Source organism: Cyclopterus lumpus, chromosome 15 (assembly GCF_009769545.1).
Source record: "Cyclopterus lumpus isolate fCycLum1 chromosome 15, fCycLum1.pri, whole genome shotgun sequence".
NCBI classification, from domain to species: domain Eukaryota; kingdom Metazoa; phylum Chordata; class Actinopteri; order Perciformes; family Cyclopteridae; genus Cyclopterus; species Cyclopterus lumpus.
The window spans coordinates 14,884,723-15,166,757 of NC_046980.1; the positions used below are offsets into that span (position 1 = coordinate 14,884,723).

Genomic DNA, 282,035 nt, shown 5'->3' on the forward strand with positions numbered 1-282,035 from the left:
TAATGCTGGATAACTAACGGTACATGGATGTTGGAGACACTAAGGTTACAAAAATGACAAAGATTGTATATATATATATATATATATATATATATATATATATATATATATATATATATATATATATATATATATATAATATGTAATAACATATTTTTTGTATAAGTAGTCTTTAAAACATGATTATTATTTAAGCATTAAAAATAATTATTCTGGCAATGAATGACAATTATTTTTGTAATACAATTTGATATTTGTTTAAAGTCAGTTGTTTCTTTTATTCTTTTTTTAAGTCTTTTTGCTGTTACTTTTCTGATTTATTTGTGGGTTTTTGGGGAGTGAAAGGAGGCATTATCAGCACAAGGTACTTGAACTTACTTCACATCTGTGATTGAGGTTGAGCTTTCCTAATTCAGTGCTTGAAGTGGGAAAAAAAAGACTTCCCTTTTCACATGTGTATCGACCAGTATCAGCAATCTCTTGCTACTTATTCCTGCACCAGACACAAACAGGGTGTGAGCTGTTCATTCAGGGTTTAGGAGCAGTGTTCCCGTCAGGATGCTGAGGCATTTTATGCAGAAGGATAAAGAGACACATTCTGAATTTCTACAGTGAATAATAGAAACTAGGAGAAATTGGATTTGGGGATCCTCCCCAAAGATAATTATGAAGCAATATATTTTTATAATTACAATTATAGATAACGCCTCCAAAGCCAAAAGAGAAAACTTTTTTTTTATTAGGATCACATATCACAGCTTTTGTCTGAACATTTAATTATCCTGGCAATGTTTGCCCTGCGAATTATATTCTTTAAATCCAAAAAGCTGTTTCAGAAAAATATTGATGTGTCATTAATTATATTTGTTCACAAATAAATTACGGCACTGTGCTCGACCCCCTCTTGTACCGTGGGTTACTCGTCCAGATGCTCTCCACATTATTGCCATGTACATATGCCTTCTGTTTATGAGGCGTTATGAATCGCCATGAAGAAACGCCCAGATAACCTGAAATTGAAACAGACTTTTAAGATTGTTGTCATTAGTGGACCCGGCTGCAAAGCCTTTCACAAGCACACACATTTGCACAGAATAAATGTGCATATGTGATACTAGATTACTTGGTTAAAGATTTGAGACCGTGTTCAGATCATTTTGGAACCCACTTTGACACATTTGAAGAAGTGAATATTGTATTGTAGGTCCACAACTACTATTCTGTTGCAGACCTACATACCAATGTGAAGGCCACCTGACTTTTGCTTTCAGCTGACCATCTGGCCAATCCCCTCTGCAGCTCTGGTCCCATCGGATGCTTGTCAACTCAGTATCCATCTTCAGGATTTCCATGGTAAACACCGCTTTTTAAAGGTCAACACTAATGTGTAGCCACTGATGTTGCCAGGGTTTTAAGAGTGGAGAAGAAGCAAAGTAATAACAAACTACGATGTCAGGTGATATTGAGAAGGTCTGCGGCGCAGACCTAAACAACAGCTTGACAACAGCGTTAGTCACATCCCTGCTGCTGCTGCTGACATTGGATGATTGCTTTTTAACCACGTTGCAAGACTATTTAGACAACTCAAATTTGGTCGAGTTGTAATACATTTTGTTATGATCTCAGAGAACGAGCTCTGGAAGTCACAACTGTAACAGACAGGGTCCTAAATGCTTATGTAAGCAAATATGTCTGTATATCTGACAGACATATATGAAATACTGTGAAATCGAAACAATTAATTATTGTTGGAATTATTGCTTATAATGCAAAACAATATATTTTCTTCACAATGTGATTTCATCACATTCCAACTCACATTATGACGCTTAGTCAGACCCTTTGGTGTCATTTTCTAACGTACCGGGAAGCCCAGTCTGCAATAAGATCCAAGTAAGGTTTAGGCAACAAAACCACTCAGTTAGGGTTTAGGAAAAACATAATGGTTGGGCTTAACATTGGTAAACTACTCAACAACAAATTGGGACACAAACACAGGCTTCGAATGACGTTTTCCTGGTTGAAAGTCCTGTGTTTGTTTGACCCACCCACCATAGGTTGTTTTTCAGTCTTAATAGTTATAATTCTCTGAAAGTCTAATAATAACGTGGATGAATTTACATTGTAGCTATTAAAAGACTGGTGCGTCTGACATAGATATTTAATGGTGTCTTGTGCATCTGTAAGAGACGCTAAGGACCGAGACAAAGTGGCTGTATATTTACACACTGTAGGAATTTATAAAGGCTTTAACTTAGAGTCCACTCATTGCTGCCATTGACCTCCCAGCTGTCTCTGTCTGTGACAGTATCCTGAAGTGAGACACTGTGCTGCCCTGTAGTGCCTACCCTTATCATACACACCCTTACTGCATTGGTTACTGTTGCAAACATCACTGCTGTAACCTCTTAAAGCAGTGAGGCGGTCAGTTTCTGTCATGGTGCACACCATACGGTTTTAAGCCTGGGACAAATACCAAAATATGATGTATGTATTAGACTCTTTTCAAACACCCTTCTTTCCACAAAACACGAATGTTTTGACAACTTGTTTTGTCCCTATTTTCCTTTTGTACACTATACATTAAACCCAGAGACGTACATGCAGAGACTCTTATGCAGGCCAGTGGTACCTACAGTAAAGTAACTAATGCTTACAATGCTAGCCACGACTACAAAACGGTATTGGATGCATGCTGAGTGGGTTAAGTGCTGTTGTAACGACAACAGCGACAAGGTCTTGAAGAGCCGTTTCACCAGATGAAAGCTCTCTCAGGCGTGCACGTTGCAGTGCCCGTGAATAGATCCAGGGTGGACTTACGGCCCACTTGAGTGACTGCTTCACTGATACTCTGTTCTGCATGAAAAAACCTGATGTCTGTGAAACGCTGAAAGGCTAAATGAGTCAGTTCTTCCCTTCAATTATTACTAGACCCTTCAATTACTACTAGAGAGAACAGTGTTTATGTGACATATTGGCAATACTGAGGTTATTACAGCTATTTCCTTAGATTGTGCCGCCATGATGTGATGGGTGTTTAACCATACCGATGATCTCAAGAAAACATTGGGGCATCTGCATCCTGCATGATGGAAATCATCCACAGTTTATAAGAATATACCTTCTCTGTTGATACTACACTGAAGAAAGAATTCATTTTAGAATTGGATTCCTTACATTAATTTAATTTAATTTACTCTCAAATGTATCACATTTCCTTAACCACAGCGTCATGTATTCACGGACTGCAGGCGCTATTCCAACAGTGTGCATTTCAAACCAGCTCGCTGTTGAAGAAAAACACTTGATCTAACTGTTTAATGAAGTGAAAGACAAGAAATCTTTAAGCACAAGAACAATAGAGCGCCTTGGCCATTAATCACTTAGTCAGAGTGTCAGCCTGGTCATCCCTTTATCACTGCACTCCAGTCACAACGCTGCTGCTCAGCCTTTTTTGGATCACAGTGACAGCAGGCTGCTTTCAACACATTGATTTGAAAATCAATCAATATTAAATCCACAATGTATTGAAAACTCAAAGACTCTGAGGTTTGGGAATAACAGTTAATGACAAGACAGGTAATGAGAGTGTCAAGAACAAATGTATATCAATAAAAAGTCACATAATCTTGTGGTTTGCAAAAGGTAGTATGTATGTTTCTGTATATTTAGTAGTTTATCAATATATTCACATTTGGTATATTCTTCTGTATATCTTATGTTGGCATCTTGGTGGGCAATTGGCATGCACAATTCACAAGAACGCAGAAGGTGGCACACACACATCCCACTGCATGTGTTGAATGCAACAGAGAAATGCTGGTGACTTGTCAGCTGACAGCTCCAGTGACTCATAGGCATTTTGTCATTCTCATAAAGGAGTTACTCACTGTCTTATTCACTGTGTGATTTGGGTTTTTTCACTGAATGAACCATTGAATGGAATGGGGTCTTAAGAAGTTCATGCTTTAAGTAGCCAGGATATATACTAACATACTGGACTTCACTTGCATGTTTACTCTTTTGTAATTCAAATGTATTGGATGTAATGGAGATGCATTTTCACAATCTGAGAAGTTAAAAGGAGATATGTCACCTTTTGTGTGCATGTCCAATCAGTGCAAGCGGCGTATTATGTTACACAAGTTCAAAATAAACCTTCTGTTCGGCGTGCAATTTGACCAAAAGGCACCACCAGTTGGCAGCAGCTCTGGTTCTGGAGGGTCCCCGCCTTGAGCGACCAGTCTCTGGTTGATTATCTGAGTCAGCCAAAACCCTGTAAAATGTACCCCTTCAAATGCTCATCATAACCTCCTTTGCGCTCGTATTTTGGGATGCCATTTTCTCTGTTGGAAAAGTGATTTACTGAAGTAGCAGTTCTTCCTTGCCTCCAACAACATCATTGTCAGGTCAGGGGATGAAGGAAGAACAACAGATGTTGCAACTGTGACCCAGAAATGCAAAGAATATCGGCAAGAACTGCAGGCCATTTTCACAATATTACAATAATTCAGAGTTAGAGATAAGGTAGAAAATGGGCACATTTTCCACTCAAACGCCATGAGAAAATATGGCCAAATATAAATTAGGATTTTATGTAAAATCCCTTCTTACTGTAAAATAAAATGTATCTAATTGTGTGTGTGTGTGTGTGTGTGTGTGTGTGTGTGTGTGTGTGTGTGTGTGTGTGTTGAGCCAGTATTCAGTAAAAAGCCTTTTCTATGGCAGTCCCAACGATAAGGCAAAAAAGCTGCCATAAAATGCTGGGATTACTATTTGTGATCAGCAGGTGTGTCAATATTCTCATTTTATCAGGCAATTTCACACCGGCTTGCACTCCAATGAATATTATTCCGCACTATCGTATGCTTAACAGATACAGTCCGACGATACGGTTGCTCCTTTGTAACTCCCTTTCCAGCGCACACTGATCTCATAAACTTTGCCAAGTTTAGCTGTTGTATGAGACTCACAGTTCAGTAAAGTCTGAAATAAACTAAGATTATCCACAGAGATGCTAATCTCGTGTGGAAAGAGTTTGATAAGATTTTATAAAAGGTCACAGAAACAGGAAATGACACCATGCAAACAACAATCAGTAATGATGCGTTTTGCACAAAAGCAAGCTAGTCTAGTTTTCGACGGAAGAAAGCACTGGTTGTGTGATTTGTAAAGTACTCAAATCTAGGAATTCCACCTAGTGAAATTAATCCTGTAATGGCTGCACCTGATAGAACAAGATAGGACAAATGAAGAACGAAGCTGCATGCCTCAGTCAAAATGAATGCCTATTTCCAGATACAAGGTTTGCCGTATTAACTTTGAGGATTAATGTTAAAGTCCTATATTCATCACACACACACACATACACACACACACACACACTGTGTGTTGCTTCCATGTTTATTTACAAAAAGTCATTAGAGCCCCCAAGGCAACGCAGACTGAAGATGTCACTGAATGAGGGGAAATCAATTTTTCATCTGTCATGAATGCATGAGCAATGTCTGAGATGATTTTATGTAATCTGCTGACCCGATCTTTCAGGATGTTCTCCATTTGTCGGGAACTGCTGGACCCAGTGGCCTGGCATGGAAATAAAAGAACAGGGATGCAAGGATCCTGCTGTGTACTGGATGCACTGGGGGTAATAGCAGGGTCAAGGATACAGATGCACCCAAGACAAACCGCAGTATGGAAGAGTAAAAAAAGTGTGATACAAAAGCCGGTGTTTGGAGTGGCGCTCTAAAATGTACCAAGACACATAAAACAGCCTTTGGTCGAAAAAACACACACACCGAGTAGATAAGAGATACTTTACACCAGTATACACATACATATATATATATATATATATATATGTGTGTCAGGTTATGATGATAGGATGCAGAGGTCTAAACCCCACCCAGATCATATTCAAATATGTGAACAGTCTCTCTGCAAAGTTTGACTTTGAAAAAGTGAAGCAGAACAAAGTTAGAGAGGTTTTAGTACAGAGAATTTAGGCCAAATGGGCATTTGGGCACATCTATTTCATTTGTATATTACTTATGGTTTTCCATACTTCCAAATACAGCAGTCTTTGTTGATTAGAAGAAGAAAAACGAAGGTAAGCAACATTTGCTGACTGTAAAGCGCTGAAGCGATTCATGTTGCTGTGTTCTTTGGCTCATATCTCGGTGATGCTTTGGTGCAGAATGATTTTGTGAAGATGTTTAGAATCTTGCTTTTTGCTATCTGGCTTTTTCTGATAGCACCGAGCTACGTGTTGCTAGTTCCGAAAACGTGCTGAGTGGGCTGACTCCTGATATATTTTAATAATTCTTTTAGTTGATGTTTGAGTTCTTGTAGCCCAAGTTCTGTTGTTTAATTTGATGTATAACATTAATATATTTGCTCATGTTTATTGTAATGTTTTACACCATTTAATGTGTAAATTTCACTCCAACTGGGGGGCAAGGTTTTTAAAATGATAAGCAAATGCAAATGCAATAAAAAGCTGTATATATAAGTAAATGCAAGTAATGTGAAAAAAAATCGGTACGGGTCAAATAACAATTAATTCAAAAATCCCTGAATCTGATGTCAATAAAGAGTGAAGAAATGTATTCCAGACTGTTTGCTCAGGGTTTGAAAACCAGGTTTTAATCAGATCTTTGGCATGTTAATGCTTTTCTCATGCATCTTCAGTACGAGTCAATACAATCAGTAAGCTCATTCAGGCTGGACATATGACCAGTTCTTTGTGGTCCACAATCCTGCGATTCATTAATTCCTCTGAAATGAAATTCAGAGTTGCAATGCCCTTTTCCCTCTCTCCTAATCTAATAACTAATGATACAGATTTCTAAATTCAATCAGCTTTAATCTAGGGTATACAGATGCTTTCAATATGGAGAGATATGGTATTAACTGGTGAGTGGTAAAGGTCTCATGCAATAAATGTGGTCACTTTTAGAGTCTACTTAAAAAGTCCATTTGTGTCTTTTTATTAAATGTGTCCCTGCCCAGCATGCCCCCACGTTATGGAATGAGAACAATGGTTCAGGTTTAAAGAGCTCTGGAGGAAAGACGGACTGGATAGTTAAGGTCAAACTGTATTGAAAATGTACCAATCAGTCCATAAATAAATGTTTGTGACTATTACAGATTATGACAGAAGCCTTTCAATAGAGCCTTTTCTAGTTCTAGTTACCTTCACGTAACACCTTCATCACATATTTGAAAATAAATTATAATTATTCTTCTCTTCATAGACAATTGCTTAATTTCAATGTGAAACTATAAAATCACCCAACTGCCACCTACTGACTAAAGCCTAATCAAACAGGGTGACTGAAAACACCTGGGCTATAACCATTACGTTCACCTATCACACTTCCATAAAAAAAAAAGAAGATATCCAGGGTGGTGGATACCACCGATTGTCGCCATCATTTTGGAAGCAATCGTTCTGATTCCTATGAACATAAATACTATACGGTGACACTCGTGTTATGTTGCACAATAGATATTGTGGCACTGTTATGACTGCGTAAATGGAAGAATTAAGTGAACCAGGGTTCTTCCTCTAGTTGCTGTGATTCAAGCTAAGGACCCACTGATCAGCAGCTCGATTCAATGCATCAAAATTCATAAAGTACAATATGTTGACCATTTATGGTTGAATGTGGGTGTGTCGAGGGTGGGTTTGGAGGCTGAACCAGCTGCACATATTTACCAGTTGATTTGGGATTCATTAAAGAAAATTGTGCACTGGCAGCACAAGCAAGGTTATATATATATAAAACAATTTTGTGTGGATTCTACACACTGTCTTATAGATGAGACCCCAGTGCAGAGCCTATAGGCCAGTTTTCTTAAAATGGTATAGTCATAACAGGCACTACAGATACACAGAAATGCACAACATGCATGTCAAGACAGAGACGTGATGGCATGGACCTCTAGTACAGAGTATGACACTGAACTCAACTGGAAGTCCATGTTTGCCAGCTTGTCTTTTGTGTCTTTCATTAGAAGCCTCACTGCAAAAAAACAAGAGAGCGAGCACATGGCTGCTAATCAGCCTGATAACATGCAGCTGTGCCTGCTGCCTGGCTGAGCCTCCTGTCTCTCTACCTACAGCCAATTCTGCAACCCACTCTTCTGCCACAACCTCACCTCAATGAGACCAAACAGATTACATTAATTAATTAGTAATCCTTATTCAACTGTGGATTAAAAGGGGGGGGAGATATATTCATTAAATTTAAAGGTAATCATTCCAAAGTCACATACACGTTGTACAAATTGATTCCCGCACACATAAAAATAGGTATCCCCGGAATAAAATATAAAAGCTACAATACAATTATATATATATTTTGATTGTAGCAGAATTCGCTACGGAAGAGAGTACTTTATCTTCCGGAAAACCTTCACCCAAGAGAAAAGTAATGGTTGAGAATTGCTATGAGTCAAATATAAAATGTGCTTCCAGTCTACATTACTGTTAATTCACATGCTGGGACTATTATTAACATGAATCTCACAATTGAGATTGACTGATTCTGAAACCCCTTTCACTTGTACAGTAAAAATCGAACCCTCTTCAAGCAACAAAGGTTAAATCTAACCTCTGCTAAGCTGCCACCCAGAATGATGTTGCATTAGATGTAAGATGATTCTTTATTTCCTGTCTTCCACATGGATCGTCAACCGGTGAGAATCTGTTTCTGGGACATGTAGCTTTACCTTTTAATCTTTAAGCACATGTTTGAATTGAATATATATTAAAGACAAGTTTTGCACATTTCTTAAATTAAAGAGTCAGCTGGAAACATCAAAAACGTGTGTGTTCTACCAATTGATGAAGCGAAGGTTAGCTTAGTCAGCTAGCTAGCTGCAGCTAATAAATATACGTCATAAATAATGATAAAGAGGCATATTGTACCCCAATATTATGAAGGAATTGCTACATCAAAGAGTCTCATAGCGTTTTATTGAGGAGCTGGTAAATTAATCACACACAAACGGATCCACCTCTTGATTAATCCTCTTCTTGACCTCCAGAGTGCAAGTGTGTTATTGCGGTTACCAAATCGTAGATAACCAGATATTGAGATCCCCTCCCTGCCTTCTTCCATGAATGTCTGAACATCAAGTACATTTGTTTATTTTAGTTTTTTAAGATGCTAAATGTGAAATTGAGAGCATAATGCCTGTTCAACATGGCAATGGCTGAGCTGGTGGCAGAGAAACTACAGCAGAGTTCATGCGGTTGTCAAGTGAATAAGGCCTTTGACTGTAAGGGAATACTTTATAGAATGATGGTCAAAGGATATGAATCTATTCCGCTTTCTGCTGTGGTACGCCTGTAAGAAATATATATATTTTCAGTATGCTGCATAAATACAGTCCTCCTTTACCTCTGTTTTTGTGTTAAACTACTCCAACATTTGGACTAATGAATATGATATTCCTGATTCACCTGCTGGTGAGAAGATCAATATGGATTTTCATCTGTGTTAATTCAGTAGAGAAACTGGACCAAGATATGTTTATAGTGGTCTACAACAAGGGAGGAGGAGGAGCCAACTATTGACATGTACCTCTCCAAAAACCTACCTACCTAAACCTTTGACTTGGATTACTTTGGAAAGTGAGCGATTACTAATGTATGAACAGAAAGCTGCCTTATCTTACCCTGGTATGAGCCCAGAAAGCTTAGACCTCTATTAAACTTGAATGCATATCTCTCTGTTCACCTCAATCTGTCACACAAGCAACTCTGTAACCTCAAAAGTTGAAAGAAGAAATGTGTTTTCTTATGCCCCAAATCCTCCAAAAGAAAACCCCTATTTGGTTATGAGGTCTAGGTTGTTGCTTGTAAAGTGAAGGAAGCAATATTCCTTCAGTCAGTTGCTCCAATCTGCTCTGCAAGTCCATGCATAAGGCAATAGTGGCGGAAGTGTCTTACAAAAGCAATATTTGGGGTAAAATGCATGTGTTTGGGAAGTAGTGAGCATGCAAGATTTACAGTATACTGCATGAGTTGTGAGAGTGATTTGCAAAGTGATTCCTTATGTGATTTATTATGTAGTTGTTTCTGGTCTTGATTTACTTCAGTTCATTCAGACTTACCTCTGTTTTCATTCATTTTCTGATTCTCTGTTCATCGTGGAGGAATGATAGAAGTATTACATTTTCTTCAAGAATTTAAAGTAACACATGGTGAGTAATTGATATATAAATGTCCAATTTAGGTTGAAATATTCCCTCAAGACAGATATAAGGTTGGTGCCCGGTTGAGAAATAAATACATTGCACAGTGAGCAAAACTTTTGTAATAAAGTATCTTACAACTAAGTATTCCATCTGTTGAAATATCTCTTTACACACATCTGACCAACATTAACATGTAGCCTAAATTAAAGTCTAAATTAAATTTAAACTCCGCAAAAGTACATAAAAACAGTACCAAAATGCTCTTGAATAGAACATTCTATAACATAATACCTAAAAGCAATGCCATTGTATCATTGTGCTTGCTTTATTTTTAGTAATGTGTCAGGTTATTGGTCACATGAAAGTCAACTGAATTGAAAGACTGATTGCAGCACAATTGCACCAGCCATGAGTCGACAAAATATGGTGCAGAATATTGTGTGGACAAAACATGCATCATGATAAATTGTTAATGGATTAAACCGGGAAACGTTTATAACGTGCATATGTAAGTATTGTCAAGAGGCATACTATGCTCTAACAACAGATACAGTAAGTGTAGATTTTTATTTAATTAAAACTGTCTTAGCTAATGTCTTACATAGGCTATACTCATGGTTTATTACATATATGAAAAATGTTGTACAACAATGTAATAGCAGCAAACTACAAATGTGATTGTTTGACTGCATGGTTCTGACAAAATGCAACATCAAGGCTTACTAAAGACACGCCCACCCCAAAGCTAACACAGTTTGTTAATTGTTCCAACCTTAGTTACTGGAAGAAAGCAGGTTATTAATGTATGCAACTCGCTGTTCATTCTTAAAACAAATATACATTAATATGTCTTCCAAAATAAAATGAGGAACTAACAAACATTGCCCTTTTTGTTCTTTTGTTTTTTTATGGGAGAAACAGTATGTGCTAAAAGGTTGTTTATTTTATCATTCATACATTATAAAATACAGAACCTCCTTAGATATGCTGGGGAATATACAATGTACCATAACCATGCACTGAAAAATAGAGTACTACTTGTAAAAGGGACATTACACAGCCCCTGAGTATTAAATAATTCTGCTGGATTTCATAATAACCCCTAAACTGACAACTCTTGGTGGGTTATTTTGCACGTGGGTCAGATCGGTTGCAATAATTTAAAATAATATTTATTTTCAGATTGCATACACACAAATATTAGATGTGGTAGTTTGGTGTACATACTATTACCCTGTTCTTCACATGTACCATCTCTGACTGCTTCCCAGCTCCTTGAGTCTCTCATACGATCAATTGATCAATCGGAGCAGTTTCACACGTCTTATCTCCAAAGTTGCCTCTGCCATAAATGCCCGTGGATGGATGCCTCCAGAGGCTCAGGCGCTGTCCGAGGTGCTGCATTCAGCCCCTCCCCGGCAGACATCATCGAGAGACACGTGATACGCTCTGTCTGTGGCTCCTGACAGTCGCTGGATAAACTCAACAGGGAAACCAGATTGCACCTTCTCTTCCACAAAGAAAACTGGATTCTCGTCCCGCTCTCCCGACACCCCCCTCCCCCCCACCCGGCGGTTTCATTTTTTCTCGTCAGTAGTTCTTTGTTTTTATTAAATGTCAAAATAAACTTGGAGGACGGCATATTTAAGGTAATGTATTCAACCACTAAGCATGTAAGGTTTTTAGTGGAGTTAGAGAGAAAGTGGACTCGTCTCTCTCTCTCTTTCTCTCTCTCTCTCTCTCTCTCTCTCTCTCTCTCTCTCTCTCTGATTCTGCGATTCACTTGAAAGCAGATCTTGATGTGAAGGTTTCGCCAGACTGGATTTGAGGTACGGGCTCTCAAACAGACCGAAAATATATGCGGACAGTCGCGGTTTACCGGAGCTCAGTCCGTGCTCAGTGTTTTGCGTGAAATCGTTTTTTTTTCTTTTTTTTCTCTCGTGCCAACTATTTAGGGTCCCGTAGAAGTAAAGGTGTATGCGCAAAGGTAAATAACAAAATAATACAACAATGTCTCATCTTGTTTTTGCAAGACATGTTTATAGTTGTGAGCGACAGGAGCATCAGTATAATCGTATAATAGTGCGTCCTTTACAGCCCTCACCCAGCGTAAGATGTTAAGGTATGGGACATATTATTGATGTCCTGTTTTGACAAAAAGAAATAGCCTGTGAAACGCAATATTTCGGCGAGGATTACCACACGTCGTATTAAGCATGATGATCCGTATATACTGGTAATGGTATTCATCACGTTATCTGTTTCTGGAGAGGATGTGTCCGTATGTTTCAAGTGCGGTGCCCAAGTAAACCAGATCTCTTTGAAATGCAAACTAATTATCGTTTTTTTCTGCAGTTCAATATTGAACGCGTTTAGTGTGCGCGATGAAATGGGTCTTTATATTCCGAAAAAAATAGTGACGAGGCAAATATTATGAAGAGCACATTTTTGGAGGGCTCACTGAGACCCAGCGGCAACCCGACTGGTTGGTCTTCCACAAACAAACCATTGTGAATCAAATGACGCACTTTGTTCTCATGTCTTCAAGAGAGGGCAGCGCATCGCTGACCGGATACCGGAATGCTGCCGAATGGTCACCGGCGGCTGCAGAAGTTGTAACGAGCGCATACGCAAAAGTATAATTCCTAAAATAAATATTGAGAGCGGTTGATCAGCGGTTTCCTTTATTATTACTTTGGTGTGACTGAGATTGTCCGAAATGTTTTCAGACGTGCGATCACGACGATGTAGGCTTTATCATTATTTAATGTGTTCTTCTTTTTTTTTCTCGCGTACGTGATTTTAATCTTTGAAGGACTGCGTATTAAAAAAAAAAAAGAAAAGAAAGACATGGTGTCCGACACTGTCCAGTGCTGCTGTATGCTTCCTGGAAAGCCCTGCTGATATTCATCTATTGATATGGCTCATGTTTGTTGCAACAATATCCTATCTGGATATAAGTGTTTGATTCGCTGTGCTTCAGCCTCAATCATAGTATTAACTCTGACTTTTGATTAAGGCTCTGGCCAAAGTGGATTTGGAAATGGATATGGTGAAAGCGCTTGTACTGTATCAAATTTGCTTTTGTTTTGCAGAGAGCTTTGGGACTGAGGACTGCCTTGACAGACAGACTGCTTCTTTTGCTGAGCTTATCAGCCAACGTGTCTCCATATGGGATTTTTTTTTTTGCTACCGAGGATGACTATGTGAAAAGCCCCGAGCAAGGCTTCCAGTTACCCGCCAAAGAATGTTGGTATGGACATGAAGATTAAAGCTGCCATTTCAACTCAAGTGAAACAGTGCACACACTAACTGGCACCAGAAGGGACTGTTCCATAATTACATAAATTAGATCAAGTGTGCCCAATGGATATTTGAATCCCTGTCACTTTGCTCTAAATAGCCATGGCAGAGAGGACCTTTAAACAGTTCAAACTATTTGGGAGCCAACAGTGAGAGGTTTGGCCAGTGGCCTACATGGACAGTATGAGGTAATGGTATTTGCTCCAGGAAATAATTGTTGGCCAAGCCTGTTGCTGCGCAAATATATTATAGCATTTCACTTTTTGACTTACAATGCATCAGTTTACAATCCTTTATCCATGTAGACAGTCACTTGTATGCCAGTGTACTCTCTCACGGTCTACCAAATTTATTTATTGCTTAAGCAAAGGTTCATATAAATAAATTCAACACTAAGTCTCTGTCCACCTGCATTGTGATCACACAATGGTTTTACACAAGCCACATAGTGCCCATATCTTATGGGTTGGGCTGCTTTTTTGTTGCTTTGTAGAGATAAGCACTTGTCTAGAGTTTACAGGTGCTGAAGGCCAGTGGGCTAGATTTCCAGTTTGGAATGCGTGTTGCGAAAGTGAAATGAGCTTCAATATGAAAACAAAGAGTTCGCACGGGCTGTTAGTTTACTTCGATGATGAGGGATTTTGTGACTTTCTCGAACTTCTCATACTGAATGGTAAACTCAGCCTCCGTTTCTCGATCTTCTGTGCCGAGCCTGCGACCGTCGTGTCTGACACGGCGGTCAACGACAGCCAATGGCACGCAGTCACAATAAGGAGAAACTTTAAGAACACAACCCTGAAGGTGGACAATGAGAACAAATGGGTGGAGGTGAAGTCAAAAAGACGGGATATGACTGTTTTTAGCCATTTGTTTGTTGGTGGAATACCACCGGAGTTACGATCTGTGGCGTTACGACTCACATCAACTGCAGTCAAGGATCAGCCACCTTTCACTGGATGGATAACTGACATAAAGGTCAACAACACAGAGTCTATCATGAACAACAGTGAAGGAGTCTTAAAGGACCTCTGCGGTTCAGCCAACATGTGCTTAAATGGAGGAGTCTGCAGTATAATTAACAACGAACCAACATGTGACTGCTCTCGGACAGGGTTTCAAGGAAAGGACTGCAGTGAAGGTAAGACATTTGGATTCAGTTCAGACATACAGTCGGTACAACATGTCCTCTGTAGCCTTTCAAGTCAGCCGCAACATGGACTGATTTAAACTAATTCAAGTATTCTTAGGCAATTACCATCAGTCCTAAATAAATGCATTGCCCTCCTCTAGTTGGCTATGCTTGTTAAGTCTCACCATGTGTATCATTGATCTGCAATACAGTTGTTTGTAATGAGTGAGTCTCCTGCAAGGCCTCATTAGCAAAACTTGCGGGTGTTCTTCATCCCCAAAGGTTTCTTCCATTCTTATAAAACAGGTCCATGGGGACTAGTTGACCTATGAAACATCATCTCCAATGGCTTACATCAAAGCAAGAGCAGGAGTAATCATCAAAGAGTCAGATGGAGTAAACATAAATGATGTCATTAACTTCATACAGTATATAAAGCGCCCAATAGATCTGAATAGTTGGCAACAGAAGAGAACCCAAAACATTAACCCGGGGAGATGTGTATGTCAGTTGCTAACATTGTCGTTATTATTACATTGATACTTTAAGCTCGACACATTATGATCTATCTATCATCGTATAATTTTCTACAAACTGTTGCATGGAGACATGACTTCCGTCCACAATGTTATTCTAATTGATTGAATAATTTGAACAGATAAAATAATCAGCTGTGTAATGCAGGAGAATAGAGTCCCAGCTAATCAATACATAAAGGGAACATGGGGTTCTTTTAGGTCGTGAGAATACTGTCGTAGCCAAATATTGTTGTTTAAATATCCGGATCCCTTTTAGTTTTTATCCTTTTTTTTAATGAAATGCATCAGCCTTCAGACAGTGAGTGATTGAGTGTGGCACTTCCCACAGGTTGGCAGTTTACTGCTGTGGTGGGGAAGAGCAGGTTTGTTGGTCAGTGTCGATGGGGGAGGAGTGTATGTGTTTTGTTTTTTATAAATCTATTTCTCCAGTTTATATATAGGCCATTTCATTTCAAATGAATATCTTTGTTCAAGCTCATACATCTTTTATTAACAATAAGCTCATTAGGCCATCGTTATATAACTTACTGCATCATACAGTAACATTTTCCCATCTGATTGTCATTAGTCATTGAGGCAAATATGAAATATTCCTGATTAGAATGTCCTCCACTGTGTAGGTTATGTTTTGTTTGCTGCTGTATTCATGTTTCGTTGATGGTGTTAATGCATCGGGAGGGAGCTCTGAGTCTTTTACCAACCTCATGCACTGACAGAGTGAATGAGCGTGGCTGTCGTTCACTAACATGCTGTCAGTGTTGGGCAGCATTACATTTTTATTTATCTAAACTAATGAACGTCAGTGAGAGATAAGCAGGGCTGTGTCGCCACACTGCATCAAAGCACCCAGAATAAATCTAGTTAAAAAATTAACTGTGGCACTAAATATACTTGGACATGCCACCCAAACAGTGTTGTTGTTCTTTTTCGTGCTCTATTCAATCATAAATCTTTCTCCCTTCCTTATGAAAATGTGGCTTGTTGACAGTTCTATCTCAGGAAAGCTGGGATAAACGTGTCGTTAGGAAACCAATGCAATGAATTGATGATGACTCTTGATACAAAATGCATAAGCAATGTTACCATCTTAACAGCTGGTTATCATGCAGACACATTGTGTGCATTAAAATGGTTTATTGTGTTGAGGAAATGACATTCTCAAAACACATTCTGGGTATTATACATTATACATATGCAGGGTTCGATTATAAAGTATGACTCAGTGTTTTGCCTGCTTACTTACTAAAACTTCCAACGGTCAACTTACTATTACTATTACTACTACTGAGATGAGTCAAAACTAATTAGTGTCGTGTAATGAAATATGACTATTTAGGATCCTACATATCACATTACATTTCAAAATACTTTAAAAATAATTGCAAATACAAATATCTGAATATCATCTAAAGAACAAAAACTCAGTTTTTAAAAGACTAAAAAAAACAAGCATTCCCTCAATCTTATAATTCACATTTTATATCAGTTAGCTTTTGACCTATATATATTTTTTGGGGAGTTTTTCCTGATCCGATGTGAGGTCCTGGGACAGGGATGTCGTATGTATATAGATTGTAAAGCCCTCTGAGGCAAATTTGTAATTTGTGATATTGGGCTATACAAAATAAACTGAATTAAATTGAATTGAATTTTATATATATATATATATATATATATATATATATATATATATACATACTATGAATATATATATATATATATATATATATATATATATATATATGTATATATATGTGTGTGTGTATATATGTGTGTATATATATATACGCACACACACACATATATATTTTCATAGTTCAGTGTTCAGGCTTACATTTTGGCTGTCTCTAAATTAAATAATACTTTGAAAATAGGATTAGAATGTGCTGTCTGTTTCTTGTCTATGTGTGTGTGTCATTATTCAAGAGATCGTAGGAAAAGTCATTCTCACACAAGAAAATCATCTTCCCACCAGGGTGGCTTTTGAAGGTAATAGTTTTATTGCCATGAAATAACTAATTGGCTATGTTATTGCAGCGTTACGATGAAACATTTAAAATATATCGTCTTTGTGCTGCAAACAAGATGAGCAGTCGTTGTTCAAAGAGGTCAATGCAACAAACATACCATGGCAACGGGGACCACACCCATTATAGTTCATGAAGATGAAAGTTACTATATGATAACAACAATACCAATAATTAGTTTAGATCACCTTCCATGTAGCGTGTCTATGCACACATATTGAGGAGCTGGTTGGCTCATGGACAAGCTTAATGACTTGGAAGTTTGATGGAATGGATTCTGGACCTGTTCTGGTAAATTGATCTCAAACAAATATTTATGCATAAAGTAAGTGGGTCCTTACCAACTGTAATGGCACAAAACACTTAACACAAACAATTATTACCCGGCTTGTTCTTATTTTAGGTGCAGCAGTGACAGTGACAAAGAGGTGACTTTTTCCAAATTCAGCAAGTCTGCACATCTGCACAGCTTATTATATACCTTGCCTGAATAACCATGTCAAAGCATGGGAGAGAAACTACAGGGTACTAACCTGAAGTTATTAGATTACACAACAGAAGCCTCATAGACATACAGGCAATATATCAGTAGAGACGTCTGCCATCACTTCAGTTATGGCAGACAACAAAAGTCTGAAGAGGTTGGAGCACTGGACCAACAATATGATATGTGGTTATCTGGAAATCAATAAACAAGTGATTACTATGATAAATTATGTTCATCTGGAAACTGCACATAAAGTAAAAACAAATATGTCTATACAAATTAAAATACCATACAAAACTAAAGATATATTGAATCAGAATTTATTCTATATTATACTATACTATATATATATATATATATATATATATATATATATATATATATAATCTACTTTAATCTATTTTAATGTACAGATAATGTACAAAGCATTACTTTAGTATAGGGAATAAGTATGTTTAAAACAAGGAAATACAAATATGTAGTTCACTTTGCAAATACAAAAATATGTTTTAAAAGAAGGTGGTAAACACAAATATATTTGAGGTAAGCTTATTATTTAGCATAAAACATCTTTGTTTTTTGGGGGATTTTGCTTCTGTTATTTTTTGTATATGATTCCTATTAGGAAGATATAATAAGCTTAAGATTCAGCCTTGACCTTTTCCGTCAATATAACATGTATTCAATAACAAATATGCATTGTTTTTGGAAAATATAATTTTGTAGTTACAGCTGTCAAATTTATAGAAAGGCAAACAACAATTATTTTTGCACAAGCATGTCAGCACTCATGTGCGTTGGTGTGCTCTTGAGTGTATATAGATAAGAACAGATGTCCAATAGGAAAACATTGGTAAATGTCAGAATCTTTGTAAAAACTGCAGGTGGGTATCAAGAAGAAATATATAAATAAATGTTTGTGAATGAGGCACAGTGAGACGTAGTGGCATCTTCTAAATGTGTTGTTAATAGTTAGCCAGTAGGTGTGACAATTATAATGGTGCTGGACATAGTGGATCTTTTATACACCAAAAGCAGTAATCATTAAAAAATTGCCCACATTTGTGCATCAACCATGATACTTTATTTAAACTATCAGATTACGTTTTTATGGCGAACAGTCAAACAGTTTCCTATTTACACATTCAGCAGGCACAAAGCAACATTAGTATTCATTTAGAGTTTTAATTTAATTACAATATTCCCTCTGTTTTGGTCTCCACCAACTCCTTAGGGTCACTAGTCACATATTGTCGGCTGTTTGATGCTGGGCTTGTATCATAAAAGGAGTTCATCAAAGAGCCGAGCATAGCCTTCCCTTGCTGTTGGAGGATCGCAGTTTCACCAAAATAGGCCGATAAGTCTAAAATCATGAGCCAAAAGGTGCTATAAAGGTGATTATCCTCCTTCGATTTGTCACTACGAGCAACCCCTCTCACATTACACATAGCCATTTGACCCATTGTTAACATTAAAATATTGACTAATGCAGCTTTAAATAAAGCTATATGTATTTACATACAGTACAAATGAATGTCTGGGCATGAAAAAGCTTTTAGCCTATCCCTAAATAACACGCAATGACATAAGTAATTAGTTTGAGCTAAAACACTGTAAGACTGTTCATCTGTATTTTAAATTTGTCCAGCCATGTTTTCAGTGTTCCTATATTTGACACCAGACCATATATATCGTGGTAATGCTATACGCACATGAAGAAAGCACTTTATAGCTCATTTCTGCATGGCACTAACATTGCAAGACGAAGAGATTCAATTCCCACCGGAGCCATCAATGCTGAAATGGTATGAACTCATAGTACCTTAAATCCCTTTGGATGAAAGCATTCACTCAATATTACCTTTGCCAGCTAATTCAGTATTCGAGCAAGCCTTGAGATTAGTTTTTCGCACCTCAAGGTAATATGGTATTGCTGCTTGCTTTCTCACCATCCTGAGCAGCACGGGGCCAGAAGGAAACAACAGCTACGAATGCAAATGTCTGTGCATGGAGAATTTTATCAGACCATTAATTCAAAAATGATGAATGAAGCTATTGTTCTGGCCCAGTCAGAATCAAATGTAACTGTGACAACTAGAAGCGTATGATACAGAGAGGTCTGCCCATATGTTTACCTGGTGCCCATACATTGATTAACCTCCAAAGTACATTGGAGTTAAAAATCTACCTGACCATTAAATAATTTAAAAGCTGTTGTATTGCTTTGATCAGATGAAAGGCTCACAGGATTTGCCACCAGACCCCAACCGACCATGAGCTTGCACATTGCACAACACCTCACACACGCACACATAAATCCCTTTGATCGGTAAAACAATTATTTAAATGCACTGTTCTGGCCAGTAAGTTCCCAGAATCCTTTTTTCTCATTAGATAAATTATTTTGTCCTGATATAATGGAATGATGTTTATTTCATTGTACATTAGCTGAACATAAATCAGCCAAAGTACAAAAGTAGTGCAGATCTAAAGACTGTACGGGATTTTATTTTTATTTCACTTTGTGTATTATGTAATTCAAAGGATAAATCGACTGGATATAGTAAATAATTGTAATTTCACTTTAGCTGAGAGAATAGCTTTGAGGTCCTTGTAAAGAAATTGTTAGAAGTCATTGTAGGACTGACAGCCAGATTACTTAAACCACTTCATTACGCTCCTAATGCCGGATGACAGGGTACCAAGTATGACTGTAGCCTACAGTAAGTGAAATCATGTCACACCTTATTTCACATTTGAACCATAATCATCAGCTTGGTATTCACGAAACAAGACAGCTTCACAACAAATGTGTGCAACGTGAAGTAGTGCAACATATGCAGGAGGCAAAATGTCCACAGAAATTGTTTCAATTTTACATGTACACACTCAATATGTATTTCTTCTGATGTTTTTGTATGCCGTTGGTCCCTTTTATGTTTTTTCACGACACTGACTGTCTGTCTCACACAAATTGATTTTTAGTCATTGGCAATGAGATTGTAGAATTTTAAATGTGAAGACTTCGGCAACCCCTTCATTACATTTGGGGTGGCGTTTCACATTATCTGTCACCGATGACTCGCCACCTATAATATGGAGGAGGAAGCGTGTAACTCTGGCTGTAACATTAGAATACTATTTATTCCCATTTTATTGTAGCTCCATTTTTGTCTCCACCAACTCCGAAGGGAAATGTAATAATTTGTTCGGAGATAAAACATATTGATTAGTGCTACTTCAATAAAACATTTGGCTACAGTGATACTGAAAGACAGAAAGAGAGGATTTCTTTCTTTGGACAATAATTTGGCAATCCTGTCTTTTGCAGGACATCTAGCAAAACAACTTGTGTGACTGCTCAGCACACTGTGTGTCTGTTTCTAAATGACGAGGTGAATCAATTCAAACCGACAGTTCTGTTGATGCTCTGGCGGCGTGCTTTTCGTCAGTACTGTGATATTTGTGCCAAGTTGTATCCCTAAGGAGAAAAATACAATACAAGTGGGCAGGCTTATATTGGGTGGCTGAACAACTGAATGAAAAAATGGTACACAACTGTGCATTTAAAAACTTAAATCAATGAGTCTCAAATACTACTGTAGTTGGAAATATATATTGTGTTTACTCCTAATATCCTGTGCCTCTGCTGATTATGGGACTGGTGGGGTTTGGCATTTGTAGAGGTTTTACAGTGAGCATCAGTCTATATATACGAGAGCAGTCCACAGACAGCTGTGTAGATAAATGCACGATGAATCAGGGTAACGCATATGGAAACGGCGACGTTAGTGAATTCAATAAGTAGCTTGCGTTTGTCAAAAGCAACACAATCATTCTTCGGGGATTTATGGATGCATGTGAATGAAATATAGTATTTTTGACCACCTGTTTTTCAGTATTCAGTAGCTTTTCCACATTTTCACATATAGAATGAACTGCTTTCAGGAACATTGTATAACAAGATTAATTCTTAATTTGAATGAGCGGTTCCTTTGAGGAATGTCTGTCATTGTATGTCGCACAAACATGTGGCTTCACTGTATCTCTTAGTGTCATTCTGTCTAGAAGCCTCCTGCAGCTTCACTCAGACGAAAGCAGATTATTAGTATACTGCTGTCTCTGAGTCCAAAGACAGATATTGGGATCAAAAGATTAGAGGGATTTTCCAGGAGGATTTTTGCCTTGTTTAAACTGCTCCTGACAGTCAAAGGGTGTTTGTGAAATTCTTTGACACAAAACTCTCCTTTAAGGGGATTCGTCCCACAGCACAAATAACCACGTCTGAGTAGTGACGGCACACTCACACATGCTTGCATTAAACTGGACGCAGTGTGTGTTTTTATTGAAGCATGTTAGCTGGCGTAAGGAGTTTTTTCTTGTTTGTTTATTTATCATAAATGTCGTCCTTATTCATACCTATGTTTTGTATGGAAAAAAGATCTCACATTGCATAATCGCTGCAAGCTTTATGCAATGTGTATGGTTTGGCATCCCCCGATACAGTTTCAGAATAAAAGCTGCATATGGCGAATTGTGCCTCTTTAAATTCCGGGCTGCAGATGATATTTTCACTTTGAACATCAGTTGCCTTTGATGCTGCTGGTTAGGTGTCATCCTTCATGAGAGTCGTCTGAAATGCTAAAAACAAGTCGAAAGTGTACTGTCATAATTTTAAAGCTGCTCAGGGTAGAGCAAAGACAAATCACTTTTTAGCAACATTTTATGTGACTTTGAAGCCCTTTGTGACTGTAATAGCACAAATATACCTGATTTGACAATAATAGTGGAGGGGAGGTTATTTGTCACCTTTAGGGATTTTCTACCTCCTGTAAAAGTAGGATAGTGCTCCTTATTGCAATAAATGTATATCTGCCCTTGTAGATTAATTGATCAGATTCAGAAATCAAAGGTATTTTGTGTCATTTATAATGGGAAGGGCTGTAGCTCACTGCTCACATTACTTAGAGTTTAGTTGCATTTAATGCTCTGTGTGCTTTATTAATACTTAAAAAAACCACTTTAGCTGAAGAGCCTCTCTTCAGATAGGGATTTGTCACACGTCAACAGTGAGAGCCACAACTACAGTTTCCTTAAGCAACTGCTGAGCGTATTTAGCTAGAAGAGGCGCTTGCTTCAACACGAGGCTGTGGTCTCTGATACAATAAGTTACAAATAAGCTGAGCCCATACTTACAAATGTGCAGTTTACATTGATTCTTAGTAGACCTCTTGGTTACTGCACCAGGCCTAATACTCAAGTGTTTAACAGCTACTGCATCACAAAAAAAGATTTATTCCACATCTGTAATACCTATCTTCGGTATTGTCAATCCTGGGATTAAGGTTATTAGATATACTGTATAAACTCCTTTGATTATCCTGTTGGATCATTCTGACCCACAAGATATAAAAGAATGACGAGGTCTTCAGCACATCTGCTGCCACAATCCCCTCTGTTTGGGCTGTCTCTTTGGAAATATCTGGTCTGGACTATATTGTCCACACACCTTCTGTCCAAGGAACTTGTCGTAGCGGCATAACACGATTAAGTAAAAAGTTAAAAATCTATTTAGTTTTTAGTATATTTAGCGCACCGTTGTTTCAGTTTCAGGATGCAGAATGGCAGTAGAACAAATGTGGTTGGAAGAAAATGTTAAATCCAATTTTATTGATTAGCTTTCTTGAAGTTGTCTACGGCATTCAGAGTATTAATAGAGCACCAAACAAGTATTTAAACGTAACTTAAAGATATAAAATAGCATTGGCCTGAGCAGAGAATGAAACCACTCTCCATCTGTGTATGCTGTAATATGAGCTTCTCTGTGTTGTCGGCAGTCTTATTGTATATTAGTGCATGTGAGCGTGCCCTTCTGGTTTGCTCTGCACTGCACTCATACATCAGTTACAACTGATAACGCCATCCGGTCCTTGTAGTTTTATTGGCAAGAGTGGGGAGCGGTTAGGACCTCTCCATCTGACACTCTGCCAGAGAGCAAGTCATCTCTAATCTCTTAAAATCATGTTTACCCAAATGTCCAACCATTTATTTATTAAGACTGTCATCAGGATTCATGTAGAGAAAAGCTCCACATGCAGTTATCTGCTAAGTAGTAGAAAACACTTATTGTGTTAAAATAGTCTTATTGCTGGTAGCAGATTTATTACATAATAATAAATGAATATCAAAATAAGTAATGATTATTCATAAAACCATACATTTGTATAATAGAATGATGATAGTCAGCTTATGCCATAAGACACCATTAGTTTAACTAACAGAATGTATCGGATGCGACCCAATTTTGGTAAAACAAAATTATATTAATCAATGACATCTTAATCCTAGGGTTGCTACGGAGTTGTTGTAATACTGTACAGAGACCTATTATTTCATATACACATAAATCAAATGATCAAGTCCTTTATAAATTGATGGGCAGATGGGCAGTAACGCTGTACGAAGTGGCGGCTGTTCCTCTGTGGCCATTTCTGCATCTTGGTTCTCGTTGAACAATAGCAGTTTGTTGAAATCCCATTCTCCCATCTCTCCCACTCTGGCAGCTGGTTCAGCTTCCTCGGATATCTTCGGACGCGGTAGTCTTCTTCGTTGAGGTTCGGCTTGAACCGTTTTTCCTCGTCTCCATCTCTCTCTCCTTCTCAGTGGGATGCTGATGTGATTGATTTAATGTGTAAAGATACACCATAGTATAGTGACGACAGAACAAGATGAGAAAAGACTTGTAACAAAATGTATTAACAGTTAAAAGTCAATTTTGTAAATGGTTTACTAATGAAGTAAATGTGTTATGCTGAGGTAGATTAAATATATATACAGAAGAATCAAACACGGGAACAGAAAAGTGTCTTCCCGCTCCTCAGGAATGTAGATGCTTGGAAAACAAGGTGGGGTCATACATTCTTAAAGGCTTGGCCATAACGATTCAAGTGTCAAGATTGACGTCAAATCTTATCTTGAGTCTGTCCAGGCACATGGTATACTGAGAGTTATTTTTAATTTAGACATTCATCTGATACTGGACACTGGCCAATATTGAGGAATCCAGTGTCAGTGGGGTGACCTTACCGAAAGGTTATATGACGAGTGTATTGCTCTGAGAGCTTACATGTGGCACCATTGACCGACTCAGCTGGTGAGAGTTTGAAATTGTGCAGTAGAACCAGACCTGTGGGAGCTATCAATTTCCATCAGAGTGGCCGCTCACTCTGCCCATTTCCTCTCTCTCCACCCTTCCTGTTGCGTGAGGAGGATAATGAGGGAGATGGCGAGCTGTGTAATGCCACTAACGCTCCTCTGTAAGATAGATGCGTTAGGTTTATGCAATGGTTTAGGCTGTGGTACTAAGAGATGAGTCCTCACTTATACTCATTACTCTCGATCTGGTCAAATTTGTAATTTAACAACAAATCGATCCTCTGGTGGCTCTGACCTTCGCTGCAAGGCTTTTACATTTCCCTCAAAGCGCATCTGCGACAAAGGATTTTAGAGCAGCCGTCCTGCTACTATTTTTCAAATTTACAACTGTCTAATGGGCTGGCAATGGCTTCAGTGCCTTCTGTTCTTCTTTGTTATTGCGTGTATGGTGATGACATTAGTACCCCCCTGATTAATAACACTGCAGGACATGGATGGGGGTGGGTGGTCAGGGGAGACCATGTAGAGAATGTACTTTTTGTTTGCTGAATTAATTTAAAGGAGCAGTCCACTCCTTTTATGGAGTTCAGTTGACTTATTGGTACTACTCAGTCTGTGAAAACAGTCGTATGATGTCTGGTGGGGCCCAGGTTTCCAAAGGTTTGGGAAATAACCTAGACAACATAATCTAAAGACGCTATTGAGTTGCATTATGGGAACTGTATGATCTCAGGTCTATACAGAATGTGTGAGGTAAAGGATACTTAGGAGTATTCCAGTCAAAGTCTGTCTGTCAGTAAAATAGAAGACAAGTGTGGTTTGCTGCATCTAAATGTCAATTGTCTGGCTGTTCACACTAGAAGAGCGTTTCTCCTTTGCAGTTTTCTATAGAGCTGGTCACTCTCTTTCTGTCTGTCGTGTGTCGGCTTGCCACTCTGTTTAGACACAGCTGACAAATATGTCTAATAAGTCATAAAACTGGTTTCCAAAGGAAGCGTGCAGCCCAACGCCGAAACTTGGGGTGCCGTGTCCCCATTTTTAAATCGAGCTGGAAAACATGTTGACGCATTGCATATAGTCACGTAAACATCCTCAAGCATACATACTCATTTCTCTGCTGCAGCACCTATACATGGATGTCCAAATATCAGAGTTTTTTGTCCGGAGAGTTTCAACTTCTCCACAGTAAAACATAGAAGCTGACCTACTTTTTCAAAGCAATGCTGGCATGATAAACAGCTTCCGTTTGAGGCTATTTAAGATGGAATTGAAACGCTTTAGTTTGGAAGTGTCAGTTGCTTAATAATTCATAATACTGAACATTGAACATATTATGTCTTCATTGTTATTGCTTTTGACTTATTATACAACATGCCCTTATTTAAGTGACTCTCTCCCTTCCCGTCCGACCAGTCTACCAAAAAGGCATAATGCTGTGAGAATGTTTTACCTGAATAGTGATGACTGTACATTACTGATGCAGAACATGAACACACAAACAGTTTTGGATGTCACACTACTACTACACAACTTTAAGGTAGAGTCTGACTTTCAGATTTTTAATGACACAAATTTTGAGGAGAGAATGGGGCCATTTGTTTAAGAGCTGCTACATTACACATACAAGTAGGCTCTCCTTAGAACAAGCTACACAAATATTGTTTTTAACTTAAAGTAATTATTGCACATAGTCTTTAAGTACAACATAAGCAGTTGAAAATTGTAACCTTATTGGTGATGGCTTGCAGTTGAGTTATTATTCAACGTTGACAGAAAATATGGGATTTCATCATATCTGTGAAACCCATTTCAGGAATCCAATATCACAGAAGCGACTGCTTCTTAATTCGAACAAAAGTACCGTGTTTTCCGCACTATAGGGCGCACTGGATTATAAGGCGCACTGTCAATGAATGGTCTATTTTCGATCTTTTTTCATATATAAAGTGCACCCGACTAGAAGGCGCATTAAGCGAAACAAAACAGTCAGTCAGTCAAACTTTATTAAACGTGTTCACAATAACTCTCAACATTGTTTAAACGTTAATGAGCGTATTCACAATAACTCTCAACCTTGTTCAGTTGTAACACGTAAAAAAAACAGTCTGATACCGCTAAATCAAACGTTAGCGTAACTGTGTGGTCTTCTTTACTTGGCGCAGGTCATCTTCTTGCTTCCTCCACTTCCGTACCATTGATTCATTAATGTTGAATTCTCTCTCAGCGGCTCTATTCCCATGTTCTACTGCGTGACTGACAGCCTTGAGTTTGAAGTCCGCGTCGTAAGCGTGTCTCTTGACAGGTGCCATTTTGGGGTCCTTATACACACACACTGTAATATTATGGCGAAGCACAGTATGCATTACTCCGCGACGCTCCTGACTACGGTAGCCGTAAAGGGGCGTTCACACCAAACGCGTTGCGAATTTTTCGCGCGTTTGGATCCCATGTAAAGTCAATGCACAGACGCGTTTGGTTGAAATTCGTCGGGCGTTGCGAAATCTCGCGTTGGAAGTTGAAATATTTCAACTTCCAGCCAATCAGCGTTGAGATGCTCCGCCTGTTGGGTTGCTGCTGCTCTGGTAGCGCTGGAAGCGGAAGTTATCGAGGCGGAGTCGGTGAAACTCCCCGAGCTGTGTGAGCCTACGGGTGATGTTATGAACCCAAACACGAGGGCGTTAGATGTTCCGACGTTTATGGGATGTCCTCAACAAGTATAAAGCAGAACTAGTGGTTATTTCGACCGTGGTGGATGGTGGAAATTATAATTGTTTTTACTGAGACAAGCCACGGAGATAAGCCACGCCCCCTTTTTGCAAAAGACATAAATTAACACAACTTGACTGGTGAATAAACTGACGCGAGTAAAGCGTTGCGAATATTCGCAACGCGTTTGGTGTGAACGCACCATAATGCTGCAAGCGGTGTGGCTTTGTAGTTTACCAAAGTCGTACTAAAACATTTTGACAGAGCGCTGTGTACCACACAAAATCGCTTCGAGGTCAGTAAGCACAACCAGAATTAATTCATATATAAGGCGCTCCGGATTATAAGGCGCACTGTTGTTTTTTGAGAAAATTAAAGGCTTTTAAGTGTGCCTTATAGTGCGGAAAATACGATAAATACAAAACTAGGCAAAACCCAAACTAAATTTGGTTCAGTTTAACTTGCATTCATTTTAACTTTGAGAGGAGACAATAATCCTGACTATAAATGTTAATTGGTTGAAATAAATAGTAGAACCAGCTGAACTTAGGCAATAATCGAGACAAGGAATTCCAACAATGACATTAAGAGTGGATGAGAAAAGGTTGTTCTTAAAATGTCATATGGCAGGAAACAAGTGAATAATATCTTTAGTGAATGTGACACATGTTGCTTCATGTGAAACGTAGTGTCACCAAGAGCCCTATGATGCTGCTTGCCGTGTCTCATTCATCAGCCAACTGCCTTTAGACGCACAGCAGGACAGACTTAGATGTATTAATGACATTTCGTCGAGCTGGCTGATAGTAGCAGTGTAAAGTACAGTCAGCCCTTTCTCATTCCTTATGAGTCAAATACTGACACTTTGCCACGCCTTCACCGTCCGATACTGACACACAGGGCACCCTTTAGCGTGTTTAAGCAACTATGATGTAAACCCATCGTCTTCATTATGAGATGCAAGTATAAAGACTTAAAAAGAATCGATTTATAGAATCCCTGATTTTGTTTTATTTTCTGTTACTGCACACCAGCTGCTTTATTTAGTTTGGCATCAACATGAATAGTAATGTAATTACTTTCCACGAGCTAAACACCATGTGCATGATCAACAGCACAAGACCATTAGAGATGCAGATCATCTGATAGACGGTTGAGTGCATTTGGGTGTAGTGTTACCAGCACAATAGCACTGGGATCACTTTGTCAAAGGGATTAAATGGATTTACGTCTCTGGATTAGAATGCAACCAGCTGGGTATATTTGTGAAAGAATGTGTGTGTGTGTGTGGGGTGGGGTGGGGGGGGGGGGGGGGTGTCTGTGTGATACAGGGCTTGCTTTAATGGTACATGTCAGTTGAATTTGCTGTAAGAGGAATGCTTCTTTTCTTCAAAACACAACCAAATGAAACCTTGTTTTCAACAAATCAAATTCTCTGAGCACCTGTACACTGTATTAGAAACGTTTCTTCCCTGTTGCCATATAAATTGTGTGTACATCTCTTAGTGTGAAGAAAATGTGCTCAGTTCAGATTTCATATAAGGATACTGTACTGCATGCTTTTAGAGCTAATCTAATTAGGATTAATTAATTATTGGACCTCTAAATCTTGTTTTTGATCACCAATAATTAGAGGAAGGGAATCCCTATAACACAATGTTAATTGCACAATAACCTTAGACGCGGTCTAAAACAAACCATTAAAACAATGCTCTTAAACCAGCCACACTTGTAATTAAAAGGCAGTGGGAGGAATGATTACACATTGGGGCAAAGGTCACCATCAGTCTTTGGGGTCTTGACATAAGCAAGCGGTTGTGATTCTTACACGTATCACTTCTCATGAGGTCACTTTGCAACTGCCAGCTTCATGCTTGCCTTGTCAGCAGTGTGCTTTTCATCATCAAGCTAACCTTTTGTGAACAAAGTGCACTTTTTTTACTGTACTGTCGACATACACACTGAAAACAAGAATATCAGGAAATAAAATCCTCAGAATGCACGAGGCTGCACACACACAAGTCTGTGTGCAAATTTGAACTTTTTGTTTTAAAAAAAATATGAAAGTCAATTCATAAATGGTATAGATATCCCAAATATCCTCCATTCCACACAATGGCTTGGATAAATGAGCTACTACTTTAATTGATAATAGCAATTCACATTGACAACTGAATGCATGTGAAACAAATTGTACATACATTTAAAGTGAAAGCGGTTGATTGCATTGTAATTTGTTCACAAAATGATGATTTTGATTGTTGTTGGTGCATGATGTCTGATTTGGAAGGGGAACCAGTGGTGATGGTAAGTCATGGGTCAAACGCTTGAATCCGGGCAAGAAACCATTTTACAGAGGTAGGACATTATTTTGTAGTGGCAACTGGGCTTTAGTGCCGCATGGTAATTGGATTGATTCCAGGTTATTTTTTTGTTCTACAAATATTGACTAGACATTGCATGCTACTGTCTTCATGATTTCAGTTCATGTTTGCCCTATTGAGAATTCATAACAATGTTATAACACCAAAGTTTTAAAAAAACATTCTATGTATTTCTGCTATTCTGATTTTTTGATTGAATATGATAACAATAATCAGTCTACAGGCAAATTACAAGCACTTAATGGTGAATAGAACTGTTGACTGACCATTTTGTTATTTTATTTGTAGGCAGTTGGACTTCTCTCATTTCAATGGTTTTGCACGTTTTCTCAAACCCATTTATTTTCCTTTCATTGGTAGCATGATGTTCACCTCACCTGTTTGCTATTACTTAACCAACATGCCATTCTTCTCTGGGCCTCTTTTATTAGAGGTTTTACATGGCAGTTGTCTCACCTCCTAACACCTCACTTTGATTGACAATAAATGTTCACTGGTCATTGCTTTCGTTTCGGTACGGCGACCAAGTCACCTGATAGAGTTTCAGTCACGAGACCCCACTTCCCAATCTAAAATCCTACAAGCAATGCTTGACCACAGCCAACTATTTATTTGGGTTCTTTTCTCTTGCACTGCATTTCATCACATATGGCGCAGCTTTTCATTTAAGAAAAAAACAACGACACAGATTCCATTGAGTCTGTTGAATTAAATAGCCGTAACCAAATGTTAAAGTCCATTACGCAACAGAATGAACCGGCCTCATGCCTGACAATGTTTATCCCCTTACGAATCATGATCAATACTGGTTCTTCAATCTTTTAACAGTGATGCCAGTTTTTTTTATCTCCCCCCAACGAAGAGTCTAGTTCTTCAAGGTTATATCAAATATTCAGAAGGGCTCATTCAGTTACAACTTTGTCCTGTATTCCAGGTCAGTGTACGAGCAAAAAGGGTGGACAACAAAATGAAGGCCTATGCATAGCTCAGCCTTTCCTCTGCAGGAGTTACAATAGGTCACTTGCATGTGAAGTTTAATTAATGCCTTGCATGGTTACAACATGCAATGGCCAGTACTAGTCTGCATGCTGCTTAATAAATGTCTTCCTCTCTTTCTCTTTGCCTGTCCATGTTTCCAGAAGACAACTATACTGAAGGTGGGTATTTTTACTGTTGGTTTCCATTATTCATACATTTTGTATGCCTACACATTGTCATGGCTAAGGCTCCTCAAATAAATGCCAGCACATGTTTTACACTGGTTTTGGCATTGACGTAAGTGGTAAGTCTCATTAATCATTGGGTTTTGTTTATTTGTTTTTATTTTTACACCTCATAGTAATAATTCTTTATGTATGGGATTACACTAATAACTCAATGAAAAATTAAGATTGGGATGAGTCCTACTAGCCTTGGACTACTGATGGTTTGCTGCTTCACCATTTTATCTCAGAGGTTATTCAGTGTTCAGTTCTATTTCCTGAATAATAATTAAATGAATAAATAAAACAGCAGGGCTTTGGACCTTGAGCGCCAATGCTGAAACCAAGATGGACTCTTGGTAAAACCAATCAATCAGAAAGAAGGAAAGAATAAAATAATATTAAAACATTAAAAGGTCAAAGTGTCCTCAGAAAAAGTAGTTTTTTAAAGGCTTTGCTGAGCAATACTATAATAAAGTATTGCACTAGGTTCTGTAAATAGAACAATATAGAATAATTACTTAAATTAGTGTTAATGAATTAATTGGAAAAATGGTCAAATGTTCCTTTGTGGTAATTGCTATTATAAGCTGACACTATGGAGAGGTTAGGTTTCTGAATTAAATTTTATTTAGTTGAATGTCTTGTTGGTAAGTGTATTGTAATAAAAAGATACTTTAAGCACTTCACAGACATTTAACTCAATGCTATCTTCCTCATAAGCAAAATCGTTCCATTTTGTGTACTACGACTCCATGGGGACGTAGGAGATTATTGGTAGTTTAAGGTTGAACAGCAGGGTAATGCCAATGTAAACTATATATCAGGAAGAAAAGCTTGCTAAAGGAAATCACAGGAATTAGTTGCAGCTAACATAACAAGTATGACCTGACCATCTCCAATCAGCTTCCTTTTTCTTTGCATGACACAAGTATGACTCACTGTTGACAGTTGTTGGAGGTTTAAGGTAAAACAGTCTTTTGCTATATTTGTGCATAGGGATCGCTCTCTCATAGGTAGGTGGGATGATGGTCTGTGTACTTCTCATCTTAATGAAACAAAAAGGTCAGCCTGAACTTAGATTTATGAATGAAGACTAGTAAGAGGCTGATGATGCATTGCAACCTGCTATGGTTGACCAAATGCTCATTGTGCCAACCCTGTCCGTCCGCCCTCCTCATTTTCTCCGTCCCACTCTTCCCTTTCCCAACACTCCTCAAGTAACACAGACATCTGCTCTGAAAGAGATGCCTGCGTGTCAGTGTCACACAGCTTCCCATGATCCCTTGTTCTCTGCTGACTGTGCTCTTGTTTTCCTTTAAGGTCTGGCACACCTGATGATGGGCGACCAAGGTATGAGCTCTGTTCCTTTTCTCCATCATTCCTCCAGTGTCCCTCCTGCTCCCATTGTGCTCAGAAGTGTGTTTGCATATGACTCGTGCGCAATACTCAGGCTTGAAGCTTCATATATGTGCCGTCAGTTCGCTTATTTTGAATGACCTAGTTTATTTTCATTCTCCCAGTTACTTTTCTCACTCGCTCTGTATGACCCCTTTTTCAAGCTCATTAGGCTTTCTGCTCCCCACTCTGCTGAGTAACCATGTCATTTCAGTCCGTATTTTCTTTATTTTTAATTATTCACATCTACTGTACAATTCCGATGTTATGATGATGTCGTTTGAGTAAAGGGAAATTTGCATTAACAATATTAGGATATAATGCATGGTGGTGGAACAATAGCTTACTGAATGTTAAAGCTAATCCTCATCTGTCATGCACAGACGATCTGTCCATTCTAGCTTCATGTATCCATTTGTGCGGCTGCTGCATACGTTTATCATGCAGCAGAGCAGGGAAGTGAAGTGTTGTTACTCTCTTTCCACTTTTCTTCATTAGTTGCCTCCTTACTGTCACACATTTCCCTCTACCTGCACATATATGTAGCCATCGAGCCTCTTTCTCCTGCCGTCTGTCCTTCCCCAACTTGACCACGACACTTATCAGTGTCCCCTCTGCTTTTGTTTTCCCTTTTTGTCTGGAATCTGCTTTCTTCATGGAACATTTCATCAAATCTCATAGGTAAAAGTAAAGGTACAACGCATATAATTCTCAGAATTATTGAAACTAAGACAGCAGTGTTTGTGGCAGTACATACTTGGCCTAAATGCAGTTTATAAGGTCATTGGCATTTAAAAAAAAAATTGCTTTCTCAACTATACATGAACGATTTCCAAGGTAGGTGCCGCTTTCGCTTTGCATTCACATGTTTAAGCTGTGTCACCTTTCTTTTCTGCTTGATGCATGGGAATCATAAAAGAGACTCACATTAACACAATAGTTGCTGTCCTAGTTCCAGTACACCAACACCACCACTACTACCACCACCCAGGGGGTAACTACACTCTTTTTGTTTAAATAATGGGTTTGGGGTTTGCTGGGTGAGGCTGGATCATAGTGTTGTGGGCCTCCCATCCTGGCTGTGATCATCACCTCTTCTCCCTGTGGGGTAAGTGGACTTCTGATCTTTGCCATTTGACTCTCCTCCTCAGGGCAGAGAGGGGAAGTTTGGCTACTAAGGTCCCTTCTCAGCATTCAAGGTAAAACTTTGATTCTTTCAAGTTAGTCAATGAAGTAACACCTAATATAGCAAGTTATCGTCAACTTACTGAAGTTTGGTAAACTTGACTGTCAGTGTGTGTGGTTTACTATTTGGGGAATGACTTGTATAAATTAACATTTGAAAAGTAGTGATAAACACTACGACATTTTCACTGGAATAACGTTTTTCTTGATTTTGCTTGTTGCTTTGACAGTTTACTTTTTGCAAATTATTTTATGCAGTTTTGACCATTTCTATTTTGCCAACAAGAAATGTTGTGTTATGTTAAATGCTATCTCTTATCATACTTGTGAAGCACCATCTGAACAGGTAAGTCTTCAAATGGTCCATGCATGGAGTATAATGTATCTGCCGTTGTTTATGTTGTATGATGAACAATGTCAGATATGGGGTAATACCCAACCTCCTTGGTCTACTTGTGCTAATGCAAATATATATGGATACATGTGAGTTCGTTCTTCGATAACCGAAGCTGCCTAAACACGGTTAATGAATGGCGGTTTCTTTGTCGCATTGAATGATCACTGCAATGCAATTCCGCGCAGTAATCCGTCAGTTTGTTGCATTAATCAATTTGAAAAATGAGAACTGAGTCAAGGAAGTCCAGCAGAGACAGCTCGCTTTCAAAGTAAAAGTATAGAACACATTGGAAGTCACATGTGAGGGCTTTCACATCATCACTCACCATTGCATAAGGAACAGAGACACTCTTTTAAAGTTGCAGTGCTAATCTTTACTTAAACAGCTTTAACGAGCAATGCATTTTTATATAATGAACATGTGGTGGAAGAAGTATTCAGATATTTTTAGAAAAGGTACTAATACCACATTGTGAAAAAGATCTGTTACAATTAAAAGTCATGCATTGGATATGTTACTTTAGTAAAAGTATTATCAGTAAAGTGTTAAAGTATTAAAAGTAAAAGTAGATAGAACAAAGTAAAACTCTTCAGTGTTGTGTGCAAATGTTTAACTCTGAAATGCAGTGGGATAGAAGTAGGAAGTGGCATGAAAAGAAAAGACTTGAGTATTTCACAATTGTTCTTAAGTTTAGTACTTAAGTAAATGTACTAAATGTTCTTCATTGGAGACATGTCTGAAATCAATTGTACATTGATGCCAACAGGCAGCAGGCACAGGTGGAAAAGTCTGTAATTTCTCAAGAGTAAAACAATTAGAACAATTTAATTATGTTTTATATGTTATTACCCTAAAACAAGGATAAGCGGTTCGGATAATGGGAACATTACATCCCATTATCCGTTAATAATGTTAATAAGCATTTCCAGACCCATGTTGTGAGCAGATGACGCATGTGCACCCTGTTGGAGACTGTCATATTGAAAACACTATTTAACACTATTAAGGCAATGGTCAGTGGTGACGAGAAAGCATAAAATGCTTAACAGTGTATTCATTTTTGTTTCAACAGGCAAAAGGATATTTATTCATTCTTTTATTTTATTTCTTTAAAATAGTTAAACAAACAGTAAATAAACTTGAAGGATTTTACATGGGATAGCTTAGGGTATTTATTGTCATGACAAGAAAGCCAGCAATAAAGTCAAAGTTCAAGGTAAATCAACTCTTTTTACAATAATTTCAGCATTTACAAACACACAACTTTTGCTGTCTCTGTTTCCGACTCATTTTCATCAATTTTTCTTTTTCAAGTTGGTTAATGGGACAATTCAAGGATTAGTACGTGGAATTGTATTGTATTCATTCAATGCAACAATAATACAGGCCACACATCAACCACGTTTAGACAGCATCGGCTATCAAAGAACAAGATCGCGTATCAGAATACATTTGCATTAGCACAAGTAGTCCAATGAAATGCTGTATTACCCCATATCTGACATTGTTCATCAAACAACTAAGAAAGATGGCAAATTAATTATACTTAAATATACTCAAACTGCCCTATAATCTGCTGCTAGGAGTCAAAGCTGCGTTGATATAGACCTGAATAGCATTCACACACACCCCCACACACACACACACACACACACACACACACACACACACACACACACACATCCATCTCCTAAGGTAAGTGTCATTTCCACAATCTTACTGGTTCCTGGTTCAGCAAGTGGATGCATACCAGTTGGCTTTTCATTGCACACATACTTGACATACATACAGCAAATATAATTCTAGTATTAATCTTTTATTTTAATTAGAAAATCCCCACTGTACATGGTTCCACTTTACATTTGTGCAACCGTCAAGTTAGGCAAAATCCTTGGAATAACAGAATAGTTGTCATTGACCTATTGATGATGATCTTGGCATTTGGTATTCTGTAAACACAAATGCCAGTTTTTCAATGCAAAGGCAATTTTCTGTCTAAAACATGTAAAATGTATACATGGGCAAAACTGTAAATCTGGTGATCCTTGGTAAAGGTATATAACCTACGACGAGACAATTACTGCCCTTAGTAGTTTTACACTAGTTAAATGGTTGACTATCAAAGCTCTTTTAGAGCCCTAACACACCCTTGATGCTGGTGTTCCATAGATTTTAGTCTACACTATATGGCTAAATCTGAAACCCACAGTTTTTCACAACACAATATCAAACACCCAGTTTAGCTGTGGCAGAAGGGAAGCCACAGGGAGAGATTGAAAGAATGCTGGTGAGGCACAAATCGGACATGCGTAGCACACTGCTTCTAATTTGGGCCATTGTTGTCCCCTGTGTGGTACAGTGTGAAACATAGTCAGTCCAGTTATGTACGGTGTCGTCACAAACACTTGAGCATTACATCTAGGAACGTGGACAGTGCCTGTATTCATGGTCTGCTGCTTCAAGCTTGTGAGAATACTGTGTATTACGTTAGCCCCCTGAGGTCCTTCTGTGTCACGTTAACCACTTGTATGGTTTATCCTCTGTTTCATGGCTGGTCCCTTGAGGGCGGGCTAGTTTATGTGTGCTGCTTTCAGCCGGTTTCCTAAAACCTTGTTTCCATTCAGAGAGAGAGAGCAGGGCACACTGTAGGATAAGTCATAATACCGCTGGCACACAAATCACTGGGTATTTAATTGCTGTCATCACAATATACTGCCATGTGCAGCTTAAGAGGGACTGCAGGCTGTGCAGACAGGCTTACAGGTACTACTGGGCTTTTTCTAAATTAGTATACGTTCTAATGTAATTGCTTTCACCTTCTAAAGAATGGAATTGTCCCTTTTGATTATTCCCTTTTCTAGTTTGATTGCACATGTGCGGTATTTAATGTAAAATTAAATGGAAGTTTAAACACATTATTCCCCTTTTTTATTGTAGAGAATGCTGATAAAGCAGGGTATTTTCTATCGGCCAGGTCATAAACATGTGCTGTATATGAGATTGGATGCATTTCTGTTGTCTCTCAATGCCTCTCGACATGGCGAACAGGGCTAACAGTGGAAACTAGTACAAAAGTGCTGACAGAGCTAACAGTGTTTACCTGGGATAACTACAGGATAACTGGACGGCATTCATCAGCTGTAACCGCCGCCCTATGATCGAAGCGCAGAGCGGCAGCCGTGAGCGAGCCAGTGGGGCACGCTCACGTGCACTAACATGTGAGATCAGCCTGGCTGTGTCAACAAAGCAAGGAGAAGCTCTGATAACAACACACACAGAGGGCACCTTCATTCTTTGCTCAGGGAGAAATTACTCGACTATATCTACAAAGCATATAGTTGTTTGCTAAAAATGTAATGCTCTGAATCTCGCACCTTTTAAGTCTCATATTCAGAAATCACTTTCACATTGCAACGGTTCTGCTGTCTGAGTTTGCATGAACTGATGTAGATACTGAGCATCTACTTATCACATGTGACAATTTTACAGCTTGTAGGAGTAAACAAGCTGTATATGTGTTGTGTGTTATCATACATACAACTTCACTTTTGTTTTAGGGCTTTACCAGTAAACATTTATACAGTTGACATGATAAAGAGCAAAGATTTGCAAGTCTGTCTTTGTGTGTCTGTGATAAATCGGTGTTTTATGTTCTGAAACAACATGAAACGAAAACAATACCTGTTTTGACACAATGTTCCCCCAACATGCATAAATGTCGTGCTATTTGTCCAATGTATGCAGTATGGTCATTAAATCACATGCAAGGTAGATCTTTATGCAAAAGCAATATTCTAATGTTAGTGTCCCATCTGATCCAGGACATGTTGATTTATTAAACCTAAAGAAAGATCCTCGAGTAAGGAAATGTGCATATGTTTTTATTCCTTATGGCATGGACTACCATAGTAATGGATAGTAAGCTGGGATTCGGCACAGCTCAATGAGTAAGTGCTGTAGGAGTGTGTTGAGGACAGGGAAAGACATTGAAAACTGACATGTGGGATGTTGAAGTACTCATTTACTTGAACACGTGCTGAGAAAGACGCTTTAGTGTCCAGGATGTTGCACAGTTTGACCACCTGCATCACTGCAATGGTCATTAAAGGTCATAAACCAACATTACACAGCAATTGATGCTTTAACTCACACACTTGAAAAAGCAATAGCAACACTGACATGCTACTATATTTGAATATTCTTTTGTTAAAGTAATTTATAACCTTGTATTTTGCTTTCTAGCTTTGTGCTGTGAAATGCTTCTGTGACTTTATTCCCTGTAATTTGTTTGAAGATTATACTTTAGTCAGTTGTTCCTTACGGAATATGCCACATTAGTTTCTGGATCTCACATATCGCCAACTACATTTTCAAATGGTTAAATAAATAGTGCCAGAACGAAATAATAATAATATTAATAATCATCATAACAACTATTTAAATAGCGCAAGGTCAAATAAAGAAAGCAAGAGCAATCAAATACAACATCATAGTCAACAAATAACAATAAGACATAAAACAGCAGAAGTTAAAGTAATGGAAAATAATTAACAGCAAGAACAAATAAGAAGTAACTCCACTTCAATAATTAGAAAAAAGACAGATGCTTAAAGTGAGAGGTTTTCTACTCTATTGACTCCCCCTGGATTATAATTTCTCAGTTTCAACCCTATAAGAATATTTGTGGTTCCAGTCTTTTCCTTTTAGATAAATACTAATCTGTGAATTATGTGTATCATCTTTCTTTTTTTAAACAAAACGTCTTTTAGCGAAGTCTTTTGTGTTCATTTCTGACAGGGTTGATTCTCCTGGATGGCACAGTCAGAGATAATAACCCCTTACAGTGCGTGGTCTCATAATGTGAAATGCCAGTGGAAGTGCAGTTTGAGAAGCTGACTCAGAATGTTCAACAAAAACGAAATTGGGTTTATCTCCACATCTTGACATATGGGTAACACCACCACCATCTGGTCTGACAACTCCAAATTTACTGTGAGAGCCCGTCTAAATATTATAAAGCATACAAATCAGTAGCGCTCGCTCATAAAGGGAATGTGAAAAAAAAGAAATGCAATACTAAATGTTTTTGGTCTGAGATTAGTTTACTATTGCTGGCCTAAGGAGTTACGTACCTTGTTAACTCAGAAGTATATTTAGTGTTTTGGAAATAAACCACTTTAACCAATGTTCTATAAGACATCCTACATACAGCCTGTCTCCTCCTGCAGGCAAAGCCTTTACAAGTATAAGCCGAGCGCTTACAGAAAGACGTGAAGCTGCCCTTATATTGATGTGTTACCTCGCAATTTATGTCATATTCAAACAGCTCACCAATAAAAAAAAGGTAGTTATGCACAAGGAGGTGAAGGAAAATGTTTACCATGGAATTATCCTGCAAGTGTCACAGTTTTGCAGTTTTAAGTCTCAAAAGCTATTTATTTTTTTCTCACATCTTTGCAAATATTTTTGAAAGAAGATTTTAAGCAGACTTTTATTTTTTCAAAACGAAGCAGATTTTCCTGTCGACCGACATACATTTCAAAGTTAATAAGGAAGAAAGCTCCTCCCTGAACTATCTTTAAATCCCTATGATGGAAGTAAAAAATACAAATACAAATACTGATTTACAGTTTTATCTGCAATAAAACCTTCATTATCTGCATGCAGCAGAGCACTCAAGGCAACTACTAAGACGTGTAATTGTTGCTACATCCACAAAGATTTGGTAGACTACGACAAGAGAACGGCAACGGAATTCTGTCAAAACTCATTTCACACGTATAATTAGTCACGCTCCCTCATAACAGCAGTGTGAAAAACGTGATGAATGCTAAAGTGAGGGGGAAAGTGTGATGCATAAATGTTGTCATGATGTTAGTAAGATGTGGATTTTATTGTGCAGTCAGGTGGAATAGTAGTCTTTGATTAGTGATGCACAGATCCAATACATTGCTACTGATTGAATCCCCCAATTGCCAGAAGCTTATGGAACAATATGACGAACATGTTGACAACGCTGAAATAACGTACAACCTCATAAGCTTACATATTAAAGAACAATAGCTATTCCTTTCACACAGTGAGGAATACAGATTTTAATTAAAGAGCACTGATCAGCAAACTGTTCAGTCAGAAACATTACCATTTACTATTCAAACAAATAATAGGCTTTCACCTAAAGGACTGCTGTTCATTGCCTCAGTCAATGTTGGTTCCTTTGACACATAACTTCCATAGTTATTTTAATCTTAACCACGATCTCTTCCTACACCAACGTTTTATTGCCTAAATCTTATAAAATTGTTTCCTTGGGTGACAGTAGTTTATTTTGAAAAGACTGCATGCATGTAAGCTAGAGTTTGGTAAGCTGTACCTTCTGCCCAAAGCCATCAGCTCTTTGTGAAGGATGTGGTTTGATAAAGGTCATTTTAAGGCCTCACTTCCTAAATGTCTCCTCACATATCTCCTGGAGATACTCCATGAGTAATAAGCTGTTAAATCAAAGTGATTCTCTCCACTTTTCATATGAATAATCTGTTGAGGCCAAACTGCCATTGGCCCCTCTCCAAAAAAAGAGGCCAATGGCTGTTGAAACACTGCTAGGTTTTATGTCATGAAACTTTAATTTAAATCAAAGGCATGAACATGATTCTGCCTTTCTGATGATGGAATGACAATTTAAGATTACAACAAAGTTGAACAATGTGTGTTTGAGATATGCACCGGCCTACATGGGGTTACACTTTTAAAATCTTTAGAAACTACAAGGCCACTACTCAGGGGTGGAAGTAAATTAAGGATAACGTCATGAGTTTGGTAAGGACTAGCATTATTGGACCTGACCATAAAATAAGGTTAAATATGCCTTTATCAATCACTAATTTGGTGCATGGTAGTGGTATGACTCACTTTTTGGTGCCAGGTGCTTTTCTTTCTTTATTTTTCAAATGATAAAATTAGTCGTGATATTTCACGATGTTAAGTTTCGGTCCAACAATGCGGGTGAACAGCAGGTGAAATAAGCTACTAGTCTTCTGTAATAAGTCTGCTGCTCGTAAACTGTTCAGTAAAACTAATTACTCTGATTTTTAATGTTTTGTCATCATTCCCCAAATATTCTGTGGCACTAACACCATTTGTATAAATGACTTGCTATTGCCTTACATGATGTCAATGGTTTATAATTCCTTTCTACTTTAATCCCTGGTTGTACTAAAACAAGCATGAGGTATTAGCGAGCAACTTTCCACAACTGTTGCTCATGGAAACGTTAAAATAAACTTCTACATGTGCTCAGGAACTTCTGTACCTTCAGTGAGGTGTGCACAACCGTTCTGCTGTTTCTGAATGTTTTGTCATTCAGCTCATTTTGAGGAGCGGAGTGTAAAAGGGTTTAATGGGACTGGTTTGAGTGGGACAAGGGATTATATGCTATTTAGAATGAAGTAGCAGAGAAGAGTAGATGGAGGAGAACTTTGCAGTGCACCTGTTCACACAGGTGAGTACAACATCAAACATATTGATAGTTGTACATCACTGTGAAGAGGAGGACATCAATAACTACGTTGCCCAGAAATAAAGCGTTGTGTGTGTGTGAGACGCACTAACCAGTGTGTAAAAACAGCAGGCTATTTCATTTATGTAGTGTAATAATGTTAGGCTGTAAGATTAGAATGAGGGAGACGGTTATATTGTTATAGTCGCTAATCAGTTGTTTGCACAGGCTGGACTTTATTGTTGTTTAGGATATAAAGGCTCGGTGGTGCAGTTCACATCCGGGGACAGCAGGATGTCTAAATAAATTGACATGTTAATTCATTTGAACTGACATATTTTTTACTTTTATCATTTTACTTTCACTTCAGTGACATATTGTCCATGTTACTGCGATAATTTATCAAAACTGTGCGGCCATCTGGTAGCCAGAGTAGCCATATTTATCTTCCTTGTTTTCTTGGTGGGCTCAATGGTTAGTTCAAACCATCATTATAACATTTCATGCACACTAAGTTTTAGCTTATAGACCAATTTACCTCGATCGTGCCTGCACTTCCTAGTACACCTGTTCCATATACCACCCCGGGGCCATCCGTGTTTGTTAATAACAAACAAGGTAATTGTTCTTGATGGGTCACAGTGGCAGTTTTCACAGAGATGGGGAAACCGACGCCTTTGCAGTGCAGAAGATAAAAAAGGACTGTAATTGCCTGGAGTGAGATTTGTGTATCTTGAAATGGCAATTGGCAAAATAGAGCTCCACAGATTAGTACATTACCACAGGCAGGAAGACACAGAATGAGTGAAGGACTTAAAGCAGACAGAGAGAGGCGTTTCAAGAACGAGCACAAGGAAATGGACAGAGAAAGGGATAGAGGCGTCCTGTGTGGAAAGAATAAGTGTGATAAAGGGGAATTATAAAACAGAGCCATGTGATTATAACAGACACAGAGGGAAATATAGTAATGAAGGAAAGAAGAAAACTTTTTTGCCTGAGAGGGGTTTCTTTTTGAAGAAAATGATGTTTGTTTGTTTTGAGCAAACATGTATTTTCATACATCAGACGTGCCTGCCTGGCTTTCTGATGGACATGTTTTTCTTCTTTGTGCCAGTCTCAGCTTCATTGCCAGCATCCTGAATCAGATAAGCAGTAGCGTGCCTTCACTAACTTCTCCGAACTGACAGCTTTTATGGGTTGGTGACATATTTTAATAGTATTCCTTCTTGTGTACATCATCAATGTTTATAAGATCCCAACATCATACTTTGGATGAATAGTTATCAGGCATTTCCCAAAGAATATTTCTTATAAAAGATGACAAGCATATACATTTTCAAATGTTAGGAAAGGGCGAAGGAGAATGTAGAATGAAAAGGTTGGATCAATTTGAACAACGCTCATCTGGCTCCCCAGGTAGGTAGAAGGGAAGGAGATCTGCTCCAGATCAATAGTGCTGGTCGATGCCAGTGAGAGACTGCAGTGATGAAAAACTCTATTTCTTGGCAAGGGAAGGGAGCGGATGACTCTTAGCAGAAAATAGATAAAAAGGAGATACCCGTGCTTCAGCTGTAGACTGTGAAATGCATCCTTTGCGTGTCGGTTTGTTTATAGTTCAGCTTTTAGATCATGAGGCCATTTCACTGTTAGAATGTGCTGTGTACATGCCATCGTATTTATCCTTTCAGGATGTATTATGAGATGGTCTTTTTTTAAATGTGCACAAAAGATGTTCACAGAGTGACGTTATGGTACTGTAGTGCTGCTTTGTGTAGGTGATTTATGAGAGCAAGCCAGTAGCTTAGCTGCATTCAAAGACATTGTTATTCCCCCCATCTCTAATGGCACATTCATCTTCTCCTATTACACTGTCAGTCTGCAGCGTGTTACTCTCCAGACATGTTGGGGAAAAGGGATACAGTGTGACTAATTTATATGGAATCATTCACACTCATCCACATATTAATTTGTCCTTCCCATGACTCTTGTCATGGTGGCATTATAGTGTTTACTGCTAATTATGGAGATAAATAAGGGTTAAAAAAAAAGCAGAGACAAAAACGTGTTCGGAACACAAATAAAAGCAAATTAAGATTATTTTTTTTGTGATAACAAATGCATTTTTCTATACACAAATGAATACCGTTCTATTTTCCTTTTAACTTTAGTCATTAACTTGCAGAGGAATTAAAATGTTAATGATATTAGAATAAATATGTGGAATTTGTTGAGGTTGGGTTGTATTGATTTTAGGATTATATAACCAGCATAATTTACTTAACAATTGTTGTAGTACAGTAACAATTTAATTCATCATTTCTAAAGCATTGTTCCAACATTAACACTCATTAGTATGCAATTCATGAACACAGTTATAAATGTTTTATTCTTTTATTAATAAGCTTGACTGCTATGCATTTCATGATTGGGTTTTCATACTATATAAATTATATGTATTCACCATTTATAAATTAAGTAATATATATTACAAACCACTTATTAAGTACTTACAGATGATTAATAAGATCATTTATAAAATGTTAGTAAATGATAACAAAAATATTTAAATGTCAATTATTCATGCAATTATTTATACATGTCATGATTTAGATGGTTATGGACTATGTTAACATGTGCTTGATAAACTTGTAGGAATACTTCAATTCATGATTAATTCAGCTAGTTACTAGTCGTTAGTTAAGTATCTTGTGTGACCTCATCTAAGATGAGGTGTATCTTACCACACATTTATAAATGACATTGAAAGGCCAGCAGTGCCTCAAAGGTAACACAAGTCTCAGTTATCTCAACAGAAAAGGAAAATAGACACAACACAAAGGGATAAAGAACATTCATATATATTCCAAGATGCAAACAATGTACTTATAATAAATACAATCAAATAAATCAAGTTCCGCTTTCAACCCATCATCAACTTGGGAAGGTGGCCAAACCCAATTCATACGTCATCAACGTGAGACTTTTGCTCAGGAACTGGTGAACAGTGTGTTTACGCTATGGAAAACTTCGTAAGGGTGCTGGAGCCGGGCCAGACAGGGGATGGGAGGCGATGCCCGTCAGTGGCACGAGTGATGAGTATATTTCTTAGTTTGCTGGCACATACACATTATTGATTATGAGTAGCTAGCTAGCTAGCTACCTCAGTTTTAAGTAGACCAATCCAGGTGATAGCTAGATACTCATAATCAATAATGTATACTTGCCAGCAAACTAGGAAACCTACTCACCACTCCTCCCATCACCTGGCCGCCATTCTTTCTGGCCCGGGTAAGTGTGTGTCCCACGTTGATGACGTGTCACCACGGTCAAAAGCATTATCAGTACATTGTTTGCATCTTGCAATATATATGAATGTTCTTTTTCACTTTGTGTTGTGTCTATTTTCCTTTTCTGTTGAGAAGATAACTGAGACTTGTGTTAGCTTTGAGGCACTGTTAGCGTTTCAATGTCATTTATAAATGCTTTGTAAGGCACAGATAGTACTCACTTTAGATGAGGTCACACAAAATACTTTATAAAGCAAATGTTAACATAGTCCTTAACCATTAGCGCATATCTAAATCATTATATGTATAAATAAATGCATGAATAATTTACATTTAAATAATTTTAAAAATCATTTACTAACACTTTATAAATGATCTCATTCATCATCTATAAGTTCTTAATAATTGGTTTGTAATATATATTACTTAATTTACAAATGGGGAATACATAATTGAAATAGTATTTTCCTTTTCAATGATGCATAGCAAAGAAATGGCAAAGGCTCCCTTGTGGGAAATTGAATCGTCCATTTCCAATCGAGTGTGCCCTGGAAAATCCATGGGGGTCAGTGGCAATCTGTCTCAGGAGGTCTGCAACGAGAGTCTCAAGTCCGACATATCCTGATGGAGGAAAACATTCTTTAAAGGAAGACTTGTATTCCCTTAAATATGTATAAATATACAGAGAGAATCTTTCTAATTGTAAATAGGTATTATCATAATATGACGGCATAAGGGCATAGAAACTGGCACAATACAAAACCTTCGGCATCTCGTTAACCTCTATTTTTGAGTAGCTCATCTTTGTTTAACAGATTGCTCCTGTCTCTTGTTTAATTAAAAGCAAGGTACCATATCTACTCCACTTGGAAGACAAATTTAGTTCATTCTGATTAAAAGTGTCATCATTTATAATGGACAAAAATGTCCTGCTATCAATCATTATAGTCTGCTCATGTTTTAGCAGGAGAAAGGTAACTTTTGAGCAAATGTTTCGTAGTATGCTCACTTGAGATCTAGCTACGACGCTCCACTACGTCAGAGTAAACACACGGTGAACAATTGAAACAATTCAAACGCAAATACTTGCATAGGTTAAAACCACCTAGTTAGATGTTATGGAAAAAAACATCCGGGTTGGGCTTGAAATAAGGAAAACTAATTTGACATTTTAAACGTGATTAAAATACAACGTAAAAAAACAGAAAACAAAACTTCAAAATAACTCAACAGCACTTTGGGACACAAACACCGGTCTCCTGGTTGAAAGTCCTCTGTTTGTTTGAGCCACTCAACTTTACGGTGTGTCATCACACTCCCAGAGCATCTTCTCTGAGCTTCTAATAATAATGGGAATAGGATTACATTGTTGCTACTTGAAAGCCCGTTGCGTCCCATATAGACACTGAAGGATGCTTTGTGCGTTGGTTTCAGACGCCCAGGGGTGTGACGAAGTGTCGGCATTCGACGCCCTGGGAGTGAGAATGGGCTGAAAACCCCCCACATAAAAGTCAGTGAGAACAGGTGACATAGTATGTAGAGAGATGAAGTCTACAAGACAGGAGGGTCAAAGAAACACAGGACTGTGACCCCGGGGACTGCTGTTTTTTTTTCTGTGTGAAGCCAGACGTCACGTTGACTTATTTGTCGCGTAACTTCTTTAGTTACTTTAACCCAAACCACAATCTTTTCCCTTAACCTAACTAAGCAATTTGGTGGGCTGAGCACTGCAGGCACGCCGATCACTCGTGTTGCTAAGCATTCGGAGAGAGAAAAAGATTCACTAATATACCATTCACACTGTTGTATGAGGAAACATTGATCGGTTGAATTTTCCTCATTTTGTTGTTGATGATCAATTCACATAAACATAAAAAATAAAATGAAGAGTACACAGTCAAGACTGAAAATGAAAATGAAAACATTCATGGATGATAGATTCAAGCTGTGGCGCGTTATACAACCACCCTCCTTTATTAGTGTGCCTATTTCTTCTGCCGCTGGACTTGTAATGTTTTTCACTTTGGATGCAGTGGATTCATCGACTTCGGTGTTATTCATTTGTTCTCCCCTGCCTTGGCTTTTTCCTCCCCGCTCTTCAGATTCAAATCACCTGTGCGTTGCCCACACATCCTTAGAGGGAGAACGAGCTGATGAAAGACAGTGGGAGATTACATGACCCCACTTGATCCATCGCTGCAGTATCAATGAGTTTCTATTCATCAGTGCACTCTTGCTTTTGGGTTTGTGGGTTAGATCCACCAGAGTAGTATCAAAATGGCTGCAATATTCCTGTGCTTGATTTCATTGTTTTTCGAGAAAGTTTAGAAGAGCATGATGAAGCCTTTGATGCCGCAAACTTTCACTCGTGAACGAAGGAAAGGTTGCAGCATTTGGGTGTAAGTGATGATGATGAGTCAGAGTTAATAATTTCAGCACTGCCTTGTTAACTTAAATATGCATTGCAGTATGAATATTTGTATTCGATAAAATTGTGAATTTATCATCCACATCTCTTCTCTCTAGTGGCATTCACACCTCTCATGAATTATAAATGAAACTAATTGTTTCATTTGTGGCTATTCCCTATTGTGTTTTAGTAATCTATCATGTATCTTTCTCATCTTTATCACTGCTTGCACAAGCCTCAAGTATATATTGTACTACAATAAAGCTGCTTGAGGAATGATACTCTTAGAAAGGATTGTGTGCGGGTGACTATATTCCTCTTGTCTTAGAATTAGCCTTTGACCAGTTTTTTTACAGTGTTTAAAAACAATATTATATCCTTTATGATCTTTAAAAAAAACTGATAAAAGAGCTAATTTCTCAGTATAAAAGGCAGAAGCAGGATATTTCATGTTAATAGCCCTTGATGAATCCTGTGCTGCCTGTGGGGAATGACATAATGAACAGTAAATATATTGCTTTCAGATGGCCCTGCTGAGGCCATATTTCCACGTCCCTGAGCTCAGGTGAAGGTCAGCGGGAAGTGTCAAAATGTCCTTATTACCATGAATATGCTACCACAGCAAGACTCACAGTCAGCCGTTATTTATCCTTTGGCTTTATAATCCTATAAAGCAACAAGTGCATCATATGGCAAATAGCAGCAACGTCTATCTATCTATCTATCTATCTATCTATCTATCTATCTATCTATTTATCTATCTATCTATCTATCTATCTATCTATCTGTATATCTGTCTATCTATCTATCTATCTATCTATCTATCTATCTATCTATCTATCTATCTATCTGTATATCTGTCTATCTATCTATCTATCTATCTGTATATCTGTCTATCTATCTATCTATCTATCTATCTATCTATCTATCTATCTATCTATCTATCCATCTATATATCTATCTATCTATCTATCTATCTGTATATCTATATATCTATCTATATATCTATATATCTATCTATCTGTATATCTGTATATCTATCTATATATCTATCTGTATATCTATATATCTATCTATATATCTATACATCTATCTATCTGTATATCTGTATATCTATCTATCTATCTAGCTGTATATCTGTCTATCTATCTATCTGTATATCTATCTATCTATCTATCTATCTATCTGTATATCTATATATCTATCTATATATCTATATATCTATATATCTGTATATCTGTCTATCTATCTATCTATCTATATATCTATCTGTATATCTATATATCTATCTATATATCTATATATCTATCTATCTGTATATCTGTATATCTATCTATATATCTATCTGTATATCTATATATCTATCTATATATCTATACATCTATATATCTGTATATCTGTATATCTATCTATCTATCTAGCTGTATATCTGTCTATCTATCTATCTGTATATCTATCTATCTATCTATCTATCTATCTATCTGTATATCTATATATCTATCTATATATCTATATATCTATATATCTGTATATCTGTCTATCTATCTATCTATCTATATATCTATCTGTATATCTATATATCTATCTATATATCTATATATCTATCTATCTGTCAATCTATCTATCTATCTATCTGTATATCTGTCTATCTATCTATCTATCTATCTATCTATCTGTATATCTATATATCTGTCTATCTATCTATCTATCTATCTATCTATCTATCTATATATATATATCTGTATATCTGTCTATCTATCTATATATCTATCTGTCTATCTGTCTTGCAGCAGAATAATGTACACAGATGTTTAACATATTTTCTCATTATGGGAGACAGCATCATCCCTAGCTCTGCTGGAAGTGGCTTTTTGGCACGGTTTGGCAGTGTTGAGTGCCAGCGCCTATTGGTTTCATTGAAGAACTCCAACAAAGCTTGTGAGCAGTTTTTTGATTAAAGCTACAGTCGGCAAGATTTGACATAAAAGTAGATTTTATCCGGCAGCATCACAGAGTGGAGGTGTGTCAGAACGTCATGTCATCCACCGTAATTGAGATCACACACATTTATCCTCCTTGCTGAAATTAAATTATGGCATTGCGAAGGGTCACTTCACCCGCAGGAAATTAAACATCAAAGCTCAACAAAGGTGTCTCCTAAACAGCAGTGAAGTAGTGCTCTGTTCAGAAAGTCTCTCTTTCATATCCTGGGGCTGTCTCTGTTATCGGGGTACATTAAAGTTAAAATGTGTACTGCTAGAGAGTGACATTCAAGTTTGGGCTCTCAATGTTAACTTTAAACAAACAGTAATTTCACCAGACATTAAGACATATAAGTATAAGACTAAACAAACAAGTAAAGATATCTTGTAAATATTGAAACGAGAATGTAATTATAAGGAAAATGGAGAAATACAATGCCAGTAAAGCTAAATCAGATTCAGCTAAGTATGCATACACATACAAGGAATATACTATCTTATTTTCCATCTCTCACAATGTACTTACACAGAAGTACAGAGGGAGGTGATGTTCTTTTAATTATGTATGAATACTGTCCCAGTTTGTGCTGCTGGAGAATCATAAAATCAATCGTTGTAAGAGCAATATGATTTTACTACCAACCTTAATGGCATTTTATGCAACAACCCACCAACCCATTACATAGCAGTAAGAACACTGCTCTGTGTGTGTTATTTTAGACTTTAGAAGGATATCATACTATCAGGCCATATAGTCCTCAGATTCTACTTTTAATAGAATCAAGTTAAGTTCAACTAAACTAAATATTTAGTTCACATACACAAAATTAAGCTCCCGATCACAGCTGGACGTGTGATATGTTTATTGAACATTTTCATTATGTTTATCGGGTTGTCCTTCCTTCCCTCCCAATCTCATGGATCCTATTTCAGGATTATTTTTTAATATGGCACACGTCCTTATTAGTAAAACCACGTCCTTATTAGTTCAAAAGGGTAAACGGCTTCATAGTGTCGACGTATAGGATAGAAGAGTTGTTTGTTTTATCGAGGAGATATTTGTATAATCTTGAATACGAGTATTGTGGTTCTCAGAAAACATTATATGCATCGTTTAACAATGCTGGAGCTGCATTTGCTTTGTTATTTAGAGACTTTGTCAGTGACTAAAATAGGCCTGTAGATAAGAGCTGAGGATGCCTTGCACATCATTAAGTGTGAAATATAACAACACTTCCCTGAGTTGTCTACTGTTCCCCTGGAGAGACGACAGCAAGATAGGAATCTGCAGAGACATGGACCTTCCTTCCTCACGTTGCTTCATTTTAAAGCTCTGCTGCAGAGTATTGCAGTGCACCGCTACATGAAGCGCCTGATAACAAAGGCACAGCATCCTTTGAATGCTGTTGGTTCTTTTGTCTGCTAGAGCAGTGATGAAGCTGATGCACTTCTGATTGGGTTGTTCTCCCTCCTAAAGTTCTCCTTCTAGATGTGTTGCAATGCATGAGCCTAGAGTGTACCCAGAGGCACATTAATAAGTGGAATTATTTCACACCACTCCCTGGAAAGATGAGAAAGAAAACATTATATTATCTTTGAAGATACTCCTCTGGAAAATTGAAAAGTGAAGTCTGCTTTTTCTTTAGGGCCAGATGTTGGGCTACTGTGCCTCGTCTTCCCTTTTTGTTCCTTCCATTGCATGAAAAGCCTGAGTACTTTGTTCTGTGTAACTGTCTGCTGGTTTTAGAGTATGTTTGGCTGGAAATGTTGGCAAGGCACCATTATTGTCATTCTGTCAGCTTTTAAATATAATCAAATACCACTTCAGTGAGTCATTTCATTACACGTTGGGAACAGCAGAGTAATTACCAGCAATGTAACACAACTGCAACAGATCCAATTGAACACAAATTTTAATTTATTATACATTACAGGCAGCTTCAGCCCTCTCCCTTGATACATGTAACTCATCTACACATGCGACTTGACGCAAAGAACCACTGCTGTACGCAGCTTCACTGTGAATAAGCAATGAATCGTATACATTGCAGAGAAGAAAAAAAACTGACTGTTGACATTGGTATTTTACAATATTTCCAATCTCCCTCCCACTGCAATACCCTGGTTATTCAGGGATGAGTAACAAAAAAAAGAGAAGTTTCCCAAAATTGTGGGGTTTTAGACTGCTGACACGCTGTTCTCTGGCTATTAAATCCATTTCTCACTGTCAGTGGAGCTGGAGCAGCTTAAATGTGAATGAGGAGATGCTGGTGCTCCTGATCCTGTGGGACCGACAGGCCACACTGTGCGTTGTGTCACAACTGATGCACACTAGGATTAGGGAGGAACTGTGGTTGGTTGGGACTGTAATAATAATACAATATAATATATTGATATTTTGTAGTATCAACATTTAATTTAAGTTAATTAAACGTTAATAGTTGTAGCCAGTTGTAGACTGTGATCATTAAGATACTGCAGGTGCATTAAGTAACACCAAGAAAATAGAGAGAGACAAAATGATGGAGAAAAAAGAAGGAGAGATTTGGAAAGAGAGGGCCTATTAAGTGATTTCTGAAGACAGGGAGGGATTTTGCTGAATGAAATTAGTTATGTCAATACTCTCCACACAGGAGAAGAGATTTTTCAATTTCTCATCGCAGTTCACATAGGTGGCCACTCTATAGGAGCCAAGAGAAAGTGAAGAAAATTGGAGTGGCAAGAGTTGTTTGGTTGATTGCCTACCAGACAGAGTGCACTGTTGGATTGTTGCAAAGGTTATTCTGTGCAGAAGGATGTAGACTTTAATTTGTCAGGATAAAATCCCCTTGAACAACATGTCAGCTACTCATGTGATGTTTACATCCAGTATATAATAACATTCTAGCATGCAAATATATTACCACAGAAACCCACACACCACATCTGTCCTCTCAGTCAGGGATTGATAAGAAAAAACATGACAAAGGATTTCTGGATGAAAATCACTGTTTTGAACTTCATCTTGAGACTTATTTGAGAAACAAATGGTCCTGTCGTCAAGAACACACCATCTATAATTCTTTGTCTTTCCATAAACAGTTTATTCCGCCTATGCCGGCCTTGGTGCCAGAAGATAAATAAGGGGAATTAATTTGTGTCAGGATGACAGCAAAGCACTGCTCTGTTTGGCAGGAAAAACAGAGCAGGGAGTGTTATTAATGACCAGACGTGTGGACTGCAAGGACCACAGTCGCTCAGAAGGAGGTCAGAAGAGAGGGAGGCGAGCCAGCCGAGGGGTGCTAATGCAATAAAATAATATTTGGTAAAGTGGCAGATCAACAGAGAAAACTAGTCTTTAGGATGTGAGGACTCCCACCCCTCCCCAGCACTCCTTATTTGTCCTAGTTTGTAGCATCACCAGCTTTGCACCAGCCCTTGCTGTGAGATGGTGTAATATAAATAATGGGCTTTCACTGCTGACTGGAGAGCAGTGTATAGTGTGGAGGCAGCAGTCGGGTCAGTGAAGCTGTGACCCGACCGCCTAGAGAGGACATAGCTGCTTTCAATTGTTACCTCTATCGCCTTGGACAGGCCGTGATTTTTTAATTTGATTCCTCTGCAGCACGTCTTCTCTTCTCTCCCCCCTGCCTCTCCAAGCTGTCGCTATCCAGCAAAGCAGCAGACATCTCTTTAAGAATAGTGAGCATCTTCAACTCTGGTGTGTATGTGCGTACAATGGGTTCAATATCTAAAAGTGAGCTAAAATTGTCTTGAATTGAAGCATAAATTGTGTCTTTCATCGCTGATAATTTGAATGAATTCCTCGTAAAAAGGCTCTAAAAAATGTATTCTCTCTTTCGACTTCTTACTATTACTATTTTTGGCCAAAATAACAATAATTCATGTTGGACATCTGTGTGTGTGGTGTGTGTGTGTGGTGTGTGTGTGTGTGTGTGTGTGTGTGTGTGTGTGTGTGTGTGTGTGTGTGTGTGTGTGTGTGTGTGTGTGTTGTGTGTGCGTGCGTGCGTGCGTGCGTGCGTGCGTGCGTGCGTGCGTGCGTGCGTGCGTGCGTGCGTGCGTGCGTGCGTGCGTGCGTGCGTGCGTGCGTGCGTGCGTCTCACTGGTTTGAAAGTTGGCGGGGCTCTTTTGAAGCCCTCTGCATTTTCATCGCCATTCATTTATTAATACTTTTTAGTCCCCTTTTGCTCATATCTACTCATGGTGTGTTTCTATCGAGAAAAAAGTAAGTAAGGAAGAGCCAACCACAATATTGCTTTTATTATCTTTAATCTGTAACAGATAAATCAAGTCATATAATTGTTTTGTTAGCCGCAGTATGAAATATCTAAGTCATAACAATGGTATCAGTGTTTAATGTTAATTACCTTGCGACGTTGCTCTAGTTTATGCCAGACATTTCACAACTTGCAGCATGTTGTTTGCAGGTTTCTCATGGCAACTGTTTCAGAATGTAATAGTGTATGAAAATAACTCCTGGAACCAAATGGAATGGTCGGTACACCTGCTGTGTTAATCACTTATGGCTTCTCATATGTTAATGTAATACAACATCAGCATGGCCCGCTTTGTTGCACGGACCTACGCTCCGCTGTTCCCTGTTGATTTTCCTCTGTGGTGCATTTCTGGTTAGCCTGCTGCCTTTTTCACCGTCTGAAAAGCATTGCTCCTCTCATCTAAGTATATAATTGACCTGCTTGCTGCATCTTCTAACCATGACACCCAACTCAGAGAAAGCTATTCCACGGAGAACGTACAAAACAAAACATGAGTATTTTCTGTGTATGTGTTTTTTGAAAAATCTTCCCAACAGTATCACTGCTGGGCTGACTGATATAAACAAGTGGGAAACTCTAAGGACGTAGAAACCAACAACTGTAACATTGTAGTGTTCTTCCCGTAAGAATTAAAGTACATGTGAGGCAATAAAGCTTGTTTTCACAAAAACAATGGATGCACTGACCCAGACCATAGTGTGAATGTCAGTGTAAGTGATGCAATTCTATATTTGGGAAATTCAAAAGTTCAGGATAAAATAGACAAAAGTGCTTGAACAATCTGCATGGTAAATACAGTGTTTACAGTGCACTGTAGAGATCCTAGCATTTTTCTGATGCAACATGTAAAACATGTTACATACAAAACATGCAGTGCGATAAGGAACATCAGGATTGTGTTTTACAGAGGCCATTCCTTATCCTGACACTCAATTATCTCTCAATCTTCTGAAATGTTTGTTTTATCTTCTTTTTCGATCTCATAACTACTACATATGTTAAGATCAGCATTCCAGTCAAGGCACTCTGCTTTGATTTTATTTGTATTACACATTAACTGCTCATGTATTTCTAAACACTTCGAGCTAAATATACGTTTTTAGACTCAGTCATTGAAATTAATCCTGCCACACTCACATCAAGTACTCGGAATCCTGATGACCACTTTGCTAATTGTGTACGACAGTGTGTGACGTGCTTTTTACAGTAAAAAGGTCAAGCATGCACTGTGTGTGTGTGGGTGGCCGTTTGAAGTCAGCATCTCCAGAGCACCTTCAGCCATAACACCCACATGGAGGACACAAAGAGGTCCTCAAAAGCTGGGCTTACCTCACGCACATCTGGCACACATGCATGTAATGAAGGCGTATTGTGCCGTATTGTATAGTCTTTTATAAGTGTGCAGGACTGTCTGGCAACATAAAAGTGCACTGAATTCCCCCCACAAATTGTTATCACTAACAACCAAACAATATTTGCAGAGATGACCACCTTTGTTTCTGAACAGAAGAATCTTTATGTCAGTGAGAGTGTGGGTTTATGCGTGCGAGACAATCTGACAAGAGACACACAGTTTGCGTACCCGAGATTGCAGGGGTCTTGACAAACATGTGATTATTCCTCAGTAATTAGCTTGTTGGCATCCCTGTGGTAAAAACAAGGGTGGTAATTACGAGGAGGAGGTCTTGGGACTGCTGTCTGCCTCTCTGCGAGAGACATAAGTCACCAAGGGATAAGACAATGAAACAGGGACAGGAGGGCATGAGGGAAGGAGGGGTGGCATGTGTTGAATACGTCCACGCTGTCATAGAAGACAAAACAGCCTCGTCATTGCCATGCAAGGAGGCTAAAACACGGTTATGGGGATGCAATGATGTGGAATTAAGTGAATAATAGGGGGGTGTGACAGAAACTGCCTTTTAGAAGTCATTAGAAAAAGTGTTTATGTTGGTGCAGATGGGTGCATCGTCAATAAGGGAAAAAGGGAAGCAAATCCCATCTAAATATATGAAATACAGCTCTATAAGCCAGTGAATTCACATGTTTTGTTGTATTCTCACTCACAGCATCCAGCAAGCTGTGTGGTTCATGGACGCTGTGTCTAAGTCAGAGGGCCAGAAGTTCACTGGGGGTAGATGAAGATCCATCACAGACTTGACTAGTGCTGGCTGGACCACTCGGCCACCCCTGGACCCGCAAGGCCCCTATTGCTGCAGTTGCTTGGCAACCCTTGCTGTAATTAGTCCTGAGATGTAGCGCCTCAAGTCAGAAGCCCAGTCTTCACTGCTAGGTCAAACCGCAGTACGAGAACAGCCACACCTACACAGGCTGCAGCTACTCAAGTGAATTCATATTATAGTGCTAAGCACATCGTCAGCATATCAGGAAGCAACTTCCTTAATGGCCGGAAAATTAATTTCCTTTCGACTTAGATACAAATAGCCACTTGGATTTTATTTTCAAAATTCGCTTAGATTAAGGACAGAGGGTTGAAAAACTGTATTCCTATATTTTGTAGATTCTGAAGTGTGTTATATCCACAATATACAGGAAAAGCATCATATACATACTTATATTCTGTTGTATTATGTCTTCCTCAGCATATTTGTGTGTTTTGCTTTTAGTACCCTTAATACCATGAAAAGAAAGCCTCTGGTAAATAGATTTACCTGCCTTTTATTTGAAAAGAATTTATAACAAAGGGTAGGTAAATAATCTCTGTAATATATATATATATATATATATATATATATATATATATATATATATATATATATATATATATATATATAGTATATATTTCTGTGTATTGTAGAAAAACAGTGCCTGCTGTTATCACAAAATATATAAGTGAGGCATGAGCACTACAATATACATATTTAACCAAACTGAAATATCGGTTTAAGCGTGAAATGTGACAAACGCGGTACTGAAGAAACTAAAAGCCACTTTTGTCCGAGAATGACCCACGCAGCAGTGGCTGAGAAGGCAAATGGGGACTTAAATAAAGACAAATTGCCCCGGCCATATTGTGGTGAGATTGCATTTACTGATGGAGGAAGAGAGCAACAGCTCATTCTCCAGAGGGACACTTATATAAATAAATCATGCCGCTTGCACATGAGAGTGACACAACTTCTATGTGCAGGATGTAGGGACTGCAGAGAAGAATGAATGCGAGAGATTGGATTGCTTGAAATGCAAACACAAGTATCACTCTACTGCCATGTAGGAGTGTGGTGTGAGGGCTGATATTGCCTGCTAGACCTAAAGTAATATATGCATGTCATACCACTATTGTAGATATCAAATGTCTTCATCTTGTAGATCACAAAAAAACAAATGTTAAATAACATGACAGGTTGCAGAGGCTGATTTATGGGTAAACTGATTAAACAGTATTGCCATACTGAAAGTCAGCATCATATTTACTGCACTTCTTACATGTTACCGTTTTGTTTGTCCCAGTGCCTGGCACTCCTTTAGACCTTGATATTCTCTGTAGGAAGCAGATAGTCAAGTCTTGCCAATGTGTGAATAAATAGAGTATAGGGAATTATTGAAGTGCAGGAAATAGTTGTAGTAGGTACAGGAATAGTTAGCTGGAAATGGTGATTACACGACAAAAATAGTTGTTTTAACTGGTGAAATCCGACTGTTGGATGAATTTTACACATGTTATTATTAAAAACTAGGATACAGTTTGGGCACAGACCTTTTATTAATCTTGCCTAATCCTTTCGCTATGTAGAGCGCTAAGTCCTTTTCCAGCTAGCTTCTGTCCCCTCTATTTCCTAATCAAGGGTTTTTTTCATATCACTTTTTGAAAGGCTGAAACATTTCTGTTCACATCTTAATCTAAATGTGGATCTAGTGCACAGTAACATTTAATAAAATGTTCTGTGTGTATCTCTGAAAACCGCTACCTGCGGTTACCAGTTGATGAGGGCAATGGGACGCTAAGATGCTCTGTAAACCTGAGAGGAACTAGTTAGGTGACAATTCTCTATCTGTTCAACACTGAGTGAGCCTTTCCCATTATATACAATGGTTCAGTCAATTGTTCATATACAAATATAGAGTGCCCAAACATAAGCCAGGCTTAAAATAGAATATTATTTGAAAAGCCATCAAAAAGGCCTTCTCTCAAAACTGGCTTTAATTCATCAAAGTCTTTGAATTTTGTGTTTGTGTTTTGTGTTTGTGTCCCCAGATGGATAGCAAGTCATTGGCATGGGCTTGTTTGGTAGTAATTCATGACCTGCGACCCATATTGGTGACCCATAAAACCTCCACAAAGTATCAGGGGGTCAATCCTTACTCCATAAATTCCAACACCAACCGTCAGCCTCCTCAGATAATGTCACAATAAAACTGACACAGCTCGTGAATCAGGCCCTGTGGACCTCAAATTATTCTTCCCACACTGGTGTTTAAACTGTCATTTTATTATCTGACCCTTGTTGTCTTGTGCCATTTGAAATATTTAATGAGAGTGTACTTCCTTTCTCTATTACCCTTACTCAGCTTGAGATGATATGAATTTCTTCCCTGTATGTGCTGCACCAGCCCTTTGTCATCGCTAATACACTTGCATACATAGTTGTTGTTCATGTTACTGCCTTTTCTCATGTTCCAAGCAAGCGTGAAATGAACCAGTGGTCCTCTGATCTGACTCTAGAGTGTTGTCCTTTTTCCAGCACATTAAGCCGTCTTGTGGTCTTTTTCCAACGTGACATTGATATCAATAGATGTATTCTATTTGTATCTGTTCAAAGAGACATTAAGCAGATTTCCCACAATGTCCGTGAGTGTAGGGCTCCGTGTGACATGAACACTGTGATCCACATCTCTTTGGAAGTGTTGCTGGATCCCACTGGGGAGTTTTGACATTTCCCGATGTGTTCCTATTACTTCATTTTTTTTCTTCTTTAAGCCATGCTCCTGACAGTTCTGCCTCCTCGTTATTTTAGAGCTTTGCGGGACTGCATTTGTCCTCCTCTTTTTCTCCTACAGATGCCTCATGAATTACTAGTCCACTAGCGAGCAGTGACAATGAGCACTCCATATGGAATAGATTTATGAGGACCAAACCTTAATAAAGGGTGACCCTGGGAGCCACATCTGCCATTTAGCACCATGTCATCATAATTTACAGCTCCGACTATCTGGGCATGCTCTCAACACTCTCTAATTCAGTGCTTTACATTTTCATTTATATACACTGTCTGTTCGGTTTGATGAATTGCGCATTAAAAATGTAAGGGTCAAAAATAGCATTAATTCATTATTGTGACAACGGTTATGATGTGCTGCCTGGAATGTTGATTGATCTGCAAGTTAAACCAATATGCCTATATTAATGTACTAACTATAATTGTATAGACTAAAAACACATCATCATCATCATGTTTAATTTTGGTATTGTCCACACTACCACAACAGAAGTTATGAGCAGTTTTTCGTCTAACATAGAGAAAACTTGAATTGTTTTACTTGACAGTTTGTGTTTTGTGACTAATACACATCCTGCTGTGTTTCCATTGAACCCTCTTCTATCCCCCTTTGATTTCTCCACTAATGACATACATTAAGAGAGAGAGAAAAACAATGTTTCAGTCATGTATGTTGAATATGGGAGCATGTTCTGCAATTCAGAGAGCGTGCTGATTAGCTGCACTGTTTGTTTCCTGGGATCCCTGTTGTCTCCCCATCCCTGGTGACTCGGCTGCCCCGCGGTTACAAAGGCACCAGTGTGCATCCTATCCCACGTTGGTCCCCTGAGGAACTTCATCTAATGAGCTACATTCAGTATCCACCGTAAAGTTTGTGCTTTTACCTTGAGATAGGATTTCTCCTCTCTCCATACATCATGGGCCGGAGGGCTACATTCAATATAGAAACACAATACATATTGGCACAATTATAACTGTGGTTTAACATCGACACGCATCCTCCTCAAGGTATGCATATGGTACACCAACTGGTAATAATTAAGTGTCTGCTTGATTTCAGCAGTTTCTCATTATGCAGTTGTGTGGAGGTGTATCAGACCCAATGAAGTGGGAAGTGGGAAGGATCTGAGTGATGTAGATTCTTTTTGGAGTTGCGACCAAGAATCTCTAACATGAATTGCAGACAAGAATGTTGATTTTTCAAAAGAAAAGCCCGGACATATGTCCAGTGACGCCCAATGCCAACTTTTTTCTTGCTTTCCAAAGTAACTTTGCATGGCAACCAAGATATGGCTAAACCTGCAATAACTGATTTATTGTTTGAAAACAGCTGCCTGCTGCAGTTCAAACTCAATATAAAGCTCAATAAAGCCGAAAGGAAGCTGCACATTCAGGTAATGATTCTCTGTCGGTTCTTCAGTACAAGCGGCCCCTTTCTCATTGTCAAACTGCTTTCATTTGATACATTGTTATTATAAAACACATCAGTTATAGCCACTTTAAGGTTAGGGGAGATAGTGTTGTTTTGGACTTTTGGTGTTGCTATGGTAAAGGTTAACAGGATCTCACATGGTCTGATGGTTGTGCTAGAGGAGTATCAGAGGATCACCAGAATCATGAGAACCATGATGATGCCGCATTTCATGACATTCTGGCATGTCGTTTTTGAGATATCTTGTAGAGGAATATGAATAAAGGTGTATCATAATAACATCCAGATCAGATAAGTGACTGCTGTCCTGAATCATGTCCCCGTCTCTGAGTGCTGTTTTGACTGTTTCGTCGTCGTGCAGCTAGAAGCTCTTATCTGCACCATAACTTTCCCCAGGGTGGTCATATCATCGCCTTGGTTTAGTCCAGGATAAAGACTTCTGCTTTCAGACTCTCTTGGTGACCACAGGTACACACAAACAGAGCACTATCCATCTGCCAGCCCAGCCTGTAAAAGAAGAAGGCTATTGTAGTCAGGCTTTTAGCCAGCATCCTGGGGAGTCCCGTAGCCGATGACATTTCTAAATGGACAAACCGTCGAAGACACAGAGGCGCAGATTCCACAGAGACACTTTGATTCACTTTCGTTGCCTTTGGGTTCGGTCGCTAAATACTTCTTTCCACACACAACGATTTCATCGTGCTTGTGTATTATGTTACCGTTTCTATATTTTGAAATGGGAGCTGGTAAAATCTTTGTTTTTTAAATGCATATTGAACTTTATTTCAGCGTTGAAAAATTGATTAAATAAGGGTATAATTATTAAATATGATTCTGGTTAGTTAAATCAAAAATAATAATATTTCTGACGATATCATGAATTAAAATAGTCTTGCACAGCCAAAACTTTATCTGTCAGAGTTTTCAGCCAGGTCTGATCGAGCAAACCTTTAGATTTCAATTATTCATAAACAAACTCCTGAACATTGTTAACAAAGAGTATTCCACCGATTTAGCAGTATACTGCTACAACATTGCCAGACAAAAAATGATGCCGCAAAACCAAAGATGTCATCTTTTTATTACACATATTCTTTTTCCTTGTCAAAACCTGGTGCCTTCATTAACCACAATGCAACTCGGCCGACTTGACTCAGAGGCTATATACAACTTCTTTTAGCACATGCACTCCGATGATCAGCCTTATGTATAACATCTGACTAGATTTTAAACAGCAAATGCACAGATTTTTTTTCCCACTGTATTTTTTTCACTGAATTTAGTGTATAGTTTACGATAAATGTTTTCAGAACAGCTGGTGTGTTCATCCAGACTGACAATCTGAAACAAAGACAGCTCAGTAAGTGCTTTGTTTTTCCAATCTTGTGCTGAAAGAGGTCATGTTGGTGTCTCAGTGAGGAGAGAACAGGCAGTCTTCTTCAAAATACTGTTCTCAAATGATTACATGCCAGACCAGAATGAACAAAGCCTAAGTCGTTGGATTGTTTAGGCAAAAAATAGTTAGACATAGTTCTTTGATTTGTACTCATGTTATTCTTGGAGAGTGTATGTTTCACTTTTTACAGGACGCCAACACTATGTTATTATTCATTTATATTTACATGATGAATCACATGTATATGTTCGGCTTTTAGAGACAAGAAAGGGCATATAGAACCATGACTCATTACTGTGTTAACACACATTTTTAGATCTGCTTTTAATGTGTAATTAATGCTGTGATTTTATATGATGTCTTTGTTTTATATTTATTTGAACCATGTAAAGCGACTTTGAGCATTTTGAAAAGCGCTATATAAATAAAATGTATTATTATTATGCTCTCTTTCAATTGTATTATCTCTGATAGGCCTTTGAATACTTTTTATATATTCCTTTATGGCTGAAAGACATATAGTTGGTGTGTGTGTGTGTGTGTGTGTGTGTGTGTGTGTGTGTGTGTGTGTGTGTGTGTGAGTGTGCGTGTGTGTGTGTGTGTGTGTGTGCGTGTTTGTGGGTTTGTGGTTATGGCATACATGATGTATTGTGTGGCCAGTGACTTGTGCGTGCCATGGGACATCTTTGTATTCTGAGCCATGTCTACATTGATGACATCTTTTTGATTATTTATGATGTTTATCCTCCTTCTCTTGTACTTTCTGTACCTATGAATCACAGCAAAAAATATTAGGACAATTATGGGAAGTGAACCGGCAAACTAACAATCACCTTATGAATAATGAATTTACTTAATGGTCTAAAGTATCGCTTTATGGATACAGGATGACTGGAAATGTAAAGTGATGGAAACAGATAAGATAGAATTTACCTGAAACACTTCACCTAGACAGGAAGTTCATGCCGAATCTTTCTTTTGTGTTTATTACAAAGCATTTATTTCATGTGTTTGGGGAGTTGCTCCACATACTGCAGTGATGCGTCAGATGCTTCTACTGCTAAGAAGCCCTCTGGAATCCCTACGTACATCCAACAGCTAGGCCCTTTAGTTCTTATTGAGATTGTGGACTTTTTAAATTAAGTAATCATTACCTGCTAATAGCTAGTGCTCACACCGTTTAATTAGGACTGAGCCGGAGTGCTATTTTTATTTATTAAAGAGGGAGGAATGATGCTGGAGAAGGTGAGCCTGACATGTCTGACTCGATTGCTGAATAATGCACAGCCGAAACCCTCAAAATAAACCCTGCTCAGCTCCACTCCGTGCCCTTTCTCTCAACAATGTCTGGAGCCTCTAACACACTCTTGTTGAATAAAATATACCAGCTTCCTTCTGCGCTGATGGTGAGGGGATCTGCAAAAGAAGGACATTAATCTAAATCACTTTTGGGACATCGCTTGTTTTTGTGACGAGTGGGAGACAGCGCAACTCAACAGACTTTCCCTTCTTCGATACTGGAGTCTGATTCTTCGACTTGGATGTTGTGCTGATTGGCCTGAGTGCATGCATGGCTGCCCCACAGACTTTCAGCCCCTGATTGATCCGAGATGTTGACAGACAGCGGCGTTTGATTCCGCTCCTGTTATCTGTAATGTAGCTGAAGCTCTCAATGGGCTGACACGATTAGAATGCATTACTGTCAGATAGCAGGGTGCCCTGGGGCTGCACCGTGCTTGTTGAGTGTTAATGACTCTCAGACGAGGTTTCAGTGCGGGGCATCTGCTGACACTCCACCTAGTCAACTGCATCCCAATCATCTCGGGCTGTTAATGGAAACGACAATGTCAATGATTTAAACAGATACTCAATATTTGAAATATGGCTTATATTGGCTTTATTAGATATACTCAGTCATTTATGGACCAGCTGATCGACCATTGTTGATTCTAGAACCAAATTAGAGCTCACAGGGGAGGTTGAGAGCATGTCTGTGTTTAAGATTTGTAATGCCAGGAAATGTAACTAAAGAATAATGAAGTAGGAATCTGATCATATTAGCTTAAAACACAAACATATGTTATGAAGTTGTCATTTTAACAGTAATGTTGAAAACCCCCTGCACAAACTTTAGATCTAAACTAGTATTTTACTCGCTCAGCAAGTATTGTTTTATGTCTAATAGCTTCTTGGGTGTTCCAAATCCCAGCTGTGTAATTGCTTAAGATGTTAGATAACATCAAATGGTATTATGTGAGGCAAAGTGTCACTTGTCTTCTTAGAATTAATTGGCAGCTTTGTTTTTAAGCACATCGATTTCGAAGATTCAAAAAAATGACATATTATTCGATTTTATTCAGAAAAATCTATACGATATAGATTTTCTTTTTGTTTTGCGTATCACCTTGTATACATCGTTTTTCTTGTGTTTTTTTTTTTTACCTCTACAAACATGTATCTGAAGCAGCTAAATGACATTGCAGGTGCATTGTATGGGGATGAGAATCCTGTTAGGTCCTTGAGGATCATGAGATGGGGAATAAGATCATTAATGAGCTCCCTTGGGAAAATTAATATCTACTTAATACTCTGTGCCAAGGGTTGCTCATCTAATAGGATATAGCTAATTGCTCACATGCAGGCGTCACAATTTCTCATAATATGTATTTTCAAAAATGTCAGTACTTTGACTCCAGACTGAGTTCCTCACCTTTCTTTACAACTGCCCATTATAGACATTCGGCTTTGTGCTTTAAAAGCTCCCTGCTGACACCCTGTGTATGAGAAATCCAATACTAAAGGAAGCTTAATGCTATTTATTGACCCTCACTTTAGACACAAGACATTATGTTCTACAACTACAGGAGCCACATGGGTGTGACATGTTTGCAGCACTGAGAAAAAAATAACCTGTTTACAGTATGTTGCTCAGTTGACTTGTGTAGTCTCTGAAACCGGTCACCTCATTAAGATATCTTTGGCCCAGACTCATAAGCATATCAGATATGTCTACTGTTGCCATAGAGACAATGCTTATTCTATGGGTGACCCAAATTAATTTGCCAATTAAAGTGTGAGGGACATACTAACACCACATCTCCCGAAATGGAAATGGTTGGAAGAAAGAATGGAAAGCAAGATGATGAGGCTATTGAATGTAGCGTTAATTATCCAGAGATCACAGAAGATAATTAGCCACTATCGATGTAAAATCAAAGCGCTATAAACAGGTTTTATATAAGAATCTAGCATACTCATCCGCTATGCAGGGACAATGCTGCTAATAATATTCATCAGGATAAAGAAATCACAGAATTTAAAATACAAATTCAATATCTACATCTTTCAGCTGACATTAGACCCAATATTGACTTATGATGTATTCGAAATAAAGAGAATTTATTGGATAATGTGAAAAGTACACAATGGCATTTTCAGCTTTTTCATCCCCATGAAAATCAAATGATATATCGCTGTGCAAACTGTGCTGTACAAATTAATTACCCTAAAAATAGATCATGTATTTAAACCCTTTAAAAAGGTTTTATCTTGACACATTTAACCTATTGCATGCAAACAGCATTTCATCTTTATTAGTCTTGGTGGATGATTATGAAACCTGGTATCTTGATATTATTTTTGCCAAATATACAATTTTTGAATAACAATCAAAAGTACAACATGCATGAGAAGATGTAAATGGATTTTTCCCATAAGGCATACAGAACATGTGATTGCCACTCGGTGGCAACCTCAATAGATATGTTGCAGATGACTTCTGTACTGTACTCTGAATTCTTGATTCTGAATCTGTATCAGTGTTAAATTGATTAAAAAAATTAATCAATTAATCAATTAATTCATCTTTATTAATGTGCTGCTAAACTGTCGCCCTAATCTGAGAGTGATCCTCCTCCTCATTCACGTCAAGAGAGGCTAAGTGGAAGGTGAATGACAGGTTTTATTGCATAAATGATATTACTGAGACCACAATTTAGTAGTGATTTGACCTATTCATAAAACTGTTTCCATGGTGTCATCATTCCATGAAATTTGTGGTCGTTGCCTCACAGATCTTCATCTTAGATTCTGCTTGTGTGTTTATGGAAAGGTACTTTTTGTCTTGGCTGGGAGGAGTTTACTGTGATATGAACTGACGTCAATAACAGCGCTGGCTCGCTTTGGAAAATTGAAAGAAAGTTGAAAGAAAAGCGTTTTAGGGTATGTCTGGACCAATCGGTTTCTAGAGACAGCCATGGTGTTATACAGATTAGTTGATATGCTGGTCAGGCTTATGATAATTCAAATAACATATCTCATACCAGAATTTAGGCCACCGTCAATCCAACGATAACTTGGAAATAGGATGTAAGCAGGTTCAATTATGACATTAGTATTGCTGAAGGCATAAGGTTCCAGCTCTCACCTTGCTTTGGCCTTGAGCGTGTATCGCAGGGCAGCTCTACCTTGTGAAAGGCACGTTCTGTAAAGGTTGAAGAAATTTAATCAACACATGGTTAAACTGAAGAAAATATGGTCCAGGTTTTAAGGTGACATGATAATAACATACATTGTAATTTCCGTGTGTACGACATTTTTCACTTTTCTATTCCACAAATAAAGGTTAACTACTTACATGTATCTATCTATCTATATATATATATATATAAATGTATATATCTATCTATAGATATATCTATATAGATATATCTATATAGATATCTATATCCATACCTATAAAGATGTCATCTTGGAGACAAAATATTCGTACATCTTTTGGAGACAGGCGTTGCTGAGAGGCTAGGTTCTTAACCAAAAAGACCTGCGAGATGTTAAAACAGTCGTATCATGTGTGTAAAGAAATCTGTATTTAAATTATACGATGAATAATTCAAATTCCTTCATGTCTTCTATCTATTTCTATTGGTGTATAATGGCATGCTGCAGGTGCAGTACACTGATGATACAAGGATAGCACAGAGCCTGAGGGGTAACAAGAACATAATGGGGACAAAGAGAGAGAATATGCATGCATGCGTGTGTGTGTGTGTGTGTGTGTGTGTGTGTGTGTGTGTGTGTGTGTGTGTGTGTGTGTGTGTGTGTGTGTGTGTGTGTGTGTGTGTGTGCATAAGACGCTTGTCAGTGTGACAGGACAGCTGCTGAAACACACACAATTATGTACGAGATGAAGGTGACATTAGCCCTGCAGGGCAGCAGCAGGTGAGAAGGATATGAGACCAGTTCTTAATCCTCTGGAGACAGATGTGAAGTAGAATATAAGTGCCCCATTTCTCAGTTTTTTTAAAATTATTTATTCATTTATACGTTGATTGAGTACCATAAAATGAAAAAAACAATCAATTAAAGATAAAGAGAAAATTAGTATGTGTTCTAGGAGAAGTAATTACATCATTAAATATTTTGCCTAGGTACATTTTTTTTTTTCACAGTGGAAGAATACATTTGTATTGCTACTTTACCGTCTTGATAGACAGTTTGACAGCACCAGCATGTGATGTGATTATGAACTGTTCGCTCTGCTTGCTGTTGAGTTTGTTTGCTCCTCTCTGGAAACAGAGTGCGGCATCACACTGAGCTAACATCCACAAGATCTTCTTTAGGAGCTGCAGTCTGCAGGTGACACAGCAGAAGCCAAACAGTTTGATAGAGCAGTTTGACAGGGAAATCATAATCAAATGAGTTCAACTCAAAATAATGTGCAGTCCAAGGGTGACTTTCACACAGCTGCCTGTAATGTGTGTGTAAGGGTATGTTTTTCTGCATTATCTGCTGCAAAATGAAGTCTAACTGGATACAAAGTAATCATTGCTGGTTCAAACATTGGAGAGATTTAACACAATGTTTGAGAGAAATCAGCAAAATAAGTGTTCAGATTTTTGGATTTCATGTTTATGTGCTTCTATGGATTTGCTGCTCGTTTCATGGAATCTTTTTTCGTACTATTATTAAGGTTGTGATGTGTGATTATGCGGATAAAATGTGTTGTTACTAAAAACGTTAAGATTAATGTCTGATTTTGGAGGAATCTAATCACAGAAATACTTCTGTGTTCGGCAACAGTTTAAGATTGATTTACTCTCAAAGATCCTTCAAATAGTGCCAAAACCATATTTGAAGTAAACAGAAACAAATTGCATTTCTGAATTGAATTATATCAAACTGACTCCCTCAAATATATTAAAGGTGCTCTGAATTATTGAGTCTGTATTAAGATGCATATTGAATCTGTCACAGAGAGAGATTCATAGCCCTAGAAGTGAATTTGTTTGTGGTCCAGAATCTTATCCTGGCTTCTTATGAAGATGAACATGTTTCCAGTAACACCTTCATAAAACTGTTTTAAGGGAAATATGTTGCCCACAAATCAGCTTCTTTAATTTACAACAGCAAAGGAACTAAATGGATGCATTTACGGTGTACTTCACCTTGAATATTATTATTATGAAACGAGGAGTCTGTCTCACCAGGCCAAACATCCATCATTGGACATAAATGTGTGCAGATGAAATCAGAATAACACTGGTTAGCTTTCAGAAAATAATGCTGTATTCGGGAGATTGAGCGACGAACTATAATCGCTCGATTTCTATACACGCCACAATATTATAGTAGCCTCTAACAGCACAATAACGTAAACATGCATGATAAGAACCACTGTTTTGAATTGCATAGGGTTACATTCATCGGTTTCATTTACCAGAGCAATATGTAGCCCATGTACAAGGTTGCACTTTGTGCACTATGTTCTCATTGCTGCTACGGTGACACCATGGCGACATACAGTACACTAGAGGGTAAAGTTGCCCTTGTCATATTGTGGAGGACAATCACAGCAGAGATCTTTAAGTAACAAGAGCCACCACAGAGAAACAACTGCAGGATTCTTCTAATTTAAGATGCTTTCCTTCACATTTTACATTTGCCCACCCTCCGTGCCTTGCTCCTCTTTTAACCTCCTCTTCAGGTGTCACTTTTATCATGCAGAGAGGTTCTTTCCTTTGCCCACCGGCGTAATGAATCACATGGCATGGCACTAGTTGGCAGGGCCTTGTCTCCTCTCAGCTGCCTGAGGAGCCATGTCAGATTGATGTACCAGTCACCTAGAGACTCCTTCGCATTGTGATTAGACCAGCCATCCACCCCAACTGTGGAGGGCTTCACCACAGGACTGACACACACACACACACACACACACACACACACAAACGGACCTGAACTCGAATAGCAAAGGTGGTGCAGCAGTCTCACGTGCTTTGTCCATTGGCTTTAGTGTGTTTGTGCCCCCAGCTATGTTTCCTGATGTTAAGCCACTCATTAAGCTCAAACCCATTCCCCTTGAACACAGCACGCTCCCAGCAATATTTTTTAATTAGTTTATTTAGCCTTCCTTGTGACTCAAGGATGAAACTGCCCTCCTCCAGCACTTGGCTATTCCTTCGCACTTTACTGAACTCTCCAGGGGCTGTAACTCTGGCAAGATTTCAAAATGACGAGTGTACTTACAAAGTGAGTAGAAGATTTAGTGTTGATGGGGAAGTTGTACTGATATCGTTTCTGTGTAGCTGGACAGAGATCAAGCAAGTGGCCAAATGATTAAACATCTGATCATTTAATCCTGTTTGTAGCAGTGAAATAAAGCGTGAGACCTCAGTGTCTTTGCCAGCCCTTTATCTTAATCATGGTACAGTATGAGCTGTGTCCTTCCTGATATTTAATTGTCTCTGCCTCCTCTCCAGTGTAATGGCCTCATTTTGTATGTGTTTCTCCTGTTTTCTTTCAGTATATTTCCAACACAGCCTCAATGCTTAGGTTTTAACTAAAGTGTTATTTCTGATTATTTATTATATTATTATTATTTGTTGAGGTATTCTATCCAACGTACTGTTAAATATGTATTTTTATCTGGATAGAGGGAGATACTATGAACAATATGCTACCAATAAAACAACAGCACACAATACAGAGAAATGCTCAACTGATAAAAACAATATACTAATGTATACTATGCAATATATGATGTTAGGAAATTTGCACAACATATAAATCATGTGCAGGGTTAAGGTTAAACAGTAATTGACACCCTGGGCAGTTTTCTTGTAAACAAACACATTAATGCCTACATATAGTACAACATATATAATGTGTATCTTTAAGAACTAAAAAAAACGTGTTCAATGTACTTCTGTCTTTATAAAACATTTGCAAATGTTTTGGAATATTTTGGCGGCTACATTTGTACAATACATTTGTACTCCCCAGCAGTCTTCTGCTTCTCTTCCCTTAGCAGGCATATTGCTGTGCTTCTTGGCCCTTTATGGCCCATAACTGTTGATTAGTATGTGAAGTATCAATATGTTGCAGCTCCTGCATGCATTATATACAAACATAACAGGAACACACTCACAAAAACATTGCTCCAAAGCTCAAATAGTGGTCATCTATTATCATGTATATATTTCATGTTGCTATGGTCACTGATCTTGCTGCTTTACATAACTAGTGCAGTGTCCATTGTAAACAGGCACACGCGTTTGTTGTATTTTTTATTTCCCAGTTAGTGCAGTTAAAACACAGAGGCAAATACGAGATACAACAGCAAGATTTTAAATGCAATATGTTCGATGTGTAGGATGTTTAGCAGAGCTCCTGGCTGCTTGATCCCTCTGCAGGGTGCCTGTGACAGACAGTAAGGGACGGGCCAGCCAGGAGGGTGCTTTCGGTGAGTGGGCGGGTTTACTCCCCCTCATGCCTCCGCCTGCCAGTAACATGCTGAGATGGCACTTTCCCCCACAGACAGAGGGATTGAAGGGATACAAAGTGCAAATCAGCTCCCCGATCTCAGCAGGCAAGGGTTCATCTATCTGTCCATCACGCTGGTCCACAAGTGATCCGCCTCTATTTATTCATAAATCCCACTCACTCTTTATTCATTGCAGCCATTTTGTTTCAGAAGGTCTTTGCTGAGGCTCAGACATGCCGACACACACGCACGCACATACACACACACACACACACACACACACACACACACACACACACACACACACACACACACACACACCTTTTAAGCTCCAGTATAAGATTGAATCTCGGCCGGGACATTTTCTGAAATTATTGAACGGGCTAAGGAAGTGATGCGATGCAGACTGATGATATGAGAGGAAATTGGGAACTAAATTGGAAATAAAATGAAGAAGGGATCACCCTGAGTCTTACCAGTGTTAAAGTGCTCCGTGTCATTATTCAACAGAGAGGAAAAACAGAATGCCAATTTAAAGGGTCTGTTTATGGACTTCCATCAAATGTATTGCTTCATTTACTATCTGCAATTGAGGTCTGTGACAAGCTTTAAGGGAGCATGACCAGATGGGGAGCTGTGGGGAAGCTTTCTTCTTTCTCAGAATAGGAACTGTACACTTCCATACAATGAGTTGAATTACTCTATGTTGCACATATATTATTGTTTTTTCACAATGTTTTTAATAGCCTTGTTCCAATAAACTATGAGGATTTTAGAGTTTCCAGGTGCGCTTAGTGGTGGTTGTATTTCACTCTGATGAGGTGTCATGATGTGTGATGTACTAGGATGAGATAGCCAGTGCTTTCAAGGCGTTTTACAGTTTAATTTCAACCCGTCAGCAGCCCTTTGATATCACAGCTGTTTGTTTTTGCCACGAGAAGGATCCTAGACCTTGTATGACATGAGGGCATATTTCCTCAGCCTATCATCCAGAAATCCCTGGCCCTGTCTGATGATGTCAACACAGTTTGGTATGGGATGTACTCTGAACTAAGATACTCCGCAGTTTAGTTGCTGCTTTTGTTTTTTTTCTTCTTTGCAGTCTGCCATTCACTCGTGCCCCTTCTCCATCCATCTATCTGCCTTCATCCACAGTCTCATGTTTTTAAAGCTGCTGTCCTGACAGTGAGCTGTGGTGTGCAGGGCTGCTGAGATGGTGTGAATTCTAAAGCGGAGGGGGATTTAGAAACTAGGGCCAAGGCTAACACAGGTGACCTTTGGGCTGGAGGCACCGACAGGAGGGAGACAGAAGGACAGAGATATCCTTCACATTTTCATTAGCCTCTCGGAGTTACCATTTACATTAAACCAACCCTTAGCTTTTTTTTGGCTTTAATTTCAGTATTTTGCATTATTCTCTGCTGCTTTTTTCTTGCTCTCTTTACTTTCACACTAGAGACACAGCCTCTGCTGTGAGTAATGAAGTCCCTCCTTCTGGCACAACATCATAGAGTGCACCTCTTTTCCCAAAGCCTGGGGGAAAGCTTGGGCACCCACTACCTTGTGTGAATGCATTTTATGTCAACAACATTAATCTGCACTGTAATTGGCCACCTCTGCAACAGCAGCCCGTGTTTTATGAGCAGATGCACAATAGAAAGATTGACTCTCTAAACTTGCACATTTTAGTGTTGCAATCTAATGGCATAGCTGTGTAAATAAGCAGTGGGAGAGACTCACAAATAACTACACAGACCACATGACTCTCAGCAGGACAAAGTTCATACTCTCCTGTAGAAACGATTATCATGTTGTGATTCTTTTGTAATTATATGGAGTTATCGTTTCCTCTATAGTGCCACCATGAGTTTGACATTTGTGCCTGTGAGGGAAATAGTTCAACTACTAGATGGATTTACACTAAATTTAGTATAAACAGATATGTTACATTTTTATAAGAAGAAGAATCAGCTTTATTGGCCACGTATGTGTGCACATATATGGAATTTGACTCCGGTTACACGTACGCTCTCGTCGTACATACATATTAAAATTACAAATGACAGGATAAATATAAAAAGACATTAAAGACAACAGGGTAGCAACATGTATGTACAATATAAAAAATAACAACTATCACAATAAATTGGGGATGTTATTTCAGAAAGGTGGTAATAGTGCAAGTAATGCAGGTGGAGGTGATTAGGTGTTCATCAGAGTGACGGTAAGTGGGAAGAAGCTGTTCCTGTGTCTGGTGGTTTTGGCGTACAGTGCTCTGTAGTGCCTACCAGAGGGGAGGAGTTGGAACAGCTTGTGTCCAGGGTGTGAAGGGTCTGTAGTGATCTTTCCAGCCCGCTTCCTGACTCTGGAGATGTACAAGTCCAGGATGGAGGGCAGGCTGGAACCAATAGTTCTCTCTGCAGACCTGACTATCCGTTGTAGTCTGTCTCTGTCCTGTTTGGTGGCCGATCCAAACCACACAGTGATGGAAGACCAGAGAACAGACTGGATGATGGCGGAGTAGAACAGGATCAGCAGCTCCTGAGGCAGGTTGTACTTCCTGAGCTGGCGCAGGAAGAACAACCTCTGCTGGGCCTTTTTTCCAGATGGTGTTGATGTTGGAGGCCCACTTCAGGTCCTGGGAGATTGTGGATCCCAGAAACCTGAAGGTCTCCACCGCAGACACAGTGCTGTTGAGTATGGTGAGGGGGTAGTGTTGGGTGGGCTCCTCCCAAAGTCCATTGTCATCTCCACAGTTTTGGGCTTGTTCAGCTCCAGTTTGTTCTGACCACACCAGAGGACCAGCTGTTCAGAGGTCTCTACGCAGACTCATCCCTGTTCCTGATGAGGCCGATGACCGTTGTGTCGTCTGCGAACTTCAGGAGTTTAACAGACGGGTCCCTTGAGGTGCAGTCGTTGGTGTAGAGGGAGAAGAGCAGTGGGGAGAGCACACATCCCTGGGGAGCGCCAGTGCTGATAGACCGGGTAATGGATGTGATTTTTCCCAGCCTCACCTGCTGCGTCCTCTCTGTCAGGAAGTTGGTGATCCACTGACAGGTGGAGGCGGGCACGCTGAGCTGGGAGAGTTTATGGTGAAGTACCTCCGGGATGATGGTGTTGAACGCTGAGCTGAAGTCGACAAACAGGACCCTTGCATATGTCCCTGGGTCCTGTTTGTGGACTTCAGCTCAGCGTTCAACACCATCATCGATTTCCTCCTCATAATTCATCCAGCCCCATCATCAGGTCAAAATTGTAATATGTCCAATAACCCACTTTGGTTATGAGCAAATATCAGCAAAATGAATGAGATTCCTATTAGTTGAGTGAGGCCAACATGAGCACGTACAAAGCTGCTGTATTTGAAGAGTTGGGAGTAAGACTGGGTTTGCATGGCATGAACTTCTACCCCTCAGTCAGCCAGTCAAAGAGTACAAATGGAAACTACGCTGATTCTCTTTTCCATTTTCAGTCCAATGGGACACGCTTTGGACAGAAAAGACAGAAAACTGACAGTAAAAGTAGAAAATCGGGTTTACAATGAAAGAAATTTATAAAACATTTGATTTACTTTTTTTTATTATATGTACAGTATATATATTTTCTTATTAATAGTAGTACAAATAATCTGCTTGTTTAATGAGTTATTTACACTGTAACATATAGTGAAGCAGGTAGGACACACTATATTCTCGTTGCTTTCTTTTAAAATTATTCAGGTTCAGAATCCGTTAGATTTTCGGACGAGATTTTCGGTTTCATCTTAACATCGTCAGGGGAAATGCTCCGGATCTCCACGGCTGCAGGCACAAACGGATGTACTGTAAGGGAGTAGAGTCCTAATGGCAAAAATGTGTAAGATAAGCATCTGGGGGAAAAACTGTGAAATATTTATCAACCTAGCCTCTCACTTTGCATGATTGATGTTGCTGAAAGGCATTAGCATCCTTCCGGTAGACCAGCCGCTGAACTGACCAATTCTTTCCCCATATTTTAATTAATGTCCTCCAGAAATATGTGGACACAAGGCCATCTTAAAGAAAGCAGGACAATTATATTTACAGTCACGGACTCACTATGAACCTGCTGAAATGCACTTTAAATAATCTGCGTCTCTCTTAAAAGCCTTTTTTTTCTTCAATATTCATCTATGAGCCCCTTCTGCTACTCCATTGTAACAGGTTGTAGGAGCAGACCTGTATATGTTAATTAGACAAGAATTGGCTTCAGCCAGCCAATTCACTTGGGCGTGTCTGTGGATCCCTCCGAAATGTCCTCTTACATTGACCACAGTATGTTGCAGTGTCTCCTTTTGTGATGGAATGAATCAAGGTAATATAGAACCATAGACTGAGGCTGTCAATTATGGGGCCATATTTACAGGTTTAAGAGCCATCAGACATTGGTTTGGTGTCACACCTGCAACCCTGGGGTCACGGGAAGAGGACAATCTTAGCTTCCCGAAAGAAGGTCCCGAAAAGAGACAACGAGAGCAGAGTTTCCACAAATGACTTATCGCCTTTAGCTTTGTATCCCTTGGCTCACTAAATGTGTTGAAGCTGCTTGGCTATTTTAATCTTCGTCAGCTTTGTTGTAAATGAGGGCAGACGTCAGTGTGGATTGCCGCTCTAACAGTGCAGAGCTCATAGCTACTGGTGTGGGTCATTTGGATGTGAAGTCATGCCCTTCATCATGCCTGAGTGCAAACACACCATGCCCCCTCTATGATTACTGCTACTGCTGTTTGCCGGAGGTTCCTGGAGGGAGACAGTTGTCAACATTTTCACTGTTTGTCATTGTCTGTAAAACACAGTCCATCCATTTCGATTGTGCGCTCATCCACATTGTTGGATTGGCACAGGATCAATTCCAGTGCAGGAAGTTTTCTTTTGTGGTTGAAAAGGTGCTTGTGTTAGCTCTCATAAGGTCTGAGCAGACAGTTTTCTGGATGAAAATAAAAGAAAGAGTTTAAGCTTTTGTAGTGTTAACTATATAGTCTTCAGGTCTTTTTGCAAGCTAAGGTAAAATCTGGCTATTAAGGGGGCAGCCATAATGAATATTCTTATTCTAACAATTAATCCAATGAGGATTTGTAATGTGAAAGGGCTGGATAGTAATGACAAAGCCAGAATATTTTAAAACTAATTTCCCCTCAGTAAAGAGCTTCATCTCGTCTTTTAGCTCATTGTTTTGGTTTTCTGGCTCGCAACCTTACTGTTCAGGTTCATGCTCATGTTTGGCAGCTATTATCAGCACAAAAAATACGTTTGCAACCACTACCTGCGCAACACCAAAGGACTTAAAGACATCAATTACCAGATGAACATAGTGCTGCATTTAGCAGCTAAAGAACCAGGAGACAAATCGAGCTAAAAGAGAGTGAATTGCTTGACTCGGCCATGTGTCAAGATGCACAACTTATAATTATTATTGAACTAGATGTGTAGAGAGACATATCAACCTAAAACGTGATTGTCAGTGGGTCACATGTGCCCTCAAGAGACCAAAAAATCTGTTATTGCAAGTTTAATATGTGACTTTCCTCTGACTAGGTTTTACATTTTAACCATCATGTAGCAAATTAATTTTTTTTTTATTCTGTATTTACATTTGATACGTTAACCTTGCTATTTTCTGATTCACCGGCAACACCTGAGAACAGTATTAGTAATGTGAGCTTGCATTGGATTCCTTTTAATGACAGGAGGCCATGCCACATCCAAGCACCTTCTAATCCATCAGTAGCCTTGTAGGCCTGGGAACTGCCAAACTCTGCTCAGAAGTCAAATGTAAAATATATTGTCCACAAATCATGTTTTGAGATTTGTTGTTTATTCTCAACACATAAATGTAGGAAGAATGCACCACAACGATGATGCACAGGCTTATTGACAGTTAACGCCAGTACATTACTAGCTGCATTGATCAGTTATCTTTGTGTCTCATCAATCTCTGACAAGGGTCTATAGAGAAGAGATGGATTCACTTTTCAACATGAATCACTCACATATTATAACTTAAAATAGCAGATATGTATCTCTGCCTATTTCTTTCTAAATTATTTTACCATTGCTTGACCCTGACTTCCCTTTCCTTGGCCAGCTTGAGGTCTGTGGACCTCAGGACTTGAGGCATTCTGCATTTGCAGTCCAGTGAAACAATGCTAGGCAGCTTCCAGGGGTTAATGCACTGGGATGGCTCTGGGTGCATGGCACCGGGACGGCTGAGTGAACATCACGTTAAAGCACAGTGAGGCTAAACTCTGCCTCTCCGATGCACAGGCCCCAGATTGGCCTTTGCGCATGAGAACACAAATGAGGAAACAATTGTGAGTAAACAATGAAAAAGACAGGCGAGGAGATAAGCTATTATTGTTTTGGTTCTCAGAATCACCTTTGTGCCTTTCAACTCTCATACCTCAGCACGATGAACTCATTTCTTTTTCAAGGGTAGTGAAGAGATGGAGTGGTGCGTCGGTGAAATGTCAAAGGGTGGTGGGTGTTAGCTGGCAGGATAGCAGAACTATCCGTTTGATCCCTGTGGCCCGGCTCCATCTGGCTATACGCTGACCATGTTAGTGGACAACTGCCTCTGCCTCATGGTAACACAACACTGGCCCATGTTTGGTAGTGGAGTAAACCATATCTGGTACTGAATCAGCTCGGTCTTATTAAACACTTTGTGTGCCAGAATAGGCTGCCAGCAGTGTATCAGCTGTTTAGCTCCACAGTCACACGACAGAAGATCTGGATTGTCATATAAAAGCCAAAACAGCGTGCTTAGATGAGTTATGCACAAAAACTGTGCAGATCAGATTCATTTCCTAGTTTTTGGTTTGAGTTATCACATACCGAGGCACACCATAGCTTCAAGTTGTTTCTAAAGGCACATAAAAACTACTCAACTGAGGAAGGATGAGTTTGTAGTGCTTAAATGTCATCTTTTCGTTTGAAAGAGGAAAGCTGTATTGAATCTTCTTTTAAAAGTTACAGTCTCACTTTAATATAAATTTTGCAAAGATTTTAGAACAACGGTTAAACTCTTGATTGGATCTTTGTTTGAGGTGTCCTGTGATATCATTTTAATTGACACTTGGCAGACATTTTCCTTACCAATGCTCAATCCCTCTCAAATAAAATACTTCCTAACTCACTTTCATCTCACACCTAAATCCTCAGCACGGCCTCTATGTATATTCGAGAAAGAGACAAAAGTTATACGAATGTTAAAGTTGTTAAGCGATCTTCTGTGCTGGGGGTATCCAACCTCCTGCACCTCCTGTGTTACAAACGGCCTTAATGAGCAGCGCCGATTGCTCACAGCAATCCCATAATGAAATTTGCTCAAGGCGGAACAGACCGGAGACGGCTTGGCAGCACATTGAGGCATATGGCGGAAACAGCCGTGATTTCCATGGCAGGTGGCTGAATGCTGCAGATAGGTAAAAGGCTCGGTCACCCAGGGCTACGGCCCTGATGGAGAGTGCTAGAGAAGGAGTCTCTGGAAAGTGGCACACAAAGCATGATCTGTTTGTCAGTGGCACCAAGTATTTATGTGGCATTTTGATCCAGCAGATTTAATCACGTGTCATCTTTTTGTCTATGTGAGAAAGGCTGAATTAATTCACCTCACTGCAGACTTCCAGTGATACATGTGGAGTGTTTTATGTAGAGCGGGGGAGTGACACAGTTTAAAAAGGGGCACTAAAATGATCCCCTCTGAAAAGTCCACACCGTCCCCTGTCCCTCCCTGTCTGGTGTGCATTTCTTGAAGTAGCATAAAGAAGCACATGCTGGGACTCTTGTTAGGGCCGTTTCACCAGTCTCTGGAGCACACTTCAGAGGAACAGGAAAAGCAGCCCTGTTCTTTTAATTAATTCGTAAATTTCCATGCTTTTATTATGCCATGCTGTACCATAAAAACGGAGTCCTTCCCTCGCGAGAGGCATCAGTAGAAACAAGGGATTACACACACAAACACACACACACACACAAACACACACACACAGACACACACACACACGCACACACACACAATGTGCACATTTATGTGCAATTTGTAGGATGTTTATTTGTGTATGCATGGCATATTTTGTACATTCATTTGTTACAGCAGAAGGAATGACATGGAATTAGGCTATGTATGTGAATCATTCCTTTGTCTTTAAACTGCTGAAATAGTACAGTCTCTTCCTGGATAACACCGTATGAGTACAAAGCAGACAAGTAAACAGAAAATACACATGCACAGCCTGGGAACACACAATCTCTATGACTTACAGCAAATAACATTTGTATTTTATTCTTGCGGCTCCCCTCAACCCTCTTCCACTTTCCCACAATGAAGGTAAACCATTTTTTTTAATGGTTGGATATTAAACATGAACTCCAACACTAATGTTACAAGTTATGGAAATGATATGGCCTGTCTTTAAATCACACCCACAGATAGTCATTTGAGTTAAGTAAACAATTATCTGTGGAGTTAAATGGCTGGACTAAAGTCTTTTCATGAATAGATTTAACATTTTTATTTTCCTTACATACTATAACAACTTTTTTAATATGTTCACTGTACCTCTTAAATATTCTACAATATTCTTTGCTTCTGTTGAGATTTATTTGATTTATTATATATATTTATTATATATATTATAAAGCCTTTTGAAACCAAACTTTTTACTACCCAGTAAATGACCACATGGCCTTTTAAGTTGCAGCGATATTAAAAGGGAAATGTATTGTAAGAGAGCATTACATTACTGGATTTAAAAATGCTGTTGTGTGCTGTGAAATAACTTTTGAAATACTGAAAGAGTCAGATTTCTACTTTTTGTTCTCCTCCTACCACTTCATTGGACTCTTTAGCTGTACAGTACTAACAAATATACTGTTGTGGAAACAAGAAAAAGGCAAAGTCCTCAAGCCAATACGAGTGATTCTGATTAGAATTAAAATATTAAGGCTGTTGTTTAATGTGAAAAAAACCCTCAAAGATGGCAATGACTTTTAAAGCCTTATGGTTTTAAGGGGTTAAAAAGTCAGAAAAGCAGTCCAGAGCCGGACACAGACAATGTCTGCAAAAATCAATATGGTATCCTATATATGGATAAGAATGTGAAAAGCAGAGACGCAAGAAATGGGAAACAAACAAAGATTGAACTACAAATTCCCATCTTCTTCGGCCCAGGGGATCGAGTAAAACATCATGTCTGCGCTGGATGAGTCACTCTGATGGATGTGAACCCTTACTGATCAATTCATAGGACTGACAGCGACCTGAGAAAAGAGCTGTAACACAGTCAATACTTCTCAAGGTATTGCTGCACTGTGATGACTGCTCTCGCCGATCACATGCATTTATTCCTGTGGCACGGCGGCTGCAGCTCCCAGCAGAATGCAAAACAGACGCGAGCTACAAAGCAGTTCTATTTGTCACCGCTTTGAAGGCTTAGGGGGCGAAATGCAGGATCATCTTTTTTCCATCCCTTTTTGTTTGCCGTTTTCACTCCTGATAGAGGCGGATCTTTATCAAGCTCACCGTAGCCTTGACTCCTGTCACCATAACTGTCTGCGCCCTCCTTCATCACTCAGGCCCGTTGACAGCAGAGTGGCAGCTGGACAACCTATTATGAAATGACCTTGGTCTCGTGTCAGCCGGGCAATGGCGCTGCTGAAACAGTAACGTGAGTCATTTTCCCTCCATAGGTCAGCATCTTTGCCGGTTGACAGTCTTCCCCTGTAGATAAAGGTGGGGAGGGGATCCTGCCACTGTCAATTGCTCAGGTGATGGAAGTGGAAGGAGAGGTGACAACCCTCTGTGAACAAACCGGTGTGAGGACAACAGTGTCAATGCAATCAGAGGGATGGACTGATTTGATTAGGCAGCCAGCAAAGCTGAGGAATAGATTAACAACAGTTGCATCTTGCTTTGCGTTCCCTTGCAGGGCTGTTTAATTAGTCCATATATTTGTTAATCCTCTTACCAGACTGGCTTTTATTGAAGCCATTTGTTCTGACGCTGTTAAAGCGGAACCATAATTCCTGATCACCAGGGAAGTGAGTACAAAGAGCTGTATTTTTAGCACAACTTTAGAAAGGTGTTTTTAGCCTTTGAAGTGGGGCGGTGACAGCCCTGTATATGAATGTTCCTCCTCTGCTTTTACCCGGTTTTCATCTCCATTGCCGTGGAGCGTTTGGCTGAGTACAAACACTTGTGCCTCTGGTTCTCCACTAACTCAGAGTGATCTTACTCATAGCTGAGAGGTATTGTCTCTCCTGCTCAAATACCCCTCAGTGCAGTACTGGCGTTGTAGCGGGCAACTTGGGTGAGAAAGGCACTGGGTGTGTGGATGTTGAACGCACACGGTGGGTCCTGGGGAAATCCTTCAGTGTTTGCATTTCAGCGCCATCACATCGCCAGCAAAGCAAGGGACGTGTCTGCAGGATGCGCCAGGGACAGTTGTTGCCCAGGCTGACATGAAAGAAAATGCAGCTGCTGTTTTTATAAATATAACAATGCAAGTTAAGAAGCACCATCCTTTGGCAAACAGGAGCAGGAGCCCACTCTGGTGTTTGTTGACCTTGCCCAGCAGCTCAGCGAGGTGATGCTGGGATTCTGTCAAGCTCCACTGTCCCCGCAGCGACTTGTTCATTGGAGCACATTTTAAAACATGCAATGATGCTGCTGTGCGCGTCGTGCTGTGTTCTTTTACCACAGGGGAGTTAACACACATAGGCTATTGGCAAGCCGCTGTTGAGTGACCACTAAGAATCGGGCAACAAAACACAACTTAAAAAAGCAAAAACAACGACAACAAAACTGCAGCGCGCACAACACCAAACTGCAGGGCTCTTTGTTCCCTTTTCTCGCCTGAGTAAGAGAGAGTGGAGGTGATGTGCTGTGAAGATTTGGTTTAGATTCAGGATACATTTATCTCAAGTTCACCTCACTGCACCTGAAAGAACTGGTCCTGACAGACAGGCCACTTTGCCAGTAGGGAAGGCATGAATGAACAATGTGATCTCATTATGTTGACTTTGGAACCGAGGTATCTGCCACTGGAAGACACGGTACTGGGAAGTTGCTACCACTGAGACATCAAAGGAAAAGGTTGTTACACACTGGGTCCGACGATTAAAAGTCAATTTGATTTTCATTTCAAAGTTAAACTATTACCCCGACTGTCAATTGAATATTAATTAAAATGAATGGTTAGAAAAAAAACATTTGTGAAGTTTTAGTTTTCCCTTCCGTGCCTTCAGTTGCTAAATGTATGGCAACTTACAATCTTGTTTGAAATGAAATTATGGCAGTGACCGGCAGATGATGATGTCTTTTCAAATTAAATGGTATAATCTCTTTTGGCAGCCCATAAAATACACCAGTAGGTGTTTCCGCCACAGTTGATTAAGTAGCTTTAGTTTTATTGAGTTCTGAGTGCTACTGACACTCGCAGCTGTACTGTAAATCTTCACATCACTCACTTATACATTTCAGCCTTTTTTTCACTCATGATAGTGGTAAACATTTGATCGCTCACATTTCCTTTTCCTTTGTTCTGTTTCTCACAATGAATTCATATTGACTTGGACTTTCATTTCATGGTCCATAAATAATAACGACTTTTCTACAACACGTCATGAATGCACACCTGCCGTGTCCCTCTATATTGAATTTATGTTTGTATTAGCATTGAGGACTTTTCCTTTGTGTTTAAATACTGGATGAATCCAAATGAGCAAAAACAATTAGTCAAACGATCCAAATGGCAGATAATAGCAGCGTATTTCCTCGCTTGCACGATAAACAATCCAACCAAGGACATATGGAAGCTTAAGTTGATGCATGCGTTGTCTGGGCAGTGAGGGATGAGCACTGCGGATAAGGATAATAAAGTGCCTTTGCTGATGTCTCTGGGTGTCTGCTCACTATCAAGGATTCACGCTGTGTAAGACAGAGGCTGCATCTCAGAGCTGAGAGCTGGGGAGACGAGAGCAGCTCTGCACAGAACTCATCCCGAGACACCGGCAATGTAATTAGCACATGAATTATTTCTGTGCAATGACATGCCTCAGCGCCTTTTGACTTTGCTCTTGTGTGAGGAATGTCCCCATGTATATGGCCCAAATTAGACATCTGCCAAATGCTAGTCCTTTACCGTTAGACACTGCTTCCCCCGCTCCAGTAATCAAAGGTGGACAGTAACCTCGCAGCGTGCACTTCAGCTCGGTGCTGGAAACCTTGGCCAAGGGTACATCCACATTGAGCAACTTGTGAAGCTGCTTATGGCAAAGAGTTATTGCCGCAAGCACGTTTAAAATATGACTCGTTCGGAAAGAGAGCCGCAATCGAACTTTACTACACACCTTGGTTTTGATTGTAAATAATCACTCAAATATTATCACCAGGTTTGATGAATTAGCGCTGATGGGTTGGTTGCATTTTCCTATAAGAGGAACATGTTATACTCTCCTGCTCTTTAGATGTATGTGTAGTCAAGTGAAGTGGTGACTACTCCATACATTAATATGACGATGATTCTCTTTTGATGAGGATATTGATCCCGGCCCACCCCATCTCCCCGAGGCTTACATTATTATCCTTTGGATTTACTCTGTAGAAATGGATTGGGCTTTGCAGATTAGTATTCAGCACATTCCACTCCCTCTTCACCATAATGCTGTTGTGATTCTGTAATGGGCTGAGAGCAAATGAGAGCCTTGCAGCTGGAAGTGTGCTGTTTAGTATGAGGATTCATTCAGTTGTTGTTGTTTTTTTGTCTGAGTGCACGGGTATTCAAATGCATATTTGTCTGTATGTTTATGGGTTTTTCTTTCTCATACTGTGATGCCCTGTGATATATAGTCTTGGAAGGGGTCTTGCTATTTCTGAACTTGGGCCTTTACCCGTTTATCATCTGTACATCAGATAAAGAGGCTCCTGTATATTGTCAAGAGATTGACTTCCTTGTCTCCTGCCAGGGCCATTAAGTCCTCAAGATGCTGCTTTTGGTGGAGTTATTTGTTAAACCCACTCCACAGAAATGTTCTTGTTGGAGGGGGAAGCACAGATCTACTTTAATGGCTCAGCTGCCAACTATAAATGTCTTCCCATTTTTATCTCAGACACACTGTATATTTGATCTACAGAATCTTCCATAGTTTTAAACAAGAAGCCTTCTCCACTTTGCTTACAAGCCCTCTGGTGACATAGAACCCTTTCAAGAGACTATTTGAAGACACACACACACACACACGCACACACACACACACACGCACACACACACACACACGCACACACACACACACGCACACACACACACACACACACACACACACGCACACACACACACACACACGCACACACACACACACGCACACACACACACAGATCTCTCTTTCTCCTTTTATTCGTGCAACATTTGATTGGGATTGTAATATTAGGATTCATGCAGAAGCAGCATGATGATTGTCTTATATTAGAAAACAAAAATACATCTTTAAAGCGTTGTGGTATGATAAGATGACATATTATTGCAGAGTGTTCTTTATGAATAAAAGGAAATGTTTTCCCTAGCACGTCGCTATAAGTGTGGACATACAACCTTGTTTTGAATGTGTGCACAGGTGTGCATTATCAAAGTAGTGATGCCATTACAGCTGTTATGGTTTCTTGTCCTCTTTGGAGCTGCTCCCAGGGAAGGATTGCCAATGCACCTGATTGAGACATTGCCAATTAGAGTGAGCAGACTGTGTGTGATCTGGCTGAAACATTCTAAAATGACTGTTCAGGTCTTTGTTAGTGCTGAATTTTATTAGATTTTATTTATTTCCAACATTGGCCCCAAAAAACGTTAAAATGAGCATGATGTCATATTAGCCTCGACATGCTTTATGAATCACGTTATCGTTATTTGAGAGAGATGTTGATACAGATAGTGGCTATAAATAACACGATGCAGCTCTGACCTTCATTCTGGCTCTGTGCCAGCAGTTGCTGCTCTTTTACAGTCGAGCAAACAGATATACATTTTTTTATTTTGTTAAGCTCCACTCCCTGGCAAAATTGCAGCCAGAATAAGTTCATTTGTGTTTGTATAAATATGAATTTATATATGTATATGAAAGAGAGGGGAAAGATAGAGAGAGATATAGAGAAAGAGAGAAATGTGTGTATTGGGAGAAACACTATCATCATGTTATATACTGTGCATATGAGTAGAATGTTTGTTTTAATATATTGTGCCGTGTATTATCACCAAATTTGCATATCACTTAAACAAATGAATGTATAAAACCTAATTATCAATACCATCACTGTCATGAGTACTGTTTGTATACAATAGATGTTCAAGTTGCTCTTCTCTGATATCCAACATATTGACACACGGAACACTGAGCACACAAAAATGGTCTAATGAGGCATCTGGATGAGTTTCCGGAGAAAGTAAAAGGATTGTTTAACTGCGAGCCCTGGCACCAGCTGTTAAGCATGATGCTGTTGGCTGCAACTTTGTGCAAATAAGTTGGTGTGGTGATTGCAGTGCATGTGTACAAATCATGGAATATAATTCATTGGACCAAATTCACCCCGTGCTCCAAAGAGTTTTCTCTTGTGGTGTTCCCATATTCCAAGTTGACACAATTACCATACTCTGATACACAACAATTCAGTGGTTTTAGGAACACATTGGGTGTGATTAAGTTGGATTTGGAGGGTTCTGCAAACCAGAATGGGAAATATGTTCCCACCTCCGTTGTCAACTGGATCCAGTGAGGATTTAAGTTGTTGTGAAGGCAAACATTAGCACTACTCCTTGCAGTCTTTTCTGTCCTGGCCGTTCCATTATTTTGTCAATTAAATTGGACTTAAAAACAGAATAAATATTATTCCGGCTATTATGATATAGCAAGCTACACTTTCAAATCCTGTCCACCAGGCGGAGTCATTTCCAGGGTTAAGCCTGTACTTATAGTTACCAGTATTCAATTATTTTCGTAAGAAATGTTGAGAGCACGTTATCACTGCTTTACTGATGAATGTGTATCCATCGGCGCTGCCTGTAAGTCATTAAAATGTATCGTCTGGAAGTATATTTGTACATTGAAGAGTTTATTCAGCTAGCTAATACAAGACTGGTGTTGGCTATTGCTAATTGCTAATAGTTTCCGGACCAGGTTTCACTGCCTTTTCTCTTGACTCGCGTCCGTCGAACTGTGAGTACTTTAAGTCACATAAATATAAATGTATGTATATGTATTCCTTACTCTATATGTCGGCTACTGTTGGTCATGCTAACTAGGCCCATGTTTCAATCTGCAGCGTTAGCTTTAGCTCTCACCTGTGCAGAGCCTCTGCTTAACGTTACGTTCAATGTGCCCTTTCCCCATTATGTCTGATTTGTAAGCCAGTTGTCGTGTTCCGTTCACAGTCTGACAAGTTACGCTAGTTGATGCAAGCAGTTAACATGCCTATATGTTTATAGTAGTATTCACAGTCATTTCTGTTTGATACAGAAACTAGGCACATACTTCATTGTTGTTGCTGTCTTCTTTGATGAATGAAAGGTTGCTTTGCTCTTAGCTGGCACCGTTGTGGTCTCACTATTTCACCTCGTGGCTGGCAGTGCAGTGAAGTCACGACCAGCCATTGATTGGGCTGATTTAGAACCAGTAGATCTGGTAAGAAATGTCAATATTAACATCAGCAGTGATGTGTTTTATCACAGTTCAATCATTATTCAGTTTATATATTAAGAAACACATTTTATGTGCAGTTATTCTTTGAACACAGTTAAAACGATATAACTAAGAAAAACTAACTTGCATACACTCTAGTTCACCCGCACACACAGCCACACATACACAGACACACACACACACACACACATTTGCACACCTTGAATATGAGCCAAACCGGTTCTAATAAGTGCCTAATTGACGCATGCTCCCATAGCCAATTATGAGTAAATTTACTATGGATGAAGTGTTTCTGCAGACTGACATCAGGGCAGGAGACGTTCTCTGAGCACAGCAAGACACCCTTCATACTGTGAATCTAACTGACACTGCATGTTAAGCTCGCACAGTGTGGTGTCTGACAGAACTTAGTATGTGTAAGACACATCCACACATGCTGATTCCCGCAGTTAAATGCCTGGGTAAGTTTTACTGAGCCAACGAGGCTTTCTCGCCTGTCCTTGCTGCTCTGTCAACACGATCAGCAGCAGCAACAACAGCAATCTTTACTTTATGGCAGACATAAAAAATGAATTTATATGAAATACAAAGATGAATGAATTGGGAGTGACTAAGTTGCAGAGCAGGAGCAGTTTGAGACATTTTATTAAGTCTTTTGAATGGTGTGATAATCATGTCATAAAATGTGTTCTCGAATAATGTAGTACTTCAGAAACTCTCCTCTCTGTCATAATGTAAGAAGCTTAGGCCGGTGTAAGATTCGTGTTCAAAGCTCCGGGTCCCGTGGCCGCAGGAAATTCAGGATTCGAGTTAAAGTTTAACAATATTTAATGGCAAAGATAATACTCATGTAGCGTTCACGATCGTGGGGCCAGAAAGGAGGAACTCTCCACAGACGGAGTGCAGCTCTCAAGGAGCCACAGACCGGGGCTGTCTCGAGTCTCCAGACCAGTAGAACCATGTCCCCAGAACAAATGCTCGGCTATTAGTATGGTCATGCAAATGAATTCACACCTAAAGGTTAGTTCCATTGGTCAGTTCAAAGGATGCCGCAGTTCTACTCGCTACGCCAATTAGTAAACAGGCGAGGTCAAAGCTCACTCTTCCGGTCAAGGACAGGAAGTTCCCCTTCACAATAAAACCCTATTATCCTGCCTTCCGAATAAAAGCAACACATTAGGTTTCAATCGGCATCCATTTTAACTATTGTCTAAACAATAAAACATTCATTCATTCTCATGCATCATACAGTTAATCATTACATTTGTCATTAAAACAGAATAATAAAACAGTGATCCTCTCTTATGTTTCATAATACATTCCTCCAGAATATTCCTCATAATATCCCAAATTAATTATCATATCTTTCTTTATGTATTAATTTAAAACATAAACTTCTTTTATCTACATGTGCAAATATATATAAAATCCACTACAACCTAACACCGGCTTCATGACACTAACTTCCTATCACTTTAATAGGCTGCCAGACACTAACTTCTGTATCATTTTAATAGGCTGCCAGTCAAACACGGGCGCAGAGAGTGAATAGGAACAGAGTGAACGCGGTGTCAGTCACAGAGCCTTGTTGCCACAGATGTTTAAACAACTTTGGTCTCCACATTGCATGGTTTTAGCGTCCAATTTTATTTATGGCACATCTAGTCCTTATAAATCCACAGGTGCTACTTTGTGTCAAATTTTAATTTTTTTCCAGAACTGTGAACTTCCTCTGAACCTTTGAAAACTGAGCGTGGCACACAAACTCTTTTTACTTCAGCTTGTTACTGAGAGCTGAAGAACGGTATTTCTATTGGTGAGAGGGAGGTGGGTGTTAGTAAGATCTGTGACAGGGAAACAGTTGTCACAGGTAAGCCTGGGGACTGTCATGAACAAGACTACAGCATTAGAGATGGGCAACGCAATTACGAGCAATGCCTATTATTATTATTATTATTATTATTATTATTATTATCATCATTATTATTATACCCTCTGCTCCAGGCCCTTAAAATAGCCATGGGTCCTTCTTGTTGTACTGCATGTCATCCTGTATTTTGACTCAGATGACACTGGAGGACAATCATATTTTTTTGTCAGTATTGTTGTATTATTCGTTAAATGGTTTCTGCGGTGATACTGAGTTTCTATCTGAACACGGAAATAAAGGTTTGTTCCTGACATTTGACTTTTAGTTTGTCCCGGCGCTTTTGACAAATGTATTACTTGCATCATCAGATTGAAAATATCACATTTGAATAACGGCAATTAAAATCAAAGCTACCTCAGCCCTCCATTTCACAGGTAATTTTTCACGTATCCCGCCAGGTCTGTTTCAGACGGTTGTGTCGTGATTTGACGTTGACAGGCAGCGTGCTCCCCTGGGCGCAAGCTAATTTAGAAAGCAGCCATAGAGTAGCAGATGCCAGATTAGTGTCAGAGCAAAGTGACGGATGAGGAGCCTCCTGGTCGTTCGGTCTCATGCTGGCACTGTTGTACATATGCTCCTGCTTGTTGTTTCATAACAAATTAGTGATTTGTTTCAGCACACTCAGCTTCTATTAAGTGAGGGTTAAGTGATACTTACCCCGCCACCGCCTCTTCTATTTTTATGGCCAGGTACCTTGCTGTTTGTAGTAGCAGCTTCATGCAGCAACATACCGCTTTGACTCGCTGTGACACTAATTTAATTAAAGTGGCGAATAATTGTATTACTTCCATCAATATGGGTACCCCAACCACAAATGTAATGCGATAGAGGATGAGGATCCTGAATGGCACAAATTATTACATCCTATTGATTAACAATTCTTCATATGGCAAAGGACAAATCCTATAAACCAAAGAGCTTATGGAGAAAGAGTGTCAACAAACTGTTGTTGTTTTCATTCTGGATATTATACCTGTCTATCGCTTATGAATCTAAAAAAAAATCTATTTCAAATATGTTTCTGCTAATGGAACATTTTATGACTTTTATGACATTTGGGTGTAAGTTGGTAGTTGGTGAAGACACCGATGCGGTTCAACGGTCAATAGGCTGTGACGAGTTTTTATCTATTAGTCTATTTATGGCCTTTCCTTAGGAGCTACACTTTCACTCTGTTCATGTCTTTTCTGTCCTCTGTTCTCTAAAAAAGACTAAAAGGAGCTGGCTCTTATCCATGTTCACATTCAGTGTCGTGACTCAAGGGCATGAAGGTGCCGGCAGCTTGCTGTAGTTTGATTGACTGCAGACAATACGACAGCCCAGAGAGAAAAGTGGGACGTGCCCAAATACCCAGGAGAACACAATGACAACACACTAGTCTGTTTTAAGATCAAGTTGCATTTTTACTGCAGGAAAATGATACATCTGAGTGACACATGCTAAATGTTAACACTGCAGGTTGCTGTCTTCTGCGACCGGGGGTCAGAAACAGATGCACAGGTGTGCCTAACATTCACCAGTGTAGTTGCTACGGCATTCCTGTCAAGGCTCAGACATTACACACTGAATGCACAACATATTCACAACGCTCTTTGCAAATTATAGTCTAATGAGGTGAATTCAGGTGGAAGACATTATCCCTTTTAAGCATATGTAAAGGGGATAATTGTCAAATTGTACTTTCTGAATGTGTTTACTCCTTAAGGGGGTGGATTATGTTGAATTTAGTTGTCTGTATTTGAGATGATCGGGCTCTACAATCTGGCATGTCTGTGTCAAAACCTGCTCAGCTGTCTGCGTTTGTGATGCATTTATTTTGACGGGGTGCTGCCAGTCACCGTCATATTTAATTTGAGAAGAAGAAAGGGCATGTTTCACAGTATAAGTGCCATTTAAGGTTTAAGCAGTATAGTAGAGGAAACAGTTTAATTAAAAACCTAGGTCAAACGGGGTCGGGCCTTAAGTGCAACATGTCGGCCCAGGTGGAACACACTCGCGCCACCCTTCCACAGACACAGTCAAATGTTCTCGAATCACAAAGCTGGCATGTTTTTAATTCAATGTTGACTATCGCCCAAAGGCCACGAGTTTGAAGCTTTGTTATTCTTGGTGGGTTCGTCACAAGGAGCGACACCTCTAACATCAAACATTATTTTTACCCATTGTTCATATTGAATATTAACGAATGTAACTTTAGAGAAAGTCAAATCTTTGGAGAGAGACCTAGATTTGTGTCCTCTGTAAAGAACGAGTTAATACCGGACTTGAATTTTAGAAGGAATGAGAAGGAATCTTGCAACGGATCACAAAACTCAGTTCAGATCGTCTCAAGGGTTTGAGTCATGGAAAGGATCAGCAGGGAAAAAAGTATCCTTGATTACTTTAACAAAAACGTTTGCATCGATCTGATTGCTAATTGTCAATGAGCCATATTGGCTGATACATTTTGTTTTGTTTTGTTATAGTGTCTATGCAAGGCTTCAGACTATTGTTTTCTTTACCACCGTCTTAGTCAGTAACCATGAGAAATTTCCACCAACCATCAAGTGTTATGTTTTTACTTTGTTATAGTCGTGGTTATTAGCATAAAACACACTTCAAATGATTAGGAAATAGAACTGGTTCGCTCCAGTGCTGCCAACGCTACTAACTCTCTTGCTGATATTCAAGAATTTGTTCACAAGTAGCATGATCAGGGATCGCAACTAGAAAGCATTAATGCATATTTACGATCATTGACACGACAAGAACTTCAAATCTAAACCCATATTTCTTCTTAATCGACTGGAGGTATAAGCATTCGCTTGTTTGCTTAAGAACTGCAGAATAGCTGATGTACACACATAACGGCAATTATTTGTAAATTTATTATGAAGTTTGTTTTCCCCAAAAACACTTAATGCAGCTTCATCTGCGTTTAGGCTTTATAAAAAAGGAAGATAAAGACAACAAATACTATACCAGTGAAAGACAAGTGCAGGGTATTTCTCCTCCCCAGCACATTTTCCAAAAATAGGGAATATATTTGGCATAAAAGAGTGGCTTGTTACCCAAATGTGGAAAGACAGCTACCAGGAGCCAGCTGTGTGCTTGTGAGCTGACTACCCTTAGTGGCCAGATGGAAGATTGAGTGCTGGCTTGGCCTGACACTTGACTTGGCTGACAGCTTTTCTGGTGAAATGCCTCAAAGCTAAAGCTTGTCAAGCCATCATTTAAAATAAAATAACAGTCTTGTGTCTTCAATAAGCTATTTATTAGAATAATCTGTCTACGTTCATCCCCCTCAGTTCTGAATGGACTGAGCATTTTTTGGATCAGAAATACAATGCAGCTGTGTGAATACTCCTCGTTGAATTGTTTTGCTTCATTTAGACCTGCATGTTGACACCAGAGTGCACCAGACTGACTACACTAGTGTTTTGAATGGAAGAATGATTCTCTAAGGAGATGTATGCCCCTCGCCTGACACTGCCTTTGGGCTGAGCCCCAAGTGTTGTAAACTCCTAACAAAACCCCTGCTGAACCCACACAATTCATTCTCCATTGGTTAGGGGAATTAACTGAAGTACAGACATGGGGAGGTATGTGTGTAGAGAGAAAGAGAGAGAGATAGAGAAAGAAATGAGAATGACCCTAAACTATTGGCTCTATTTGTTATGTGGTCACTGAGCTTGTGGAGCAGGGATAGGTATATATAGTGAAGAGGGTAGAGGTCTTTCATGTTCACTGATAGGGGGCTCTGGCATTGAGGGAATGACCAAAGAGTGGTGAGATCCAGCCAACTTCAATTACGGCCCCTTGCAGTTTTCCCAGAGGTGCACTACAGTGCCTTTAAGGGGGAATCAATGAGGTGACAAATTGATGTGGACAGCAACCCCTTTTAGTCATTGTGTTGCTGCATCCATGCCTGAATGCTACTCTAAGCATGTGTGAGTGTCTTTTGAACGTGTTTGTGTTTAGCAAGCATATATAAATAAGCAGCACTCCCCATTTATGATAATTGAATGCTTTGGTCCATTTGTGTTTTGGTGGCTTATTTTCTGCCAGTGGCTTTAATGGCTCGTTATCTGTCTAAACCTGTTTTTAAATGCTTTCTAATGGGTATTTACATGCATCACCCTCTGACACTTATCTCACAATAACAGTGTTGAGGTTTTTCTCAAGGTTGTTTTGGCTTTGTCATGTTATATCTGAGGATGGCTGATGAGCGCCAACCTGCTCGAGTTTACTGAGAAACAATGATCTGAACGAATCTTTCTGATGGCGGGAGGAGCTCAAAGGAATCTGTCACAGAAATGCTTTCTGCTTGAACAGTTGTATTCTGGGAGATTGTTGGTCAGAACAATTGGACATTTACATTACAAAAAAATTTATAAACCTTAATACTGCATTGATTTGTAAAGTTTTAAAGGTGATATTGATGTAATAAATATGAATGAAATCAAACTGTTGCCCACTTATCCACCAAGCCATCGGAGTCACTATTCAATGCAGTGCAGTGAGATGCAACATAAATATGTGTGATTTAATATTTCTCACATATATTTCAGATCAGATTTCATGACATATTATCAACACAAAGGTGACACTAACACAAGTGAATCCCCTCCAATTTATCCATGTGAAGATGAAACAATGTCTGTTTTTGTTTAGCCCATGGCCCGTGCGAGTTCAGAGGCTTTACTGGTTTTCTATTAAGGGGTCATATTGTTCACATTTCAATGCTCCAGTTTGAAATGTATATTTGCACTTCTCATGTCACAACTTTTGATTTAAACTTGCAACAGGATATGTTTTTATGTGATGTGCTTCTCGAGTGCTTTCATAACTTTGTAACTTTTTTTCCTCCATGCTTGCCTAATTATCGTGTGTGAATGTGGTGTTGGATCCTGTGGGTTGATGTGATGTTTTCTATCTTCTCATGAGGCTGGTGTAAATTAGCCACAACAAATTCAGTACAGCATACAGTAGAAAAGTGCATGGGCACACGGTTGGTGAACATTGTACATGCATGCTCACGAGTGCCATGTAGGGCAGCTGTAGCTATGTTGATGTCGCAGTGAGTGCTCATCACAAAAGACACATTAGCACAAGAAAAAAGGAAAAGCAGTGCTATCATGTGTTTGTGTGAACAAGCTGTGAAGGAGCACATCATTGTGTGCCAGGTAGAGCTTTACATTGTGTGAGATGTGATGTCCCAAATACTGTATATGTAATTACTGTTCAAATATATTAAAAGTGGGACATAATGCATAATGGGTAATGCAAATCACCTGGGTTCTATGGCGAAGGTAGGTAATAACTAGTCATTGAATGCTAGTAAGTGCATCTCTAGATGTACCTTCCATCACATTTCAGCTTGCCACTTCTATCCAATTTCACTGTTTATTATTAATCCACAATTTGTTAGATGTACTTTCTCATTTTTTTCTGACGGCTCCCCAACAGGCACCCAAGAGGCCATGACATTAATGCAACGCATTTGTCTTTCTCTGTCTCTCCAGGAAAAGAAGAGTATGTCGCCACCTTCAAAGGATCTGAGTTCTTCTGCTACGACTTGTCCTTGAACCCGATTCAAAGCAGCAGTGATGAAATCACATTGTCATTCAGAACCCTGCAGAGGAATGGACTGATGCTGCACACGGGCAAATCAGCCGATTACGTCAACCTGGCCCTGAAAAATGGGGCTGTCTCACTCGTCATTAATTTGGGGTCTGGAGCCTTTGAAGCTCTTGTGGAGCCAGTCAATGGGAAATTTAATGACAATGATTGGCATGATGTCAAAGTAACAAGGAATCTACGTCAGGTAACAGTACAGAGGGTGATGCAGAGACTCAGTAAATGAATCAAAACAAATGCACTTAAATCATTACCATCATACAATATATTGTTTTTTCCAGACATTGTAATTGGATTGCTAAATTGAATCATGGTGGAGATAAAACAGAACCACAATTGCGCAGGGACATCTAGATGTGAATTAAGACCTCTATTAAGTTACAGTATGAGGGGGAAAAGAAAGACAACTTATTTACCCTTAAAAAAGCAACTCTTATCCTGACCGTTTTAAGTATGTAATTGAAATTGAAATATGACTTGACTCGAGGCAGTTCCTTTGGGAATAATCCTTATCAAGAAAGTATTAGCGGTAAATTGTTTATTTTTTTCTTACAAAAACATTTGACCAGACAGTACTAATACTAGTACTAATTTGTTTAAAGATTTATATCACTGCTAAGGGATTATTTTGTGAGATAAGAGAAAAGCATTTAAAAGTAAATTTTCAGACAAAGTATAAACATTACGTAAGCATAACAAAATCACTCTTACATACTGTATCAAATATGGACGTAGTCTCCGTGACATCACCCATCTGAAGAGCTGGTGAAATGCCCGAAGTGGGTGGCATTTTAACGTCATTGAGGATCGACTCACTTTTTGAGCAAGCCTCAAGTGGCCATTTGAGGAACTGCAGTGTTTGGGCACTTTTGTGTTGGCTTAATTTCTCAACACAAGAGGTTGCTTTTTGAAATCAATGTTTTATGAGCATAGGCAAAACCTTCTAACAGGATCCATAGGCTTTAATGGGCTCTCCTACATGGCAACGGTGACTCCCCTCTGCATTATTAACTTTAAAGACCTGCTAACCACGGTATCAGGGGGTTGGTGGTTCAATCCCCGCCCTAGTCGATGTGTCCTTGAGCAAGACACTTAACCCTGCATTGTTCCCTGTAGCTGTTCTACAGTGTATGAATGTAACACGATTGTAAGTCGCTTTGGATAAAAGCGTCAGCTAAATGACATGTAAAGTAAAGTAAAAAGAGACGACTATGTAGGAACAGTGTGACCTGGTTAGGCCGCACACGATTTCTTACCTATTAGACTTCTTTGGAGCAGCGTGTGCTATGTTCTAAAACACCACAGGATGGTTCTTGCAACCTCCCACTAATAGTGCCAATTGCATCTGACAACACTGCTCAAAAATGGGAGACTGGCCAGAATTGGTTCTTGTCTGATTCTCACCAAGAATGGAGGAATCAGATGGGATGAAGAAAAGGTGTCAAGCAGAACCTTTGGCTGTAGTGCATGTGCAAACCCATCCACCTGTACGATCATATTGCCGTGGAAAGAGAGAAGCTACAGAGGTATGTGAATGTGTGTTGCATTGTAAACGGACTAACTACTACCGATTTGTACCAGGCCAACATATACAGTACTAAATGGTGTCGTGAGGCAGCTGCCACTCTGCTAGTGGCAAACCACCCTTGTACATCAACAGCGCCAGTCTGTTGGATCCATGGCCGAGCCAAAGTTTTGCTGAAGCCACACATCAACATGTTCTCAGTGGCTTTCAACAGTAACAAGCCGCTCCCACATGTCAATCGATGTAAGCCACCACTGAGTCTGTTGGTGGATTTGATTTCACATCCCTGCTGTCTAAAAGCTGCCACAACGATAACAAGATCCTGATCACTTTTTTTCCAATTACAGTAGTTTGAGGTGTTATGACTCGCAGTGCCCAAGAGGCCTAATCCAACAGTATATTGGGTTTCCTCCACTACTCCAGGGCCTGATGGGACTTCTAGAGAAACTGAGTCTCAATGTGCAACATGGCATTTGGGATCTCACACAAACCAGTGCTATGTGTCTTGTGTGTTTCATAAGAGCTAGGCCATTGACCATGTAAAGTTGTAGCAAAGTCATAATCATTGTTCATCTAGGTTCAGAGACCAAAGGTTCAGCTGCACTTCTAGGTAAAGCATCCATTTACTGGGGCTGCAGGAAGTCCTCTTACACTGCTGGCTTAACTGATGATGATGTGTATAATACCCTCTTTGGAGACTCAAACCCAATGTTATCTTAGTGAGCGAAAATCCAGCTGAGTGGCCTGATTGCCATCATTGGTCACAGCATCTTTGTCCTTCACATCGTTCAGAGACAAATCCACTGCTGCCGCTACATGACAGTTGAGATGCTCCTGGATGTTGCAGACAGTTCGTTTCAGCGTCTTTAGGACCTGGAGATTAGTGGATGTGAAGATGTTACGTGGACTGTGGCCTTAAAACAATATTAGCTTTTCAAGTTTGCCTAAATTTTAATTTAAGTCGTTAATATTGAAAATTTCACCACAGTGTGACTAATAAAAGATTGTATTTTATCATGAAGAACACGTCAGACTGTTTAGCCTGTGTTAAATGGAACACTGCATATTTATTTCCATTTACTCCTCCGTATCAAACCGATTATTGTGACCCACATAAAATGTTGAGAATATTTGATTTGACATAGACAATAACACAAAGCTTTAGAAAAGTATTGTTCAGAAAACATCTCTAGTTTTGTTCCTGCTCACTTGGTGGGAAACGTTTGTCTTCACCTCAATACCGAAGCTGCTGCTTTTGCATAATCAGCACATTGATTATTGGCAAACCTCCTTGGATTTGGCCAGCTTGAACATTCACTGCATTCAAATTTGTAAAAGAAAACCAAGCATATTGAACGCATGCTCTTTGGGGGGAATCAACATTCCCATCCTCCTCATTCTGTGTCAGGGTGTTCTTTGCTTTGTCTCATTGCAGTAAAGTGATCCTAAAGTTCATCAATAAGACCAAACGGAGGTACAGTATTGTATGAGAGACGGAAAGTCTGATGCACTGGATTGGTCTCCAGCCTAAAACCAAGTACAAAAGAACGCAAATACCAGTACCAACCAAAGAAACCAAGCTAAACAGGGTCTTGAACTAGGGACTTTGTAAGAGAGGGTCAACTGATTTTAGGCACTCTTTCTTCTGAACAAATTGATGTGTGTCATTCATAACCTCAGGACTTGGGTAAGGGTAACGGTCTGGTCTCTTGCAGAACATGGTTCAAAAACACCATGGAGAACTTAGGGAGTTGCTAGTCGAGCATTATTGTTCTTTCCTTAGGCTTTTTTCTTGTTGAACTTATTTTGCCCTTTTTACTCTATGTTACTAACATGCTTCGGAATCAAACTAACATCATTCATGGAATGTGTCATTCTACTAACCAGTATGTTTTTTTGCCGTTTTAACAATGTACTAACAGTATTGACCATCATATATTATTTGAGTAACAGTCGTTATTCTGTTCACAGTTTTTAATTTCCTTTCTCCCCCCTTTTCCACAAAGCACTCAGGCATTGGACACGCTATGGTAAACAAACTACATTGTTCGGTAGATATCATTCTAATTGTTTCTTAGTTTGGGTTTGCCGTCTGTTTCTTTTCTTTCTTTTTTTTTTTAATTTTTTTTTTACTCTAGACGTCATTTACAAAAAAGGGAAATTGCGGTTGGTACTCTTCTGCTTACTTTTCGAATCCTTTTTAATTTCTTGGTTCATTCATTGGTTTCGCCCTCTTTATTTCACTTGTTTCCTGTCCAATTCTGTTTGATCCACCTTTTTAGGAGCATCATTTCGAGCCTTTTGCATCAAGCTGTGGTTAAAAATGAGGACCCTCTCCTGTCTGGCTGGCCTGATGCTCTTTGGCTCAGCCAGTTGTATCCCCATTCACTCTGCATGGCATGCACTTTGACTACTTGTTGACAATTGAGCTGTGTTTGTCATTGGTGCTTCTCTGGTGCGTTCTTATTTCTCTTTGTGGTTTCGCGGTGTCCATAAGCTTTTGCATGCATCTGGCACTGTGGCAAGTGTCTAGATACTGATACCCAGTATCCCAGTCTATCATTTTCTTTTTGTGTGCTTGTACACAAAAAGAAAAGACAAATGTATGCATGCTATTTTTTGTTCTCGTATACCCTCAGTCATTGTCCGATACTAAAAGGTGATTGTGCTTTTCATAGCATGTGCTCCCTCTCTAACCCAGTAGCACTTTCTGATTTCCTTTGTAGAACTGCTGGACGTACTAATATGTAATTTAATAGTTTAACTAACATTCTACTAACACCATTTTTGTGTCTGCTAAAGTACTTTTAAGTTGCAGTCGGGGCAATACTAACACTGTAGTATGGGCACTTCACTAACACTCAAACTAGAATAGCATTCCTTTGAAGGCTTGCAGTCTTCAAACTAATCAAACTGGTCAAAATAATAACAAAACAAGAAAAAAGACAATGAAAACAGACATGAAAATGGGTTTAAGAAACATATAGGGAAGTCTGTCATAGACGACAAGAAGGAAAGGCAATAACATTGCAGTATATAGGCTGTCTGAGTATAGCGTGTCCTTTCCCTGTGCTTTGTTGTCTAGGTAACAATATCCGTGGATGGGATTCTGACCACCACAGGATATACACAAGAAGACTACACCATGCTAGGCTCTGACGACTTTTTCTATGTTGGAGGGAGTCCTAGCACAGCTGACCTGCCTGGATCTCCAGTTAGCAACAACTTCATGGGATGCCTCAAGGAGGTAAACACCACTTCTGTGTGCACTCTGAGGCTGGTGGGTGTACAGGATATGACTGGCTTCACCTCAGGCCCCCAAACACGCCATTCCACCCACACACTGACCTTGTCTCATCCTTTACCCTTTAGTTTGTTTCTACTCTTTCCCTCACATACTCTCCCACAAACTTTATGTTGCCTCTACCGCCCCCTCAGTGCGCGCAAAATGTTATACACGTACACGCACACACACATTTACTTTGTGGTGTCTGGTGTACCACACGGGCGCATACACAACTTTCTTGGAGTGGAACTTACCACAGGCTTCATACAGCTCCGTCAGGTGCACTTCAAACGGGAGCAGTGATCCTGGGATCATGCAGTTGGCTTTTCATGAGCAGTCAGCTAACTGACACACTTAACACCTCACAATTGGAATTGGAATACTATTATTTTAGACCACTTACCGAATTACTTACCGTATTCCTGTTACCGTATTAGTTTGGTGTTGTAGTAGTGCGTCTATTACCTTGTGCTAGAAATGTGCAACTTGGCTTTAACCCTCACCTTGACCAACAAAGTGAAAATACATCACTATTTTGATAAATACTGTCAGGTGATGTATTAAATGTATTAAATTCAGCACATTTTGTATCTTTGATGCTCCGTGGTGTAATGGCCCCTCAGGCTCATGATTTACTGACACTGTTATTTGTCTCTCACCTCTCGACTCGTATGTTCTTGTATACTTCTATAAAAAGTATGTATAGTCTATACTTAATCCATGAGAGAAAGAGGACATTTCTCCTGCAGAGGGTTTATAATTGAACAGTAGTATCTGTATTAGTACTTTTTCAGTTTCAGGTTAATGGGGATTTTGACCTAAAGCATATACCTCATGAGCCACCAGGGAAATACAAAGATATGAAGCATCCAAAGTACTGCAAAAATGATGTATCTATTTATCTTTAAATTTCAAAAGCTGTTCCTCCTTCCAGTCGTTTTCCCTTTTGCGTTCTTCTACTTCTTTTGGCATAGTGGTGTCCTACATCTCGGCTCTCACCTCAAGCGCAGGCTTTCGTCATCGGCGATCCTCTTAGAGGTCCAAGGCAGCTCTCTTTAATGAGCAGGCAGAGCGTGGAACCTCATGTCCACACGCCATGTACAGCTCATTAGAGGTCTGGAGTATCTTAGTTAACTACAAGTCTCTGAGGTGTTGTAGATGTGGTGACAGGGAGTGGAATTTGCGTACCATAAATGTGGCCCTTACTGCTCGTGGTCAGCGTAATCACAGCGTCTGCTCTCACCATCCTGAGATTAATGTATATTTAATAGCTCAAAAACTTATGAAAATATGGTGCATAGCTGTGATGGTTCTCCTGAGATGTGTGTCTCCTCTTTTATTTGCTCCGAGAATAATGTATTATTATAGTTTAACTAGACAATGCAGATGGCATCATCAAAGTTAAAAAGGACACTTTGTCCCTTCATTGTAAAGTCCATCCAGCCTGTTCCATTAAACAGAATCCCCGTCTCAGGTCATCCTGTGTATGTCATGATAACATATGAGAGATGGTTTAACAGCATGTGCCACAGCACACTGCCCTGATTGATGGGATGCTTAAAGTGGCTTGTTGCAGCTTTGATGTGCAGATTCCAGTCTGAGTTGCCACGCCTGCCTGTTGGTTCTGATGGCAAAACAAACGGTGGTGCAGTAATTGCTCAGTTGTCACAGCCCGAGCTTGATGACAAATTAGTGCAGCACTACTAGCGCAGTAGCAGTTGTAGCTCAGACCAAGGCTCCTTTTGACTCTGAAAGGTGCCCTTTGTCTTGACTATAACAAATTGATTTGGCTTTAGCGGTGTCTGCTGCACCTTTAGTCTACATAACTAAGGTCCAGCAGGCAGAGGTACCATTTTTTTATTTCTTTACCCTTTTTTACATTTGTTCCTGTCAGGAGTCCAGTCAAACGACCTGTCTATTCCTATTTTATTTCTATGAAATCTTTAAAACATTCAATTGGTTTCAGAGGTAAAAAAAATCTAAATGTTTTTTTAGGAGGGAAGATGGGGACGTGGGAATAAAAGCCTGCCATTTTCAGTTTCCCTTTTTTTCTTCCGTGCAGTAAAATGCAGTCTGATACAGTCGGTCACAAAGCATTTACAAGAAAAATAGTCGGAGCTTAACTAATTCGAATGCACCGCTAGGAGCTCTATCTACCTGAACAGTTAGACACAGCAGATCTGATTCAGTGATAAACATAATGCTCCATGCAAATGCAATCCCATCGGAGTTGTCCTCGTTTTCAGGTGAACGCTTAGCGTGGCAACAAATGAACATTTGACAGTAGTTTCCACAGATGTATCTCATTTGATTTGTCCTGATGAAAGCGATATTGAATTACTACGAGAACTATTTTGTTATGTAAATACATATGCATGTTACCATAATGGGGCTGTCCGTCACTTGATAACCTTATCTACTAATTAGTCGTGCTCGAATGGTGTGGAAGAGATCATCGACTCCGCTCGTGCCCCCTGGAAAAGTCTGTCTAGCATACTGTTGACAGCTTTAAGATTTCAGTCCTGGTTGATTTAGAGTTTCTATTTGAGTTTAGCAATGGAATTGTGCTTCAAGTTTAACAATTCTTGAGTCTTGTTGTTGATGCATTAACTTTTTAGAATTGTGTGCATAGTTAAATTATTTTGCGTGTGTGTATATGATGGAGAAAAACTAATACAGAATAATTTTCTGTGAATGTTCTGACACCCAGTCCTTAACACCGCAAATATTGGAATACTTTCATCAGTGGGCCATTGGCTCAATCACCATTGTATTGCAATACTCTTCCTGCAATAGATAGTGATTTAACAGACATTTATGTAAATTAAACACAGTGTTTCTTTTAAATTCTTTTTTTTGCAAGCTGATTGACACATTTTATTAAAACACTTCAATGTGAGTAAGAGTGCTTCACTGCTGAAGTCATTTTGAAATACCCACACTGATGTTTTAATGAAAAGTTTTGACATTCCTCAAAATGTTAATTACTTTCTCATATGGAAATTAAACATAACAAGACAAGGATTCTTGACCACAACAGCTGCAATAATCAAAATACTCTTTCATTATGGAGATTGGATAATGACAAAGTTGTGGCTGTCTCTAAGTTTTTGTAAGACTTGCCAATTACAATGTCCTTCCTGTTTGATTTGCACAAACAAATCTCCCCTTTACACACATTTAGCTACTTCTTTGTCTTTAGAGATCTGTTTTGCATTCTAGACAAATTACTTCAAAAGCAGCCTTCTGCAGTGTTTAGAACACAGTTGAATATTATGTTACCTTTATTTAACAATGAAACGGGAGATTAAAGATGAGTTACATACACAAACGGAGTTGATTACAACTGTAATTAAAAATGATCAAGTTGGCAAATTGGTCAGTTGATATCGCTGTACTGTATGCTAATTCTCATCCATGGTTAATTGGTATTTTAATGACACTGCGGTTCAAGTTTCTATAATGGGCTGCTGCTGTCTGTCACTTCTGCGCCCTACTTCTTCAGCACTTGGCACCTCAAAGGTCACAGCACGAATGCACATCATGTAGTGAAGCACACTTAAACCAAACCCTGTCTGGTTTACAGTGCATTCTGTGTAAATAAATGTACAGTAGATTTTCGTAGTTTATCACTTTTCTGGATTATGCAGTGTTGCAATGTGCATGTTCATGCAGTTCATTTTCATTTGCTTTCGAGAGGCATATCCATCATCTGCCCACATAAATCAACGTTTACTCCACACCTGCAATCAAGGCAGCAGTTTAGATTTATCCGCCTCCATCTTACTTTCCACTCGCAATCCGAGAAGATGCTACCGGATTATCACAATCGCCTTTTAGATCCAAGCGGTCTCTTCCTTTGGTGGACACTGAAGCTAAAAGTCCAAATGGATATCTGAACTGCTCACACCAGACACAGACAGAGTACACTATGCATGTGTTGTGAAGGCTTCACGTGGGAAGCAAAGCGAGCGGGGTGATGTGAGTGACATTTGGGGCAACTCGGACACAGTTCCGCACTCATAGGTGCAGTGTGACCTACTGTACGTATGATTGTAGAATTAACTTTCTTACTCTACTCCCAATTCAGGTTGTGTACAAAAACAACGATGTGAGACTTGAGCTGTCCAGGATGGCCAAGCAGGGTGATCCCAAGATGAAGGTCCATGGCACTGTGGCCTTCAAGTGCGAGAATGTGGCCACTCTTGACCCCATCACATTCGAGACGCCAGAGTCTTTTGTCATCCTCAACAAGTGGAACGCTAAGAAGACGGGCTCCATCTCCTTCGACTTCCGCACCACAGAGCCCAACGGTCTTCTGCTCTTCAGCCATGGCAAGCCCAAGCAGCAGCCAAAAGATTCCAAGAATCCTTACACTCTCAAGGTGGACTTCTTTGCCATTGAGATGCTGGACGGCCATCTGTACCTACTGCTGGACATGGGCTCAGGAACCACAAAGACCAAGGCAGTCAATAAGAAAGTCAATGATGGCGAGTGGTACCATGTGGACTTCCAGCGAGATGGCAGATCAGGTAACTTTCCATCTGTAGACGATGAACATGCAACAGGAAATGATTGGCTCTTTCTTCATGGAAATAGACTAATATACTATATAAGCATATGCAGAAAACCTCAGGATCAATTTGACAGTGGCACAACAAATTATTGTTGGGGAAACGCAATTTAACAATGCATATATGCTACAAATGCATACATCGGAAATCTGCCGAGGTTGACTACTCATCAATGATATTAGAAAATGATCCAAAGATTTGTTTTAATTTTGAAAAAATATCTGAATCATTCAGTCTAATTTCCTGATATCTGCAGCACACTTAATGTAGGAATATTCAAGGCATTCTGTAATGCTGCTTTTCTGTTTTCGTCATTTGATTGTGTTTTGGTTATTCGAGTCGTTTTCTTAAGTTGCAGTGTGTTTAGGGGTGCGGCATACGTTTGCTTGTTTATACATGTATGAATGATGATGATTCCCACATACAATGTACATTTAGCAGGGACCTAGAGTACAAGCTTTTCTGTGCACGATCTGGATTAATTATTCAACTGCAACAAAAATACTTCTTCAGGGTCAGTTAACTTTTCTGTAAAAAAGAACAAAAAACAGACCATTACCAGATCAAGGCTGATACTACATCTAAACCGACAATTATTTATTTTCACTGGATGCTTGTACCCTTTTTCAACGCTAAAAGGTTTTGATGGCAGTATTGTACATCAGCTGGTGGTATATCTGTGTCATATTTTGTGATTCCAGGGACATATTTGCCCCCTCTACCATTGTGTCCTCTAAGCTCCGGGTTGCTCTGCTCTGGTTCCTGTTGATTTGCTTATCTAAGCAGCAATTTGTTAGTGTGTGCTTAGAGCCAAGGCCCTGCAATGTCATGCTGCAAATTAGATATACCCCTTGACCATATTTTCCACTCCATCTCAAGAGGGGGAAATTAGATTAACTGTTTCATTACCTCCCCAAAGCAAAACTGGGCTGTGGTCTCAATTGAACTTTATACATTGTTAGAAAAGCTATAGAGCGCATTCGTGTGCTTTTTATCCAATTCTACCTTTTGGCTGCATGAATCATTGAGGGGTTTATTTAACAAATATTCAGTTTCAATACTGGCTGAATAGAGTAGTGAACAGTGATATGTTACTGAGTGTCTTGGATTCAACTTAACATATGTGTGGAAGAAAAAGCTGCAATGTCTTCTCAAATAACATAAATCCTCAACATGTAGTCATGGTAGACCAGACAATAAGAACAAAATTAGATTTTGTATATTATCTGTCAAGTAACCTTCCATCATCCACCCCCACACACTAATGCGCACGCACATACAAGCTATTGAACATCTTTTTTTTTTTACTCGCTGTTCTCTCTGTCTACTCTGCCTACGTTTCCATGGAAACAGGAGGTGGTCTCTCCCAGGACTGAGACGGTTACTGCACAGTGCTTTGCTGAGCTGTGCACTAATGACATTTCAGAATAACTTTTCCTTCCTTTCCTCAAGTCTAAGGCGTCAACACTTGCATACTGGAGTGTAAAAGGGACATAAGAAGGTCTCTGTCATATAATGACTTCCCATGTGAGGAGAGTAACACAATGCTTAGTGCCGCACAGTGCACTCACACACAGTATAACATAAGTCAATAAACAATTTTCAAATTTACCAGCACTATTTTATCTTTGCTCACCCTTTTATATTTAAGCCCATTAATTTCCGCAAGTATGCAGCCCTCCTAAATCTAAAATCTTGCATCTCGAGATTTGAACTGCACAAAGCACTATTGTTTGCAGTGTGTAATGATGTGTGCCTGGCTCCTCAAATGGAAGCATTATCATTTGTGCAGTTCCTTTCTACTGAAAAGGCCTCATGTGATTTCCATTCCCACAGGATACATGCAATTTTAATGATGCATTAAATAGCAGATTTGTGTAAATCGAGTGGTATAAAAAACTTTCTAAACACACTACTTTAGTTATTGGTACATATTGATATTTGGGTTAAAGCCGAGCACATTTGGAGCTGTGTGAAATAAAGAAAAAGTTTAATTTGTGGATGAACATGTTTGTGGTATGCTGTGCCGCGCTGTAATACATTTGTTACCTTTTATGAGAGCCTGAAGGAACATAATCAATCCATCAAAACATTATTCAGTTGTATTGGTTCGCATGTGAAGCTCAGTAGTAGCCCATCCTACGACCCAATGCTTTTATTCACTCCAGCGCCCTTTTGTTATACTATTTAATAATTTATAGAATTAAGGTAATTTTAAAGCGCAAGAAAAGACTACATTATTCCCCTTGAGAGTGCGAGTCACGAAACATGTGGTACGCTCTGCTTTTCATCTGTGTGTCAGATGTTTTATTAATACACACCACCAAGTACATCACTCAAAACCCAAAAAAATCAACTCACAGCCAAACAAAATTATCTGCAGCCGTGTCCTCTATGTGCAACACTTCCTGCAGCTGCGACAATGGTGGATAATGATCCCTGCCCTATTTAGTTTAGCCGGCTCTTCCTGCAGGAAGCAACCCTGTAAATGGACTCTCGCTCTCAGACAGCATCTTCTAACCTCAATGCATTTCGAGAGGCTAAGAGACACTTTGCTTTTAAGTGAGGGCTACAGTGCCGGGAGTGCTGTGGGCCTCTCATCAGAGACATTACACGGACATTGCTCTGTTGAAGCCCCACTTCCTGCCAGGGCATGCAACCCACTACTTGACACATAAACATGCACACACGTACAGTACACAAACAGACACATGCACATACACACACATATAGTCAACACATCTCCCCATAGCCCACTCACAAGCTTCTCTCTCTACAGAGAATCCAATCACATAGAGAGATTTGGCCGTATCGCCCTAACTGGATTGTAGTAATCCCCTGTCTGACATGTTTTGGGGATGTGTGAGTGGGGTTAGGGGACATCATGCCAAGTTGAGCCTGACTGCTGATGCAGAAAGTGTGAGAGAGATCTGAGCTGTCCTTTGGACCCATGCCTTCAGGTTTAATGATGGAGTACCACTTACGGCTCAGGCCATGGAGAAAGAGAGGGAGAGACAGAAATGGGTTTTAAAGATGGCTAGAAAGCTGATCTTCGTCAACATTATGGATCCTCATATTGCCTGCATCATTTTAATCCCTCCTAAACTATACATCCTGTACGTGTTTCAAGATATTATTTGCTGCTGCTGTTCTCTCATCTGCTTTCTTATCTGTCATCATATACCCCTCCCTCATCTTCTCTCCATACATCTTTATCTCCATGTTCCCATCTTGTTCTGTATCCATCTCCTCCTCTTTTATGCTCTGTAGCATTCACAGAGACGCATCCCCTCCCCCTCTTGGCTATGAACACTATTCCAAACATAGACACTCCTGCAATGTGTGTCATGTGCGACATGTGTCCCATGCTGCTAGCCTGGCGATGGCACATGTCCCCATGGGATTCTATAGTGCCTTCTGACTTAACATAGCTTGACTGTTCTCACAGTTCCTTGCTGTACTGTGACAAGTGAGTGGAACACTCTGAGCAGATGCCTGAAAGATGCTGATATCCTTCTCTTGTCTCCCACTTACATCAATTTAGACAGACATGCTTACTGTAGACTAACGGCATCCTTGTTTGCTGGTTACGACTATAATACGATTGAGGTAAAGATAACATGAAATTTAAAGAAGATGACGACTCCTGCAGTATTTACTTTGTACGTTTATCCACAAAGTATTGTTTAACCCCAAATATGTTTTGTGGTACAGCTAATTCCTGTCATATGGTGACATCTGACATAACTGGGGTGAAGATACTTCAACTCACAATTCACGCTGACCACACTGGTACGCTCGTTCTTCAGACGGGCACCTGCTCGATCTGAGGAAAGTTTCCTGGCTAATGAGTTTGATGTACTGAGCTCGTTAGCAATAACCTGAAGGGAGCTGTTCTGGCTGCGTGACGGGTGGCCCTTGCCAAGTGTGCAAAGCTTGGAAGTCACAACAGCTGTGGCTGGAGAGAGCAAGGGCAGTGGGTGGCGGCAGGAAAGAGCCGGAACAGATGCCGGGGGCCAAGACCCTGAGAAAAGAGCTGGAACATGTTAGTGGGACCAGGTTAATCATTGTGCACTAGGTCCTTAGCTGTCTCTCTCAGGCCCTTTTGCAAGAAGGCAGGCTCACCTTGGCTGTACAGAACATGCATAACCAAGATTATTATTATAAGCTTATACAGTGATTTAATGTGGGTGGCAGCCTTTCTTCAGATTCAAATAATTGAAAAATAAAATGCAATGAGTTGTTGTGCTTTTATTAAAAACAGAAATATAGATATTTACCATATTTATAATTAATTGTGATATGTACGTTCATGCATGCTCGTGGAAGCTGTAATGAAACTTGAAAGGCCCCATTTAATGTTTAATGTGTCTCTAAAATGTGCCCGACAGCCCGCTGAAAATTCATGTGTGGCTTAGGGCTTGTTTCCCCAACATAAACAACAAGTAACTTAAAAACTGCTTCATATCAGCCATGGCATGCCTCTGCCACTCAAAATGCAAATCATGACTTTATGGCAATTCTATTTTTGAGCATCCTTAGCCTACTATTTCTCTGCCACTTTCCCCAGGCAGTGTCCTGTGCGGATCTTCAGCAGCACGGTATATAGATTACTGGACGAGGATGCGGGCAGTGAAGGCAGCCACCATTAATTAAAGATCCACATTGGCTCCTGCTCCGAGAGTAACGGATCCATATACAAATTAATCACCCGGTCTGAGTCCCACAGTAAGGCCTTTCCTTTCCACAGCTTTACAGTCCAGTCATGTCCTCTGTTGTTTACCGTGCTCCAGATCGAGAATTAAACCTGAATGAGAGCGATAAATCATAGTGGGAAACACACAAACTCTCATTGCAGGTTTAGAGGCAAACAGGGGGAGAGACGGAGTGAAAAAACAGCCTGCAGTCCGTTAATCAAGTTCAAAAAGATGGCTATGATGTTTTTTTATTTTTTATTTGTTTGGTTGGCTGAAATGATAGAGGGGACGATGATTTTTCTTCTCTTTTCCATTTTATGACCATTGCTTTATAGATAAAGGAGATTTATTATGGGAAGTCCAAGGAAAATGGAGAGGATACTCTTAGGGATCCTAGATTAGGCTACTAATAGACTAGCTGTTCCATGATTAATGTGTCTTATCAACACTCATCAGTCATTCTAAATGAAGAAAATCCTGACCTTGTCCAGATGGATAACACCAATTAAGCTCATTTCTTCATCAAACCATCTTTAAATGGGTCTTCTCTGAATGTTTGTATCACTGAACGGCATAAATTATTTTCTCGCACCCGCAGTCACAAATAGGCGTTACAGTATTATGTGTCCATCTGATAAATAACCTCAGAGTTGTTTGGCAAAGCAAGAAATAAACTTATCCAACTGTCATTTCTTTAGGTACCATCTCTATCAACACTCTCCGCACTGCCTACACAGCCCCCGGAGAAAGTGAGATCTTGGACTTGGATGACAATCTCTACCTCGGGGGTCTGCCAGAAAACAAAATTGGGCTGGTGTTCCCCACTGAGGTGTGGACAGCACTACTCAACTATGGCTATGTGGGCTGCATCCGGGATCTATTCATTGACGGACAGAGTAAGGATGTCCGGCGTCTGGCTGAAGTCCAGAAGGCCGCCGGGGTGAAGCCCTCCTGCTCTAAGGAGCCTCCCAAACAGTGTTTGAGCAACCCCTGCCAAAACAACGGAGTCTGTAGAGAGGGCTGGAACCGCTACGTGTGTGACTGCTCTGGGACTGGATACCTGGGTCGCTCCTGTGAAAGAGGTAGGACTTTGTTTTTATCTATTTTTGTCTACCCAGCAGTTTGGATGTGATGTTGTTTCTGTCTGCTTGGCATAACCTGGATTTGTCAGTGGGAGCTGTTGACGACACACAGTGACACACTTCTACCTCTCTATGTATTGTCCTAAGGTTGGCACGGGATTGTAAACACGTGAGAATACTGTCAAACGATGTCAAAAACTAATTTTTATTATATACTCTTTAGATGTAGCATTCTTTGTCTGAAAGGGACGTCCTTTCAGGTTGAGTTTGAACAGCAGAGCCATGCAGGTGGTCTTTTTATGTCGGCTGAACATCAGCGGCTCTCGAACGGCAAACTGAAAGTAAAACGAGACAGAAAAGAGTGCATGTGGAGACAGACAGCCACAGAGAGACAGAATGAGTCATACATCGTAGAGTGTTCACTATGTTGAGTGGCAGGTGACTGATGCACACCTGAGGCGCTGCTGGTCACGTCCACCATGCACACTTGCCTGTAAATTGGCTGTCTTCTGCTAACCATTTGGCTCATCAAACCACTCGCTCATGACCAGACCCGCTGCAGAATACTTATCCCTCTCTCCTCCGGAGAAGAGAAGTAGGAGTGAGAGTCACACAGTGAACTCTTATAGCTGGAGCAGACGTAAACCTGACTCTGCAGTAGTTTATCACACGTTTTTTATTGGGCACTCGTAATAATATAGTATCTCACATTCCTCAGTAGTATTTCATGTTGGTAGAGTTATAGTTGGTCATTATATCCAATATTTGTTTCTAGTAAGAGTTGCATTTGGCTTGAAGTTACCCCCCCTGAGACCATTGTGCTAATCTACCTACTAATACGCTTATTTTCGCTGTATTTGTATTTCATTGATACCTAATCTGTAATATAGCAACAACAAAAAAACAGCCAGTCATAACACAAGTTATTTGTTCAGCTCAACATGTTCCCACTTTTCTACCTGTTCAGCTTTAGCTTGTTTGCATTTTTGACCGAAGGATTACACTTTGACCTCTTTGATAAACACCTAGATAGATTAATATAACAACCAGCTGTGTGATGAAGCCAAATCCTTCACTTGCTAATATGGGCTGCTCTGAGGCAGTCATTCTTTGACTAAAATTGGAATTTCAAGCTTATTTACATAATCAGACTGTGTATAAAGTGAATAAATATATATAGTGTATTCACTATATTGATTTGTAATGTTAACTTCTATTCATAGCCCAAGAATAGGGTGTAATAAATGTATATTGAGTCTTAACACTATTATTCAATTGTTTCTTTTAACTAAATCCCAGCTGAGCTGCTTAATGACTTTTGTATTTTGTATTCACTTAATAACAACAGAGTGCATCAGCCGAAGTGTATATTCGCTCTATGTAAAGCCACTGATTACAGTGCATTTATTAGGAATATGATATCAACACAAATGTTACCCTGGACTAATACAATGTGTACAATAAGTCCCGAGATGTTGAAACAGTGTGTATATATATATAGAGTTTTGAGCGATGGCAGCAAATGAGTAAAAAGCAGTTGACATATGCATAATCAAGGCAAATGTCAAAAAGAGCCCAAGTATGTCGCACTGTTATCGCAGCGTGAAGCATCTACACAGACGACAGACGGCAGGAACAGGTTCTCATCGGGGGAAAAAATGTACTCCAGTTGGAATGAAGCGCATCCCTCACAGTTACATGTGTCATCTGTACATATGCTTGGGCTTTTGCTCAGTGCTAAAGTCACTAACCTTTCAAAAATGATGTTGCCTAAATATCCCGTTGGGATGTCGAACATGTCTGGCTGAGATCCTAATGATAGAAATCGAGTTAAATGGAAGCAAAACCAAATGAAGGCACATGATACCAAAAAGATGTCCTGTTTCCTGTAATGAATTTAGCTTATTTAGTTACGAATGTCTTATGACATGACGAGCCTTGTGAATGCAGTTCTGTAGTGTGCAGACAGGAAATGAATATTTAAATGTAGTGAAAAAGAGAGAAAGTGAATCTCCTCCATCTCTGATGAATGTGTCACTTATGGTTTGGCTCTCATTCTCCACACGTGCACTTCCATTCTAGCTAATGAGTTGACAGGAATTAGGGCACAGTACATGAGGGAGGTGGAGTGGGCATTGGATACAGATCGCTTCACTTCAGTAAGATAATTACTTATCCGGACTGAGTGTTCTTGGATTCAAAAAGATGAAATCCACTCTGACTTCATCTGAGAAACAAAAGCAGGACGGAAGCAGCACCGCGTTTCAAACTACTTCCCAGAAAGGCCTCCTCTTTCCTTTACACTCAAGTATCTTCTGGCGTCTCGGCTGCCATGTTCTCGCCTCTCTTGGTTTCTCGATGTCTCTGCTCTATGTATGAGACTAGCATCGGCGAGAGTGTGAGTGTGAGCAGTGGTATGGAGGATGGGCCATGGCACGTTGCCAGCTGTTTTGATGGCTCCAGATTGCCTCTGCGCTGGTAGGATGAAGCAGGCACCAGCAGGCCGAGGAGCTGTCAAAAGAATTACCCCAGCTCTCACTTATCCATGCATGGTGTACCACCCGGTGGCAAAATACAGCTACTGCATATGGCGGAGGAGGAGGAGGAGGATGACAACGAGTGCAAGGAACAGGAGGTGGAGCTTCAGAAGAGAACCGTGGAGCTATTCCCCCTATTTTGAGAGATTTTAATTAAGCAGACAAAGCAATTTCCCCCCTTGCACCCCAAATGTCTTCCTCTTCATTGTTCCTCCAGTTGCTAATTAGCCCAAATATTAGTCTTGCGGTGTGAGGCTAAGGCAGCCTCCCAGATGGTGTGGTAGGTGCGTTGCAGCACATGTACGTATTCCCTAACGAGGTATGACATATGCTGGATTCCAACACTGACAGCACCTGCATTATACCACATGGCCAGTGGCTGCAGATGGATGTTTGCTTACAGATAGCTACGATGAATAAATATAGATGCTGAAGATCAATATACAGGTCGATACACTATATACTCACTGCACACCACATGTGCTTGATACACGTTTACATTATCCTTATCCGAGGCTCGGCGCAGTGCTTTGTCCTGCTGTTACTGCTCCCCAGCACGGATTTCATGAGCTTAAACGTCCTTATTCTGTTGTTAAATATAGTAACCCTGCACTTTAGGTATTCTGGAATACATCAATAACATAAAGTATGAATCCATTAAATTGGAATATATCATTGCCAGGATTGATATTAAGTGGTGGTTATCACGCTCCAAAACATACTCCTCATTCGCAAAATCCACAGTAGAAAACATAATACCATTATTTAAATTAGTATAACCAGAAAACTGATTCTTTGAGCACATTTATTGCTTTTCAGAGCATAAAGCCATTTGCCATTGGCCCGAAGCTAAAGCCAAGAGGTGCAGAACGTTATTGCATAATTGTGAAATGCCCTCAAAGAGGAATATGGCTGAGTTTTAGCGTTAAAACTCATTTTAGCCATGCCCTTTGACAACACGCTGTGTTATTCACCATTCACCACACTTGAACATAGTCGCAAATTAGAGAGAACTGGTCGTCTCATGCCTTAAGCGATGTACACAGATGCGCAGAAAATTGGTTGAAATCATGACTAAGTGTGCTGGGGCTTGAGTTTCTGAGAATATAAGCATGTGTTGTGGAATAGAGGTTTGGTTAGGAGTCAGGTAGACAATCACATATTTATTTAGCACACAAACAGTCTTTGTCAAATGGCTATATTTTATTTGTACATTATAGCTTTTGATGTCTGGTTTCCACAGCGTCTTAGAGTGGGTCTTCTTGAAAGACTGATAGCACAGCAAAGACTGAAGATGAACTTGTAAATCATTAAACGTAGTTGTAATTATCCTTTAATGATCTCAAAGGGCAAAAATGTGCACATGCTGAATCTTTACCATCTTGGCTGTCGCGTGTATTCCTGACGGCACAAGCTGAAGATGCAGATCCCACCGCTCTGAACGGACACACTGATCCATTTTCTCTCTTTGTTCTCATTTCGCAGCCTTAATGAAGTTGCCCTTCGGTCACAGGGCAGCAGTTGTAATGTTGGCCGATGATGATGCTGTTTCTTTCTCTTTAGAGAATATGTTTCCCCGTCTCTGGAAATCCAGTCAACGCAGGTGGTTCACACACGTTTAATAGCAGTGAGTGTATTATCTGGATTGTGTATACTAAGATGCTTAAAGATGTCTGCAGTGAAGAAGACATGAGCAGCTTTGAATTATTTATGATATCTCAGAGCCGTGAAAACATTTTCCAAAAGCCTTTGGCAGGTGTTTTCTGGCAAATTTTGAATTGGATTGGGCCAGGCGCTCTGATACTGTGGGACATCACAATCCTGTGACATGCAGCCGACAGCTCTCCCTTCCTGTAGAGCCTGTTCACTTTGGGGATGAGTGGGGGAAGAACTGTTTGTCTGCAACTGTTTGTCTCCCTTACTTATTGTTTGCAAGTGGCCCCCCACCCGACCACTCCGTGGTTTCTTGTGAGAATCAGAGAACAGTGTTTGTATTGTGCTTTACAAGTCAGTAACTGCATGCTTATGGTTTAGTTATGTATTCTCCCCCTCCCCCCTCCCCCCTGACTGCCTCTTCTTCAACTCCAGCTTCAGGTCCTTTCAATTTATTTTGATATTAGACATGGAAGTGCCATTAAAAATTACTTGGCTTCCAAGATTGGATTTTTGACGGGTGCTCACTTTGCATTAGGTAATGATTCCCTCACATGTCATTCTCCGTATATATATATATATATATATATATATATATATATATATATATATATATATATATATATATATATATATCTGGACTTGCATAAACTCATATGAAAGGTTGTCTAAAATTCCATAAATAAGCAAAGGTGACATCTTCTCAGTATTTACTCCAGTTGGGATTAATTTGATCTATTCGGTCTGAAAAAAAGGAATCTGGATAAATTATGATTGAAATGTTGTACAATATCACATCACTACCTTTCTTCCCATCAGTTTGTTTTCATCATAATGAAAGTCCACTTTTTATACAGTCGGTAATTAACAAACTAGTGTTGACACAGTACTGTGGTTTTTTTTTCTAAGGAAGAGAAGAACACATCAATCAATTTCTCATAAATATCAGTGCATGTGTTTGTATCCTCTTTTGATTTAAGCATATTCCCACAAGCATAACTGATCTGATTTCTGACCAAGGCATTTTAAAGGGTATAGGGTTTTGCAGTCTCATACGGTGCAGCACTCGGATCCCTTACTTATTGTTTGCCAGTAATGATTTTCACGTCCCATCTTCCCAGTGTAAACATACACCTGAACAACAGACACTTACCATTTATCTGTGTGTGTGTGTGTGTGTGTGTGTATAGTATCAAGCACAGTTACATACCGAGAAAACTAAAATACTTGACGCTACTAGAGAATGCTCTGGCTAATATAGCAGCGACAAACAAACTTTTTTCAAGTATTGGGAGATGGCTCCATTTCTGCTGGCATCTGCTCACGGTGTCTAAATGCAGCTCTTTGCTTCAGCTGCCTGGCAGGAAGCAGACAGTTTAGCAGTGAGAACTCATTTGTCACACGCCCCTGTCATCTGCAGCATACCCCAGGAGGGCGTGGAGAAATTGGATTTGGGTGAGGAATGTGACGGAGTCATCCCAGGGGATGGATGCGACATTGCCTCTGTGTGAAGAGGAAGTGGTGATGAGGTGGTGCGTGTGTGTGTGTGTGTACATTGGTACCCCATCGACCCCACCACTCTCCATCTCCCGTCCCTCCAACTTGGCTTCTTTCTCTCCGTCTTGGCACTGCAGCTGCAGTAATGGCTTTGTTATTGGGTTACGGTTTAGTTACACTATCGGAAATGCTGTTACAACCCCCTGCCAGCGCTAAACAATCTCCCCTGCATTTCTCTAGATGGCTGCCTAATGCTTTGAATAAATGCAGTCACCCTGAGCAGAAGCTCAATATTCAAGGTCCGCAGACTATTAGAATTCTGTTGCTGTTTGTGTTTTTTCTCCCCCTCAGTCAATATCAATTTGTCCCTTTTTTAGTTTGTCACTGCTACATTGCAGATAAGAAAACGTGTGGATGTAAGAATTGTATTTGTTTGTCTGGATATGTTCCTGTTTTGTTTCACTACTCTAGCATTTGTCTACCTCCATACTGCTTTCACTGACGGAGGCCACCACCTTAGTTGGCCCAGAGGAGACAGGACTTAGACTTGTGAGAGTTTGTGTATCTGTCATCTGTAATGTGATGCAACCTCGGAGTAACTCCGTTTTGAATTGACCTATTGATTTTTTTGGGGGGGCATTCATTTTGTAATATTAGATGTTTAGGATTCATCTACAGTCTGATTTAATTGGGAAAAATGCAGACTTGCAAAGCCTATGTCCTAGAAACACATCATCCAGAGACGCAACTGGAAGGAAGCCCGTAGTTTTCCCTGTTTGTTAACTTCATAGTGAAATCATTCTTCTATGAATGGACTGAATGCTGGATGACAAGTCAATACCGACTGCTCGGCTTGCTCACTGCAGAGCAGTAATAGTATTAGCATTTGTACAGAAGACACATAATAGGCTTTCACACTGCAATATGCTGACCTTCACATCGCAGTCCTGTATTTGAACATGTATTTAATGTTTAATATCTCCACCCTTAATGTATGCCATTCATCAAGTCACAACATGAAATTAAAGGACTTCATTGAAAGCCCACCTATAAAACTGCTTCAGTCCAATTTACCGATCACTCATCTCGTTTCCCTCCTTCTCTCTGCAGAGGCGACTATCCTCAGCTACGACGGCAGTAAGTTCATGAAGGTGCAGCTGCCAGTGGTGATGCACACAGAAGCCGAGGATGTGTCTCTGCGCTTCCGCTCCCAGCGAGCCTACGGCATCCTAATAGCCACCACATCGAGGGACTCTGCTGACACCCTGCGTCTCGAGCTGGAGAGCGGCCGCGTCCGCTTGACTGTCAATTTAGGTAACGCCTCGGACGTGCACTGGCTGCAGCACCAAAGTCATGTGTCACAAATGCACACACGCTCTCCCACACACATGCACACACCATGTACATATTTCGAATAGAGGGAGAGGGTGTGAAGACTTTCAATGGCAAGAGTCTGCGGCTCTCCGCTCACTGCCAGTTGAGCACACAGCTGCCGTTGCCCAGCAGGGAATGCTCGCCGCCCGCTCCATCAGCTCACCTCAGCTCACCTCAGCTCACCTCGGATCAAGATCCCATACATGTGACTAGCTCTAAATGGATTGTTGTATTCTTTCCTGGTGTTGTAATATAAGGAAGTTAATATTTCTTCAGAAGATGAGACTGTTAATTAAATCACAACTCTTCTAATTTAGTGTTTAGCGATTATGACGCAGCCCTTAGTTGTGAGTCGGGGCCAATCAATGCCGTGCAATCATTTGTTCTCCTAAAATGTCGTTGATTGCACATGAATTGGCTACTCTGTCTTACATGAGCGCGGGGACAAGGTATGCCTGCGCCGACAGCAAAAAGCAAATTGAGGACAAAATGAAAAACTGTGTGTGCTTATTTGCTCAGGAAAGAATCCAATGATGCCTGTGAAAAGTTTGATATCTCTCAAACGGAGCAATGCCCTGCAAATGATAGCCATCTAGTTCTCCTTGGCTAAACAGAAATGGGCTCCCTACGCGGAGCCCTTTAGAGACGCATACAAAGTAGGCCGTCTGTGTCTTCTGTCGACCACAAGGAAGCATGTGTCCCACCACGGAAGACAACAGCTCCACACAAGTCAGATCATTGTGACTCCAAAAGGATGCCCTCTGATGAAAACAACACGTCGCCGTGTTTTGTCTCATCTTTGACACATTGTTCACGTTTTTTCCCCGACCATCAGCCTTTGAAGCGGGTCTTCCCCAATCCCTCCTTCAAAAAAAGCCGAGCATTCCCTGTGAGGGTAGGCTAGTGTCGGTCTCTGGCTGTTTGCGACCACTTTTCTGCTGTGGTTGACAACACACAACAGGCAGGGCCAAATGGGATGGAGGGGAGGGAGTTTCATCTGGGTCACCTTTCTCAGAGCACGACATGAGCAGAGCCTTAGGAAACAGGTTAAACAAAAGATTCAGGAATAATGGCAGCCGATATGGCATTACTGTGTGCTAGAAGATTAGTATGTTATTGTATATTGGTAGTAGACACATTTATTATTGATCATTATAACTCATTCCTTTACTTGTAATATTATTTCAATTGTCCTAATTGAGCTAATTTCTTCCAAATTGAAATTTGGTAAAAAGCTTTCATATTGAGTAAAAGTAGCTGTTACAAGTCAAAGGTTTTGCCTTGACATTTTTACTTAATATCAAAGTACGTAAGAATTACCAGCAACATTAATTTAAAGTATGAAAAGCTGAATGAGTCATTATGCCGAATGGCCCAACTTAAAGTGATAGGAAGATGATTATCACTGATGCATGAACATTTAGCAGCATTGTAGTTCTTGCTGAGGTGGAGCTTATTTGACCTACTTTATATATTGTTAGGTAGTCAAATCTAGACTGCATCCGTGCACCATATTTAATAATGACCATATGTGTTTTATGTAAAAGGTTAATCTGCAAACTGACATCTAACTATTGCAGTCAGATTAACGTAGTTGACTTAAAAGTCCAACAAAATATAGGGAAATATAAAGCTTCCTTCTGGCCCTGTCTGACCCTGACTGAAATCTGATGCTCTCATACTGTATAGAAGATAATATCCTATTAACAGACATATCCCTGCTTACAACATGTAAATCATTTAGTTTGGCTCCATGGGGGGGAAAAAAGCAATACGACAATGTTGCATAACTAAACTTTGGCTCTCATGATTTTCTGTTCTACATTGCTTGAACACATATTCCTGTGGCACAACTCCACTGCAGTGCTTTTACCAGCTCACTGCAGCTCGGGGCCATGGGTGAGAGCATCAGAGGACGGACAGTGTCTGTGTGTGTGTCCCCAGAGGGGTGGACTGTATGCTTTAATGATGTCTGCAGCTGTAACGTTGAAAGATGAATTTACCTCTCATCTATTCTTCCCCATCTAGATTGTATCAGGATTAACTGTTCCTCCAGTAAGTTACTGTTCACCTTCTTCTCTAACTCTTACTGTTTCTGGACAATTCATGTTTTATTATCTAGAAGTGTTGTTATGCGGTCATGTTTACAATGTCTTCTCTGCAGCCATTATATGATCCTGGCATTAAAATATCCTAAAGCTATGCCAACGGGAATTTAATCCGCGCACTGAAATATTTCTGACTTGCACCTTGCATCGACATAGGCGTTACATTTTATCGCGGTGCAAGAGCCACGGGCGCATCAGAAATGCCTGCTGGCGCTGTGTGCCTCTGGTGTCCAGGAGAAGGATGAGCAGTGGGGACGAGATGGAGGGAGGCTTGAATTAATGACAAACCCAAATATGGCAGTCAGCTGTGATTCCACACGCCGAGCTGTTTTCTAATTAACTAAACTTTTCACTCATAAATTCAGGTTGATATAAAACGCATGCTCTGGAATTGCAGGTATTTTAGACATGCATGATTTCCTTGTCTCCCCCTCGCAATTATTTCTTTTTTTTTCTACTTCAGTATTTCATGCCGGTTGTAAATTGATGAGGCCGCACAGAGGAAATACAGAGTGTGATTTTATTATTCTCATTAACCTGCCTCACAGAGCAGAAATAACAGGATGAATTGTGAGGGAGGGAGAATAGATCTTGTTGTGGGAATTCATGGTGGATATCTGTATTTATTTATTTATATATATATATATATATATATATATATATATATATATATATATATATATATATATATATATATTATTCCTATTTCAGTACGAGCAATTGTGTGTTTCAACAAAGAGGTTACATTGCAATATTTTGGGAGGTAAATATCCCTGACATTTATTATTCAGGAACAGTGATGAATTAATACCTGAGCCCTCTTCCTGGTTAATGACTCTGAAGCGACGGACACACTCAATATCAGTAAATACCAACAGGAATGAGACGGTTTAAGCTCTATAATGGAGTGCCAGCATTGCATATTGTATATGACACGCCGTTCTCTCTGAAGGTGTTGGATATGTTATCTCTGTGTATGTGTTACATTATTTGAAGGTCATTGCCTGATGATAAGCGGAGACTTACACAACAAACGCCTCAGCACAGAATCACATGATGTGACCTCTAGACATGCTTCTGGGAGCCAGCCCGTCTTAACACCTTTCTAAATGCTAAATAGCATTGTTCATGCATCTTGGATTGCATCCCTCGTTTGTGTATGCAAATACAAGCTCTAAGCTTTAAAAGGTCGTTCTTGGTTTGTGAGGATGGTGTGAGGGCATAACGTGTGCATGCAAGGACTCCAGGCGTTGTCATACTAATATTTTCCAGATATTTAACTGATCTATATTTAATTCTTCATCTTTCTCTGCTAATATGTTTCAGTTCCATTTAGTTGCAGGCACAGTTTTGCTACAATAGATCGGGTCAGGATAAGTGAACTGGTCGAATTACTTAAACAAATTACCTCTAAACAAATATTTCACGCAATCTACAGATGTTCAGTACGAGCAATTGCTGCTTTAATAACTAGCAGCAAAAGTGTAGTGTAAAGCAGTGTGTGGTATTAGGCTGGAGACGTTTGTGTCCATTTTCTTGTGTAGTCCCTTTATTCTCCATAAAAATAATTGTCTTCAATGACACTGTGCCATATTGTCGCATGAATGAATTCATGTTTTACAAATTAAAATAAATGTACCATGTTGTAGGTGTTTCCCACACATATAACTTAGCTATAAATCAAAGAGAAAATATAGGGGAAGCTAATTAAGTATAATAGAGAAAAATAGCAGGAATCGACAACTTTAATAGGCCCAGAACTATTTTCACTATTTTAGAAAATGTTTAATTAATGTTCTTGGAAATAACTGTGTTATGGCAGTGCATTTCCACTTATGAAGCATTTAATTTGTATTTTCTAGGTTATATTTCTTCTGTGTTATTTTGGTCCTTTTTTCTGTGTTAATTAATGTGTCTTGTCAGGCGCTGCAGCTCTGGTCAGCTCGGTGAATGGAGAATTTCTGCAGCGACTCAAAGAACACATCACTGTCAATTAGAGACTGAGGCTCCCTGGGGCTGCCCATAGCTGTCTGAAGGAAACACTGCCACTTCGATTTAAACACCGTTAACAGGCACTGAGTGACAACAAACTAAAAATATGAACTAAAAATATCTTGTGACAGATTGGCTTTTTTTACACTCTCATCTGACATTCTGGTCTTCTATAATTCATTTACTTGAACTGCAGGAGAATCACAATTTACAGTGTAGCAGTGAAGACGGCAACTTTATGTAATTATTCTTTCCATGACCTTCGGCAACATTTAAAGGCAGGTTTTCTCTCATAATTGATCTTTTCCATGCATCAATCTTTGTTTTGAACTGAACTAAAAGCGGAGAGACATCTTCTACGTGGATGTAAAACCTTTGTGCCTGTTAGAAATGATGCATGAGAAGGTGAATAAAGGGGAGGAGTCATCCAGGATGACGCATGTAATACCAGCTCATCTGAAAAGTTACATTTAATTATAAATATGGGATGAGCACCAAATTCAGCAAATAAAATACAATACCGCCAATTATATTTAAACTATACTATGTTTCTGCACCATTTTAAACTTAAATACCCGGTGAAGGGAGACAGCACAGAAGTGCTTGAAATGAAACGGCAATTACCAGGATGTTCTCTTCTGTTGCATTTAATTAGTTTGATAAAGAGAATAACATGTTGGCTCAGAGTTCCTCATAACAAATAATTGCTGCGTAAATTAAAAGCTGGACAAAAACGACATCCCCAAGTGTGTTTGTCAAACCAGAAAGTAGTTAACTTGACACCATTACGCAGTTATTGCTAACATTTTTCTAATGTCACTCAAATGGACAGAAACTGCAGATTAGTATTGATTGTCGTCATTTTATGTTTTTACACTATTTAACCTGACGATGGCTTTTCAGTGAGCAAGGCGGTAATCGAGCAAGCATGTTGCCGAGCGTCGTGGCCTGCTGCTTGGTCAGCGAGTGACCCCTCCCCTCCACCTGGGTGAGTCACAGGCACCACCAGTATCTGGCCTGTCATCCAGCTGGCCAGAGCCGATTGACTGGATAATCGCATCTTCTCATGCTGCCCCATGCCACAGTTCTCCACTGTTCCTTTGGGCATTGAAGTCAATGAGGCAGGGAGAGATCACTGCGGATCCATCACTGCAGATAGATCACCATCAGTGAGGCACTAGAGAGGGTTGGACGCGGCAGACAGTGGGCTGAAGGACCTTAATGTCTGGCCAGCAGCTGGCGGTTTGGAACCACAGACTGCACTGCAGGCATAAACCCGGGCCCTACTGTAGTGAATGTTGTGCACCTTAATACGATTGACCTCTTTTCCCCTTTCTTTTCTCCTTGGAGAGCGGGACAGGATGATGGAAGGCAAAGATCAAGCATGCTTTCAAGTCCAACTCATCCCATTATTTCATATCTCCTCCTTAATCCCTCACCAGTCGTCTGGTTTAAATCCTGCCCCGGTGTTTAGTGCTTACAAAGCGGAACTGTGCCTCTGAGATTGACTGTGTCCCAGTACTTTGGCACCCTCAGATTTGCATACACATTGCATCGGGACTTTTCAGATTGCAGAGGAGGAAATAAATAAATAGCCACAAATGGGTGCAGGGAAATGAAGATGGCAACCATCTGAAATACTCCCCACAGTGGACAAGGCATGAGTATTTTAGTAGTGTCACAGTGGCTAGTTCTCATTGGCCTGTTGGGTTATGTATGCGCAGCAGGGGAACGTCAGAGCTAGACGGCAATTCAAGGATGCTCTAAGACGGAGGCTGCATGCAAAACATGATGTGTTGCCCGTATTGGACCAATGTTGGAATTCTGATATTTCTACTCATTGGATTACGTAGATTTGGTGCAGTCGCTCCAATTTACCTCTGATTCTAAATGTGATTATCGCTCCTTGAGGTTTTTTGGCACCTTGATTCTGTGTGATATTTCTGCCCACTAGCAGTGACACAAATGAATATGCTGGTGTCAGCAGTGAAGGGATAATTCAGAGATGTGAAGTGTTGGTATTCGTTACATATTAATCAGTTGAATGGTAATTTGGTATTATTTATGGATTTAATTAGGGGGCATCAAATTGAATAGAATTTGTGTAGTTTATTTCGTGTTACTGACGACATCAGTGAACGGCTCCTTTTCCAAATCACCCATTTATTTTCAAGGCTGATACAAATCACATTCTGTATTTCCTGTTTTTCTGTAACACTGAATCTCCAGAGACAGTTGCCTATTTTGTCTTTTTAATGGGTTGTTTTCACCACCAAGGACACTGCTTCCATTATGCAAGTATTTATTTCAATACTACAGTTTCATGTCGCATGGTGGACATAAGAGAACTCAAAAACTGGGTTGCACTGTTGTAGGTAAACAAGATGGAGAGTGATGCCCGGTTCAGTGCTTTGCTCTGTCATGGGCGTGTGGCTGTTGTATGCTGCCACCAAGTGGCCTTACAGGAACACAGCGATATCCCTAGAAATGAAAGACCAGCTATAAGGAAATGTCCATTCATCCCGTTTCCATTCAACACTATACATTTACAACAAAACAGTCTGGGTTAATATTGTCGGTAATAATGACGTGACATCCTGATTACTGCCTCCCTCCTCTTGGTTTGAGAAAAATGGTGTTATGGGAGAATTCAGAAATTTGATGGGGCGATCAGGACAGGAAATGCAAGTCAGAACGATGTGCTTTTATGACCCATTAACTATGTTTACCGTAATGTTTTCTGCCTCTGTCAATCTACTGAACTCATCCACTTTGTCCTTCTTTCGATCTCCCCCCTCCTCTATCTCTCAGCCTGTATGCTAATAAATGTGCTTTGTACTTTATGCATACATGTGTGTTAACCGTTGTTTGGACTGTCCTGCAGGCAAAGGCCCAGAGACTATTTTTGCGGGTCAGAATCTGAACGATAATGAGTGGCACACAGTACGTGTGTTCAGGAGGGGCAAGAGTTTGAAACTGACCGTAGATGATCTGCAGTCTGTGGAAGGTACTTCTCCTCATGCTCCTCTGACCGAATGCTTTTTCTCTCCTATGAACTTAAATTAGCCATAAGATGTGTTGGGCTCACTGATTCTAGGACTGAATTAATCCGTACTACAGTATATTGTGTTGTGACAGGTTAGATGTTTTGATCTATTGTGAGTCTTCATTCATTAGATTTTCTGAGTGCAGTATTGATACACTCATATACATTTTAGATAAAATATACATTTTTGATGCCGTTTGAAAGGCAATGTCCTTTAAGGGAACGCCAACACTGGCTGCAAAAAGCCACAATGTGGGAAAATGACACCCATTTATGTTAATATAACTTAATTTTACAACAGGGGACATTTGGTCTGTTTTGTTCTGTTTTGTACATTTCTGAACACTGTATTGCTAAATGTACATAAGAAAACAGCCAGTTTTCATGACTTATTCACAGAAAATCTAAACTTTAAAAAAATAACTTTTTTTTTTTAACAATTTGGTCTGCAAATGTGTTATATTAACTCCTGCACATCGCCCCCTTTTTTAATTGTAAATCATTGCTCCTTGAATTGTTGCATACCCCCAATAACATCCTCTCTCCCTCCCTATGCTGGTCAAAGGTCAAATGGCAGGTGACCACACCCAACTGGAGTTCCATAACATTGAGACAGGCATTGTGACTGAGAAGCGCTTCATGTCCATGGTGCCGTCCAACTTCATCGGCCACCTCCAGAGCCTCTCTTTCAACGGCATGGCCTACATTGACCTCTGTAAAAATGGTGACATTGACTACTGTGAGCTCAATGCCATGATTGGCTTCAAGAACATCATCGCTGACCCCGTCACCTTCAAGTCGCGCTCCAGCTATGTGACCCTCACTACTCTGCAGGCCTACTACTCCATGCACCTTTTCTTTCAGTTTAAAACCACCTCCTCTGACGGCCTCATCCTGTTCAACAGCGGGGATGGGAACGACTTCATTGTGGTGGAGCTGGTCAAAGGGTGAGTTGCAAGAACTCCACCCGACTGTTCTCCCATATGGTTACAGCAGATCTAGTCACATTCACTTTTGTACATCTTCAGTTTACTTTACCTGGGCTTTTTTAGACACAAGATTTATTCTATTTTAACTATATTTGACAGCATTTTTGGTGCAGGAGTCCTTCAGTGTGGTATTTTGCGGAATCCTGCCCTGAGAACCTGTATTTCCAACAATATTTCCAGTTTAAATTTGTGTAGGTGGCTCTCTTGTCTTGGTTCATAAGTAGCTGCTCATGCTCCAGTAACCACACAGCTTATTTCTTTGCACACTTTACTTAATTTGTAGGGCAATCGTACCTTCTGCCTGGTGTAAAGACAAGTAACCATTTCAACTCTTTAGTTTGAGAGTAGTTTATTGACGTGAGGATCTTCATATGAATGGAATATGGTTTTATAATGCTGCTCTTCTTACAACTTTACAGTTTCCAAACAGAATATAATTCCTGACAGCTTTTATGTCATTACCATAGGAATTAAAATTATTTTCTTATCACCTCCATGGCAGAAAATTTACTGAAAGAGCTGTGGGCTATTACAGTTCTTTTTAATCTTCATGAAGGCACAACAAATACCCAACATAAAAGGGTATCGACCACACAAGGGCACATTTCTTCTTGCTGAAATGCTGCTATAGAATGACCTTCTTTTAAGTATTGCCTGAAGTTAAGGTATTATTCAATGTGCTAAACATTAAAGGCATACATTTTAATTAAAAAAGGCATGCAAATCAGAAATTGCCTGTAAACCAAAGAATTCAAGACCAATTTGTTCGGCACAGCCCACAACCTTTTGTTAATGCTGCAACCTGCCAATTATTTAGCTCCTTTTTTAGACAGCTGCACTTTCTGATACTCTAATATCTGCACATTTAAACACACAGGCACACAACAACAAACACACACTCTTGCTCTAGTTTTCAGAGGTTTATTAAACTTTTTTTTATTGTTCTACTTTTAGATTTTATTCTAGTTCAAATCGGATGCATTTAGTCTTTGAAGTAAACGCTCTTTAAATAAACTGGACTTTAATAAATAGATTATATACGTTTGGAGATTGGAAACGCCGTCCATGGTCTCATCAACTCATGTTGTGAAATATCTGGTTCCAGTTACCTGCACTATGTGTCTGACCTGGGAAATGGAGCCCACTTGATCAAAGGCAACTCAAACAAGCCCCTGAACGACAACCACTGGCACAATGTCATAATCTCCAGAGACACCAACAACCTCCACATGGTGAAGATTGATACCAAGATCACCACGCAGATGACCACGGGAGCCAAGAACCTGGACCTGAAGGGTGCGTAAGCATAGTGAATTTATATATATATATATATATATATATATATATATATATATATATATATATATATATATATATTACAGATTCCATTAAATTGGGGCAGCAGTGGACTAGAGGTGAGAGAAGCAGGTCTGTGACTGAAAGGTTGCACCAGCAACCCTGCAGGCGTGTAGGGAAAAAGCTATGCTTGGCTCTCACTCATTACCACTACTGAGGTACCCTTGAGCAAAAAGCTCAGGCCCCATCTGTTCGGGAGCCAACACTATCGGTTTGCGTGTGGAGCAGGGAGTTTATAGGAAGAAGGACAGTTTGTGCTTCGTGGACCAGCATTTTATTAAAGGGATTTAAAAGAATTATCAGTCAACTTTTTTTTGACTGAAAAGATATTATTCTGCAACCTAATTATTTATTAATAATTATTGTTTTTTGAAATTGTTAATGAAACGGATGACACATTTTTGTCGTGTACATAAAAAACATACAAACAATATTTATACTTTATTACATTTGACACAATTGGGAAAAGTTTTCTGAAACTACACTATGGATTAACTTCCTGCACCTTTTCATCTGAATAACAAACTTTACCGTATTAAACAACCATGATCATTGATGAGAGATGACACACGGTTTCTTTAGTCAGGAAATGCTGTCTGAAGCGATGTGCTTGTTACTTTACTTCAGTGGTAATTTTCTTTATTTCAAGACCTTTATTGAGAACTTCACATATTACAAAGTACACAGACATAAAACTAAGTAATTAATAAATAAAGGGCGAAATACCTGTACTTTCTTGTAAATGTTTACGTTACGGTGTCAACGGGTTATGCTTGCCAAGATTATTGGCGACTCGTGAGATCGGCTTTCCTGCTGTTGCCCTTCAAAACAAAAGCTCAACATTGAGCCATAATTGAGTGGCCGTATCAAGCCTGCAATCCCGTTTTAAAAAGATTTGTAGTGGAAAGCAGGCTTATTGCAGCCACTAATACTAATAAAACGTGATGGTTCACACATATCTGCACTCGTTTTGTTTTACGAAGGTTGCACGTTATTGTTGTTTTGAAAAGAAATGCAGTGTAAAAACTCAGTAAAACTCTTTATTGACAAATATTTGAACTTGTTTATTTTTTCACAGGTTGCACTTTATTGTTATCTTGAAAATATATTCACTGCAAAATAGGTTAATTGCAGCCACAATAAGCTCTTTTTTGTATTCTAATTTGTTTTTGTCTGTAGCAATCTGGTTTAAATGAAAGTGATTGCAAAGTAATTATATTATTTGAAAAAGCACATATGGAGGAGTAACAAAGTTATTTCAATAAAAATTCAGCATTTACCATTTTTTTACAATGTTGTTGGGCGGTGGGGGCATGAACATTTTTCTTCCTCCGGAGTGGGGCATGACAGAAAAAGTTTGAGAACCACTGCTTTACTTTAACAAGCATGATATGGGAGGCGTGGTACTGTGTTTTGTATCCACTAGGGGTCAGTATTGTCATATTTCTGCACAGGTCACCTTTATGTTGGTGGGGTGGCTAAGGAGATGTTCAAGGAGCTTCCCAAACTGGTGCATGCCAAGGAAGGGTTTCAAGGTTGTCTGGCTTCGATGGATCTGAACGGCCGGCTCCCAGACTTGATGTCGGATGCTCTGGACTGTGTGGGACAGATAGAGAGAGGATGTGAAGGTGAGTAGTCTCTCAGCCCGCTAAGAAAACGTGTTGTCTGCTGTTTGTTGCCTTCAAAACTTTTTTTTGTCTCTGGAGTTCACTTCATGCACTAGCTGAAGCTCAAGTTTGAATTGTATTGGTCTGAGCTGTATCATTTAAACCTGATTTCGCTGATGAAGTCTCCTAGTTACTCTGGTTTCCCCTCATTATCACAAGACTATCCTGAAGGGGCATTGCGCCACCATGCAGCGCTGTAATGCTGCTCAGTTCTCTCATTCTAGTGTTTGACACGCACACACTGTGAAACACAGCCACATTGCCAACCTGTGACACATAATTTAACATCCATAAAGTGTGTTAGTATTCTGTTAGAATGCATCAAGCTCTGACACTCCTCCACAGGCAATCATTTCTGTTTCACTTAGCCATAATCTGATTATTCTCTTTGCCATATTTGTACTGCCAGTGTTATTTCCCATTTTAGCCCCATTCTGTTTTGCACTATGCATGCTTGTTGGATCTGAGAGTTTGCCAGAAGCAATCCTTTTGAATTATGTATGAAGCCTTTGTTGCATGCATGAATATAATTTGCCCAGTCTAATGTGTGCACCACATCCAGAGACAATATTAGATTTATTTTTCAACTTCACTCACTTAGTTTGATTTTTCAATTCATCCACTGTTTTTTTTTTTTGTATGCAGCTTCTGATCTTCTCATGTTCCGACATTACTACTGTACTCAAACGCAGCGCCCTCTGTGGGTCTTTTCGTTTTAGACTCAATGGTCGCTCTCAATGGAAAATGGCTTCTATTATAACACTATTCTATTATTGAACTGTACTGCAGTTGTCAAAACGTAGCATATAATCACTGATGGTATTTTGTATTTTGCTACGGCAGGTATCATTTCAGAATATGAATATTTCTATAACTGTACATTTTCCCACATATATGGACAGAATATTTACTTCCTATAATAATGACTTAACTGTTGCAATGTTTTTTTATCTGATTTTGAGAGTAGTTACAGTTAGTGCATCATACAATACAATTAGTCCCTTCTGGCCTCATTCCTCACTCTGTCTCTCCTGCTGCAACAGTCTGTGTTTCTGTTCCTCCATCTCTGACGTCTTGATCCTTTACTAACAGTTGGTATACTTTGCCTTTTCCTTTCCTATTATTTTGCTGACAAAAGTTGCATTGATGAAAGCTGACTTGCAAGGTAGATAGCTTTGTGTGTTTGATACAGAGTCCTATGTCCTTCCTCCCTTTGCCCCTGCAATGCCTTCGCCCCCCACGTCTTCAGTCTCTACCTCCTTCCTCACTTTCCACTCCCTGAACAAGATATCTGCCTAATTTGAATTCACCCACCTGCTGTATGGAATGGGCTTCAGTCCCATAGGAATACAAGTACCATTAGCATCTTGTATCGGAGACTATGGGGATCACGTTTTGATTTGCACCTGCATATTGTGTGTTGCCTCTATTGGACTTTGTTTTTTGCTGTGGTTATGTATGTTTTTTTTTAAGAACATACTTATAAGAAATACTTTTGCATGACTTTAAACACTAATTAAAAAAGATTCCCCTGCATGAATTTCCCGTTTAAAATAATCAAGATGTTAACTCAAACTTCAGTCATTTTCGTGTTTTACATGACATTAATCATTGTTGCTATAAGTCCCATGTTTACTTATGCCATATATTCCTGTAATCTCTGGGACTATATATAGCAGCAAGCCTTTTAAGATTCAACAGATTAAAATTGGCCTCAAAACGAAGCACCAGTGGCTAGTAATTAAATTAAGTTCAGATGCATATTGATAATTATAAAGCAATTTAATTACATTATAGTTACTGGATTTGTAATCAACATCAATTGTAATAACATAATTAAATAATTCGCCATTTAAAGCTTTAGAACACATTACAGAAAAGTATAATTCTGTATCTTAATCAATTGAAATTATGATGTCTTATATTCACTCTAGAAATATTTATAAGTATGCCAATACACATCTAATTATTAAGTCAAGACAAATTATGCCCCATTTCATGTGTAACACATGAGCTATATATAATATATAAGACGTTGTAAGCAGTGGAATCAAAAGTATACAATGCAGTTAGATGCAATTTATATGTACATGAGTTCCAATGTTTTTCAGAAAGATCTTAAATCGAGCTGCTTTTTTTTCTTGTTGCAAAACAAACACTTTTTTTATTGTATTTTTAACCTTGAATAAGCTACAGCCAACACACACACACATATATATATATATATATATATATATATATATATATGTATGCATACGCAAATAAGCAAGCAAGCAGTTACTATAGCTACTCTGAGGCTGAGCCACAAGTTACTGTGGCTACAATCATTCAGAAAAGATCATTTTTGGAGATGATTTTGTTAATGTATGTCTTTATTTAATAGCTGAGCGACTCATTTTAAAATATTGCAAGAGTAAATAAATATACAAAAGGATAAATATCCACTTCCTCATTGTAATAAAACAACTATTAAAAAGGTAGATGTGTTCTCCGTGGCTAATTCTGGCTGTAAAAGGGAGTGCTCTATGCAAGCAGTAGTATGCGTGTCATTATTCAGATTATATGATGTCCATGTGGCATTAACCTATACCAAATATCCAGATGTTGACAATTCATTATCAAAATTGATTTGTTGAAACCAAAATAATCCCATAATTAATATATTTTACAAACTTATACATTGAAATATATAGAATAACAACAATCATCCATACTAACCAGTGCCATTCCACTAACATTTCTCCATTAACTGAAACAACTTGGTATACTGTCACTCGGACTCTGATTGACTGACTGAGACGTGGTTGGAATGATGGAAATGATATCTGGAAGCATGAAAAGCACTTTGATAACTCCGGCCCCTACTGCTTTCCGAACTGAGCATCATTGTTCTATAATCCCATTCCCAGCTGGTAGTAACGTGCGTCCTCTGAATGCACGAACCATCTGCAGGTGGTCAGGGACACGTTGCCGTTTGGAGAAGGAAAGCTGAACTGCATCACAGTGTGGACTATAGTTTGTAGACGCATTACCTCACCGGTGTAACAATACTGAAGCTACATCAAATCTAGATGCTAGTATATATATATCATATGTAATATTACTTTTTCAATATCATTGCCAATATTAGTTTAAATTATATGTATACCATATTCATTTTTAGTTAACATATTTTACGCTATCTTTATTATTATTTTAGGCACTGGTGTTGGTATTACTTCTAATACTCACTTAATGCCTTTTTTAAATTTTAGTTTATTGCTATATTGTTTTGCACTGATGTTAGTATTACATCCATAGCACTTTATTTTTATATCGCCATTGTTTATAAATGTTATTTATTTTTAAAATTTGTTATCAATCTCTGGAACAAGATATTGTTAAATACATGCTACTGTATTGTACAAAAGCTTGATGTAAATAGTGTCTGTAACTCGTAACATTTCATTTAATATTATGCACTCTGCTGTTCTGAAATATGAAATGTTGGAAACACTTTAATCCTGAAGTTATAAAAATAAAAAAAAATGCTGTTTTTGTACATTTGTGAGGTTTTTGTTGCGTCTGTTTACTGGAAACTGAGGGCTTTGGGCAGGCGGTTTGGCTTTAACCTGTGAATTTGAAGCAGTTTTTATCGAAGGAATACAACTTATGGCCAAACACACAGTTGTAGTGTTTGGTTTGCATATGTATGTTTGTTCTGTGTATGCTTCCATTTGCAGAAGCCTATTGTGTGTGTTCGGCGTGCCATTTAATTTCACTGCAGGGTCAAGCTGCAGAATGTGCTGCCTGTTATTGCTAAAGTCTGCTCACCAAGTTGCCATTTGTCTTCATATTCAGGCCCCAGCACGACGTGCCAGGAGGACTCGTGTGCCAACCAGGGTGTGTGTCTTCAGCAGTGGGAGGGCTTCAGCTGTGACTGCAGCATGACGACATTCGGAGGACCGCTCTGTAATGATGGTAGGCTTTTAACTCTTTTTTAAAAAAAAAATCTTTTTATTTTAAATGAGTCTGACAGATACATAGAAAACACACTTCATACACAGGATTAGATGTGTAATTCAGTCCCTCTCTGGAGCTAATTCAACTCATCCAGAAGATTCTTGGTGCCAGACTTTTAAAGGTGGGTGTTATCATCAACAGCGCGGACATTTTCATCCGATGCTGTCACACAGCATTTGTGTTCCAGCTCATTATTGTTTCCGGCCCGTGTGCTCTATGTGTGTCCTCACGAAGCACAATGTTTGCCAGAAATAAGACAAACTTGCTTTGTCAACTCTCCAATGGAACTAAGTAAAGGCTCTGAACTGTGCTATGTACTGTCACTCGGTCAATTAGAAGGAATCTTCAACCAACTTCAGTAGCTCCGCTTCGATATCCATTGTCTTCACTGAGGGTGTCGAGAGCTGTCTCAACTCTGCAGAGTAGTTTAGGATTGGGACATCTGGCTTACGCTTCAGTGAAAGCTCATTAAAGTTTGAGAGATGTACCACTAGAGGGAGCAACAAACATTGTGTTCTGCTAAATAAAACATTTGAAACAAGTGCATCAAGCAAACAAAATAACCAGAAATGGACTTGTACATTATTTCAATTTTTACCAGAATGCATGCTGTTGTGTATTGCATTGACCAATACAATTATACAATAAAATAAGTTAATGTTTCTGAGCTAAGTTTCAAGAGTTATCTTTCAAAAAAATAGAGAATGACATTGTGCATTTACGCACTGCACTGTGGTCGAGTGGCTAACGGCCACCTCAAACGCACCATAAAGATTTAACTTACTAATGTATATGATATTAATCTCTGTTAAAGACAGTTAAATAGGCGTTTTGTTTAAGAGACTCAGTGCTCATTAATGCTTAGCTTTTGAGAGAACTAGGGTAATGTCTTCTGCTTCTTTTTAGAAAATGGGCTACTTCCTTATGCAAAACATGCACAGGGGATTTTTTTTTGGTCATTATTTTCTTCTGCTGCGGTTCACACAGTAAGGGGTGAATGGGCAATGTGCTGAACTGCATTAAGGAGAAAAGAACAGAGTGGGCACTCTGGAGATGACACAAAAGAGAGGAGAGAGCCCCATAAATGTTAATGCATTCTGTGTCACGTCTACCAGTTTTGGCAAGACCCCATCTTTTGTTATCAACAGAACGTGTTAATAGATTCCCGTGCAGCCCCGTACGGGGGACATATCTTCTCCCTATGATAACGCTAAAAGGATTCTTCTGTCCGTGGAGATGTGAGTCGAGTGAAGCCCGTCCTGATCCCGGCCCGTCTCAGCCCATTTTACTCTCCCTTTCATTCCTCAGACCATGTTTGGATCAACACAGCAGTGGGGCTTCAGGTGTTGAGGGATATTTCTGATGGCGAACTCCCCGTGAACCTTCCGTGTGCGTTAAAGAGAGAAGAAAAGCAGTTTGGAACTTTCTTCCCGTCACACATATTCATCCTAGGAGTAGCAGTAGGAGCAGAGCACCTCTCAGGACATGCATACCTATAGAGTATATCTGAGTCTCGTTACTGCAGCAAGTCTCATTATTCCTATTGACCTGACTAAACTATAGGACAGATCAATAAGCAGTCCCAAGGGATGCAATATGCAACCACAAAAAAAACATACTCTCCAAGAATCTCTTTCAGCAAGGCTGAACTGAAGTAGTCCTCAGAAAAGTGATGCCAGACATCCTCACGCTGCCAAGGAAATGCTATGAGAAGGAAAAATGAAGCTGGATATGGTGGGGTTTTATCTGTGTTGATGGATTGTCATGGGAATATAGAGGAGAAGGGTAAAGGAACGAGAGAAATATATATCTTTTGTACCAGATATATTTGCATAAGCTGAGGCACAGGCAATTTACAACAGAGCAATGGGTCTCTGATAAAGCAACTTAAAATGGGGAGCTTGCTGCATTACCTCATATTTCTCCAGAGGGTAGTCGGCCCACAAGGAGAAAAACTCCATTCCTCAGCCCCCGGCCCCGTAACATTCATAGCATTGTACAGCAGTCAGTCACAAATCATAAGGGAACTAATATGATGTCTCATAGTACAATACAGCTCATGTAAATTCAAAATGTCAATAATTTTGAGCAGAATACTTTGTATTGATATGTAGTGTACCCAATCTCAACAAAAAAAGAAACGGTATGTGACTCGCAGTTAATTTATTATAATTTACGTGTTGCCACGGTTTTCATTATTATGAGGAAACACTTTTAATCTAATTAAAGAGAAGTAAAAAGTAAAACCCAAACATCACGTAGCTGAAGTATCTTTAAAAATTGAGTGTGTGCATGTTCTCCTCGTGTCAACAAGACATGCAGCGACTAGTCCCCCCCCCGCGACCCTGAAAAGCATAAGTCGTTTCTGATGATGGATGAATGCATCATTTATTTAGTCGCTAATCACTAAGGTGGCTTCCCCTTTGTGACAGCATCTTCATATCAGTTTTTCCTGTTTTCATATTCAATACTTGCAGTTCCTCAGCGGTCTACAATGAGCCTGGCATGTATCCACACACACTGGGTTTCATGTCTTTCAGAGCAATCCACCGTTTCTTGGCTGCGCTGTGAATGTGTTATGATAAAAGTATTGCAACCTTTCAGAACAGTGCTGCACCTTTCAGTTCAGAATGATTGGTGGGATGATGACATAGATACAAAAAAAAAAATCTTTGGATCTTCTCTTCATCATTTCCCAAACATTTCATCCCAGCGATGTGCTGCATTTTAATAAACTGTGGACACAGTATCTTTAGTGGTATTTTTAGAACCAATTATCCCCTCTGAATACCTGCAGTCAGTGAAACTAGGGTAGAAAATACAATCCACACTGGCCAAGATGAGTGTCTGTCACATCCTCGTGCATGTGAGAAGAACTATGACGGTTGTGAATTATGTTAAGCATGCATTTGGTCTCATCACTAAAAGCTATTTTTGATGCCAGTAGGAATAAAATGGCACGTCAGAAAGACTAAGTGTATCTGTGATGAAGTCATCAGTACTGTTGTGCAAACACAAACCAATGCTGGCAATCGACCCAATGCAGAACATTGTTACTGTCTTATTTGAAGCTTAGAGTACAAGTTGATATTGACATATTACACCTTGTCTTCTCTAAAAGGTCTAATAGTTTAAAAAGAAACATGCAGGTTTTCATTCAGAAGCTGAGACTTGGTGTGTGAAGGGGGAAGGGACTTAAACTCCAGTCTAGACCTCCCTGAGGGAGTTTGCCTGAAGTGGTGTAGCATCTGAGTGTAATGTACAGAGACAAACAGAATGGTGTTTACTATTGAGCTAAAGTGGGTCGCAGAGAGGCTTCAGCGAGGGGTGAGCCTGGCCTTCACGCAATTTTAGTATCGCCTGATTGCTCCTCTGCCCCAGTCTTCTAGCCAGAGCTATTAGTGCCATGTCAATATTGTATCAACAATGGAGGTTGTAAGGGTCTAGTCTCCACTGTGTCTGCCCCAGGGGCAAAGACGAGCCCCTGTCACTTAATTTCTTATGTGTCTGAGTCAATGCTCATTCTTGTACGTTGGGAATAGTCCGTCTGGGCCCCGGGCTCGGTATCCAGTGTGTGATCTGCATTAGACATGGGTCTGATTTTCTTAACCACATACATAGGAAAGGCAAAGTACCCAATTTCGGTCATGTGGCCCCTCTTCATGTCAGCTACTCTAACACAGAGGAACACGCACGCTGACATGGTTGTTGCATCAGTCCACAAAAGCCAGAATTGCAATAAATAATTTAGTCGCTACAAGAGTAGCGCACTTGTGTTTCAGTATTGTCGTGATGGTCCTTTTTACGATTTACGATGCAGATAAACACACACTCGCACACGCACACACACACACACACACACACACACACACACACACACACACACACACACACACACACACACACATAGGAAGTACCGCAGACAGTGTTGTCCCTGTCCTCTCTGGTGGCTTGACCATAGAGCACTTAGTTTGGTTGGGATCAATACGAGGGGGAACTCAGTCCAGTTGTGAGGCCGAGGGGATAAGAGACCCTGGAGTAAACATCCTGCTGTCACATGGAAGTAATATCCTCTTTGCCCTGGTTGTGGCCTCCTTTTTAATGCCGCTCAGCGAAACAAATGAATGGGTCTGAAAATATTTGGACTTCGGTGTGTGTTTTGAAAGCTTGGCCTAGCTTAGAACAGCCATTGTGTCCCGAGTTATGAGAATCAGTCTTAAGTGCTCCTGAATGTGCTCACAGGAATGAAATGTAAAGTTGAACTGATCTGTCGTTAGGCAGGTGAAGGCTTTTCAAATGTACAATCAAATAACTATTCCACAGGGCTCCAGACTGCGACCAAATGGTCGCATTTTGCGCCTAAAATTAGACGCAGTGTGAGTAAATTTTTCATCAACTCGCGCATGCGCGACCAGTAAATTAGCTTTTTTTGTTATTAAATATTTTTTTTGCTGACAAACTTGTTCTACACTTCAGCCCACTATAGTTAGCGGTAATTCCTGAATGACTGGTTTGCTTACCGGCATTAACTCCAGAAGAAGAAGAAGAAAGGAGACGAAATACAGAAGAAGAAGAATGTGTGAGCGCGGCGGGCGGGGGGGGGGCTAATTATAGTCTAATGTGTGAAAAGAGGCGGGTCTTGGGGGGGGTTATCGCGCGACTACAAAGATTTTACATAGCGGTGTCTCCTGTAAACAGGACAACAGGACAATGGCGAAGCGGACTATCAGTTCGTACTTTCTTCCTAAACCTAATATAGAGAAGACAAATCCCGAGAATGAGTCCGACTCAGATTGTGAGGAAACGGTCGTGGCGGAAAAAAGGCAGGAAATTCAGCTTTCGCGATGAGTGGCTGCGCGAGTTCACCTGTCTGAGGTATTTCAGGGAGACCAATTTAATGAACTGCAAATTCTGCTGTCGATACCCACAACATGCGGGGAACACGACATTTGCTGATAAGACTGGCACTACACAATTAAAACACGACACCAGTCAGAAACATAAAATGTGCCGCGACCTGTGCAATGAAAGTGCAGCTCCACTCCCAGTCGCATTTAGAAGACAAGAGGCTGCTAACCAGTGCGCCGAGGAGGCCAAATTGCTATTGAAGTTTAACACGGCGTATTTCATTGCCGGAACGTCGATGATTTTGATGCCAAAGAGGCTGTTGACGTGTGGCTCAATCAGGCTCAACGTACAAGGAGGCCTAATTACAAGGGCTGGCCAACACAGGCACCTTATCCCCCACCAAGGGGGGATCTTTTGTAGGAAGTGTTAATGCACAAGTTATGTCTACAACTTGTTCTGTTGTTGTCAGTAGAGCATAAATATTCATTTTGTATTTTTAAGCTGTATAACTGGTGTATGTTATTAAAAGTATTGCACAAGTTTATAAGATTGTATATTGTCAAATTATTTATCAATAATACAGTACAAATGATGGGAAAACTTTGCAAGTCGATTTATAGTGTGCACCCCTAAATTTTCTGCTTCCGCCCTTAACATTTTAAGTTAGGGGCCACTTTGCTCCTAGTAAAAACAGTTAGTCTGGAGCCCTGAAATTCCATGTTATCAATGTCGAATGTTTTTTAACTAAATGTATTTACTGACAATAAGAGTAAATGATTATGACATTATTGTAATCAGTTATTATAATTTTCTTTAAGGATAGACGTGCAACATAACCAATGAACTATTTATACATATTACAGTATATGCAATATAGTATGCTCATATAAATCTTTCTTCTGGTGATGTTATGTATTCTTGTCAACAAATCCCAGGTGAACACCAACAATGAATCTCACTAATACTGTCTCTGTTTCCAAAACACAGATATGAAATGTTTGCTGTTCTTTGCCATAAGGTTCCGCTGATGTCCCAAAACTAATAATAATAATAATAATAATAATGTTTGAACCTGGTATTTATCACATGCTTCTCTACTACCAAATGAAGACACCAGTTTGAAATCAACTATTTATTAGAAGTTTCATACTAGATCAGTGAGGTTTCGTGTCTGGTGAGGCACTGACTCTTTCAGGGTCAGATTTACAAATGTATGAACCCAAAAGAGGAGCTTACATCGCCATTCAATTGACAGCTTGCATATTGACTACAGGTTGATTTTCATATTTCATATCAGCGTTCTGTACACACACATAGGCAAGGTACATATTTGATTCCACCAATAAGCTGAGAGAGCGCATTTCCTCTGCACCCTCTGTGGGCTTTTAATTTGCCATCACAATTCCACATTTCATCGTCATTCAATACAAATATAGCCCACTGCAGTGTATGCATGGTCCTACCTTTACTTTTAAATTAAGTCCAGTCGTCTCTCCTTCTGGACAAAAATCTCTGACTTTGTTGTAAACGTCCTCCTTATCATCTTTTAGTTTTACAAAGATAGAAGAATAGTAACGGCAGAAAAAGCATAAACACGACTCGTGGGCTCTTGCACAGAGGCAGAGATCATTGTTTGCCTCCCCTCTGCGTTTTCACTGCAGTTTAATGTCAATCAGCAAGACTAAATAGGTTCTGCACATACGTGAAATATATTACATATTCTATGGCAAGAAAGGACGTATGATAAAAGTCTTCAAATATTGAAAACAATGAGTCCCAGTTTGTGACCTCAATCTGAGATGAGGCACAGCTCCCTCACCTCGCTGTCTCTATGTTTAAACAGGACATGCGCAAATGTCGATTTTGATTATAATTCTTGAAATGATTGGAATCATACAGAAATTACATTTATAGCACAAGAAATATTGTTGCAAAATATACATTTTTATTTTATTTTATCATTGACTTTTCTTGATGGCCTCCCCTGACCGCACGTCCCTGGTCTAGATCTAATTTCACATATTCATAGTATATGTTTGTACAGTATAGCAGAATGTGGATCTGCTCTTATTTTCACACATTCCACAGCTTTTTACTGGTTCGCTGGTCAATACGGATACTGAGTTGGACCGTTCATCAATATTTTGTATCATTCCTGTCCTATTTAATGAGGCTTTGTTTTTGTCTTCAGGTTGTCCTCATTTTACTCTACTTTTCTCTACATCCAACTCTATAAGTGGTCACTGTCTGCCCTAATTATTTTTCAATCATTTCCTCGTACTGATTGTGTGTCCGAATTTAAATGGGTTTCTGTGCCAGGAAGCGGTGGGTAAAGCCTGTTGGCATGGAAACCAGGTCTCCTTCCCTCCCACTGTGGATGCTGTAACGTGTCTGTAACTTTACCCAAGCAGTGTTTTCTCAGCATGAAGTTGTGGAGAATCGCTAACATGGCTTAGATGGCTCGATGGAATACTGAATTATCATGAAGTTGCTTTACACGCAGACTTGATTGTTTACTCGAATGACGGTAAAACATATTATACAGCTGTGAGGAGGCATACCACATGACTTTTTGTATGTGATGTGGAGCTGGCACAGTGCATTCGTACAGTATGGAGGAGCAGCAGTGTTTGACATATTTCAGATGGCTTCATAATAACATGCTGCAGTTCATATAGTGTGGCAGAGCGCTGGTGTGCCCTCAACATAACCAACTCAGTTGGGGAGAGCACTTCAACTTCAACATTATCTTTGTCCCACTGAACAATCTACAGTCAGATCAGAGTTGTGCACTAACATTAAGCACATCACGTTGTCTTCTTTGTAATCTCTGCTGTAATCTGAATCTCATCTAGAGCTCATTGCAGTGCAGTGATGAGAACCTAATCTTTGAGGTGTTTTTTATTAATTGGTAGCCTGGAGGGGGATGTTGACAGGAAATAAGAAGCGGTTGTTTCTCCACAACACAATACTAATTAAAGGTTTGACTCGAAGACAGAGATTGTTAACCTACCATGGTGGGTGATACACTGACGCTGAATATTCCCCTCAGGCTATTGAATATGATACTGCAGAACTGTGGCAAGAATTGTACATATCCCGAAACCAAATAAAATGATAGCTTGCTTACACAACTAATGAACAAAGTTTTGATTGCTTCTGTTGACATTCTGTGAAGTAATTTAATTGAAGAAAAATATTATATATATATATATATATATATATATATATATATATATATATATATATATATATATTCAGTTCAGTGAATTACAAATTGAGATGCTGATGGACACTGTAATCAAAACCTGCAGTAAGAAAACAATATTTTCCAGACAAAAGGAAAACAAGAAGCAGTGACTTGTTCTGTTCCAGTTGAAAACAAATGATAGAAATCCATATCATATATTGTATCTAGGCGAGTACATACCTATCAATGAACGTTACCCCAGGTCATAGTTACCATTACAATAACAAGATGTGCAGAGACAGTGCTTTTCTAATGGCTTTCCATCGTTATTGGATTAATGGCAAACCCTAAATGCTACATTTGAATAATTTATTCTGACTAATGGCCGTCCCTCGTGCACTGATCAATGACCGCTAACCAATAAATGCTACAACTCCTCAAGACCAAAGCCAAGTTCCTGCATCTTTTTTGCCACCTGCTGATTAAAGTCAAACGGGACTTTGCTGCACCAACACCTGCTGGATCATTGACAACACGATGTCACACAATGAGGCCGACGGTTGTGCAATGCAACATTGTTAAACTTGGTCCACCCATCTTCAAGGAAAAAAACTGCAGTCAGAAGTTATTTCACTTTGTGCTCCAAAAAGAGAAATGTGGACATCTTAACCAGAGCCTTTAACCAAGAATGAACAGACTCATATATGTTTATTATTCCCAAGACCAGTTCAAAAGCAGTATATCTCATATGTTCAGAGACCGTGTCGATTATTAAAAGCAGCGATGTGAAGTGCCACTAAGAGACAAAGCACAGATTTTATTTAATAAACCGTAGAGCCCAATGTGATCAGAATCCTAACGCATGAATTCACTGCCCAACAATGATGTTAATGGAGACGAAATGGAGCTGAAACAAGTGGTTTCAATAACCACAGATAAAGTCCCTGTACACATATTTCTCTTTTTAGATTATAAGAATATAATATCTTGGCTCGATCATCCTAACACTTAGTTCAATTCAAAGCTGCAGGAACATTTAAAGCTGCAGGAAATTTAAAGTTGCAGGAAAATTCAGTTAAATCATTTTTTTTCTAAAATTAAGTACTTTATTTTAAGAGCCACGTTTTTCAGAAGCTCTCCATTATGTTTTTTTAAAATTCTTTTATAATAATACTTTATAATTAATCCCATTCAATTGGAAATCTGTAATACATATTGATGGATTATTCAATTTAACTTTATTTAATTTGATTGGGAGTTGACTACATACAGAAATTAATAAAACTGTTCAATACATTTTGGCACCAAATCATATAGTATGAATTAGACTATTATTATTGTGATGTTCCTTTGCATGAGGAAATTCTCTCCAACTGGACCTTGCTGAATTTTAATTTGAATACGCCTGATCTAGATTGTTACAGGGCAACCACAAACCTTCACAGTGACTGATTTCAAGGTTGTACTCTTTAACGAACAGAGACCATCACATAAGACGTTGGTTGTAGTTATACATTTTGGAAAGAAACACAAGAGGGTTATGATCACTGAACACTTTAATAGGTTTCACAGTTGACCCAAGGTAAACCTCAAAATGTTGTAGGGTGAACAACATGGCCAGAGCCTCCTTCTCTATAGTGGAATACCGAAGCTGATGCTTGTTGAATTTTCCGTGAGAAATAACTCACAGGGTGATCGATGCCTCCGTCATCCTCTTGCAGAACGGCCCCAGCTCCAACCGCACTGGCATACACTTCGAATTTGAAAGGCAAGCAAAAATCTGGAGCAATCAGCACAGGAGTGCATCACATTATACCTTTTAAGGCCCTCAAGAGTATGTTTGCACTGACTGCTAGACCATACAAAGGGCTTTGAGCAGTCGATGGTGCTGCTGCAGTGGAGAAGTTGTTGCCATCCCAAGGAAACGGCTCAACTCTCTCCTGTTTTTTTGGTATAGGGAAGTCTGCAATGGCTGCGATCTTGGCATCCGCAGGACGAACCTGTCCTCGACCTGTCCTGGCAAGTTTGAAAATCTCTCTCAACGTAGTCATGTGACCAACAAGCACAGACAGCAATACCATCTAGATACGCTCTACATCTCCCAGTACTGCATTTACTAGCCTTTGAAAAGTAGCACGAGCGTTGCCCATAACAAACAGCATAACGGTGTATTGGAGGAAACGGTCAGGGGTCACAAAAGCTGACATTTCCGAAGCATGTGGGGTTGAAGACACTTGGCAATATAATTTCAATATGTCATGTTTGCAGTCATGTTACAGGACTAATCTTGTCAATGCAGTCATCAATTAGGAGCAATGGATGTGCATCTGGGACAGTTGCAGCATTTACCTGGCTGAAGTCAGTACAAAATCTAGGACTCCCATCAGACTTGGTATCCAGGACAGGGACTGGAACATGGTACTGCAAAGCTATTCTGTACAATATAGTCAACCTCCTTTTTCAAGACTTCCCCCTAACTGAATGTACCCGATAGACATGCTGCTTGATCGGTATAGGGTTCGTCAAGACAATGTCATGAGTTATTACAGAAGTTTGGGAGGGAATGTCATTGAACAGATACGGATACTCACAAATAAGTTTCATAACATCAGTACTCTGGTCAACGGGAAGATGAGACAAGTAGTGGGGCAAGTGGGACAATACCTCAGTATTACTTAGCCTAGCCCCCTGTGGTGTCGCATCACCATCATCAGGAGAGCTCACTGTTGGAATGGATGTCAGAGGTGAGACAGTTGTTAACTCCTGGGTGTTGGATGACCCTTGGTGACCTTCTCGCAAGTGGTACCTCTCCATCATGTTTACATGACACACTCTGTTCCTTCGCCTGCAGTCTGTAGTTTGAATAACGTAATTGGTTTCACTTCAAATTCTGTCACAAAGCTTTACATTTCACACGACACAACTGGCTGTCTTGTAATCGGGGTCTCTTGAAGTCGTTATGTTTTTCACACTACATGACTGACCGGTGACAGGGGGTCACACACTACAAGATCTTTCACCAGGAGAAAGTCCCAATGAGGTTTTCAAAGTATGTTTTTTGTCAAGAAAAGACATGTGAAAAGTGACGCGTAGTGATTCCCGTTGATGCTGTTGGCACACTTGTTCAGATAACAGTCTGTTTCCACGCGTCTTTATGGAGATCAGTTATGTGTTATGTTTATTCTTGAAAACAACACGTGAATGCTGAAACTACACAGATTTGTCTCTAATTTGGGTCTTTTGTCTGGGAGCTGTTGGCAAGTAGAAAATTGGGGCGAAAGTCCTTCAGTGTGAACGAGGCATTAGTCAGTCACAACTTGGAGAGGAAACCTGCTTAGGATATTTGGTGTAAGGGGCAGCCACCTCGAGAACTGAGACAGCACTCTGAGTGTTTCTGTTGTAATGTATGCAGACAACTGGAGTCACGCTGCCTCACTCATTTAGTATGTGACACACTTTTCACAAATATATATTTCTTGCTTTCTATGCTTTAGGCCGTTGGCCATTTATATACCAATCTTTTACTTCGACATGATTGGCTCTGCAGCACGGGCGACTTCCTGGTCGCTTTGCATTGGATTTTGTTGCATGCTTTCTGTGTTATCACTGTGGACAATGCAAGCATGTCTCGTCCCAGCGATTTTTCTTGGCTCGGGGGAAAGTATTTGCTTTAAATTAGTTTGGTTTCAATGTATAAAACTCCTGTCGGGGTACAGTAAATTGCATTTTAAATGTGCATTATGTATGTTTACCAGACTTCAGTTTGGATGCATTACATGAAGAACCTCTGCTTATGCACTCTTCTCTGTGAAGCAGCACCATTCATTTTGCATGTAGTTTTGGCCAATTTGTCCAATGATGTTGCCAAAGCCCCACACAACAACACCCATCACAGAGCCAGATCCTCTTACAGCCTTCTACATCTACCTGGCAGCGAAAGTGTGTCACCACTGGTGTCTAAAATCCTGCTGGCTGTTGTGATTGCATGTTGGTCCCCTCTGACTTCTTAAAGCATTGGTCTCACAGTTTCCATGCTTTTTGATGTCATGGAGGACAGTGGTGACAAATCAGGCAGCTTTTGCTCATGACACCTCCTCTGAAATACCTTATAAAACCAGGCACTGCAAAGATCTTGCCTTTGTTTGCCATGACCGCATCGACAGTCGCAGAGAAGACATCCTGACTGGGAGTGGGGAAGTTCAGTGGAACTGACCCAGAATGTGTTCTGAGTCCAGCTCCTTCAATTTTGGTTGTTAGCAGGTTCTCCACTGCCATCAGCTTTTTGAAACAGTATTTAGACTATGAAATATAGTCTCCCCTTTTCATTTTCTCTACTGTCACTGCATGAATCTTTTCTAAAGCTCACCCTCATGCTTCCCTACCATGCAGCAGGCATTGCTCCGCTCCTCCGCTTAACTTCAACTCCCACATGTCAGAATGTGGTCAGAAGTACCGACTTTGATTAATCTACAGGAACAGAAGTTTGCTCAGCACAGCTTTACCTTCTGTCTCAACGCAGCAGCGAAATACTTGCACTTCTAACTGAATGGCTTCCAGTGGGAAGTGCAACTTCTGTCTTCTGTGTCATAAAGATGAAAGCCACGAGGGACCCTACAACCCCCATACTCGTCTCTGAAAGTTAATAGCGTTCATCTGACAAATTTTTCTTTAATTTTTTCATGTTACTTGAATGATTGAAATCAGAGATAGGTATGACAAGTACACAGTGATTAATCTGTGTAATGTATGACAGCACATTCCACGTAGTTAAGGTTCAATAGAGTTTAAAGTGCATTTTAACACTGGAAAAGAAGAGCAGTTGTATTGTGCCCATTGACTAAATGTTGTGTATGAAGGAGATTCATTGCATCACTTCATGTAGTAGGATCCCTACTAGTCGAGTGGCGCTGGCCTTTGTATTTAAACGGCTATATTTCTGATGAAGTTTTCAAAACCGGAATATGAGTATTGTTTTTGTTTTTTTCATTCAAAAGTAGGCAAAAAGCTTTTGAGAGAAATGAAAGCAATTTTTTTTAAGTACTTTCATATTTAGAAAACATTTTTTTCATTAAACCTCTTTGTTGTCCCAAAGTGGTGCGTCAACAAAGAAGCTTTGGACTCCTGACGGGAGACACAGTCTGTCCTTGACCTGTTCAGGATGAAGCGCTCTGAGAAAGGAAGTGATCTACTTTAGACGGATTTTAGGAAAGACAGAGAGACAGAGACAGACGCAGTGCCTCGGTAGCCCACTGCATCTTGGGAACTGTCAGAGGAGATAGAAAGAAAGCCTCCGGAAAGCTGCTGACCTTTGAACCCTATCTCTCTCATTGACGGTTAGGATTTAGTTTATGCATGCGCAGAAACCTCGACACACACACACACACACACACACTTTATTTGCACTTGGGTTCAAGGATTTTTGAATGTTATTTCCTTTGTGCTTGATCTTAATGTGTATTTAAATGGATTTATGGCAATGAATAGCACTATTGTGGCATTGTTTATGCATTTTGAGAAAAGGAAATAATGTCCATCACATCAGCCAAATTGCAAAGCATCCTTCGCCAGCAGACAAACGACTGAATGTGCCATTAAAAAATCAATTTCTTTATCCTCCATATATGTAGTTTTGGCCTGCTTTGGCCGTGGTTGTGGAATAATGCTGTGGGCATGTTGCTATCTGTGTGTTTATGCTAAACAAGAGAAGACAGTATCATTATTTGATTACAACCAAGTCACTGTACTTCTATGATGTTGTACAGAAAAGAATTCTGCATTATCTTGAATAGCATACACACACCTAAATAAATGCTGCAGCATGTGAATACTACAACTTTAAGTATCAACCATTTTTTTTCCCGTAGCTCCATTAAATTTAATAATGATGTCTTAGTCATTTGAGACAAAATTAGAGGGAGGATGAATGAGTTTTTGTTTTCTTTGTTTTGCGCCATAGAAAAGGAAGTCATTCCATTACAACACCACGCGGTGCCATTTGCAGATTTGATTTTCCAACACTAATTTTGCATTATTTCCTATTAGTGGGCTGTTTTATCAGCTTGAGTGGTGTTATTTATGTAGTCATCACAGCTTGCATAATGAACAGAGTGAGCAGCACACATCTCTATGTGGTGCATGAGGCCTGATGCATCTTACCTAAACCATGTCGCTGACCATTCTAAGCCGAAAGTGCATGCATCACTGACTGCGGCACATGCATGAGCAATACATATTCATATCACTTAATCACTTAATGACGAGGGTAGTCATGGCTCTAGTGATGATTTAAACCGTAAGCTGCACGGCTCTGCAGCCAGAGATGCGGAGGTGCTGATGATGAATTGGAAATCATCAAGTCGATGCCTTTTTGACCTGTGGGGGTCAGAGTTAACTTCACCCACTCGGAACTGATACAGCAGCGTAATCTGACCGACAGGCTCTGTGATGTAACAACCCTTCGCCAACACAAACGGTATTAACACTCTGACCGCCCTCTGTGCTGAAATACTGTACAGCTTGTGTGTTTGTATTGAGTGTCGCCTCCCTGTATCTGTCTGTTCTTATCATGTCACGTCTCGGGGTGACTAAGACAGAACTCTGTTTCTATTTTCGTACACTTGCATTAATTAGCATCAGCGCACTGTGTGCCTGTCTGTCTCTCTGCAGCGATGGCGAAGCATGTTTGGATGAGTAATGAAACGTTTGATATTCACAGTATAGTTGCAGTTGTATAAAAAGCTTGTGTTTAACATATGTCAATGAATGGCAGGCTGTAATAATGTCAAATACCTCGTCTTTGTGACAAAAGACTGACATGGTTTGTAATGTAGCTGCTAACCCTTGCTTGGTTCACTGGCTGTCTCGTGTGCATCAAGATATACATTTGACACCCACCACAGTTTGTTGATGAGCACCAGAATGCGCCTACTGTATATAGTAAGCTGCTGTAATCCTGGACCTCTCCGCTTGCTGCTGATTGAGTTATTTAACATAAAAGGTCAATAGATGTATTTCCCTGTAATGTTTGAAGTAAACAGCTGTGTGGCTCTCGAGGAGGAGAAACATTGCCATTAAAGTGGTTCCAAGTGCCCGTTCCTCACTAAAGAGTCTCTCCATGTGTGATAAAGTGTCGCCTGATGGACCTTTAACTGATTTAAAGGCCTTGCTCCAGTGAGGTCAGCACTCTTAAACCCCCATCCACTGCTCTCCCTCCACTATTCCTCCAGTCCTCCAAAAATCATCTCATCAGTGGAGTGTACTGTGGAGGTTGGAGTCTTAAGTGAGTAACTACTAGAGACTACTCATGTATTTTATTCTCTTTTTGTTCTCAAAAGGACCATTACACCCAAGACTAATTTATCTTCTTCTCGCTGATCACTTACTTCGAGGGGAAAGGGTTTCTCAATTTTTTCCTTGTTTGCTTTTTAAATAACTCTCCATAGCTTTATTCTTTTTTTTTAATTCTTTTTTTTTTTTTTTTACCTTCAAAAGAAATAAAAACAAAGACGTTTAGATCCAAAGGGGTGTGTGGGCTCAAGCATCACATGCATCAGAGACTTGCACAATCCTTTGGGTCTTAAATGGAAACAAAGAAGAGCTGTATTTGGCTTTGTGTCAAGGAGACATTTCACTAACAGGAACACGATCAGGAACACGATAGAAAAAAACAAAAAGTAATCTAATGGTGAAAGTTTAGTAGAGGATTTTCTCATGTTGTGGCCATCTCTCTACAATCATCTAGTTAAAGCAGATGCGATTGTTACTGTGTTGAAGTTAGTTTAGTTTTTAGTCCCATGTGTTTGATTTTGTGCAGGCAGAAATCATTTAGTTGTGAGTGTTTTCCCTTTAGCTGCATGAATGTCATCCGATTGTTTTGCTTCTCATACTTCAGTTAGCCAATTTGTCATGATGAATCAAGCCAAGGCTTATAGTTTAGGTGATCTAATAGGAACTGATTCGAACCAGAATGATGTATCCGAACACAAGTCTTCTTTTATCGTTTGAATATATGAAGTGATGTAGCGGTGAGACTTTAAGTAATAGTCCTATAATGAAGCCTTTTGTATGCCATGGTGCTCGTGTTGTACTGAATATGTTCAAACTTAAGCTGCTGGCTTTGTGATAAACCAACAGCTCTTTTGTGCACTTCACAGTTCCACCACTTGGGGGCACAAACTAACAAGTAACTAATGGTGAACCTGATCAATGTATCGCCTCACCTCTGATGTCATTAACTTAAATACTCAGTGAAAACCTGTGAAAATAGAACAACATAAGCAAACATTACTCTTCTATTTACCAGAATATCAAGTGTGTTTCTCAAAAAGTTGGCTGTTGAGGACGTAGTAAGTCAGGTTGTTGTCCTTGTCAAGCAGCCCTGATAGATTTCCTTATTAGGTGTAATTATGCAAATCACACGGCTGATAATTATAAAAGTGTAAACGCATTCAGCAGGAGCATTCCTTTTCACCAATGCAAATGATAACAGAGAAGGGGTTCCATGCGGCTGACTTTTTAGCACCAGGTGGCTGCACCAAGTTATTGAGATTCTACAAGGTGAACATTAGCACAGTTGCCTAATGTGTGCCGCATCTGTCTTGTACTTCAATCGCATTTTGCTCCTATATAGGAACACAATACCAGATACAACAGAGAAATCCTCATCCGTCCTCGTGCCAGATGGCAGATTAAATCTCGCTGGTTATGTTCATTTCATACCAATAAAGTTGCTGCTCTGATCTTTATTCTTTTGTTAAATTAAAATTCCTAATACAGCAACAATGCTTAAATGTGAGCCCTCCATTTCAATGTGTTCACTAAACGGATCAAGTAAAATGTTCCTCGTTTCTATTAATTTAATTGTTTTTTCTTTTCCTGAAGGTGTCTTTCATTGTCTTCATGTGAACAGTCAGTGGAGAAGGACACATTATCCTCTGTGTCACGCTAGCTAAGTTGGCTTTCTTTGGGCATGAAATGTCTGTGTATTCCCTGTAAACCGTAAAGATCAGCTCAGCAGTGCTTACAGTTTTTTTTCACCCTCCAGCTTAGAACACTGCATTTCGAAGTGGAGGCTGTTGAATGGCCGGTGTGCAAACCGAAGCAGGCACGCTGCAGCTGAGCCTTGTGCTCTCCAGTCCTGAACTCTGAACACTGAGCGCCCTTCCCAGCTGAACCGGATTGTGTTTATCAGAAAGGCTTTTATGGCCACATGTTCTCCACATTCCCATAACCCAACGCTGTGCACTGAGTCTGCGATCAGCATTCCCCCTCTTGTGAGAAATGGTCTTTTATTAGCAGGCGAGGCAGACTCGCCCAGATTCAGCACCCTCTCTGTGGACAGTGTTCAACTGCCAGCTCAAGCACTGTGCATGCTTTGTTTATGTGTGTGTGTGTGTGTTTGTATGATTGTGTGTAAGAGAGAGAGAGAGACTTACCTATGTGAGCTGCAGCATCATCACTCTTCTAAAATCTTGCTAGCGACAGACTGCAGAGTCCAGTCAAGAAGCTATAGAAAACAGTTTTGCCGGGGGATGGAGAGCCAAGGCTTGGGTTGGATTGCTTGGCTTACATTTTTATATCCACATGACTATCATCATACAACTTCCCCAAATTCAGAGAGAGGAAAAGGAAAAGATAGAAGAAGGGAGACAGGGAGTGGAAGAAAGGGAGGAATCTAGAGATTACAGGGTAGAAGTTAAATCAAAAATGAATCCAGCCTGTCCTGCATTCTTGTTTGCTTTCTTTCTTCCTTTTACTGCTCATGAATGTCCACAGAGTGGATTGAAAATGACTGAACGGGGAGAGCAGGGGGAGGTTGTGAAAGGAATCAGGGCTGGGGGACATAGCTTCAATTCCTGCTATTCTGCCTAAATAGGCTCTTCCTCTGTAATGCACTCAGGCTCCAGTGATTCGCTATGTGAATGCTCCCCATTTGCATAGCCACTCTCCTGCTTGCTGGCTGGCTGTTGAGGCTCCCCCTCCCTTGCCCTCCTCCTCCTCCTCCTCTCTCCTCTCTCCCCTCTTGCGCACATCTTCTGGAACGGCGCTGCCGACGCTGCCTGTGTGTGACTGTGTTCCTGCCCAGGGCTGCTCTCTCAGGTACTGTCATTGCTATCGCTTGGTCTCGTTGAGCAGAGATCTCTAGATGGGGAACTGGTGCGCTACTTGGCACAACTTACAGGTGCAATCGCGCAGTCTCCCGCGCGCTGCTGCAGCTGTCTAACTCATGCAAATGAGACCCGGATTTAACTATGGTCCCATTCCTCTGGACATCCTTTGAGACCACTGGAGGGGGAAAAGAGGGGAAGATCCGAATACCTGTCTTGATTTTCTGAAGACATTCACTTTGCACAGGCGCTACCACTCTCTTCTGAAGTTGGCTTTTTTTTTTTCCTGGCAATTGCAATTTTTGGAATATTCTCATAGTTTTTTGGGGAAGATGTTTCATTTTGTGAAGGCTTAACAAAAGGAGAAAGAGAAACGGGGAGAAATAACGGAACTCGAGGAATCGGAGCAAGCAGGGATTTCTCCACTGCTGTTGGAGGTTGCCCTAATTTCCTGAGTGAATGTTTCTGATTGTTTCTGTATTATGATTTATGATAGCTCTTTACCTCCCTGGGTGCTGCTACGGATTTCTTAACTCAGTGGAGAACAGCAAGAGGCTTTTTAAAACATTTTTTATCTCACAACCGACATTTTGTGTGGTGTCTCCTTTTCCTTTTTTTTTTTTTCTTCTTTCACTGTGGATCTGTGCGAGTGTCTCTGGGCAAAGTGCATTTTGGCAAGGTGAGAAGTATGGGGCTGTAAGGCTCACCGAAGTTCCACCTTGATCTAAATCCTCATCCGGCCACTCAGGGACGATGTTCGGTGGCTGGTGGACACAGTTTTCTCCCCTGAGGCCCCTAACAGAGCCTCTAAACCGGAATTCAGCCTCACTCACCCACCTGGCCTTGTGGATCACTGTCCTGGCCTTGGGCTTTGTGGCCGGGTCAGAACCAGGTGCTGTGGAGAGTCTCCACCACATTCACCTGTCCCACGGAAACAAGCGTCACCATATTGTGCCTATTGCCATCCACAGATCACCTGCATCCCTTAGAGCAGGGCACAGTAAGTATTTCCTTGTCTTACCAGCAATACATTCTCTGCGTACAGTAACTTCTTAAGCTGTTATTTTATATTCTGTCTTAGTCGTTAACTTTTGGCAATCTTCAATCGCTCTTTGTTTAATGTCGCCAATTGAAGTCAAAATATTATTTGATATTGTTTATGTTGTTGTTTTGAAGATTACCCTTCCCAGGACACACAGCGCGTCTATCTTAGATCCATGCCCTGTTTTACAGTCTCAGCAAAGTGCCCCCTGTCTCCGTGTCTGAGATTAGCCATATCCCTATCTCCAGATGCTTCTCTGTGTCCAGATTAGACAGGATTAGAACGCTGCAGCGCTCCATGTTGCCCCTGGGTGTTGGGACAAAGATATGTTGCCTCCAGCTCTGCAGGGCGTCGAGTCGCTCCTGGCCTCTGCCCAGCGTGGAGTGTGGATGAGGCCTCTTTTCCCTATTTGGCACGAAGGTTCATGACACAGGGAAATAAAATAGGAAGAATCTCAAGTATCAGGAATTATATAACCTCACCCCAAGTATCCATGGTAGACTGCAGTATGCTGTCCTCAATGCAGTTTGTGTGACAATGATTTTGGAAATACTGCAGTTTTTTTCGTTCTTTTTTTTTGTCACTTCTTTTGCGGTGCTTGTATTTCTCGCAGTGTGATTTCTACCTGCAGTTGTGATGCTGATGTTTAAGATTGAAGCAGTATGACACGCAGAAGACCAAAATACTCTTGTCTTTACTCATCATACTGCCCAAGCTTTTCTAAGTGACGTAATCACTACTGGTGTAACACTGACGTAATGCTGAGGTACCCTGGCTCTCATTGAGCAGACACTGCTTAATAATGTACAAAAGTACTGCAATGTTTTGGATGTCTAATATTAAAGTTTAAAAGGCATAACACCATTGAAGCAGCACTGGCATTTTGAGGGTGTTTTCTATTGGACACAGGAGCAGCTCAGAAACTTAACTGGTGTCCGGATCACTGGGCAGAGTTAGACCTGTACGAACAAGGGGGTCAGTGCTCTTCAGTGATGATGAGGAGATGGGGAGGTTTGCCGGCCTACTGAGACAACGAGAGGCAATTAGGCCACTCTGCTGTGACCTGTCTGGAGCGGACAGCGCTCAGCTCGCCTCCTGCTCCCTCTCAGAACCTCCGGGGCATGTGGGGCTTTCAGGCACATTCCAAGATCTAATATCACAGTTAGCACTGCTGCCTCCATCGTGCTGTTATTATGAGAGAGAACGTGTGTGTGTGTGTGTGGGTGTGTGTGTGGGGGGGGGGGGGGGGTAATGAAAAGCTTTCTCAGTAACATGATTACATTTTTGGTTGAACAGTGCACGGAGGGTGCATGAATGGAAAATGGGAGACATGCTGTTCAACATGGTACCTGGCTCCAGGACAAAGCCTGCTGTTGTAAAGCCCCAGTGATGTTGTCTTAGCTGTGCTGCAATTGGTTTAATTTGCACGGGGCTTGTTCCTTACATGGGGTGTCTTTTCACTGCAGCAATTAAACATGCGCAGCTCAATTGTTTAATTCTAATTTGTGAACGCAAGAGCCAAAGCCCCTCAGGTATGATTCTGTATTTTTAACAGTATCTTTTTTTGGCCTTATGCTATATTCAATGTTCTTTTTTTCACCGTTTCTTTGCACCAACCGCTCGCATCTCCTCTCATAACTTTTGATGTCACCTCCAATGTTAAAATCTAATCCTATTATTGTCACAGTGCATTTAACATTGTCTCAAGTGATTAGACCAAACAAAGCTAATAGAGTGCTGACAGTTAGCTCTATATGTAAATTGCCTCCATTTCATGAACAGCCACTTTTTTTACTTAGTATGTCGCTAAATTAAACTATTAACTGTGGCTGCCCCAATGGTGGCTTATCGATCCATTTTTATAAAATATTCTTCACAACGCCAATTCCTGTAAGTGATTTCATAGGAAAACAACAACAAAAGTAGAATACTGCAAGAGAAACCATGCTTTGTCTCCTTTGTATCGAACGTGTATGCCTGTCATTGATTTATGTGGAAAGAAGTAGAAAATTACCATGGTCAGGATGTATGAAATTGAGTTGGAGTGTGATGCATTGTTTGTTTAGGGCGAGCAGTAATGAGGTTCAGACGGCATCAACTCTGAGGAGCAGACATACCATTCATCATGAATAGACTCCCAGAGGTGATATTCCTCTTTCACATGGATGGACATGGCACTCGTATGCCGGATAACTAGGTTATCATATTTCTGTATCTGCTGTTCTTAATCGTTGAGACTGGACTTCAGTGGTAATGGGATTGGATTTCTTTAGATTATCTGATTCTAACTTTTATTGGTCAATGCAGAAGATAGTGATCTGAAATTATTGCTGTCTGTCTCAAAATAAACAGTTCCCTGTCTGTGCTATGTGGATATATATATATATATATATATATATATATATATATATATATATATATATATATATATATATATCATCCTCTCAGAATCATAGCCCAAATGTCTAGGAGGAGGGGCGGGGGGGAGAAGAATCAACCTGAAGATCCATGATGACTATGTGATGGTAAAGACCACACACACATCACCACTAACACGTGATCCATCAACTGCTGCACACACGGCTTTTGTATTTCAAAACTCGGGGGTTTGATCAGATTCGGCGAAGCAATTTAAGTGATTATAATCATTTTTAAAGCTCTACACTTTCAGAGCTAATGGATAAATGGGTAAGGGACGGTGCTCGTCTGTGCTATCCCGGCTGCAGAGAATGGGGCGGGGAAGAGAGGGACCTAGGGAAGAAGTGAAAGAAGATGCAGAATAAAGACTAATGGATGTGGAGAAGGTGAATAAAGAAAGAAATAAAGAGAGCGGAAAAACAAGAGAGAGAAGAGAGAGAAAGTGGATATTATCTGATGTTGCCTTGCTGCCGGTGTGTTGTGGGCTTGTATAATATAATTACTCCCATGTCTCTGAGCTGATGTCATTCTGAGATAGTGTGAGGATGACAGTATCTCTGCTTCTATGAGGCAGCTGAGATGATAGCTGCCCTGATAAGGATCCAAGTACATGTTCCTCTGCTCTAGAGGGAGCAAAGGCAGTTATTGACCCAGGAATGAGAGTGAAAACTGCAGTCATTTCATTCTCCTCTCTCTCTGATGTGTGAGAACACAAACACCCTCTTTTTTCTTTTTTCATTTGTGTGCACTTTAGGTCTTTAACCTACTTGCATCTTATGATACTCTCTTCCTCCTCCTCTTCCTTCCTCCTCTATGCACTCCATCTTTTCCCGACCACTTGGCCTAACCCCCTGCTCCCAGCCCACTGGTTGGTCTACAGAGTCCATCCAAGCAGACAGAGTGGGCAGTCTTTTGCGCCCGCAGTGGTCTTTGTGGTTTAGGTGGTGACCAGGCGATGGATGGATAAGAGACCTGACTGTGCATGCGGTGGGCAGCGAGGGGTCAGCTGAGTAATGTGTCTGGTTTTTCGGTTACAGACTTGGGAAAAAGAGAGGGAGAGAGGGAGAAAAAGACTCAACATGCTTAGGTCCTGGATGAGTCTGAGTCAGGGAGCTCTTTACCCATAAGGCACTCAGTGAATCATCGTCAACAGCGTCGTCTCCTTTGCCATCTCCATCGTTCTTGTTCATCCCCGTCCATCTGTCTGTTTACACCCATTACACCTGAAGGTATTTCTTTAAAGTCACAAAGTTTGCTAGTCAGTGTTTGTTGCTAATGTTACATCCGTTTGACAGTGTGGTGGGGGAAACGCGTCATCCTGCACAGAAAGGGGGAGGGAAACTCTCACACGGTCGACTGCACCATTGCCCAGTATGCAATGTTGACGTCACACATACAGCTGTTAACCCCGCGTAATACAATTGCATATTGTGATGGGATAATACCACTGAAACACTGACAAACTACACCAGATGCATAATAATCATTAGATTATGAGACATTTTGTTTCAACAGCAAGACGCATCAAACGAGTGACAGGTATACAAATGTACTTTATAGAAAAAAAGACAGTCACATTCAAATTGGCACGCAGAGCTTGGACATAAAACGATTGAATGTGAAAGGAGGCTTTGAAAAAAAGAATGAACAGGATGCCTTCCGCATTAACTGTTTGAACCACGGCTGGATTTTTGCATGTTGCCATCGATAACTGTATGGGAGACAGCAAGAGTGGAGCAGCGATGCAGGTCAACGTGTTAAAGAAAGAGCTCAAACTGATCCCCACAGTCCATTCTGATTGACTCTATAAATGCCTCTCCATTTCGCAGGGGAGCGACAAAAGAAAAGAGAACAAAAATAAAGTGGAGATCTAGAGTGCAGAAAACCCACATTTGTTATTTAAAAAAAAATCTAATCTGAATTGAGTTCAGTCACCCTGGAGAAGCCTAATTCTCAGTCATTATAATGAGGTAGCAGCCATCTCTGTGCTATCTCTGTGCCAGTCAAGCTTGTATACAAACACACACTCATTGCACATTTACTCACAAATGCAGACAAGCTCAGCGCACACACAAAGCGCAACACTCTCCCAGATCATCTTTCATCTCTTTGATCACTTTGAATCATTGTCACACGGGGCTGACTGTGGGTAGTGGAAGTGATATGCAAATGTGCACGTGGGAAAGGTTTCATTTATATAGTGTAACCCATATAATTGGTTAGTTGGAATTCAAAATGGCTCATAAAGCAACACTTTCACTTAAAAGAAATAAAAATATGATCGTCCAGACATACCGTCGTTACAAGAGTACAGTTATAACTCCCCTAGTGATGGACTAATTGGGTTCTGGGAAAGGTCATTGGAGTAAAAAAAAAAACTGAAGATGGAGAGTGAAATCTCTCTGCCTTTACACCCTGATACATAGGGGAGGCTGGATTGGAGCTGGGAGGGATGGATTTATGTGGCAGCCAGCTCACAGAAGACAAATGTATAATTGTCATTGATCATATGATCGATAATGAGCCTCTACTATGTTTCACATGTCTGTTTTGGGTGTAAAGAAACCTCCACCTTCTGCTCTCCTACGTGGGTGGTTTGATTGACAGTGTTCTAATTCTTCTTCCGACGAATCATTACCTAACTATTTTAATATTATGAATGTTGGATTAATGATGGAAATAAAAAGTAAAACAAAATGAATGGCTTCCCTGTTACAATAGAAGGCTCAATAAGAACCAACCATGTCCCAACTATTCTTTTTTTGCAATTTACAATTGCTCACCTGCAGCAGAGTGGCAACAGAAAGAAAGCTGCTCCCTAATCCACTCTAATAGGATTGTGTGGGATTTCACCTTCCTCATTGCTCCTTCCATTTCGTAGTGCCTCAGGCCTTCTGGCATGGGCTGATAAAAACACGCCTACCTAAGTGCAAGCTATTATTAGCATATATTTTTGCAACGTGCGTGGGTATGCATTGTATTTCTACACTTTTTAATTATTTTTTTTACTTGTATTTGTTGTAGATACATGGCATCGGTGTGAGAAAAAAAAACCCACTCCTCTCTTATGGTGCTCCTGCAGTCCGTTGCCTGTTTATAAGGCATCTGCACATGCAATGTAATTTCTGCTTATTTTCCTCCATGTTCATGTTATTGCATAATTTCTTTAAGATATGCAGCTCATTAATTAATATCTCACAATTTAGTAGAGGCTTACTTGCAAAGTGAGGCTACTCGGCAATAAGCAACGCAGATGTTTAATCCTGCAATTAAGGCCAAGGCGCGCTTGTTCTCTCCTGGGTACGGCTTAGGAATAAACAGTTAAAAACAACGTATGGAACACATTATTATTCATACATTAATATGGGTTTTCTAATATGTGATTGTATGTTATATGGTGCTTGTCAATTTTTCCGATTGATGTAAAACGAAGACCATACAATGTTGCACAGTGCATTTCTCTGCTTTTGATCTACCTGCTGCACGTCTACATGACCTTGAGCTAACCAGTGATTTGTTAAAGACGAGGGACAGTGGAGAAGTCTTTTCATGATACTTTCCCTCACATGTGGAGGTAGAGATGGAGATGCCCTACTAGCATGTCGTAATTATGCAGGCCGGCTATATCTTTTGCTTTTGTGAATAGTGCGACTGTACGTTTATGCTCAATAAAGAACAGCAGCTCGGTCTGATGTGAGAGCAGCTTCTTTGTGAGAGCAGTATTTGTGCTGATGCAGGTTGGCTGCATATGGTGACGGGCAGCCGGAGTTGTCTCTAGTCTCAGATCAGAGCTCTTGTCCTGGACTCACTTCCACTGTGTAATTATCCCCCACACTTGTCTTTTTCGGTAATTAGAACTGCAGTCATACTCCACATCTGTTGGCTGCCTAATAGAGAAGACAACAGCTTCAAGAGACCATTTGGAGGCTGCGATGTTTGGTACATGCCACGCACAGACGCACTGTAACTAAATAATGCACTGATGTTTGATGGCACGCAATCAGTCAAAGAGGCTTTTAACTGTGAATGAAAAAACAGAGAATCGCCTGATGCCTTGATTTTATCTGAGTCTAACTTTGATATGTGTGTTTGCTGGCATGCAAATTAAACGCTGGATGCAGAAAAATCTAATCAACAAATTGCTGGCAAACAAAATGGCTGACCTGAATTGAGAGAAAGGGAGCATTGAGTCTGAGGAGCAAATGAGGCAAGTGATGATGAGAGAGTAAATTAGAAGCTGTCGATACTGTGAGACACCTCTATCAGAGCCAAGGCTGTTGGCTGGGGAGGCAGATATGCAGCTGGTCAGGGTAACAAAGGGCCCGTTTGGTGTATTGCTTCATTAAGACAGTGGGTCTTGTCAGTTCAGCCTGGATGGGCAATTCTGCTTCACAAGGCAGGGGCTCATGTATCACTTAGGGCTTAGGGGAAGTGAGCATGGCAGAGGAGGGGGCAAAGGGTGTGAGTGACACTGGTCGACTGAGCATTCATGCTTTATATTACTGGGCCAAGGGGCAGAACTTTACCTCAACCATGAATTGATGGTTCCCTGCTATGAAGAGTGAGGGTAGTTGGTATGGCTGCCTGGGGGCCCCGTCATGTTGAGGTGAAGGCTTATCTCTTCAGAGCAGTGTGAGGATGAAATATGGCAAAATACTGCAACAGTGAGACGCAGGGGCACATTTCTTGATTCACAATCTCTGTCGAACTGCAGATTGTTTTAGTTTAGGCTAGGATATGTTCGGAGTCTATCTATAATACACAGATTAAGATTAAGAAGAGATACTTCCTGTTAGTGGCATTACAGTTTACACCACACTCTGTCACACCGCATGGTAAAGCCCATTTTGTCATACTCCTGTGTGAATGTAATACTACAACAGAGATACTTTTCGCTGTTTGGCCGCTGGCTTTTACTTTAGAAACGATATAGAAAGTTACAATATCAAAATTGAGTGACTCATTAAGCGTGCATGAAAATGCTTAATGAGTCATTAACATAGACACACACTTTATCAACCTCACACACACACACACACGTGTGAGGTTGATAAAGTATATAGTGTGATCCTGCTATTGCTCCCAGCAGAATAAATATATGGAACTACTTTCTAACATTTTTCTATTGCAAATCTTTATCTCTCTCTGTTTCTCTCGCCCTCCTCCCCCCTTGATGTGATACTGTACCGGCCTTGAGCTCTAACTTCAGTGCTCCTTGGTTTTTATTCGATTTTGTTGCTCCTATAATTCTAATAATCTTATACCCTCTAATAAGGATGACCAATCATGGTGCAAGTAGCAATGCTCCACTTTTAGTCCCCACTTAATTTAATTATATCAAATTAGCAAAGCAGGGAGAGAGGACTAATCCTTTGCAGCTTATGAAGGCAGGTTGGACACTGTCAGCTGTACTGTGCAGAAATGCTGCTTTGGGATTGTCTTCATTAAAAGGAGCTTAAGGCACATAGGTCACTGGATATTGTTAAAACAATACTGTGGAAATGGCCTAATTTGAATATTTGCCTAGTCTAGCCTAAAGACGAAGGGTAAACTGCCTGAGGGCTTTAAAATCTTCCCTTTGAGAATGCAGCTTTTTATTTTTGCTTCAGTACCACTTATCATTTACATCCATTATCATCAATAAATCATTACATTTGCTTTTATTGAAACACATTATACACACACTGTATTGGTGTATATATATAACTGAATACTCTATCAGCTGGTGGTGAAGATTAAGTCTCTGGGCAATGAACTGTAAAAGTTTATATCGACTGTGCTCTATATATGCCAATATGCTTAGACTTATTAAGCAGTAAGCAGGCAAGTTGTGCTCCTGGTTGATTTAGCACCTCTTGTCCACTCTGCTTTCTGCTGACTAAAAAGAGACTAGCTCAGCCCCGGCCTTCTGATAAAGACTGAAGGGAGGATGTATCACTTAAAAATAAAAGGGGGGAGAAAGAAGCGTGGAAGAAAGCAAAGCAGGGTGGCGGAGTGTGCCGTATACAGAATTTATGTTATGGATTCGTTCCATGACAGAATTGCGGCAGTTATAGACTCACTGGCGAAATTGCTCAAGATCCACTCCATGCTCACACAATAAATGTTTTGGGTCCAATGGTGTGTAAAATAGATGAGATGCTCGCACCATGTTTTCACCTTGTTTAGGGAAACCTCACCCCTCACGTATAGTTTAAGGGGTCACATTAAAAGTTAGTTTTGCTGCCATTTAGTAGTATGTTGTACAGCATTGTTCCGGCCTCAACCCGTATGCTTGCTAGTTCTGTTCTTACTGCCTTCACCATTATAAGGGAGGCAGTTGTTTGTGCTGAGAGGATTAAGACAAGTCAACAATCCGATGCCTTTTAGTCTCCCAAAGGGCTGCTCACACACCAGTGAAGATAGAGAATGGCTTTCTCCAGGAGCAAAGCTTGAGAGCGATGTTTAAATTGTTGAAAGGACCTCGCTATGCTGCAATGGAACGATGAACAGATACAGAAATAGAGATTGGGTGGGGTGGGGGGTGGCCACAGGGATGTAGCTGTGTTCACTATACCTTGCTCTCTAGCTTTCATTGTCCAGCCCAATTTTCTTCTTCTGTGCCCACTGGGCTTTGGCTGCTGACTCCAAACCACTGGAAGAACAATTGCACTCAACTCTTATTTTCAGAGCTGCTGCTGTTCTTAACTATTCCCACATACAGAGGCTGCCAGTCAAAGGTGACAGGCAATTAATCACATCACTTCAAACGCATTTGGTTACTGCTACAAAATTGACCCTTAACTAGAGGGTCCGTATTTTTTTCTCTCCAGCAGACATGTTTTTTTTTTTATTTTTAAATACTAAATATAATTCTTTTAATCATGAAAATGTTGAAAACAATTTAAAACACATTACGAATACGCAAAAGGCGCCAATTTTCCAGGAGCAACTGAATGGCTCTTTTAATTGTATTAGCATGGGAGGAGATAACACATTATGGTACTGTGCGGCTCTGGAGCTCTTTTGCCAAATAAAAGAAATGGTTTCTTTGACATTAGGTGAACAGCCAACCGAACTGGCAGCCAACTACAGTGGCAGTCTGGCAATGGAAGAGGTGCATCCTCCAGCCTGTTCCTCATTCATTGTACAGCCACATGTGGATATACTTGGAATGACAACAAAAACATCTATCTATTTTTATTTGTACTGCTTGAGGGAATTGCATTAATGTTAAATTGGGCTACATATCACAAAGCATACTTTATAAGCCTATGATTAGGATCCGTAAATGCACACATTAATTGGTAAAGGCATGGAAATGGCACAGAACACAACTTCAGTGCAACACACTCCTTTGAACCTGGACTCGGAAGGTGAATGGGAAAAGCAAAAATCCCAGGTGATTCTTAATACCACAGCTTCGCTCTACCTACTTTGAAACCGTTCATTTCCCAGCATGTTGCCAGAACACCAAACTGGCACAGACAAGAAAAACATTGATAGAAATGTCACCTCGCCAACACAAAGCCCTCCGGTGCACTGACAGGAAAGTACAGTCCCCCTGACAGTCTTTAGAAAATATATGATTTACATTTATAGCAGCAGCACTGAACAAATGAGAAATAAACAGTAAAATGGGGAAAGTCATTACTGTAGCTGAACAGACAATGAAAAGATCAGTACAGAAGTTTCATAGCAATCAACATACAATAACATAAAATAGCTTTACAGTGATTGTACGCGTTTTCTTTTTATTTAAACTACATAACACCTTTGGGGTCGCCAAATTCGCACAAACTGGAATCTAAACAACTGTGCTTGTATCATGCTTTTCGAGACTTCTGACCACTCAAAGCGCTTTAACACTACTTTGCCACTACTTTGCCACTACACACACATCATTCACACCCTGATGGCAGGAGCTACCATTCAAGGTGCCACCTGCATACAACATTTACACACTGCAGGCACGGCTACGGGAGCAATTTGGGAGTCTTGCCCACATCGACATGGACTATCAGAGCCGGGGATTGAACCGCCGGTCTTCTTAATGAATGACGACTCTGCTCTACCACTGATCCACAGTCGCCTCGATTATATTATCATACAATATTGAAAGGTTTAAAAACTAAATAACGCCTAATATTTTACAATTGTAGATATCATGGATATGTTGCCAGAAATTAAAGTAATTGATAATTAAAAAATGTTTTCAATATTGCCCGAAGTGATGGTGTAAACGAAGCCTCAGCATGTTGTCACAATCGAACATGATGCACATGTAAAAAAAAAAAAAACATGTAAAAAAAAATAAATAAAATAAAATATATATATATGCAATTATTATAAAATATATATGTATATTATATTTATGCAATTATTATTTAAAAATTAAAATATATATATAAATATAAAAAAGTGAATAATCAAATCATATTTTTTTTTCCCTGTCCTCTATTGCTGGTTTATGTCATATTATTCACTAATTACTTTTTCTGGCAGGAAAGCCTTGTGGGTATGATACTGTGGATCAAACAAAAATCCCTACAATATACAATATATATATAGACGGATATCACTTTATTGGCATCACGGGGTGTGATGTACCATTTAATTATACACCGAGGCTGTGTGAACAGTGCCCCTATTTGCCTGTCTCTAATTCACAGCTTTGTAATCGCTGCCAAGTTGGAACATGCAGCTGAAAAGAAGTATGTTTGAAGAGTTTTGCTCATAACCCCACTTTCTATTTACCACCTCACCTCCACTGCCAGCAGACCTTTTAATTGTCCCAAAAGGTCAAATATGGTGATAAGGGTAGATCTGGTGGCGAAAAAAATGTATGGTGATAAGGGTAGATCTGGTGGCGAAAAAAATGTATCAAGTTGACTCATGGCACTAAATCTACAGGGGCATTGATCGGAAAAAACTCCTTTACCAGATACCGATCGTGTTTTATTAGACAATAGTGTCCTCACAAATCGCTGTAATGATTTCTCTGGAAGCTAAAATAGGAATCCAATAGACATCATTAAGCTTCTTTTAATTGTACTCCTCCCTGTGGGGGGCACATACCAAAGATAAACCCAAATGATTTCATCCTTAATATAGTTGTGTCCTCTTAAATGGTTTTGGGATAAGCAACGTGTAGCAATTTATGCAAATGTTCACCTACTTATTTATGTCCCAGTCACAAATGGGTTTTAGTGTGTCACAGATTATATAGGTGTTCTAAGATGTATAGGATCTAGATATATCAATATATGAATTATAGGCTCTATATACAATGTATATGATCTATATACACAATTTATATGATATGTATATGTATATATATTTAGATGTATATAGATATAGATGTATATATATAGATGTGTGTGTATAAATATGACAAGAGATGATTGGAAAAAGAGGTTATCATACTTTAAAACTCCATTAAACAGATGCATGAAAAGGATACAAAAAAATTTGCTGAAAAAGCTATTCTATATGCCACATCTCGAGAAATCTATTTTTGCACACCAGTCATTACGGGAATCCTTGGCAGCAAAAAGAGAAACGCAAGTGTTAGGTGCTGACAGAAAGCAGATCCATAATGTCATATCTCCTTTTCATATTTACATCACCACTATGTAATTATGATTGGATTCCTCCCCAGTTTCTCGGCAGAGGTGGTAATAGGAGGCTCGTTATGATGGCCGTGTTGGAGGTCAGGGGAAAGACGGTCTGGGAGCCTGACCTTAGCTGAGCAGTAGAGTCACGCAGGCTGCTTGGTTTGTTTATCCTAACCACCCAACAACTGCTCCACTCGGTCACAGAGCCAGTTTGCTTGCCTTTGCCTCTTCGTGTGACACTGCGGTGCGGTTTGCTATATGCTCCTGTATCATCCAAGCAGAAATGGACATTGAGAAGTCAGTGCCAAAAGGGCTCTAACACACGGGCCATGCCCGCTTTCCTGCGGTCGACTGTCCCACACACCTCTTTGGCCAAAAGTAGGAGAAGGATGGATGGTGCTATATTTTTAATGAAAGCAGAGTTTTTGATCTGCCAATGTGTATCTTATTTGATGTTAACTGATGCAGCAGAGGGCAGCCAGCTCTCAATGTAGTCCAACATGGGGACAGATTAATTCACTATCCTTCAATAGAGGAGACTTGTGGTTGAGGAGTTCATCCTGGAGGTCTCATCATATAATAGTCTTGGGTAAGACATAGCAATGCCTACTCAAAACACACTGCCTCTTGGATGCTGCACTGTGACCTCTCTGGAGAAATGCATATGAATGGAGTTACAAAAGGTTTATGTGAAGCAATAGAATTTGAATTCACATTCTGTTTCTTTGGTTTTGTGTTGCGTCGTGCTACACCTCCAAGCACTTTGTATCTCAACCTCATTGCACTTTGCTATCGTCCTTTTATTTCTTCTCATTTATTATACAGTGGATGAATAGGGAAGAAACTAAAACTCTTGTAAAATTAACGAGACAAAAAATAGCCAAGTAATTCCAGGACCCCACTGCATCTAATGACTACAACAGATCCATATCGTCTCCAGTGTCCCGCGAGAGCGCACCAATAACAAATATGGAGCCAGTGCATAATTACTCTTGCCACTGGAGTCACACGGCACGTGTCTGCTGATTTCATGCCACTGCATAACTTAGGTGTGCACGTTTCTCCGTGCATCTTAATCCTCAACCGTCCCTCAAGGAGTCTTTCACTGGTCCAGGGTGCTTGCATGGCTTTGAGACTGCTTTACCACATATCGGCCACCTTATTATCGTCATTCTCTGAATCTTCTTTTTGAACCGTTTCGACATGTCGCAGTGTAGTGTAGTGTAGTTGAGTTGACCGTCGCTGCCTTGACATAAGGGTCTTGCTTTTTATCCATTTAACTTGAGGGTGTAAGTAGCAATATCTGCATACCAGCCCACTGAAATGAGCAATCTTCATGTTATAGTGTTATATAGTTTTATCTTCTTTTTTTTTTAGGTCTCCAACAGTAAATAAGCTGTCAGTGGGATAAAGTGAGTGTCAAATCGTATGAATAGAGGGGGAAATGGATGCTTTAGGGCCCAGTGAGTTCCCACTCTGACATGGTTTAAAAGAGCTTAATTATAATAAGCTGGAGCATGGAGCAAGTGTTCGATGGCTTGGGGGGGGAACTTGGAGACAGTGACGAGAGTCCAGCGCGAGCTACATGAATTGGAGATTGCTCTGTGAAGGGGCCTACATCAGATATGCATTAGTGGAGGAAGGCAGGTTTTCAGCAGTAGCCGCCAGACTTCATGAAAAAGAAATGATGCCTGCCTCCCAAATATATTACACATAATGTATTTTCCTTTGTTGAAGTCATCAAGCTTCATAACGCTTTATCCATTAGGCGAACAAGAATGCTTACAGTGTTATTTCATTACGTTTTACAAATGCGAGTTATACTTTATGAAAACAATAAATCCCGCCATAGATCTGTATGTCGCAACATCATTCGCTAATCACATTATTGTTAATTAATGATGCAATTCTTTTTAGCTAATGGTGGACACTGTGTATTGACTCCAATGAGGGAATGAAATTGGAAAAGGAACTTGAGCGCAGAGTGACGCGCTTTAATCACTGCACTGCCAAGAAATGCCAGAGGGAGGAAAACAGAAATAAATAAATATATGCAAGATATATCGATAGTTTTATATCCTCGTGAACTGGTTTACAAGAAAATATTGGAATTACAGTCGGAATGATTTATAATCTATTGTTCAGGCTCAGGCTGTTTAACACCCTGTCTCCATGAATATTAACACGCTCGCTCGCTCTCAGTTTCTCCTTCTTACTCACACACATGTAAAAACACACACTAGCAGATCTCCTTGTCTCATTTTTAATGAAGATATCTTTATGCTAATTTGACAGCTGCATTTATTTTCAGCCTTTTCTCACAGCTATTTATTTCCCAATCCCATAATTATTCTTTCAAACTTACACACATAAACACACTTTATTCTACAAGCATATTTCTTTAGTTACTCGTAGAAATGATTTCAAACTATATCCTGATGAAGCTTCTTTTAATTGGGAAGAAATAGGAACTTATTTGATTGGGACAAGTCTGACAGCTCTGAAATGGTAAAGATATGGCTGGTTGGCAAGCATCACATGTGGCTACTACAGAAACATGCTCCCACTTTTAATAGACCACTTCCTTCATTAGGCGAGACAGACTTATTTCCAACCATCAATTTGACTAGGTCACTTGGAATAATGCCGCAAGGCTCTTTCTCACTGAATAGCTCCGTAATTAGAACTGCTCTCCCATCTACCAGGTCATGTTCAAACCTTTCATATGGCTGCGACAGACAACGAGCTAATGCAGCAAGACGGGAAGTAGCTGGTTTGGAGGTCACAAGGAGGGCATAATTGGACCAGTCAGTCAATAATGCTGCCGGCTGAGTCTGCCTTTGAGGCTGCTAATGAAGCGCGATAGACGGGGAGGTGCCCGTTTGGCATGCTGGTTACCTGGGCACCGGGGACATGACTGCAAATGTGCTCTCATTCACTTGTGTCTCTCCCCTCTAGAGGTGAAGCGGGCGATGGCAATGGCAGTAAAACTGAGTAATTGTGGAGCATTATGGGGAAAGTGGCAACAGTACCTGCCTCTCTCATTTCTGCTGAATTTTCCCGTTCTCATGAATTGACATGAGTGTACTTAAACCCTCAGACGGGGCTGAGTGCTGTTCAAGAGTGATGTGTTGCTCAGTGCTTTGCAAAGTCATTACTCGGCACAATGAAACACTTCAGACTGACATTGCTCTGTACACATGGCATCAATGGCGGCTTTGTTGTGTTTATAATGTTGTTCTGTTGACAGTCAGTGGATCATGATTGTCAGAGGGAATATTCCCCTAACGTCTTATATATGTTATCTCTGCTTTTTTTTTCTCTCTCTCTCTAGCGGGAACAACATACATATTTGGGCGAGATGGTGGACTGATCACATACACGTGGCCGCCAAATGACCGCCCCAGCACAAGGGCAGACCGGCTAGCCATTGGCTTCAGCACGCACCTGAAGGATGCGGTCCTGGTGAGGGTGGACAGCTCCTCTGGTCTCGGAGACTTCCTGAAGCTGCACATTGTAAGTCAAAAACTGTTTGTAAGCATTCTTTCAAGTGCCAGTGCAGTACACCCAGTTAAGCACAGTACACTATAGATGTATTATGTCAGGATAAATGTCAAATTCGATCAACCCACATGGTCTTTTTTCTTTAGTTTTTTTTAGTGTTACACTCTCCACAAATAATACCTAAAAACGTTGTTGTGACTTTGGTTGATTTGAAGCCTATTGTATAGGGCTTTCATGGTGGTGGTTAAAGTGTTAAACTCTTAACTACAAAAGAATGACGAAGACATGATTTGATGGAGAGTACGACATTCATGCTATCAGTGTGTTTATGTTGTGTGTGTGCTAAGAAGGAGCACATGCTGGCTCACCTTGTTTGGTCTTCGTATTATAAACTCTGAGGGAGGAGTAATAAGGCTCAGTTCCATACAGTGCATATCCAACCTGGATCCCATTTTCTTTATGCCACACGACCTTCCTCCCGCTAGCACCCATTTAATGATAGCAACACTCATTAGCACGGGAACGTTGGTGCTTTAGGGAGTGCTTGCCCCACTGCTGTGAAACACAGTGGGAATATAATATTTCTTTTTTTTAGTAATCCGTGATAAACATTATTTATCTTTTAGCTCAAGTGGGGAAGATATTTTACATTACAAGGATTTACACTGCCTGATGGCTTTTTGCCTGCAATGCTTTCTTGTTTTGTTGACACGGAATACCCGTGTTCTCTGGTGCACACAGAGCTAACTAACCTTTATCGATGTGTGGAGGTAAGGTTAGATAAACAAATGCCCTGCGCAGAGAAAGTACTTACGAGTGCTCAACCTGAGCAGGCAGGATGGACATCTGTCTGAAACACACCACATCAAAGATAACATGTTGAATAAAACACACACGTAAGTTATCAGCCTCTACATGTTCATCTTTTAGTCTTTTAATGTTTCTGTTTTGTATTTATTTAGCAGGTTTAACCAATTTCGTTGCATATTTAAATAGTCTCGATTATATTAGTAATATTGTGTAATAGGGTAATATTGCTGTAATACACACAAGTTTCACTTTCCAAAACGGAAAATGTACGACACCTGTCTGTCCTTAACATTAATACGCACGTTGTAAGGCGGTTGCACACGTGCACACATGCACATATCCAGGGAAGACCACCACCCCGCCTCCCTCCAGCACGTGACAACACGGTTGCTGGCCAGGAGCATACGTGGACATTGCAAAGTTACAGATCAGCACACGCTCACAAACATGAAATTGGTCTTGAAGTTTGCCTCAACCTCAGCTGCCCACACACCGATATTCACACATACAGTAAGCACACAGTGACATAAGAAGGCCTGTCCTGAGGACTCGGAGCAGCTGTGATGTTGGTCTTATGAGACAGCTTCGTATTTGCTCTGCGAGGATTTGCTTTTTTCCAGGGCCAAGTGATTTTTAGCCCCTCGTTTTAATCCAGGACTAACCGGCCAATTTAAAAGGATTGAACCTTTTTCACGCACATCATTCATCACCAATTGCCACAGAGGGACACCAACAAGATGTTCAAAAGAACATCAATTGGAACACAGATGTAAAAAGACAGATGTGCTCTCTCAGATGTTCAAATGCTCCATTAAGATCCTTGTGTGTTCTGCAGCTTTCTGGGCTCCTGTCCACCTGTATGAAACACCTGAACGGGTATGAAACAGGCGAGATTTTCTTTATACACTTTTCATTCGAGTGATGAAAAATGTGCTCTTCAACGATTTGCATAGACAGGGCACCTTTTTAAATTAAATGGCACAACAGGGCTTTGCAAGATAGCTCATCCCAATGCGGCTCTGAATTAATCATACATTAATATACATACAAATGTTCTCACTTGCTTGTACATCACGCACACTTGCCAACTTATTGCTGTACAATTCCCACACTTTTGCATTAGATTTAAATCACGTAGCAATTAATTCAAGCCCTCCTGGCCAGAGGTAAAGGTGAATTCCGAGGGATACTCGGGTTTGCAGCTGGTGCCCTGCATACTTACTAGAAAGCTGTATTCTGTGAATGTCTCGTACATTTTATACATTGCTGTATCTCCGTGTCTACACTAGAGCTAATACACAAAGATAAGTTTGCCCATGAAAGACACGGGGCACATCTTAGTGGAAACATCTTTTAAGAAGACAGTCTCAGGCTGGATGCCAGCTTTTCAGTTCACTGATGTGGACTAGTGATGAATGTTAGAGGTTAAGAGACATGAGCTGCACCGACAAGAGAGGTGAGAGAGGGGAAACTCTGACGGTGTAACAAGGCATAGAGATCACGCAGCTTACAGCGGATGCATGCGTAGCCTTGTTGATGAAATGTGCAGCATTCCATTGACATTTTACACGGGGAGGAAATGTTGATAAGGCATGTTCTTACAGCAGGGGCAATGTGTCTCCACTCACATCAGCAGTCACTCTGAATGCTTCGTATTTATGTATTTCTGCACATTAATCTGGGGGCTTTGTGCAACGTTGCATTTCATTAGAAAATGAGAAAAGAGTGAGAGAAAATGCAGAAGAGAAGCATGAGGGGCATGAAGGTCATACAGATTTTTGTTCTTATAGGTATTTTAGCTGAACCGCAAATACACAAACGCCACAGAAAGGAAGTGTATTCTACAGTGTTTTGCCAAATTATATCAATGAAACTCGACATTAAAACATCTGACGAAATCCTGTCTGAATAAATGATTGTCATTACGTTTAAAGTGTGTTATAAAAGACTAACGAAACATAATTGGTTGTGTTATTTCATTGTCATAAGGGATATTCTCTAAGCTTTGTGATGCAGCCAAATGGAAGAATAGCAGGAAATTAAATCACAATAATATTATGAAATTGATACAAACCCTCTAGATATGTTTCACGCTTCTGTCTCCTCATTAATTACAATGGGAAGGACGTGTTTTACAGCACCCCATTAAACACAATGAGCTGTGTAAAATGTGCCACGTTGATGCATTATTTTAATGCGAGCATAGCAGCACTCAGCTAGCCACCTGCAAAACCATACCTGGTTGAATTCTACCCTTTGTGGCTCACATTGTTGTGTGATATACCAATACATATAATGACTGTGACACATTTTTCTCTAACATTGTAATGAGTGAGTTATTTTCACTAACCTTGTGCACATCTTTTTTTTATTTTAGAAAGTAAAATAAGAGAAGTGTGACAGACTGTTGATTTCCATTATTAAATCTAAACAGATAATGGAGTTGTTAGTTTATTCCAAACAATATATTATGAGGCTGATTCCCAACATTATTCCCCTCATTCCTTCCAGTTACCTCATCTCTGAGCACAAATGTCTTAGGAGGAGTGTATCTTCAGCTGTAGGAGATGGGATTAGACCAGATTTCAGTATTTAGCCCCCTCCTTCTCCATCCTCTACATCCCTCACCCCCCTAATCTCCTGCTCCCATTTCATGATGACAGGAAACCCAGTGGGGCTTGAAGGACGCCATCTCAGCTCACACTCTCAAGAGGGAATTTTCTGAGTAATATGTGGAAAACTATGATTTAAATGCACCTCCAAAAGGAATTGCGTTCCTTCCCCCGCCTCTCTTTTCTATCGCAGATGAAGACAATGACTGAAGTCAGTGAACCATCAAATGTACCACAATCACTTTCTTCAGGCTCATTACTGCAGCGCACATGGAAAGAGCACTAGATTCATAATAAGGCCTTTTTTTAAAGTGACGCATATTCATAAGACTACTTTGACAAGTGTCCCATGTGGATTGAAGACTTGTCTATGCATAGGCAAAGTATCCTAGTAATCTATAAGGAATTAATTGCATTTGTAGCTGAGAGTCAAATCCAGGGAAATATTCACAATGACATTATGCAAAACAGAATCATGGATGTAATGATCACGGGTTTTTGTAGCCCAGTAATCCATGCAGAAGACGAATTGAAACAAAGTGTACTCAATGTGGGTGTGCAGTACCGTCTCTGTTAATCGTGCAGTGTCTGTATAAATTAGAATATTAAAATAGAGGTGGATCCTACTTAATGTGGGTAATGTGTTATGCCCCACAAAGGAAGTATCATTTATTTTTCCGCACAAACAAGGGTGGATGTCTGTTATTGGTAATCCATCTGTACATTTTTAGGAATCGGTGTAGTCGGTGAAATGGAGGCTTTGCAGTGACAGTGACTCTCAGATGCTCTCCTCAGTCTCAGGCAGGGCCCCGAGGGGCCCACTGATCTTGTTTTGTGCTGGTAATCAATCTCTGTGTGGGGGTTGGGGACTTATTCCAAGTACTTTCTTCTTCCCCTTCTTCTAATTGCATGCATCCCTTTAAAAAACAAGCAATGAAGGCACTCTGGCTAAGAAAGCAAAGTTAATGTATTCCATAGAGCGGAGGGGATGGTGGAGAAATAATGACTTCTCTGGTGGAGCATTGCTCCCCTCAGTCCTACTTTAGCTGACTTCTAGGAAAGGGGGTTTTCTTCTGATGGAAGACACCTTTAATTGCAGTTTCAGCTCTACTCTCTACCCTATTAATCATGTAAAATGGCTTGAGAAGAGACTACCAGGCCCAACCGTCTGAGTACCTCAAATTTCAAGTTAAAAAATGTAATCTTTTATAAGCTTTTGCATTTCACCTTACTTGTGCACAATCGCATGCGCCATTAGGTGAATCCTGTACTGTCTGATTTGATGCTACAGGTGAGATTGCTGGGAGAGATGCTGCAGGTCTCAGGAGAGAACCAGAGTCACGCTATCCCCTGTACTCCTATTAAAACACCTGTCCAGGGAAGAGATCTTATTCTCGCCCACTACTCCTGTTAGGTTTCAGACCGAGTAATTACCTCCCAGGTTTGCTCTGCACGCATATACGTAGAACAGACCTGCATGCAATACCCCCAGGATTCACTGCTCTACAGCTTTCCTGTGCCCAGTCAAGGCTCATCAATGAGTTATTAGCACACATCTAGAGCAACGTTTTTCATACAGTTTGTTCATATCTTTGATAATGTAAAAGAAATGCAGCTAAAAACATACAGATGTTGACCTATGTGGGGCGTGATTAAGTGTTTGATTCCATCTTCCGCTGAACACTTTTCTATGTTCTCTATTGGTTGGGTGTTATCGTGTTTGGACAGTGTCCACATTACTTCATTAGCTGTTGCTATGGTAACAATCTCAGTATATGTGATATGCATTTTGAGCTAATTCTAAACAAGACTACCTTAATATTTACATGCAAAGTCATGTCATTTAAAATACCACATCTCTATTACATTTTTTTAATTATGTGTATGTAATGATATTCAAGGGCTGACTAAAAAAGCTCAGCTGAAGTGCTTTTGTATTAAAGAAACATTGTCCACACAGATTTGTTCCCCATGACATTATTCATCATTGAACTGTCCCGCTCCAATGAACAGAGGGTACGAGTAAACACATCCATCTCACAAGTGATTGAACTTTCCACGCTTTGTGCTGACACAAGTCACTCTTACTTCTGGAGTTTCCCCGGCTCACTGGTACGTTTGACTTAAGACAGCCGGGAGCAATTTTATAAACGGTATAAAAGCAACAAAGCATGTAATTTGGATGGTAAGGTGCTTAATTGTAAAAAAAAATGTTTTCTTAATTCTTCTGTTTGGACACTGTTGTTTTTGCTAGTTTTATTCAGTCTTTCATTTTCGAAGAATTGCAATTTGTCTCACTTTCCTGTGTACTCCTTCTGTGGGATCAATCAATCAAGGGTGGAATAGCAGTACTCATAGCTGCATGCATATTAACACACTTCCCCGCTCTAGCCGGCGCCGCCACATTTAAATTCACAACCAGATGCCATTTGCCTTATTCCCCGCTTCCACCTCGTTTCACTGAGTGTCAGTGAAACCAGAAGTGCCATTTGCGTGTCAGTTTGTTTGTCAGTTTTCAGTGCAGTATGTGGCAAGGCTAGGCTAATAGCACTGTAATGCTGAGTTAATAGCTGACCGTGATGAGGAGATGGCAGTGAAAGGCATGGATGGTGGAGCTTCATTGACCTCATTTAGTCCCTCAGCGTTGATTTTGTCCCACAAACGTGAACGAGGAGGAGACGGACACGATGAAGGATAATAGTCCGTAGCTCTTTTAACGTATTCCTTTGAGCCTAATATGCTTAACGTACATAACTTGTGATGGCGATGAATGGTAGTAATACGGCACTTGTAAATATAAGCATTGATTTTATGTCAGCCGTGACTGATTGTGGCAAAAAGCTTGTATGTGAGAGAGCGAATGGCCTCCTCTCTCTTTTAGTCATAGACAGGGCAGCCACTCAGCTCGGATGATGCACCTGACCTCAAAGAATCAGATCTCATCATCTCCATATTGAGAAGGGACCGCGCTAGAATCACCATTACTCATCTTTCAATTCCAATCATTTCTCAATTTGTTCAAGCTCTTTGCCACTACACAGCCAAGTGGTCCATGAAGAGGAATGAGTGTGTGTATGTGTGTGTGAGAGAGAGAACAAGAGAGAGGAAGATGTGTGTGCATTTGAGATGGCAGGACAATAATGTCTCTTCACTTTTATTAGTGTAACAAATCACAGTGAGTACAGCTTGTCATTCTCAAAGCTGTACATCAATACATTATGGGCTCGCCTCATACAGAGCAATATTGCCATGGCTAACATGGGGTAAATTTGATTTCATTGTTAATGTTGCACTGTCAGGCGTGTTCGTTTGTCTTCTGGGTTACAAGGTTAAGAGCATTGACTTTCTATTTGTTATGATGGTTCAAAGGATGAATTCAGTTTGTATTTGCTCGATTGTAGTTGGACATGTTCCTGTAAATACATTATTATTTATTTCATTTGTTCCACCATTTCACATTTTAGGCATTTTTTAATTGGATTTGGTTTTAGTTTGATTTGATAAATAATGTAGATGGGAGAAAGGGTGCTTGTGTGCTTTTGGGACTGAAGCGTCGCAGCATGGAGTCACTATAGTTGTTGACTTTTGACACAGCTGCCCCAGCCCTCAGGGTGGGATAAAAATAGTCTCACTCTGTCTCGCTCCATTGCAGTGAGCTGAAGTACATCATCTCCCAGCTAACGCATATGGAGCACATTTTCTCTAAAATTTGTTCTGTACAATATTATTTTGTCCCTTTTTTCTTCAATATTTGGGGTTGGTGAGATTTTAAATATATTTTGTCCATGTCAACTTTTACCAAATAGATTTCATTAAAATTCTTTTTTTTGAGAAATGGAAATTATGTATAAAATGTTTGCAGATTCTGCATTCACATGTCAACAGGACAATATTTTGGTTTCAGAAGTGCTCTGGTTACCGTTTGTAGTCGAGTAGTATTGCCGCATGCCCCCAGAGGCTTATCTGTCATCTGATTCATAGCCAATGGGTTCCGAGATTGATCCTAATTAAATGCAACAGGTGTTTGAATAACATGAATGAAATGCAAAGTCCAGTAGTGGGTATCACTGCTTCGATGAGGGAGCTCCACTAACTAGCTTCCACCTTCTGAGTGGAGGCTAATTAGCGTAACTTCCACCATCTGACTTTTCTTTTCTTTTTATTCCAGCTTGACAGATTCTATTTAAGATACAAATTCAAAATGCACTAGAAAGCATGTCAGTTAACAGCTGCCATGAAACGAACCCAGAGGCTCGACGCTTAGAAGCTGTTTTCGAAGAAAGTTCAGAAAAATGGTTTTATCTTCATGGGGGAAAATGGAGAAATATGCACAATAGTTGCCGTATCATTATCATTCCCTCACACACGGAGTGAGCATTCAAATTTCAGTTTGACTTAAAGTTAAACATAAAGACTTTGAACAAGAGTAAACATACATGTTTGTGTGTACTTTCACATGTACTACCACACATACACTGTATGCCAAGTGTCGCCTGCTGGTGTTTACCAGGGTCAAGCTAAGTCAACTTGGAACAGGCCAAGTCTGAAATTACTTACTCATATCCCCGGCAAGGAAAAATCTTCCAGGGTGTTTCTCAGCTAATTATTTCCTAATTGTTTTTGGTGCCCTGTTGTTGATGATGGCTTCCATGGTGCTTTGTGTGGGGCTGCATGCAATATTAAACAGACTTGTTCTGGTCAACTTAATTACCTTTTTCACTGCTGCACAGCTCTCATCTCTAGCCCCTTGTGCTTTCCTTCGAAGCCTGTTTAAAATATAATACATATACACGCATGCTGTTTTTAATTATGTGCTGCTGTGGAAACATTGTCTTGCGTGCCGCAGTGGGTGAATTGGTGTACTCCGCTTGTGGCCTAGCTCAGTTAACTTTATTCCCTGATTTTTTCTTCTTTTTTTCATTTTCTTTTGTTTTGTTTTAAAGGAAAGAGTGTCTTGCTCTTTGTGTCTTCCAGGAACAAGAGCATGATTGCTCTATTCGTACGATTTTCTTTCACCCAGAAACCACACGGACTCATAAAACATTAAGAGTAAATGTGCAGAAAGGAAGCTGCAGATTGAGAGGCAAGACATCATGTGGATGCATGGAAGTCAGCACAACTGAATCCAATCTTGACAGGGGTTGGTGAGATGGGGAACTATATCTGCCTTTTTAAAATGTCTCTTGGCTTCTGTGAGAGCAACCGCATTGTCAGCACTCCCCCCCCCCACCCTTGTCCCTTGTTTATGAATAATGGATACAGTGACCCTCCCTATATCCTCCATAGCCAGTCAATATTACTCGGGTCCAACTGAGAAACACACAGGATTTTAACTCCAAGTTTACACTGAGCAGCACTTGACATTCAAGTTAAATATGTTTTTTCTTCAACGTTATTGCTCTTAGGGCAGAAGGTCTGGCCAGAGTCTCGTCTTTCAGCTACAAGAGACATTGCAGCCAAGCACTCTACAGAGCTTGTTCCACAGCCTCATCAAAGGAATAGGTTGTGCATGTGCATGAAAATATTCCTTTGACTCTCTGCTATAATAAGAGCTGCGCTACGAAGGCCGGCAGTGCTGCCTGTGCAAGAGCAAACAGCCCATGACGTGTCAGCAGCCTACATGTGCAGTGCACCTTTTACTGCAAGATCAAACAGACAGGCGCATGTTGTTCCTTTGTCCTCTTCCATCCCTCAGGTGAGCACATGAGGTGAGAAGAGCACCCGTGGATCAGTGGCCTCATTCTGCTCAGTTTATCAACCATGCAGCGTACCTTACTTCAGTAGAGACGTTGCAGGGAGAAGGTTTTGTTTATGTTGCAGTAAAAGTTACACCGTAGAAGAGGTGTTAAACGTCATGGCTTATTCTGCGGGTCTTCGACGTTGCCGATATGAGTGATAGTTCGGTGTGCTTTTCCCAGAAGGGTGAAGCACACACCTTGACAAGAGTAATTAAAAGTGCATGTGAGGCCTAATTCATTTTCTTTTCTTGGCCTAATACATCAGTCATGCTTGAAGTATCTGCTTCTCCGTAACTCTTTAATTCACCAGTGCATTTTGTGAAATAGCCTCGTGTCTGACAAGGAGCTGCTATAAAAGACTTCAAAAATTGTTGTGGGAATTCTAAGTCTCTGCTGGATCTGGACTGATCACTCAAGTGAAAGTTGTAATCTTCCTTCAGCGTTGAAGCATTATAATGTCTGATCAGGTATGAAGCCAACACATCGACAGTGTATACTGTATAGCTGAGGGCTACTATGGGTTATGTGGGCATGGGGGCATTTGTCAGCCCCGTATTGGCTTCAACTCTGGGGGGAGTTAGGAGACATGCAATGAAGGACAGTCGTTATGAATGTGTTAGTTTAAGATAAGGACATGTCATCACACAAAGGCCACTTTTGTATTGTAATAGATACTCTCTCCACCTTTCATCCATGTAGTAAATTCCGAGGTAATTATGGGCCAGATAGCCACAGTTATTTATATGAAAATGTAACTGCTGTTGAGCGCCAGTGTTGGCCACCACCCTTTTGTCAATAGTAACACAAATCGATGTCCGGCCAGCCAGTCAGACGGTCTCTGTGCTTGCTTTCTAGTCCATAAACATCCACTCAGTAAACTCACAAACCAGGGTTGCCGTGGCCACCATTATGGTATTTGCAAGCTGTATGTAATTGTAAAATCATTACCACTTCATGAAATCTTAATAGGAGCTGAAGATTACAGACAACGTAATGACATGAGCTGGGAACTTGTGACTCCATCGGTAGTAAAACAGATGGCGGAGAAAAGTTTGTCCAGAACTAACTCGCTGTGCTGCGTTATGGCGATGAATGCTTTAGTTTTACGATTTGGGCATCAACATGTTCACAAAAGTCTCCACTAGATGTAACATTTTGCATGTCAATAATGACTATGGATTACAAATTATTTGATCAGAAATGTAAGGTGTTGTAATGTTGTAACTCACAGTTGCACACCTGGTAGTGTGTAAACGCATCCTCTTGTCAGACATTTAAATCAATTGTTGAAAGATTTAAAGCAACGCTACTGTGTAAAATAAACATTTACATGTAATTGCATGTGTCAAGGAGGGTGGGTTGACATTTGTTTCAAAGGTGGAACCTGACAGGTTTGATAACTCCGTCCCTCTGGGAACTTCCTAACACACCATGGAAAGAGGAAAACGCAGTCGGGGAGGAGAGAAGAAGCAGTGAACTACTCACCCACAAGGCCTTATCAGCCTGTCGTATTATTTCAACACAAAGAACCGCAAAGGGCTTATCTCACGGCGATCTCACCGATAAGGTCTGCTGCCACAAACAAAAATAAAAGACAAAAAGGAGTGTGCGAGACAGCAAAATGACAAAGCGGAGCAAGGCTCCTTGAGTATGTTGGCCTCTTATTACCTTTCCCTGCAAGATGACTGATAACAACCCAAAGACAATGGAGGAGGGAAAGAGAAAGGATGAAGCTGAAAAGATAGAGTAAGGACTCAAGCATTTCATTAAAGGAAAAGCCCGATGTTGGCACAGAGGGATGAGGAGGATAAGATTAAATGAGGGCCGTAGTTGGATTAAGTCTGCAAAAGGACACAAGCATAAATGTGCACATGGTTTCCTATCCATCCCACTCTTATATACGGCCTCTGTGTTTTGGGGAAACTACTGACAGCTTGTCGGGTACAGCCTGGTCCTCAGAACCTCTGTGACCATTTGTTGCTGGCCGTCTGACTCTCAGATAAACACTATTATGCATGTATGAGTTTGTGCGTTCGCCTCCCTGCTCTAGTTCATCATGTGTGACTTTTTGTCCTTTTCTTTTTTTTTTTTTTAAGAGATAGCATGCATGAAAGATCTAAGTCTGTGTAGACATCCGCCTCGGGGGGTGAGCCATATATGTTACTAATCCAGGGACAGGACATTTTCCTTGCTCTTTATTCCATAGGCTCTGTTACAGTCAACAGCAAGAAGATTAAAAAAAAAGAAGTGTCCAGGAACAGCATTTCAGCTTCCCTCTCTCAGCTTTGTGCTCCGCTAGGCGGAGTTGCAGGCCAGCATGGACACAGAGGTCCAGACTGTTCTAATGCACAACATTTATCATCATGGCAGTACTGCTTGCCTTCCTGGCCCGATTGCTTCCCCGTTATAAACCACAACTCCGGAAGAATGCTGACTCAGGACTGGCCTGAGATGGGATCGGTACACATCTAGCATATGGCAAGAGATGCGTTGGATGAATTTTTATTTCACATTGTTTGCCCATTTTGATGTGTACAGTCGAAGGCAAAAACAAGAACTTTACTTTACTATTCCGATAATTTGTATTTGTTTTAATTTTATATAGACAGTGACTACAATTACAGGACACACTTTCAGTGAAGTCCGGCAGTTTTGTCGGGAGCTATTTCAGTCCTAATGAAATCTTGATTTATCTGTGGTGGTTCTGTGGAGGATGGTGGGCAGCTACTCTTCTGCTGCCCGCCAGCACTGAGTACCAGGAATTGTCAGCAGACGCCTAGAAATCAGAGTTAGAATTAGTTGTCTGTGAAGCACTGATCACATGGCAGGGTGTGCATGCACGTGTGGTGTGTGTGTCAGTGAGTGTGAACTGTTCAATAAACTCACCACAGGCCTCATAAAGAGAGCTGACATTTACAGCAAAGTGCAAACGTCAAGGAGTTGAGTCTGATAAGATCATGATGAAGGAAATGCTGCTTTAGCCCAGCCACCCTCAAGAAATGAATAAAAGAGCACCAAATAAATAAAAAGGGCAAGGGAGAACTACAAACAACAGAAAATAAGCAGCAGTGTAAGATTAATATTAGCCTTGTATGGATGAAATGCTTCACACACGCAGTGCAGCTCTTTAGTGCTCACTTAAACTGATGATTTATAATGCATCCAAACAGTAGCTGAAAGGGCCAATGCGGACAGACAGTCTGATAATGTAGATCTAATTAAAGCTCCCAGAGTGGGACCAGAGCGTATGTCTCTGCCGACCCACACACACCGGGCACAGCCGTGTCCTCATTAGCACCAACAATGTCAGCGGGCCCGGCCGACACGCTGCCTTAATATGTGGTAGAGAACATGACGTGCCCTTGCTCTGTGTGCCATCCCGGTGCTTTGAAGCCGTCCTGCTTTCTAAAAACTGAGCCCTGATTGCTTACGTGAGCCGCGTCGAGAAACAAAGCTAATGAAGACAGTAACGTGCAGGGGAGGGAGTTACCGGGCTTCAGTCTTTTGAAAGATTCCCCGTTCTGGGTTTTGGGGACTGAACGTGTTGCCAGATTGGCAGCTGAACCTCATGGGCCACTCATACCTTTGATGAAACACTGAAACTGGTGAGGTGGAGCTGTCAGGCACACTCCCTCTGGCCAAGTCCTGTCTTTGCTTTCTGTTTCTCTGTTGTCAGACTTTGTCAGATCTGTGAATTTTTGTATTTGCGTGTCAGAAAGCGAGTAGAAGAAGGCGAGAGAGATAGAGAGACGCTGTGTGTGTTTCTGGGTGAGCAGTCATCTGATGAACTACCTCGCCACGGCCTGGGCGTGTGCACGCCCAAGCCAGTGAGATCCTGTTGTTGTTGTGTTGGTTAACAATGCTTTCCCCCAGCACCACAACTCACAGAGCCGCAGTAAGAGGTTGGCAGACCCTAATGGAAAATGTCATCTTCCAGATGAAAGATGGCCCTGCTTTGATGAGAGGGGGAGTTATGGGAACTGTATAATAAAAGAACCATTTCCAATCGGTTCCGAAGCCAATTTAAGAGCGCTGAATGAAGACAGACGCTGTCATAGACAAACTGAAAAGCCGACAGTCACTCATAGCACTTCTCCTGTTTGCCAGGTAGAGGGACCTTTCAATACAGTGCTCCATACTCCTGCCTTGAATGGGACAGGCAATAACTCAACCTCCGAAACTTGATTTGGGGAATCAAAAGTCTAGGTTGCACTTTCATCATTGTTCCTGAGTTTTAAGTCAAACTCGGCTGTGATGCTGCACTCACGCTGTGAATGTTATGCAAATGTTTTTCGTGCTCATAGAAAATAATGCAATCTATTCATGATGCTTTTCTAACCCAGGTGGTACCACTTACTGTGGGAGTATAGCGATAATTGGGGGTAGTAGTGAGCCGTGCTCAGTATAATAAAATTAGCTGTAAACGGAAATATTATTTTACTGCATCAGCTGTATTGTGGCCATTTTTGCTAGGATCCAAACTGTGTGTGTGTGGTCATTATGGCAAAAAAAAGCAATCCTTTCAGGCCTTTTGATGGATCACTGGAACCTAATGTTTACTACAAAAAACTGACTTAAACCTGCCAATAAATCGCTATACACTGGTCGCATAAATGCTGGCTTTAACCAAGGATGTGAGGACAGGTTATCATGTGTTGTATTCATTGCTCGGTAACGCCCACATCTGGTTATGTAATTGCTCATCTCTCAAACTGTGGCTTTTAAAACATGGTTGGTTTGTATGAACATTCTGCCTGGTATTTGATCCAAAGGCAACACCAGCATGAAAAGGGCTACCTGGTAGATCCTCTAGCCTTTAATCTCAGCATATCCCTTCAATTGTCACTATCTCCGACCACAGGGAGCTAGAGGAGCTGTGATAGCAAGGCAAAGTATTCTCTGTCACATCCCCCCAGTAATATACAATAAACATCCAACACAAGCCAGAGGAATGATTATGGTGATGCAGGCTTTATACTAGCATTGTGCCAAATATAATCGTGATTATTAATATAAGCGCTACCAAAGGAGTGGTCAGTGTAATGTGAATGCCTGTTCACGAATCAGTTAGTTTTCACATTCTGACGTTCATATTGCTTGCCTTCACTCCATGGTGTTTTTGAAGGTGCTTTTGTTGTCTATACATTTTCATTTGTATTGCCTTAGGCTCCTGCATAAGTGATATTCCCTCAAGTGTGCAATGTGGACAGGAAGGGCTTGTCAACATCTCCTCTTTGAGGGTTGTGATTGAGTTTTGAAGTTCTTCACTAAAAAAGATGATTTGAACTGATCGGAAAGGATTAAAAGGAGTTTACTAGGTGGCTTGTTGGCTTGTGTGGAAAAGTGAAACACAAATTATGTTTTGCTTCACTCAAGTAAATGCAAAGGATTTTACAATTATGCCCATTGTGTTAGAACCTAGATGGTGACTCAATGTTCAATTGAATTGTAAAATTGTCTCATTATTTCTATTTGTCTGCATTCTAAATTCCCCTCAACTTCTCAAAGATGACATGGCCAACGTGTCCACTTGCCAACCGAATTGTCAGTAACATTCCTTTATCTTGTACTCTGATCTTTATTTCACATATTTATGGAATCCGTTGGATAGTTATTATCATCCTGTCATGCAGACTGAGTACTTTGTCAAAGAGAGACGAGCGAGGCTGGAGGGCAGGAGACGGTGCTGCAGCGAGCCGCCATCTTACAGAGGAGCCTTATCAGTTCAAATGCAAAAATGTGTATGAGTCACAACAAAGACAAAAAAGTGTCAATTTTCATCAGCCTTGCCGTTGCTTGTCTTCTCTTCACTCTCTCTGGCCGGAACGTACATTGTAATACGGTAATCAGGAGCAACAGTATCTGTCTTTATCTCTCTCTGGAACTATTAGAAGATTAATCCGGCGGTCTTGGCTCTTCTTAGACACACTCTGCTGATGGTGCTCTTCCACAGGAGAGGCTTGTGGGTGGGTGGCAGCCATTAGAATGTGGCAGCACTTGGATCTGCTGGGCGGATTTACAAAATTCTTGTTTAAGGGGGAAGGAGTAGAATGTGATTTCTGTTTATTTTTACAGCTAGTTTTAATGTTAAACGTGTCTGCAGAGCTTCTTGTGTTGTGCTTTTTTTCTCCTACGTTTCATCCTGAACAAATTCTTTGGGGATCCACATAATTTTAGGGCTTGTAGAAATCCCAAGTAACAAGTCAGGTTCATCTCTTCATGAATCTTTAAGAAGCTTCTTCGGTGAGACACAAATGAGAGAACTGACTCCGACATGCCCTCCGTATCGTCAGTGTAATGACTAGAAAGCAATATATCCCCTGTAACTGCCACCTCACCACACACCTTGCTCTGTCAACTCTGCTTAATTAGCAGCACATAACGACCTGTAGTGAATTATTGTTTTTAATTAAACAATTTCACCGCCTCTACAAATAAGATCTGTGTTTATGGCCTGGATGAGGGGCAGTCAGCAAGGAATCAGTTACCGTCAATTTTCCCCTTGAAGCTGAAGCGAGGGTGAATTAACGTGCCGCTGCTGAAAAGAGAGAATTAAATCCAATTTCCATTACCGTGATAAAGGTGATTACATCACATCAGAGAGCTCCAGAGGTAAGTATGGAAATCTGAGCACATGCATGTGCAGACCTGCCTTCAGCACCCTGTGGCAGCGATGCATGTCTCTGTGCAAATCAAGTGTGACACACACACACACACAAACACACACACACGTGCCTCTTTCTCGTGTGCACCTACTAACAGATACATGCCCACATACACAAAGGGCCATAAAGAGTCTATTGAGCCATCACACAGATTAATGTTTGGTAGAGTGGGCTTGAATTAGCTCTCGCCACAGCAAGGATCCAGCACTCCCCATCTCTTTGGGTATCCAGCCTTCATGGCCACATTACACCTGGGTGGCTCTGCTAATGAAAGCATTTTTTTAGACTTGCTTGGCACAACCATCCCCATGCAATTCGGTTGTGTTTCCTCCTACTCGTGCTTTGCTGTCATTTTCACAGAAAAGCAATATAACCCTATCAGCCTTAGGACCCCTAAGTCTGTATTAGGCCTCCAGGGGATTGTTACATGATGTCACATAAATGTTATATATATATTATATTGTATTATATATTATTTCAAATCAATGTAATCACCATTCAAAAAATATGATTTGGTATTATATTTATATTTTTGCAATTGTTCAAATAGAAATAATATGATTGCGATGGGTGCCCTGTTTCGAACAACTGAAATGCTTCCAATTTGCTCGACAATTTCCAATATGCGATATGAATGAAAAGTAATTGTGCCTCATCCTTGCAGAATAGACTTGCTGTTTTGTCAGTACAATGCAGTGAATTGGAAATCTCTTCCATGTACTTCGTGATATGAATCGGCATCCTTGAAGCACATCTTTTCCCGGTCAAAGCAGATCACTCCCTAATAGCTTTTGGCAAACCAGTCCATTGCTTTGAATAGCGAAACAATTCCTGTGGTCTACGGTAAATATTGTGGGGGCCATTCAACCAAATGCAATATTACACAGAAGGGCATCAATGGAAGTATTTATTTGAAGAATTGACACAATGAGATATTGGAGATATTGGAAGTGTCTTTTCCCGTGTGCACGTGTGCTGGCTCCACAACATAGGAGTGGTTATATAAGATAGTTATTATTACACATACAAATATAGCAATTATAAGTCAGCCCACTTAACTTAGCACAGCTTCTACCACCACCTCTGTGTATGTGTGTTTTGTTTGTGTCTGTGTCTGGAACAGCTGGATGAAACGTCTGATGCGCCATCGCCAAATGTCACAAGTGGTCCATCGTTCTGGGGAAATAAATTGTCTCTCCCTTAAGCAGAAAGTATGTCGACAGGAGCTGCAGCTTATGGTGGGAAACGGACAACTGAAGACGACAGTTTCTGCTCCGTTTTGGCTTTTCTCATTATGATCTGGACAGCATCTTGATGATGAATGTGTCTTTTTGTAGAATTCTTTTTGGGGATAAGATGGCTGAGGGAAACTCATGAATGTTTAATGAGAAGCAAAGCATCATCCGTGGCATGTTTTGTTTCTGTGTTCTTCTCTCTTCAGGTGATGCTTAATGTTCATTTATCTGAGCTACGGATAACTGAGATATTTAAAACTGTTATAGTAAATTATAGCGCCAGTGTGCTAACATGCTACAGCTTAGCAGCTGTAGTGTGATCCACCTCTTCTTAGAATGCTAACATTTGTGACTTTGCACTTCACACAAAGTGAAGTTGAGGCGGGTGGGAATGTCTTTTGTTTTGAAGAATTTTGTCATGAACCAAAGTATTGGAGACAATTAAATGCTGATGTGATCATGTCTCTCGATAAGTTAAAGATAACCTAAGTTATTACATGTCATCCTGAGGGGGACATGAATGTCGAACACATTTCACAGCAATCGTGGTCACAATGATAGTCTGTACCAAATCGCATGGCAGTCAATTTGATAGTTATTGAAACATTTCAGTGGTGGACTGACCAACTGGCATTGTCGTCTCTCGAGCTATTCTGCTAAATATTCATAACACTCCATGTTCCCTATTTCACATAGTGAAATGATCTGTCTCCATCAATTTGCTAATTTTTAAATGAAAAGTATATATATAGTATAATATCAGGGGGGGGAGAAGATAGTTAATATCCCATTTTAGGGTACATTGTTTCTATGATGCTCAATATTTCATAAATCCAGCTAACCCATGAGAGTCTCATGTGGCTCACATGACAGCCAGATGATATCTATGCTCGCACTGACCCTTGTTTCTATGAACGCTGTTCACTCTAAAAACGTCAGATTTCTTGATACAATATGGTAACGCTCCTCCATCAAAGCTTTTCACACTGAGGTGGCCCTCGTGCCATCACCTTCCTTGAAAGTCTGTGGTTGGATCTGTTGCATCCATTTATTTTGCTTTTTCGTAGCACACATGCATCAGCAGTAAGTGAGCTCTGCTCAAGTCATCGCAGCCGTTGCAGTGGGCTTTCCACGCTACCTCCCTGTTGGGTTCAAGGACATATGAAATATAACATATGTTTCTTATGGCGGAGAAGACTGTGACCAGTGAAATGTCCCTATGTTGCCGTGTCTGGAATAGAGCTTAAACAGCCTAAGGAAAGGACAAATAACTAACATTGTGTTTGTTCTTCATGTTTAGAATAAACCGTACATTAAATTAATTTGCACAGACAAGAACTTAACATTTAAAAAGTCAATAATAATGTCTCTGTCCATTAGTTGTTCAGGGCTGACATTTCAGTCAGACTGCAGTCTTCTTCCAAATTCAGTGTTTCATAATATAATATTCATTGTTTTTTTCGATTACCATAAATATTTGTCCACGTTCAACATACTTTGTGAAGGAGGCCAGCTGGGCCGGAGACAGTGTTGAGGAAAGGCACAGCTGGGGAACAACCCTTCCCCAACAGGAAGACAGAGACCAGCCTGGGTTGGAATAATAAATGTGTCCATTTACCCAGCCCTCCCCTGTGTTAAATCTGTATACATGTGAGCGACTAACGGTGTGCGCTTCTGTACATAAGCTTATGAGCATCATGGGGCACTGAATGGAAAGGGGTGCTGTATGGATATAAATAGAAAGGAAAAGACTGATGGCACAGGGAAAGATGTATGCTTGGCTGGAGAAGTTAATAAAATTGAGCTGTGTTATGATGAATAAGGAAAGTGCCATAAAAGAGAATGTATGTAGTGAATCTCCCTGGCGAGCAGCGCTGAACAGCCTGGTAAGCACACCCAGGGGAAGGCTTTTTAATCTGCAGCCCTCCCCAACATTTTGAGCTGCCCGGGGAAATGGGCCCACATTCTGTTTGAGCTTCAATAAGACAGAGATATGGAAACCATGAGCTGGACATCGACAGAAATATAAGTTGAAGCCAAAGGAAAGGTAATATTGATGTGAAGTGTGCTGTCGTCTTAAACACACTTTTTTTTTTTGTTGAATGCACTGTTACCACATATGGAAAGGCTAATTATTGTCTTACAAGGGAGGTCATTGGATGCACCAATGACACATACACTGCTCTCCTGAGGTAATAGAACAGGCATCTGGTTACCAACATCTGATTGATTAGAGGGACACACACATTGCTAATATCTTTGTGATAAGAACCCAAGAGCAAATGTACTGCAAGAGTCTCAATGTGCATATAGTGCTGTACAGAGAGCTCTTGTAATAATGAAGCCATCCAGACTTTAGAAGAGACTACTGACGCACAGCCTGCAGAGTGAAAACAAAATAACAAAGAGGGAAAATTGTCCTTTAAGAACAGCTAGAACACACGGCTAAAACATCCTCCAATTCAAGTAGACAGACTGGAAAGACACTCTTTCAAGCACAGGCTTTTGCAATATCTCTTCACCAAACAAGTGATTACTGCTGCACCTGCATCTTTTTAAAATATAAAGTATAATCTTTTCTTTCATATCACTGATTTTCAAGTAGAATGCATTTGCAATTCGAGTAAAAGGAGACTGCAGTCAGATTATTGAAAGCCAGTCCTATACCATTGGAGTGGTGTAAAGGACAGTGTGTCAATGGTTTTTGTGTCGAGAAGAGCTGGTAGCCTTGGTAATGTCATATTATGGATTGTGCATATCTGGGTGAGGCAGATTATTACAAAATAGATGAGGTTACTCATCTTATTTGGCAGCTTTTTTTTTTCAGGGATATGCTTGTCAGAGAGACAGATTTCCATAAAGCATGAGATTGTAAATGGTCAAAGCACAGAAAATGTGCATCCCAGTTGCCTGTTCTTTCTTTTGAAATGTGTTTGTTGCCCTCCATTTCAATGCCATTCCCCGTCAGATAAATATGTCTCTTTGTGAGTAGTTATGTATTTGAATGACAATATGTCTGACTTGTTTCCTGTTGCTGGGAACGTAGGCTGGTGAAAGGCAGAAAGAATGGTGGGGTCTTTGTGAGCACAGCCATGGCAGCTGTTCATTTTTCGCTTGAACTGCTTTCAGAGAAGCCAGTTACCTCGCTGATGATAAATGCCTCTGTATGCTGAGCTGTCTCAGGACTCGGCAGCCTTTAAACCCCGACAGCCTGTGCAAGCTCAGCCCCACAACCTCAGGCCTCCAACCTCAGCCTGTCCTTCAGCGTTACAAATCAATGGCGGCCTTCCCTCGCTCTGGCCAGCGGCTGCTTCAGCTACAGTGGCCCACGCCGAAAAAACTACTCAGTAATATGGAAGGTAACGCTCATGTGCAGTGACAGGTGAGACCTCCATGACAGTGTGATGTCTGAGGGATCATCACAGAGGCAACACATGTAGCCGGGAAGCAAGCATCTGTGGTTGAGAGAGAGAGAGTAATGGGTAGTGATTGGGGAGGGATTGGGATGACAGTGATTGCTATCTGCGCGTGGACAACCAGACATCTGGACACGATGTAATCTCTGATGGAGTGATGAGGCTGACCTTGTACCTTCAGTCCAGCCAATTCCCTACAGACCAGCTCTTTGCCTTAATACCTTGAATTCCCTTTCTCTCAGCTCCCGTCTTAGGGCACCTCCTCTATACTTTTCCACCTTCCCTGTTATCAAGTTTCTTCTCTTTCCAGCCTTGCTTTGATCTGTCTTCCTCTTTTTTTCCCTTAATTCACTTCCATCATTCACTCCAGTATGTTCTTGTTGCTCTCCTCCTCTCCATCGCCAGTCAATCCCTGTGAGTCAGGCACGGGGCCAAGCGATAAATGATGGTTGAGAAGTTCTGGCAGTATCTGATTTGCTGTGAGTTTGGTTGTGACAGCTGGAATTACTCTATAATCATTGAATACATGTGTTTAGCATACAAATACATGTACAAAAAAACATCTATTTAGGACCTAATCAAATTTCCGTTAAAACTCACAAAACCAAGAGTTCTTTAAATAAAATCATCAGGCCATCCGCCCTCTTTGACAGACGCACAACAGACAGAAAGAGACGTACATGCATTACATGTGCAATGTGCTTGCAACCACTCAATAAAAGCAACGCTATTGGCCGTAGAGCCTTAGTTAGTTTTGATTGCCACTTACAGTCAACCAAATCCGATAACCATCAATACAAAGACACACACACACATACACACACACACATATATACATACATACATACATACATACATACATACATACATACATACATACATACATACATACATACATACATACATAATAAGTCAGACATTGAATGACATCATTATTTACATTACATTATCGTAATATTATTCCTTTTAATGTATCGAGTATATTTAAAAATAACATGTCAAATATAAATAAATACAAAAAGATAATTTCAGACCATTCAGGCTTGCAGTCAATTGGAAAAGTGTCAGTTGCTTTTCTGTTAAATGTATTCCTGACATATAACACTAATGTAGGTCTTAGTGTCAGTACTGTTAATTACACTTTTTATCTTAACTTATTATTATTTTTAATTATTTCACTTATTTCTAATTGGAAATGTAAGGTTTAAAAAAGTGAGCATACTTAGGCAGGGATAGTCCAATGAAAGATGCTAATATTGCAATATGAGAAATGTTGGATCCGGTGGTTTGGGACCAAACTAGGGGTTAAATAAGGCATATTTTGGGCTCTGCGGCTTCAGTTGTGACGAGTCTCTGTTTGTAATGTCCATTCTCCAACTATATGAAAAGTGCAATACTATAAAAAATACAGCAACACATCAGCTGACACAAATAAATAGTGATTTTGTTTGTTTTTTGCCTTGATATGAATAAATGAACTACTTATTATTGTACTGGTGCAGTATTGTGTCATGCAAAGCTTATGAAAAGAATGTGTCTGTGGAAGGGAAAAACTATATTTAAGGTTGAAGAAAATGCTGAACCCAGCTTATTTATGACCTTGTTTGCATATTTATAGTACACAACTTTCCCCAAACTCATGCTCCAGTGTTGCACAGGTCATCAATTTAAACAGATGAATTATGGAAGAGGATGCTAAACAGGTGGTATCAACACAATGTCACGGTATCCATCCATTGTTAACTTGCAGTTCTGTGTGTGTTAGCATCGTAGTCCTATTATTGTTACAACTCTGGCATCATCACAGCTCAGCTGTCCTGTAGGAGAGACAGCTGAGGCTTGCAAAGTGTGTGTAGGTGGCTGCTTCAACATGAGAAGTGCGCATCACATGTCTTTCCCTCCCTGTTTTTGAAGTCCCAGATACCTTCAAGGTAATGGAGACTGACAAGGAAAGGATAATACACTCGGAAAAAATGAGATTGAAAAAGGGAGAGGGGAATTGAGTAGGAGGAAAAATCAGGGGAAAGCAAGCGAGGAGTGGAAGAAATAGGACACAGCGAAAATCGAAGCAAAGTGATAGAGCAAAGCGATGGGGGGGAGAGAGTAAGAGCCTCAGGCTGAGAGGCACCAGCCCAAGTATCATAGTCAATTAACATCCCAGCCCAGCACTAATTCTCAGTCTATTTCAGACCATTAATTATGTGCACCATCAGTTCCAGCTCACTTGGCCTGACACAAGTCTTCATCACTTGCCTTGGCCCCTACGGATCCTGTTTTACCAGAAAAATAGCTGCAATTTACATATTCATGCTGAAATGGAGATGATAATTGTATGGATCAAGCCCACTCTCTGAATCTCTAATTACTGACCACAATATTAGTACTATGTAACTAACTAATCATTGTATTTTTAGGTGATGCTTATACTACATGTCTATATACTCTGTAACAACTTGATATGCTCTAGGTGATTTATTTGAAAGGTTATAGACATCTGGATAGTTTGCTTACATCAATAAGGCTTCAGTAGTTATTATCAACAGGACTGGGTGGTACTTTGTGGTGAGAGCTATCAGCAGGCCCAGAAGGGAGTCAAACCAAGTCTGCACTCTCAGCAGGCTGAGCTGTGTTCCCTATCTCTGGACAGGTTGGAGAAATTGCCCTGCATAGAGAAATTAGGTAAACTGTGGGGGAAAAGGGTATCAGCAAATTACTTTTCTTCTGTTGACTGGCCACAACTTCTGGAGAGGCCTCATGAAACGTGCTGGGCTTTCTGTCTGGCAGGTTTTAAGGTGAACTGGAGCAACGCCTGACTGCCCTGTTCTAATTTCACCACCAGCAGGAGCAGCTTCTTTGTGTCATGAACGGCAGCCCAGAAAACAATGGACCACAGTCCAGAAAAACTGTCTACCAATTGCAGTAAGACTAGAAGTAGTAGTAGTAGGGTTGTAAATGGATAAAAAAAACTAATAACAAACTTGAGGAGTCTGCGAAAAGGCCGTGGCCAGTGTTATCTTGTTTGATTATACCTTCTCCCTTAACCTAGACTTGGCTTTTGGGGTCAAAATCTGAGAAAATCAATTATAGAATGGAAGAAAAAATATATTGTTATGCAAACAAAGCCACCAGTGAAATTACATTGTCTCATTAGATTGTGCTACATAATAAAAAAAATAAACGACTGTGCCCCAAGTATCACACGCTATTTTTCCATCAATTAGTTGATGCAACCCAAGAGCCTGCCTTAATCAATTTTGTCTCGTTAGGGCAAATGTAATTGGGTTCCTCATTATGCGACTTAAAATGTGTCAATACCCTGTTTAGTTGACCATTCATTTGCTGCACGGTGCAGAGTTACAAAGCTCAGCCCCACTAATGATAATCAATTGACGAATATCAAATAACCAACATGGACTCTGTGAAGACGAATGAGGCGGTGGCATGGACAGCCACATCTCAGGGGAGCGAGTTAGCCACTCAGCGTCATTGTGTTGTCACCAGTAGCTACCATTGTACACTGCATGAATCGATCATAGCTACATATAGTTTAGCAGAGCCACAAACGCACAGAAACTGTAGTTTAAAAAGGCGTAGATCATTTTGAAACCTTGTCTGTGCTCCACTGTTCACTTCTATCCCCAGCTGAACCTCTATGTACCACATGTTGTAGCATCTGAACATATAAGCAAGGGGGGAAGAAACACGTCTGCACCACAACAGCCGTTGAACTCGGATGAAAGTGCCTGGTCAGCTCCACAGAGATGATGAGCATCCACATATCTGTCACATGGTGTCTACCTGTCGTCACTTTCCAGAAGGGCTGCCTTTACCACTGACGGCGTTTCCATCTGTACATTTTCACCCCACACCATTTGTTAGGTGTTCCTCACTGCACCCACAATAAGTGACAAGTGAGAATAATTGGACAGAATCCTAAAATTTAGTGGATTGGATGAGGCATTTTTTTGCCTAGTCGAATCTTCCGGGGGAAAAAAGGTTCTTGATTAAGGGGATTGAGATGACTTTAAGTCGATGCTGATGATTGCAGTGGGAGTGTGTTAATTTGGAGAGTGAAGAAAAAGAAAAGCACTGCTTCTGCCATTTTATGACAATGTATTTGAGTTCATGACGGCTCATAATGACGGTTCCTGACTAGACTTGTCACCTTGCTCCGTGGCCCTAACAGGCAACTTCGACACCATAATGTCAGCCTGCCACAAGATGGAGGAAAGAGATGCATTTTAAAAAGTTGTGTGCAGAGGAAGCTGGCAGGTGTTGATGGCTGTCTGATGGCTATATATGTATATGTGTGTGTCTGTATATATCCATATAATATTTTTAAAAAGATTGTATTGCTAATTTCATCCTCAACATTTTATGTGTGTCTTTTCTGTTGAATACCTACTGTCCAGCCCAGCAGACAAATCAACAGGAATAAAAGCTTTTTGAAAAGGACCTTTTTATGAAAACTTTTTCCTAACAACCCACACACTGTAAAATATGACAATCCAGTCTTATTTTGTGTGCTGCCTAGATCAGAAAACATGTGTTTTAACGAGCCATTCAGATTTGGTTCCCCTTCATCTGTCACATGCTGGCCGATTATAATATAGTCTCTCCATCTGACTATCTCCACCCACTGCTTTAAAACTGCTTTTGCAAAGATGCGCCATATTATTAAACAGACTGTGCTTTTCTTAGTAGGTGGACCTAAAGAGACAGGTGCTAAAACAGAGGATGAGTACAGGTATATGAGAAAAACAATGTTTTTCATGTTAACCTGTTCTGGTATAAACCCAAAATACCAGTAAGAACCTGAAAATGAGCATAATGTGTCCCCACTGAGGTTCAGCGGCTGCCTGTGATTGGCCAACTGCAGAAAGTCATTAACTGAGGACAAAATGGCTTTTGGGTGGTCTAACTGAGAAAACCATTGCTGCGGTTACTCAACAGCCTAGCGGAAATTAGATGTCAGTGCACAAATATGGCAAAAACTCAAAGTACTCTAATACACCCGGTTCAATTAAGGTAGCCGTATTGTTGCCTCACAATCTTCAGCAGTACATGAATGCATCCATAAGAACAGAGAGACTCAAAAAGAGCTGCTGGACCTGGGGATAAAGACAATGATCCTATCCCATCTCTTTAGGGTGCTTTGTCCAAGTATCAGGCTCCCTTGTGTTTTTAAAAAGATATCGCTTAGAGCAGACAGGCATTTGAGGACTGTGGACTGAGAAAAACAGCTTTGAGTAATATCACATATACCACAGAAATCACACTTTTCAGGCCTATCCCTCCTGATAATTTTAATGTGTTTTCTTTTCGGTATAGCAAATCTCTTCTTGGTTTCTTAGTGTGAAGTAGGACAGCACAGCCAAATAGTATACATGGGAGACAGTTGTAGTCAAAAGTATGGATTGGCTTGATTTTGTTCTGTAACTTGGGATCAATCAAACTTTTATTTCAGACTCAAGGTCCAGATAGTACAAAACAGAATAGAATAAAATACAAAAATATTACGATACTTGTTTTTTTTATTTCTTTTTTCTTGCAAAGAATTTTCTTTCAGATGCACTTTCAGCTCTTTTACTAAGGATTCATATCACATCCATTCATGTGCTGAGCTTTGATTGATTGGAGTAAAATGATTAGATCTCACCTCACCTTTTTGCCTGCAGGCTTGATACTGTATCACAAATACATCAACATCAAATAAATCTTCACCCTTTTTTTCCCTTTTTTTTTTTTACTCTCAGCTGCCCCACATTTGCTGAAGCCCTCCATCTGCCAGACATTGTTCGAAATAAAAATAGGGCCTAACAGCAGCCTCAATGGTGTTGAATTAAATTTGTTTAAACATTGTGAAAGCAACCATAGTACTCCATAATATGACAAATCTAGGGCAAGGATCATTCCTCTGAGGTTTAGGTAAAGCATAGTTCTTGTCATAACTTAACACCTCTTGTTCCAGATCTTTTAATGTACTACTCTTCTGAGATGAACTTGCTTCAGAGTGGGAATATGACAATCAGTTTGAGCTAAGTTAACATTTAAAGACAAGGAAGTCAGTGGACATGAATAAGTGAGAAGGCACTGAGGGACTCTTTTTGTCTATGAGGCTGGAATCGAAGAGAAACTGGGCTGGATAAAGGAATGAACAACAATACGTGGGGAATAATGTTGGAGAAGTTAAAATCATCCATGAAATTGCTTGTTTGCGTCCTTTAAAACCTCTTGATTGATGGGTGCAATTTTAAAGCTTAGTAGTTTCCCAGTTCAGTGGAAGTATTAGAAACAAGTACTCCAAGGTTCTCATAAAGGAAAAGGCTCCCTTTAACCCAGTTAAATGACAGGCACTGGCAATATACATTTATGGGTGGTAGATATTCAGTATGCAAGATAACATTAACCATAGGTTTCTCTTGTGAGTGCTATGCTTATGACCGTTGCTGTAACTGTATTTCTACTGTCCAATCACTATGGCAACAACCAAACCTCCAACCTGTATTACCAATCCTTCTGTTTGTTGCAACAATATATTTTTCTTTACAGACAATTAACACCATGAATAGTGAATTAATAATGTATGACTATATTTTACAGCACAAAACAATAATTGTTCCAAGTTATGAGACTAAAAAACTAATAAGCTTAATTTATTACATTTCATACACATAGATGGAGTGATATGCTCATGCCTCAATCTAAGCTGTTTTCACTTTTCAAGGCTATTCCTGAAGAGGCTCTAATGTAACAGGCAAGAGTTTCTGGCTCCTGGTACCAAATGTAACTGTTACTTTACCAGTTAATGGTGCTGTCCAAGATTGTTGGAAGACATCCACTGCTCTAAATCCAACAACATGGTAGTCTTATTCTGAAGTGCTTATAGTAGAGCATATATCTACACTACAGTATGGGGGCTGTGGTGTTGATTCATAGGTCACAGTAGTCACGCTATTTTTATTTCACCCGATTCGAAGAAACTTCTTCTTCCTCAACAAAAAGAAAAACGGCTATATTAGTTACAACGCTAGAAATATAGTATATGGGGAATATAAGGGATGTATGACTTCATAAACATGGTACTTTTGGAGGTGGAAGTACTAAAGTGTGTGTTTCTTTTAGGTCTACTGGGAAGCTTTGCTGTGATGGTGTGTATTTTTTTTCTGTTTAGCCAATTCTTTTTCAGGCCGTTCTATCAAACCAATTCATTATAATCTTTGTGTGCGTGTGTGTGTATACATACATACATATAGAGTTCTCCTTATGAGCGAGATCACACAGGTGAAATTGATAACAGAGTTAAAGTTATGTCACGTTCAGAGTCCATTTATTTTATTCTACCATGACTGATATGCTATGAGGAAAGACTCAAGCTTTGCTGGTTGCATTAGTTCCAGCCGGGTTTTTTTTTTATCTCAAACTGAACCAAAAGTGGAGCAATGAGAAAACCGTTTTGAGAGTTTAAATGTCAGAATGAATGTCTACTATGAAAGAAAATAGTCTTTGGTTGTACTCTGTTATGCTCATATTTACGAATGTATGACCTCAAATCCAGAGATGATTTTTTTATGCCAGTCAAGATGACACATTTTCCATATTATGAACTCATTGTTATATCAGTCACCCAAATAATTATATGGTTATCAATTGAAAAGACAATGCCATGATTATGGAAATGAGACATCATTTATCTGAACTATGTTAAGATTATGATTCTGCATCACTGGGGTGAAATGTGTGTGACACCTTTTAAGAGATTAGCAAACCTGTCACATAATTACACGAGGAGCTCCCACAGTGAGAAAACATAGTGGAACAGATCTCAGTCGAACAAGAAGGGATTGTCTATTAATAAGAAATGATCTCATTATAATAAGAAACCTAGCTCGGTAAAAAAAACATAAAAATAACAGCACCGCTTCTTAAGGGCACCGTTTATGATTTTGAGGTTTCAGTGTATAAATGTTGACATGCAGGACTTACTCATCCATTTTATTTCTCCCCTGAACTAGAGATGATCTGAGTAGACATGACAACATGTTAGTGATGATGTGTATCCTGATCATGTTGAGTGTCTGGGAGTCTGGTCCTGAGGAGAAAGGGTCAGTCAGCATACATCCCCTGCCTTCAGGCATATGTCCCCAGCTCTACCTGAGCCTTTTCCATGTCTCACTAAGGTGGCTGCACTATCCCCGTTCTCCCCAAACTAGCCAGAGAGCCGTGCTGTATGAATCGTACAGATGAAGTGAGCTGGACTCTGAGTATGCTCAGAGGGACGCAGGAAGTCCTGGCAGAGAGGACGGAGACGAAGGTCAACTCACCCCAACTGCGGGCCAGCTGTCACAAGTCGACCGACGGGAGAATCACCTGAAACCTGAATTGATTTCTTTGAGTGAGAGAGAACAACATTTCAGATATCGGTTGACCTCCATTGATAGAATGTGTCAAAGACAGAGAAAGACTTTCAACAGACAGCTAAATGTCATTTCAAGGGAGAAAAAAAACAAAACTAGCAGCAGCTTTTCAAACGTGCCACTGTCCAGCTCCCATTATGGACCCTTCAGACTGAATGTGAACTTCTGAACTACATTGCTGCTGTATCAATAATGAGTAGACAACTGTCTTTTGAATGCATTGATTCCCCCTGTGTAAAAACACTCAGAGGTTATGTATGTTTTCTTGCAACATCTCACACAGAAAGTGCTGCTTCCCCATAAGCGTAAATTAATGTTTTTGTATTATTTCACTTACCGGTACAATAGAGGAGTGTCTCTTGGTGCCCTCCGTCAAACAGCCGCTGCGGTTGACTTGATGATTTATTAACTCGAGGTATTTGATGAAGCTCTGGTGAAGAAAGCTACTTGAGAGAGTTTCTTGCAATGGAAACAATTTCAAGCCAACTTCACAGATAATTAGGCACTTTAGCCGACGGACTTGATTTTGAAATAAGCTGAGCTCCCAGCAAACTCACTTATACCTCACCGCAATGGAAACACTCCGAGGCAATAGTGAAACGAAGTCGAACAACTAAGAAGTAAGAGATGCATAAACTTGACCAGTCTTTGTAAAACATGGCTGTGGTTTTAGTAATCTCCAAATGAATCAATGTGTATTAGGGCCGTGTATTGGCAAGCACCTCACGATACAGTGTATGCAAGTACAATAAGGCTGTGCAGATGTATAGGCCTGTGTGTGTATGATTTGTATTTTGTGAAAGGGATTTTTTAAGATTTTGAGCTTCAATCTTTGACATACAATTGAATATAGACCCCCCCTGATTTCCCATAGATATAATGTAGTTGTGTCACAGTCCATAACATAATGAAGTTGTTAGGAGTATTAGGGAGTATTAGGGAGTTAATGTATCGTATGGCGGTACTTTATTTTCTGCAACCCCATAGTAGTGGTTTTATACTACCTTAAGGTTTCTTATGAATTGTGTCTGAGTGACTGCATAAACCCATGTTTGCGAACCTATCATTGCAGGTTAGAGATGAGTTACTGCACTATGTACAGTTTATGGACTACGTACTGTAATGGGGGAACAAAATCTTTCTTCTGATTATTCAATTACTTCTGTAATTTCATTAACCAGGCTTTTCTAAAAAAAAAAAGGAGAAGCAGAAGACTGTCGGAGGTAATTAAAAGATAAGGTGAACGGTAGAGTCTGCTGGCCCCAGCTACATTAAGACATTTAGCTTCTGCAGAGGGAGCACAGTGTCCCCTCAACGCGCACACACACACACACACACACACACACACACACACACACACACACACAAACACACACACACACACACACACCATAGCACACACTGAATGGATGACGGAGGTCCTCTCCCACCTGCCAACAGCCCCCTCCCAGGCATGTTCACCCGAGGGAGATGTGTTGCAGTCCCGTGGCGTCGTACTGGGGAGATATGAAATGTGACGGGTGCACAATGGTTGTCAACATGAATGACTCGTAAACAAGCAAAACATTAGAGCCTACACCGCGGTGTGCATTTTTCCGAAGATTGGAGGGGATGTCCGACACCATCTCCAATACCACTTCTCACTCTTTTTTACATTGTCTTAACGTGGGCAATATGCTCGCTCCAGTAAACCATTCCAGACGTGTGCATCATTCAACTCGCTCTGTAACTATTTTGCTCTTGGTTTGTTTTAGCCTCAAGCAGATTATGAACAGACTATCATTTTAACAAAAACATAGATACAAAATGTTTTATTCATTATTTATATAGCGCTGTTTGTGAAGAAGTAAGTAAGTAAGGTTCATCGATATTTTACAACCTACATTGTCATTAAGGGAATCTTATCGAGTGACTAAGCATTTAACACATATTTATTCAAACATAGTTTGTTGACATGATTAAAAGAAGAAGAAAAAGACGATGCTACTCAGTGCTCCTAATAATTACAGAAAAAAAACACTTTGTCTGCAGAGGCCGTTTTGCGGCTTTATAGCTGGTAAAACAAGTATCTCTATTGTTGTATAATGAGTGCAGATGGGGAGTTTTAACGAGAAACTGACACCCTGAGTATTGCGGCAGCTACTCCACCCTCCAGCTGCAAGGATGAGAAGCATAAAAAAAAGAGCAGATTATAGGAGAATGGTGGATCAACTTCATCAGTTAATTAAACTCTATTGCAGCTTGATGAGCAATTAATCAAGGCAGCGTGCGGAGTGTCAGGCAGGGCTGAGTTCTTCGGTTGCGGTATATTTGCACCATACAGTGTGTTACCAGGGGCGCAGACCTGTGGGGAGCAGTCCTGACCAAGTTAGCAGCCCTAAAATTGTACAGGGTGCACTGGATCGGGTTTTATATAAGCAGCTATCAATCACACTCCGATATAAGCCGCATCCAATTAGGGTGCCAGGATTAGGCTCTCTGCGAGAAACTTCTTGTCTAAGTAGATCGAATTTCAGGAAATGTTTAAATGTACAGGATTATTATTTAGAAAAAATAATATTGATGTTTAAAGCAAATGCCAGCCCTATCTCAGAGGGCAGAGGCAATACCACTCAAAGTTAATCACGTTAATCTGGGAGAAACTTGTCAAAAATGTAACTGTATTTTCTCAGCCTGAAGATTTAGCTCTTTAGATCTTTCTTCTGATATCTGACTCCCTAAATATGATGGCTTTTTGTCCTTTGTCTGTCACCCCCTTTCATCTACCTCTTCATCTCTTTCAAGATTGTAAAGGCATTTTTTTATCATATGGAAATTTGAGTTGGCAGTTTGTGACTAAATGCAGTAAATGTATTAACGAGACCATGGGGAACATTACAAGTCAATTGAAGGAGGCTATTAAAAGCAGGATTTTAATTGGGTTGGTCCCTTCACTGAACTTTTTTTCTGTCTCTTCTCTTTTTTCCAAGTGCAATGGTACTAAAAGTTCTAAATTAGTGTTCAGTGTGTGGTAGTCCTTGAAAGAAAGTTGCCCTTTGGAATTGCGGATTCTAGTTTCAGGTTAAATCTTACTGTATAGTGTATGTTTATGAAGTATCTAAAATAAAGAATTTTTTTGGGTGTGAAAATCAGCTTTGGTGTGAGGTTAGGTGATGGCTTCGTGGTATCTGCTGCCTCCTTGCTGCAGTTAGTCTTGGTAAAGGACCTGCTGGATCTTGCTGAAGGGCTTCAAGAGAAGAGGGTCAAACCTGATTGCAGCCAACACAAGGTTTCACTACAAAATGTACCCATTCAGTTGTGAAAACCTGACATGAGCACTGGAGCCATCTGCTTTTTATTTTTTTTATGCCCCCAAGGAGTCAGTAAATTGCGTTAGTGCTGTAGCTTTAATGCATCAGATTATATAATCTGTTGAAATTACATTGCAAAGCATACAATTGTCCTCGTTTTGGTAACGTGGTGTGACACATTACAAATGGTTTTAATTGCACTTTAGCTTGTGGCTCTTGAGACATGCTCGACTCATTCTGCATTTTAAGAGAACCAGAGTGTGTGTGTGTGTGTGTGTATGTGTATGTGTGTGGAACTGGCTTGAAAAAGAGTGTGTGTGTGCATACAGGAGAATCGGAGAGAGGGAGAGAAAGAGAGAGAGATGTAGTGTAGTATTGGCTGTGCTGACTGGATAATGACATGCAGAGTGCTGCGCTGCTCCAGTCGGTTGAGCCTCCAACCAGATGCTCCTTTCACTGCAGCTCATAAGCAGAAAGAGAGGCTGCACCAACATATTAACTGCATCCAGCAGTACAATTCAGTCGCCGATCATATCCTGTTAAAGGAGCTTATTAGAGTAGATACCCATAGCATGTGGACCTGAGGAGACTGAGGCTAAGCTGGGTTCAAACTTCCTGTGAGACATTGCCTTAATGTCGCCATGCTTATGTTTTCATGCTCTCTGCGTAATGATGCCAGTATTCATTCACTGCAGTTTAATGAGTCCGTCTCAAACAAACGGATTCAATGATATCATTTCTGTAAGCTCTGAAGCTACATTGAGGGTTTTTAATTGACGATAAGGGTGTGTCTACAGTATTTTGAAAGGGAGGCACAGAAGCTTGTGTGTGTTTGTGTGTGTTTGTGTGCATGTGATAGATGAATGGCTGAAACAAAAAAGAAAAAAAATAGATTGCCCTTTAAAATAACCAGATGGCAGCATCAGACAGAAGGCCACAACAGGTACATCAAGCACTGGAGCTCGAGGGATACTCCTAACCACTAACTATTTAATTCATTGGACTGATATCATAAAAACAATAACGGACCAAATGCACAGTACGCAGAGCTGTTAAATGATTATTATTATATTTAAAGAGCAATACCATGTTTAAGAACACATACAGTATGTTAAGTAGGGTTTCCAATTAATAATAATAATAATCCATACAGTAATCGGCCCACGGCATGTTTTATATGCACATTCCTCAAAGAGAGCATATATTAATGCATATGTTACTCTAGGGCAGTGGTTCTCAAACTGTGGGGTGCGCCCCTCTAATAATAATAATACATTTATTTATTTATATAGCACCTTTAAAAACAAGGTTTACAAAGTACTCTACATAGAAGCAAGGTAAAAACATAACATCAATACAAGTAAACATTTCAGAAAATACATGAGGCAAAGGAGACAATGCCATACAAGCAATGAACACAATAGAGTAATAGAAAATTACAGAACAGACAAACTAAAATAGGGGAACCAAAGAACTGCATAAAAGGACGACATCTTGGAGGTAATAAAAGGTGTACCAGTCCGGTTTTGGGGTGTGGAGTCAGCAGGAAGAGTAGAGGGTGCTGGGGGAGCTGTAACAGTTCCTAATTTCGTGCCACCATCTCGCTCTTGGGGACTGTTGTTGTGATGACGAGCTGCAGCGATGCGCTCGGCCGACCAGAGGGAGGGGATGGAAAGCGTGAAGCGATCAGGCCAGGAGCAAACAAACCCTCCGCGGGAGGCTCTGTGGATGCAACGGGGCCGACGAAGGAGTCCGAGCGCCCCGATGGCCGAGACGAACGGAGGAGCAGAGAAGCCGTTGAGCCCGAGGAGCTGCGAGGTGGAACACTGCACAACCATGCCAGCCGGGGAGGATGCAATCGCCAACCACGGACCGGACCAACGGAGCACCAGGACCGCTGAGAGACGACCAGCCCCAGAGCAACAGCATGGAGCAGGGAGTCGGCCGGCTCGCCCGCAAGCCGCTAGCCAACAAGAGACCGTCGGCTAGCCAGCAAGAGACCGTCGGCTAGCCAGCAAGAGACCGTCGGCTAGCCAGCAAGAGACCGTCGGCTAGCCAGCAAGAGACCGTCGGCTAGCCAGCCAACGCCAGTTGACCAGATCGCAGTGGTGGAGAGCAGGAGCCAACGGCAATCACAAAATAAAAAATAATCCAAGATTTGCAGAATAATTAAGTCAGAAGAATGGCTACACTGTTAAATAAAATTAAAAATAATTTAAATGAATGTTAAATTGTAAAAAAGGTAGAAAAAGAACAAATAAAAACAGTCCTGTACGGAGCGGCGTTACACGGACATACAACTAAGTTATTACTAAATACATGGCGAAATGCCTGTACCTTCATGTACATGTTTACGTTACGCCGTTAACAGGTTGCGTGACGGCCAAGGTTATTGACGACTCCCTGATTCTTGGCGTTTTGCCAAAAGCCAAACTCCGTGAGATCGGCTTTTCTGCTGTTGCCCTTCAAAACAAGAGCTCAACATTGAGCATGAATTGAGAGTGGCTGTATCAAGCCTGCAACCCCATTAATAAAAGATGTGTGGATCACTGCAGCCATGAATACTAATAAAAGTTGACACACATATCTGCACTATTTTTGTTTTCGCACAGGTTGTACGTTATTGTTTTGAAAATGTATGCAATGTAAAACTCTTTATTGCCAAATATTCAAACTTGTTTTATTTAGTTTTTCACAGGTTGCACTTTATTGTTATTATCTTGAAAAGATATCCAGTGCAAAACAGGTTAATTGCAGTCCCAATAAGCTAATTCTTTGCCAGTGTGCTTTTTGGACATGTATAGCTTTATTTGCATTGTTCTAACAAAGTGATTGCACATTTGGTTTACTTGAAAGTGATTGCAATTTTCTTTACTCTATTATTTGAAAAAGCACAGATGGAGGAGTCACAAAAGGATATTTCATCAAAAAGTCAGCATAGACCATTTTTAACATTTTTCTTCCTCCAAAGTGGGGCGTGACAGAAAAGGTTTGAGAACCGCTGCTCTAGGGGGTGACAGATGTGAACCCCACAGCAACACCACATCGAGAAAAGAGCTACACTAATGACATCATGTGAAATCTTCTTCCTTCCATGATTTTTGTTTCATCATGATTTTGTAGAATATGTTTTAAGAGTTTAAAATTATTGTACAGTTTAAAGGCTTTTCGGATTAAAATTGTTTTTTGATTTGTTATTTGCTAAAAACAAAATGCTGATTACATCGTTTATAATCTGGTAAATGTCGGTGCCAACGCGGGACAAACAATGTATTTAAAATGGGCTACAGGCCAAAAAGCAATAACCATATGCCTCCTTTCATTAAGCTGGACTTCCCACTTTAAAAAGTGCAGTACAGCTAATGCACAATAAGTGCTGTTTACAAACTGGCTTTATTTAAGTTTGTATAATTCAATCATATTTATGCCATTAAGTCATCAATGCCGTTATATTGCAATAACTTACCATTGACTTGTATCCTCTTCCTAGAATTACTGAAAATATAAATTCATATTTCATCATGAACAGAAGCACAACAAGGTGTATCTAAAATAGATGGTTTCTTTTTAGAAATAATAGCTCATAGATATTATTATGGTGTGTGGATGAATTACATCTGTTCTTTATTTTTTAACCAAGAACTGTGACTTGATATGACACATGACCACTTTTGGACACATATTACTTTATGGTATTTTTGCTATGATGCAGAATAAAGTGAAGGTTATACCCGCTAAATGATAATGACTAATTGTGTGATAAAGAAATAACAATGAATCACGACCTCCCTGAACTTAGACGACCGTCCCTTAAGCTAGAGAAAATATAATAATGTACGAATTGTCCCTTAGCAACACTTTCCTTACCAAAGCAGTCACGTTTATTGTCACTAAAAGCTTTTTTCTTTTCTGTGTTCTTCTCTTTTCAGGAAAAAGGAAATATTGCCGTTGTATTTAATGTCGGAACAGATGACATTAATATTGAGGAGACGTCAAAGTTTGTAAATGACGGAAAGTACCATATAGTGAAGTTTACGAGGAGTGGGGGTAATGCCACTCTGCAGGTGGATGACCTGCCAGTCATTGAGCGCTACCCCACAGGTGAGTCACCCACTTCTTTAATTACATCTGCCACTGCTAAAAAGCGATAACATGACCAAGAGATTATCAAGCCAACAAGTAATGCTTTGTCTGTTAGGATGTTTTTTATGTTGACTTGGCATGTGCTTTAATTGCTTTTTTTCTTCCAAATAATACAAGTGTTGTTGAGTTGTTTTCTCATCTCTGATGTTTATCACTTTACATTAATCAATGCTGTTAAACAACCCAGGTCAGTGTGCATGGATGCACTTAAGCTCTCCCATAGTCTAAAATATAAACTATATAAAAGGGCATCCACCCACCCTGTCAACATGTCTGCATTATATTTCCCATATAAATAAATCATCCACCTACAGTGTATGCTCACAGAACGGCAAATCAATAGACTATTTACAGACAAATTACCACTTTTACTGTGGCAAGTAATCGTGTGCCTTTTCAATATTTATTTATTTGCCAATAGCGAAGAATGATTGAATTTGGGCAACAGGGTGGACACACCTTTAATAACCTACTCAAACTCAATGAATGCCTTTAATGAATCTGTTGTTTACTCATAATTAGATGGCAGATGATTAGTTACATTTAACCATGAATATGCACTTACATGTTTATAAGTTCCACAGCATACACCACAATTAAACATCGACAAAAATGAAGTTGCATTGGTTTTCTCTGTCATTACTAATGACTTATAACAATAATCATATTCATTTGTGTAGCACTTTCCATACACACAGTTTACATGATAATAGAATATGAATACCCTTATGACTGGCCCATGTAACGAGTGTTCAGTAATTTAATTGAAAGTATGACTGTTATAAGTTACACCTGTTATGACGGAAATACATACTGGCACTTTCTTTTCTAGTGTAGTGGGAACTGGTAAACTACATCGATGGAACTATGTCTCTGGAAAGTGGAGATTCATTTCGGGGAACATGCAAGATATGTAATTATTTTTGTTTCGGAAAATATGAAGTAATCTACTTTTGGAAATGGAAAACAACTCAGCAACCCTGGTGTGTTTCTGCAGAATGTCAAGATGTTAGTAGTATCAAAATGAATTTAAATGCCACTGCACTTGTGTTTTTTTTAACTGCTGAAAGGCTTTGACAAAACCTACAGAGTATTGAAGAAGTGTGACTATTATATGACTGCATAGTAATGCTTACTCCACAAGAGTAAGAACTGCACCCCCAAATCCAAATCTGTTAGATTGTGAGCATGCATAAAGTGGCTGGGCAGCAGGACAAACGGAAGACAAATTCAACCCGTCTCTCCCCTTTTGCTTAATGTTTGGTGACCTTTTTAGCTATGACCAGTGCATTCATCCAAATGAAAGAGGGTTTTATGACTGGGACTCAATCTTTGCTGTTTGCCTCAGGTGGAAATGGAAGCTAATGGATTTTGACATGTTGTGGACATGGCAGAATGCACAGCAGGGTTAAATGCCTCGATGCTAAGATCTCAATCTTCAAACAACAAACACCCTCAGTCCCCAAGACGCCTATGATACATCCAGATGCGCTGCTCATAAACTAGAGGAAGTTGATGAAAACTACTTTTTTTTGTGCAGCACTGAAGTTGATGTGAAGTGCCTCTTATTAAAGGTTGTCATACTTCAGAGGGAAATATGATGGAGTTGGCTTCAGCTCAATAGAAAATTAATCACTTGGTAAAACCCTATCACTCAAGATCACTTGCATCCCGTAGCTTTTAAAGTTAATAAAACTATTTAATGCCTGGTAATTAAAAACATTAAGCAGTATATCTTATCTTAGTGGAGAACATATTGTAAGGGGGAAAAAAAATCTCTATTTTGAATTCTTGATCAACGTATTGTAAAATTTAGAAAGCTAGATAATGAATTCCACGTATGATAAGTGCTGAGTTATAAATGCTGCAGGGGAGAAATGACCAATCTCATCCTCTCCAATCATGCATCAGTGACAATGCCAAGTCCAGCTACCTTATTAGGCTCGTAGCAGACTAATTACATCCAATCACAATTACTGCGCAGTTCCTCCCCTCACCCCCAGCACACAAAGCCATTATTCTCTCAGCTCGCCTGTAGTTTCATTAGTATCCATGTATGCCTCTAACGCACTCATAATAGCAGCTCCCAGACACTCTTAGGCCACTCACAGAACAACAGTGATTATAATAAGAGTAGACAGCAAAGATAAAAATTGATGGCCAGAGAGTGAGAATGACAGAGAGCAGGCGATTATGAGAGGCAGCGATCATTCTCAAAGCAAGGAAATAATTGCTTCAACCACGGCCTATATTGCTGCCCTCGTAATCTCATTAAAAAGTGTCATACTGCTGCATACTTATGGTCCATTAAAAGTCTTTAGCACAATTAGTAGGATCTAAAAATGCTAAACGCAGACACATAACTAGCCTTGTATTTGTTGTAGTCGGGTTCTCTTTCCTTTATTTTTGCCCCGCTTTTATTTTGTAGTGCACACAAAAGGCGGAGCAGCAGCAACAAAAAAATCAGCCCCTTCTCCCGAGTCTTGGCCATGGAAGTAATACCATCACAATGGTGCTGCCAGGCCCGCAGGGTACGGCGCGGTATCAGAGCACCCAATGAACACTCGCTGCGCACACAGATAATGGAGAAGTCCCTGGCCTTATTCTTTTACTGGTATCAGAGTGTGCACTTACAGAGCTCTCTGTCTCTCCCTGCACTCCCCTCAGCTCTGAGTTCCATCTTTTTTCTGTCCTTTTTACCCCTATCTGTGCAGCCCCCCCCCCCTCTGTTGATCTCATCCTCTGTTCTGTTTTTCCACCTTGCTGTGTGGAGTCTGATTTGTGGGATATGAGGGGAGGAGGGTAAGCTTTATCCATCAGAGCTCCATCCTATCTGCTCGGGTTTCTTCTGTGTTTTAGCCATCAGCCTCTTCAGCCCATTGTGCACGCAGTCATCACTGAGCGTACTTAAAAATGGTGCAATGGCTGCCAGAGTAAGAAGAAAAAAAAGGGAAACAGAATAATAAAAATTAAAGTGAGATTTGTGTAGGTTCCTCCTTCTTTAATCCTCCCGGCTCCATGAACAGAGGAAGCATTTGCATATTTTTTTCATTTAATGTGGCGAGTGTCCACGAGCTTGTAATGAGATAAAGCTCCCACCTTATCTGACCACTTTATTAACAAAAAAGAAAACAAGTGAGTGAGGGCAAAGCGGGTCAGTTGGGACGGCTCAGCTGAATCGCTGCTGTCTGGCGGAGGAGATAAGCCAGGGTGTCCCATACCAAACCAAATCACCGCTCAGCAGCAGTCACAGGCTGCGCTCGCAGGCAGGATGAATGGGCTCTGCTGCTGCATCGAAGCCCAGGGGATAGCATTGTTTAACACTCTGGTGTCCCATAGTGAGGATCAATACGCGATCAGACCTTGATTATATCCACACTTAATTAACCTCCGAATAAGGATAGACTTAGCGTTCCACGGGGGGCAGAGCCAAACGGATAAAGCGCTACTGTCTCTGAAAATGGAGCATGTTTTTGCACAAAACTAGAGGATTTTGGCACAGCGGCACGCTTTGTGTGAGGATAAGTGTGTGTTTACTGTATGTGTGTGCACCTGCCCATCTGAGATTGTCTTTCTAGTAGTAGTACAACATTTTCGGAGCAGCGTTTCCTGAAATACAAAAAGATAACCATGTTTATACATTGTTGCTTTTACGGAACAAAGCAAACAATTGTATAATGAAATTCACTTGAATGAATAATGAATTAATCAAAGCCATTGAAATGAGTGTTGCTCTCCTTCAGTCGTAACTCATGTGTCCTCTCCGTCCTCCCAACAGCTGGAGGCTAACTGTTCTCCTGAGCCCAGTCTGCTGGTGACCTCTCCTCAGATAAGGTGTCACAGTAGCCGGAAACAGAGAGGTGGCGTAACTAACACCCCATGACTGACAAATGGAGGTGGCAGGATTTAGCAAAGCCCATAAATACTCCATGACAACAGCAATTCATGGATTACTCATTAAATTAACACAATCAAAAATATAAGGAAGTGCGGCTGTGTGTGCGCACCCCTGCTTGTCTGTTTAGGAATTTTGTTTGTATGAAATATTTCCATCATGCACAGTGCTTCGGAGAATTCGGTGGTGCAGAGCTCCAGGAGCCTTGCATCAGGGAAATCCAGTGTGTGTTCAACAGCAGGCAGAAGGGTAGACGTAACATGAGCTGGGAGCAACTGGAGGCTGGTGTGCTTTACATCCACGTACCTGGAGGAAGCTTGGTGATTTTCTCGCTGAAGAATGAGTTTAATGTATTATTCAGTTATTCTTAGTTATTACAATACTGTTCAACATCGGCTGTTTAGTTTTTGTTTCTGGTGATATGCTAAATTGCGCTTATTGTTAACAAATCCCATGAAATAAGCCAAAAACAGCAAGGAATTGTTCCTTAAAGTATTGCCTGTGTATATACAGCCTGTTATGATTTACACCTCTGGGCCACGGAGCTCAATTGTTGTCTAAAAACTATTAAAAACACATCAATAAGATATTGTGCACTGGGTGACATGTTCCCTCATTACCATGAGCCTGGGCAGTGTAGTTTATTTTAGTCAATCCCACCGACACAGTTCCGCTGCTGTAAATGCTCACTCACTACATCACACTTGAATTAATCTGCAGCTGAAAATAGTTAACCAGCAAATGCACTATTGTCTCATTGAGTGACGTTTGCTAAAAACTGTAGTCCCAACTTTGTGTATACCCGTTCTTAAAGATTTACATCTTGAGCCTCGCTTTTAACAAATTTATGTTGAAGATGACGTCCACGTGCAGGTTTAACAGCTGAGTTTGGGTTACACTCTGTTTAGCATGAAGTTGCTCAATTGAATGTGACGGGAAAAGTATAGATATATGAAAAATAGGTGCGTCCAGAACGTGTCCCGAATGTGCAGCATCACATCAGATAACTGGACATTGTTTCAGAAATGTGGCTCACTAACTAAAATTCTAAGATTCACATAAAATAAAATACCATTTCGCTGTGTGGCTTTCTTGTAATGCAGAATGCATCTGTCTGCGTCAATGTTGAGGGAGAAGTGTTCCACTAAATCTCCTTCACAAGCCTTTGTGCTCCAACCGGGCACAATCAACTGCAGCCAAATTCCAGGAGCTGTATAGACGAGCTTTAAACCCTTTTCTGGTAGCTGATCCTCTGCACTAATTCAAACTGATGCGATTAAAAAATGTCTTTTTATGCCTCTCCTTACCTCTAAGACCTTTCACCAGGCCAACTGAGAGCATCAGTTACGAAGTTACCTCCTTTCCTTCACGTCTCTGCCACTTTTTACCCTTCGAAGCTATTCTCCACCGAATCATTGTTAGCCACCAGATCTTTTATCTGCCAGAACTGAATTAATATAGTTGATGGGACAAACATTGTCAATCTGCCGGAAGAATGGAGCCGACTGAATTCAATCTGTGCAGACAATGCCAGTGGAAAAGCTCTCTGAGACAGTGGCACTTTGCTGAAAGTCTTCTGTTCTGAAGGGGTTATTGGCCTCGACAAAGGGGTGATGCAGAGTTTGCCCTCATTAATGCCGAAGTGCTCCTCCAATCTTGGAGTGGAGTTTTTCTTGAGCTGCTCTTTCCGTCGCACTTTTTTTGCTTTCTTTTCTCAATACTTTTGAGAAATTAATCTCAATCTCTCCGATGTCATCAATGTGCAATATTTAGCCGTCCTTCCTTATGACTCGTAGCTTTTGTCAAAGCTGTTTCATTGAAGATTGTGCTGTGTATGTTCCTACTTTGACATTGTCTTCTGACTTTTCTCCAACCAGATGCTGTGATTGTATACTATGTTTATTGTTGTATTGCAATTAGGTCCTTATTTCTTGTCAATTAGGCTGTTTATAAATGGGGTGGGCATTTGTAATATGTTAAAGTTAAATTGTCCTTTAAACCATAAACGGTTGATTCAACAATACATTTAAATGATGTTATTAATTAATTTAAAAGCCAGTTAAAAAGTTATAGAGGGGAAAGACAAAGGGGATAGAAATATTTGAGTAAAGATTTTGTAATGGAAATGTATAAATTTGTGATTTGGGTTGGTTGATAACATAGGTCTATTAATCTAGATGAAACATGTGCGTGCTAGTCCACTTATTTTCAATTAATATAGGCCTAATTTGTTGGCTAAATTAAAATAAATGAGTGAAGTTTGTTAAAATAATGTTTTAGTAAATATTGTTTTTTTAAATATACAAAACTTTTTAAATATAAAAAGATTGTGCAGTTGTATCACTCCAGCATTAAGTATGATCATTTAACCTTTGACCCTACAGATTGTAACCACTGAAATGTCTCTTTAAACTTTAAAGGCAACAATGATAACGAACGCCTGGCGATTGCTAGACAGCGAATCCCATACCGACTTGGTCGAGTAGTTGACGAATGGCTACTCGACAAAGGTAAAATCACTGATTAAAATTTCAGATAAAATAATTTGATAATAACCAAGTTGTAGCAATATTTTGTAAATAATAAACCTTAAAAAATAAATGTTCAGTAAAAATAAAAATAAAATGATTTGGACAGTTAAATTTAGTTTGTAGTGTTTCATACTTTTCATAATAATGTATTTATTTTATAGATGTCAGCTGTTTTAATACGTGTTTATTGTCAAATTAAGGTTAAAGGGACTGTAAATATGAATTTAAATCCACTTAATTAAGTAATATCAGCATTGTTAAAATGTCTATAAATTACTGTAGCATTTTGCTGTAAACATCTAAATGATAAATGTAAACGTTCTTTAGTTATTTATAAGTTGCCAAGTGTTATTTGAAACACTTGGAAACATGTACAGTAATTGGTGTCATTTGATCTGTTCTGATTAAACTGTTAGCAGTGATAAATAGAGAGCAATATGAATTGGCATCAGAATTCTGAGTCCCTTTAACAGACATTGTAAATATGTATAGGGCATTAGATCAAGGAACTGTAATATAAAACAAATTGAGTGCATGCTTTGTTTTTTATAGTTCAATACCTTATTCATATTTTTCACTTTAAATGTGAAATAAGCCCTATCATTTGTATGTTTTGTTTGTTTGTCTTCTGTTTTGCGCTATAAAAGTGCTGTCATAAAATATTTTTATTTTTCATTAGCCCAACCATATCTGCTCTGTTTAATTTCCCTTGGTTGCTTTTGCTAAAAGGATGAATAGATTCAAATTTCCTGAAGTGTGTCCTGCTTTTTGTGAGATTGCAAACAAGAAAAGTCAAATTCTCACAGCCTGTAGCCATTTTAGAAGACGTTGGGTTTTTTTCATGCTTGCTGTGTACCAAGTTTGTAAATCTTGAAATTAAAAGGACAATTACAAATAACATAGGCGAAGCATAACAAAATAAAACCTTTTTAGCTTTTGTTAGACACGTTTTATATATTTATCTTAATTCCCAGACAATTTCCTGCAAACAAAAGGTCTGCTTTCAAGATTATGTTATCTTTTTTAATGTTTAAACATTACGACTTCTGATTAATCTTTTTGTTCTTGTTATTTTTGGTTAGACTGCCCTTTTAGCAAAGCTGCATTGATTTTCTAAATCCTGTGTTTTGTTTGTTTCTCTTATCATAAACATTTCATCATTATTTCTGCAATAAATTACCAGGGTTTGCCTCTACAACCCGCAATTTATTGGTCTCATTAGCCACTGGGCAAATAATCTGTCTTTCTGTGGTTATATTTTTTTCCTGTTAAGTAGAAGTGGCTGAGTCCACAGTCCGACATTCTTGTATATATGTAACATTGTTTTCCCACAGGGCGGCAGCTTACAATCTTCAACAGCCAAACCACTATACAGATTGGGGGCTGGGAGAGAGACCGAAGTCGATCCTTTCAGGGCCAGCTTTCGGGCCTCTACTATAATGGCTTGAAGGTGTTTAACATGGCCGCAGAGGGAGATCCCAACATTAGGGTCCAGGGCAGCGTGCGGCTTGTGGGGGATTCGCCCTCTTCTATCACGCCGCAGTCAAGCACCACAGCCAATCGCTCAGAGACTTCCACGTCCATCATGGAGATAACCACCACCACGGCGTCCAGCAGGCGAGTCAAACAGACTACGCCACGAGAGCCTCAGCAGGTAAGATCATCTCTAAACTCATGTCATTATTGTTTCAACTTGATCCATTTTGAAATATTCACAATGCACAGCATGACGTTAAGCACATTCTGGATTATTCTATTACATTTCATCGTTAGGCTCTTATATAGTGGAGCATTTGCTTGTACTTAATTGTGTCATGCCTGTCTTCACCTTGTATCCTGTGACCTAAAAGCTGAAGGGAAATAAGTGTGTTGTTCCAGCATTGGGAGCAGCGTCACAGGCACAGGTTAGGGTGTGTGTGTGTGTGTGTGTGTGTGTGTGTGTGTGTGTGTGTGTGTGTGTGTGTGTGTGTGTGTGTGTGTGTGTGTGTGTGTGTGTGTGTGTGTGTGTGTGTGTGTGTGTGTGTGTGTGTGTGTGTGTGTGTGTGTGTGTGTGTGTGTGTGTGTGTGTGTGTGTGTGTGTGTGTGTGTGTGTGTGTGTGTGTGTGTGTGTGTGTGAGTGTGTGTGTGTGTGTGTGTGTGTGTGTGTGTGTGTGTGTGTGTGTGTGTGTGTGTGTGTGTGTGTGTGTGTGTGTGTGTGTGTGTGTGTGTGTGTGTGTGTGTGTGTGTGTGTGTGTGTGTGTGTGTGTGTGTGTGTGTGTGTGCGTGTGCGCGTGCGTGTGTGCGTGTGAGAGATATCCATCATCTCTTGGTCCCCTCCATCATCTTTATCTTGCCTGCATGAGTGGGGCAGCATATTACTTCTCAGATGTCACAATGTGTGAGTAAACAATGCAACACAAAACGTATGTCCTATCAAATCAAATTGCAACCAGACCTTTCGCACAGTCCTTTCCAAGAACAGAAATCTAATAAATAATGATTGTGCCATTTCGAAATGTCTTTTTGTGCACAATAATTAAAAATGTTGATAGGAATTTAACAGTGTTCTTTAATTACTGCATCATTGCATTGGGAATTAGCTTGCAAAAATCATGCTGACAGAACATATTCCGGAAATTCCTGAGCATGGAGCAGAAGATGCAAAGAAAAAAAGAGAAAGAGGAAAGTCCGAATGTAAGATTGGTTCACGTGCTGTTGGTACAAAACAAAAACGGAAGCTTCATGGCCCACATGAAGATTTCAGCCTGTACACACAAATCAAAAAGCAACCTTATTGATAAGAAATGTGCATATTTATGGAGCCAAAAGCTATTCCATGATGACATTCAAATCTGATAAACAGCATTTTATATGATATGAAGTTTATCAAGGAAGTCTTGATAAGAAGCAAGTATACCGTATATATATATATATATATATATATATATATATATATATATATATATATATATATGAACAAATAAAGATACTGACCTATACATGCAGGAAGAACACATTTTTAAATAATCACAGAATAATATTTCAAATATTCAGTGAATAGTCGTAGGCTAAAATGACCCTTTAGGCAGGACGTAATCAGCTCTAAAAAACGTTGTAAATCATTTGGGATTTAACTGGTTTAGATTAACCGGATTGGGTAAAGGAAGATTATAGCATCTTGAGGAAGGGCTGTGTTTCACTTCATATTGAAAAAAGTCAACACAATAAAAATTATTTCACCTTAGGGATGACTTTTGTAAGCCTCCACAGTCCCATTGAGTTAATGCACATGTCTCGGGGCATTTTAGGAATATTAGGAGAAACGTTTCAGTGCCTTTGAGGTGCAATGTCGTGTTTCATTGTTCAGAACTAAACTAAATTAAATATTTATTTTCACATTGTTGCTTCAGAATGAAAATATGAGCATGAAAGATGCCTTGAATGTTAATGTATCATTGAAGGCAGGTTTAAGCTTTTATATGGAGCTTTTATAAAAGATCAACTATTCAAAGCAGAACAAAATGTCAAGTTCTTCTTTGAGTTCAGCAGACTGTTCAAGCTCCAGCTCGTATTATGAAATGACGCTCCCTCAGACAATTTCACTTCCAGTTCGAAACTTAGCAGCAGTAAAGATCCAAGTTACCGTCTGTCCCCTAAGTCCTTCTCGCTCTCTATCACTAAATCTCTGACCATTTAAACCGTTTGTGTAAGGTCTGCAGATGCTGACAAATAATACAATCATAAATATTGATCCAGTGGAATGGTTTTCTCTCAGACTCAGCATGATTCCTGAACTGTGTGCAGGAGCATGTAATGCAGGCCAAATATCAAACAATAGACTATAATTATATCCCAGCGCCATGTGGTGTTATAAATTGCCATCAAGGAGCCATAAGATTGTCAGAAAGGAACATGCTTGATGAGATGGGTACCCTCCTTTTTCATCTGGAGAGAAATAAATTGATATAAATGACCATGATCATTTAGAAAAGCAGTGTATTACAGAGATATACACACACCATATTTCATGCTTTAGATATGATCAGATGTTTGGATACCTGACATTATTATGCTCTTATGCTAAGCAGATTATGATAGGTATATGGAATAGTTTAATCAATAACAGTTTGCCTCAATGCGATCATGTGTGCAGCTATTGATTTTAATGTCAGCAGTGCAACGTACCGTGCAATTGTTTTTCAAATGTATGTTAGATATTTTTGGGGGGAATCTACTTGTGCCTATTTTTTAAAATGTTAGTCGTGTTGTAAGGCTTCATGCAGGTTAGTGATAATACTATAACAATTTCTTTTTGCAACATTTATTTAGAGATGGCGTTCTCTCACGTTCTGTTACAAGCTCACCTTTAAAGTGCCATATAAAGACGTGGGGAAAAGGAGATTAGTGGAGGCTGACCTGTTGGTTTAGGTGGTATCTAATGCATTCATACAGAAAGAAAGGTCATCGGATTAGAGTTGCCCTGTGATGTAGGCGCAGAGATGAATGAAGCATGCAGAAACGTGTGCATTGGGAGATGTCAATGCCTTCAGTTTGATTCAACTTGACTCCCGTCCCATGGAGACCACTCGCGGTAGGACATTACTGTTTCAGGACGCTACACTGAGTAAGACGTAGTGTCTGGCCTCTGTAAAAAGAGATGGTGCAATCACTGTCTCTCACCTTGAATAGTCAGCATTTTATTTGTCCATCTGTTCAGTCTCCACTCTGATGGGAATGCAGTTCACTGAATTCTTTTATATCCGGAGAGCCTTACATTACTGAGACGCGTACATTTTGAGTTTGGCCGGCCACAGTGCAGGTGGCATGGCTCACGCCTATTGCTTTCAGTATTAGCATTTAAAGCACCTACAATCTAATTGGTTTTAATAACACTGGATCGCATGACTTTGTTTGGTAATGTTCACTCATATTGAGGAACCCACAGCTTACAATTAGCGACTGCAACTAGCTGGTGAACATAGTGAAGTATTTAGCAGATAGTAGAGAATACTGTATCATGTTCAAGTGTGGTTTAATATGAATGAAACTACCCCAAGAAATGGATGGATAAATGTATACACACACCCTTGGGTGCAGGACGTTCGACAGAGAAAATAAAAGGATTTTGATGTTTTGAAGACAATGTGATGTGATTGTTCTATCATTTTTATTCAATGCACAAATCAACTTGGAACATATTTTTTTCCCTTCACTGTCTCGTTAAAAGATACTCAATGAAACCGATCTGGATCTTCGTAATCAGTTTACATTATTCCCTAGTTTCTAGCTGATTACTGTCGATAGATGCCTTCAATAAAAAAAGAAGTTGCTTGCTGTGCACACATGGTCAAAATGCCAGCACAATTAAACCTTTCAGTAACTCTGGCGCTGTAGATGTAGGATATGTCTTTGTGCACTAGCCCACTTATCTCCTAAAGGGTAGTCAGTGCTAATCATCCATAGTGTAATGATTTTAAAGGGTCTGGGGGGACTCTGGCTTCTCAGGTGCCCTATCAAAAAGTTATTGAAATGTTCAACTGGGGGTTTATTGTATTAAATACTAATGTCATTATTCTCAAACCACTGGGTGTCCTCTCATGCTTTATTAACAAAGAATATTACCCTCTATGAGCTCACTTGTCTACTCAGTGCAGAGATGCACCATGGGAAAAGCTGATGAGTCAGAATTGTTATTCTAAGATATTAGAATTCCCCCTTTACTTAAGGTATACTGGATTGATTCCATTCCAGGACTTATAACCCACTCAAATACAGAGACACTAATTAGGCGTAGTCTTGATGTTACCTTTATTTTAAATAATGTCTTGAGGTTTCCCAACTAAAACATTCTACACTGTATGAAATAGTCTTTGAAGTGGCGTTTTCTGCGCCATGCTTCCTGCCCTACGTAGAGAAGGTAGCTTACTGTATGAGGCTGACTGTCCCTGAAGCGGAGCCTTGATCACATCCAATTAAACCTGTACTGTTAACCATCTACTTCTGCATGCAGTCACAAACAATGGACCAGCTACCGTACGCATGCACCTGGACGGGCTCCTTGCTTCGCTTGTCTAAAGATACGTTTTAGACTAATCCTACCTCTGCTTTATTTAATTGTTTGGGAAAATTAGTGATTCCCCAAAGTAAACTGTCTTTCTGGTAATTGGAGAACACATTTTAAATTGCTGGTAATATCGACTGATGTAAATTGTCAACGCAAATTGTCCCAAATACCACAGTTTAAAAATACTCTTTGTAAAAGTATGGAAGTATAATCAGAAAAACTACTTTAAGTATCCAAGTAAAAGTACACATGCTCACTGTTAATTTCATATGTAACACTTATTTGTATATTATTATTAATGCATTACCATGCAAACAGCATGCCAAATTGAAGCCAACTGAAATTAATATATACTATCGGGTGGCTTAATTTATTTTATAACAATATGTATAACATTGTGTTTTATAGGATCATTACGTTTAAAAAACATCCTAATAAGAAAAACTGTGTTAAATGCAATGTAGTAGTAGTACAATATTTCCCTCTGAGTTTTAGTTAATTAGAAGTATAAAATAGCTGATAATTAGAAGGACAAGCCCATAGAATTGTACTTAAGTACAACACTTGAATAAATGCATTACACCACTGGCTGCCGATGGTCAGGCACTATTAGTTTAATAGTGACCTCGCTCTTGTTAATCTGTCTCCATGGTCCTTAAGCAAATGTTTTAATCAGTTTAATCTCTGTGATAGCTCTATTTTACGGCCCTGCGACCTATTGTATGGTGCTATCGCACTAATAAAAAAGAAAAATATGATTTGATGTTGTTGTGGTTATACAGATGTAATTCATGGTGTCATTAGATTTTCAAGTTATTGTCCATAGTGACAACTTTTTGTTTTTATAAGGAAACTAATATGGATTGAAGCAGAATATTTCGTTGGAAAAGACAATTTTACATGTATCTTTCAATATATTTTGACTTTTAGAGCTATTGAAAATGTTTGTTTGGATCAAAGTAGGAAACAACACAACCAACTAACTGAAATGTTATTCTCCAAATAGAATACAACTAATAATATTGTGTAACCTCATCTTTATCTGCAAGAAATACAGAATTAACAGAATGAAACGCAAAAAGGTGCGCAGAATTCAAATGTTAATTTGGAGTTAAAATTACAATGTTATGAATGGAGCTTCAAACTATTTGGTACATCCCAAAAATTACCTCTCGGTGAAAGTCCATGCAGGATGTCACTAGACAAATGTGCAAGTGCTGAATATCATTGGGATGAATTTAATAAATACGAATTGCTAAAAAACAGCTTTTTGAATTGATAGTGAACAAAATGTAGAAGCTGTAGAAAGATAGCGTTTAACACCAGATGATGATTAATCAAAACCACTCAAGGGATAGCGCCCTTTGTAGCTGTTCCCCTCCCAGCTAAAAAAAGACGAAGGCCTTCTGTCTGGAAGAGCCACTGAGAGCTCTTGACAGTGATGGATCCTCACCTGCATTGCTCTGTATTATCAACTCTGGCCAGCAGACATACAGTATATAAATCTCACAAGCGGCCATAGTGTGAGGCTGCCATCACCTCCAGTGCCGTCTGCAGCAACATCCTCTAAATGTGGTGTTGTTTTGAGCATCATGGAGACACAAGGATATAAAACTCCAGGTGAAAAATGTTGTATTATAAGGTCTTACAATTCAATTTATTTTGTTTAGCCAAATTTGCATCAGAAATCTGTACACATACGAAACATAGCCACACAGTATGTCAGTACTGCATACTGACATACTGTGTGGCTATGTTTCTGGAATATATTAGTTTGTAGAAAACAACATCTGGTGAGTTGATATTAAATTTGGCATTGAACAACTGTTTCTTAAGTCAGTGTTTATAGCTGTTTTCTACTTTTTTATAATATCCACACATTCATTTTTATTTTGTTTTTATAATATAATTGGTAACTATTCAATGACAAGTGACTCAATGTAGCAGTCACACAAGAGTGATTTCCCATTAAAAAAAGTCATTTAATTTGAATATGGTAATTCCACTTCATATTGCTTATTCCTTTTTGTTATGCGATATACAAATATAGCACATGGTCATAAAATGTACAATAAAACCAACCACAAACCATAGTTTTCTAAATTCACTCAAAACCAAAAACATCAATCTCACAGTGGTGGAAGAGGAAAAGTCAAGGGATCACTAGTCAGGCGACATTGTCTGGCAGCCATAACTGTCGGTACAAACCATGTGTCAATCATACAATCGTTAGATGTCGAGGTATTTCCCTGAAAAATTAAAACTTTCACCTGCTGGTGGAGCTAATGTGAAAGTCAGAGCATCGCCAAGATCATTAGAATTTCTACTTTAGGGTGCTTGAATATCAAACTCTCACTTTTTCAAAGCGTTATCTTGTTTGGGCCAATATAGTACAGTAGAATGGGACGTTTCATGCGCGCCATATTTCTTTCATAGCCTTTCTGCAGACTGCAATTTCTGTTTCGGAGCTTGTCGCTGCATTCAATAAATGCAGATTATAGCCTGTCCCTAGAGGGAACGAATGGCCACTATGTCACATCATTGCCAACAAATAGCCAATTGGCCCTTCTATTTCTGAATTAACCCTAGGTGAGGTGGGTGTAATGGTCGTTCAGGGGTAGTGAGGAACATTCAAAACGCATTGTGTGGGCCATTTCATTTGCACTCGCAGCACATGGTTCAGTTCCGGCTGAACTGGCTTGTAGTGGCTCTGTTTATCTGGGGCCCTGAGAATAGGGGCTAAAAACCTGGCCTCGCTATAATTCACAGGGATAATCGAAGATTGGCATGCCGCACTGCTACACTTTCAGTGCAGTGTTTGAGCACCCTGTAGCCTCTTCCCTGGCTCTTACAAAAACACTATAATAAACTTAGTGTCACAGTAATCTTGTGGTGAAAAATCTTCTGCAACTTAGTCTCCAATAACTGCTCAGTGTGCAGCTTCTCTTTTACTATCCGTGCTCTATGTCTCTTTTTATTCTATCTGCTAGTACCTTCAGGCATTGTTGTGATTGTCTTGATACCGGTAGGGTTTATTGTTTTACAAGCTAAGGCTGCAATAAATCTACACAGCCTAGATTTAATACTAATCCTTCATGCATCAATACTCAGATCTGAGACTCATCGTGGGTATTAAGCACTACTCAGGCAACGGCACTTATGGAGTGCAGGTTCTTTAATTTTGCTACACGATATGATACTTGGATATGATCTTGAGGATGATTCAGTCTTCATTAATTTTAGATATACTGTTACTTTTGGAAGTCACTTATGATGAGACAGAAATTTAAATGTAATTCAGTTGTCATTTCAGCTGCTGCACTAATTCTTTTGTAGACCTTTTCGCGGGCTTCCCATTCCCTGAACTTGTAAGACGTACTTTAGTTTAGCTTCCAGGTTATGCATTGTTTTCCACTGAAAAGGCCACACCGAGACCAACGTTGTCATTTTTATGACTTGCATGCCAGCAGCATTAAGTTAATTACCTGCAGTAGGAGTTTGAGAGAATGGAGAATAGATTCCTTACATTTCATTTAAGTTTGACCAAAATTTTAACACACAAACTGCTCAACTTAGTACATTAAGTTGTTTTTGATTGACAGGCATTAACTATTCAAAAGGCCATTTTCTCGCCAACTAATGGAAGAAATGCATAATTTAACAAGAAAGGCAGAACTGTGTTTTGAATAGCTGGCAGTTAAGATGAATATTTCTGCTCCTTTTAATTCAGAATAAAAAGCATGGGTTTACTTTGTTTGTTCATTTCATGGCATTAGGAGTTGTACCCATCTGTGTTTGTGCTGGTGTCAGCCATGTGATCACGACTCGCACACACCATTTCTATTGCTTTTTGTTAAAAGTCATAGAGATAGAGGAAAGATACCAGGCTGTTGAAGGTAAATGCTATTCCATTAGTCCACCAGTGATCTCAGATGGCGGTTAAATTAAATGAAAATGCACATCTGGGCCCAGCCTCTCGCCCAGATGTGGTAATAACCCACATTAGAATTGAATTGTCATCAAAAAAGGGAAATCATGGTTTTGAAAAGTTATATATCAAACTATTCCTCATCTCTTTGTATCCTCTTTATTGTTATTTCCTTCTTTTGTGGTTGGTGAAAGTATTTGGCTTTGATTCCCTTGAATGTATGTGATGAAATAGAGTGAATTGCTAGCATTTTGTTCTTTTACTTTGAAAGTCTAATTTAGTGTAAACATTTTTTTACAGTAACATGTTTTGAATCAAGGAAGTGCTCCTCTGAAGAATTACCGAACGTTTATCAAAGTGAGCATTACTTTCAGATCAGCCGGACCCTACTTCATTGTCCTTATTTCCCATGATATCAAATCAGTTTAAATCAGAGCCAGATTGTAATATTCATGCCTGCACCGAGTGGAGCTAAATAGGAAATTAATGATTTGCAGAGATTATTGTTTTTTTCTCTCTGGTCTGCTTTTTGTATTTGTATTAAAAGGAATAAATGTCAGCTGAAAAGCAGACACACTTTTATTTTCTAATTTGCTCACCAATTTGAAACCAGACACATCCATGACTAACAGAGAGGTTACTAAGGAAACACAGAATGATCCACATTAACAGGGGGAAGGCTTCAGTGATGTGTGATGAGTCCTACTCCATTCCGGATGGTAAACATAGCTGTCTCATGGAATGCAGTGTTTAGCTTGGAGTGTCAGTGCCCTGTGAGGATGTTGTGCCTTCAATTATTCACAGAAAGAAAAAATCCTCGGGATAAGATCCCCCTGCAATGCAGATGTATGGAATTGACCATCATGCTCCTGAGATGCTCTAAACTTGAAGATAAAAACCGCAATTTCTATCAAACGGCTTGCTTCACTGACAGATGCACTATTATTATTTGTTGCTGGTCTTATTGTAGTCATTGTCATATATTCTGTCATGAAAGTGCCTGGCGTCGCCACCTTTCCAAGCCGAAGAAACTGAAAGCCATGTATGCATGTGTATCATAGCAGAAACGGGTTGAGTTGCAGGATATGTAGATGGACAGCTCTCCAGCGCAGCACTCGTCTGTCTTGCTGACCTCCCCACCTTGTCCCTAAAGTGAGGTGTGTGTTGTTGAAGGTGGTCCTGGTGTGTACTGCTCCGGGCCCAAGTCGTGGGTTTATGCCCACCCAGTGCTGACAGATGGCAAAGAAGGTAACGCCATAGACCCACGGTGGCCCCAGGCTGCGGCGTTCACTCCCAGCGACAGACCATATCCATCATCTAAGCCTCACCGGGGGCCATTATGGAAGCTGCCCTTCAACACCGTGTTGTACACATGGAGTCCATGTGACTTGTTGATCCAGTCCACCTTGGCAGGGGTGAACACATCCATGCCAGTGTGTGTGTCGATGTGCGTTCACCTGATTTGTGGAAGTTTTTTTTGCACCTTTTCGATAGTTGACAGCAGAGACAGGCTTGTCTACAGCAGGTACAATAATTAAAAAATAGCCTGCTTAGGGCCCCAGGATGCCTTGTCCTCATTTGGGGCTTTATTTCCTGTTTGCTTGTTTTAAAGGTTTCTAAAATTGTTAAGGCCAAATACTTCATACATACTGCCATTATTAAGATAATCAACCAAGAAGCATCATTCCTTTTGAAGGTTGTGCACTACTGGCAGCATTACAGAGGACTACAGATTGTCCCACTAAGTCTGTTTGGATGACAGCAATGAAACCTACGCAGTGTGAATGTTGTCTCTAAAGTGTTGGATTGTGAGTAGAGGAGATACTGACAGATTTACAGCATGTTTTATCGACCATATTGTTGTCTGTAAGGACATTTGCTGGTACAGTATGATTTGTAGAAGAACAAAATCGTCCTGGCCCAACTGTTGAACATAAGATATAATTTGTCCTACGTTGCATTGCTCCCACCTGCAAGATTCTGCGCTCAGAGGGTTTATATATCACATTCATGAACACAAGCACTCTGCTAACTGCTCACTGAGCTGTGCTGAGCGCAGTGAGCAGTTTTTCAAAAGCTGGTAGAAATCGTCAGGCATAAACTGACACAGGCTTATGCATCTAAAAAAGCACCTTTATTTATGATACAAGCAATGTCTGTCAAATATGTCACTTTAGTTCTCACCAAAACTGACATTATATTCTTGTGTTATCTTCAGATAAAACTCTTTATCTCTCCCTTCAGTTGTAAAGCAATGTATTTGGTTGCAAGGAACATTAGTAAACCAGAAGACCTGAGTGTAAATCTACGTTCATCTATCTAATTTTCTGTATCTGGAGTTTCATAGCATTGTGGCAACTGAGTCCACAGCTTAGATTAAGATCTTACTGTACACATATCAAGATGGCTGCTTCTGCTTAGGGAGCAGCCATCTTCTGATGTTGAAAACCAGATCGAGCAGAATAAAGGCTATTTCAGGGATGGAAGGCAGGGATAATACATAGTAATGCCATTACCTCATAGATTAAATTAAGGTAAAACACATTCCAGGAGGTACAGAAATGAAATAAAGACATCCACATGCCAGCAAATGAAGCATCAGCAAATGAAGCCTGTTTGTTTGTCTGGCGGGTGGACAAGAGAATGATTGAGAAAAGGCCTCGGAAAGGAATGTAACTCAATCAAGCCTCACAATTTGAATCTAACTTTGTTGAAATGAATAGGTGGACATTTTGGGAAATATGTCTCTCTTGCCAAGAGTTAATGTTCAGTTCTCATGTTTGTACAGTAAATATGAAGTTATAGCCAGTAAGCGTAGCTTAGCACAAAGACAGGAACCAGCTAACCAAAGATAATAATGTATGCCAGCATATCTGCAGCTCACTAATTAACATGTTTACTTATTTTAATCAGTACAAATACACATGTAAAAAGGAATTTAGTTATCTTCGAACAGAGCCAAGTTAGCTGTTTCTTCCTGTTTCCAGTCTTTATGCTAAGTTAAGCTAAATGGCTGCTAGTGCTGTATCTTCATATTAAGCATACATGCATGGACCAAAGTGGCATCGATCAAACTCTTGGTAGGAGACCAAATATTAATACTGTATGTTCACAAAATATCGGTTTATTCCTTTAAAGATGAATAGGATCAAATAAAAATAAATCTATAAATAATTCAGAGTAGATCCAATCAAACGACTATAGTCTTGCATTACAACACTGCCACAGGAATGGATTAGTGATGACACTATCAATTCTGGCAATTGAGAATTCCTATTACATACAATGTTTGATTTCCGCCCTGAAATGTAATACTGTATCTTTTGTCCCGTCTCTTCTGAATATCATTGCTCATTGGTTTATGGCACTGGGTCTTTGTGAATGACACTTCCAGACCTGGAGGACAGGAATCTGATTATGAAGACGCTCTGTGGGAGCTGCAGGCGACCTGGTCTGCTGTTGTAGGGCAAAGCTTCTCTTTCCTCATGTCATGTTTTTGCAAACGTTACACAGGGGACTGAGACCCGCTTAGATTCATCTCTGCAGGGATGGCATCTATATTAAGTTGACAAATTTGTTGCTGTCACCTGATGAGGGACTGGGACTGCATGTCAAGACACAGGTGAAGTCAGGAAGACAGTGATTTGTGGCCAAGCTGCACATATCTTGCTTCCACCGCTCTCTTTCCCAAAACACACACAGACGCATGCTTATATTTGTCAGCTATTTTTAGATTTTGAGGGAAAGGAACAAGAAAATGAAGAATGTCATCGTCACTTTGAAACGAACCGAACAGTTTCCCCAAAATAACAAGCGATGTATGTTAGAATTAGGTAGAAAGCGGCATGATTACAAGCCATTCTCTGGTAATTGTTATTCCTCACCCGCTAGCTTATCCTTAGTGTATGATATTCCTCCAGGGCAGTTCTCTGCTCTCAGGCCAGATTACTACCAAGGCGAGCCTCAGAAGTGCACAGAGCACCAGATTCGATTTCAGATAAGGAAAATATCAGGGCATCCAGAGGGGAAAATGCTTCAATGCAGACAGATTTCATTTATCTGAGAAGTGTGAAAGCAGGAGTAAGGGGGAGGGACAAAGTCGACCATGTAATATACTTCTATGGAGCCGTGTTTACGCATAGGCAGGAGAAAAAGAAATGAGAGAACAAGGGGGGGTAGCGTAGGAGGTAGATAGAGGCAGATAGTGTTATGAATTTCATATTAAGATGTTATCATTTAGAGCATGTCGCTAGCAGAAGGCATCCAGCTTTCGCCTGAGTAATCTGCCTGAAGCTGTATCTTACATGGCAGCCACTCAATGTGCACTCTCTCTGCACTGTGAGGTGACTACAGGCACTCGTCCATATTGTGTGTACATTATTTATATGTCTCCAGTAATACATAATAAGCCCCCGCCTTAATTAGAAATCAAAATATCAACTGTGTGTCATTAGTTGCACAGAATGTCTCGAGTCTCGGGTTGTACGAGGAGTGGGCACCGGTCACACGTGGTCCACACTTTGTCACTGAGTGACATGGTGATAGTTTGACGCAGGAAATGGATTGTGTTTCCTCCCACGCAACCAGACATCTCTCCTGGTTACCTTGGTGCCTGAGTCGCATCACGCACTTTGCTAAGTGTTGAATTTTCATTAAGGCCATGCGGATGACTGTTCCTGAGAAATAAGTTGGTCCTGCGGGGGGACTCGAGAAACATCTACAAAGCGGCGCAGCAGTGCCTTGAAGCAGCCACATTGAAAAGAGTCCTCAGGTCCCAGAGAGGGACCGCATTTAATGAGGGCACAGGCATGTGTACATGTTGAAGGCTCTGTATTTACTTCATCCACTTGTACAGTACACCTTTACACTCCTACGTTAGCCCTACCTGTCCCTTTGTGTCGCTCTCACAAAGGCGGCCTTTCATTTGTCACAGGAAAGCTTTTCTGGGCCCGTGCACCAAACTAGAAATTGCCCTGAAATTGCTCACTTGGTGTCAAGCTACATTTATTTGTATTGTTAGACACAAAATCTGGACGTTTTACTGCATTCATTCCTTTGACTTTCCTCCCACAATAAGAAATGCATCATCACAGAGTTGCATTAGCGACAACCTTTACACACCTCAGTAATAATGAAATCCAGTGCTCTGTTGAGGACATGCACATTAAGGAAGAACTGTTTCTGGAAAGATTGAATCCACCAGACTGAAAAAAATGAAATATCATTACCAGTCCCAGACAGTTTTGGCATGTGTGTGTTTGTGTGTGAAACTATGCCTGTATGTTTCTACACTGTGCGCTGAGTGTACCAGGTGTGTGGAGTTGCCTCCCAGCGCCTTGTTAGAATCTCTGGGTGCAGTGACTTAAGCCTTGAGGAAGATGTATGGCAAGACAGAAGCATGTGGGTACCGGGGGAGGAGATGGAGAGCCTCCTACCATTCTATTTTTTAATGACACTCTGATACTCTGCCTGAGGTCCAGTTGCAGCAACATCTGCTTCGTTTTAAATAAAGCAAAGCCTTTCTCCCAAAAGGGACAGTGTCTCATAACTTAGCAAGTGAAAACAGCTGTCCTCCACGGCCAGTTTAACGCTATGGCATACACAAGCAGAAAAAAAACAGAAAACAGAAAGGAGCCAATACCAATTACTCTGAGTTAATTGCCTTTGAGAAATGCCTGCATCGTTTTTAGCATTAATTCTCAGGTGCGCTGAAGAATTTCACTACCTACAGAATGCCCTCAGTGGCCTGCTCATAGGCCTCAGGTGATTACTGACAGCTTTGAAGAATACAAATGGTGGTTATGGTCAGTTTAGTGACCTCATGTTGTTCTTTCGATTGAGGTTGTTGGAGTCACGAAAGTCAGGTGTGTTATTGAGAGAACAGTTTGTTTATCAAAAAGAAATTGTTTCAGTGAAGTCAAATGTCTAGTTTTTTGTAGCATTTTTCTTCTGCATAAGTAATGTAAGCACATCCTATTCATTTTCAAACAGCTCAAAGGTGTGTGATGTGCAGAAGTGAGGGATTTCAAACATAATTTGTTGGTGCGAGACTTTGCTATTATGACATATGTTATGTTATTATGTTCATATGTTATATGAGAACAGAGTAGTGCAGTGCTCTGAAATGCTCAGTTGACAATATTTCAGTAACATCTCAACAATTCATTTTCCGGGAGAAATAATGAAGCGTTAGTTGCTCTTTTGCATTTACATGTTTATGTAGAAGTTCCTGTTTTAAAGCTTTGTTGATCCATTTTCTGAGAATCGCAGAATCTGATGTAAATCCTCTTCAGCGAGGTAACGATGGCGAGTTGGACACCATTTCTACCCAGCTGGTTGTCCCCTATTCCCTACTCACTCAGTCTCAGTGGCAATCTGTTGTGCCACCATGAAGCCCCACATCAGAGCTTTTATTTAATTGTTAAATAGCCAAGATGATAGAAATGTCTCAGAAGTTTTTAACACATGAATAAATATAAATCATTCACTGTATGCTAGACAGCTGTGCTGTCATAGCCATAAAGTCACTCCATTGTCCTTCAGCCTTGCTGTTGTCTGTGTCTGTGTGAGTCCATGATATTAACAGCTTGGCAGACCAGCAGTAGGAAGAGAGTGGGCGAAGGCCAGGCAATATACACTGAGCTGAACTCGGTCATAAAGGACCACACGCCTTCATTATTCAGTTGGAATCTATTGAGCATCTGGGACTAAATTATTCATTAACATCGACCTCGTACCAGGGTGCTAAGTTAGATACTTGGATGTCATCAGGCGTTCTGATAAGAGCTGTTCCTGCAGTGTGATAGCTGCCATGGGTAGATGCATGCCGTGTCTAACCATGGGCCGCTTCTATCTGCCCCTCTCTCTGTCTCTCTCTCTCTCTCTCTCTCTCTCTCTCTCTCTCTCTCTCTCTCTCTCTCTCTCTCTCACTAATGATGTGTTGCTGTGAAAGTGAGGTTTAGGACAACAACCTCCTCCCAATTAGTCTGTGCAGGCTACAACTCTGGTCAGATCTGGACACTAGCAGGCCACTATCCTAAATCAGAACCAGCATGATAAATAATTGCCCACAGTTCGAAGGGGAACATATAGGGAAGACTGATTCCTCTGCTTTTAGAGGCATTTGGAGCGTTGGCTTCAATGGCCAATTACAGACAAGATATAAGTAACACCTGTAGCATCGGCTTCAGATGGTGTCCTGAAACCTTGGTAGGATTTATCCAGGATTATCATGAAAAGAAAAAAATAGGCAATATCAAGAACAGTATGAAAATATATGGTAGCAGTTAGTGTTTTTTTCCTGACATTGCACTGCCCTTCTGGTTTCAATGGGTTTTTTCTAGGCAATGGTGCTCTGGTTTTTATTTGACTTTCATAAAATATTTACAAAATACAAAATATTTTCAATAGATATTCTCAGCATCATAATTAGTGAAGCAATACTATCCCTCCAATCACATTTTCATACACAATATGATTCTAAAACCTGCTCCATTTAAAGTGGGATGAAAATAAAAGATTATTAAACCCGATGATAGACAACATACATGTTACAACTAATGGCTTGTGTGCAGTAAGAGCATATGAGTTGTTAAATGAAGGATCAGCCACAGAGAAAGATAAGAAGTTATGAGGCAGAATCTGCAGGTCTGCTTGTCGTTTAGTGGAAGGATTTTATTTGATGTGAAAGTGGGGAGCAAAGCCATTTACTGTTTGATTTTCAATCAACCCAGAATTGACTGGCTGATGATAGCACAGTGTTGGGATTTACACAGTCTTGATAAGCAACAGAATACAGACATTGAATAAAACATCAATTTTATTATTGTTACAGATAAGCTGTATAACAAGAGAGAGATTTGCAAAGCAAGGGCTTATATTGGACAAAAACAGGGCTTACAATGGTCGGGGGGGACAAAAGGAGAGAGGAAAAAGAAAACCGCAAGCATCCTCAGTGGAATACATTACCGGGACAGCAGAGGCATGGTTTGGATAAACCCTTCAGATGCCTTCAGTGTCCTCCTGACTTTCAGCTTGTCTCCAAAGAGACATGTTGTGTGTCAGAGAGCATTCATCAAATTAGACCAGAGAGAAAACAATGTGAAAACCCACGGCTCTCCTTAGAGACATGCCGACAGGAGAAGGTGTCTCTTGCTCTTGAGCAGCCCTCCCTTCCTCTCCCTGCGAGGATTAGGAGGGGAAAACAGGCATTCAGGGGAGAAGTGTACAAATATAGAGCATTATAGTAAAGCCACCTACTCCATACTGTAGATATTAGGAAGTGGCATTGGACACTGTAGTTGAGCATTGGTGTTTGCAGGGTTGTAGATAACATATTGTCTGGCAGAATGACACCGCTGCTTTAGTGAGCATGCATGTAGAACACGGCTTGGCCGGGACATCTTATTAGGGAGGACTATTATCAATCGGCGCTGTGACAGTGCTAAAGAAAGCACCAGGATGGCTTTGGCTGAGTCAGGTTGGAATTTCCTGGTCCACATCCCCATTGATGGTTCAATCAGTGCATGAGCCAAGGTCAGTCAATAACTTTACTCCGCTATAAAGTCGAACAAGATTTATTTTTCTTTTCTTGTCTTTGTATATAAAACTCTCTAGAAAATGTAAAATGAAACTGTACTTGGAAACTATGAACATGTCCATATGTTTTGTATGAACACTAAAAGCAGGTTTCTCTCTCCAGTACCTCTTATTCTTTTATTCTTCCATTATTGTGTGTTGCACACTCCCAACTGTCTCCCCAGGTTTCCTCTGTACATCTCACAGGACTGTGCTCTCTGCTGCTCTGAGCAGGCAGATAAATGAGCTGTGCTTTGGGTTCATCATGGCTTCAGCGCTTTACCGCTAGATTAATGATGCATCTCAAGCCCAGGGGCTTTGCTTTTAGCATTTTAGAAGTACCTTCATAAAATGAACTACAGGTACATCTTGTTTATTCGCTTATCTATTGGTGCTTCTTTCCTGTGGGCATGATGCCCTACGCATCAGTAAACTTGACTCTGCTGAGCTAATGAACGCGTAGAGTATTTCTGGAGAACGTGAGAAAAAGGTGCCATTTAGATCAGGAAACCTCTTATTTTTATTTCGAAATCACCACAGTGTTACAATCACCACATGCATAGCTCATGTTATTTATCCTTTAATAAAAGATATCCAAATATTCCAGTGTCCTTTCCAGACATCCCACCCAAGGTACCAGTCAGTTTTCATCACAGTGGCTAAATTGCATGTTAAGCCCCTCACATAGCCCACATTGAATTGTCACGGGTGAAAAAGAAGTCAAGCATTGGAAGAGGACACCATGAATTGGTAATGTTATTGGATTTCAACCAGGTCATGACCACATCAAAATGTTGACCTACACACTAATCCTGGCTGGCAGACTGACGACCAGCGACATGCGAATTCATTTTAGCGTTGATTCATAGGCTTACATCTACGATACACACGAGATTCATTTAAAAGTAAAGCATAGGGTTGATATTTTGATAAGATCACAGAAGGATTGCACTTAGAAGTGGCTTACAGGCACAATTGAGCTTCACTTACACAGAACTACACGTTGTCCTTGAAAGGGTGAAATTATATATTTTTTTATGGCGGTGCTATGAAACTATACATCATGGCTCCCTGTCACTTATTTGAAAATCTCAATGTGCAATGACACATTTCAGTTATTAATGTATGTGTCGCGGGAGAACAGGGTTAGGACCCAAGAGCAGACCACAGGAGATAGGATCCTGACAGTCTGTATAATGCAGATTTTTAAAGGGCAGACCTTTCATTAACGATTTTCCCCCAAATTGAACATTAGCTTTAAAATGCAGATTCATCTCATAAAAGACTGGATTCAATTCCTGGACCTTTAATTATGGGAAAGAGATAAACAAATATCAGTTTTCATTATTGCATTGTAGTGACAAAGTCGAAGGGCTGTTGTGGTCTGAACTGAATAAGGAAACATAAAAATGTAAATATCAACGGGCATACACCTCCACTCAGGTTATTCTATAGGGAGTTAACGTACATCTCGTATACCCACATCACATTGCTTCCTCTTCTCTGCTTGCAAATAAATCTGAAGGACATAGTTGAATGGAGAGAAAGAGAATGAGAGTGGTAAGGTGGGAAGAAGAGAGAGAGAGAGAGAGAGAGAGTATTGATTGCTTGATTCCCGTACCTCTGCCAGTGAGTGCAGAGTGTCAAGATCTCCCGCCAGGAAAAACAAATCACACGGCTGAAGTGATGGATGTGGCACTCCAGGATCCGGCGGTTTTGCCATCTGGATGGCCGACACTGTATATCAGCCTCATGCACAGCAAATTAAATATACATTTGGACGGCTTCCCCAGGCCTCACCCAGCACAGATGCACCAAAAACAGCCCTCCACCACAAATCCCTTAATGGGTTGGATCTATCATTTTCAGGTCTATTATGTAAAGATGATGTTGGTCCATGTCCAGAATGTCCAAATGATGTTACAGTCACAATAGAATTGCATTATATGAAGCCAAATGGATGTTAAGCAAATGACATCACCTTTAATTTCCTTAAGATGAATCAATACTAATCCAACTTGCAGATATAGTTTGATGCACAGTCAAACATCAGTGAAATAATGACACAAATTGAATAAAACCCCAGGTCCATCTTCAATTATGGGGCCTAATACATAGCTCAACCCTTCTCTCTCTCTTTTTATATATGTGTGGCTGCCATACACATCCATACCAGAACGTATGACACTGTGAATGCAATCAATAGTGTCAGTCTTGCATTTGAGGTTTTAAAAAATATTAGTACAAAGAGGGTAAGTAGAGGTGCAAGGCTAAATGTAGAGCAGCAGGTTATTCTGCTTAGCAGCGCTCTATAACCGAAAGTCTAACCCGCCCTGAAGAGGCTGCCATGCTTAAACAAAATGACCTTTAACGCAGAGCTGATCAAATGGCCTGAAGCAAGACTATGAAAGAATATTGCGGTATAGTGTTTTACAGTATACTTTTTTCCCCATCTTTTGTTTGCCTTTTTCCCATTTTTGAAGAGGGTACATGTATCGTGGTGGTTGGGCGATGACGTGCATTGAAAATAGTCTAAAATTGATTTGTGTGTGACTAACGAAGCACCTTGGTACAGTATATGCAATGATTTTGGTTTATGTTTTATGTTCATTTTGTCAAAGAGATACTGACTCACATTTAAAGAAATGAGGGGGCGAAAAGTATTGATGAAACCTTTGCTGCTCTGCCCTTTGTTTTCCAATCTCTTTCTTCAAGCCTTCATGGCTGCTTGTCCTCTAAATGTCAGAGGTGTTTTGTGATGGCTCTTAACAACCCGTTGAGGGGGCTCTGCAAAGCCACTCACCGCTGCACAAACTGAGCACGCAAGTTGACAATTGTGCTGTGAACTTTAGCCTCCACTGTTCCTCAGTAATCAGATCTCATTCCTGTAAGGATAATGTTGCCTTGAGAGCAGTGCAGCAGCTGCTACAGCGTGAGGCCGCCTGTTGGCGGTTAAATCCAGCAGCCAAACTGTGTCGCTGTCTGGATTCACATCTCATCTGCCTCGCTGTCCTTAACCTAACCTTCTGGGAACTACTGGTAGCTCTGAGTGGGAGCCATCTTACCCCGTTGATGCAGCTAAGTATTTCATGCCCTCACCACTCCACTGTGTGCTTCTCTCTTTTCAGACAACCGACGACTTGCTGGTGGCATCAGCCGAGTGTCCGAGCGACGATGAAGACATTGATCCCTGTGAGCCGAGCTCAGGTGGGTTAGGTTAGTCATCCCTTTTTATTCTACTTCTCTCTGGGTGTGCCGCTGTGTCACCGTGTGTCAGAGTCCGCCCCCACCAAGACACTCTAGGCTAACACGCACTGTTTAAATGAGCAGAGTGGAGCTGTAGTTCGAACTTGAACTCTTCTCACAGGCAGACTTGCTCTTCTTATACAGCAAGCCAGAGGCTGTCCATTAGGTCTGTCTGGGAAGCTCCCATCCTGCCACGGAGTACGGTTTTACTGGATCTTATATTTCAATGTACAGGAGCAGAAAATATAAATGCAGTAAAACCTTTTTTTCTTTTTCCTCTGAAAAGCCTCCGGCTGCAATGGACTATCTGAACATAGGTCAGCTGGGCTAACATTTTAACTACAATTGCAGCTATAGTTCAACATTTTTAGAAATACGCTTTGTTTGGCTTGCTTGCTGAGCTTTGGATAAGATCGACATATCGACTCTTGTATTTGTGCACTATTGATGATGCTACAGTCGGCAGCTGGTTAGCTTAGCTTAAAATAAATATCGGAAATGGGCCATCTTTTGTGGTTCTATACAAAGCCGCTCAGTGCCAACTCTGAAGCTCAATAATTCAAACATTATTGACTTCATAATAATTTAGCTTTTTTTAAATGGGTGTACTTTTGAACAGTTGTGGGCTAGTTGTTTCCCCCTGATTCCAGTCTTGATGTTAAGCTAAGCTAACTGGCTGCTGGTTCTAAAATCCGTAACGACACAGATATATATTAAATCTCTTAAAAGTAACTTACAGCAAATGATGGGTTTCGAGATATATGCTTCCCCTTCTTTCCTACCAACACCAGTACTTTTAATCAGAGCAGCTCTGACTCTGAGAATTGCACGCATAATTAGTAGTCCACACTGCTGATGTGTTTTGTATGTGTCAAAGAAGCTGTTATTGCTGTTTTTTAATTGTGCACCTGTTTCGTCATTGTCAGGATCGCATTTTCTAATGCACAAACAGACAAGTTCTCAGAAAGACGGAACAACACACAGTTGTAATTGTCAGACCCACATGACTCCAATGTGTGAGGGTAAACCCAGAGAGGAGTGTGTGAAGGCTGATTTTTGTGTAGAGGGTTCCCACTGCTGTTAATTACGTTTTACAGCGAGCAGTGGGAGTTCATCCTGTTGTTTCCTACACTATTGTTCACGGTAGCTGCACATGATATCCCTGTTAGATTATGATTGCGGCACATATCAGGTGTCTCTCTTTCTAAAATACGAATACATTTTTGTCTATAGTGTTTTTTGTGTGTTGAAACAAAAGGAAGCACTCCCCCTTCCCCCGGTTATTATTAGCTCTGACAAATTGGGATTGTATATCTGTTGGTTCCTTGCAATGCTGCCAAACTTGTAATCTCTTACCTTGCCACACACGGAAGGCAATTAAGTCTAACCCTTGCTCCCGCCTTTGAATCGAAGGATTTTCAAATGCATTTTGAAGTGATGAGAAGCACAGAAAACAATTAAGTCCAGACCCAAGGCCCCCCACTCCATCTAGATGTGTTATCGATCAGTAGGTGGTCATAAAACCTCCACTAAATTAATGCCTGCCTCACAGCAAAGACTATCAACTTTCTAGTCTGTCTCTCTTCCTGTTCCTTTGGCCTTCCACTAGCAAGATTAACTTTTGCTAACTCTGATTCTGCACATTAGAGTGATATTCCCAGTGGGCGGCATTACAATAGGTACTTCCAATGTGCATCTGCTAACTCTGTCAAATACCATGCACAGGGATTTGGTGTGGGCATTGATTCAGACTAGCAGCGTACATTATGACATTTCTTGACACGGGCATCTGCCAAAACATCAGTCGCGAACTGTGTGATGCTCAGGGATGCACGCTCCCCGAGCAAAGTATCCCTCTCCTTCTGTGATCACTGGAGGGGGATTTGACACCAGAGCTGTGGCCTCCCAGGGTGGCAGCTGTCTAACACCGTATCCTGATTAATATCTACATTCAGAACGATTCACATGCTCTGCCAAGCACTGCCCACATCTCAGACGGGTTTGCTGTACATAAAGAACTGGATCCACTGTCGCTGATAAAGGGACCACTTTCTCATATTACTGTTTAGCCAACTCCTTTTAATGACACAAACAATATGTTGTTTGTTCAGCAAACACTTTGGCGGTCTGTTCAACTCAAAAGCAGATGTCAGATGTGCACATCTTGATAACTCTGTTTCTCTCAACCTTGTGCTCAGACTTCACAGCACATGTATACCGTATGATAATGTTGCTGCATAAGTGATCCCAAGAGGTGAGCTTTAGCAGACTATTATGTGAGCTATCTGTGGCCCAAGGTGAGCTCTAGATCATCCCATGTATCATCTGGAGTCCCACAGCAGTCCCGATCAGCAGTTGAGTGACATCAATTGGGTAAACTTACTTATTGCCATGCTTTATTTCTCTTACCTCTGGAAACCATGGAAAGCCGGTGGTACCAGCAGAGCTTATCACCCGGCAGGACTCAGATTAGATCATACTGCAGCAAATTGAATCCCCACCCCCCACCCAAGCCGGTTCAGGAAACCACTGAGGAATACACAGAACCATGATTCTGCGACACATCTGATCTGTAAAAGGGGATCTGTAATGATGGAGTGTGCATGAACGAAGCAGCAGGGCTGTGCGAGGCGAATATCACTGGGAAAATTGGGAAGGAAAGTAAAATGTGTCAAATGCATGAGTTCTCATATGATCTCACCTGAGAAGGAATGGTAACAAGAGAACTAACGTGCCTTTAAGGCCAAGTCTGATGTTGAAGAAATACTATATCAATCCTGACATTTAGCATAAAAGAATCTTTTTCCACAAAAAGAAGTGTCCATTTAAAGGCCACAGTGAAGTGTTGGCCAATCATCCGGAGAAAATGTCTGAGTTGTGTGAAAATAGCCCGATTAGATGTCTGTTAAGGTGGTGGTTGGTGCTGATTTTCAAGTACCAACCTCGGTTTTGGTGGTGAAAGTTAATGAAACAGGTTGTTGTCGAGCTGCATGGGTTCAGCTGGAACGGATGCCTGCTTCATTTCATTTGCGACATGCAGGCCATTGATGGAGGGCAGCTGCTGCACAGTGACCCATCGCCAAGGTTACTCTGCAACTGCCTTTGTTCTTCATCAGTGTTCTTGCTGCGCGGCATCCTCATTTGTTCAAATTGGTCAAATTTGATAACACGATTTTGTTGCAATATGAAATTGGAAACAGTTGGAATTTATAATGTATACTGTTAATGTATTTATTTGACATTTCTTTTTGTGTGCAATAGTTTGGAAACTGGAAACGGACTGCTATAAAATATTATAAAGGAAAATGTGAAAAGTAGCCTCTTGCTCTTCAGAATACCCAATATGTCTCCTCTAAACTCAGAATACAGAGAAGGAAAATTATGACTCCTAAAATACCATTGGATGCATCAGCCGGAAGTTTATCTTTAATTTGTTTACACCTTTTCCCACCATTGAGCCATCATTAATTATATAATATGTATGAAAGAAATTAGCTCTGTGACATATGCATGTACACAAGTCTCTACATTCCACCTTAACCTGCCTACGGGGAAGGACTACTGGGGCTAAGAATAAAAGGACCAAGATATTATTAGGTTAATCATCTCTAGTTTCAACTTCATTCTATGCTCTCTCATCTTTCTCCACCCTCAAGCCTTCTGCAGTGGCATAACTGTAGCAGCTACTAATGTGTTTGACATTTGTTTTAATAGATTACATTTATGGGTGGGGAAACAATACATAGAGTAAACCAATAAATCAAACTGCAAATGAATACTTTCTTTAACCCGATGGCAATGACTGGAATGCACCCAGCCAGAGGGGGACAAATTAGAGTAAATTATTGTTTTAAAAGTAGCTGTGAGATTAATGAAACATTAAGAGCACCGTTCTGGCTTAAGAGGTCACTGACCACATTTAATAGGTTATTCAATCATACCCAGCTGGAGCTCTGTGTGTGTGTTCATTCCCTCCTTTGCTGAACACAGTGGCATGTACCTTGCATGCCAACAGAATGCCTCTAGCAGTGAATGAAAACCCTTCTGAAGACTAGATGCCCATTGAATGTGACTAGAGTTCATACCCATCAAGCAGCACTGATGACCTTCAAGCATCACGCAAGCTCTTTTTGGAAAAAGTCATTGCTGTTATTACTGCATACCTTGCCAATTTATGCAGATAATCTTATGGAACTCTGCCATTTTTGTTTTTCTGCGCTCTTTCAGTGAGGATTATGCCGTCCGAGTCTTCTTTCTACATTCTATTTTAAATTAAGTGTGTTCAGAGAGAAAACAGGATTTCACACTCGCTGTCAGTCTTTCTCTTTACTGATCCCACCATATTTATTTTTTCAATTATTTGTATTTTTCTACCACACATCTTTTGGGTGTGCTGACATTGATGCTAACACAATGTGTCGGTTTATACGTCTAAGTAGGGCATGAAAGACTTTGCTTTCCCAAGAAAAGAAAAGAAGCCCATGCAAAGGTCAGTTTTGTTAATAGTATACGTAAACTGGGGCTTGTAAATTTCACCCAACAATTCACAGTTGACCAATCGTGAAATACTTTCTAACGATGCACTTAAATGCTGCATTTGTTTTAATCGACTTCTCTGTCTAGCGGCAGTATGAAAGGTCTGGGCACTTACTGTCTTTGTCTAAGCCAGAAAAATATGGAATACTTATCATATGATGTTGGTTGTTATGTTGCTTAAAGGATGTTAAATGGTCTCTAGTAAAAGAAAAAGGTATTTTTTTAACTAAAAGCATGCCCATCACACATGTAACCTGACTGTATGAATCTAATCAAGAGACTAGCTCCAGACTTGTCACATTCAAGCTGAGGAAGCTTCTTTCATCTCACCTCTAAGTGGAGCCCCAATGGGCATAAGCTTAAACTGTGCCATACCTTTCATCGGGCTAATTCAGACACCTTTTAATAATTCTTACTCGCTCACTCAGCTCTCTGTTCATCATCCGCCATCAGCATGAGCCACTCCAGGCTCACACATGCATGCTGTCATCAGGCATGCTGCCAGCGTGTCACAAGTACAGGATGCCTCGCATCACTTCTCGAGGACATTCAGATAATTAAAGAGGCAAGAGGGATTTAATAAGTGTTTTTGGCTCTGCTGCAGTTGATACAGTGACCTGTCTACAGACTGATCCCAAACTATATGGCGGCTCTGACAGCTTGTGATTATAGCTGGATATGTGAAGTAAGAAGATGGTATAATCTGGCTGAATAACAGCAACGTGTCACTGAGCATGCCAACGAAGCCCAGGGTCGCTCTAAAGGCATCCCACAGCCACACCTTCCTAAGCTCTCAAAGATGCGTGATGCTCCACTCATGTTTATCAACTGTTGCAGGTTGCAGAGGGCTGAGTTCGCACAAAATCTTCTTTTATGACCTTCTTACTAAAAATAACTTCTTTCTTTGAGTAATTTTTGCCTGACACTAAACTCAACGTTTGCCAAAGTGCATACTTTCATGATTAAGCGTAACCAACCTCCCCCCACCCCCCCACCCCCCATCCATGGTCCCCTTCAACTGCTCACCCTGTTACATATTGCCCAACAAATGAAGCCTCTCGCTGGATACAAATGAGGAAAAATGGTCTTTGTAGAGGACCATTTATTCAAATTCCGCCTGACAGTCTGGAATCTCTGATCCCATTCCTCTCCTTCGGAGCTCATGGCAAAAAGAAGTCAGGCAAGAAGGAGGCAAATCACATCTGGCTTTGCACAGGTATTTTAATGACAAATTCTATTGCACTGATGCTAATATCTTCAAGAGGGAAGCTCGTGTTTCCAGGAAGAATCCAGGTAGAATTCAGAGAATGCGATCAACCCTGCCGTCACCAGAACATTGAAGCCAAACTGATCCGTGTCCATGTCATTGCACTCTTCAGTGCCTCTGTGTGACAATAAGAAATCCTGGCTTGGCGATTCCAGCAAATCTTTAAAACATTTATGAATGAGGGTCACATATAGTATCGTCTGTGCTTCTTTAGTTATCGTTGCCGAAGGACTGGTGAAAGCAAATGATTTGTGACTAAATAACTGAAACATTAACTGTTGTGAATAAAACAGCAAGGACTTTATGATGCTCTCGATGTGATACTGTAATTGTAGTTTCGCTCTGGGACGGAGAGGAGAAAGCTATTCTGGCGTCTTACACAACTGCAATCCTTCAAAAGTTAACCCCACTGAGCTTCACAACTGCATCCCCGCGATGCTGCCATAAAGCTAGGCGCCACTTTAAGGTCATTTTCCCCATGTCTAATTTTACCCTTGGGTAAGCTCGAGTAGAGTATAAGAGCTGCCATCATTTTAAACACTTGTTTCAGGCGCTATTTCTTTCTCAGTTTATGTGCCTTCATTCTGAGGTGATGGAGTGCTAATGAATAGACAGGCAGATGTATTTTGACTGAGGTTTTAGAGGCTTTCTCGAAGGCCTTGTTTCTGCCACATTACTTTGCCTGAACCCATCTTGAGGAAAAGTGGGACAGGGGGCACAGCCAGACTCATAGGTAGCAAATGGGCCGCATCAGTCAAAGGAATCGGAAAGATCCCCGTGTGCCATCAGGTGACCGTTTGATAGACACCGCTGAGACTAAATACAAGCTAATGAGCTGTTATGACTGCTAATCTTTTTAACAAAACATGGCTGTTTCAGCACTGTGCTAAACGCAGTGTTAATGCTGAAAGTAGTGCTCACTACTCAGCTTTCTTTGTTAAGAAATTAAATTGGATTTCTTAAAGATTAGAATTTTGACTAAAATATGTCTTTCTTTTTTTTCACTAATGCGTGATACAATGTGGTCAGTTGAGGGTGTCCCAATGAAAAAGTCTCTGTGTGCGAACGAAGCCTGTGGGGAGCCAATCAACAGATCCGGGCAAGAGGGAATAACAAAGCCCACAGCTGGAGGTGTGAGTTCACAGAATGAACACCAGTGCTCTGTGGTTCTGTTATTACATGACTCACTCCTGACATAGGAAGCTGAGTTCGCCTGCCTCCTGAACTCTTCTAGCTCCGTCTCCTTGCTATAAGTGCCAGCCGTGGTCTCATATACAACCCTCAAGTGCCACGTCGAGAGCTCTCTCCTCCATCAACCTGCTATGTTATCTACACTTTCAACTTTTTGACCCTGAACAAAGGGTAGATGGCAAATATGAAAGTAACTCACCAATAATGCCCGCACAATGACTTGCTGGGCAAGAGCTGTGTCAACCAGTGGCTTTTGCCCACAAGGGGAGAGCATTCTTCACACCTGTCTGCAAGGATAAGTGGGCTTGTCAGGAGCAGAGCTAATCTGTTGCAACGCTCAGTCACACTCAATCCACCAGTGGTCCTCTCCGCTTGCCCTTGAATGTCTGCTGGCATTGGAAGCATACTTGGGCCGCTGATCAGTCTAACCATGGTGGAAAACATGTCAATGAACAGCAGCAACATATTTAGTCCTGGCAGACAGCTTGGAGAACTTTGGCCCTTTACAGTTTACACTGTTTCATGCCCTTTTAGTTATGCCATGAACGGGATCTAGGCTAAGATAGATCACACGTGCCATTTGTGTGGGTCATTAGGTAACATTACACCGTTCACAAACAATGTCCATTGTTGCTCAAGAAGAGAAATGAATGCAATTACAAAAAGTACTTTATCCCAAAGGCCATCAACACTCAGTGAGACTCAAGAGAGAGAAACCGTGAAGAGAGCTATCAGAGACACATGGAGTGTTATGACTTGGACAGCTTTCAGAACATGAAGTGGGCACACTGATGTGCAATCACTTCCCTATTCACGGGTGGAAACGATCCACGAGAGTACAGCATGATGCCATTAGTGTCATCGAACATTGAAAGTTCTTTATTGTGTAAACACTGGATAATAACAATAGTAACAATAATTACTGTGAAATAGTCCAAAGAGGTAGGACATGTAATGTTTGCAAATTATTTGCCAATTAGTTGTAGCTACTAATCATGAATACTTATAGAAACATATGTGTTGGCCATTTTTACATGCATGTTGTGCAGTTTAAGATTATCAGATGTATTATCGGTGTCCGATAATAATGAACAATGTATTTTTGTTCACAACGATAGATTTATTCATTACAAGAGTCTGCTCACATTATCATATTGCAAAGAAAGCAATTGAAGCCAATGGATCCCAAGAAGAAGAAAAAATTAGCATGGTTTGCAGAATGGTATTTTTGATCTTTTATTAAATAGGAAAGATCATGCAAGAGCATTGGCAGAGTCATTTAAATTGTAATTTCAAAAGCTAGATGTATTTACTGTGATTTGAAAACATTCCAAAGATCTGTCTATAATATATAATATAGGATATTGTACTCCTTCGACATTGAGAAATTGCCACAAAAGTGGCACATTTTCATTCTGCCTGTCCTTCATGGATCAGGGAGAAACAACCTTTTTTATAAAATGAGGCTCCCTGAGCCTCTTTGCTGCGGCTCAGAGAGATAGCAGCTACATATTGTTGGCCATACTTTTCCCTGTTGATGGATAAAGAGTTGCTCTATGAATACGATGGATACTGAGTTCTTGCTTAGGAAGAAAGTTATCCATGTGGAACAATCACTCTGACTGGCCAAGATGAAAGAATTTAAATGATGAAGAAACATTGTTCTTGTTTTAAAGTGGAATTTTTTTTTAAGCTGGTTTGATATCAAAGCTGAAGAATGCAATTATTTTCGCAAACCAATATGTTCTTGAAAAAAAGTAGTATGGAAAGTGGGACAGCAAAATGGGACATAAGAGACGGCATGTGTCAAATTAATTTGAATAATTATCAATTACTCATTACCTGTCATTGTAAATGTAAAATCCAATTACTTAAATGACTGACTCTGGCTCACATCAATATTCACCAATATTCAGATGTATATTGTAGTTACTCATAATGTATATGCCATTAGGTTTTGATCGTTAGATCATACACTCATCTTTTAAACTGAAGTTTCATTATTTAATGAGCGTCCACAGCAAAATTCTGGTCTTCAGTTGACGGGTCACAAAAGCTTTAATGTTGTAGAAAATACACATCACTGTGGCTCCATGAATGCACTGTGAACTAAAATATATGTGACCCATATATAAACACAACCTAAAGCTGACAAACCATGTGCCCTTAGCGTGTGCTAAACAAACATGTACCTTCCTGTGGAAGACACACTTTGAATGTACTAAATCTCTTGTGCGTCTACTATCGCTTCTACCAGCATTTCAAAATAAAAACATCTAACCTTGAGTTAGCCATTCTAAAGGACATTCACATGGAGTGTTGCGTCATAGTGCAGGATTCCCATTCTACAGTGTAGGCTTTGCACTGCATTACTCCATAAGTGTTCCTGCACTCTGGGACCAAGGACAAGAAGTACAATGCTGCAAAGCTTACTGAGCAGCTTTCACATAGCTGTCCAGTCAACACAGAGGAAATAATTCAGACCTGCAGGGCAACACAGCTACTCATGTGTCAGTTTGTCCGGTGTAAATGCAAATCGAAGCGTGACATCTTCGCGTCAACACAACTATGATCTGAACCCAGCTGTAAATCCCTCAAATATGTCTTTGCCCCAATCCAGCGGAACCAGAGTGCTTTCATTTCCAAATGTTAGTGTAGACTGTTTGGATTTCACAAACGCAACAAAGAGGGCTTAAGCAGAAATGATGACTGCTACAAAAACACACACAGAGACGTGCCAGGAGGACTGAATAATATCAGGGGGTTGACGCGTTTTAAAATCTGCTCCAGTGAATGGCACCATTTCAGAACAGAAGATGGGGACAGGACAGCCGTTGGCAAAATCTGCTGAGTCAATTGAAGAATTGTTTCTCTCTAAAAGATTTATTTTCACAAACTATGTGATGCAGTCATGCTGCTTGGATAAATAGTGAACGTTGGAAATGTGCACTGTTCATTCATGACTGCTGTAATTGAATATCATCAGAATAATGTGCAGGAATTAAAATGGAATTAAAATGCTCTTAGATAAAATGACAAAAATGTCCAGCTCCTGCATTTTAATTTCTTCAGGGAGCTGCAGGAATAACTGGGTGGCATTTCAATATCATTTCTAGAGTAATTTGGGTATTTTATGACGTACGGATGTAAAATCAAGAGTTTTAAAAGGAAAACCACATGGGGTATTTGTTTCTCATTTTACTGTGAGGGTACGTTTTGATACTTGTAGCTTGTAAACCATTAAGATTGTTAAAGGCTTTAAGATTCAGAATCTACTTTTGTATTAATTTAATTAGACATAATCTGACTGGGACCCGTTAATGCTGCCCATTGATAGACGTTGTTGGTTGTCGCTTCAGAGTGTGCACACTGGAAAGTCAATCCCATCAGCTAACATCTACTTTTAGCTTCAGCAACCTTGAGGCATGGTGTCTGTACTATCGTTCAACATTAAACTGTGATATTGATCCACACATGCAGAGAAGAAATGCATTTGTTCACAACCATTAATTCAGTTATACTAATAGTGATGAAATGTAAAAGATGGTGAGCGAAGAACACGTGTGCTAATCGTATCTCTGACTCCCTTGCAGCCAACCCCACTGGTGCTGGACCCAATGGCTTCCCAGGCACCTCGGAGGTCTTCCGGGAGTCCAGCAGCACAACAGGGATGGTGGTTGGCATCGTGGCAGCAGCTGCGTTGTGTATCCTCATCCTGCTTTACGCTATGTACAAATACAGGAACAGAGACGAAGGTTCATACCACGTGGACGAGAGTCGCAACTACATCAGCAACTCTGCGCAGTCCAACGGCACCGTCGTCAAAGAGAAACCGGTGAACACCGCAAAACCCTCGAGCAAGAGCAAGAAGAACAAGGACAAGGAGTACTACGTGTGATTGTCAGAGCGTTGGTCTTTGCCAGACCAACTTAAACACTTGTGGAAGAGACAAATCAGGACATCAACATGTGTATAGTATAATAACAAAGATGAACATTATTTAGTCATTTTTCCTACAAGACAATGCTCTGAAAAGTAATTATGAAAAGTGAAAAAATAACTTTCTTTAGACTCAAGATTCAGTCCAGAAGGAGACTGATAGAAAATGGCTCTGGCGACCAGTCGAACATGAACTGAATACATATCGATCATGACAACCAAACAACATTAACCCATCTGTGACTTGTTTCCTTGGCCAGGATTATGTGATCCAACTCCCTTGTTTCTGGTAAACAGAGGAGCTGATGCACTTTGCAAAAGGAGATCGGCATTACACACTTCCTCCTGAGACTTTTTCTAGAGGAAATGACACGATGCATAATAAATAGACACATACATAACTACACCAAACATTTACCGTGGATGAAAAAAAATAAAAAATCAGGAGACGTGAAGTCAGAGAAAAAAGAAAACAAACCCTGATGGATGTCTGAGGAATCAGCCAAAGTACTCACTTAAGAAGCGGTGACGGCCGGCAGAGACTACAACCTGGCTGACTGAGCTGCCGCGGTGCAAAGATGAGAATGGATGGTTTCTCTTGAAAGACTATGTTTGAAAAGAATATGTCAGCTGTGCCAGTAAGAAATCTGGAGACCTTCGTTTTCACATCGTGTGAACTCAGAGAGCGTTTCCTCAGAATCATGGGGATGTCTCGGAAGTGATCATTTGGGAGCCATGCACGCAAAATTATCTTATTACAGTACATATGTTTATATACAGTACAACCACATCTATATGTGCTTTCTGGACTGTGACAAAGTGGTGTTTTATAGCCTGTTGTATAGATGATGCAAACTATAACTGCTCCTCAACCATTTTGGAATAAAACAAAAAAAGGACAAAAAGAAGACATAAGTGTTATTAAGTGTTGCTAGACATAGAAGATTTTATGAAGACATCTGCATTTTTCTCAGTTGGATAATAATTTTATTTCCCCCTGTTTTTTTTTTTTAAACATGTGTTCCTATATAGTTTTTATACAAATGCCAACCCGAGATAGATGATTCCGGACCAGTAGTAGCCTAACCGTTCCCAAAAACTGCACACGCCGTTGATAGGCGGAGAGGCGTGGCATGACGACTTGTGTGGCGCTCTGTTAAGGATACCGGTAGAATCACTGCCTTCCTCTTCAATCCTGACTTACATGAGTGAGAATGAACACCAAGAATATGATGATGATGATGATGATAATGATGGATGATGACAATGATAAATAAACTTGCTGTGTGTGTTTCCAAGTGGTATTATACGATTGTCTAATGTGTGCTTGGGCTGATGCAAAACCAGAGGAGAATAGCTCAAAATAAGTCTCCATTTCAACTGTTCTGTGTTTGTTCTGTCAGTCAAGTCTGCTTTCCAGAGACCTGTACTTGGAATGAGTATGAGGAAAATGACCATGAACTATAAATAATGATTATCAATTCTTTGTTTGCCCTTCTTTTTTGTTCTCTGGTATTTTGTGTTCAACTGTAACTCTTCTTGTATGCCAGATATAAAAATATTGATAAAAACTAGTTTTGAAAAATCAAATTAATAAAATACTACCGAAGTGAAATTACACCAGTCTATTGCCACAATGTATCAGAGAATCAAAAATCCTCTATCATTAAAAGAGTATTTCACTAATTTAGCATTGAACTTCAATAACATTGTCTGACTGGCACTGATCAGTTAAAAAGAAAGGACTTTTTTAATTTGACGTATTATTATTGTCAAAATCTTGGGACTACATTACCCACAATCGGGGGGGGGCTCACAGTTATTCGTACAAAGCACAAATCCTCAAAAATAACTAAATGTGTGTATATTATATAGCTAGGCGTACATTTCACACACATCTTTTTATAAGGAAGTTTATTTGTCTTAAGGCACCATATGATAGTATGTTGGCACCATGCTTTAGTTTCACTTTTATTATAAAAACAGGCCATAACATTGATTTATATGCTTTCATGGTGCAGTTAAGCAAACTGTAAAGGAATAAAATCCATAATTAATGTTAAGTTGTAACACGGTATGAAAAGACTATGTTGTATTGCTTTTACTTTTGTAGATATATCAATAAAAATAGATACAAAAATGTATCAATGTTTAACTTAAGACATAGATATATGCAAATGTTATATGTAATATAAATATATGTATAAAAGTCCTAAAAATTGAAAAATGCACTAATATCTAAATACATAGTTATTTTCCTTCCGTTTAAGTGAAGGAGCTCGAGAACGATGCTGAATATGACCGACGGGGGTTGAAGAAAACGTTTGTGCGCATGTTCTTTGGGCCCCGAAATAGGAAGATCTGGGTATTTCCATCCTACTTCTATTCCCAGAAGTCAGGCTTTTTTTGCCTCATGCTCATGGGGCGCCACCTCCGACAGTGTATTCAGTTCTCTTCATGCATCCATGCGTACATTTTACAATACTTTGCCAGTACGAAAAGTATAATCTTCACTTCATTTATTACTCAAACAGTATTCTACTCAATCGGGCTGATGTCCCGACATCACAGATCAACATAGTACTAGGATGGGGTGAATGCCAGATTGTTCTATGTGCGTTGCCTCTGACATCAGCACTTCTGCTCACAGCTAATGACTACACATACTTTCAGCTTGGATATATGGACAACTAATCACAGAAGACATTCATTATTGGATTAATTTGATTCATAAAGTCTCTGCAAAATGGATTACAAAGCCTCTAAAAGGGATATGATCACAACCCAGCCGTTGAAAAGCTACGACGGTGATGGAGCTGTGTCCGAATTATCTCAACTATAGCCAAACAAGTGTATGCAGTTTAGTATCAGGCATGACGGTTATCTAATTTGGGAACTTCTGTAATTTTAATGCTTTAAGATGGGTTATGGAAATGATCTCATTTGCATTATATATTATATATTATATTATATATGACTATACATTATTGTACCTACTTTATAGCCCTAGATTATAATCAACCCAGTACTTTTTTACAAGTTAACATAAAAGTGGGTAATAAATACGTATATTGCAGGTTCCCACTTGCAAAGAAAAAGATAACTCCTACCTTGTCATTAAAGGGTTATTTATGTATCAAAATTACTTAAGTTCTTCATTTTAGTATATTATGCTATATAAAAGAGTATAGTATTCCATTGAAACTGTAATAGTATAGTATATCTTAAAAATGTCTGAGTTACTTGTGTTGTAAATATAAATACTTAATATTAAATTAATTGAATTAAAGGCAACATAAAGGGAACTCTTAAACTAACTGTGGCATGTGGAGTCAGTAAGTTCAGCAGAGTTGGTAAGGCATGAGTGGAAAAGTGTGTATGCAATGTTGTATGGTGTAGAAACAAAAAGCATAATTTCAACCAAAAACCAATTGGGCGTCTGAGGGAGGAGAGAGAACCAGCCACTGATTTCCGAGAGGGTTTAAGAGACAACACTGGCAACACAGAGCCCAGGTGTTGCCAGTGTTGCTGATGAGCCCAGGTGTTCCCACTTTACTGCAAGAAAAGCAGCCACACACACAAAGTAGCAGTCACCACAGGCATACTGCAATATGTATTATGTATATATATATATATATATATATATATGTATATTTTTTACGACTTACTTAACTACAAACATGTTTATGACATTTTAATGCATAATCATAGTATAGGAGCACCTATCTCCTCTTCTGTCTCTATTTATGGATGAATTTACATCTCTCCATTGCACCTTACTAACTCTATCTCCGTCTTTGTGACTTCACGTCTCATAGGGTCCATCGGACCTGACTGTGTCTGAAGCTGGTCCTGGATCCTGGGCCAGACCTCATTGGTATGGCCTCTTTCGCGATGCCTCATGCCTGGTGGGCCGGCCTCCTGCCATGGCCCTACTAATGCCCCCCCTCTTCTCTACCTCCTTCTGTTTCATGGATTGCGGAGGTCTGGATCGTGGTCCATGCCTACTACTCATTATTCATACATGTGTGTCGTATTCATTGAATGTGTTGTAACTCTGTAACGTTTTTCCTGATCCGATGTGAGGTCCTGAGGCAAATTTGTAATTTGTGATATTGGGCTATACGAAATAAACTGAATTGAATTGAATTAAGTCTTTGATTTCCAGATAATGGGGGAACAGGAATAAAAGCACAAATGTGTGGCAGCCTATGAGTTGGATTAAAACCCTTCAGCAAACAGATGGTCTGAAGAGAGTTTCCACAACTGTCACAGCCCTTCATCAGCTGCTCAAGCAGCATTATTATGTGTAATGTGTGATATGCTACTAACCTCCATATGGAAATTCCTCATTTCATTTGGCTGACGCTTGCTCAAGGAGTGCTCAGCAGGGTAGATGCTTGCAAACATGACATCACACATTAAGCCGCATTCAAACTAAAATAGCACTGTGTGAACAAAAGGAGCTCTGCTGGTGTGGTGCTCTCAGTACAAGTGAGACAATGAAACACAATACAGGGAGTCTGCTTTCAAGTGCCTGAACAAAGTTGCCTTTCTGGTTCATAAAGACTATCTGGAGGTTTGAGGAGGTCTGACTCAAATGTTGCAACATTTTTATTGGTGCACAGGTGCTCGTGGCATCACCTTTTTCATACACATCACAGACAAAAAAAACAATATCTCTCAAGTGAAATAACCAAACCGGTTCTTACTTTGAATATATAGCGTGTTCATTTTGGACTCACTTTATATGAAGAAGCTGAATTATAAAATAAGCAAACAGGCCTTTAAGTAATACATCACATTATACCACTGTAAAGTTGTCATGGCGACATTCATGTCTTCCTCTGTGTTGATAATTGCAAGGTAAACAATAAATATATATTTTTTGTATCTAATAGGAATGTTTGTCTTTACATAAACAATTGGCAAATACAGTCTGATGATAGCTTTGCACGGCGTTGCGGCAGAAGTGAAGTGAAGCCAGGTGAAACTTGTTAAAGTGCTCTGCATTAGGATCCATGCTGTGTCAATGCAGTGATCTGGAGAAATAATCAAGGAATACGGTTGTTAGCCCACAGAAAGCCTTACATATAACATGAGCCAGGAAATGTGCAAACACAATGGCAAAATGCCAATCTTGCTCAGAATGTAGACACGCGCTAATTTGATGTTCTGCTTGTACAGATGCACGTTCTGACAGTTCATCACAATTTATTATTGAAATGTTGCCATCACAACATATTTTGCATGAGAAAGCACTGTCAAGTTTATGTAGGCTAAAATATAGCTTTTGTTTTGGTGCAAAAACTCCCTGAGACTGATTACTTAATTTGTATTATGTTCAATTATTACTTCTGTTATTGTCAGATGCCCTGATGGGAACAGTTTAATCTCAATTATCGAAGTCAGTGCTGTATAAACATTTAAATTGATTTTAGGTTGGATTAGGAAAAATTACAAAAGGGTTTATTGTACAGCAGTGGCGGCTGGTGGAATATGATTTTGGTAGGGCCATCCAATCAATTTCAGCAAACATCCCAGTATGATTCAATGCAAAAAAAGTATCAAACACGCATTACTACTTTGTAGTTTACTACTAGCAATCACGGTGAGGCAGTGTGCATGCTGGTCGAGGTGCGTGCCTGTGATTGGTGGAGCAGAGGGGAGGCGGGGTTGACCTGTCCTGGGAACGGGAGTGAGTTAACTTGTTACACGAGTACCGTGTTGATGAAACTGTCCGTGCTGTTAGCATACGAGTGCCTCGACAATGTGTTGGTGAATGCTATCAATAAAGTGTTCCTGCAAGGACGTCAATCTGTCTCCGTGCCGTGAGTGAAACGTACCAAAACTTTACAATATCGTGTAATATAAATCACATATATATAAAATCGAATAGAACATGTTTATATATTAAGATGCCCCTATGAACCTTGTTAGGGTTAAAGTGTGCCTGTTTTTATCCACCTCCTCATTGTGTTTCTTCACCGCAATCCTGTGTCCGTCGTCCAGCTGGTAGCGAAGTTCACTTTGCCCAATATGGCTGCTTGACGGAGTTATCCATGTGTGTCCTGGTGTTCTCATGTTTTCTTAATCTTAAAAAGTGCTTCATGTCCCTTACTCCCGTAACTGTCCATGCTGGATCTGTCCATTGATTTATAAAGCTAAATATGGCATTAGCACGACAGCATCCAGCTAACGAAATCTCTACAGAAGCCCTGTCGGCCAGTCTGTTGTCTTCTTAAGTCCGGTTGATCTGGGCCCAGTTGCCTTACCTGTAGTTTCTCCGCCAAAGTTCTTCTCTCAAACGGGTCTTGGAGGAGAGATTTTACCGGGTCGGGTCTTTCTGGAAGAGAAGTGCTCATGCTCGCGCTGGCCGTTTTCATGGCTTTAAAAAAGCGCCTGACGAGAACACCATTATTCCATCAAACAAAGTGAAATCAGCTGAGGAAAATATATCTAAAATATGAATGGAAATACAAAACATTTCAAAGATCATCATTTCTTATACAGTAAAAGGTTGTTGGAGTGTTTGAGAAAATATGTTAAGACAGCAGTTAAAGTAGCTTGAAAGGGGTACTACAGATATGTACCGTACATACTACTGTATGTTATATATATATATATATATATATATATATATATATATATATATATATATATATATATATATATATATATATATATATATTAGGGCGTTAACACGTTATAAATACGTTAACGTAGCAATCCATTAACGGCGACAATTTTATCATGTGTTAACAGCATTTTATTTTTTGCATTGGGAGGGGCTTAACACTGCTGCGCACATTGACCGAGAACATGGAGAAAGGTACTTTTAAATGGACATTTTCATTTTAAATCTCTACCAGACGGCGTAGTTGATAAAAGCAAAGTTATTTGTAACCACTCAAACTGGAGTTATCTCATCACCGGAGGACCACGAGCATGAATTATGTCTTGAAGGCGTTACACAGCATTAACTAGCTACCCAAACAACCAGTGGAGCGAAACTTCAGCAGACTACTTTGGATGCGACGTGTGGGAGAACTGTCGATAAACCAACGCATAAAAGATGCTTCTATCGTGGGATTCCTCTGTATTGCTTCCTGTGTCCCAGTAATAGTAATATAAAAGATGCTTCTATCGTGGGATTCCTCTGTATTGCTTCCTGTGTCCCAGTAATAGTAATATAAAAGATGCTTCTATCGTGGGATTCCTCTGTATTGTTTCATGTGTCCCAGTAATAGTAATATACAAGATGCTTCTATCGTGGGATTCCTCTGTATTGTTTCATGTGTCCCAGTAATAGTAATATAGTAATAATAATAGTCTGCTTTGTTAAGCACAGTCGTGCAATTTTCTTGATGCACCGTCAGGATATGATATTTTCCTTCTTTGTAATCGATGTCAGAGCCCTCCTCTGTTGAATGGTCGGGTTGCTAACAGAGAGCTATTTCTGTTGAGAGTTGCCACTGGCATTTTAACTTCTTGGCCAACAATTGTCTCTCCCTGTCAGGGTAAGTTACATATCTGAGCAGTTTATTTCCCACTGTGCTTGATGTCTGGCAGTGTCACAGCGTTGTCCTTCCACCTCCAGGTTTCCGCTCTGCCCTCTCAGTGTTGCTGGCCCGTGACAGGAACGTGTTTGTTGTAGGTCTCTCCTTACCCCATGCTCTGTTGGGCTACAAGTAAGTGCATGTTTTGTGGATTTAGGAACTCTCTGATCTCAGTGGGGTTTTTCTTTAGACATTATTCTGCATGTTTTTATAGTGAAGTAATGCACCACTTTGGTCCAGACTGACATGTATAAACAACCATTGGATGGATGGGCATGACATTTGGTAAAACCATAAAGATAATGATAAAATAATATCATGATGTTTCACATCAAATTAAACAGCAGAACATAAGCTACAATAATTAGTAAGCCGTTTTCAAATACTCCAAACACAACTCACACAATAGTAAAAATAAGAACTCAAGTATCTTCTTCATAATTTGCCTTAAATCAGTTTACCATCCAGTTTTCCGGGCCTAGCGACCCATAGCTACATCAGAAAAAGCTAGTGACCAAAGCAAGAGGAGTCCACACAGATTCCAGTCATAGTTTTAAAAATCCTCTACACCCAACCCCCACCGAGATACAAGCAAAAGAACACAGCAACACAAATCGCTTCATCACGTTACAGTGTGCAAAGTTCCCAAAACAAATTTTTCAAATGACTAATTACTAACACACATTTTTTTATGTAGTATTTGCATGTATTGAACCCCATTAGTAATATAAAAGTGAGATGTATAGTCTGGTACATGAGAAAACTCAAATGGCACAGATGGTGCCAAATGTGCCCAAATGCCCATTTTTGAGATCTCGCCTAAACTGTCTTTAATAACAAGGCTCTAATTATGTTCTGCTTCACTTTTGCAAAGTCAACCTTTGCAGAGATACTTTTCATATATTTTGCTAGGATGCTGAGCGAAAAAAACCTATTAGCTGCATCATTCCAAAGAGATAATCATAATAATAAGTGGTTTCTACAAAGCAAACCTGTAATTTGTGCTGTGTGCCATCTTCATTTAATCTTAACCAGTAACATATATGCTGATATTTACACATCTGAAGTATTCTCACACGTGTTTACTTTATTATAACACCAACATTATTCAAATAGCCCTTGTGGTAGAGGAGATACACCCTTTTTTAGTTTGGGTATGTTTTTCACACAGAATCGTACAAAAATAGGCTGGGGTGCAAAAGGTTTTAAGACCCCAAAATAGAGGCATTTAAATCATTCTCTGCTGTACTTTGTGTTTAATCCAAATAAATAAAATAAATGTAATTTCTAGTTACCGTGCTACCACATTGAAGTAAGATGTTATGCATCTTACAGTCTAATCTACATATTAACATTGTGTGCATGTTAAGCATGCAGATGTTAGCATGTAGCTCAGGCTCAGCCTCCCAGAGCGTGGCTGTGGCTTCCTGCACCATTCAGGTGTTCACCCCAAAACATGCAGCAATGTATGAGCGTTCATCCAGGACTGGACCATTTCAGAGGCACAAGGGAAGTTACGTTACAAATAGAGTGTCAGCACAACAACTATTTCATGGAGATCAGAAAATCCTTAGTGTTTTCAAAGGCTCTGGTAACGCAGCTCAAATATAACAGAAAACAATGGCGGTAACAGCTGCTCTCCTAAAGTAAATTAAACATCTGACTGCAGGGGAGAAATAATATGATGTTCTAACTGGGTGCCACACTGTGTTTTAACCACCTGTAAATGTTGACAGCAGATTCAGTTTATGCACTTGTTTCATAACAAACTGGTAGAGTTCTCCACTGATAATAAATACTGTCATGTCCTCCTCGTATAACTTGCAGTATATCTTCCAGGCAATGCAACTAGAGTGTCAATGTCAGTGCGTCAAGGCCGAGCAGATCAGTCTTACTGTATGTTCTGCCTCTGGGATGTTGGGAGGGAGCATGTTAGGCCATCAGGAACCAATCTTGGATAACATTTTGAGAGCCTGTGCAACACTTTCAGACTGAAAGAATTTTCTTAAAAGTGAGGGAAAAGTTGAAAATAGAAAACAAAAACGTTGGTGTTTATATGGTGAACCGACAGGTTTTGTTTACATTCTGAATGTCTCACCCACATTAATCGTGTGTATCCAGAAGGCCTAACAAACAGGTTGAATGCATTTTCTAACTTTTGAAACATCCCAAACATCCACAAAGCCATTTTTTGTTTTGGATTTTAGATAATGGACCCGACAGCTGTTATGGTCTGGTTGCATTAGAGATCCTTAATAATATATTTTGAATGTTGCTTTGCTTAATTTGCTCTCAGCGGATCGATTTTGCACTTTTGTTCATTTCCAGTTGCCAGCAACTCGCTCGGGCCTTTCCCCCTCCTGGGGTACACTATATATGCTGTGCACACAATTCATGAAATAATGAAATAACAATAACAAGCTCACAGCTTTATTTCAGCACACATCGTCTATGCCAATAGCCAAAAACTCCTAGGGTGGGGAGGTATTTTTAGCACCATGCTTATCCTTTCCTCTCTTCCCTCCTCCCCTGCATCTCTCACACTCACACACAATGTCTTTGTCCCTGTCTTTTGCATTCATCATATGCCATTTCTCCTCTCTCACTGAGTCTATTTGCTTCCATCTCAGCTGGATACCAGATGTCCCTTTAATTCGACACACTAATGTAATTCCCCTTTTCTATAATCATCCATTTTCCTGTTTTCATGCCCTCTCCCCGAACTTGAGACACGCCTTGTGGATTCTATTTCACAGCAGAACACCAGACTACATACGTTTCCATTTCATTTACTCACTATTTGTTTAGAAACCCCCAAGCTGGCCTGCTATAAATCATCATGACTTAATAGAAGCAACACTCGCTGACCAGGTTAAAGTAGATAAACTTAACCATGGATCTGAAAATACAATTTGATATTAATGTTCTGAATCAAATGAATTACAGTCCATGAAGCCAAACGTGTTTAGTCTTACAAGATTACCAATGAGTATTCATCTTTCAGGCACACACTCTAAAAACAGTGTGCTCACGCAGATTGCTCAGTGCATCTGTAAGCACCCATTTAGTGTGGCCTGCCCAACCACGACACAACATCTAGCGATATGAAATGCTTTGCTCTTTTTTTTACAAAGAAAAAAAAAATATTGTGCTGGCACAAGTTTTTAATTGTTGAAATTGCAGCTGTTCTTTTTGTATTGATTACTAAATGAGTACATGGTAATTGGGGTTGTCGCTCATTCCCTGCCTAACTGCTTTTGCACCACTGAAAATCCCTGTCCGGTTTGTATCATGTTAAGAGATAAACTATGGTGTTTTGGCATCGTTTTTCATTCCTTTTCATATATTCCTTTAAATAATTGCTTCTGGAATATTATGACATGTTCCGGGAATGAGAGAAATGTGAAGCTAGTTGAAGGATCTCAGTTTTGTAGGTAAGTCAGATTGCCTGGGGATTGAAACCAAGTCACGTCCCAATGTGACCTCAGAGGTACCGGGCTGGGTATGGGATACTTCTGATGAGGAAAGAGTGGAGTTCAAACCAGCAGAGCATTGCAATAAGACACAAACATTTGCTCCCAAAGGTACACATTAACATGACTATAAACTGAAAACAATGTATTTGAAAGTGTAAAAAAGGTTTGCTACCACATATCCTTGATATTATGAAATTTTGCAAAATGGATGAGACAGAATTACGCCTCCAAACTATTTCCAAAATATATTGAATTCATCTTGAATTATGACGCTTACCTGCTTGTGCATAAGTACAGCCCTTTAACAGTACAGCAATGGAAAAAGCATAACACGAGCTAAAGCATTTCATTCAGTTAATTGAAATAAGTAATTTTTTCTCTATGGTATTATTTTGGTTCAAAATTATGAATTCTTTATTTGCTAACATGTATTGTTCTGCTCATTTGTTTTGCATTTTGTGGGGACAATGGTGCAGCATGAGGCTTTTTATTTGATCACCATTTTGCATTACTGAGATGTTTGATACCTCAGATCATCATAGTACACAATCTGTAATCTTTTGTTTAAAACTGGTATAATGACTATGGCTGTGGTGAGTTGCATTATATTATCATACATTAACACAACCAGGTGCACAATTACATCATACTACTGCATGTATACTTGGAAAAAATAGCATGTAAATGAGAGGCTACAAATATTACAAAGCAAGCCTTTGTTTTTATGGCGTGTAGCCATTTTAAATACAAAACATGGTAATTCTACACGATTCCTTCTTATTTTCCACAACCATTACACGTTTAACACCTTTTTAAATGCAGTGCGAAAGAGGATAAGTGAAGCATTGTGAGTCAGAATTCTTGGCAATCTCGGTGCTGCCTCCTTCATGTCAGCGTTGAGCCCCGTGCGGAGGGGTTAAGGTCGGAGCTCCAGACCAAACTCAGCAGTCGAGAGTTTGCCCTCAGGAGAGGGAGTCAACATGGCAAGGGCACCAAACACATTCAGGATGCATAGGTGCCATTTATCATGGTTGACAACTGCACCTCTCAGTGCCATTTGGGTTTATTACCGGTACATTTCTCCCCACATAATGATGTTTTCCTTAGCACTCGTCCTCTGAGACCAGCTTCAATGAAAAACTGCAGTAGAAACATCAAGGTGACAGTTTCCCCCTCTGTTTTCTCTGTTTTATCGAGTTTGCTTCATATGACTTCTAAGGACATGAGTATAAAACAAAGAGGAAGTTTCTTACTTTGGCTACAAGTTTGAGGACATATGGTGCCTGAAGATTTAGGATGCATACTGTGTCTGAGTGGGGTCTGAATACCAATTTGTGCAGGTATTATATATATATATATATATATATATATATATATATATATATATATATATATATATGCTAAAACAATGCTGGACATTTTTTATCTACAATAACTGTTTTGGAATTGAACAAAAAATCGCAGAACTTTCAATAACCTGATGATGTTTGATGATATGGTATTACCAAACATCATCACCAAACATTGACCATTCAGCTGTATCCAAATATCTGCTCGTTTTACATCCACTTCAGTTAGTTGTGTCCTTCCAAGAATTCCCTTTTCCAATGTGACTGAGGTTATATCCATATTTGCTATTGACCATCAGTGGATAGAACATTCCTGTTGAAGCAGGTCTAGTTATAACAATATTCCCTTGAGCTCTACACTTGTTTGCCTAATGAGTTTAAAGATGGAAAATAAAACATCAACCAGTCATCTTCTATCCAATAAAGTCACGTTTGTGCAGGAGGGAGCAGCAGCAGCAATGGCTAAATTGGATTGTCTACAGAGGACTGAGCTTAAAAGAGGACCAATATTTAAATATACTGTTGTTGAGCCCAACTTTGGAGCGTTATTTAGCCTTCTTCCCGACATGCCTGATGTGGTTAGTGCCAACGGATGCGTTTGATGCCGGTATCTTAGCTCTACCCTGTCATGTGTGTCGTGTCGCCAGAGCTCGTCCCGAGGGGTCAAAGAGCTTAAAACAGGGCTTCAATTAGGAGTAGCCACCAGTACGTCAGTGTCACCATGTGGAATTAGTTAGACAGATCTACACAGGAAACAAAGGTCTACAAGCTATCAGATAATGATTAATAATGACAGATAATTCTATAATAATTAATTTGGGGGTGCATTCCTTTGAAAAACGTGATAAAATTAGCTGCACACCGTGATCTAATAATATAATTACATTTTCAATTGAATTCATTGAGTTTATTTAGTATAGCCCAATATCACAAATTACAAATTTGCCTCCAAGGGCTTCACAATCTGTACACATACGACATCCCTGTCCCAGGACCTCACATCGGATCAGGAAAAACTCCCCCAAAAAAATCCTTTCACGGGGAAAAAAGGGAAGAAACCGTCAGGAGAGCAACAGAGGAGGATCCCTCTCCCTGGATGGACAGAAGCAATTGATGTCAAGTGTACAGAATGAACAGCATTAGAGTTACATAAACACATTCAATGATGACACAGTTATCACATGTTTTAAATTGAAGAAAGCTTTGTCATGCCTATTTTTTCAGACTTTCCATGCGTCAGAATAAAATAAGCTGAGGATTCTTGGCTGCACCAAGTTAAACAAGAGTTATCTTGAAGGGGTTATGTGACGCGTTCCCACAAAGTTTCTAGAGACTCCAGCGACGTCTTCTTTGAGTTGGAACTGACGGGAGATTTAAATAAGATTTCTGATGTTCCATAACAAGATGAGCAGCACAGGTCATAATGCAAATAGGCTCATCCTGCAGATATTGTCTTATCTGAGGAGCATATGCACTTTATCTTTGTCAGCCGACTCCTAATCATACCCTAAGAGGAAGGCTCTCATTAGCACAAGCCACTTTCTCTTTGCCTGAGAGTTGGAGCTGATCATTATCTTTGTTGTGGTGGTGGCGGCTGTGAAGATGATGATGAACAACTGATTGATTTGTGCCGGCGGGTACAATCTTTGTTCGCAGAATTAAATATGCTCTTTCAAATTACATTTATTTTCTGCTTCTGGGATCCATCGTAATGCTAAAATCAATATTTAATATCCTTGGATCGATGTTACGTGAGATTTTATTTTGCATTGGTTCGGTCAGTATTCCAGAGTAATAATGTGCAATAGTGAAAGATTAAGAAAAAGGCTGATATTCACTAGATAGTCACTTTCCTCTTTTATTGTATTGATGCCACATAGACACACTCTTTATATATGTTAAATATGGTGTGCATGGAATAAAAGAACATTACATTCCTATTTTTCTTAAGGTGGAGTTGATTACTGCTTTAATGTACCTTTCATTAAACCCTGGAGTTTAGAAACTAGGCACTTAGTAACTAGAAACAGCAAGCCAAAATTGCACTTTAAACAATTACATGTAGACGAGTGCCACTTGCTATCTCAAGACTGTGGAGTGGTTTGTTTTTGTTATCTTTATTTAGCCTTTAAAGAACCAAAAACAAAAGTGCAACGTGTAAGGAAAAGGATTGAGTTGTGTGCATGCTCTATTGTAAGCTGTAAATGTGTGCATTCTCAGCAAGTCGTAGACATATTTCCAAAGGGCCATGACATTACCTAGCAAAGATGTTAATGGATAGAAAAGCTGATCAAATTCATCCGACAAAATCCACGGTCAGCAGTCACAGTGGAAAAGCAAGCATTTGACATCTGTGAGAAATCAAAGCCCCCCTGTTTCATATTACTGCAGTGGTAAATCTGCCACAGCTAATATTGTAAACTCCACTGGGTGTTGGTCTAGTTTGACAGGCATAGCAACAGTAACAAAGGGGACCAAGGCTTACTAAACAGTCTATTACAATATGCTGCTTATGAGGTGCAATATTCCTCCTGTGTACATTAATAGGTGTCAAGGTATTATGTGATGCCTCGTAGCGTGGGAGTGGGCGAATGATCCGTAATGTGCCCACAAGTTCAAATGAAATCTAAGCCCTTTCTTCCGTTTTTTTTATTGTCATGGACAAGGTCAGAATGTTTTATTTATCTTGGGAAGAAAGTGTATTCTTACGGTTGTTGCCTCCCCTAACTTGAGTCATCACTGCCTGAAAACATAAAAGCTGGGGCCATTTTCCATCCATGGTTTAATAGGATGTTCGTGCTCTCCCCTGTCTTTAAAATAAACAGCGCAGAGCGCAGACATGCTGTCAACATTGCACTGAGTCATCATAATTATAGCAAGGTCTCCCCTGTTCACAAGAGCATCCTCATGTGACTGCAGTCATCTTTGCCTCAGTCAGCTGCGCATTATGCACACGACCACCGAATAGCATACAAATCAGCGAATGGCACATTTACTTTTTTTTTTTCACGTGTGTGATCTGCAGCAGGGTGTTTTATGAAAACAGGGTGTTATTGACTTTTAGCACAGATACACTATGTTTTTGACAGATAATATAGTTGAACAGCTTGAACAGCAGAGAATGACTAAACATAGCATTTGATTTGAGTTGCAGACAAAATGGATATAATATCAACCACAACACACACAAGTACTATTTCTCATTACAATTACGGGAAATCAACTCGAGACACACAAGAACCAACCTCGCAATCAAGGAATGTTAAAGTGGGTGCCAATTAGTTAACAAGTGTGAACTCTTTCCTGACAGATTTCTCTCAGTTTTCTCAGCATTGTTTCATTTGCTTGATTGCCAGACAGTCCTCTAACTGATTTTACTGAAGGAAAGTAACTCTACGATCTTCTGGCCATTAGATCTGTAATTTATTCTTTGTTATCCAGGACGTAATGACCGGCCACGTCCACATACATCCGTGGGTGGATTTCTCCCATGGATGTATCTTTTAAAGGCATTCGTGGCCCATGTACTCAGTTAATAATATAATAATAATAAATGAATAATAATACTATAATAATAATAATAATAATAATAATAATAATAATAATAATAATAATAATGTATCCTTTATTGATCCCACAGTGGGGAAATTCTTCTCTGCATTTGACCCATCCTTAAGGAGCAGTGGGCTGCAGTGAAGCGCACAGGGAGCAACTGGGGGTTCAGTGTCTTGCTCAAGGACACTTCGAGAGGAACCAAAAGCTCCATAAGGCACAATATTGCTGAATTGGCTGACTCAGGTGTGTGCACATATGCAACAGCAAGGAGAGCTTGATCTGAAAAGATATCAATCTCTGAACAACCTCCAAACTCCAGACGAATTGTGACACGTCAGACTGCTCTAAAGCTGGATCCAGATAAGTGAAACGTGTGCACATTAAATAATTATTATCTTAAATGATCATATTAGAAATACATGTTTCATTTTGATAACATAATGTAATCGCTTCATGAAAATAAAACCACTCGCAGTGAAACATTAAGGTTTAACATTAATGTAAACAGTTCATGTTTACTCCGTCGTGGATATCATCTGGGACAAAATTGTGCAGGACTGACTTTAGTAACAGCTTCAACTCAACTCTCTTTGTGGTATTATTAACAAATATCGTGTTTTTATCAGATGATGCGCAACAAGATACTGATGATGAGGTGTCCACAGTCCTAAAATAATTAGAATAACAATAATACTCAGTGAGTATTTTGTCAAAAAGGAGATTTGCACAGTGATTGACCTGATCAGATTTGTAGCAGTTCCAACGAGAGCCGTTTGTAAGAGTGGGAATTGTTTGATATATATTAGGTTTAATTTTAGTCGCAGAGAGAGAGAGAGAGAGAGAGACACAAAAGGAATCTCTATGAATCTTCTGAGGGTACATCCACGGCTGTGACAGCTGAATTGTAATATCAAGTGCAGGAAAGTTGTAGCAAAGCTAAACATATGGCAGATAGACGCTTCAAAACAAGTCTTAAACCAGAACTGCTGTTGTGGTTTTTCTGTGCTCTATGTTGGCTTCCCTCTACACCTGCAGTGGCTTTATGGATGCTGGTTACATTAGCCCCGGGCTCGAAGCTGTTTCATTGTAGACAGCTCATCAAGATGACTGACAAGTGTGGAAGTGGGAACTTGACCAGCGGAGGAGGAGGGCAGGACTAACAATACATCTTCTACCTCAAAGGGAAAACTTGCATATTGTAGCTATAACTTGGAAACCACTTTAACAGAAAGAAAAAAAAAAAAAAATCTCTTCCTGCCTGGTGGAGCTACACAATAGGTGGGAGACCACAGTCAGTAGTGCTTTCAGTTTCTCAACTACATCTGTATTTGGTTCTCTTTATTCAGAAACATCTCTGATTTTATTTTTTGTTTTGTAAATGCATTGCCTGGCACTTCCTCTACAGATCGCAGCATCTGAATCAGTCCATGACTTTTATTAATGGCTCATGTTAATGAACCATTTCAGTTTCAATCTCTGTGGAGATCCCTTGAATCGGTTGACTGACTGAACAGAATAAAAAGCTAGAAATCAGAGAAAGATCTGTATCTGACTCAAGCTCATGTTGCAAGTGACAAGTTATTTGTAGCCAGTTGGTTGTTTTTCATCCTTTATTTTATTTGGAGATCAATACCTTTGCACCACATTTTGCAAGACTTGCCATCGATCTATCACCACCTCTTCCTCTTGTATTCCAAGAGCTGGTCATTCTGGCTGAGAGTCTGGAAGGCTCCCTGCACCTTTGTGTTCAGCTCAAGGACATGTTCTGCATGTCTCCTTCTGTTTTATGGATTGGAGTTCCATTCATACATTGTCATATTCATGTAATGTGTTTATGTAACTTTGTAAATGCTGTTCATTCTGTACACATGACATCTATTGCTTCTGTCCATCCGCGGAGAGGGATCCTCCTCTGTTGCTCTCCTGAAGGTTTCTTCCCTTTTTTCCCTGTCAAAGGTTATTTTTGGGGAGTTTTTCCTGATTCGTAGTGAGGTCCTGGGACAGGGATGTCGTATGTGTACAGATTGTAACGCCCTCTGAGGCAAATTTGTAATTTGTGATATTGGGCTATACAAAATAAACTGAATTGAATTGAATTGAATTGTTGTCTTGAGCATGTGTGGGTTGTCCCTAGGAGTGCGCTTGGGACAGGGATTGTATTTTTTTTGTTTGTTAAGATGGTATATATTTGGTTCTTTCAAAACTATTCATAGCTTTTAAAACTTTCATTGCAAAAAGATGCTCTTAGTGGTGCTAAAAGGGAAATTAAGAGCGTATTACCTTTCAATGGCTCTCAACATGGTTAGCAGTGGTGCTAACAGTAACAGTGCTAGCAGCAACAGTTCTAACAGTGCTACAGTGCTACCAGCAACAGTGCTAACAGTGCTACAAAGACACAATTGCAAATGCAGTGCAGGCCTCGCATCGCTAGTTTTTAGTTGTCAGGGCAGAGGCATTTGCTTTTACTTCGGTACAACAGGTGCCGATATCATTTGTTCAGAACGGCTGCCAGGGAATGCATGAAGTCAGATGAGAGTTGTTTCAACAATCTTCTGTCAAACATTTGTGTTCACATGGTGTCACAGTGAAGGGAAACCTGGACTTATCATCTCTCTGCCTTTATGTAACATCACTTGATCTGAATGAAACCTTACAGGCTTTCCAGCCTCACCTTTGGACTTGCTTGGCTCAACCAGGTCCCTCTGATCTTGACCTATAGAGGTGGATAACTGCAGAGGAGCAACAATAAATTGCCTCCTGGGTGCAGCAGTAACTTGTTTATATCTGCTGGGCCTTCAGTGCTGTTTGGGGACAAGACAGCAATTTGTGTGTGCATTTGAGTGTGTGTATTTGTGTGTTGCAGGGGTGTGGTATTGGGGTCACTGTGCAATTTAGAGGGACGCCAACTGCAGCCAGCAACAACAAAAAAAAGGAAGAGAGAATACACTAAATGAAAGCGGCAAGTGCCGTCTCAGCATTTCCCTTTGCTATGTTTTACATTTTTGCCAAAACAGGAGAGCAAAGGATGTCAACAATGCGGACAACTGTTTGGTTGACAAGATTCACTAGAGGAAACTGTAAAGAAAGGGGAGGTAGCTCAACAGCTTATTGTGCAGCATAACTGTCCTGTCACATTTGCAGTATCGTGTAGCCCAGACTGTAATGGAGTGCTGTGTTTGCAAAGAGGACACAGTGGCACTCGCTTATTGCTTCTCATCATAGTGCTGCATTGCTGAGCAATTAAAAAGCCATCAACGGACTCCTGACTAATGACCTACAGAGTCATCTAACCTTGCTGTTGGTATTCAATAAAGTACTTGTCTGTAAAATGAGGTGAACAAAGCAAACGCATATTCTCAACACTGTATGCCAAAGACTGGACTCGGACCATATGCTACTTTTTATTACAACACAGCCATTACGGTAATACAAATTAATGTTTGAGCAAAGAAGCATGTTTACTCGTAGTACATATTAAAGGGAATTTTTCAGTGTGCATCACATGGCAGTAATGGGGGGTAATGTCGGCAGTAAATGCAGTGTAGTCAGTGATGCACAAGGCAGGTCAGGTGAAATCAATTATACATATTTATTCAGCAATCTTGTTTCCCCATCATATAGGCATTAGTTTGCCATATTATTATTTCATCAGCAGCAGTAAAACTCTGAAATATAAGTAAGTTGTTTTCATAATAATCACCCTTGGTAATATAATATTAAAGTTATTATCAAAACCTATATACCACCCTCATCCCCTGAGTCACTGTAGCCATAATTAGTATTTTTTCTGCTTTGATTGAAATAATTAAAATGAGAAAAGTCAGAAAAATAGTCAGGCTGGAAATGTTTTGGGGGATTTGATCAATGCTGACAAACACAAACTAGACACTTAAGCTGTGTGATCACTCACACAAGAGGGTTTTCAAAAAGGAAGAACACTGGGTGAGTAATACATCTATTCACATGAAGAATCCATTTTAAATTCATACAGTATCAGCAACAGATATTGAAACAAACCTCATAAATACTTTGGATTTCCAGAAAATGTCAGAGCTGGTTTGACGTTTTTTAGAGGACAGATCTGCTGCCCGCTTACAGAAGCCTGGAAATTAATTTACTTTGAGTGGGACTTCAAAGATCACCGGCTCCACCACATCACAGGATTCTCCATCATTGGTAAACCCTATTTCTATGTAAAATTACACTCCTGTTGCCAGCTGTGAGACAACTTATTTTTGGCTTTAATGAAATTCTGTTGTTGTGTAAAGAATATTCTCTGCGTACAAGAGGTGATTAATCAACGCCAAGCCTGAGATACAGAACCACATTTTAAACAGAAGCAAAATCTCTCTCAACCAGCTACTGAGGTGACTTCAGTTTACACCGGTTCAAGGGATGTGCACCACTCATTCCACAACACATTATATGGGTTTTGAAGTTCTCCGAGTTTGTTATCATTCGGGACAATGAGAGAAAAGATCAGAGGCATGCTTAGATATACAGAAACTGCAGCACTGTGGTTCTTTACCCAGTTTGATGGCGTTCTTTTTCAGATTGTTTCCTGCCGCTGATGAGACCGTATTATTCCTCTTTATGTCACCACCTTTTAAAGCCCCAGTGCTCTTATCAGAGGCAGAGTGCTGATGGAGCAGCCGGGCTGCACGCTGCTGTTGGGCAGCAGAATTAGTTTGCTTCCACTGAATAATGAAATAGACGGTGTACCCAGTGTTCTAATTAAAACCTGTGATCATTCATCTATCTAATTGATACAATGCCTTGCAGTATCATTTAGTCCCAAATGTACCATTGCAGACTGTGTTCTCTGCTCTACGAGCCACTGCTGAGCAGAGCGGCTCCTTGCCAAACATACATGGGATGAGACAACAGCGACTCATCACACTCTCCTAAACCCACTCGCAAACATATGTGCACTTACACACACAAAAGCAAAGACACACAAAGAAATAACACAATCTGCCGCCACCATCTTAGTTGTTGACTAAAACCCGTCCAGTTTAGCCACCACACAGCAGGCTGTCTAACTTTGGATTTCAGCGGGCTAGATGCCAAAGCGGTGCTGGTGCTCCCTGGCTCTAGAAACAACAATATTTGGTATCTCAAGAGTTTGTTGTTTCTTTTGCTATTTCAAAAACAAACATGGACAAGTGAACATGTAAGATATGGGTCAAGCTGTGTGTCTATCTGCTGGAACATAAACTGATAATGTAAGCATGTCTGGCTAAAGAGCTCGCTGGTAGGAAAACAGCGTCAGCTAAAGAGCATATTATTAGCTAGCAGAGGCTACAGGTTATAGAAATAAATACTTGTCCAGGACTGGAACATCAACTGCGTTGAAGTCAGGATGCTACAATACTAGATTTGTTTTATATTGGCACCTACCTCGTCTTTCTTGTTATTTGGTTTGGGAACGTTTATGCGCCATCGACTCCAGCCAAAGTTATTTCTCAATATGGTGTACGAGTATGGGATGGAGGCATGTAATGAGTAAAATGATGTGCCGCCAACACAGAAACAATTTAAAATGTAGGCAACAAAACCACTTTGTTAGGTTTAGGAAAAACTACAAGTTTAGGCTTCAAATAAGTATCAGTAAAATATGTACGTCACAAACAGTCCTGCAAGTCCCGTTTGTGTTGTGCCTGTTGTGTTTGTAAGGGCCCGACTACGTCACTAGCTCTGAGCATTTCATATGTGTTTTAAACGTGTGTCCCAACCCGACAAAGGATCCTAATTTACTGATCATTGGTAATGTTTGCCTGGTACCCACACGCCATTTTAACACAATACCACCACAATGTATTGAATAAATAGAAATACTGTGAACAAACACTTTTGACTCTTCAAGACTATTCTTTCCTATCATGTAGCAATCACACACATGTATTGTAGAGGGGAGCATGCCAGAGTCCTATGCAATTATTCACAGCCTCACAAAATACCGCTTAGTGTCCTCCTTTTTGGTGTTATTGATATGGTCACCCTACCACTGCACGGTCAACAGATCGGGGTCCTTTCTGTGAGATTATCCTCAAAGCCTTTTTAAGAGTGTTTGAACAACTAACAATAAAGCATAAATGTAACCTCTGTATTGCTTGTTCATGTATGTTTTTCTTTAGTAACTATCCAAGCAATCCAATTAGGCTGTGTTCAAACAAATGTGGTTTTAATTACACTTATATTCATAACTGCACTGGAGCTAACAGGCACGACAACATTGCTACTCTTTTATTTCTACTTCACAGCGAATGTTAATTAGCTAGCTAGCTACAGCTGATACGATCTGCCAGCTCGTCGTCGTTTCAGTCGACAAAAATTGAGACTCGTTGGCTCGAGATGAGAAGCCTGCTTTTGTTTGCTTTTATGTGAAATTAAAGCCCCCAAAAAAGGACACAATTTGTGTGGTGATTCTGCTAATCTGCTACTCATTGGACACTCCACACTGTATGTGTCCTGCTCAAATGGAGAGCTTGAAGGGCATCGCAACAGTAACTAAGGAAGTGGGGTTTAGCGAATGGTCAGTTGGAAACCTGCTTCAATTATACAGATTGTTTTCCCCATAATAAGATGCATTAAATAGACTTCACACACAATATTGTACACATACATGTTGTCTTAAACAAGATGTGTTAGGAAGAAGAAGAAGCTGGGTTATGGTTTACATTAATTAATAGAAAGGCAGAGTATCTATATTTTTATGATGGACAACAAATACAACATGTTACACACCATATTCAAGACATATGTATATTGTGACAAAATACAGATATCAAGATAACAAATAATAAAAATAACAAAATAACATTACCTATTGCTGTTCATTCCTGCTCTCACAGACCCAGAAAATAAGAATAATGACACATTTTCAGCACAGAGGTGACAAGCCTGATGCTTCCCTTGAGGAGGCAACTCTAAAAATAGCCACAAATATATAAAAGATGTCAGGGAGGTATTATGTGGAAATAGTCTCTGTATACAAGCATATACTTTGTACAGTATGTAGATACAGCATGTATATTCATGCACTCTCCAAGTCTATTTTTATGAATTATATATGTTTATTACATGTAGATTGTGAATGTTTCATAATGTATAATTTAGAGATGAGATGGCTGACAGGAAGGAGCTGTGTCCTTATGTAACATGTTGTGTCCATAAATCAAGTATTCAAGATTATTCCGCTGCCTTTCAAAGTTAATTCTGCTTATTTTCTTTTATAACCAAGATTGCATTTCTTTCCGTTCAGTAAATGGAGAGGATATATATCAGTGACATCTAAACTTACCCTTTCTTGCACCAGTAAGCACAGCAAAAAAGAGTGTTCAAATAATAAACCCCATGCATTACATATCTTTGGCCTATTAAGAGTGCACATGGAGGCTGTGTTTGATAAACAGGTAAAGACAGGTAAATTGTATCTAATGTAATGGTAACGATGGATAATCATGTCACAGTAACATGTATTTTCTTAAATACTAGATAATCTGAGAAAACGTAAATGTCATTCCTACAGAACAGTTTGTTATAGGTTGAAGCAAATGAACAAGTGAAGCCAGAAATAAGAGAAAAATGTCAAGCATCCGGGCACTGACCATCATTGTGAGGCCAATATAGTGGATAATTTGGTTTATTTACAGTACATAAAACTCTGGTGTTGTGCTCTTTCTACTAAACTAAAATAAAGCTCCATTTGGATTAAGGTCCTCTTCTTGTTCATTGGAAGCAACGATAATCATGACTGTTGCCACACTAGAAACAAAAAAATAAAGCAAAACAGAAGTACATGCAGTGGCAGCTGTAAGCCATTATTATTATTTATGGCAAACCTTAGAGCTCCAGAAGGACTTACTTGCGTCCATTTTTTCACCAGACTGGAATCTGTCACGCAATTATAATGAAGGGTAAAATAAATAGATGATAAACAGATACATTAGAACACAACTTGCTCAAACCAGTTGCATTATGTCTCTGTACACAGTATCCACAGCACTTGTTACGCATTTAAAATAAAATAATGAGATGCAAGAAGTGTAATGATGCCATTACCTGTCTGAGACAGTGCTGCCTTTTATGGCTTGAAAATTGCACAGGAAGCCATTGCAGCAGGCTGGAATGCCATAACAGGGACCTAAATATTGCCCCTGAGGGACTCCATGTGTCTGTCTCCTAAGCAATGGAGCAATAAGAGCTTCAGCTCCTCCACTGTTGGATTAGTGGGAGTAAACTTTAACAATTCTCACCGTACCTGCATAGTCATGGAAGCAGTAATATTGTGCTCACCAATGTTTTTTAACCAACTATTTTAATATACATCCTTTTATTTCAAATACATCCTTTTGTCTACGAATAAGGAGAAAACACTGAAACAGAATGACAACGTTAGAATGTGGGGTAAAATAATAATAATTAACTATTTTCAATGTGATGGCATTCCTAATATTGGCCATACATAAAAAAATTTAACTCTTTCTTTTTAGCTTCATTTGATAAATTAGCTGCAAATTGCAGATCCACATTACAGAGAACTTTGTCACACTCAAACATAAATAAAACGCTTGAATCCCACTGGTGGACCCACACGCACACAACTTAAGGAACTCTGGCATATTGAAGTTTAAAGGCGTAATCACATCTAGCACTTCATAAACTATGGCAACATCACATTAAATTCTTTGCAACGATTATTTTGTTGACAACCTATTTATAACCATTCTATTTTCCCATTGAAATGCAAGACTTACTGATGTTGCTGATTTACTGTGTTGTTTCAAATGTTCTGTATCTTGATCGGCTTACCCAGGAGGCTTTTTCAATCAATAAGTTGGTTCTGTGTTAACACGATGAATACTAATAATAATAATTACGATGAACGTACATGAATGTCTAATCAAAGTGGGCATATGGTTTGATTCATTGGTTTACTATGTAGTCATACTTTTAAAAAGCTAGTTTGAATGTTATGACTGTTTTCTGAATTTGAATAATGTGTGTCTGCCCTTTGATTGATCACCAGCTCACACCTATCAACTTGTCTTTAGTGGTCAATAAGGCATATTGTATAGGCATCAGCCACAGCACTTTAAGTATAATTATTTGCTTAGCCATGCTTGTATGAAATGGGGCTCTGAGTTGGATAGATTAGAAACAGTTGAAAATTGAGAGAGATTCTCCTGCAAATATTGACGTGCAGACGTGCACACGTGAATAAGAACGTTTAGCATATTGAAAGTAACATCTGTCAGTCATTTAAGGCTTTCAGGCATTGCTGGCGTGTTGCCTACAGATATCTCCTGGTAAGTAGCCTATGTTTAATTCCACTGTAAAAATGCTCAAGTGTGTTCAATTACCCATGACGCACATCTCATCTCTTTCATTTTTTAAATGTCACAGTATTATAAGCAATGCTCATGTTGATGTGTACTCATAAATCACTTGTAGCCAGAGGTGGCCTAAAAGCTAACATGCTGCTTTGGGGTTAGGTAGAGACTCATCCATAATTTCCCAGGATGCAGGGTGAGGGGTGTGGGCAAGGGAGGTTGCTCCTGCTAAAATGCCCCACGCTACATGTGGCACATGTTTACTGACAGCTCCACAGAGGCTGCGAACAATCACCTGCTAGCACACGCTCCTTTAGGGGCCATGCTGTTACATTAATGCATGGGGCTTCATCTCATTATTCATAGCTGCTTGACTCCAGAGGGAAACGGTTGTGGTAGAGCCACTACAGGGGCAAATGGATACTGGGTCATCTTTAGCATTCCAGGTGGTATCGAGCCAAAGGGAGCATGGACCGTAGAGAGAACGCTGTAGCTTTGTGTCATGCAAAATGGAAAGCATGTTTAAATTTAGTCTAAAATGTGCTCATTACAATATAATGAATATGCTCAGGTTTAATGTGCTTACCTTGTCTGCTTGCTTTTCTTCTGACTGACAGGATATGGCTAGAAGTGAAAATAGTCATCCATGAATCAATGCAATCCAGGACCTTAGAGACATTCAAGGATACCTCATTTGAAAAGCAAAGCAGGTCAATAGTTTGGCTTGAAATAAAAATAAAAATATTGATAAGTGTCATAAGCATGTTATTAGAAGCAAATTAAGTTAATATGCTGTTGTTGTACATGCAAGTGTTTGCAGTAAAGTATTACCAAGTAACATAGTTACTGGCAAAAGAAAACCGGGAAGACTGAATATGACCTGCCGCATAACTATAACGAATAAACTAACTATAAATTCAACATGGGACAAGGCTTAATGTGTATGGACCAATGGAGGGAGCTAATTGTGGCCGTGTGTCCCATTAAGAGGGTTAAATAAATACCTCCAAAACATACGCAGTTAAACCGTAATGTCTCGCTTTCTATTTCTACAAGTGTTAAGTATAGAATATGTGATGTATGGGTAGGGAGACTTTAAACGCATCCATTGACTGAGGTGTGCTGCAAGTGGAATTCATAATTTATTTATTTTGAGTAATTAGCAAATTACTAGGAATATGTATTTTAGTGTTAGTGTAGTAGTTGATTAAATATGTCAAGTAATTTGCCCAACAGTGCTAATAAATGTCAAACCACACAGATTGACACAGTCCTGTGGATGAATGATTGAACGCTGGATCCCCTCATGTGTCCTGAAAGAGTTCTTTCTTTGCAACATCAAAGTGGAAACTAAATAAGCTTACAGAACGAAAAAAGAAACACGGGCAGAGAGGATCAGGTTGAATATAACGTCCAGAGCCTCTAACTTCAGCTTCATTGATATTATATGAGGGGACTGAGGACTTCAAAGGATGGCGGGGGCCGATCGATGGTGCAGATTCCAGGGTATTATGTTCACTCTTGCAGCTGGCATCAACAACTTAAAGGAAGGAAGGAAGGATCATTCCTTCCTTCCTTGTTCCTCTTACCTACAGAATATGGGACTTTTCACTCCTCACTTTTGCTTTAACCTGCCTAATCATTCTACAATGTATTTAACTTGTATCTGAGGCGATCACATGGTGTCAGTGGAGCCTTTGCACACACACACAGAAAATATTAAAATATTTATACGTCTGTTGGCTTGTTTTTTGTTTTACTTCTTTAACCAGGGGATGGTATTTGATGCAGATGTTGTTTTGTGTGTAGGTGTTGTGACGTATTTAGATTGTGTCGAAGAATGAGGTATGACCACCTGACAATAGAGCAATAAAAGAGAGTTTCTGACTTTTAATGTAAGTATTTATTAGTTGTAGAATAATTTGTAAATGTTATCTGACCTTACATCGAATGTATTAATATGTTAGAAATGTGTTGGTGGTGTGTGTTATGTAGAGCTTTATTCAGTGTTCTTAGAGTAGCTCAGCTTACCCGTTGCCTATAATCCTCATAGATCCATGCAATATTTTAAAGGTTATTTTAGACAACGAAAAGAGATGCAGCATCATCAAACTTGCCTCATAGCCGGTTGTTTTGTTTTGCTTGATAGTCTAAAAAACGTGTTTGAAAGAATGAAGAGGTAGAACTACAAACTGGTGTGTGGATATTCTGTAAATGGCTTTCCTATTGAAAAGGGTTGAAATAAATAAATATATTTATTTATTTATACACAGTACTTTTGACTGCAAGGGAAAAACATGGAAACTGCATCGTAGTCTCTAGCTTCCTCAAAAGACAGTGTGAAATTGAAAAGTAACTCCACATCCTGAAATGATATTTATAAATCACAGCAGCACGTTGGCAGAAAAATTCCAAGAATGGATTGAATCAATTCACAAGCTCTGCAAACGAAACATCCTCATGGCTCATGTTTGAGGCAGTCCTCAGAGGGGTACACTGTGATAATAAAATGTGATTATGTCCTTTAGAAACTTACATTTTTTCTCTGTTCAGCTGATTGTGGTTTCTTCCTCAAATAATTTTTAGTTTAGTTAGTACAACATTTTGTGTAAGCCCCTTTGGCTTTTATTGACAAATAACACTTTCATGTCTTTCTTTTTTATCAGTTACTGCCTTACAACTTTCATTCTTCAGACATTGTCTTGTGTAACTGGAAGTGTAAGCTCAAATAAACAAATGTTCCTGCTCTTACATGATATTACAAACACTGTTTTGTTTGACTTCACAAAGTAACACTAGACAACATGCAGCACTTAGAAGCCAGTGAGGAAATCCCAATGCAGTTTCAAGAGAAGAGTGTCTGACAGGTTTACTGGGGACTTGGATGTGAGCCCAAGGTTCCCTAAAAACTGCTGTTAGAGAATGTGGATGAACTCTTTGACGCCAAGTCTGGAGCCAAGAAAAGCCAAGAAAAGCCAGGTCCTCCGAGATAAGAACGGAGCCATGTTACAGTGGTGAATATTTTAGCACATCATATCAAGATAATTATTTTTATCTGTCTCAGTCTTCTACCTGTGGACAGAATCCATTTAGGGGGTGTACCGACTCAAAGTTGTCTTGATGGCATCAAAGTCAAAGTCTGGGCTAATGGTTAAAGTGCACCTCCCCACTGAGATATTCTGCACTTTCATCAGTCTTTTGTATGGCTGCTCTGTCTTTAATAGTGTCAGTACTCTGCCTTTTGTCCTTTGGCATTATAAGTGCCTTTAAGGGCCCTTGTAGTCCCAATATGGAAACTGTAGTCCAGGGGTGCTGTTGAAGGCACTTAAGAAATTACAGATGTGAAAGCAGAACATATATTTACCATAAAAATAGAATGAGTTTATCATATATAATTGGCTCTGTGCAAAGTTGGCGGCTTAAATATTCAATGGTTTCAATAATGAGTGTCACCACAGGAGAATCACAGTGCGAGTAGTAACAAAAGGCCTCCAGCAGTCTGCACACCTACTTCTTATTATGCTTGATCAGCATATTGAACCTACTTTGATCCTACTTTGATCTCCCAAAAAAAAACTTCAAGATGAAACATATTAAATTGTGGATATATCTAAACAGGTTTATTCTGAAATCCTGAAAAAGGTGTATTGCTGAAGGAATAAAGAGTGTAATTGACTTATTGTTTGCAATCAAGAGGTTGAAGTGTCATTGAGCAGTGACAAGCAATGAGTAAGACATTTTCCATTAAGCAAAATGACATTTATTGTTACCATATTTCTGCTCAGTTTCTTACTTTGAAATAGTCTCCATTGCTGGACACCCAGAGTCTTGATAAAGTGAATGCGCTGAACTGTGGATAAGAAGATTAGTTTCAGATAAAGGCAATGAGATTGAGATTCCCTCAATACTCCAATTGAAACTATGATGAAATGTAAGTACATGTACTCAAGTACTGTGCTTAGTAACACTTTACATTGGTATTTCTAAATGATGCTACTTTATACTTCTATTCAACTACTCAACTGTAAATAAATCAGATTAAACTAGCAACTTCAACTATAACATACAAAAGTACTGTATGATAATACCTATCATATTTTTACACAGACATTTGTTTTGTATGATTTTACTTTTATGATAATTGAATTGCATTTTGCTGGTAATATGTGTGTTCTTACTTTGAATGCATGACTTTTACTTCTAATATATTAGTATTAGCCTATTAAGTAAAGGATTGTAATACTTCTGCCACTACTGTGAACTCCGAAGGGGGTGCCCTAAGCTAAATGTGCATGTGCCCACCCTATCTCTAGAGGTAGTGATGTACATTGTCGCTTTGAAATGTGGAAAACAACTAAAATCCCCAAACAAAATAAATGAATTTTACTGTTTAGTTTCCTTTTTTATTAAACTGTAATTGTGATTAAAAAAAAGTAACAAAGACAAATGTGTTGTGGTACTTGATGGCGATGGGGTGTTCAGCAGCTTCGTAGTGTGCTTATGGATTGAGGCACAACTGATGATCAAATGTGTGTACTTGATTTAAGAAAAGATGAAAGGACGACACACTCGGGGAAGTCTGCCATTAATGTTTAGTCAATCAGTTTGTTGAATAATGCTCCACAATACAGCTGTATATATTAAGGATTCAAACCATACGGATCCCAGCTTTAAAGGTGGTGCAACATGCCATGCCATCAGTCAGTAAGCCATCATTTCAGTCTAAGCTGTAGAAAGTAATACGACTGGGCAAATCAATAGTACATTCCCTCTGTGCAGTGAATCAACAAGTATAGCCAAAGGATCACAGGGACAATTGTGCATGAGCTTGATACAGTGCAGGTGCTTTATCTGTCAGTGAAGGTGGACACGCATATCCACCGTTCAGCCATATAACGCCTGATGACATTTCTGCAAAGTGTATTCACTGTTTAGTGCTGTTTGAGTAAAGACTAGTGGAGATATGAACACTATGGAACACTGCTGTACAGCCACTGCATCAGCACGTACTATGTTTAATCCACTTCCACAGAGGGAAAAAGACTCATGAACAGGCAGGCAGATTTGGATTACTGCGCGGAATATAGTAAGCTATTTAAAAGTATAAACTATCCAGTTAAAGTGGAAACCACACATCAGCATTAACCAATGAGGTGAGTCTATTCTTTATCGTTTTGTAGTAAAAGTAGGAGGGTTAAGATCAATGTGTGAAAGGTGGAAGAAACACGTGCATTAAAAATGGATATATATCGGACACAAAAAAGAGAGGCCATCAAATATTTAGGTGAGATAATCTTCCAGGAAGCTGTTGAAATTACGTCTCTCTCTCTTTGTGAGTTATCACACTTGTTAATCAGGTCACGTTATTTCCCCTTTTCCCTGAACAGGCGGTTATGGAAGAAATGTGATCCAATATCTGAAAATGCAATTTAATGAACCTTTTGCTGTGCCCAGTCCAGAAGACTGGGATGTAGATTACTGTAATGAATAAGAGAGCAGATACTGCTCCGAAAGGACGTCACCAAAATGCAGATGATGGTTTGAAAGCCGTTAAATTGAGTTTAATTCATCACGGTCTATTACAGCATGAACAAGCTTTCATGATCAAGGCAATGACCCGTTTTTCCAGACAACTACACAGCTTGTGGTTTGAACACACTGTGGGAGTGAAAAGGCATTGGGCTTGAGTCATCAAGCAGGGTAAAACATTCTGCAGAGAGCACTGCTCTAATAACATGTAATCTACAGCCTGATCTAGCTCTGCGTGATTTGAGTTTTCTCAGTTTTACATCACCGAACCACTCAGTGTTACATTTATATACATGCACCATGGCATGCATGGACTGATATGGAGATATCTATAGGATATGACATTTGGATAAGGAGATTAAGGGTATTGATATTCAGTGTATCAATGAAAATGTAGCCTGGTTGTTGTCGAATACCACAACCTCTCACCTCGTTTTCTTTTTTTTTTTACAAATGGGGGTTAATAGAAGTGGAGGTATCCTTTGTGTGCAATGGATGAGAGCCACTGTTATCCAGAGTTTCTGTTTCTGCAGTATTTTCAAAATGTGGTTTCTCTGAAGAGTAGAATTTCATCTTCTTGCCTTAGAGGTTATAAGCAGTGTCATTTTAGTCGTCTTTAGTGCGTCTCAAATTTCTTCAGCTTGTATGCCTTCAAGTCTTTATGGAGTTCCTCGATAGTCAGAGTCATTTCATGTGTGATAATAGACATTATCTCCAAATTCATTTTCTTCCCCACTGGATTTCTTGTGAAATTCCTTTCTATCAGCTTTAGTTTTTTTGTCGTCAGAAGTTCTAACAAGCACCTAAGCACTTTTTCTCACTTTTGTAGAAAGTCTAAACCTTCTATATGAAAGATGGGGGCTTGATGAAGAAGTGCAAGAGAGGAAGATTTACCTTAATAATAACTTTTTTATGCTTCTCAAAACTCTTTAGACTAGTGTAACAAGTTCAAGCCAAGCCCAGCGACTGAGCCAGACAGTACTTTTATTTTCAATAGATGGAGAATTTGCATACAATGAGTAAAACTGAATATCTATTCAAAATATGCACAATTTAGTTCCTCAATATAGCCTAAAAAAATACTGAAAGAAATAGAAAACTTGACAGAAATGACTGACAGTGAATATAAATAAGAAAAGGAATGGAAACATGATAGGATCATGCAGGAGAGAGCATCACCTCAACCAGACAACAACACATACACAAGTGTAAGTAATGGTAACACCAGAGGTGGTGCACTCTTCAAGCACACATTAGAGACTGCTTATTTTATTTGCACATGTGCAACGCTATGTTGCTAAGCAACACAGTGATTCCTGAAGATTTCTTTTGGAGAGTTGCAGCCCATCAGTGACTATACTGACTCTAGAACAAGTGTATTGTAGCAATTACAATCGAATGCTGTTTTTTTTTGTGCTCTGAAAAGTCGTCCACATGCCCTAGATACAACATATTTGCTCAGTCGTCCTCTATGCATATATGACAATTTGTTCCAATCTCTTGTCAAGCGCACTCCTCAAACTTGGAGAATGAGCACTCAACAGTCACAACCACAGAAGGATTGTCAATGAAAGCAGAAAGCTGTTCATACCTCACTGACAATCAGAGATGGAATGTGACTTGCTATTTGCTATTGACACAAGTTCTGTATTTAAGTAGGAAACAAATTAGAGGTACATTATTTTGTAACTTTATTTCACTATATCTCAGAGGGATACACAGAGTTACTTATCAGATTACACTTTTCATACCCTTCTTGCCCAATAATATTATTACCTTTTATCTCCAAGTATTCCTTTATGTTTTGAGTCAAATATCCTACTTCTTAAGCCAATAAAATATTTAAAAAGCTTCTTGGATCTAATGGAAAATGCATCATCACAAAGGTGACAACAGCTGTTTGTCTGTGCTCATGAAAAGATAACTTCTTAGAGATGCGTGATTCTCACAGGACAGCGATGCCACAAACATATGATGATCTTGTAGAATAAAATATGGATAAGAATCATATAATATATTGAACTACCCAACAGTAAAAAGGAGTTAAAATGATCAGAACCACAATAATCTAGAGCAGAAAATACAACATTAATGCAGAAGTAATATTTTATCAGAAAAATCCTATATAAAAGAAAACACTGACAGGGAAAATTTTACTGCACAAGGACGACTTTTACTTGTGATACTACATTCCGATGATAAAAGGTACATACTTTTGATTAAGTAAGGACTTTTACGTGTAGTGGTATGTGAATATTTGTCACGGTGTGGTGTTTGTACTTTCACTGAAGTAAAGGATCTGAGTTTTCGCCTGACCCAGAATGCACCTGTCGGCCATGCAGTTAAAGTTTAATCTTTTTGCTCCAATTCTGCGCTATCTGAAAACATTACTTAAAATAATTGATCTTTGAAGAAGCTTTAGCTAAAAGAATACAGAGTGTGTTGCATATCCACCATTGTAAAGATATTGCTTGTCGTTTATTGCCAATTCCTGAGTTTTTGGGTTTGGGCAAAAAGAGCTGTCCAGGGTGCTGAATCCAAGGGAAAGATAACAGAAGTCCTAAATTAGTCGTGTGGTGGGATCCCTGCATTTGGGTCCAGTTAAGAAACATTACAGCTTTACCCTCCTGGCTTTACTGACTCTTAAATCCACAAAGATTCAAGAGTAACGTCACACAAAAACACTGTTCTCATCTCTAAAAAAGCCCGCAATTGTGTTTTACACGGTTGTTTGTTTTGCATCAGGAAGCAATATTAGGCAATACACTTTGATTTACATTTGTACTTAAGAACTTCTAAAAATAAGAATTGTATATGCAATCCAATCAAGCCACAGTCAAGCTTGATTTTACACTTGAGTACTAGTGTCTTCTTCTTTAGAGGTTCTTGCAATATCTAAGTGGGTTGTTTTCAGATAATGTGCCTCGTGTATTGAAAAACAAAGGGACAGATAGCAAGCAGATCATAATGTGGTCAAAGTAAGTGAGCGTAGAGTAATTCATAGATTAATAGTAATTTAGAGTAATTCTAAATAGGATGTGGATGCAGGGAAAGTAATCAATGTGGAATTGTCTTTTACAGTGAATCACTGAAGTCTGCATATGATGATGTGTTGGACATGTGGCTCCTTTTTTGATGCCTTCTCAGCCTCGATGATTGATTTTGATATTGATGGTATGATGCTAAATACTTAGGGTTGTTGTTGAAGATCTTTTCCAACTGTCTTAACTTTGAGTTTGTATTAAAAAGACTAGAATGATAATCATGTTTTATGAGCGCTGCTTTGTGTGAGTCTTTGCTCCTCTGTGCTGTAATACAGTGTGAACGGCAGCCTTTCCTCTTTGAACGTGGTTTTAAAGCTCCCAAGGAGTAACATTTTAAGAAAAGTCTAGCGCCTCAGAGTTTATCGAGGAATTTTACTCAAACGTCCTTACTTGTAAGGTACTTAAGACTTTTTTATATCTCTATACTGGAGGCCTGTGGTGGCCATGAGTCATCACAAAAGGGTTGCCAAGCCTTGCTTGCCAGACACAAATCTTTCAATGTTTAGTGTGCCGTGCATCCAGGCACCTGTCCAGGTTTTAAATAAGGTTGATCCAAAGGACACTTCAGAGCTGTTTCTGATGGCTCTGCAAAAAGGTTATTTCTAATCATGCCATAGCACACCATATGTGCCTTCTACACCTGAAGTCTCCTTAGAATCCCTGGCATATTAGCAAAGACCCAAACTAGCTGTAAGCAAAGGGCAGGTTGTCACAGCCTAAGAACCTCTTTAAGTAAACTAAGTCAAAACCATCATAGTGAAAAGGTGCAATCCAGCGGCGTGCATCGTGTGTCGTATGACTTATTCTGATTGGTTATAGCCAAAGCCTGCAGTTCTTTGCTTTTTTTTGTGTGGAGATGGAAAGCAAATTCAAGTTTATGAGATAAAATAGTTTTCAAGAGTAATCATATTATATGACAGAAGAAAATTGTATGCAGAAGAAAAAAATAAACATTACTGATTATCTGAATATATTATCAATATTTACATCTTCAGTGTAAAGGCTGTTTTGTGTTTCATATCTGCGCCCCGAAGAGCTGCATTATTTTTTGGACACATTAGCACCATGGATCTGATGTCTCTGAAGTTGCTTTACAACTATTGGGAGGGATTGTCATGAAATTGGGGTAGACATTCATGGTCTCCGGAGGATAAACCCTGACGATGTTGATGATCTCCTGACCTTTTTTTCTATAGCCAACAATGACAACTATGGTAAACTGTCCAATAATTAGGTGCATGTGTCACAGTTCAGCTTCCATTTTCTCCTGCCACGCTGTCTCTCACACGCTTAATCAGTTCATTCAGTGCACCTGTTGGTCACACCTCGTCAGCTCTATCACTCTCACCTGCCCACCCCACTGCACTCACTCCCTTCTGTATTACCTCATCAGCTCATTCAGTCACCTGTTAGTCACGCCCACCTTGTCAGCTCTATCACTCTCACCTGTCCACTCTGCTGCACCTACTCCCTCTGGTATATAAGCCCCTGCTTCACTCACAGTCACTGCCAGATCGTTCTCCAGCATTTATGCCAAACCCTCCAGCATTTACCCTCTGACTGCGCTCCCGTTGCAAAGTACAAGTGAATGCTCAATATGAAATTGTTTGATGACTGTAATGGTGACAATTAACTGTTATGAACTGAAAAAATACTGGTAAAATAAATCTCTCAGACTGGACAACAGCGTGGTAGAGAGCTGTCAATCAAAAGGTAGCCAAGCCTTAAAGCAAAACCTGCTTTATGGTCTATTTTAATCTAAATCTAATTTAATCTATTTAAAACAAGACTGGAAGCTAGCGACTCAGAGCATAAACTCATATTTACAATGTTTACTGAGGCAATAAATCAAGTGAGAAGTAGTTTTCTCAAAAGACTTCAATACAATCAAAATACACTTATTGTACCCAGAGGAATCACCCCCTGATGGCTGTTAGAAAGAATGACGTTTGAGGCAATTAATACAGCAACATACATGTAAATGTCAATTCTACTACACGTTGATCTGAGTCTGAGATGTGTATAAACACCACACTTACTATATTTCAGTAAACTGTAGCGCCACCTTCAGGCAGAGCTTTAAAGGTTTTGCCCCAGCATTGGTGATGATCCGAGACAAGCAAAGCTTTCTGTCCAGCATCTCTCCACAAATGTGGATTTCTGGTGATTTTGTATAGCAACTTTTGCTCGGACAAGTCTTATTATTACATTTAGCATTTTATAACTGCTTTTCTCTTCATACTGTTTCTCTCTTTTTATTTGCACATATTTCCTTTTGTGAAAATAATAACTACTCTCTGTGATGAAAATGATTTTTTACTGCAGACAGATGGTTTCAAATCACTAACCCCCTTAATTGGCCTTGTGAGAAAATTAAAAAAACTGAAATATATCTCATCAATGTCTATTCAACTGCCTTTAATAAGAGTCGTAATTATTCCACGACTACAAAGCATTGTATGTGAGAGTATGGTGTAGGATTTGTCGATTTGTGGCCCACTGGCTTCCCTCCCTATCTATTCTTGCATTAAAGCAAGCATTTACGATGAATTTGCCATAGAGGTTTATGCTTTCCTTTCAACCGTGGAACTGAGGCGCGACACACATCAACAACTCCATCCTCACGTGATCCCAAGGTGGACAATTCCAGCAAGGTCAGTCTTTTTCTAGCTATTGATCACTCAGTAGATCAGTGCCAGCGACCAATAAAATGTAGAGTCAAGGACTGCTAAATCCAATCACTGGAAGCCAAAGGGACTTTATCACTCGCTGCGTCGAAGGACTTTATGATTTGGAACCAATTGACTTCGTTGTGATGCTGTAAAATAAAGTGGATTGTTCAGATATATTCAACATCAGGTCTTGATGATTAAGATGTGAGACTCAGCAACACAGCAGCAGTAGTTTATGATGACTGTATTAGGAACAGAATCTATATATCATAAATGAGAGCGAAGAGGGAATGGGAGTGTAACATTTCACAAGAGATGTTCATTAGTTCCTCCTGAACGACTGTCTAGTTGAGAGAAACAATTGTAAACCATAGCTTGAACTGTAAGACAAGCAAATTAGATTGATCCTTTTAATATGGAATGTATTGCTCCGGGATAATATGTCAAAGCTTGGATCGGGTTATTTGTGAAATCTTTTAATTTTTGTTCAGGAGGAGATCGCCCCAAGGATTTCCTGAAATGTTTAAGGGCAAATTTACAACAAAGTTGTGTCAAAAACTGAAATAGTAGAGTTGAGAAACTTGGTTCCTCGCCAACAGGGAGTTTGAGTTGCCTGGTTACCCGTTGCAGCTTAGAAAGCTGGTAGAGAGCAACAGTGTTTGTACATTGCCTCACAGTCTTTGGTGACTTGACAGCTGATCCCTTCTGGTTTGACAGCCTCCCTATAGGGCTGGACATCACTTGATTGTTCACTTCTGACACTGTTTTGACTGCATCATGTGTTTGTACCTATGCTTTATGGTGGACAGATGTTGTCACCTATGTTATCTGTATGTTTATTGCATATGTACATAGTTCCATTGCAAATTAAGTTTATTATAAGTTTACAGCTGCTTTTAAGATTTAAATGTCTCAACAAATACTGGATAGATTGCAGTTTAATTTGGTAGACTAACATGTATTGTCATGACTTTGGTGACTCCCTGACTCTTCACCCAGCTCCACCATTGTGTCAAAGAAACTAAGAAAAAATAATAAATACATTATTTTATAAAAGATAAAATAACATGGGTGGTGAATTGGCTAGATGGATAAACAAATAAAGAAGTATTACTTTTTAAGATTATCTTTGTATGTCTACTTCTGAATTTTAATTGACTTCAATGTTCTGGAGTTTTATTGGCGTATTTTATAATGTCCTGTATGTATAAAATAGTTCTGATTCTTTGTATAGTAACCTGACAATTATTACTTTTTATCTAGTATGATACGGCATCATGTTTGATTCTCTTCAACTTCTGAGTTGACATTTGGAAACACAAATCTCTTAATCATTATTAAATGAATAACAAATGTTTTCATATTATTGTTCTCTAACACTGTTGTGGTTGTAGAGTCACTGTTGATGACGGTTTCCGTAGGTGTTACTCCTCTCAGGCCTGTTCACCCAATTACTCTCTCTATTCCAAACAGTTGTTGCTGCTCCAGACATACAAATCATATCACTACCAGATCCACGGGATTTTAGATGTCACCTTTTGGAATTGTAATGTTGATTCTTGGAGAGAAATTATTTAATTTTATCAATATTGGCAGAGCAGTTAATTAAAAACAATGTTTCTTGGTGGATGCTTTATTAGATTCTGGCCTTTCCGTACATAAAGGCAGTCCAACAACATTGATCTTAAAAGGCATCCTGATTGCATAATTACACCAGAGATTCATACTTTTTGTTGTCATCAAAAACAATTGATGCTGCTCTATATGGATTCAAAGGAAAATGTTCCCTTGAAAGCATGCACTTGAAAATGTTTGACTGAATATTTGAAAACTGTCTGCCTCAGACACTTTGTACAATTCAAAGTATTCTTTTAACCCCTGCTAAGGGAATCACATCATTTAAAAAAAAACAAAAAAAACAAGATCACTTAATGACCTATTTTACTTAGCTTGTCAATAAACGTAATATACATCATTAGGCCTGACAAAGGTTTGAGTATTTTTACAATGAACTCCCCTTTAGCATCATTGTTGGTGAAATTACCTGCAGAGAAATAATAAACTCAATCTATATGCATACAAATAAAGTGTATATAAGATTGTGCATAAATATGTAATTATTCGATTGTAGCGATGAAAATAAGGAATACCCTTTAAATCTGGACACAAAATGCCATTTCATCTATTGTCAAGGAGTGGAATATATTTTCAAACGTAGTATTTTCCTCTTTAAAAAAAAAGTGATCAAATTCAAAGCTTAAACTTCCTCTATTGCGTCTGCGCTGCTCTCAACATGCAACTAACGGTGTTAGAAGCTCAAACATTGCAAACAATAGGAAAAGTGCTAACGGTGTTTCCCTGAGGGGGAACCGGAGGGTAGGTGCCACACAATACTAATGTTTTGAATGCCGTATAGAGAACATTTTAACTAGATAAATAAAGCATACATTTGTACTTATGTGTATTTTGGTTTATCTACACTGTATTTGGAATGAGATAGTAAGTAAATAAATAGTGTTCAGGGATGATGAAAAGGTCACTTACTAAAGAAGTACACAACCATCAGAGGTGAGGACATACTGGACCAGTGCTCTCAGAGTGAAGCTTCTTGTCTCACAGGCTTTGTTTGCTCGAATAAGATCAATTGCTACGTCTTTGCCCTTTGCCTCCCTGCTCCACTTTGACATTGTCTGAGTCCTCCACTGGCAAGTATGAAAGTATAACAGCTTTTCAGTATTGCAGGTGAGATGTTGCCTTGGATTGTCCATAGTATTAAATGTTTTTTTTTAAGGGTGCTAAAGATGATGGCACCCAGGAAATGGAACAAAGGTTATACAAAAGGTTATATAGATTATACAAAGCTCGGTATACTAATGAGTAAAATTAATTTCAGGCATTAAGTCTCACTATCTAAGTAAAAAAAAGTACCCTCATTTTTTACTGTGTAATTGTATTGGTCATGAGCTCCTCGTCATTTTCTGCCATACTTCTGCTACCACTGCATCCACAACAGATATGTCTGTTTATAAAAAAAAAGGGTTACTGTGGTTATGATTTTTAAAAGACATTATTGGATTTACAGTTTCTGTAAAATAGGAGTTATAGATGGGTATTTAGTATAATGAAACAGTGCATTTCCTTGTCCTATCAGGAATTTGCTAATTTAACTTGTAACCGAAATCTTTGAAGTACCGCAATTTAGAATATTTTCATAGGATACAGCAACATGGACACCTGCATAATATAATGCAAATCCAATTCAATAGCCTTGCAATAAATACAGCCTTTGTGAAGCTTATAATGTTCAATTTGTGTTGACAATGTCACTGAAGAGCTGACAAATTAAGCCTGAGGCTTCAGAAAGGTGGTATTTATTGCAGCTTGTTGTGCGAGGCTGCAATATGTTACACAGGTGTTCACGTCCCTTCCACCCGCTCGAATGCGAACATAGAAACCTCCTCATTACACACCGGAGAAATTGCTGTAGGATGCATTACATCGCTACAGGCAGGAAATGGATTCTATATTCAAGCAACACTTTATAGGACATAGGTTTTCTATATTATTAGTGTCAAACAGAACAGGATGCCTTTGCATTAACGCGATGATGCAGAGAAACACTGGCTGCTCCGTGGAGGGGACTGGCTCATTCTGTCTTGGTGTTGTTTATGCCGAAGTGGCATTCACGAATCAAATTAATATTGCCACTTAGTGCTCGTCACTTTATAATGAGCAATATAATCAACCAATTACATTTATATCAGTCTGTGTTGATTTCCAATTTACTCAGATATAAATTCTTCAGTTTTTTTATTTTTTATTATTTTGCTTTCGAGTAGGAAGCTGTAACACAATGTTTAAGTCAGGGAAAACAAAATATGTTATAACATACCCTCACACTACACACTATACAACTCAGAGTACTTTTCCCTCTGAGGAATTAAGATATAACCAAATAATGTATTTTGTCAACATGCTGTTTAATCTCGCAGTCCTCACATTTGCTGTGTCTCTACAGGGTCTTATCAAAAAGATACTCAACCAGCCGTCCGGCTCCAATGAAGAAAACAAAAGTTGCTCCACAGCTGATGCTTATCACCAATAGAAAATGCAATGTTTTTGCCTTTGGCAACACTCCCCAGATAACATGATTACCTGATGTCCTTATTTTCCTGTAGTGGGTGATTTAGAGGAAAGAGGAGATTAAAAACAAATTATTTGAAAATTGATCACTTAACAATATGGCGTCTTTTAAAGGAGCTGAATTATCCTATAGAATACCACAACTATCTACAATGTAAAGATATAGTGCAGTATTGTCCACCTGAGAAGTGAATGATGCCACTCTCCCTCTGTGTGTCTTGTTATACGAGCTTCTCCTGGATTTGGTTAGGTTCAAGAAAAGATTGTGGTTTGGGATAAAATAAAAGAACTGCAAAAATATGTCAAAGTTGATTTTTGGTTTCAAATGTTTCCCGGGTGAGAGACCTGTGTTTGATTGATCTATCCATCACCCCTGTCATATGTTAACCCACAAATAAGAAAAACCTCCATGAGACTCCCTGTCCGTCGACCTATTCTC

General features: G+C 39.8%; 1 protein-coding gene across 1 annotated transcript; it reads left to right on the top strand.

The window, feature by feature from the left end:
• The first annotated feature begins 13,829 nt into the window (after positions 1–13,829).
• Positions 13,830–241,354, top strand: LOC117743931 (neurexin-1a-like). Its single transcript, XM_034551908.1, is given in 24 exon segments — positions 13,830–13,924; positions 13,926–14,650; positions 31,079–31,096; positions 32,465–32,494; positions 33,221–33,232; positions 33,691–33,738; positions 93,252–93,553; positions 96,898–96,921; positions 97,977–98,138; positions 102,268–102,709; positions 108,147–108,530; positions 115,328–115,531; positions 117,620–117,646; positions 122,576–122,698; positions 123,303–123,684; positions 124,832–125,022; positions 126,537–126,710; positions 130,590–130,709; positions 165,286–165,467; positions 201,568–201,739; positions 208,097–208,186; positions 209,542–209,861; positions 229,884–229,971; positions 240,589–241,354. Coding segments are annotated over 24 exon segments (4,620 nt in total). The 3' UTR covers positions 240,894–241,354.
• The last annotated feature ends 40,681 nt before the right edge of the window (positions 241,355–282,035 follow it).